Genomic DNA, 247,500 nt, shown 5'->3' on the forward strand with positions numbered 1-247,500 from the left:
TAGATGCCATTCCTAAAATTAATGACCGTATCTGTTCTGCAGAGGGGAACGCGTCGCTAAAGAACAGCTTCCACCTATCTGTTTTGTTTGAAAAACGCATATCTTTCGCGGCCAGGTTCTCAGCGTTTCGCTAGCTAACGGTTTGCTGTCCGTCCAAGGTTGAAATTTTCCTCCAGTTACTTAGTTTCAGCTTCATTGAACCAACTGGTCACTCTTCCCCCGCCCAGGATAAGGAGAGGTCAGGAGAAATTCGAGGGAAGTCTCACAGGGGGAGGCTCCCAGCCTCCCAACCGACGTCTAAACTTTGATTCCCTGTCTGTTGTTTTGACTGACAAGATAACTCTTTCATATACCATCCATAAAAAAGTGTTTCCCTTTAGCATACCTGAAGTCGGCACAAGGCATCTCTTTTTCAGAAACTTGCTACACCTTTTCGGGTCAAGCCTCCTCGTGTATTAGGGGGAGTTCTTCCGATCCCTGTGGGCTGGGGGGAAGTTGATTTTTTTTCCTTCGCATTACAACGTCGGTACCATAAACTGAATTTTCACACAGATTTCATTTGACTTGCTATTGGTCTATTGGTCTACCCTAAGTCAGCCAATCGACTTTGTGGCGCCTACATTTTGTGTAGCGGTCATGCGCACATGCGCCCATATCATCACCTACATCAAGGGAACCGATAAATCTTTGCTCGGAGCGGATAAATAGTTTTCTTTCATGCTCCATTATCCGAGCGATCTTAAATCATGGAGTTCAACCAACGCAGTGAAAATTTGTGTCATGAACGTTTTGCATCGCCAATCTACTTCTTTGACTCAGTCCAGGATATCATGAACAGATCTTGACTTCCTGGTGACTTATACAAACCGTTTTTAAGCTGCCTGTTCGAGACACACTGTAAAAATGAACTCGCCCGTCAAAACGTGCAGTGACAGTACGAAAAACACCCAGTACATTTCTGCCCTACCCCCAGACGTCCCCCCCCCCCACCAAACCCATTCCCTCCTTCCAAACTACACTACCACCCCGCCACTTTACGTTACTGCCACGTGCAACTTTCGCCCTGTGTTTTACCCAAATTGCCGCGGTTCCCTGTCAGGAAAAACTCACTGAGGTAAGGAATGATTCCTAAGCATTAAGTACATTATTTGATTGTTGCTTCCTTTTTAGTACTGCCGTTTTCTAAATGCGAATTTTCATGTGTAATTCGGCGATCAACTTCAGCTAATCGTAACCGTCTAAATGCGAAGTGAGTCAAATTTCAAAAATACTCCAGCTGTTCTTATTATGTTGCGGGTAGATGCCTCCAAATTGAAAAGCCTAACGTCTTCTACTTGTGGATATGCTAGCAAAGCAAACAAAAGCAAAGAAACGTGTATTCCGACGAATGAAAGTCAACGTAAGAGCTGCCGTGTGTTGATTTCCAAAGGACATGAAAGGTCAAAGGGTCGCCCAAATAGCTCAAGTGACTTGAAAATATTCTCAGAATTCGCCGTTTTAGTTAACCCATTTTTTCTTCGCCTGACGTGTAATTGAAATGACTGATCTTCCCTGGAGTGTAGTGTCGTTGGTTGAAGCCATGTACCAGAGTGCTTTTTAGATCATTTTAATAGACCGAGCCGTCGTTCTCGGAGACTGATGTGAATATGTCCAAATTTTCGGCTGAATTTATTGCGGCGGCAGCGCGAAAACCGCAACTCTCCTTTTTGTTGGATTCCTCAAAATCAAAAACTCTCTGGCAAGTTTTAGTCTTATTTTCGAAAATAGTTCACCAAAGGGTTTCTCCTGGCAAAATATGAAGAAATCCGTGATTTCAGTTTTGAAAATCAATTCTCGATATTTACAGTCCCCTGTATAGTGGCCCGACAGGGCGACGATCATGTCTGGTTTCCATGGTATGAAGGGACTAAGAGTATTTCTATCCCTTGTGGATGGGATGGTATTCCTCCATCGCAGCGTTACCCCTGTCATTTATACTCTTAAGTGGAAGAAGGCATATTTAAGTGGAAAATACACCACTCGTAAAATTCATAGCAAACCACATCCGGGGCTCGGGTGGCGTATTTTCCATTTATTTCATAGGTACTGAGATTTACCCACGAAAATCATAGCGAATAAAATTCGTACCGATTCTAAATGTAGCCAATCAGGAACACGAACGACAAAATTTCACCGTGAAAAAATATCGTTCGTCCAATCAACAACGCAAATGACGAAATTTCACTAATGATGAATTAACGCACTGAAAAGAACGTCATCCGAGAGCCGTTGCACAAACCCGCAGGCTTTGAAAAATGGCCGAGGGAAGGTTTGCTGCTGTTTGCTCAGTTGAAGAATTTATTTTAGAACAAGAAAACAAATATACCGCTCAAAAAACTGAACGAGATGTAAGATTGCTTGAAAGATATTTGAAAACGAAGGACGAAGACACTGAGGAAACTTGAAGATATTTCAGCCGTTGAGCTGAATGAATACGTTAGCCAATTTATCATCTCCGTCCGCATTAAAGATGGCACGGAGTACGAACCAACTTCGCTTCGAAGTTTAATTGCCAGCTTCGAACGACACTTGAAGAAAAAGGGCTATTCTGCCAGCAAACTCAACGACTTCGTCTTTGAGAAACCAGAAAAGTTCTTCAATCCAAGCAAAAACACCAGAAGAGGCAAGGAAAAGGGAATAAACCCAACGCATCGGTAGCTTTGACAATGCAAGCGAAGAGTTCAAAGTAATGTACCACAAGGGTTTGCTCGGTATGTGTAGTCCCGAGGCACTTTTAATCTGGCCTGGCGAAACAATACTCTTCACTTTGGACTCCGTTAGTGCAAAGGACATCGTGATATGTGCTGGCCGGGGAGATGTAAAGCTACACAAAACGGCAAGCGGAGCGGAGGAATTAGAGTTTAATGAAAGACAGACAAAAGCTAGAACTGGATCAGACTACAGCGATGTCAGAGTTGTACCACCGAAAATGTCCCCGACCGACGGAACTGAAAGAGATCCTGTCGCGGCTTACAGTTTTTTGCTAGGAAGAGACCTGACGAAATGAATCAAGACGACGCTCCCTTTTGCCTGTCCGTAAACAATACTTTAAAGGCAGACTCACCCGCAAGAAAGGTTGGTTCATTTCAAGTCCAGCGCTGCTGCCGTTAACAATTTAAACTCAAAGGTTCAATGAAGACAATGGTTCAGAAGGCAGGAATTCAAAACGACAGGTTTCTAGACATATATGATGAAAACAGTAAGTTTTGTAAATGTTATAAGCTTTCATTAACTTGTTTGTTGTTGAGCGATTTTAAACTGTTTTTTACGCTTTTCATCGCCCCATTTGTGCAATTTGTCTACCAAATGCTACACAAAAATATCTCAGCACCTATGAAATAACCATATTACAGCATGGAAAATGCTTTGTACGATTTTTATTCACTCGTTGATATGGATCAAAAAACTCACTCGTTCGCTGCACTCACTTGTTTGTTTTCTAATACAGTCAAACCTGTATTGAGCGGACCCCATATTACGCGGACACCCTCTTTTAAGCTGACAGCAGTGCAAGTCCCATTTTTCTTTTCCCAGTTCACTGTAAAAAAAATACCTGTATTTAACGGACACCTCTATTAAGCGGACGCGGACACCTTAAACTTGACTTTTCAGTGGCGGATCCAGACCTTGAGCTAAGAGAGGAGGCGGGGTGATTTCTTCGTTTTTTACCCAAAATAAGGGGGGTGCCCTCCCCTAGATCCGCCACTGCTTTTATGGTCATTTCTATTGTTAGAAACCTGTATCAAACGGACACTGCAAAAATAATGCATGATTTTTTTGTCCATGTTTTAGTAGATCGGTCATTTAAGTTTGCCCACACACTGAGCTGTCACAGAAATGCGATATTTTATTATTCGGTTTTTGTTTTTTACTTTTTTACAGAACTTTTGTTTTTGTTTGATTTTGTCAATCTTCGCATGCTTCGATCAATATAGATACTGTTACTGTATACGTTTTACCTCATATACTAGTCAGTTTTAAGAAAATACGGTATTTCAGAGTTATTGACCGTTTACGAGAATGCTGTTTGACCCTTTCAAAGTCTTTTGATACTGACGGATATTAATGACCTTTTTGAGACGAATTCTGAGGGAACCTGTTTTCAGCGGACACCCTGTATTCAGCGGACACTTGCATGGGTCCCGAAGGTGTCCGTCTAATGCAGGTTTGACTGTACTGCTCAACTCGTGAATAAGAATCGTACGCTCGCATTTTCCATGAAGTAATCTCATATCCTCACTAGTGAAGATGTCGATTTCACTGATATCAAGTTTGTCTCTTAAATTGTACTTAAATTCGTTGGTGCATAATCGAAACATCTCCGGGTTTTCCTCGAAAGTCTTCGGTAATCTTCGACAATCTTCGGAAAATGTCGGAAAATGTTCGACAATGTTCGTATGACCTTCGGACAAGTTTAGGGAACTCTTCGGAAATCTTGGAAATCTTCTCGTGACAAGAACAATATCTCTCTCATAAATACTCTTTTTCTTTGGCCATCGTAGCTTGATAAGAAATAACACGCAAACTGCGGTGATAAACATGGCAATAAAACAAATGTTAAAAAACAAAGTTCATTTACTTGACGTTATCTTATGGCTACATTTACACGTATGATTTCTCAAAACAGAAACACATTCTTAGCAAAGAGGAATGGGAAGCACTGACTGATTTACGAAAAGATGAAAGCATTATAATCACAAAACCTGATAAAGGGAACGGAGTTGTAATCATCAACAAACTTGATTACTTGAATAAAGTAAAATTGTTGATCTCAGATGAAACAAAATTTAAGAAGCTTACGCAGAACCCTACGAAGTCTAGAGAAGACAGCTTAATATCGTATCTTCGCAAACTGAAGAATGATAAAATCATTGATGATGCCATCCTCCATAAGATACTACCATGTGGTTCTACCACTGGTGTCCTCTATGGCCTTCCTAAGGTTCATAAACTTGGTTGCCGTTTTCGCCCGATTGTTTCCTCAATTAACACTTACAGCTACAATTTGGCATCATATCTTGTGCACATACTTCAACCCATCTCCACGAATGAATCCACGATCAAGGACTCTTTTATTTTTGCGGACTGGGCCAAGACGTATAACCATAACAATGAAATGATGTGACGTTAGTTCATTGTTTACAATGAACCACCAACACTGCCCCGTTCAGTCTTGAAAGTTCTGCTGGAGTTTGCCACAAAGAGGAGTCATTTCATATTTGATGGCCAATACTATGACCAAATTGATGGTATGACTATGGGCTCTCCTTTAGGTCCTGTTTTGGCCAATATCTTTATGTGCCATTTTGAAGAAAAATGGGTTCGTAATAACAATGCTCGCCCTTCCATTTGGTTACGATACGTTGACGATACTTTCACCTTGTTCGACAGTAAAAACACAGCAACTCAGTTTCTACACTACCTCAATAACTGCCACGCAAATATTAAATTCACCGTTGAATTTGAAGATAACAGTGCAATCCCTTTCCTGGACATTCTCATCAAACGCCACAGTCATACTTTCTCAACATCCATTTACCGAAAGAAGACCTTTACTGGCCTGTACACAAAATGGGACTCCTTCACACCTAGGAAATACAAAGTAAACCTCATCCGAACTCTCACTTTTCGTTGTTTCCGCATCTGTTCGTCACCTTCTCTTTTGCGCTCTTGTTTGAATGAACTGACGAAGTTGTTGTTACAAAATGGATACCCTGCGGGTGTTATCAATTAGAACATTAATGATGTTCTGAACAGGCAGCAACGCAAACCGAAGAATCCAACCACCACAGTCCCTAAGAAGGAAATAATCTTAGTTCTACCTTATTTAGGGGTACAAAGCAAAATTGCTACCAAACAACTGAAGACCTGCATTAATAAGGTTTATGGCCGCATTAATCTTAGGGTTATTTTCCAAAGCGCTAATCGCATTAAGTCTTTATTTCCCTACGAGGATAGGATCAAACGTTCCAAACTGTCAAAAGTTGTGTATAATGCTAGTTGTTGGGACTGCCAGGATTTCTACATTAGAAAAACAAACGTAGATTGCATGACGGAAAAACTGAACATTTTAAATCGATCAAGAGTAGGTGTCATGCTTCTGCTATTGCAGACCACGTCACGTCAACTGGTCACAACTTCAAATGGGACCACTTTGATATATTAACGAAAGGTCGGACAGATACACATTGCAAGATAAAAGAGACTCTGCTAATAAGGGAATTAAAACCCGCCCTAAATGATAATGTAAGCAGCGAAAAGCTTTATTTTTATTAGTTTACATTGTTTATATCAGGACGTAACATGTCGATTATTTCGATAGTCGATAAAAATCGATCATTGTCTATCGTTGTCGATACTAATTAATCGACAAATATCAGAAATCGATAAAAGTCGATCACACAATTTATTGTGATTATCGACTTTGTTCGATTATAATTGATTTTGATCGATTTTGATCGATTTCAATCGACAAGTATCGGAAATACAAAAAACGATGTATGACGTAGGCATACGTAAGTTGCGGACTGGTGCAACAGTCACAGGTGCAAGGAGAAGCAAGGGGCATACAAACCCGACGAATATAGCACACCTAGCGGAGGGAGGAGAGTCGTAGCAGCTTGTATTTGTCAAATGTTGAACTGAATAAAAACACTGATGAAATAAAATGTCAATTTACTTTACGTTACCTCTTAATTACTTTGCTGGCCTCGATTTTTTCCCGCATCTAGTCTAAACTTTGGCCCGTTCTGTCTCCCCGAAGAAACACGACTTCGAGTTCCCAGGATCTCTAATCTCCCCCACCTAGAGAGACTCTGGGAACTAGGTTGGTTCGAGTTATGTTATAGATCGCGATTTAGTTCAGCTGAAACTGTTAATCGATCATTTCTCTAGGTAATATAAACATTCTACTCTGTAATGAAAAACAGACCACTTGGTTGTTCAGGTTTTCATTTAAGTTTATTGTCATACAGATTTACTTTAGAGTTGTTTACACTCGGCATAAAAAGTCATTGGAGCTACTATTGGTTTGGTTACTTGAATTTTGTTGCTGATTGAAACATTTGTCTGCATTTTTGTCGATAAAATCGATAATCAGTTGAAACTTTGTGATTATCGACTTTTATCGACAAACTCAATTTGTCGATTGACAATTATCGACAAGTATCGAGTACTATCAACTTATCGACTACGTTTTCGATGATCGACTTTGATCGACATGTTACGTTCTGTTTATATGCAAATTTTTCTCAGCTTTTGTCATTGTTACTGTTAATTAGTTACTTATTTTAAATGGAAATTTAGTTGTTATTTCTATTCCTAACGGTCACTTCTGAAGATGTATGTTGAAGCATACGAAACGTCAAGTAAATGAACTTTGTTTTTTAACATGCGTTTTATTGCCATGTTTATCAACGCAGTTTCTTGTCACTCGAACATAAAATTCATATCTTCTCGCTACCGCGTAATATCCTCTATGTAAATAATAACTCCTGGAATAACTTTATTAACACCTCGCTCGTCAAAACGCTGCCGTACGGAGTAGGTGACGCTTTCTCACTATATGTATCTTTTAAACTAAAAGCGCTAGTTATAGTAACGAAAATGTCTACGAAGTGCCAGTAATTCTCGTTTCCTTGAGTGTGGGCAAAATATATTTTTGCCTAATTTGAGTAAGCAAAGAAGCGGGCGCTAATTTGTCGGTCGTGTTCATTTTGCTACAACGTACGTAAAGTTAAGTGAACACAGGATTGAAACATCAAAATATTCTGCCACTGAAGGCAGAGTTTCACCCATTCTTGGTGTTACTTTAGCATTGAATTCAGGCCACGCTAATTATGATATTAACAGCCTTTCAACTTGTGAGTTATTTCTGCACGAGTCAAATCACGCTTCAAGTTGTGTCACGTATTTTTCAGAAAGGCGTGAGTATCAAATCGCTTGTGTGTGTTTTAATCAATTACCTACAAATAAATATCATCACGTGAATAACGTGTACTTGATATCAGATCATATAAAATCTCTTTACAGTAACAAGCCAACCATGCTTAGAATTAGCCGCGTATTTTACAGTGAATCTTGAAAGAAATTTACAGCGCATAGTCAAAGACAAACACCGCCTTAAAGCTTACACCGCATTACAATAACATAACTTGTGAGTGTCAAAGCGGCCGTGCGAAAGGTACAACTTTGTTAAGCCGCTGTGAAGTTCCATTTCAAAAGTCAAAAGATTTTTTTCCCGGGAAAAGGGAAGTGGTGAATGAAGACGATGGCCGTGAAAACCTCTTCTGCACAGCCGTAAATATGTCTGCGTTTGCCACAGCGTATTCCCACCGGAGATATCGTCTTTTAAACCTCAAAAAAAAAAGAGGGAGCCTTGATATTTGTATACTGTCTGCGATCAAAGCAGTTTCGGAAAAACTTGTTGAATAACACTTGAGCCTTGAATAAAAATACTGCGTAGCGATAATCGGATGTTATAAAAGCAAAGATGACTAAGGAGCAGAAAAAAAAAAAAAAAAAAAAAAAAAGCCCGTCACCATTCAGGAGATATTAAATGTAAACAGCTCATGTTTACAAAGTTCGTGACGTTTGGCAAGTTGTTCGTTAGAACGCTGAACCAATTTTGTTAACGGATGACATTTTATGCTTCTAAACAGATAGCTCAAGCCGTTCGAACGGATGGCACAGTTTTCTAAATGAATAGCCCGGCCGTTCGAACGGATGACAATGTTTTTCAAACGGATAGCTCGAGCCGTTCGAACGGATGTCAATGCTTTTGAACGGATAGCTCGGGCCGTTCGAACGGTATCTCAGCCCATTCGAACGGCTAATGAACGATTCCGAACGGCTATCGGTTTAAGAACGGTTAACCGTTAGGAACGTGTTCGCGTGAGAGGTCACATTATTTACTGTCTTTACTGTGAATATGGGCTTCAGACAACTATCTGAAAACATGTATTCCTTTATATTATTCTATGCTTATATTAAGCTTATTTGTGATCAGACTTCTAGTTTAACGAATGTAAAGGCCCGGCCAAACGAACGCAACATGTCAACACAACATATCGCAACACTGTTGGGCGCAACATGCTGCATGCGTTTGGCCACCGTGTTGCGATGTGTTGCGACATGTTGGGTGTTGTTGGCTCAAATTTGACCATTTTCAAACTTGAGCCAACAACACCCAACATGTCGCAACACATCGCAACACGGTGGCCAAACGCACGCAACATGTTGCGCCCAACAATGTTGCGATATGTTGCGTTGACATGTTGCGATCGTTTGGCCGGGGCTTAATTTGTCCATGTTTGTCACCAACACCATTCTATTTTCAGTTCATGCAGCAAATGAAACAGATGCCGAATAGATACTGAATCACTGAAACGTACCTGCATGCGGAAGTATCGGAAACAGGACAAAATACAAGACGCAGCTTGACGAAAGAACGTTTACCGCGATCATCAGCCCACAGAAAACTTTCAAGTCTCTAAACGGTGGTGTCGCAATCACTCATGGAACGAAAAAAAACTCTCGTTTGTCGCCGCTGGATAACAAGTCTCAGTAGTCAAACGTCGCCATGTTTAATCTGCGTGATCACATCACATATAACGCTATTCCAAAAATAGGTCCGCAATGCGTACTTGGGGTCTTATGCTTAGTTTTATTCCTTTCGGCTGGAATGCTGTTTTCAAGTGTCAGTATCTGGGAGTTGAATTGCTACAAGTGAGAAGGTAGACATAACAAGTCGTTACAATTTTTAAGTTCGAAATGTATGGCAGAATACTGTTTACTTACTTTACCCTCTAATAATAGCTATCTATTCAGCTCTTAGTCCTAATGGGACGTAACACAACAATAATCTCTCAATTTAGCCCTATTTTGTGCCTATTTTGTCCCACGTGAGTTTTAACTCTCTAAACTTGGCACTGTTTACACATGTCAACTTGAACTTGTACATGTAGTGTCAAGAGGTTTTCCTGCTGTAATGACTAAGCCTGTTTAAATACATAACAACATCAACAACTGAGCACCGTAGGGTTGTCAGTTGTTGTTTTTTTGTTTGTTTGTTTGTTTGTTTGTTTGTTTGTTTGTTTTTGTTTTTGTTTGTTTTTTTTTTGAGTAGCGGGCTCCATCCCAAAAGTAGGCGGTTAAGGTTTGCGTGAAAAACATGCCGCGAAGCGGCTGGACAAATTAAGACGCGCACTCAGGGGGTCGCCCCCTCCCACTGGGAAAATGATTGAAAAGTAATTCCCCGAGATGCAATGTGGTGCTTCTTTCAGCTAACATTGTGTACATTTGTTGATGATTTTCCCACTCTTAATTATTGTTATTCTCCAATCCAGTGTTCGTGTAAACGTCACGGCAAAAAGGTTAGGGAGGATTGACTCACTCAAGCAAATCGCTCTAAAAACAAACAAGTAGAAGATTTCAATAATAAGTAGAAAGTTTTCATTTGAATTTCACCTGCCTTACTAGCGTTTTGTTTTTTTTCTTGATACAATGTAAATTACACTTACACCGTTACTTCGCACATGGTATCCCTAAATTGGCTGCCTGCCAATGACAGACTTTACTTGAACAATGCCGTAATGATCTTTAAATGTGTTCATAAACTCTTCCCTGAGTACTTAATTGAGAAATTTACTCTGTGGTCACAAGTTCACACCAGAAATACTAAACAACGCGGTCAACCGAACATTTCAAGGCGCCGTCGAACCACCGGACAGCGGTCTTTCACCTACCGTGGTACTAGGTTCTGAAATAATATAAGAGACGATGTTAAATCTTCAGACTCTGTCGACGTTTTTAGGAAAAGAATTGTTTACCTACTTTTTTCTGATTAATCTATGAATTTGTAAAGCGTAAATCCAATCCATTGTATGTCACTAATTTTTTAATGCATATTTATTACCTTAGTTATTTGGTTATTGTTTTAGTTATTTTAGTATGATAGTTATGTAGTCTTGTAACCGAAAAACCCTTGTAGGGAGTTGTGATAAAGTATGTGTCATATTTGTATTTATTATATGGCTGTGTCTCACAAGGACTGGGAACTACCGAATTCACGAATTTGATTGGCTGAAATCGATGTTGACCGCGGTCTAGATTTTCCCATCCAGACCGGCATCTAGATCGGTTTCATTTTGCGTTGAAAAAATAGCAAACTAAAATACAAAAATATTCACCTTTTTTTTTTTCATTTATGGAAGTGCCAAAAAGCCTGATGACAAAAAAAAAAAGTAAAGAGGACGAGCAATTTCGGCAGGTTTAAGTTAAGCTCATCGCCGTTCGCAAGCAAAATGTCAGCAAACCAGTTACATTAAACGAATTTAATTTTTCTTCTTTGCCCTATAATAAACATCACTGCGTTCGGTCTATACTCACGACCTCGGTCAAGATTCTCCCATACAGACCTCCAGCTCGGTTAATAAGAGCTAAGTATTGTATCTCTACTGTATTGTATTTGTATTTTGTGCACAAGGAGGCAATAAAAAATACCTCTTCATCTTTTTCTTCTTGAACTTATTTCACAAGGTGTACTATTATACCATTGTCTTTTTTACAAACTAAAAAACCCAGTGAGAATAAAATCTCATCAAGAGCCTAAAAAAGAAATTACCCTTTTACTACAGCAGGAGCTCCCTGGCCGATAAATTTGGCAATTATGCTCACAGAAATCCACGGCTTTGAAATGTTCGATATTTTGGCGCTTTCTTGGCTTTATCTCGTATGAAATTTAATTTGAAAATAAGGTTATTTAAAGTTTCTTTCATATTTTAACCTCATGTTCCGAATTTTAGGCTTTTTTTTGTAGTAGCGAACGTATTTGACACGCACGCGTTGTCTGATAACCATCTCGTCGGGACTCTGCTTCTAATGCTGTGTTTAGACTTAAACGGTTTACCGAGGTACCAGAGTTTACTTACCTAGGTAAACATTTTCCGTGTGTAAATGCCAACTGATACTTTGGATAAATGCCGCAAAAGACAAAAAAAAAAAAAAAAAAAAAAAAAAAAAATTAACCGAGGTAAAAGTTGTGATTACCCTGTGGTCACGCATGGTTACAATTGGTAACCAAGGTCAAGATGACAGATATATCCGCTTGTGGCGGCGTAATATTTCACTTCCCGCCGTGAGCAGATTGTGCGATGGTCGACAAAGCAAAGCGTTTCTTTTCCAGTTTTGATTAGGCTATTAAGGCAGATAACGTGGAAAGATTGGATCGATCTTCTTACGGCGAGCAATCCGTCACGTAAAAGAAAGCATTATATTTTTCATTCTCAATATTATTTACAACTTTCTCAAGACAAACTTCGATCCTTTGTTGTGTAATTATTGTCGATATATTTTGCCACCAGGGATGATGCTGCATATACAACGTATCCACGTTTCTCCGCATATAACCATGTAAACTCTGGGTATGATCAAGCAGCTGAATTTTCGCCGCAGCATTATGGAATGAGGTCTTCGCCTATGAAAATGATGGCACCTCAGTTTGCTCCTGTTCCACTGCAGTGGGATCCTCGTCCAAGTTCGATTTCATGACGTTGATAATGCAGCGCGCGCGAATGTTGAAAGGTCAACTTGAGTTATTTGAGCCGGTATAAACACTGGACGAATGTACCAAGGGTTGCGTTTTCCCTGGGCCGGTTAACTAGCTGAACATTCTTTCTAGGTGTTTGTTTACTGCCCAACATTTGCTAGTTAAACGTGACATTTGTTTTCACTGGAAATTTAACCAAGAATTTAACCCGCTGACTCAGAAGATTCAAATTACAAAGGTGCGCAACTTTCAAATACTTGTGAGATTGGAAGCGCTTTTAACGACTTCTCTTGTATTGATTCTAGCTATATTTATGCGCAGGAGATCGAGAAGGCTTTTTTTTTCTTTTCCAGAGGATGCGGTTAATGTTCCCAGATACGAGGAAGATGTAGCCTGCGTAGCAAGCGTTTCCGTGTTGGAAGCAAAGAAAGACCGAGGAACGGGATTTTCGGTGTTTTGTCTGCGCGGAAAATGGGGCGAGAACCATTTCTCGCGCTGTAATTCTTTGCTCCCGAACCCCACAGAAACGCTTGCTACGCAGGCTGAGGAAGATGTGACGAACTGTTGTAATGCAGGAACTTGTTCTGCACGTCGAGCGACGCAGTGGCCTGGCCGAGAAACTGGAGAATCTAGCGGGACCGTAGGAATGGTAAACCGAAATAATTGAGAAGGACTGTTGAACTCGTCTGCCGCTTAAGTTCTGTTTCGCAAAACGAACCGCGACACGAGCGTCTGGTAAATACTATTGCCAAATTCTTTGCAGGCGTCTGTCACTACGCACAATGTGATTGGCTGCGGCATTTACCAGGACAAGTTATACCATCTCGCGAGGTAGTATAACTTGGCGTGAATTTCCGGTCATATTGGCGAGATATTGTTTTGTCTGGTGAAAACAGCGTGCATTTTTAACTCGCTAAATTCAAGACGAACTGTTTTCACTGCATTTCCGGACCTTTCCGACTTTATCTAGCCAAAATTTTCCTAGTGAAAACACAACCAAGGTTAAGTTACTAAGGTTGACCTTAGTAACTGTTTACCTTGGTAAAAGCTCAAATGTAAACACAGCATAAATTAAATATTCTATGTTTACCCGATGATTGAAATGGTTGAATTGTATCATTTTTGTGTGTTTATAAAATTAGATATAGAAAATTAGTATATCGCTTCAAAAAATACAAAGGAGTATATTTATTCCCATTAAAGTGAGGGATAGTGTAGACTGAAGTAATTCTGCAGTTTTATGACGGATAAGCAGTTTCCCGCCGACAGCCTTAAATGTTAATACTTGTGTAAATAAATCTACTTCTCTCATACAGTAGCACTTAACTGGGGGAAAAAAACACTACAGTCCTATTTATTACAGTGTCATTTGAACAGAACGAGAAGTCAACTATTACCAGACTATTCTAAGATACTTTATCCAGAATTTTCGCTTCAGAAAATGATGCGCTGAGGTGTAGAACATTTTACGGCTAATTATAAACATATAAATCAGTTTCGATTCGTGTCACGCACTTTTGCAGCAAATACTTAATTCCCTCCGACCCAATTTGGGTTCAAACAAATTTATAACTGAACAATTTTATTTTCATTTTATTGCGCCGATCGCCTGCTCATTTTGACAACCCTGTTAACTGGCTTGTGGTGTAAACCCGCACCGGATTTCAAGCCAATGAATGTGGGCTTGCGAAAGCGGATTAGTTTCAGTGCAATCCGCACTAAACACAAGCCGAGTCTACATATGTTGGCTTGCGTGAGCAAACAACTCCCGTATCGCCGAGGAAACTCACTCCAACACCTAAATGAAATAACAAAGAACAACCAAGGCAGACATAAGGCGGTGCAGTTAATTGTCGAAATGAAATCGTAAACAGCACGACAGAGCGATTTTGAGATAGAAATAAATTACCTTGAACAATTACAGCTAACTTCCGAGGGAAAGCTCCTCTAAATTTTCACAAAACAGGTAAAACGGCTGCAATTACACAACAACAACGCTGCACCAGAAGCCATCGTCGACGTAACTCGCAATTACTAGTACCCAGTCTCCCTGGCAGACTATTTATACTCCCGAGGTCTGTTACGTATTATCTCGTCCTCAGAGTGACAGGCTGACTGACTGACAATCAAGATCTGCCTCTGACTTAGGAGTCTGTATGCATGAAATGCATAAGAACCCAAACATTGAGTCACACAACACGCATGAGAGAGAGTACATGTAGAATTAAGCCTGTTTTCCCTCTGAGCATCATGTCATTATTTAGGGCCATTTTATGCATTTATGCCAAAAATGGTGAATACAAAGTCGTAGAGAGTAGTTCGATTTCCTTTGCAAACAAAATATTATATCGACTCGAAAACAAATTTTGACACAATGGTTTGAAACAGTTGGAGATAGATGGTTTGCTGGTATTATTTACAAACTAGAACTAGTGAGCCAATCTCAGATCGTGCAGAGAGCAAAGTACAGCTCTGTGACAGTCCTCACCCCTGCTGTTTTCTTCCGGTTTGTATTCAAGTTTGTTGACTTTGGTAGTCAGCTTAGGCTTTTCCCTGGCCCTTGTAGAATAATAGCGGAGCTCCAGCGGCCCGAAGGGTCGCCAAGTGGAGCCCCATAACTATAGAATGAGAACCACATGTATGCATAGAAATAGAAAACCAAGCAACTCTTTTTCCATGGTCAACCTGGCTAGCAGCGTGGATTGCGGGCACACGCGCCTAACGACGACGACGTTGCAAAATATGGCGGCCATACTCAAGCTAATACGTCGATTGAGGCATGCAACCTTGGCTTACAGTGTACATATTTTATACTGGACATCCATGTTTAGGTCAATTGACATCTGTCAAAACAAGGTATCTGCTGACCAGTATCACGTGGTGACCATATCGCAAGCTCAGGCTTAGAGTCTACCGAGGTAAGCTTTTTTAAGTTGACCGCTGTCCAAGTGCGGGGTTTTCGATTGGATCGCGGGCACATGTCACGTTAACTTGTTGTAATCTGGGGAAATCTGGGGCCTGTTTCTCGAAAGACCTGATAACTTTTCGGGCCCGATAGCTTATCGGGTTCGTTATACTGAACATGGATAAATCGATTTTAGTTGGAAAGCACTCTCTTAGCCTCTCATGCAGACGCTTTTAGGACTCATCCCGTGTTCCTTCGACGAACCCTAAGAGTTTCTGCGTGGGAGGCTAGCACTCTCTTTGTCTCTTCGAATGTTCGTTATACAAATCCGCGGGAAATCACGTGGCCAAGCGCCTGCACCCACATCGCTCAGCGGATTCTCCCCACTCGACAGGAGCCGAGAAGCACTGAGAACAAAACATTGATGCGCCATTTCCTGGAAAACACATCGGAGTTAAGGTGATTCCTCACATTTGCATTGCGCATCCTTACTGCGCATAATTTATGGTGGACAAGGTTTGAACAAAAATCTATTAACAGTTTTATTTCAGGGGAATTACCTTAACCACTTTGAACAGGGTTTTCAGGCCTCAAGTGATTTTTCTTCTCTATTAGGAATCGGAACATTTCGTGCTCAGTTAGAAGTATGTCAGATGTTTTTGTTCATTAGGCTTCTACCTTCCAGGGTTGACTACAGTTTTACAGTGTAAATAAGCTTATTTTACACTAGGTTTTTGATTCGGTCAGTGTAAAACGCAAACTGCGGACCGAAGACTACAGCCTGGGGGGGACGGCTAGCCAGGGGGGGGGTGGGGTGGGAAAGCAGAAAAATCCAGGCGGCAGACCAGGGTTAGATTTAGATTTGGATTTATTACATTTACTCCATGCAAAAATAATGATTAAAATTATAGAAACGGGAGATGGGGCCGTGAGCAAAAACACTGAGGCGCCATACTAGGGAAACAACCATGAATAAAATGCTAAACTCAATATATATACATATGTACAATATGCTAAAAAAAAACCTGGGTAAACCAAAAAAACAAAAATTTTCAAATTACTCCAAGAAAAATTCTAACCTTTTTTTTTTTTTTTTTTTTTTAAAAAAAAAAAAGAGATATTTCATCAGCATTTCTAACTTGACTTGACAGTCTATTCCATTTATAGATGATTCGATGAAAGTGCAAAGAGCAGACTATAGACTTCTTCACTTCAAATCGTGTTACTATTTCCACCAATAAGAGCTGACCGTAAACAGACTAACCGGGGCCGAGCATTTTTTAGGCTCATTAAAGAGGGAATGATATTCAGTCTACCCAGAACGCTATTTTGGCTAACTGGAGTGCAGACTTTTACTACATTAGCGTGAATAATCATGTTTACGGTCAGCACCCAATAATGGAAATAATAATAAAATATATACCTATGAAGTCAGTAGTCTGCAGTCTGCATTTTTACCTTCAGTTCACATTTTACCCCGGTCTGCAGTGTGCAGTGTGCAGTCTGCGTTTTACACTGACCATTTACAATTTGATTTTCAGCAAAGTGGAAGCGAAATCTGAACGTTTTTGTACATCGCTAAAATACACGAGCCATCAAGTAATACTCCATCTTACGGTTATTTCCGTGGCCCGGCCGTTCATAAAATAACCACAGAATCGTTAAAATATACAGAACAGCAAAACTGTTTTATAAGCGGTACATCAGTACAGAGTAGTACATCAGTACAGAGTAAGTAATACAATGCATGAATTAGTATCTTCAGAACATAAAGGAAAAAAAGTCTACACCCATATACAATTTACTTAAGTGTTGGGTTTTAAAGTTCGTAATATGATGCCTAATCAAATTTCTCTAGGTTGCAGGTTGGAATCATAGGTGTAGTTTATAACAAATTATGCGGCTGTTATGTTAGTTACAGTAATGTGGCACAGTCAAAGCTCTCCTTGCAACCACTTTTGTAAACGACCAGCTCTAGTTATGATCTGTGAAACCCTGTTTGAAATGTGACTTAAACTTTGCAATGAAAAGATCTGGTGAGCGACCACTACCGTTAGCGACTATGACCACTTTTGGGATTACCCAACTGGATTTTTCCTCTGTTTCTGAACTCCTGTAAGCGATCACTCAGAGTCTCGGCTTTTACTTATAAATCGATGCTTTAATGAAACTGCACGCTGCGTTAATGGTTCGTTTATAAAGATCTTGTAGATCTTGCAGTATTGTATTTGTATTTAGATTTAGATTTAAAGTGTCTTTATCAGATATAAAGACACTCATTAAACATTAATTTCTTTTGTATTTCTTTATGAATTATTAATGAGTTTCTGAAGTTCTAGTAAGCGACCACCCTCTATTGTTTTTACCATGCGGTCACTTACTAACTAACGAACTAACTTCGCATTTCATTAGTCTCTATTAATCTTTACTGATATTTTGATGGTTTATATCTATTTATTTTGTTTTGTTTTGTATATTTACTCTTGTACTAAGTTTATGATACTTACGTGTACCAATGTATTTGTTGTGCCTCTTTCCTGACTCTCACATTTTTAATTATTATAATTACGGTCACCCAACTAGTTTAGCTTTTTAGTTATTTTGGGTGTCCCACTACTGTATGTACTGTACTGTTTATTTATTTATTTATAATTATAATCTTGTAAATTCTTTTAGCTGTCTACAGTAGTAGAAATAAACTGTTGTTGTTGTTGTTGTTGTTGTTGTTGTTGTTACAAAAGCTCATTCTTTAAGCGACCAGTTCTACTTACAACCAATTTTTTGAATTTCTAAGGTGGTCGCTTATGAGAGCTTCGACTGCTAAGTATTCCTTAACTGATAATAAATTAATTTATCTATTTCTACTTCCATTCTGTTTACAGAACGCTAAAATGGTTACAATTTATTGTTTCTGTTTTACACAAATCTTACAAGAGGCATGCAGGTTTAATTAGGTTCTAATTTTTTAATCTTAATTAACTTTTCTTAGTAATCTTTTTAAATTATGTACATATTTTATTATATATTTTAAAGGTTTTTTACCCCCCACCCCCCACCCTGCTTTTTATTATTATTTTCTTTTATTTAATGTCTTACAGTGATGGGAGCATGCCTCTCTTTGCAAGACCTCCATAATGTAGATGTAGATATAGGTTCCACTAGATAGTACAAAGGTAAGCAGAGTTGTGGAAATATCATTTCACATTTGTACTATCCTTGTCAGCTAAAGCTTATACTAAGTATGTGGTGATTGAATAAAACAAACAAAACCCTCAATCAGTCTGTAATCATTGCAGGCTTTGTTAAATTTACTTTCTAGACTCTACTTCATTTTTCGACTGTAAGTATTTATGATAAAGTTTCCATATAACGCGCGCTGTGATTGGCTGAAAGAGCGTGCTTTATCAGAGAACAGAGCACGGGTTGATGACGTTAAGTTGGCTTTCAAATTTTTGCGTCGGAATTTTGACAAATTTGCCCCAAATTAAACATCCCCTGTGATTCAGACAAACGCAATGGAAACGAGCTATTTGTCTGTAGTAAATATGGCTCACAGAGACCATTGTTAGCAACAGTAGTGTTAAAACTGTACTACTAGATTCCCGCCGACAAAACACGTAACGAAATAAACAAATTCAACCTAAACAGTGCTTCGACAAAAGACATTATATTTGTTACGAAGGCAAAAATTATACTTAAGAAGTAAAACAACGACAGAAAACAGCAATTGAACTGTCTCTGTTTATAATGAGAAGCTTTATTTTTGTAAAAATGCTCAGTTGCTCAAACAACACTTACATGCAGTGTAGTAACGCTCGTTCTCCGGTCATCTCAGCGAAGTGAACCAACGAGTGGTCAGTGCAAAGCTTTCTCTGATATTTTCTTCTGTGCTCGGAGTAGAACCAGTGGGAGCCGTTTAGTCCTAAATTTCTAAATTTTACGCTAGTTCGGGCAATCTTGTTGCATGTGGCTACAAGCCGTAAATAACTGTAGCTCCTTTCAAATTCAACTCGGCATTTCACATTTTCATCCGCAAGCTTTGAACTCCGCGTTTCGTGATTTCCACTAGAAAAGTGCACGTTTTCATGGGGCCACAATACGGCCGGATTCCTCTGGACTATAAACCTTCACCTGCCTTTAGATCCGTATTTAAAAATTAACTTAAAAGCGAACTTCCAAGGCATTGTTCTTCTCTCGAAAGCCGCTCGAAACTACTCGAAACTGGAAGCTTAGCCGAAGTCCAGTTTGTGATTGACAGCTGTCGCTTCGTTAGCCAATCAAATTATTTGAACAATTCTAACAAGGATTGTGATTGGCTTATTTTAGCGTGCTTTATCAGAGAACAGTGCACTGCTGACGCCACTTTTGTTCGTTTGGAAAATAAAGTTTGGTTTGAAAATTCAGCCAAATGCGTGGGGAAATTATCGGATTCCTTTTCATAAAACAAATAAAAAAGCCTCGACTGTGCTCTGTTCTGTTGTAAAGCACTTAGGAAGCGGTAGAGGACTCAAGAAGTAGGGAAAAAACACTACTACTACGTCTCGAGTTTTCCCCTACACTTCTTTTGTGCTCTACCGCTTCCTGCGTGCTTTACAACAGAACAGAGCACAGTTGAGCCTTCTTTATTTGTTAATTGAAAAATATGTACAATATTGTTTAATCCCTGAAAAGGCCAGTCATGTCACTGCTATGTGATTGTGCAATTGAAGTGCATCGCCAGATTTCATATCGTGTGGGACTGGGGCGAGTTTAGTGCCTGCCGGACATTTGCACAACAGCTGAGAGATAATACAGCGAGCATAGAGAAATCATTAATTTTTGAAACTCATGCAGATCGATTTTAATAGAGAAATATGGACGAAGATAAAAAATTTACAGAGTGGTTGACAAAAGATATCACAAAGTGGAGCGTTGACGAGCTAAAATCGCTTCTTAGCAAGATCAAGTTGAAGGCTTCGGGAACAAAGCACGAGCTTGTTCATCGACTACTGCCATTTCAGAAGGACAACGATTTGCTTGAAAAACACATCAAGGAAATTAATAAGAGTTTTAAGTTCTAGACGAATAAGATAAAACAATAATACTACTACCTTCTGGCGAGTGGACCGCAGACACCTCTTTTTACCCTAAGGTAACGGCAGAGACTATTTCTCATTATGTATCTTTTAAACAACAGGGACGCAAAGGTCAATACCGAAACGCCAAGAGAATGTTTTTTTCAAAGAATCTTCAAAGTTGACGACAACAGTACGTCCGTTTTTGTCAAGGCGTTGGTTGTGAAAAGTTTTGAACAAGAAGTCACTCTACCAGCTACCATTTTATTTGAAAACAATGTACCTATAAAAGGTCACTGCACATGTGCAATTGAAAAATGTGGAATCTGTTGCCACATAATCGCTCTCTTGATGTACCTAAATCACTTTAACGAACATAAGGTAAAACTTCTAAGCTTAACAGGGACACAAAAAATGCAAACATGGCATAAGAAAGGAATCCTGTCTCCTCGAAAAGCAACAAGCATGTCTCCTATACCTCTGAAAAACTTTCGCAATATGTGATCTTCACGAAGGTCCCTCGGCGGTAAAAGAAAAACAAAAAAGAAGGATGTTAATGTAACTACCAATGGTGATGATTTAAAAAGCGACTGGTTAAAACGAGATGTGAATGAAGTTGAACATGTCATTAAAAATGGCGTTGATAGCCAGAATTTACACAACCATTTCTTCAAGACACTGACTAAGTTCAGTATTGTTTCTGGTCTTTCCATGCAGCTGTGGTACAACAATGCTTTCAAACTAAGGGCTGTTCTGGCGCATCACAGTTATTATATGAAGAGTGAAACATATGACCAGGCATTAAAATCTTGTGATTGATGATGGGAAATTGACTGAGCAAAAGGATGCCTTCCAATTACAGGAAAGCTACACACATGCAAAGTCTGATTTGATGTTTTTAAATGAAAAGAAGGCTATGAAGGAGCTTCTGAAGATTGTCCACAGTGCATAGGGAGAACCGAAAATACTGTCGATGCCAAAGTAAACGAATAAACCTGAATGAACCTGAACCGTTTGGGTGCAATTATGTCAAGGTGGATCAGGGATCAAGTGAATGGCAATCTTTTAGGGTTGGAGTAATTAGTGCAAGCAAGCTTCCATACTTGTTAGGCTTCCATTGTCAGAAATAATTTATTCGCTCCTGGTTCTTCATCCACAACAATATTGATGAATCTCTTGCTGCACCAAAAAAATTTAAGAACAGGTCATCAATTTGAGGGAAAAGCAATCGAGTTATTTGAAGAGCTTTCAGGTTTCTTCAGTAACTTATGGGGCTCAATTGAGAGCCGTGGCATATTTCAAATTGTAAATTCATGGATAAACTCAAATTAATTTTTTGAAACGTCTGTTTCCCTACAAAGATAGAATACGAAATTGGTTGTCAAGCACCATTTACACCAGGGTTAGCTTTATGTTATGCTTGAATATCAAAAACCAAATTTCGCTACCAACTGACCAAAGATCAAATTATTATGGCTCAATGTTTTAGCTGTCTATTTCCGCTAGACTTTAATTTTTTTTATTTGTGTTTTTTTTCTGACCACTTAGGATTGTGTGTGAGTGTGTTGGAGTGGGCGACGGGGAGTATTAGAGGGTGAGCTTAGTGGAACTTTAACAGCAATTCAATTTTCCTTCATAATTCTAGTAAGCTGTGTGTCATAACATTCAAATTAATAATATTATTGAACCATTTCAATGTGATAGCATAAATTGAGGCTACAACAGTAGTCTATGTGTTCGGTATTTTTAGTGCTTGGTAATGATAACATTAAATAAATGTGCTACTTGTTTCAGGAGTTCTAATTTCTCCAAGTGGGTTTTTCTATCACCCGTCAGATGTACGATATGGTGCAAGACCAGATGGAATTGGAAAATCATTTCTATTAGGAGTCAAAACAAGGGCTGAAGGAAGTCATGCTCCCCTTGACAATATGTGACTGGATACCATGTCCTGCAAGCAAATTTCCAGATGGCTTGCATTGGGGCAGATGTAACATTTCTTGAGTCCTACTTGCCTGAAAAACATGTCCTAAACCCAAACATTTTCACAATAGAAAGAAACAACCTCCTGATTGATGTTTGTAAAATGATTACTGAACATATTTTAGAACAAAAGACAGTTACTTATTAACCTCATGAGGAAAACAAGCTACTTAAGAAACTTGGTGACCACGTAATGGGACAAATCCCATCTTTTGATAGCTTAAGGCCACTGCGATCTTGGATGAATAATATGACCAAAAGTGTGGAATAAGTGTTACTTTGTCCAGGGTTATCATTTAATTCAAGAGGTTCTGAGGAATTCACTTTAACCTTCAACTAATCCAAATAATTTGCATATTTTATTGTACTTCAAATGACAGACATTTTTTTAGTGAATTCCCCCACATAAGTGATTGTTTCTCAATTACCACAACTGTAAAGCTCATTGTTCATGTTTCTACTTTGAGGATAAATTACAAAAATTTATTATGATCACCTTGGGGACTTACAGTTTAAAATTAATGAAACTAGTAAATAGAGTGAGTTGCACTTTTATAGTTGTTTTTGTTTATGTTTTTTTTCTATGGACAAAGTGCTCCTTGACATAAAGGATATAAAAAATGACCTTCCTCAAGCCTCCTGGGGCAAGCAGACTTGGTTAAAACATCTTTATTGCTTTATTGTTTGCAGTGTGCAACAAGGAGTGGTAGGTGACCCAGGGGTGAGACAAAACACCGCTATAATATCATTTATATCACAGTGCAGTCACTTTGGATATCAATTGGTATAGACAATTATAGCATATTGCTTACTGTTTACTGTTTGTCTTTATCAATTTTATGAGGTTGGGAGATAACATGTCACAGTTGATGAAGTGATTCATTGGTGGATCTAGATCAAATGTTATTGGTTTAAGTGAGAAACTGCTTCCATCAAAGGAACTTTCCCCACCCTTCTATACAGATCTCTTTTTTGTCGTGTTTCTTGTCCTGGGGCGAGGTGGGGACTTGACCCATGTTTGGGTTTAGGGTGCCACTGAGGGTTTGAAACACTGACCCTGTTTAGGACAAGAAAAAATAAAAAACCTCCCCTGCAATACACCCTCTGTAATTATTATGACACTGTTTAAGAGATAAAGGACAAAATACACACATTCTTTGGTTTAACAATCATGGAACCATATGCAGTTTAGGAAAGGTTCAGATTCTGTTAGGGACAGAATTTCATAAACTGTTATACCCTGTTTAGGGCATAGAGAAGAAAAACTATTTCCTGACCAGTGGCATGTTTTCGCATAGGCCACATACTGGACTCCACCTCGGGTTTATGAATAGTAAACATTTATTTGCTGCTTCTTATTAGTTTTAATTATTCATTCTCTGAGCCCTTCAACATGTTCACAATATGAACAAAAATTTTGAAACAGTATCCAAAGAGATCAACACGGCTGAAATTTCAGCAAGCATTCAAAATGGTCTTATCCCTCATCTGTCCGATATAGTTTCCATTACAAATCCTCAGTGGTGCAATATCAAAATTGATGCTAATTTCTGTTTGTTCGTACTGTTCTGAAAATTTCAGTGGAGGCCGGTTATGTAGAATTCCATTGGAATGGCACAAGTCTGAAATATTAAAACCCTTATCAGTTAAGACAACTTTCCCTTATGTATTTTGCTTAAGAACCCTCATTGATCAGTTATATCATTGTCAGATGTAGTTCCAAGGTACGTATGTTTCGCTGCACTGAAGTAATTCCCCATGGGGAAAAAAACCAGGCGGACGTTTTCCCTGTTGTGTGGTTCTTTTACGAACTGAATGTTATATAATTAATGTCAAAGTTCTCTGACTGACCGATCCATGTCTCAGTGGCATCTCCAAGTGTCTCGGTGTCTTCATACCCAGCCTCTATGAATTCCCTTGGTAGGAACTCCTCCACAAATCCTGGGAGAGGTTTCAATTCCAGGAATTCGAACAATGAAGACAGAAATACTGCCCAAGTACAAAAGTTTCTAGATACAGTTGAAGTACTTGCTGCAGTCATCCATGCAACTACTCCTAGGTGAAGACTGTGTCTGCAGATTGCAAAAAGCAGAGCATCTCAGTTTTTAAATCCAATTTCCTACTCTTTGTTTCCATTCCACTTTCTTTACAGTCAGGATAAACCATAATGTGTACAAATGGCGTGATAGCCTCAAATAAGCAATCGAACTCTAATGAATAAGGTTGGCATATGTGAACTGAATTTGACTAATTTGAGACCTTACTTGTCTCAGTTGGACTTCCAGCTTTTGTTCTTTTTTCACAACATCCTTTAGTTGTCTTTTCAGGTTGGCCATCTCCAGTTCTTTTCCTTCCAACTACCTCGCAAGTGCATCACATTGTTTCCTCAGCTCTTCATTCTCAGATTTCAAATTCTCAAGATTTTTGTCTATGCTTTCGCGGTCATTTTTGATACCTCTTGGTCTGAACAGGCAATGCCCGCTTCACAATGATAGTTTTCTATCAAAAGCCTTCGCTTTGCCTTCGGTGTGTTTTTAGAACTACGGTTTATCACTGCCAGTTTTCTTGCCTTTCTCTAGCTTCTTGTCATTCGCACATTGAGGTTTTGAGTTTTCAAGCTTCTTTATATATTCCTCTGTACAGATAATATCTGGCGGATTTTCAATGTTTTCTCGTCGTCCTTTGGACCAGTGTGCCGAACAAATTACTTGCTTCTTCCAACATATGTTTTCACTCATAAGAACTTTCATATAAGATGCCTTTAGTTCATCGTTTGTTTTACCTATTGGAGTATAAAATTCTAGTCCTTCATTGCGCCAGTTGTTAGTACACAATGTCCCAGCACAGTTCCAATGCCACTTCTTAGAGGAAGAGGATCCATCCATGGACGCCTAGTTGGTCGCCTATCGTTTCGTGATTGCAAATGTCCGGCAGGCACCAAACTCGCCCCAGTCCCTCGCGATATGAAATCTGGCAATGGTACCTACATGTATGTAGCTATTGAAAAGCGTTAATTGAGTATTTCTTCGCAAAATATTGTTTCCTGTGTTTTAAGAATAAAATAGTTGGAAACTTTGCTTGAACCCCTAACAATTAAGCTGTTTGTGGCATTTCTGTTTTATGTAGGTTTGACTTGCATGAGTCGCAACCAGAAATTATAACGTAAAAGATTTTGCAAACTCCTGTATCATATCATTCTTCTCCTCTTAACAAGCAAGCTTAAAAGCATAGGGTTGTTCCTACTTCAAGCGACAGCATTTACTTTTTTCGATTTAAATCTGTTTCTTTTTTCAATTTTCAGGGTAGTTAATATTTCAGACATCCTAAAGCATCACCCATTATATTTAGGACATTCATATGAAATGGGAGAAGTTGTGTTCTTGCTAAAAAAAAAAAAAATCGGCTCCCTCTTTCTGAATTTTCTGTATCCACCTCTAGATTTGATCATTGACAAAAGAAGAAGCATTTTCAATGTAATGGAAGTTTTGATCATGTAACAGAGCTGTCTTCTATGCATTTTGCTGATATTCCTTACTTGAAGATGCAGTAAATGAAGTTTTCTTCTGCTGGAATGGATTGCACCATCTCCCAAGGTAGGGATAAGCAGGGTGCAAAGAAATGAAAAAAAGTTTTGGGTCTACCCTCTTGGTATGATGTTCTTGCCCAAAAGTCATTCTCGCTAGTCCCCCAAAATTTCACCTCTCACAGTATTAGTACTTCTGTAATTCTGCAGCAGCTTAATTCTGTAGCAACTCTTTCATGTAGAAGGATGAGCTGCTTTCCCTTGGGTAATAAGCCTTACAGGCAATACACACTGAAGTAATTAAACTATATAGTGAACTTCTAGGTTTCAATTGCTTTGAAATAATATTGATATCGGGACTTTCATGGTAAAAAAGCATTCAATGTAGGACTCAAATCTTACCCAATCTGGCATCAAGTACAGCAGTATAGCACAGTATCGCAGCTCTAGATCTCTGTGTCTCCTTTATTTCATCAGCAATGTGTATGCTTTCATGAAAGGTCAGCACATGCATCATGGTAATCAGTACCATACACGTAATTGCATCTTGTATAATTAATTGTTGAGTACTATTTGAGAAGGACCAAGAACCATTCATGTGGTGTATTTCATGCGATCTGAAGAGTTCATGCAAGTCTCCTGAGTTGTCTCGCACGCAGAGTTGTCAAAGTTTAAATTGCAGGTCTGGAGTATGTTAATTTAGTATCTTTCAGATTACTTTGTATAATCATTCTGTTGTTAAATGCAGTGTCTTTAAGTGAATTTATTGTTATTTGAGGTGTCTTGCGTCCAGGTGATGGAACTAATTTGACATACTTAAACAACAAAAACATGTCCGGAAAATTTTATTGTGCAATATTTTTCCCCGAGAGAGATTTTTGCACAATTACTCTATATTTTTTTGATCCTATAATTTTCGACAATGTTCTGTAACTTTTCACTGAAATTGAGTATGACAAAATGCTGACATACTGTTTAAGGCGAAAAGCACATAATTTAACAAATTAAATCAGCAAAAAACAAAATTTACTTTGACCTTTGGCTTTCAAAAGGTGATTTGGATGCTCCCATTTGGGCGCCTGGATAATTGGACAAATTTAAGAAAAAAAATTGGTATAGATTGATAACCAGCTCTATAAGCTTGAATTTGATATAGGGGTTTAGGTATTACTTCACTTGGACATGACACATCTCTTAAGGTATACAGTGACCTTAAGCCATGCACTTATTGTCCTCCCTTCCATTTTTTTTCTGAAACAATTTATGATACAGCCACCTTTATACAATGCTTGCAATTGACTTAGTGGTGGCTAGAATTTTTACATGTATTCTATAACATAGTCTTGAATTGTTATTTGTCTTTATGCTGTACATCAGTCCAGCAATAGTTCGGTTCCTTTTCATAGTATATGCTATTGTTACTACCTTTTAAAAAATTGCTGGAGCTCCACATAGCCCTAGGAAACTTCCCAAAAGTGACTGTAAAGACATACAGTTGAATGTATGACAGCTGTACGATATTAAAAACAGCACACAGGAATACAATGAGATACATTCCCTACTGCAAAATTGCAACATTTATGATGACAAAATCACTAGGCTTTTGCATATTGTGCTTATATTTCCCCACTAAAGTGCTCCACCTCAGTGCTCCATTTTTCCCACTAAAATGCGCGGTCTCCCTCCAAAAGTCACTAAAATGCTGGGTTAATGCTCGTAGATGAGTTTTTTTTAATTTAAAAAATTATAGCATTTTAACACAATTAACAGGTCAAGTTGCTTAAGAAAACGTATACGTAGTATAACCCAACGTATATAATAGTTTTAATAATGATCTTTTAATTTGATTTGACTACCGCTGACCTCTCCTCAGTCTCCACTCGGCTGTACCAGGGTGGCATTTGAAATTTCTCAATTTCGGTTTAAGTCTTCATTTTCTCGTAAAAAATAATTATAAATTCTATTTTCTGTACGTGGAAAAAAAAATTTTCCGGCAAATGCCGCTAAAATGCTGGAATAATGCTTAATGCTTTTGCCTCACTGAAACGCTCAATAAAATGCTAGCATAATGTACAAAAGCGTAAAAACACTCTAGTTCTATTCTATTTCGCTTCGCTCAGCCGAATAGAAAACATTTCTATTATAAGTAGAGGAGACAAAAAATACAACAAATAGTGGAGGGAGCCGCCAGCAATAATCGAGTTCATTTAGAAGAATCTGAGGCACGCTGAGTACAGGTTACACGCCAGAGAATATAGGAAAATGTCACACGCTATTTTAAACAACGATATCAACAATAAGGAAAAAACAGCCTCGAGTAAACTGGTCGGCGTTAATTGGTGTGATATTCACAAGGAGTGGTATATAAAGGCCTGATTATCCCAATGGGAACTAATACAAAGCACTCTAATTAAACACCTAAAAGAAATACATCACATATGGTGAAAATAATACTTTGCCATTGGAAAAGTGATGGCGGGTGAAGGGGCTGGGTTGGGAGAAAAAAATCATGCAAGGGAGGGTGACTGGAAAAAAAATAGTGTGCGAAGAAAAAGTGAAGGAAAAAAATCCTGCAGAGTGAATCTTACAAGCTGTACCTGCCTGAATGGCACCTTGGCAGCCAGTTTATACTGCAGTTTTAATTAGAAAACAGACATTCTTCACTTTCAAGGCTGATACATTTTGTGCATAGCAACTTCATCATGACGTTACGGACACTGATAGCCAAACACCCTGGCAGAAAAACTCTTATGGATACCATGGCTTAAAAGTGATAAAAGAAAACATGCACTATAAACAGCCATCCTGCTTGATTCGTTTGCATTTTAGCAAGCAAATACCGTGTTATGAAAGCCGCCTCGAAATATAGGAGTGATGTCACAGCTGACGTGACAAATGACGATTGTGGACACAGATGTGCACGCCCATGGCGAACTGCAACTCTTCCCCTAAGATGGCCACCAAGATCAATGTAATCAAGGACAATCATGGAGGTGTTAACTGATGGGCTATTTTCAGTTTATTTTAGGTTTTTGGCAAAGTAAACAACGCATTATCATTCAAGTCCAATCGATACATTACATTTATCCGGTCACTCACAGAGCTCTATCTTAAAACTTGATTCACAGCATGCCAAGAATAATTTATTGTACAAAAATGAATCAATAAAACTGTTATTTCCCTTAACATCAAACCAAAAGAGCAATGCAGCCCCATGTTTGGCAATGGAACTTGGATGTGCCTGATACTTGGTTATGTTTCCCCCGAGTATAATTTTGACAGGAAAGTAAAACGACTGTGTGGAAGTTTAAAAAATATTTGTTTGAACTTGAAGCCTGTTCCAGGCATTCAGATTGTGACGAGTGTCGACTGATTAAGATTTTCTCCCCCCACCCCCTCCCCCGAAATAAAAAATAAAATAAAAAAATTGAAAATAAATGGGTGCAGGTGACTTACGCCTAAAAGAAAACCCCGCTGACGCAGTGGACTTATCCTAATAGCTGAAAAAGGGCCACCTCGCACCCTCCCTCCCCCTATCACTTTTCTAATGATCTGTCCCTTATATGAAGACTTCTATTGATTATTGAAGCATAAGCAGTGTAAAGCGTGAGTGACATAAGCATAAGCATAAGAAAAAGGAATCTTTTCCATTTTCTTACGCCTATGCTTATGCTAATGTCGCAAAAATAAGTGTGTAAACCGGGTGTAACGTAAGCATAAGCAAAATCCCAAGGAAGTAGCTGTGTTTGATGCCAGCGAATTTTTAAGTTTATGGTGTTCAATGCTACTTCACGGACCAAAATGGCGTCTGAGAGTACTGTTTTCTACGAGAAACTTGCTGGGGTAGTTCGCAATTATCCCTGCCTCTACGACAAATCCTCAGATGATTTCAACGATACAAATATAAAAAGCTTTTCTGGAAAGATATTGCAGAAGCGGTTGGTGTTAGCACTGGTAAGTGAACATTATTCAGCTGTGTTCTTGAACAAGGTCATTTGAAATTTAAGACTCACGTAAACTGCATAATGCAAGTTGTCATAACGTGGCTCGTCCCATACTCCCGCGGCTTCATTCTGAAGTTCACTGCGCTTGCGTATGTCACTTTCCCTGTGCTTATAAGTGTGAACATTCGCTATGCTTATGTTTATGCTTGTGCTCATGCTTATGTCGCAGTGTAAACCAGTAAGTTATATTATGTACATCATTTTGCCTTCACTACTGCAGAAAATCGAACACACATGGAAGTTTTGATGCATGTGTGCATTTGGTCAGCCAAGTCAAGATATGTGTTATTTGACACGTCGATAAAATGCAGCAAAGATGAACATATAAACCCTTCAAAAAATTGGGAAGTAGGGACCATGTATCCCCGACCAAACGCAGTGGCACTAATGGAATCAAATAACAAATCAAAATCAATGTAGAACTTTCTTTGCATGCATGGTTACTGGGTGTTGCAAAAAAAGAAAAAAATTATGTGGCAAAAAGGGGCTTTGAGGACCTTGGAGGGCTGGAGGTGCTATGACACTAATTTACCAGGTTTCAGAAGAGTACATAGATTTAGTAATTTGTAAATTATATTGCATACTTCCTGCAGCAAGAAGTCTAGTGCAATGCTAATCATCTGCTCGACATTTCGATCGAATGAATTCAACAACAACAGCAAACCGAGGAAATCTACGCATAAACGCAAATGCATATCCCTGCATTTGAGTGTCAAAGAGCAAATCCAGTCTCAACGAAGGATGACCGAATGAAAGAAGTGTTACAGAAAAATCGTTTAAGATTGATTACTATTCTTGGTAAAGCCAAGAAATGCATTTAGAAGCCGGAAAACGTCTAAAATCTCAAAGATCTTGCGGTTTCCAAGTCTAAATGTAATAATTATGCGCACTTAAGCGTAATTTGAATATTATTTTTGCCGACGGCTTTGTAGTCACTTGATCGGCCGTGGCTTAAAAGAAATTCAGCCAAGCATTTCGCCAAACCCAATAACTGAACTAACAAAACGATTAAGTCTCTACACTGTGTAAGATATATAGATAATCTTTATTTAAACGCGGTTGAAAATTCGTCAGCTAAAACCACTAATAACTAATAGTAAAAAAACTAATAAAATAATAAAAAAAAAGCTGCTCTCCACGAATGCCGTACCTGATACAACTCCTTTGAGTAGGCGTTTAAACTGCCTCAGGGACTCTGTTTCCCTTATGTCACAAGGAAGTCTGTTCCAAAGAATGGCGCCACTATAGCTAAAGCTATTTTTATAATAGTTTGTACGCAGCAATGAAACATTCCTGTCCGCTTTTAAAGCATAAAATGGTTTTCTTTCTTCCAACCGTGAAGAGAAGAAATTATAGCAGCCTTACACGAGGCAACTGTCCCCATTAACACAAAGAAAACTTCAAACTCACCTGGCAGTATTTACAAACACAGTTTTATTACTTTTAAACGAGAGGTTATCTATAGACGGTGGAAAGCGACACATAACTATTTGATTACGATATGCAACTTTATACAACAACTTCTACAAAACGACTCAAGTGTTGTTCTTTGAAATTTATCAAATTTGATTTTCAAACTCGCCGAAGCAACTTGATAATTTTTGTGGAAAACGCGATGAAAGTTGATATTTAACACAGTCGCTTACCGCAATTTGGCAATTCACTTCTTTGTGAATCGTCTAGGCAGAAACTTCCAGCAAAAGTTGTGAAGACTGAACTGAACAAATCTTTTTGATAGATCAACGAATCAACCACTTTTCCCTCCATAATTACCGTTTTGTAATTTCTCTGAACGCACGAAACTTGTTGATCACATGATGAATCATGTGATTTGCACGGCTGCTTATCTCGGCGCGGGAATTAACTTGAGAAGTTCTGTAGTCTTCTGAGCTAATTTTTCGGGTATTTCGCCTCCTTTCTATAGCCCTCGTTTGCCTCTACTTCACGGCATAGTTCGGCATTATTTCATTTCCTTTCTCTAGCCCTGACTCCGCATTTTTCAGTGTTTCTGTGTGCATGTACTATCTCGCCTTCTTTCTAGCACTGCGGCCCGTTTCTCGAAGGTCCCGAAAGGTTTTCGCACCCGGAAAGCCATGGCAAAATCTCAAACTTACGATTACTGAGTTGTTTTATTTACATATTCTTAATATGAACAGAGGTTCCGTTCATAAAAGAAGTTCCAAGCGTATACACCGCTCTGTTTTTAGATACAGATGGACTGAAAATGGCTTTGCGGGCCCGAAAAATTTTCGGGGCTTTCGAAAAACGGCCCGCTCTGTCGCGATGTTCTTCGTCACTTCTAATTGCCCGTTAACTCTTGCTCTCTACCGTTCTCTTTCACGTTCTGCTTCACTTAGACTCTATCTTGAAAACGTTACACCAACGTCCCCTATCGTTTGTTGACCTAACAAATAGAAATAAGTTTTCCCGCCAAGAAAAGATGGCATTCTTGAGCTCCCCCGTTGGGGTTACTTAAAGAATCCCCTCCTTCTTCCCCGTAGTCTGCACGACAGACAGACGTTCCCTTACTCGTACGGTGACGTCATAAAAAATTTTCTCGGCTTGATGGGTTTACCAAATTTTCTAAGGAATGGGGCTCTGCTCAAGCGCCTTCGGCGCGCGTGAGCTCCACCATAACACTTCTGAAGAAAATCAATCAAAATATTCCGTAGGAGATAATCAAAAGAAACTTGACCTGTGTGGAGAATAATAACCCTTTTCTCTGTTAACGTTCGCAATTCCGGGCAATTTTAAACTTTCTGTCGGCCGGAAATTGTCTTGCATCCACGCTGGATTACTTGTTATTCAAACGAGAAAAGCTTTAACCTTTAAAAGGGCTATTAACTTATTATAAGGTTTAATTTAGAACGAAGATGTGAAAGACTCGTTTTGACCGCTAAGGTAATGATACAGGCTGTATTATAACCAGGTGATCAACCTTTGTTATTAATTAAGGTCTTCCTGCCTTTTATCTCAAGTATTTAAATTATATGTTTTAAAAAATGGGTTACCATGGAAAGAGAAAAACTCGTCACAATGCAGTTCACTTTTACTCTTTACCCATTAGCCGTTTGTTGTCACAGCTGCGTTTGTTCCAGGTTTGTTAACGCTTTCAAAAACGTGGAAACAATGAATACGCATCTCTCTCAGGGAGATAAGTAACTGGAGTATTGAAAAAAAAAAATTGCACTTCAACGAAAGAAATTTTAGATATTCGAAGGAAATTCTAGATATTGCGGTGAGCCTTCAACAAGGGATAATTAAAGATATCTCTGTTAAAGTTTTATTAAAATAACTTGCACGCAAATTATAAGGAAAATCTAACGGACTAGAATTTATGCAAACAGACAAATTAAAACCGACTTTAAAGGCCTGTTTATATTTATTTATGCCAACGGCACATACGTCAGCTTAACTATCATAAAGCCGAAGTTTGTGTTGTTAACTTGCTTGCTATCATTTTTGGCGACCAAAGAATCAAGGGTTTTAAAGGAAAAGGTGAAAAACACCGGTATCATAAACTGTGTTCAGCCACCTTAAAGGGACATAAAAAAGTTATCAAAAATGATATCTTTCCATGTAAGGATATCTTATATTGTACTCAAACAGAAGCCATAATCGGGGACGGAGACCGTAAACGCGCGCTATTTCTAGTATTGGGGCTGTCCCTATAATATGGCACAATTTTTCTATTTTTAGAACAAATTGCCCCATCATGTGCGGCACACGCGCGTACACGCTGCGAGGATTTTTGCGGATGTAGCGCGGGGAAATGGCGTCCGAAATTTCCAAACTGTTTGATGCCTTTGGCCCACAGCTCAATACATTCATGTCTGTCGGAATTTTACTTCAGTATTTTCGTCGAAAACTGCCCCAGTTTGAGTGAAGTAAGACAGTGGTTAGTTATGTCCCGCTTTATATCACTGACAAAGTTATGTTCCGCTGCTTCTTTTACAAGAGCTCCACATTACCCCACTCTAAGTTTCATATATGTTGAAGATTAACAGCTGTTCCATAACGCAGCAAAAAACTAGTTGGATATATCTGGATACAGCAGCGTCTCAGGACTTCAAAGCTTCCTTCCTCTTGCCACACGCTTGCGAGGATTTCGCCAGAGTCTATTGCGACCGAAAAGTAAAAAAAAAAAAAAAAAAAAAAATTGATTGCAAGTTTGAGTCTCGCTCAAATTATAAGTAACGCTTGATGTTTCATCAAGACCCAGTGAGTGACAATAAGTTTGTCTGTAGATGCTGCTCAGTTTTTATTGTGTAAAACTCCAACAAATTTTCTGTTGTCGATGAATAAGAGCGCCCACCGATGTGCATGTGTTTTGTACAGTCAGTAAAACATTACAAATTGGACTCCCGCACTTTCGTGTGAAAACGTACATCGAACTCAGATAATATCTCTAGTTTTTAACTATGTTTAAATAAATGTTTGAGATCATATTAAAAGCTTAGCTGAAAATATGTGAATACAGCAGAAATAATCGGCGAAGTTACGATGAAGCAATTCCTTAATCAACTTGAACAACAATTTCGATTTTGCTGGTTGAGTTATCAAAACCCCTCGTCTATTTTATTTTCGTTGTAAAATTTCACTGTATTAAAGAAACACACAGATGTAAGTAGCCTTTTGGCGTTGGTGAAAATTGTTGCAGCATCTCAGCACAAAAGACAACGAAAGAAATCTTTGTCAAGATTTGTTGACAATTGAAAACACCGACTCGGACTTGAAAGTGCACTATGCCAGCAGATTAGTGAATAATCCGTAGGTTGTGCGCGCAATCCATGATTTCCAAGAGCAATGTCAAGTTCACGTAAAAACATGGCTTGTCGAAAATTAACTGTGTTCGGTGCGATAATGCGTTTGTCGTTATTTCCTTTAAAACAATGTACAATAAAGCAATTATGAGATTCGCTTTTTGTGATATCAGAAATAATCAAGGTCTGGGTTAGTGACAACACTTACCTCGACCTTGATTATTCCGGATATCACAAAAACCTCATCCAATAATTGTTTATTATCGACATAGAAAGTCATTTAAAGCTATGGGCCGGGTTGTTGAAAGCCCGATTAAACTAACCCAGGATTAGCAAGAATTTTGATTTATATTTTGTAACTTTTCGGGTGAGGTTTTCCGCTTATAATGTTTGTCCTTCATTTTTGAGTTTGTCTAAGCTCAAACTACATAAAAAGTGAGCAGTAAAAGATATTTTTATACAAGAAAAATTAATGGTTCGGTTGACATTTAATCCTAGGTTCGTGTTAACAGGCTTTCGACTAACCCGGCCATTGTGTAAAGGAGATTCATACCGTAATGCGCTTGCGAAATCTGGTGAGGAACTTCCGCTCGTGTTTACAAATTTAAATTGCAAATTATTCCAAGGGCGCATGCTGACGCTTACTAATTATTCATCACGAGTTCAGTTTGCCATCAACTTCGCTACTTCTTGCTTCGTTTATGTAGCTGCAATGGAAAGGAAGTTTGCTGTAAAAATGTAATGAAACCAGAGATTGTTGTGCTAGAACAAGAGGGCAGATGTGCCGCATGGTCAAGTATCGATGTTTGGAGCGAAACTAAAGTTAAAGAGGTGATTTTGACTCAAAATGGCCTTGGTGTCGAATACGCGTGCAGAATTTTGGAGAGCTGATTGAACTTGGAGCTCGTTCTCGGAAGGAGTTTTTCAGGTTGGTAGAATCCTAGAAACAACTGTTGAATAGATTAATGTTTGTACTCATTGTTTTCCTTAGTGGTCGTTACATCGCCGTCACTTATGCTGAATATATTTATTCGGAAGATAATTTTTTTAGGGCTTTGGTACTTCAAGACAACAACTTGCAGGTAAAAAAAGGAAAGAACTCGCTAAACAGTGATTTAGATGCTGAATTAGCCCTTTTTCTCGTCTTTGTTGTATTAATATTAAAGATACACAGCGCTTTCATTTTTTCAAGTACAATATGCGTGACTGCCTTAAACCTTAAAATTCAAATCTGATTACCAATAGGCATGTCCTGATTGATGTAAAATCGTGATCTTGGCAGTCTTAAGAGCGATAAAGAAACTATCAATCAATATTTCAGGGTTAAATTTATAGACCTAAGACTTGCTTCATTAGTGTAATGTACTCCTCAGTATGAAGCCTTATGCGCCACTCTAGTACACGTAGTTTAGTGAGGCTGACTCCTCAATATAGTCAGTGCAGATTTTACCCTCGCTGCGTAACCTTTGTCCACTTCGATTTTAAACTCTAAATCCTATATCGTGTCAAAAAGAGGGTACTTATTTTGTTGTAGAGGCAAGCGGTTCCACGTTGGAGAAGAAGTGCTGTACATATCATAAGAAACCTTACCTATAGTCCTAAGTGAAATGCAATGAGAAAAGTCTGTAAGCTCGTGCGACAAGAAAAAAATGTTCTTGAATACATGCAAATTTTCCCAGCAAGCAGACAAACATCAACGTCAAGGTATCGGTGGGAGGAGTACTCAATATTTTTGGTAGGAGTGTCCTCTGTGACCCAAGAACCCTTTACCAGTCCATGTTCAGCTGCAATGTTACCACCCTAGCTATTGTGGACTATGTCTTTGTACTATGTGTGCAACAAAAGCCAACGAAAAAAGCCTACGCTTTGTGAGATAAGTGGGACCTTGCGTGGTACGAACCCGGCTTGTTTTAACAGCCTTTAATAATACACCAATAATTGCAAGTTCAGTAACATGTTTCATCTCTAGATTACTTAATCCACGAGTTTGGCCATAGGTCACCTTTCATTATGAAAGGCAACGAGGCTCTCGTTATTTTTCTCTGTTTTTGTTTGGCTTCTGTTTTATTGATATATTTTGATTGTGTTACGTACTTTTAATTAAATAATAATAAAAGGGCCGCACTCACCGAAAAAAAAAAAAGGAATCAGGTGTCATGTCACGCTCCTACCTTCCAATAACGGCAACCTTTCTACAACGGCTACTTTCCTCTGTCCCAAGGTGGCCGTTGTCGAGAGGTTCACATGTCGGGTGACAGCAAAATAGTTTTATCAGACAAATTCCCAATCACTGTGGAATTAAATATGATTATTTTTCTGATATCGCTATCGTAAGTAAGGCGGCATAACCCGTCAAAAACAGCCTGAAATGTTTTTATATTACTGATTATAAGTCTTGAAGAAACTGACCTTCAGTCGAACAAAGCGAAACGTTCGTGCATGATCTTGTAAAAATGTGGACTAGTTTTTCGAAAAAAAAAAACCTTATGTCTAAGTTAATTACAAATAAATACATAGCTCGGGGAGCTTTTCAGTTACTAAACTTTCCGACGTGCCATGCTCACTTCTTCGTATTTTCCTTCAGGGACCGCGGAGAGGGAGGGGCTGGTAGGGCTAGAGCCCTACCACTTTTATTGATGCTGGAATTTATTTTCTAGGGCTCCAGATGGCGCGCATATGCAAGATAAATGGCAAAACACTGACGTTTATTTGTATTGGCCAGAATTTTTAGCCCTTTCACTTTAAAATGGTGTCCGCGGCCCCTGTCCTTATGATCGAGGAGAGAAAAACCACATTTCAGTGGCTAAAGCCTGGTTCACAATTGTGAGATAGGCAGTGAATAAGCATAAGCGCCAGCACAAGAAAATGGAACATGCTTCTTTGCCTTGTGCTTATGCTTGGTCTTATTTCACTAGTGTTATGCTTATCTCACAAGTGTGTACCAGGCTTTAGGCTATCAATATATCTCGAACCGACTATCAATTAAATGTAGCGCCACAAATCCTTTATCAATATTCAATATGGTCTAGATATGTCTATATTCAAGAATTTAAAGAGGCCAAATTAACACAACCGAACGTGCTGTAAATCTTTTTCGACAGTATCCACACTTCTTCGAGATCAGACACAAATAATGACAACTACTTTTAACACACAAATAACAACAAATAATAACAAATACTTTTAACATTATTTTGTGAGTGGTCGAGTTCTGGTGCCTGTGGTTTCCTTTTATTTCCCTTCTTCTTTACGTCGTTTGTTCTCAGCACACGAAGCAGGAGTCAATTGATATATCTTCGTTCTCATCGTAATAACTCTCATGAGTTTGACGATGTTGGCTTCACATACCCTTCGTAAGTAGCCTGAAAATTTACATTTAATGGGTGGTAATGGACTCCATGATCAATTTCCTGGTAAGTGTCCTCCTGTTGTGGACCAACGTTATCATAATGAGTGACCTGGCCAGAACTTACGTCATCAACAGCTTCATAAGTGGACTGCCTCTCAGTTTCTAGCTCGTTAAGAGTAGTGTTGCAGTAAGTTGGTTCTGTGGATGGTTCACTATAGGGAGACAGCTCTAAGATTTCTTGCGTGGAACCTTGTTGAGGATTCCTTGAAACTGACTTTTTCTCTGCTAGAATATGAAAGAACCAGAAAAAGAAAAGAGCAGCGTGTTTTTCTATGCTGCATTTTATTTCGTTTTGAATTATCATGGGTAGTAATTGTTTTTATACGTCCTTCCTTCCTTCCTTCCTTCCTGCCTGCCTGCCTGCCTGCCTGTCTTGTCTCCTCCCTTCCTTCCCTCTGGCGCTCTTGCTCAACTGCTATCCTTCCCTCCTTCCCTCTCTCCCTGCATGCCTACCTGCCTTCCCTCTTTCCCTCTCTGCCTGTTTGCCTGCCTTCCTTCCCTTACGATATTGCTAGGTGAAACAAGAAAGCTAATCTACCAAATACCATATCACAACTATCTGTAGTCGAAACCCTATCAAGCGGCCAGCTATTAAACGTCAATCCCTATATAATACGCGGCCAGTAATCAAAGTACCGATGAGAGTTTCCCGAAGGTGGCCGTTTTAATAGGGGTTGAACCGTATACAGATACAAAAGTTAAAACTCACCATTAGGATGCAACCGACGCCACATTACAATCCCACCGGCCAAGATCACAAGAACAAGTAAACCAACTACTATTGACAATATCAAAGTTGTTGTCGGGATCCCATCATCTTTGGTGGTAAACGTAATGAATCCCTCATTTTCATAATCACCATCTTCGTCAAAAGACCGTTGAAAGACCGCGTATCGTGTGCCTTTTTCAAGCTTTCCGTTTTGATACTTTATGAAAGCTGAAAGAAAAGGCGGAGAGGCACCTCGGGATTAAATCAGTTCTGTGCGTGCTCGTATGAGTACTGACAAAATGAAGTATTAGGAGAGAAATGAAGCCCTCCCAAGTCTAGGAAAAAAATGTATCTTGACTATTATATATTAAAGGGACCCTTCAGGTGCTGGTGGAAGAAACAGAAATGATGGCATTGAAGTCGCAACAACACAAGACAAACAACAACAACAACAACAACAACAACAACAAAAACAACAAAACAAGCAAGCCAGCAAACAAACGGTTTCAGTCTTTACTGTTTAAGTCCAAATTGTTAAACTTATCTATTATAAATTATTTTATATATTAAGCGGGGATTGTCCAAACTTAGGCCACAGTGGCGTCATACATTCTCAAAGTTCACTATGGTTTTCAAAATGTTTCAAAAATGTTATTCCAAAGGATGCATAAACTTTGAAGATTTGGGAAGAAATTTTTATATATTTGGAGTCTATTAACAAAATCTCTATTTATGTTCTCTAAGGGGACACGTGCTCGTTGCTCGTCTGAAAGATTATTTTGATAAGGGTGTGGTACTTTGCTACTTTGCAATAAACGTATATTATGCCAATTACGATCTCTGATAACTCTGATCAATTTAAACCCAAAGCAGATCATTTATGAAAACCTGTGGTTCTAGGCTTTCTTTTCATTTTTTCCCAATAAAAACTTGTTTCAATTGTTTTTTTGTTTTTTTTTGGTTTTTGACCTACCCGTTGGTGGTCAAAATTTCAAATTTTAACCATCATGCTCTCAAGTCAATACATAGGTCTATAAAAACTTGTTTCAATTTTCAGTTTTTTTGGTTTTTGACTTAAACTTTGGGGGTCAATATTTCAAATTTTAGCTAGCATGCTTCCAAGTCAATATATACGTTCTTATAAATGGATGTAGACCGTCCTTATTTCTAGAACGCCATTAGGTGTGAACTGACTCACATGTTGTTTCTCTGCGCTTTCTCTTAGCTTCAGTAACACCATCTCGGGAATAATACTTCCGGTCACCAACAGCAAATGATGTCCTTGACTGATCGTTGGCGAACTCAGCCGTAATATAAGGTTCTCCTTTCACTTGGTTATCGTAATTTCGCATGACTTTAACGTATTGTGTGTCCGATGGTTTTCCTAGGTTCTGTCCGTCAGTTAAGGGTGTGACGATCATTTGATAAAAGCTGTAAAAGAGTGTAGTAACTTGTTTTCACATAAGGTGGCTGGCAATAGTATACCGCATTTTGTAGCAGTCATACTTTGACGGATTGTCACTAGCGCTGTTTTTGTTTGTTTGTTTGTTTTGTTAATAAATAACAACATTTACTTACATCGAAGTACAATACATTACATTACTAAAAGGCTACTACAGAACTACTTAGCATAAATGTATCCAGTAAGCTATGAAGATAAAAAGGTCATTACTACGAATCTCAGCTAAATTATTAATATATTCCCTGACATATATGGCTTCCTTTTAAAACGTATATATTGAAATTGTTTTAATTTTATTTTTATGCATTTATTTATTTATTTATTTATTTTTTTGAGGTTTAAGACTCAAAAGGTACTAAAGAAGATAGAAAGCTATGAATTCTGTCTATTTTTGGGAGTACTTCCTTTGTTTTGTAGGACCATATGTAATATCGTGCAAATTACCACCACTATTATCAGGTTTCTACAAAATTGATGCTGAAAACGATTTGGTCATTTACTTGACTTAGCAGGTTACTATAGCTACAGTACAATCAGCCACACCGTTGATTTTGGATTTAGGTGCTAGAAACTCAATAACGAGTTCCGTGACCGCCACTGACCTGACAGGTTTGCCATTACTCAACTCTTTCTTAGTTTTAAAGGGGACAGACACTTCTGTTGTTCCAATGTTGCTATCGGGAAGCGTCGGAGCGGTCGGTGGGTCTGAAAAACAACATATTGATATAGGTATAGGTATTTTAAATGATTAAAACGTTAACATACTATCTGGCAAGGTATAATTTCGGCCGGAACTTACGTTTGGAAGTCGATCGTTTTTCTAAGCCAACATCCAACGTACATTGACGAAGGGTGAGAGATTTAATCCTCCATATGGGCCATACTCCTCTAAAGTAATTTTTAGACATAGTACCCAACTCTACCGTGGATAATACTCCCACGGGTGTTTCTTCTATCATTTCGTTTGAACAGTCCACCTTCAGTTAATTACTGCCATTTAGATGTTTCGCTCAATTTCAAAATAATATTGTTCATTTGCTTTTACTGCTTTACTATACAGCTGAATTTCTGGTAATTGCTATTTGCCGTGTTTATGAAAAGCATATATATCTTTACCTTCAGTAGTCGCACTTTTGGGATCACTTTTTGGACCTGCACCCTTCACAGTTTCAGCCCTAACTCGAAATAAATATGTTGTAGACTGACTAAGCCCATTTACGACCGCTTTCAGAAGCGATGCAGGTACTTCCTTTTCGCCCGTCCCTCTCTCGGCTGTGTAGAATATGACGTACTTTGTAATGATACCATGTGTAAACTCTTCAGGAACTGGCTGCCATTCCACCTCGACACTAGTACTGTTCAGTACCTTTACAGAGATAAGTACAGGAGCACTCGAAGGTACTGCAACATACAACAATTTGAGCTTTTGTAAACTGAGTGCAGGTAGGTTTAATACCAGTTGCTATATTGAGATAAACTACTACTATGTTAAATCATTAGGCAAGAACGCCTCCCGGTACCGATGGTATTTAAGGCAAAGGGACTGTCTATGTACGTATTTTATGGTATACCATTCCATTTAAGATGTTGTTTTTCTTTAAAAATCTTGATCATGATAAAAAAAAACGAATTTTCCTGTAAGATAGTTTTCTTCTGTTCAAGACTGTGTGTCCGTCCTGAAGGCCACTAAGCTTTCACGCAGGTTATTACCTTTATCTGTTATCGACTTGTATATTGTTTGTTTTCAATGGCGACAGTGATTTGTACAGGAGTATAACCGTATGGCCAACTTTTCTGCATGATCTTCACCTTAGTTAAGGGCATGAGTTGATAACTTTATCGATGATTTTAACTTAAGATATGAATATAATCTACACCAGGCAACAGCATAGAAAGTCTATTGACTTTCATTTTCGAATCGAATTATTTCCTGTTTATTTCGCGTGACCGTATTAGCTGGAATAACAAGAAGCAGAATGAAAAATCCTTTCTCCTTTTTATCACGGCGCTTGGTTACTTGCTAGCCGATTTCTTTTCCCGAAACAAAAGCCAACTTTGTAAGTAGTGAAAATACGTAAAATGCATCGGTTGATTGCAGAAAGGTATCTTGATGTTGCATTTGTATTGTGCTCTGATAACAGATCTGATTGGCTGAGCCATTGTACAGTATCAGCCATTAGTATAAATCTACCAGCGTTCTATCACGGATGCCGTCCTCTGATTGGCTACGCTACTCGCGTTCTATTCTGTGATAGATAGTGAGTAACGTAGCAGCGTGCACTGGGGGCCGCTTCTTTGTGTTTTCAAAGCGTCTGTGAAGAGGATTTAGATGAAAGTTTTGAACGACTAGCAGATTTATACTAAAACATTTAGATTATTCGCTCTCGATTTCTAAGCGTGATAGTTGACTCGGGCTGCCCCCACGTCAACTATCACGCGATAGAAATCTCGAGCTCATAATCTAATTAGTGTTCAGTGGTTTGGTGTGGTCGTTAAAATTTCAACGTTTACTCGTTTCTCCGAAGTTTTGAAAGAACATTTAAAAACAAAAGGATAATTAAATTCCTGAGAAGACCGAAAAAAAAAAAAAAAAAAAAATCGAATATTTTGAAAGAAACTGATAAGCGCAGGCACATAACTGAAAATGTCAAATTGACTGCTCAGTCGGCGCGAATTCTGTGAAGCGAGAAGTTTAATATTAAGACCAGAAATACTTGGAATCGTTATTTGAAGCAAATTTCAGTTAGAATTCTACTGAAACAATTAGATTATTCGCTCTCGATTTCTATGAGGTGACAGCTGATTCGGATTTCGGCCTCATCAACTATCTCCTCATAGAAATCTCGAGCTCATAATTTAATTGTTAAATAGAAACGCAATTTTCAACCAATTAGCGCGCGTATTTTCTTAGGACTGTTTTCTAACAATCTTTATTTGTACTCTCTCACACTATAATACTAATTGTACAAAAATATCGATAATGAAAATTAGAGTACTGGCTGCCTGGAGTAATCATAGGGGCTAGCGGAGCCAGGCAGCCAGTGGACATCAGTGTTAAATGAAAATGAATTGCAGATCAGCAAGAGAGCACAAATGCTCACATAAAAAGAAAGGAAAAGAAGAGAAAAAAAAGAGAGAAACAACAAGAACGCTATTACGACGCTATTAGGGAAGTCTGAAATAATTACGCAATAGTGTGGTGCAAATGGCTAAAGAATGAATCAAGGAAACAAGCAAGCAAAGAAAGAACTGAACAAAGGACCTTTTTGGCGATACCGCAGCCATTTTAAATTCTACGGTTTCAAATAGCTATTGTAGGATTCTAAGGGGGCAAATTAATATGTATTCGCCCCCAAAGCATCCCAATAGGGTATTGGGATGAACAGAATTCAAAATGACCGCCGGATCGCTGAAAAGATCCATTAAAAGAAAGTGAAGAATGATCATCGCAGTTAATTTTCCAATTTAAGCAATTGGAAAGAAGAAGCCTGAAAAAATCAGGGCTTCAACGGGATTCGAACCCGTGACCTCCGCGATACCGGTGCGATGCTCTACCAACTGAGCTATATAGCTCACACATCGGGAAACCACACATCGGGAGCGAGGTCAGTTAATTGAGTTCATATCTTCCCGTGAGGAGTGAAAGATCCATTAAAATTACTTTAATTACCCAGGAAAGTTCTGGAAGCAGCAATTCCCCAAAACCAGTGAAAACACCTAATAAATAATCATATTAGGCTCCGCTGTCTGATGTTTTCAATCAGCTTTGTCCTTTTAGTTTCAGAACTGTCAGCATCTCCTTAAAACTAAGAATAAACCTCTTCTTTCTATATTATGCTTAAAGCTTAAACACTGAGAAAAAGTCCTGAAACTACGGGAAGATCTAAAGTCTGCAATGACACAAAATAATCAATTTTATGTAGCGGTTCTCTGTATCTTCAGTTTACAGTTGACACAATTTCTAGTTAAAATAAAGATTAATGATTCAAAAGAGTATGTATAAATCTTTATCATGGTAAGGTCAACGTAACGACCCTAGAAAGTTGTACCCATTCCAAAAGTGTGCTGAATCCGAAAGCTTGACTACTTTAAGAACTTTTACCCATTGAAACGCGGAACTTTTTGCCAAAAATGCATTTTTGGGGCATTTCGGACATTTTTAGTCTGGACATGAGCCAAATTAGCTGCAATCTACTCAAAAAGACATTTGCAACATGACAGTATGCCTTTCTTTCCAATAGCATCAGACTCTATGACATTTTTCTTCGGGCATGTGCAGAAACCTGCGACTTTAGGATTTTCGGGCTTTTTTATTTCTTTTCGCCTTTCCTTTTTTCTCCTTTTCTTATCTTTTTGTTGCAGTGGTTAGCCTTCTACTGGGCTTGCTTCCAGTTCAAGAATTCCCGAGAAATTACTATCGAGACGGAAAATTCTTACCATGGGGTAGCCAAGTGTAGTTGAGGGAAATTATGTTCCGAGTTTTTTGCTCAAACTTCTGAGTATTTTCGTGCATATTTCTGGATCAATGGTCTCGAAACCTCTGATCTGTTATCATTGGAAAGATCTTTTCCTCCTGCAGAATTTGAGTACTGTATAAGTGATGCCAATTTTGGTCAAACGCGGTGACGTCAGTAGCGGAACAAAGGCCGAACGTTCGTCACGGCCGGTTAAGGCAATGAGTTAAGGCATATCGCAAAAACTTTATATGGGGTTTATATCCTGGTCCTGGAAGTTTTGTGTTCTTGCTTATAAAGCAAAAAAGCTGAAACGTTTTAATTATGCAAACCAATCAAATTGATTCACCTAGTCTTTGAAATATATACCAATCAACGCTTGAGATTTAAACCTTGATTGTAATTTAAGGTTGAAAACAAGAACTGGAGCACAGTACATGAGTTGCTGTTGCCGCTATCCATGATATAACTACGAGATTCTGATTGACTGAGTCAGCATGCCAATCAATTACGAACAGCGCATGGAATTGAGGGAAAATTGGCTTGCCTTAGCAAATTTCACTTTCAATATTACTGTATGTGTGATATAACAAAATATCAAAATCAGATAAACTTACTATCTTCGTCTGTCCTTTTCTCCAAGACTGAGCTCTTTTGACTGACCCCTTTGCTGTTGAAAGCTTGCATAGCAAACTCATACGAGGTGAACTCCTTTAAGGATGATATCACGTACGAAGTGGTTTCTTTTCCATCAACCTTTCTATTTGCCAATGTTGGATTACATTTTATGTTGTACAAAACGTAATAACCCAAGATTTCTCCTCTGGCTTGCTCTTTCGTCAGCACCTAAATAATGACCATTGATAACAATATACCACTCAAAGTTACCAACAACCAAGACTAGTAACATGAGTTGTTAAAACATGGCATTGAAACGGAAAATGCTGAATGGTTTCCTGAATGGTCCGAATTTTGCAATACGGACCACTAAGATGGACTGACCGCTCACGAATTAATTTCGCCTTTAAAAGTGTTTCTTTTTAATATTACAACAAAGAAATCAGTTTGGTGTTAGGTATATATTTTTTTTTAATATTTGGTGGACAATTTAAGTTAAACTTTCACGAAGGCAACCTGAAAAACGAAACTACACTGTAAATCCTTAACTTTGGTCCACACGTTTTCCGTGAATAGATAGTGGAACACATTAGTTTATCATAAACGATCCATTAAAATAATTACTTTAGAAAACTACTGCACATTGTGTCGCTGCATTAGCGAATATTGGTTTCGTTTAAGTTTATGGAGCTCGCCTGCCTATGTCTTTCAGGATGACTAATCTAGGACCGTTGTTTATCCCGGTAATTTCAGATCGCATGAACTTGTGCAGATGCCTTCAACGCGCCAGCGCAACAAAATGTGTTTTGAACAGTAGGCATTAGCAAACCAGGTTAATCCCACACTTCAAGAATTCATCAGTTTTGAACAGGCAGGTACTATAATTCTAAACCTTTCCGATTTCATGTAAAATACCTTCCCGTTAGTGTGCAGTCTGTCATGGTTGTAACATAAAGGTGATTCCTCAGAAATAAAAACTGGCGAACGTTTGTTTTTGTTTCAAAAAACTTTCTCTGAACGTTCCCTACCAAGCACTGTTTCAAAAAAATACAATAAAAAAGATAGGTCACCATGCTCGCAAAAGCGATATGATGGGCCAATCTTACCCCATTTATGCCTAATCATGAGCGTTATTTCATCGGTTTACGTTCCATTTTCGGTAGCGGAAAATATTTCATGAAAAACTTAATAAGTAGAAAGTCTCGACCATTTGGAACAATGTAATATACAATTTCTGGAACATTCACACTGTTTTAAACGAAATCGACTCTAAACGTTCTGAAGACGTTGTTTTCAAGGTCATAATTTGCATCCTCATGTAACGGTTTTGTGCACGCTTTTAGCTGTATATATTTTCCTTCCGAACGATTTTTTTGAAAAACGTTTCTCTTGGAGATGATAAATTACACGTCGCAATTACGTAATAAAGAATATAAGAAGAAACGAGGATTTATTTCGCTGTCGGGCTTAGCTTAAGGAAATCTCTCGAGGTTGTGTACTGTATGTGCACGCGCTAATGTACACGTGCTCGTGACGCGAAAATCGTGCGAAGTAGGGATGCCCAATTCAATTCTGAGGAATCACCTTGATGAATGTAATCAACAATAAAAAAGCTTTCAACGATATGAGCGGTTTCGTCTTTTCAACTTTGACGTTAGTTCGGGCAATCTTGCTGAAGCCGTAAATAACTGTGGCTCCTTTCAAATACAGCTCAGCATTTCGCATTTTCATTAGACAATGAAATTATTTGAGAAATTCTAATAAGGATTGTGATTGGCTTATTTGAGCGTGCTTCCTCAGAGAACAGATGCAGGCCACTTTTCTTCGTTTGGAAAATAAAGTTTGGTTGAAAAGATTAGCTGAATGTATGGGAAAATTAATGGATTCTTTATCATAAAACAAATAAAGAAGCCTTGACTTTGCCCTGTTCTGTTGTAAAGCACGGAAGAAGCGGTGAAACACGATAGAGGAAGGGGAAGCACTCGATTATTTCTCGTGTTTTCCCTGCACTTCTTTCGCGCTCTACTGCTTCCTGATGGCTTTACAAGCTAGAACAGAGCACAGTGGAGGTTTCTTTATTTGTTAAATACGGTAATAATAAAAAGAAATGAAAAGCATTGAGAAAAAACATGGCAACACGAACAGTGATTTTTTTGTAATAAACACATACACCAATAGCAGACTTAAATATTGCATGATGGATCTCATGCTGAGGTTTCTTTGGGTTCTGTGCAGGGTTCATATCAATTCAGGTCAATTGTTTCAAGCAATCATTGTCAATCACATCAGGAGTTCGGAAAGTACTTTCAATGTCTGGGATTTTTGTTTGAACTGTTCAGTAATAAGACTGAGATTGCAAGATGCCATGTGAAACACTGATGTACATGTAATGTGATTCGCTGTCCACGAGGGAACATTTAGTGTATTGGCCTGGGCTGTAGAGCGCTAATTCATTACTCACGTAACAAAATATTGCCGACATTCTCTATGCTCCTCAACTTGAAAGAAGCCTTTATTCTTTCAAACAACTAAATATTTGGGTCAACCTGATTTATTTTTGTCCTAATTGAGGATCTACTGTCTTCAGTGAGATTCCACACAAACAGTTTTCTCCATAGCTACCCATCAAATGGCATTGATCAAGTCGGAATTAAACACTGCAAAGTTAACTTAATTATGGGAAGCTACACAGGCACACAAGATAAATCATATCCTACAAAGAGGAATCCCGATTTCTCGGACCCTTAGTTTTTCGAACCTCCCGATGACTCGAACCGAAAGTCGTTTCCCCTCTTCAGTCAAAAGCTGTAATTTTACCCCCGATTTCTTGAACTCTCCGATTTTTCGAACCAATTTTCGTTTCCCTTAAAGGTTCCAAAACTCGGGATTCCACTGCATATCCTATATTAATGGTGTTCTTCTGTAATGCCATCATTAATTGACCATTTTAGTCTTTTTTTTTTGTTCAAGATGGCTGGATGTTGACTTCATCCTTTTTTGTGTGACTATGAACCTCAACTGTATTTCAGTAGGGTAACATGCAAAAAGGCTAACTTGAGACCCAGTCACCTTACTTAGACCTCATGCTTAGTCCAATACGTGTATCATTACAATACCTGCCAAGAGACATTAACGGCAGTGGAATTGACAACAGTCACATCAAAGATTGGAGCAGTACTTGGAACTGTAAAAAGGAATTACACCATGCCTTTAGTAATCAGTAACAAAAGTTTGAACTGATTCACCTCATCATTAAAATATCAGCACCTGAGTAATTTAAGGATGATACAAATGTTACGTAAACATTGAAACAACTACATTGTTTGCATACAGCACCTTCTTCATCTGTGGTAGCATTCACCACAGAGCTCTCATCACTAATGCCAATCTTGTTTCTTGCAAACACTTTAAAGTAATATAATGTCCAAGGTGAGAGGTTTCCAAGAGAAGCACTTGTACTGACCACCACACAGGAACTATCTGATAGGGACCCTTGACAGAGAGCATCTACAAACTGTTCATTATCTCTACTTATCTTCACTGTGTAGTTCTGAATTACACTGTTCCCATCAAAATCAGCAATCCAGGAAATATTCACCACTCGTGAGCTCTTTGAGTCAACTGACACATTCAATGGTGGGTTTGGTCCCACTGTAGAGTTAATAAGATATACACTTCTCAACAACCATTCAAATGTACAATTCAAGCTCATTAGCAATTACCCAAAAGGTAGAAATAGGTACAAGTGGTACAAGGTACAAGTGAAAAGAAAAATGTTCTGAAATTTCTACTGGCAATTAGTCTCGGCAAACAAATAAAACCAGTTTTTTTTTTTTTTCACTTTTACTGATGATATCACGGTCTCGTTATTAATGACGTTTGTACTTCATCAGATACAAAATCAGTTGTTATTCAGGGCGTGTTTTGCTTTGAGAAACCATGAACTAAGAGTCCTAGAAGAAACAAAAACCCTCACAATTTTATTTGAATTGGTAATCTTTGTATTGAGGAATGGTCTCTCGTGATTCACTATTTTCCGCACTATAATTTCTTGCAATCACAGTTCCATCTTTTTCCCACTGCATTTCGAACACCGGTGGCAAAGCAGTGTACTGGCATGTCAGCAGGCACTGTCTTCGTTCAACGACTGTTATTACACACTAATTATTGTCTCTTCTGGCACAACTGCAATTATTGCAGTTAATCAAACATCCAGTAAAATGAAGTTGAATTGCAAATGAATAAGAATGAGCAACCATGGAATATTTAGAGAGCAAATTGGAATTTAGAAGTGTTGGTTTTTGTGAAAGGGCGCGAAAAACGAAAAGCTCTAACAAACCCTTCTGAACATAGTCAGTGACAGAGCATATAAATTTAATTGGAATTCAACCTACTTCCGACTCTCGTGGCCTGAAATAAATTAAAATGACTAAGCAGAATAGTTATAAAGTTCCTCTACGAAATGGAGTGTTCCAGGTACAAGTAGTTGTTGGTATTGCCATGAGTAGCAGATTGTAGATGACATCATTTCACGAAAAACCACGAGTGATATCTGTTTCAGAACATCTAGTAGAGGCGATTTCAAATGTCAGACATATTAAACATAGCGTTTGGTCCCAGAGCCGCCCGTTTGCCTGTTCCATTTGGAAGAGATTTTCTCCAACTAAGGCTTTCAATTATCGAAGAGGCTTTCTTGAATGTACCATCGGAATGTTTGAATGAAGCTACATGCGACATTGGAATATAAAAGTAAAAACTAATAAATAAATAAACAATGTATTAGATGATGGAACGATTAGAGTTGAAGATGGAGCCGTAATCCTAATCAGCGGAAGGCCGCAGCTTGAGGCAGGACTTAGCATTTGCAGCGTGGCTGATTCGTGCTAGACACCCAGTGGCTCTCCACATAACGTTATTGAATGACACTCTCTCGAGGATTTTTGTCCGATTTACTTTGAGTTTAGATATCGTTCGTGAATCAACATTCATTAGCATGAATTTCATTTCACTTTGCGCTTAGGCCAGTTTGTCACTTTGTACATGTATATCGTAGTCGACGCATGTCTAGCATAGAAATACCCAGGAGATAACCAATTAAATATAGAAACAGGCTACAGAATCCAGGCTCATTGCAAAGAAGCTAAAGAGTTTCATTGGTTTTGTGAAGCTTTTATGAAGCTCAAGCTATTGACGTCGCCGTCCTATATGAAAATGTTGAAAATACACTTCCCAAGCATTTTGTCTTTGGCAATACGACGAGACAGGTTCCCGCGTCCAGTGCCACTCCCGTCGTGGCCTTCCCGTCCTCGTATATCAAGGTCCCTAATGTTGCGTATACTGATGTAGAAAACATATATTTCGACCAGTCAAATTTTAAAACAATACTTTGCAATAAAACCAAAACTCCGTAACTGCTTTTGCACCACTGTAGTTAGTTATACTGTCCAGTAACCACATGTCCTCTTCGGGGACTTCTGTTCCTTTTTATACACTATACTGGCGGACCCGGAAGCTCACCGACACCAATAAAGCTTTCATCAAAAGTTACGAGGCAATATATAATCCGTCAGAAATACCGTCGTTCACACAAGTACATAATCGATGTAAATTTGACAATATCAAAACGCCTTACAATGATGTAGCGCATTCGTCGTGAAACTGCATAAAACAACTAACCTGCCTGAGCGAGAGGTACAAGGAAGAAGAATGGAAAAAATGCTTTGAAATCCATCCTAGGAACTGGATGGGCAGCCTTCTTCCCTTTAGCGTGCATTTAGTTCTTAATTCTGTCGATCACATGATTCTAACAATTATCTTCCGCTCATTAATAACCGTCTGACAGATTTGTATGCAAATGTTTTTCACATTTCCACAATAATAATGTTAGCTCACGTATTAAGTCAAGGACGTGTTTAGTAAGGGTAAATGTTAGACATGCCTCAATACCTGGAACGTCTTAAAATTGCTCAACACCACAGTTTGAAAGTGTTATTTAATTTCGACGAATGTGATTATTTCTGACGGGTAAAAAAATTAGAAGACGTCGTACTTCTTTTTTTTCTGTGACGACTTTACCACACAGGCACTCTCCAGTCAGCGGGTAACAGTTAAATACAATAATAAACGAATAAACTCTTCTGCCGTTTACAAGAATTAAGAAATCCATCGACCAAACGTGAGCTGTTTTCAATAAAAATATCAAGTGTCAGCGTTGTTATGGTTTGTAAATTGTTCCGCTTCCACGTGGCATTGTATTTCAATTTCGTTTGAAAATTTAGGTCAAAACAAACAAACGTCAAAGAATGCAACTGCAGAAAAAAAGACCAATGCCCGCTGGACGGAAAATGCCTCACAAAAATGTAGTTTGCCAAGCCACAACCACAACACAAGCATCATCAGAATCATACGTGGGCCTCGCCACAAATTTTAAAGAGCGCTACAGGAATCACACAGCATCCTTTCGACACCAAAACAAGAGAAACGAAACTGAGCTATCTAAACACATTTGGACACTCAAAGACAACAAAAAACCTTTCATCATCAAGTGGAGAATCATCAAGCAGTGCAGACCTTATAGCAACATTAGTAACAAATGTAATTTATGTCTTTTTGAGAAATTTGTGATCATCTGTAAGAAGATACTGTAGTTGTAGTCAGGCATAGTAATAAAATCTTAAAAGTTGTTGTCACTGACTTAAAAATCTTAAAATAGACGTTTCGGCTAAAATACTATAACCTTTAGTGATGAAATGAATGTTAATGGCGTCTAAATGTAAATGAGATGTTTATAAGAATGTGAGGAGCTCGCTAGGGATTATTTTAGCATTTTGTAAATGTCTGGAATATGCGCGTGGTCATAAATTGAGTTCGGTTCGCGAATGGAATGCCACGCTTCCAAGAACAATCTACACGACCACAAGGGACAGCGGTCTATGACCTTGACATTATTAAAATCAAATGCGTGGTTGTTTTTCATACAGTGTTGCGCCAAAAGAGATAATAAAAATAATCAGAAATAATCAAAATAATCAGAAATAACCAAAATAATCAGCTTCAAAGCCACAGAGGCTTTGTTACTTTGCCATATTTTCAAGGAATCTCTGAAAAAATTGCAAGAACTTTGGGACAATTCGACGTAAATGTTGCTCATAAACCCGTCAAAACGGTTGGTTCGATCCTGAAGAAACCGAAGGACAAATTTGATCAAGACCTGTCAACTGGTGTCATATATAAAATCAATTGTAAAAGCTGTGAAAAACTTTACATCGGTCAAACATCCAGAGCACTGAGATCCAGAATAAAAGAACATAAAAGAGCCGTCCTCACATGTGACAAGAACTCTCTTTTGGCGCAACACTGTATGAAAAACAACCACGCATTTGATTTTAATAATGTCAAGGTCATAGACCGCTGTCCCTTGTGGTCGCGTAGATTGTTCTTGGAAGCGTGGCATTCCATTCGCGAACCGAACTCAATTAATGACCACGCGCATATTCCAGACATTTACAAAATGCTAAAATAATCCCTAGCGAGCTCCTCACATTCTTATAAACATCTCATTTACATTTAGACGCCATTAACATTCATTTCATCACTGAAGAAGGTTATAGTATTTTAGTCGAAACGTCTATTTTAAGATTTTTAAGTCAGTGACAACAACTTTTAAGATTTTATCTGTAAGAAGAGTTTGTGTACTTTAAACAAGCGAAACGAACTAGCAAGTGCGTGCCCCCACAGAAACAGATACCTACTCAAGAAATTTGTGACCAAGTAACGCAATCTTTAAGTAACACGTAATTTCAGATTTTAAATCCCATAGCAACTGCTTTTTATTGCCAGTTTTTCAATGCCATATAGCATCTGTTTTTCCATATCATAGCAACTGTTTTTATATCTCATAGCAGCCTAAAGTTAGCTTTTAATTGCCAGTTCGTGAAATTCAACGGTCATTCGTTGATATTGCCTGATGAGTGTGGTCATTCTTTGACCATACGAAACAGCGTTGTCGCAATAAAACGAGGAATTGAAGTCTTGCTACCACTGTTCATCATATAGGAGGATTTTTAACGTTTTGTTTTTTAACTTGTAAATATTGTTCCAATCTGAAGAAGGCCGAAGGCCGAAACGTCACATTAAAAGTCGGAACAGTTAGAAGTTTGCTTCATGACGCCTCATCTTACACTTAACTATATATATATATATATATATATATATATATATATATATATATATATATATATATGTATATTAATATTTGAATTTATTTCGATAATTGCTTAAAATCATGCATTAGTTTAGTCAGGCAGTCACAGATGAAGGTGGTAACAGCTGTACTGCGCTACCGCCGTTTAGACTGTCTTGACTTTGGCTGGAACTTGGTCAAGCTTTTAAACAATTCGAGCTATAACCACCAAATTTTATGACTTCGTTATCGTGTGTGTTGTCAGTTTAAATTTTCCCATGACAGCATGTTTGTTATATTAAGACCCATGAAAGATGGCAAATGTTTACAATTAATTATTTATTGCGTCATTGTTGTTGACAATAATAAACGAGTTAGTAGGCATAAGATTTTTATCAAAGACGCAACTAAAGTTGTCTGACTGAACGTTAAAATGTGATGGAAATAAAATTGACCAAATGACAGTGCGGAATCATCTTGTGTCATTTCATTCCAGGAATTTATTAAAACTGTAATATCGGTTCTCGTCATCTACCAAGCCCGTGTGTAATCTGTCATAAGCCAAATTGGAATCCCGTCGAGTCATCCGCTTTTGGCCGTCCCCCACTCACGAGTAGTCCCTCTTTCGCTTAGTCCGTCGTGCGTGACGCGAAAAAAAACCGCGAGAAAAAAATGGCCGCGCGAAATCCTGGAGGCGAGAAGAACGGCTGCGCGAGATCCTGGGGGCGAGAAGAACGCCAAAGGAGGGACTACCGCCTAAGCCCAAGAGTTTGAATTATGCGTTGCTCTCACAACGCAAAAATATGATTGGCTAATGCCGGAGCGTTGACAACCAGATGTCAACGGGTCGTCAACACTCGAAATGCTTCAATAATTACGATGGGTGACGTTTTACAGGACTGTTTATCTCGATTTCCGAACATAGATTCCTTGAAACCGGAGCAAATCGGGGCTTTGGAATCGCTTCTCGCAGGCGATGATGTCCTCGCGATTCTGCCAACAGGCTTCGGATAGAGCTTGATATATCAAGTGTTTTGTTTGGCAAAGCAATCCTCAAACTCGAATGCGAGCGTTCTTGTGATTTCGCCGCTCAACAGCATAGTCGAGGAACAAGTCGGGGAGCTGACAAAGCTTGGCCTTCCTGCCGTTAATTTGAAGGAGAACGATCCAAAATGCATGGCAGATATTTCCCAACGAAAGTGCCGCTTCATTTTTGTTCTGCCAAGCGATGCCTGTCAAAAGAATTCCAAGATTTGTTGAAATCTGAGCACGAAGGACCCGAAATCGAAATGGTATTTGTCGATGAATCTCACACGGTCGAATCATGGTAAGATTTAAAAAATAGATATACTTACATTTATAAAGATTGAGCTTATATATTCTCGGTGATGTATTGAGAGCGTGTGTTGGTCGATGTATTTGTGCAATTTGTAGTAAAGTTCATGTACTCGCTTCTTGTTTACCTCTTTTATGATTTTTTCTTTGTCTGTCAGGGGGACCGATCAAACGAAGAGAAACAAACGGATGCCTGCCTTCCGAAAAGATTATGGTAATTTGGCAACACTTAGATCACTTTGCAAACAAGGTAAGGCTCATGATCCTGTTTAACTGTTTTAGTTCCTTTACGTGAACGACTTCCCAACTATGCAGGATATGACATTTATGCATTGCCTGTGGAGCCATTGAAATACATTGAGGTCACACTTCTCACACACAGTAGAAAGGTTTTAATTTCCTGCACTTATCAAAACTTTTTTTTTATTTTAACAGGAACACCAATACTGGCCTTGACAGGAACAGCTGGCAAAAAGTTGGCAGGCGAAATAAAGAAGCTGCTATGCATGAGTGTAAACACGAAAGAAATACTGGTGAGTCCTGACAGGAAAAACATAATGTACCATGTGGAGCTGGTGAAAAAAGCAGAAGAACTGGACAAGTTGATGTGGCTGGTAGACCTTGCAAAGAAACAGGGACCTTCTACCCCAAAAACTATCATATTCTGCAACACATACAATAAAATTGCAGCTGTGTTTGTTTACCTACTTCGCATGCTCCAGGATCATGTGTTTGTGCCAGGCCAGCCCAAGACACCAGCCAACAGAATAATTGGAATATTTCACTCAATGACGTTAAAGAAGTACAAAGAAAGAGTAATGGATTCATTTAAAGTTAATTCTGGAAATGTCCGGATTGTGCTTGCTTCTTCAGCATTAGGCACGGGGGTGAACTTTCCTGATGTTCGCTACGTGATCCACCTGGGCCCAGCTCGGAGCATAATTGATCGTGTTCAACAATCTGGTCGTGCTGGCCGTGATGGGAAGCAGGCTTATAATGTTGTTATAACATCTGGCCAAAAACTAGCACAATGCGGGACTGCCGTTAAGAATTTTGCAAGAACAAAGGACTGCTTAAGGAAAGCTTTTATGCAGCACTTGATGTACCGGTTGAGAGTGTATCCCCATTGCACAATTGCTGCTCAAACTGCAAAACCTTATGCAGATGCAATGATGAAGATTGCAGTTGTGAGGACACTCCATTTGCAAAATGTGCAAAGGAAAGTCAGCCAAGGGAAACACGGGTAATTTCCAAAGAAGATGAATCAGTATTGGAGGAGGCATTGAAGGAGTTTCAATCATTTTTGAACAATGGTACAACAACACTGTTAGGATCAACCCATGCCTTTACGGATGAACTTATCAAGGAGATAGTTAGCAATGCTGCCAGTATTTTTAATTTGGATGATATTATTTCAACACTCCCAGTTTTCTCTACTGCACATGCTCATTTTGTTCTAGACATTTTCCAAGATATATTTGGAGACATTGTTTACACTGAAGCTGATGACAATGTTATTAATTTCCACAGTGGATAGTTTATTGTTTGACTCAGAATCCAATGTAGATGACAACAGCCATTATTTAGAGAAATATTTTGACAGTTCAGACAGTGGCAGTGAAAATCCAGAATTTTGTCATTTTTAATGGAGTGAAGAAAGTGTGTATTTCCAACTATCTGTAATTCATACATAATCAGTTATTACATACTTTTGTACCATATATTTGTTATTTTCTATCATGCTTTCTCACGGTATCCAAAACCATTCGAGGTATAAAATCAATGATTCTAAGTACACTGTGAACGGCAATCCTGGACGGCCAGAATGTTTTTAAGCTAAATATAACATATTTTTCGGTATTACGCACGAGTTGTACATTATTTGAAGCAGAAGTTGATTCATTTTTGTTACAGACTTTAAACACAGACTGTTCACAACTATCCTCTTGGGGGACGTTGTATTTCTAAGCTAAATATAACAATTTGTTGTTACTATATTACATCTATAGTTACACATAACTAGTTGTAAATTATTTGATGCAAAATTGATTCACTTATGCTAACAAACTGTGAACCGAGATTGTGCACCGCCATCCTGTTGGGCCCCATGTATTTAAGCTAACTAAAACAATTTTTTGTTAATTGTACCTGTGTACTGTAAAACCCACTTAACCCCCCCCCCCCCCAGGATATAGGCCCACCTAACTGTAAACCAGAAAATACATCGGTTTTAAGCCCCCCTGGATACAAGCCCCAACTCCATTAGCTTTACTTGTTTTGAATTTTTTTATTATGATTTAAAGCTTATCTACCAGTATGAAAAACTAAGGGCCCCCCCCCCCCCCACACCACCTTTATAAGCCCATCTAAAAGCCCTTACAAAGCTGTATAAGCCCAGGGCTTTTAAGCGGCAGTTTACGCTACCTAGAAACAACCACTTATAAATAATTGGATCCAAAAATTAATCACTTTTGTTAACAGACAGTTTTGTTACCATGTTGTCGGTGCACCATGTATTTATGGCAAATATAACAATTTTTCGTAATAACAAACAACAAGCTGTAAATTATTGGTACCTGTTCATCTCTCATGTAGGAGACCATAAGAGAATAAAAAATTAATGCTCATAAATTTTAGCCCATTTATCTCGCCTGGTTCGTATCCATTGATACAAGTCCCTATAGTCCATACCACGCACAAGGTTAGCACTAATTTTTGGAAAGGAGGGATAGCCCTCTCTCCCTGGAGTGTAAATAAAAACATCTTGAGTTAACAGGTCAGCCTCGACTTGCTGAACAGCTTCTGTTGGATCAGTTTGTGATCGATTGGCGACTTCTTTGGACTCCTTGCAGTCCACATCAACACTAAACAAAATCTGATTCCGGTTGCCCTGGCTACTCTTTGGGCTGACTCCTCTTTGAAGTTGGACCCTAAGAGATCAGTGTAGGACTTAACAGATTTGTTTTCGTGTTCAAGGAACAAATCCATAGAAATGTTTTTGCCAGGTTTGCCATGGTTATTGCAAAATCTGTTTGCAATTAAGCTTTCTGCTCTTTCTGCTGGTAAGACTGACTTTACCTTGGTCAAGAACAGGAGGGTAGTATAAGCATACTTTGTATGGCCATGGTATTTGTACAGCAGAACCGCAATTTTGTACAAATTGACGAGACGCTTTCCATCCCCCTCGCGGATGGAATCATTGAGGTCAGCTAGAAGGAGGCCAAAGCGCATCTTTGCTTTGTGGTAATTGAATTTATAATCCTCCTTGCTTTCCTTCTCTTTTGGATTTGTGGCATCATTTGCATTACTACTAGTGGTAACTAACTCACTTCCATGCTGCTTTTGGTGATGCCTGAATTAAAAAGATAGAAAATAAACAAGGAAATTATAATTAATTGGTACCTTTACTATTGCGAAAACAACATTTTATCTCGTTCCATTTTACTCCTCGGAAGGGTTTGGGGACTGCTCTCGTCGCGCTCGTTTGCTGAAGCACGTTTAATAAGTTAAGCAAACACTGCGAGCAAACAACTTTCTGGCGTAAATAAGGCCACTAGCGTGACGTTTATTTTTCTCAAATAACCTATCTTAAAATAACAAGCATTTGATGATATCTTCAGCAAAGGTGGGTGTTACGAGTATTGCTGTAGAGCAAGGTTGTTTCCAGACAGAACTCAGGATCGCCGGTAAGAGCAACAAACTAATTTATTTCCGTAAGGTAACTTCGCGAATTTACAGCACTAAGCTTCTTCAAATTTGAATCAATCTCTCTTACAGCAGAACCTCTCGCTCTAATATACATGAGGCTTAAAGTTCTAGAAACTTCTATTTGGAACTAAATTAAGTAGTTTGACACAATTTCTAATCTGAGTAATTACATAAGGATCAGAATGTTCTGGAATGTTCTTATACAAATCGGTCACGGCTGAATGACATCCGGTTCTAGATTGTTCTAGAAATTGACTTAGACAATTTTTCGTAACATAACCCCCTCTTTGAGAAGAAATTTACAAAATTTCTGCATAACAACCAAAAATTGTCTATGTGGATAGGCAGTATACACTTATTCCAGCAATGAGCTTACTCCAGCACTCGACTTAGTTAATCAGCTCCCACGTTGTCTGATCCCTTATTAGCTTCCACTTTCATATTGTAACTCTGTAAGAACATAGCCCACCACATCAACCGGTTGTTAGTGAACTTTGCACTGTTCATATACTTGAGAGGCTCGTGATCGGTCTGTAGTACAAAGCGCACACCATACAGATGCATATGGAATCTCTTGATACCCCACACGACTACTAGGCACTCTTTCTCTATCGTAGAATAATTAAGCTCTGCATCACTCAACTTCTTACTTACGTAACAGATAGAAAACAATTTGCCTCCATGCTCTTGTATCAGAACTGCACCGATCCCGTAGTTTGAAGCATCCGTTCTTAGAACAAAGGTCTTTTCAGGATCTGGTAGTCGCAAGATTGGATCACTAGTGGGAAGGATCTTGATGGTTCGATAGGCTTTCTCCTGGGCGTCACCCCACTCCACTTTACTTGGTTGACCCTTTCGTGTAAGGTCAGAAAGGGGAGCTGCAACAGCAGCGAAGTTTGGGATGAAATCTCGGTAATATCCTGCCAGTCCCATAAAGGAACCAACCTGCTTCTTGGTTGTTGGTCTCGAAGCTTTTCTGATTTTGGCGACATTATCCTCATGGAGACCAATCAAACCCTGCTGCAATTGATAGCTGAGCAAATCAATGCTGTCAACACCAAAGATACACTTGCTCGGTCTAATCGTCATGCCAGCTTGAGCTAAGGGCCTAAACAGCTTTCGGAGGATCTTAAGGTGATCCTCCCATGTACGGGTGTGGACCAGGATATCATCCCAGTCAAACTCGACATTCTTCATGCCTTTGAGCAATTTCTTCATTCCACGCTTCAGTGTAGCCGCAGAATTCACCATGCCGAAAGGCATCTTCAGAAACTCATAGGAACCATCTGGGGTAACAAAGGCCGTCTTAGGAATATCTACTTCTGGTATTGTAACTCGCCAGTATCCTTTGCTAAGATCGATCTTCGAAAAGAACTTGTCTCCATTCAACTTCTGAAACAAGTCAATAGCTGCTGGCATGGGTTCGGGATCGAAGACGGTTAGCTTGTTGAGCTTTTGTGATAAATAATGATAACCAGATAACGTAATGTTTACTATAGGATCTTGATTAAGTTTAATATTGGTTTCAGTGAGACCTATCAAGGAAAATGTAAAGGCTAATTCAGATAACAGATTTACAAGATTGTCAAAATTGGCAGAAAGGCTCCTAATATTACAATTTAGTGCTGAGAAGGAATTTTTCCCATTAAAGCATTCAATAATGTCATTGTCATTGTCATTATTAAAAGTTTCAGAAGTATAATAGTTAAAGTTTAGCTCACATGGCATATGTAGATCTATATCAGATCTGGTTAAATAAGGTATATTTGATTTTGATGAGCTTATATCCAGGCGAGGTAATAGACTATATTCTTGGGTCCTACTTTGTAAATTACTATTCATAAAGTAAACTTAATATATAAGCTATACTTAGCTGGGAGATGACTTGAGTTACGATGAAGAATGCGATGAAAAGTAAGCTCATCCCTTGATCTTTACAAGGTCATTCATGCCCATTATTGGGAGGACAGGGCTGGTATCATTTCTACGAAAGAATATTTTCCCTGAAGAAGTCCAAATATACTTGAACTGTTTGTCCTTCCTCACTTGGTAAGCTTCCTTGAAGAGCTCCTTATTTTTCTGGGTGAGACTCTCTGCGATGAAGATTCTCTGGGCAATTGGGTAACCAAGATCCGTAGTTGAAAGATCGTTTAACTTCCTTCGGGCTTTATAAAACTTATCCTTGGTTATCCTTCGCACAAACTTGACAATAATTGGTGGGCATTTGTTACCCTTCCCTTTGTAAGACTCGCTGTTCCTGAGTCTGTGACTTATGGAGATATCTCGATCTTCGATATCAACATCCATCAGGTTAGCGACTTTAAGAAGTATTTTATTTGTATCCTCCTTTGACTGGCTACTTGGAAGTGGTATACCACGAATTTCCACACATTCCCTTCGAACATACTGCTCTAGATCATTATGGGCCGCAGATAAATCTTGCAGTTTCTTAGTGGTCGCTTGAAGTTCCATTTTAAGGGCCTGGTTCACATTAGTAAGTTCCTTCCTCTCTTCATCAAAGGTAGAGAATTTCTTAAGCATATGCTCGTATTTCTCGTTGATGAGGGACATGGACAGATTAACATCTTCAATTTTCTGATTCAGTGGTGCTAATTTTTTGTCAAGGATGGCTTCCAAAGCCTCCGCTGTAATTACTGACATGATTAAGGCGACTAGAACAACATATAACATAAAAAAATACTGAAGATACAACAGTTTTGGCAGAGCTCACAAAATTGCCGCCATCTTGTACACCAACCGCTGACCAATCAACCGCTGACCACTTAAAAGTTTTTGGCATAATTTCTCCATAGAAATATAGGAATCCTGAAAATACCCTCTTTCTTTTTAAAATTTGATGTAAACTTTCATACTAGTCATCCATTTGTTTTATTTAAAAATCCAGACAAGAAAATTAACTCTCTCCAATTATCTCAGGCATAAGATGATGATGATGATGATGATGACAATACATCTGATAATAACATGAAGGGGGAATGACAGATTTTTTACCTTGTATAAATTGACCTTGGCATGCCAGTCTGCATGAGTGGGATCCAACCCCCCTAGTCTATCAAACTGATCATCATCATCTTGAAACACCCACTGAACATTCCTAGCCCTTTCCTCAGTTAACTGGTCACCATCCAAAAAGATTGGTTGAAGAATCATCTTGCTATCACCTTGGGTCAGTTGTGGCACATACTTTTCTTGGACAGACATCAAGTACTGTGCCATCTCACCAGAAATATTTGTATTGTAGAATTCCAAACCAAGGAAACACTTCAAATATATTGAGAATAAACAACTAAATTAACATAATTATGTATTCCACAACCAATAACTACTTCTTTAATCTACTGAATACCTGTGAACTGAGACACCAGTTGCAACTGCTGTAGGCTACCTACTACATCAATTATTTTTCAATTGTTTAAGTCATGGGTTGCTTCATTTTTACCTTTAAACTTTGCTGAATGAATTTTTACAATGTATAAAATTTATAAAGTTATCAATCATTTTTGTTGTGAAGTGTAAGGTTGATAAACTGGACAAGGTAATGGATTAAGTTGGTAAAATACTGGGTAAATAAAATGGTAAGGTTCTGAAAAAAAAAACCATTCTTGTCCTATTTTACAAATAATTCTTACCACATCAGACTTTCTGGCCATTTCGTGGCTATATTGGTGAGGAGTATGGTGAATGACTACATCCCTGAACATTGTAAAAGCTGGCACAAACTTTACAACCATTCGTGTAACCAAGACAAGAAAATCACTCTCCACAGCAAGGTTACTTTCTACATTTGGTAGTAATTCCGAAAGCTCTAGATCTGCAATCTTGCACTGGCCTTTTGTAGGGAAGACAGATGGGCCTGAGCTGGGGTCTAGTATAACCCTATCGCGAATAGCCAGGTGATGTGTCCAATGAATTGACTGATTCCGGAACTTACTGGTCTGGATTCTAGCTGAGAGACTGAAGTCAAGATTGTCAGCAACAATTCTGTAAATGAAATAAAACAAAATAAATAAATCACTTAATTTAAGAGTCGAAGTGGTTTAGCACTGCTGTAGACACTGACAAAAGCAAACAAATATTGTAAATTAAACGGAAACTTGACAAAAATCCCAACTGGCAGGAGGCAGACCAGTTGGCTATTTACTTCAGCAAGTGGAGAGGCCTAAGCCGTGTATTGCACTGTGATAAAAAACGACGAGCATTTGAGAGCACGAGGGAAATGTAGAAAACACGAACCGCAGGCAAGTGTTTTCTGCATTTCTCAAGTGTTCTCGAATGTCCAGAGTGTTTTATCACAGTGTAATACACGGCTTAGGCGTCTTCACTTGCTTTATGATATAGGCAAAAAAAATAGAATAAAACGCGCTTTGTCTATGCTTTATACTCTGATAAAACATGAGTTTTTTGACCAATCAGAGTGTGCGCAGATGAGATAAGATAGGATAAGATAAAACAATTTTATTTCATGTCAAATTACACAGAGGGTGGTCTCCCAGTCCCCGGAGCCAGAGGCTCATGATAAAGGGTCCTATCTATATCATAAAAGAAATTATAATAGAGTATAGAGTAAGAATTGCTCTCTGAAAAGAACAAGGAAGGGGGTGACTAGGTTTTTCGGATCGACGGATTTGGCCTTAATAAGCGCACGGATTGTGGATTTTTGCGGGGAATAGACATTCAAAGAAAAGCCGCAGAAAACTCAAGTCATCAGTTTTACCTGTAAGACACTGGCTCTTCCTTGAGCAGCTTACACTTAGCCTCTTTAAGATCTACTTTGCTGATGTTTCTTGCGTCACAACCAGCCAGCAGATCCATAAGTTTCTCGAATGCCTGAGAAGAATAATAAATCTTGCTCTCCAGAGATGACTTAGAGACATCTATAATATCATCCAGTAATTGCTGGCCAAGAATTTCCTCAATCAGCGACAACGTGCCATTCCTCTCTTCAATCGCCTTTTTCCATAGCAATACTTTAGAATCATGATTTCTTCCCACCTCGGCTTGATCACGAGCAACCTGCCCGTGTGAGATGCAAATTCCAAGCCGATTTAGACGCGTGAAATCGGCCGCTTTTTCCCCACTGAGGACAAGAACGGTGGAAACTCGCTTTGCATGAGCAGACATTCGTGGATTTCGCAGGCGTGTAATTGCAGAAGTCGCTAATGCCAGGGAATTTATGCTCTCGTCGAATTTCTCATCAGACGGATCGACGCATGCGGCCCCTGTAATGCACGTGTACCACAAAGGGCAAAAGACCTTTATTTCGTGCACCAATTTGCGATTAGAGAAGCATGCAAGTTCTGACGGAGTACTGAATTTTAGCATGCTCTCGCTACGAGTGTACTCGGTCATTTCACGAGCCAAGTGTTTGGCGAGCGACGACAAGAGTTCCTTCTTAAGTTCTTCGTGCACAAACGTCGCGTTCACAACTGGCTTCCAATTTCGGTTGCAGATGTTTTTTACGATGTCAGCCGTTGCGGCATCTGGTGTTGAACGAAAGGAGTACGTGTTATCACCAGTTGGAATAACAACTTTCACTGCCGGTTTCTCGACTGCCTGCGCGGACATGAGTTCAGAAATTTCTTGCCGGGTCGCATTTGCAAACCTATGAGAAATGGAATCGTCTGGCCGTTGATGCTTTCCTTGACTCTACTTCAAGTTTTGAAATTCCATCCTCCTTCGGTGAGTCGGTCCTGCCAATTTTTCCAGAATTCGCTGAATGAGGCCGCGAACCGGACCTTCGCTAAAACATTCCGCTGCAATAGGCGAACAAGTCATGGCAATGGCATGGGATGCTCTTGCGAGACAAGAAATCCACTCTTAAGATACCTCATAAGTTCTGAAGCGTTCCGAATTTTAGTGGCACATTTGGCGCACACTCTGTTAGATTCAGCCACATTTTTCTCACAAGAAAAACCAAGTTCTGTGACCAGATCAGCCAGACGACATTTTTCTACTCCCGCTCGTTTGGACAGCTCAAATAAATTCTCCGTCGAAACTCTACGTTTAAAATCGCCGTAAAAACTTTTAAAGTTGCATCTACAAACGCGGCAAAAATCGTTACACGATTGTTCTTTTGTTGGTCTTCCTTTCGCAGCTTTTTTGGGGGTTTTGCGATCGCTTGAGAAAGACATCCTTCACGACATGTTTTGGCACCGCTACTTGACATTTGAGCGATTATTTTCCTAGGCATCTCTCGGGGTTGTCGACGACAGCCGATAATGACAGGACGTCAAGATAAGGAATTCGATTGGATACGCTTAATTAGATTGGAAATTTCACACCAAAAAATCAGTTAACCGTGAAAGGGCAAACTCTTGGGCTTAGGCGGTAGTCCCTCCTTTCGCGTTCTTCTCGCCCCCAGGATCTCGCGCAGCCGTTCTTCTCGCCCCCAGGATTTCGCGCGGCCATTTTTTTCTCGCGTTTTTTTTTTTCGCGTCACGCACGACGGACTAAGCGAAAGAGGGACTACTCGTAGTCTACCCACTCATTAAATTACAGCATCTTGAAAGCAAAAATTTACTTTAATAAATGTACTGATTTATGAAGAGTATTTGACAATGTCACTACAAGGTACTTGATTTAACTCAACAACGTTTAAGCAATAGAAAACATTTTCTGCCCATACACCAAGTTATAGAAACACGAGTGGAAGTTGGGGAGGGAGAAATGCTGCGGGAACACGAGCCGTGGCCAGAAGTTCTCACAGCTTCATAGAGATTGTTTTCCATATCTTTTAAAACGCACCTCCATAATTCCGTCTACAGCTAGATTTGTGTTTCCATCAGGCCAATGCAGTACGGCTTTTAGGGTGCGGTTTCCTACGGGGAGTTTTCTTCATTAAATTATACTGATAGTAACAACCCTGTACTTTGTAAGCACATGTACCTGTTAAACTCACACTAGATGATCTGTTCCAGCCTTCAGTGCTGTTTGCCTCGCACCAGTACTTCCCTTGGTCGTTCAGGCGAATAGAGTCAAAAGCTAGTATGGAGTGACCTTTAAATTCCTTCACAGAAAAGCTTGGCACGCGATGACCATCCTTGAACCACGTGATGACTGGGCGGGGGATACCTGACGCGTGACAGCTCAGATTCGCTGTACTTCCCGCGGAAAAGTTTCTCTGACTTGGAAGATCGACATTGAAATATGGTGGTAATGGGTCTGCATTTAAAATACTTTCCACTGTTAATGACACTTAATTAAGATCTAATCTCGTATAAATCATCAGGACAAAACATTCAAAATGCAATTACCCAAATTTAATGACTCCAAATTAAGCAAGACGTTTTAACCTGGGGCTTTTAATTAGGGAACTTAAGCATCGACGATGAGAGGAAGACGACGACGATGACGACTAGAAGTCAGTTCATAACACTTGCAAGGAACTGAGCATGTTCGTCTCTGTCAGTTCGTCGTCGCGCAGTCATCGACGACGTACTTTATAGTGATTTGCTGTTTAGCTGAAAACGGAAGTAGTTTTACCCGTTTAATCAGCACACTAATGGCTAATACTTTGCTAATCGTTGAATTATAAGAACGCCATTATAACAACAACAGATCACGGGGTAGTGTCACGACTTACCTTTAAATTTCAATGTGAGTTTATCCTTCGTGCATCTCATGCTATTCTCTGACACGCATTCATATTTACCCGAATCGCTCTTACTGGCATTTTGAATGAAAAGCTTGCATACCAGTGATTCTCCGCTGCCATCGCAATCCTTTATATAGTCATCGTAGTTCTCGTTGTAATAGTATTGGATCGTATAAGGTTGAGCAGCCTGATGACTTCCCCCCTTTGAAGAGTTACTGGTGCAAATGATTGTTATGTCGTAGCCAATTGGGAGGACGTCCTCACCCGGAAATTCCAAAATGTTCAGCGACATGGAAGGAGCTTTAGGATCTGGTAGAGATTTTATTCTCTATTAATCAAATTTTCGCTTTACAGCCTTGAAATAAATAGCACTTTCTTAAACTCGATACAAACTGCATAAGGGTCAGTTTCTAAAGTAAGGAGTCGTTAAATCCTGTATTTCGCAACGTTTGCTTATTGAAGCCTTTTTGTGCCTTTTTACTAACCTAAGGTAAAGTCTGCATACGAGCCAAGTGACCCATTAGGTCGGAGCTTATCCCGGTGTCTGTAGCATAAAGCGACTACGAATATTCTAATCTCCCCTCGATGAGATGCTAGTCCATCCCAGGGTTATCCCCAGCCGTTAGCCAATAGTACACCTGGGTGGAGAGAGGCACTGTGAGAGAAAAGTGTCTTGCCCAAGAACAGAGCACGATGTCCCCGGCTAGGGCTCGAACTCGGACCGCTCGATCCGGAGTCTGGAGTCGAGCGTACTAACTATGAGGCCACCACCATGAGACCTAACTGGCTTAGAAATACACTGGCAAAGAAACCAAACTACATTGTTACTCTGTTTTTAGTTTTTTTCCTTAGAATAAATCATTTTCTTAATTAGCCCTTCTTCCATGAAGTCAGTTTGGAATTTTACTCCCCAACACTAGCACTGGATTGATGCTGGTATCTCTTTCCCACAGTTCGTTACACAGAATTAAGCAAACAAAGTCAGACTACTTTTCAGTCGACACGACTTGCGGGAAGGAATTTCAGGGGATGTGCCGTAATTTTAAAACGGATAAAAACACTTTGTTATGATGGCATGACCAGGACTGTTTTCACACTTTAAAAACGCCTTCCCTTCATTGCAAGAGCTTCCTTCCCAAATGAATGGCATTTAATTTTGTAAAAGGAATAACAATAAAAACAAAACGCGTAACAAAACATCAAAAAAGGTAATTATATATGGAAGAATACCATACCCTTGTTTTGCTTAAGGGGTGGGGAGGATTGGAGAGAAACACAATTTCATAAGTGAATTTAAACGATTTTACTATTTTTGTGCTCAATGTTTTAACAAAGAGTAGAAGAGCAAGAAAAGGTAGTCCCTAATTCAAGATGAGTATTTTCTAGTTCTGTATCACTCACATTTATGTAGATATTCAACAGCGACACAGCCAATTTCTGCATCAACGACGATTACATATAAAGCCATAACCAACAGCATGACGATTCTTCGTTTCTTCTCTTTTTCCTCTGAAAAAACAAAAAACAAAAAAAACAATCAACATTATGTTACTGACTAACTAAACACGGTCAACTGATTGGGTACTGAATCTCTAAACTTTCTACCACAATTTGCTTGAAAGGTATTTTGTTTTAATAAATTAGCATATGGTAACTGAAGAGACTTACCCCAAGTTTTGAATGTTTTCATGCGATAAGTCAATTTTAAGATAAACTCTGGTACTTCCCATTGAGAAACTTCCGTCTCTAGTACTACCCAGAAATCCAAAAACATCACAACACCATATTATCAAAATTTCCGCTCTATTACCTGTCAAGAGATCGCTTACGGGAGGATAAGAACAAAAGAAAATTCGAAACTTTTAGCTCTAAAAGTGGTTGCGGTCGCTTACGAGCAAACGTTACAGCAGGAATTGTTTTTTTATTATTATTATTATTATTATTTGAAAACCATACCTGTAAAAATTGTTGATCTGTGAAATGTCATGCCGGGAAGAAGATGCTCTTGTCTTTGTGAAAATGCACGATTCACAGTTAATGCTTTATGCCGATTATTCCCAAGTTTCAACTTCCTGTATTAAGTTATCTTAATAATTTAAACAGCTGCTGAGCATACACATTGGAAACATTTCTAAGACAAAAATATAAAAAAAAAATATATAGATTAGCTCCTTTGAAGCGCTCATCATTATAAAATCTCTCTATAAAAAAAGAGAAAAAATGCTTTGCGCGAAGATTATCGGCGACTGGGAGTTATGACGTCTTTCTATCAATGCTGACAATTTAACGAGAACAATTTAATTAAATATTATGATTAGAAAGTTGATCTGGAAATACGGCTCTTATTTTAAAAGCTTTTATTTTTCATTAAATTTTATGTTAAAATGCTTCGACATTTTATTTGACACTCTAGGACGTTGGAAAGATGTACTTAGATGCTTCCCTCCCAACAGTTTCTTGCACGGGTACACAACGGGACTATATGACGTTTGATTAAATAGCGTGGTACTCATTACGCCAGACTCGGACAAAATAAATTTGTACTTTAAAATAATAAGTCTCATGCTTTACACGATGAAACGACAGTCAACAGTTACGGAAGCTTGCTTTGCAATAATCATCTATTCCAAAATTTTCAAACATGATGATAATAAGTTTATAGAACAACCGTCAGCAATAATGTTTCTCAACATGAAGCAAAGATTGTCGGTCGCCGTCCAAACTTAAGATTTTTCTAAAAAAAAATTGAAATTTAAGAGAAGAAAATAGTACTTGCTTACCTTTTTTAATCGCGTCAAATCTTAAAGCTCTCAGTCAAAGACATTAACAGTATTCCTTTCCACCTGCCAGAAAATGAAACCACTGGCATCTGTCTTAGCCTGATATTTAACTGCGTTCTTGTCTTTGCCTTTGCCTTTGTTCTTTAATTGCTGATTTTAGAGCAAAATTCCTATTTCGGTGGTGATTTCAACACGTTTGGGTCTTCTAAGGATAAAACTTTCAACTTTCAACTGATGCTAAAAAGGGTTATTTCGACGGAAAAGAGGCACCGTACTTTGTCACACTGCTCAATAAACCACCTGTCTGATGGTGCCATAGCAACGGTGTATTTTATCATATAGCTGGTAATTAAACCTCAGAGATGGCATTTTAATTTTTTCTATGGTTTTCAATTTTTAAAAGAAAATAATAATAAAAAAAAATTACTGATAGATAAATATAAAAGACACAATCCTCTACGGCTGATATTATAAGTTACCTGTATGACGTGCTTGATCCTCGGGGCTTGCCTTCATTTATACATCTTAAGCCATTTCGTTGTCAGCCCTGATACCAAGTTCACTTACCTTACATATCTTTATTTCTATTGTTGTCATTTATTTGTTTATCTATTCACGTTGTGAGCAATGCAGGATTAAAGTGTTAAAGCCCAGACACTGCCTGCCTAAAGGTAGAATGAAAGAAAAACTTAATATTCCAAACGTTTCCCGGAAAGACATTAAACTGCCAACTGGGAATTGAAGGTACCAATATCTGCATGCAACCTGATATGAAGTAATATGTCTGTTCGAGACACCTGCAGAGGTTTCTGAAGGCTGACTTCAAGCCTAGATACCTGCAAAACTGACATTTAGAAATTATCAGGAGACCACTGGGGTAATCAACATTTCGGAAAATTTAACTGTTTCTCTGTCCATAACTTTCTCTCTTTCTTAATTTAAAATGTCCTTTATAATGAAAAACATGTAGATTATATTAATTACTAAAAGAGAAGAAAAAGAAAATTAACGATAAGCACGTTACATGACGTCTCGACGACGTCATGTCATGATTGTGGAATTGAAAAGAAATTAAAATAAGTGACCTATAATGCTATATATTCAGAAATGGAATTCTGACAAAATTCATTCATTCAAAGAGGGTAAAAGCAAGTCCTTAACTGATACGAAACGTTTCGCGCGAATAGAGTCTTATGAGTGTCCAGTTCCGGACATTTCTGTCTAATTTTGAGCATCGCAAAATTTCAACACTTAAGCTTGCCCCGGCATCCCTTAGGGATATTGAAAATCTCACAAAGGTTCACCAGCGGTTTTACATTATGTCCGTCCTTGAATGTCTTTTTTTTTCCTTCTGATCCTGTACACGTTGATGGAGGTAGCGCCACGTGTAGCCGATATATTTTGCATCTCACAGTTCACACTTAAATTCCTCATTTTTTTCCCTAATCTTTCTGCTTCTAAATTTAAGGCTGCAAATCATGATTGTTTTGTTTTCTTCTAAGGTCGTGAAGTTGTCTGTGAACCATGTCGGCAGATTTCTGATCCTTGTAAGGCATATATACTGATCTGTAAAGGACTGCCCTATGGCATACGAGTCAAGTGTGGAGGTTACTGGAGACCGTTGATGTTCGAGGCGATGAGTTTCTCGGGATATTTTAGTTTCAAAAACATCCCTTAGAATTTGGTCTACAGATAAAACGCGTCGCACGATCTAATATAGTTCTTAAACACGGTGACCGTTCGCACTTGCCATCAAAAGGCCTTTTGTAGTAGATGGCGGTTGAGGAGCCGATTGTTCGTATTTTTTTCTGTAAACACAGTTTTCAAGATAGTGATCTGTTTTGATTAAGAAAGATTGAAAGATTTTAGGGAAAAAAAGAAACACTAAAAAGCAAAGAAATATCTTCATGATGCGTAAGCCAGATTTGACCAGATAACTTGGACTGTCAACTACAAAGCTAGTCAGAAATGTATAACTTAGTGGTATTGTTGTGATAGCAAAGCGGTCAACTGTAGCCACTTTCTGCCGTTATGTCTGACGTCATGTCACCAAATAGTAACCCGAAGAACCGTTAACGCTGACGATGTAATTGACTGCTGTTAACTCTGACGTCACACAAAGACAAGTCCGGCACAACTAGCCTTTATAAAAGTAGTTAACTGTGTTGATGTGACCGCGTAGTCGACTGCAGCCATGTTCCACTGTAAATTCTAAAGTCATGTTACAAAAGGCTGCGACCGTTTGTAGAAGCACTCTTTTGGACAACTCCAGGCACACATACATGTATGAACAGTAAACGTGATCCGGGCAGCCAGGGAAGGATTGATAAATGCCACGGCCATTTTATGTTTACAACAGGTGTTTTTAGTTCCCAATCTTCCCGTGAGTATAACAGGAATGTGATCCTCACCGGAACATTGGGAACTAAAACACCTGTTGTAAAGACAAAATGGCCGTGGCATTTGTCAGTCCTTCCTTGGCTCCCCGGATCACCGTTTACTGTTCATACATGTATGTGTGCCGAGAGTTGTCCAAAAGAGTGCAAACCTTTCAAGAGGACTCTACATGATTAAACCGGCTTCGAGGAAAACAATGGTCAGTAATACAAAGAACATCGAAGTATGTGATCGTCACGCTCGACACAGATGAGGAACGTATAAATGTACTTTATATACAAACCTACAGCTGGAAGGAAAAGGTGGCAGTTTTAATGCTACTTAGGTTTCAAGGATCGCTGCAAAGGACCAAAACTTTAACCTTGAAGCCAGGTTAGAGATTTACGTGAATTTATCGGAGCACTTTAAGAAGGCGAGTGTGTTGGTTACTCGCTGGAATATTTTCCAAATTTCCTGAACTTTAAGCGGTCCTTAGTTTTGAAAACCTAGTGGGCAGACAAATTTTATTATTGTTTTAAATTAAGGGACATTTATACTTTCTATTCATGTACTTCAGCGGTTTCAAGCAGGTGCCACATTTTTAAAACATGCCTTCAAAGTAGAGCTATTTTCGCGTTTGCTTCAAAACTCGATTTAACGGGTAGAAAATCTTCTTTTAACCGTTGAAGGAACAACGTTGAATTATAACTGCAGCATGGCTAAACAAACTGCTATGATATTTCTATGGTTGAAAAAAGAATTGGGACTTTTGAGCGAATACTATTTTTTTTTTTGCAGCGCCGGCAATACGTGCTATTTTTTCACTTTGGGCAAACACGTAACTTGTGTCGAGCGGACCGAACTTCAATTAATCCTAGAAAACTTCAATTAGAATTTTTAATCAGATTAAACTCATTTTAGTAATTGACTAGGTAAGGGCTTCAAAATCCCAGCTTATGAGAAAAATCGAATTTTCGAAGTAAAATCAGTGGTCGGTTTTTACAGAGACAGCTTCTTAACTTCTTAGCATAATTACGTAACCTGCATACCAACGAATTTACATACCAGCACAAAACTATCTTACAATAACAACGTGAAAAATTATATTACCTATTTTTGAGAGGAAATGCTGCTGTCCGACGCGAGGTGCTCCTCAGGCAGACTGGATGGTTGGATGGCAGGTTGTTCAAGCTATGCAAAATGATCTACTAAGGGGAGTGGGGTTGGGTAATTGTGACGAGAAAAAAAATCAACCAAGCTGCTTTTAGACAAAAAAATACATACTAACATAACGAGAAAGGAAAATCATAAAGGGTTGAGAAAGAGAGATTTTTAGCGTTCAGTGTCCATAAATAAATTTAATTCATGCCTAACTCGAATCACTGACTGGAAAATTTGACCATTTACAGACTTTATGAAATGTCTGTAGATCCTGAATTTACAGACTTGGTCACTTATCCCGCTTAAAAACAAAATGCGTGTAAATTTATTTTGCAAAGATTTTGTTTAGTTTTTAGTTTTGTTAATTTAAAAATATTTGTAAAATGTTTGTAAATGGTACCGGCTAGAATAAGAGGAAAGAACTCATAATTTACCGACTTAACAAAATCTTCTAAGAATGTTTGTGAATTTACCGTTTACAAAGATTTTACGCGTTTAGCCCTATCATGTAAAATCTCTGTAACTTGACATACACGGGGCACCATAAAATCTCTGTAAATTGACATACTCGGGGCACCATAAACTCTGTGTAAATTGACATACTCGGGGCACCATAAAATCACTGTAAATTGACATACTCGGGGCACCATTAAATCGCTGTAAATTGACATACTCGAGGCACCATAAAATCTCTGTAAATTGACATATACTCGGCTATCAAAAAGAAAGCATACGTTATCCCAGGGACTATGTGAATACTCCTCGTTAAAATTCCGAAGCCAGGTATCATCAATTAAGCACAAATCTGGGCGTACCAAACTCTACCTGGTCAGGTATTCAGTTAATTGGGGCGCATCGCATGTAGATCGCCGACTGGAGATACTCCTTCCGCGAAGCGTGCTAAAACCTACTCAGGAGGTCGACAGCTATCGACCTGCAAATCAAGGTGTTCTTTCTCGAAGTAAAGCTACGGTAGTCTCCGAAGGAAAATCGGGCGAAGATAAATGATAAATATGACATCCGTGAATAGAAGCAACATACTTTTCTTGCGAACAGTTCTAATCAAACAGCCGGGCCCTAATAACACGACATAAAGTACCCTTCATAAACACGTTTGAAACAAAGAAAGGTCGAGAGACCGAGAAGAGAACGGTAAATGTACAAATGTCACGAACCGTATTAGTCGTGTAAGCCCGTTAACCCCATTTTACACTGGCCGCCGTATCGGAACCGAACCGAACCGAACTATTTCGCCCCAACTCAAAGTCGTGTCGTCCCCGAAAAAGTCGATTCGCCCCGATCGACCAAAAGTTAGTTCGCCGAAAGGTTTTTTGTACAATTTACAAAGGAATAAATGGTCGCAGTCATAAAGAATCAATTATATTGTTGCTATGAGAGTGCAACAACACTTCTACGAGCGTAATCCAGCAAATATATTTATTTTAGACGCAATGGCTCCTTAACTACGAAAACCTTTAATAAAATGGTTTAAAAGGCGTTTCATATACTCTACAGGGAAAAGCCGTGGAAGGTTTATTAAGTTGATCAAAGGTTTATTAAATCGATCAATCAACGGACTTTGTTTCTACGCCGTAATGAAACAAATATATTTTTTTCTGGTTAGCATGATTTGCACGAAGTGAAAGCCTATCTCAATTTGCTCAGTAATTTCCTAAAATTTTCATTCTCGGAACAGGGTTCATTTTCGGAACAGCGGCTAATGTAGTAGCTTTGGCCGAGGAGGTCTGGGTACTCAAGCTCGTTTTGTGGCGCTCGTGTTAACGATCTGAATATGTATTTTCCTTCGGAAGTTCAGCGTGAGCACGCATGTGATTTATGCTAACACATCTTGTGTTAGCACGTGGAGTCTCTCGAGACTCCAGTTGGAATATATATAAGGAGTGAATAGGTCGATATATTCATCAAGTGCGACACTACTCGACGGTGCTTGTAGTTTTCTTGTTTGTTTCATCGTGTTTGAGATGCCCTCGAGTCCCGAAATTTCGAAGAACCCTAAAGAGTCTGCTACAGAGGACGTTTTCGAACGTTTTAACACGTACCTTGACCACAAGATTGAAAATCTCTCGTCGGGATTAAGCTCGCAATCGTCAAGTGAAACTGGAAAATTGCAAAGAGCGTCTGAGGCCGGCAAGCTTAAGTTCCAAGGCAACAAAGACCAGTTCCTGTTTAACTCCGAACTTCAGGCGACGGTAGACGAAGCCGCTAATTTTCTTGGCTTGCGCGACGTCGACAAAGCTGCTGAAAAGGTTGAGGACTTAAGAAAAAGTTTGCGACATCGTCAGAAGATCATAAAACTGGCAGACAAGAGCGAAGCAGGTTGGCTTGCGGTGAAGGAATACGAGGCGGAGGAGTTAGCTAGTGATTCGGACGACGAGAAGAGGATCAGGAAGGCGCAGGAGAGGGCTTTGAAGAAGAAGAAGCAAAATGCTTTTAAGAAATCCGAGAAGAATAAGACTCCCCTCAGCGCTCATACTTCTCGTGCTGCTGACGACCGGTCTCTTTTTCGAGGTATGCTCCTTGCCCTTTCTTTGTTTTTTCAACGTGGCAGGCAGGTGCTCTCACTCTGCCTGCCTTACAGTCTTGTGTATTTGTGTTATGCTTCAGCGTTCTGAAGAAGGAAAATGTATTTTCCTTCGGAAGTTCAGCGTGAGCACGCATGTGATTTATGCTAACAAATCTTGTGTTAGCACGTGGAGTCTCTCGAGACTCCAGTTGGAATATATATAAGGAGTGAATAGGTTGATATATTCATCAAGTGCGACACTACTCGACGCTCCTTGTAGTTTTCTTGTTTGTTTTGTTTATTTTTTCCACGTTTTTATTTTTTCTTTAGTGAAGGCTTTCTGCTGTGCGTTCTTTGTTTTTTCGTTTTTCAGGCCGTAGAATGCCTTCTCCAGCAGACATCTGCTTCAGATGCGGAAAGAGAGGTCATTGGAGTTCAAGTTGCGGGAGGCTCAGCGACGGTCCTGGATTCGGGAATTACAGAAACACAACCAGACTTGGCTCAGGCAGTACATCCGGAGAGCAATCCCACAGACCAGACGAGCGACAGTCAACTATTTGAACATGATGATGCGGTCGGATGTTTCGAAGATATCATTAAGGATTTGACTGAAGCCACTTCTTGGGGACGGACCTGTGTTGCCAAAAGGCGTTTAATGCTGAAGCAAGTTTTATCGTCTAAGGCTAATTCTTCTGTTAAAAAGTATGTCGCTCAATGCAGGCTTTTCTGTCTTTATATGAAGTCCAGAGGCCTAAGATTGGTTTTGCCTTATGATAGTTTACTTATATCTGAATACCCGTCTAATCATCACGAAACCAAAAAATCATATGCTGTTGTTTTGTCGGCGTTTTGTGCGTTAAAATGGGTCCATGATCTCATTCCATACGGGATACAAGGTAATCCAGTTGATTCTGCACTATCTCGCAACATTCTGGAGGCTAGTAAACGTATATTTAGCAGACCAGTCAGAAAAAAGGAGCCTATTACTCCTGATATGATACGTCGAATTTGTATTAAGTTTGCTTATGAAGGCTGTAATCTTAGTGGTTTACGTACAGCATTAATTTTTGTTTTAGGCTTTTATGGCCTCTTCAGGGTTAATGAGCTTTTGGATATACAGGCTTCGGATATTGTAGTTTTTGATGATCATCTAGAGATTAATGTTAAGCATAGCAAAACTGATCAATATAAGCAAGGCAATATTGTGTTTATTTCTAAAAGTGGTGGTCTTGCATGTCCTCATTCATTATTAGCCCGTTATTTTTCAGCAGCAAGTATTGATCTAAGTTCATCTGCTCACATTTTTAGAACCCTTAAATTTGTCAAGAAGGGCAATTTGTATACTCTAGGCCCTAGGAGACTAAGTTATACTAGGTGTAGAGAGCTAATTAAAGAATCGCTTTCAGCTATAGGGATTAACTCCATCCCCTATAGTACTCATGCCTTAGATCAGGCGGTGCTACCTTTATAGCAGACAATCTTATGAAATCAGGTGCTTCTGGTAGGTTATTAATGCTTCACGGGCGATGGAAATCAGAGAAAGCTAAGAATATGTATGTTAAAGATTCTCTGGAAAGTAGGTTACAACTAACTAAATATTTTCCTACTTAGGCTTTTTCAGTCGTAAAGATGTAGCCAGTTTTCCCCTCCTCACATTGTTTGTACTTATTTGCCTAGCTTAGTGTGAAATGAATTCAAGCATCGTCGGGCAGGTGCTCTCACTCTGCCTGCCTTACAGTCTTGTGTATTTGTGTTATGCTTCAGCGTTCTGGAGAAGGAAAATGATTTTCCTTCGTACGAACGGAGTGAGAGAGAAGGAAATATAAGTTTCACGCACAGAATTTACACTTCTATAGAACCAAGTCAGAACTCGCTTCTTTTGTGGGTAAGACTAGCCTTAAACGGAATCTTCTTACTGCGATCTCAGATCTGTACGGCTTTTTCTGCCCAGATCTCGAGTTTCGTAGAGTGAACAGAGTGAAATCATCCGCCATTTTTGAATCTTGCCAGAATGCAGAAAAAACTTCACCTTCTCCATCTATAATTTAATGTATAAAGTATTTGACAAATTTGGTAGATCTTAACACATGCAAACTCTATCAGATCAGTTTCTATAAAAGACTTTTTTCCGTACAAGTGTGATTAATAACCTAAAAATACACGTGGCTCAACGATGCGACCCAGCCTAAATAGCACATTTTACAGTTTCATACTTTGTTATCATATAAATCTTTAGTACATGAATAGTGTTTTTTCTCTTATTATTATTGTTATCATATTATGATAATAATGAAATTCTGTTGTTTAAACGCCAACCGGGCATGTGTCCACCAATTTTAGAAAGTCGATGATAGCATGAGTTTGTTAATTAGTATTTTAGGATCTCATGATATTTTATTTTCATCAAAATTTTAGTCTATGATAGTGGAATTTGTGAAGATTTGTAAATAGGTGTTCTGAGGAGATTTTAATAAAGTTCTTGTTAGTTTTGAAATAATAATAATAATAATAATAATAAATATTAAATATTAAATGTTAAATAATAATAATAATAATAATATTTGTTACAGGAAGCTCACTCACCTACCTGTGATATACAGAGAGGTCATGTTCTAAATATATCAGTAATCACATAAATAAAGGAATAAAATATGTTCTAGAACTAAAATAATGCAGAAAGAAAAAGAAATTACATAACTGAGAATGATTCCAGAAATTTACATTTAAAATCAGATATGGTACACGAGTTTCTTAAATCACTATCTAAATTTTCCCAATCTTTGAAGACATGGTAACAAGTTCTTTCCTATCCCCAATTTCGTTTTACAGATGGAAGTTTAAGATCGTCTTTGTTGCGTGTACTGTAATTATGTACACTGTTGTTTCTTAGCAGTTCTCAGGATACTGTGGGAAGTTATTCCATTACCGCACTTGTAAACATAGAGGCAGCGATAAAAGAGCCTCCTTAGTCTATTAAATGGTAAAAACTATGCATGCACTACCCCGCAAGGGATGTTTCATTGTTTTCATGATATTGGGGCAAGTTTTCGTAATGGAGTGAAAATCTCAACTAGGCACAGTGACCAGGATGAAATCGCACTTGTCTTGTTTGCACTTAAAAGAGGGCAACCTCCTGAGGTATACCCAAATTTTCGAAAAAAGGTTTCCTGGAAATTTCAGTTCCATCTGCACTCTGGAAATTTCGGAATTTTCGGTTGAATGATTCGCTTTACGGAAATTCATCAATTTCCGGGTTTTCTGGAACTTTTCCCGGAAAATTTCCATACCATTTGTCCCTTTTGTTTTGTTTAGTTCAACAAAGAAATGGTACTGTTTTTCGTTTCAGAGTGATTTATTGACATAGTGAGTATGAATGTTATCAGGGTGAACGCTTGCAATTCACAAGGTAAACATGTTCAGCAAAAATAACTTCTCGAAACTAAATTTTATGTCGTGTCACGGAAAGAAAACGAAATTAAAATGTCATGCAGGTAGCAATAATTGGCGACTTAAATGTTGCTAAGTCTTACTGAAACGATGTGTTCTAGAGAAACGAAGATATCTGTTTACGTGCTTGATTTAAATGTGATTAAGATGACAACTACGGCGACATAATTTTGGTCAAACAGAACACTTGTCAGGAATAACAATCCCGCCCCTTTTCTGTGGCTGTTTACGAGAAAAGAACACGCACTTGGTGCGTTTGGACGATACAACAGATACGATATATTGTGGAACGTAACTAATTCATCATATTGTAGTTTAATTAACGTTGGTATAATATGGCTTTTTTATGAGGTTTTCTTGATATCGTAGGTGTCTACATTTTCCAGATTTAGTTGAATTTCTCGAATTTCCGCCACAATTCCAGTAGCTTTACTTCAAAGAGCGCGCTTTTAAAAATAAGAAAATTTGTATTTCGACATACCGCGGCATTTCAAGAGCTGGTCTCCATGAAAAAACCGATAGCATTTGTATTTTAGCTTCATAACTCAGTATTCAAGCCAAAGTGGAGGAATAATTGCACAACTGTCGTCACACATGAGGCGTCCTTTTTGAAAAGAAATTATAACATAACTAAAGCAAAGCGCGCGCTCTGATTGGTTAATTTAGCGTCTACTATTTTCCCATGGGTGTACGCTGCTGACGTGTATGCTAATGTTTACAAAGCAAATCTTTTGACAGACATTGTTTCCAAAGTAATGGCCGACGTTCTTTTGCCAGAAATGCGAAACTGTCTTCACAGTTGTGTGAAGATGAAACTTTATCGAGTTACTGGTATGCAGTCGGTTGTCATGAATGAATTTTCGCGCGCTTGTTTTCTCTTGTCATGTAAGACTACACGAACATTTTTTTGTGATGTAGCTCAATAAAAGGACTTCTGTTGTTCCAATGTCTCAATGTTATGTTATAAAACAAATGGTAAACGCCATAGCGTGCACTATTGAGTTATGGATGCACTTGGGTGGTTTGCTAAGCACTCAAGAAGCTAGAGTCGCACTCGACTATCGCCTCGTGCGACTCTCACGCTTCTTTCGTGCTTAGCAACCTCCCGCGTGCATCCATAACTCAATAGTACACGCTATGGCGTTTACCATTTGTTAAATATACTGCGTCACTAACAACGAAACGTAAGGTGCCGCATCCATTCGAACCAAGACTGCCTGGCACAGAAATGGAAATATTATGCGTCAAATGCTTTTGCCTCTTAGCTTTATTTAGCCTCACACACAATACTTTGAATTTCTGAAAATTTGGTGGGGCTGTGCGGCCCGCTTCCCAAAGCACTTACCCTATTTAAGACCAAAGTCTGTGATTTTTCTAACCTATTTATGGCCTGAGCCTTAAATTAATACCCTGTTTCAGACCTGCCGTAGTTCTCTAGTTCAGAATGATGTTAAAGGTATTGTGAATGGCTTTAGTTGCTGGTCTTACCGATAATGATGAAAAAAGTAGCTTCTCCTAAAAAACATACCTAATTCAAGACTAGCTTGCTTGCAAAAACCATACCAAGTTTGAGACCAAAATGACCAAGATCGATACTCTACTGACTAAAATGTCTTAAAAAAACATGTCCCTCTGACGCTGGCCATACCTATATAGTAGATATAAGGGAGCATCCCTCCTCCCTTAGGGTAGAGTCAGAGTGAAGTATCACAAGTAAATACATTTCGAAGCGCGTTGACTGTAATAACTGATACATGTGTAGTCAACTTAAATTAATTAGCCCTTTCTGTTTTACAATAGGTTCTGTACTAAACCTCACCTGGACGAAAAAGCTCAGGCTCTAGCAAATGGGCAGATCAGTGCGGTGCAAGGCGGCGCATTAAAAGCACATATACCCCTCACCCCGGGAATTCTCATGCACAAGATATCAAAACCCCAGCCTTTCTCAGACTTTGAATGAATATCTTTCCGGAAACGAAACACTATTCTTTCTGAGAAATAGCTCCTTGTTGAGTTTACCATTTGAGATTTTGGTTGAATGCAAAGCATCGTTTGACCCAGACCTCTCACGGCTGGAAATGTTTGAGGCACTGCCCAAGCTCCGGACTCCACGCGGCTTCTGTATTCTGTACTTTCGTTGTACCTGTACGAAGCATAATTTCCTCTGAAATGTTGTATTTCTGTTAAAATGCAAGTATGATATTGTCAAAGAAAGTGGCAGAAAGAATTGAATTTTATTGCCCTTCTCAAATCTCAAATCTGGAGTGGAGTAAGGCATCGATCAGCTTGCCTTGAACACGAAGAAATTGATTAGGAATTATTTAGCAGTAAAGACGGACTCCAGAAATGCTTAAAGAGGTAAGGAAATCTTATTTTTAACCATTAAGTTACAAACAGAACACTTCACATTTAAAAAAGAGAAAAAGTGTGGGGTGGAAGAAGGGAGGGGTTAGCACCAATAAACTACTCTTTATGCAAAAGAAATCAGAGTTCATCGCCGACACCGATGAAGTATATTTAATTGGACTTGATCAGAGTTAACCATTTGTGCTCGTTAATTCTTTTGTCTCAAGACTGAAAGCATCCGATTATTGAAACAGCCAGAAGCCAGAAATGCAACAACCATGCCTTGTAAAGGCTGATTTATAATAACATTATTTAAGCGATCCTACTGTCAGCCACTTAACAATGTCAAGGTATGTATGTAAGGTAGATTACATACCGCTCCATCGAATGACGAACACTGAATACTTTAATCGCATCGCATCTACACTTATAGCACGTTCTTTACTTCTGTTTTAGGCCGTTATCTAACGTAGGTTACCAGTTTGTCTTTCCTCTTTTCCGATCACAAACATTGGACGCCCTCAATTTAATTTTTTTTCGCGGAATAGGCTATTTTACAGTTCTGTAAAATGTAAAAACCTTGGCATGAGGGCCAGATTTTGGTTCACCTTAGTTAGTATGTTATGAGATCAAAAACTAGTTAGCACGATACTGAGTATCGAGGTTTGTATAATAACAAAGTCAAATCTAGCCTCACTTCTGTTCAACGGCCTGAACACTACGCAAGGAATTGTATAATAAGCTCTTTCCGAAAATTTCGGTTCAACGGTCACATTACTAAAATTTTATTAGTTTTTGGCTTCTCTGTAAACTTTCCGAGGTGAAGACAATTTGAAAGTGTATTCGGTTCAGTTTCAAATTTGCAACACTGTCACGAAGGAATTTCCGCAGCTGGCAGGCGCTTGAGAAGAGCAAGTTCTCAAGTTGGATCTGCACGAATCAAAGAAACCTACAAACGTTGCTCTTACTTAAACCCACACCTGAAACACGCTTAAACAACAACAACAACAACAACAACAACAACAACAACAACAACACAACCTCGAACTGCCGAATGTGTAAAATTTCAGAGTAGAAACTCTGACGAATATCTTCTGGTACAATAGGCCTATTTTCATACTTTAACATTTTGGTTAACTTGGCTCCGAGCCTTAGAGGAATAATTATGAAAAAAGCTAGTACCTCGCTGGAAACCTGGACTGTTTCTTTCGTATCTAAACGCGGCATTATCATCTTATTAGCTGCATTGTGTCCCGTTGTCCAATGTTTAATAATTCAATGTTGGTCTCGGTGGCAACATCTACCACACTAGTAAGTGGCTGAGACCCCGCCTGGTCAACTCCTAAAAGCTAACAAAAAGATCTCAGAATATTTAGAGAAAGCGCAGATTAACTACGCAAAACACGTTAGTTCACATCTGCAACAACATGCAAAATAACGCTGACAAAATAACTACAAATATTTGAAACCAGCACTGAACACGTCCAGGGTTCCCTCCTGCAGTCTCTGGCATTGCAAGCGCAGTGCTAACATCCTGCACTAGAATCGCATCTGACTGTGCCCCTACCCTGATTAGGGCGTACCCTCCTACTGGCTCGCTCTCTGTTGTCAAGGAAACGGAAACTTTATCTTCCTCGTTGTCTTGCGCAGTAATGTCACAACTGAAAGACCTCTGCCTGCCGTCGGACGAACTCTCTACGATCACGAATTTGAAGACACCGGTTTCGCTCTGAATGGATCCCTGCTTGACATCCCCATTGGTTAAAGAGAACTGGACGTCGCCGCTGCTATGAAGCACCAGTGTGACAAGAGGATTTGAATCTATTGCCGTGCCTGTTGCGTCTTTCACATGCAATGTGATGCTGACACTTCTTTCGCCGTCTTCTCCACCAGTCTTGATGAAGGAAACTTGGCCAACAATTTGTGAAAATTCACGAGCTGACACCTTGTACAGGACTTTTTCAGATACAACTTGACCACCATCTCCCGAAAACATCACACTGTTATGACCAGTTAGCACATCTTTGCAATCCTTGTTAGCGGTGGCTTTCCAGGGGAAACTTTCACTATCACCTTTGCTTCTGTCAGAACTTGCTGCCAGCGCGTCTTTAAACGCTTTCTCCTGATCCGGTGGAAGGTCATAGTAGATTCTCCTCTTGTCAGAAACATTATACCGTAGTGCAACCAGGTCTCGGACATCTGGATTATCCGTAGTGGAAGACCAGATGGTTATGGTGAATGTCTCTGATAGGTCGAGCAACCAGTGAAACTGTTCCCAAGACCTTTGAACAAGATTAGCACGGACAGGAAAGGTGATAGGCTGAGCGATCTGAGAGACAAGTTGCCCCATAGGAAGCACTTGAGACCAGTTGTAGAAGTTTTCTGGGGCTGTCATATTTTTCCCAGTTGTCCAACTAATTGAAAGAGTTCCATTAGGGAAGTACCTTTTGCAGAGAGACAAGAATCTAGCGTGGTCGACCGGAACGCACACCTTATCGTAGCAGGGACCGGGCAAGATGTCTGCATTGAGCCAAATCGGGGTTTTGACCTCTTGCCCGAACGTGATGTTCTGAACCATCTTCAGGGAAGGTTCCACCACCTCGATGGTCTTGAAGTCCAACTTGATTCCTTTTGTCGAATTCGTTGTTTGTGTCAAGAAGCCGTGTAATGTTAAGTTGCTGTCCACGTCTGGGGGATGTGCCATTACAGGAGTTCCATTCACAATGTTGTTCCGCATCAAGACATCTGCCTCTAGCATCATAATGTCTCCTAACAAGCCCTGTTCCAATTTCTCCGGTGAATTAACTGCGTGCAACCAAGTGATGTCAAGAGCGTCTCGCACTCCAAAGAAGGCCAGAATGTCATCTCGTGCGTCTTGGTGATGAATGGGTTTGCAAAGTTTACTTTCTTGACCTATAGCTGATGGATTTAGCAATCCTGAAGAAGACGACATGGGAAATACGTGAGTGAAAAGTGGGTCAACTAAAGGACTTTCTTATTTACGCTAAGGCGGCGTAGTTCACGCTGGCGACGTAACGACATGAACATAACAACATAATAGCAACATAACAGCATGATAAGGAGAAAACCTGATCTTTTCCTTATGCTTGTATGTCGATGTTCACAATGCGACACAAGCTACTATTTATATAGCGTTATGTCGTTTTTGTCGTTACGTTATGTCGCAAGTGTGAACTAGGCCTCACTTAATCATAACAATATTTCTATGAATATTATATGACGCACGGATTCCACAAAGATGAATATTTAATCAATACTGCTCAAAAGCATCATAATATGAATTACATGGCGTGTTTAGCGAATTCAGTTAAGAGCAAATACTCATGCTGTATTTAGAAAACTTACACATCGACAATAACTGAACTGCCATTCAATTAACAGCGAAAAGAGGTTGAAAACCTCACAACTTGCAATTACTGAGCTTACGTGCGCGTGCGAATAGACCGAGCAAAGTCATCTAGCTTAAATCGACTTCGCAAATAACGAACCACGTAGATACCCAAGATGATAGCTGTCCCAGAATCTCGATAGCTTTGGATAAAAGAGAAGTTTCTAAACTTACCAAGAGCTATTCCAATCAGCACGTATCTCATTTTGCGAGAAATATACGATGCTGTTTCGAGATGTCGTGACCACCTTGTGGCTCTCCACCACGTTATTCAATCATTTACCATATCTGACGTTTCCTAGGAAACTGTCTTTTTCTAATGGACCAGAGAAGAGGCCTGGAGAAAAATATCTCGGTGAAGACAACCTTTCTTTGGGGAAATCAGCCCTCTAAATATCCCTTTCTTAAATGACGATACCATTCGTTTCTTCAGACGCGGCAGAGTCTTAGCAGATGAAGATAGACGCACCACAGTAAACTCAATCGCAAGAAGAGATAAAACGAAGGAGGTAGAGGTGATAGTCCAGTTTTCGATCACAATGATAGAGGGAAACATATTTTTCTACTTCTTTTGAGGAAGGGTTTGTATAATTTGTGTAATTCAAATTGGGTTTCTGATAAGCCAGCTTTTTTAGACATCGAAATGTCGGAGGGGGACTACTAAAAAAGTTATCTATAGGGAAGCCCCGCCCCGAGGTCAAAACCCATACCCATTTATATTTCGACAGAAATGGTAGCCCTGTCACATACTTTCAATAGAAAATGGCATTCCTTTCACATAACTACAGTGCGCTTTTACCGATCCATAAAATTCCAATATTTAATTAACCGTCCGAACAAGAGATTCATCCGATGTTCATCTTTTATACACACAGACGATTGATCCATTTAAGGTAGCTCAAAACAGGTTCTAACACTTAGATTTTGATAGGTCGTTATAACCACTCTTTATCACTAGATGCTACAATCATGGTATCAAAAAACTGCCCAATCATTGGTGAACACGTTGTTATCATTTTCGTGCCTCAATAGGCTACCATAGCAACGGTATGACCTTCTAAAAACACCCTTAATTACTCATCATGCTTATTAAATGTTGATAGTATAAAAAAGTTTCACCGTGCCGTTTTTGAATTATAAGCCCCTAGAGCTGTATATGTATGTAATCAAGGGTGTTTTTAGAAGATCATACTGTTGCTATGGTAACATATTGCGTCACGAAAATAATAACAACGTGTTCACCAATGATTGGGCAGTTTTTTGATACCATGATTGTAGCATCAAGTGATAAAGAGTGGTTATAACGACCCATCAAAATCTAAGTGCTGGAAACTGTTTTGAGCCAACTTAAGCGAATACAGAATTAGTCTCTTCCTAGTTTAAGACGCATGTAAGCAGGTAGCTCGTCTCGACGCACAATTTGTCTTGTGCCTGTCTTTGCACTAAGACGCATAATCGGTCGCACTTAAAGCAACTTACCCGCAAGGTCATCCAGACGAATTATGCACCTCTCTACCACGGCCACGGCAACCGTTAAAGCGCGTCTTACCTGACAAATAACCTCTCAACAACGGCAATTTAATTAACGACTGACGAACGGTTCCTAACAAACTCTGTTTTTTTTATTATATAAGGCAACTAGGCTTGATTCCTACTTCGCGTGTGAGGTGTCATATCACGCTCCTATCTTCCCATAACGGCAACCTTTCTACAACGGTTACTTTCCTCTGTACCCAAGGTGGCCGTTGTCGAGAGGTTCGCGTGTACAATCCCTTATCGGCTGATAGCAAAATAGTGTTCTCAGACAAACTCCCAATCACTGTGGAATTAAATATGATTATTTTTCTGATATCGCTTTCGTAAGAAAGGCGTAAACTGCCTCAAATGTTATTTACTTTCCTAATTGTAAGGCTTGAAGAAACTGACCTTCAGTCGAACAAAGTGAAACTTTGTGGTTGACCTTGCGAAAATGTGTACTAGTTTTCAGAAAAAAAAACCCCGTATGTTTAGCTAAGTTAATTGCAAATAAATACATAGTTCGGGGAGCTTTTCAGTTACCATATAAACTTTCACATTCCATGATTACTTCTTTGTATTACCTTATAACTGAGGAGAGGAAAACCAGCATTCTGTGGCTAAAGTCTAGTTCACACTTGTGAGATAAGCTTAACACTAGTGAAATAATCGTGAGCGCCAGGACAAGAAAATGAAACATGTTTCTTTTCCTTATGCTTATGCTTGGTCTTATTTCACTAATGCTATGCTTATTTCACAAGTGTGTACCAGGCTTTAGGCTATCAATATATCTCGAACCGACTATCAATTAAATCTACCATCGCAAATCCTTTATCAATATTCTAAATGGTGGTAACTTTTTCTGCAGCCGTAACCCGAGCAGGGACTTGTTTTAGTGCGCAATTAGATTCCATTTAGGTCTGTGTTGTAACGCGCGCGCTTGATAACGCGCGTGCATTTTCATATTGCTGCATATAATCAACTAGCACATATCCACAGGTCGTCCAAGCGTAATATAAGATTTTGTAGTGGTGAACTGTCGCTGAAATATAAGAGTTTGTATGGAGATTAGAAGATGGCATTAAATTCGTTCAATGTACGGGTAATTTACCGAACAAAGACTCTTGAACATTCAATGGTGTCATTTTGTCTCATTCTGGAGAGTTTAAAGAAAATTTTGAGCGAATTTTGATTTATTTGTCCTACGCTGTTATTAATAACACCGTAGGGTAAATAAATAAATCAAAATTTCCTCAAATCTCCTATAAACTCTCCAGAATGACACCATTAAATGTTCAAGAGTCTTTATTCGGTAAAATACCCATACATTGATTGATTTCGATGACATCTTCTATTCTCTATACAAACTCTTATATTTCAGCCATCGTTTACCACTGCAAACTCTTATATTACGCTTGGTATTTTTTGCAACGGTACTGATCGCTTGTTCAGTTGCCCTGACGAAGTCTTTGTTAAATAGAGACGAAATATCGGCAAGTCATATTTCCAGTGTTTGTTGTAATATTCTATATGGTGTATAGATGTCTATGTGTTTTTATTTTTGTTTATAATATAAATAGGGCCCTGGCGCTCTGATTGGTCGAAAACCCATGTTTTATTTAACGAGTAAAGAAGCCTCGACTGTGCTCTGTTCTGTTGTAAAGCACGCAGGAAGCGGTAGAGCACGAAAGAAGTGTAGGGGAAAACACGAGACGAAATCGTGTTTTTCTTGAGTGCTCTACCGCTTCCTCAGTGCTTTACAACAGAACAGAGCACAGTCGAGGCTTCTTTATTTGTTTTATGGTAAAGAATCCAATAATAGGCCCTTTGCAGCTGGGGTCACGTGACCAAATTTTTCCTATAAAATTTTTATATTATGAGCTTTAAATTAAAGAATGCCAGAAATGGAAAGAGCGCATCGAAAATACCAAAATGGCCAAGTTTGAGGCCCGTGGAATTAAAGAGTAAGTTTATACGACAGTTTGAATTTTCGGAAAATTTAGAGGATTTGTATGGAAAATGTTGCTGGAGAGCAAGGCCTTGCTCTCCAACAACGCTTTCCATACAAATCTTCTTATTCTTTTAAAAATTTGGAGCGTCATAAAATCTCCTTCTTTAATGATGGGGGCCTCAAACTTGGCCATTTTGATATTTTCGATGCGCTCTTTCCATTTCTGGCATTCTTTAAGTTGTAGCCCATAATTTTGCTGAGTTGAATTTGAAAGGAGCTACAGTTATTTACGGCTTGCAGCCGCTTGCAGCAAGATTGCCCGAACTAGCGTAAAAATTAGACAGGCTAAACTACTCCCACCGGTTTTACTTCGACCACAGAGGAGAATATCTAGAGCAAGCTTTGAGCTGACCACTCGTTGGTTCACTTCGCTGAGATGACCAGAGAACGAGTGTTACTACACTGAATGTGAGTGTTGTTTTGAGCAATTGAGCATTTTTACAAAAATAAAGCTTCTCATCATAAACAGAAACAGCTCAATTGTTGTTTTCTGTCGCTGTTTTACTTCTTTAGTATAAGTTCTGCCTTCGTAAAAAATTTGTCTTTATCGAAGCACTGGTTAGGTTGAGAATTTGTTTATTTCGCTACCTGTTTTGTCGACCGGAATCTAGCAAAACTGGTTATTTTAGTACTGTTTTCACTCTACTATCGCTAACAGTGGTTTCCGTGAGCCATATTTACTGTAGACATAGAACTCGTTTCCACTGAGTTTGTCTGAATCACAGGGGATGTTTAAATTAGGTCAAATTTGGCAAAATTCCGGAGCAAAAATTTAAAAGCCAGCTTACTGTTATCAATCCCTGCTCTGTTCTCTGATAAAGCACGCTGTTTCAGCCAGTCAGAGAGCGCGTTATATGAAAATTTTATTATAACAGAGTATAAAACATAGAAAAAGCGCGTTTTATTGTTCTTCGCCACATTACCTCTATATCATAAAGCAAATAAATAAGCCTAAGCCGTGCATTACACTATGATAAAACACTTCGCACATTCGAGAACACTCGAGAAATGTAGAACACACTAGCACATTTTCCTCGTGTTCTCAAATGCCCGTCGTGTTTTATCACAGTGTAATACACGACTTAGGCTTCTTTATTTGTTAAATATATCCTATTATTGTGTAATCTATGTTAGGTAATAGCTTCGGGGCTCCTACTGATAGCAGAGATGCTTTGTAAGCTCCCTTAAGGGACTACCCTAAAATTTTACGTTTTGACTTTTTGCTGTTAAATACAGGTGTCTATCTATCTATCTATATTCAAGGATTTAGAGGTCAAATAACACACCGAAAGTACGTTTTAACTTTTTTCGACAGTGCCGTCAGTTCTACTTTTAACATTATTTGTAAGTGGCCGAGTTCTGGTGCATATGGCTCCCTTTTTTCTTTTCTTTTTTTACGTCGTTTGTGCACAGCACACGAAGCAGAAGGCAAGTGATATGTCTTCGTACTCATCGTAATAACTCTCACGAGTTTGACAGTGGGGCTCGGCCTAAGATTGGCTTCGGCTTCACATACCCTTCGTATATAACCTGACGGTTTACATTTAATGGCTGGTAATGGCCTCCTGGATCGATCTCCGCGTAAGTGTCCTCCTGTTGTGGAACAATGTCATCATAATGAGTAATCTGGCCAGAACGTGCGTCATCAACAACTTCATAAGTGAATTGCCCTTCAGTTTCTAACTCGTTAAGAGTAGTGTTGTAGTAACTCGGTTCTGTGGATGGTTGACTATATGGAGACAACTCTAAGATTTCTTGCGTGGAACCTTGTTGAGAATTCCTTGAAACTGACTTTGTCTCTGCTAGAATATGAAAGAACCAGAAAAAAAAAAAGAGCAGCGTGTTTTTCAAAGCTGCATTTTATTTCGTTTTGAAATGTCATAGATAGTAACTGTTTTGCTGATCGTCCTTCCTTCTTTCCTTCCTGCCTGCCTGCCTGCCTGCCTGCCTGTCTGCCTGCCTGCCTGCCTGTCCTCCCGCCCGCCCGCCCGCTCGCCCGCCCGCCCGCCCGCCTGCCCGCCAATAAGCGGCTAATACCAATTTCCCCGAGGGTGGCCGTTTAATAGGGGTTGAACTGTATACAGATAAAAAAGTTAAAACTCACCATTAGGATGCATTCGACGCCACATTACAATCCCACCAGCCACGATCACAAGAACAAGTAACCCAACAACTATTGATATTACCAAAGTTGTTGTCGGGATCCCATCTTTGGTGATAAACGTAATAAATCCCTCATTTTCATAATCACCATCTTCGGCAAAAGATCGTTTAAAGACCGCGTATCTTGTGCCTTCTTCAAGCTTTCCGTTTTTATACCTCAAAGCTGAAAAGAAAGACAGAAGGGCACCCCGGGATTAAATCAATTTCGTGCGTGCTCCGATAAGAACTGACAAAATGAATTATTAGGAGAGAAATGAAGCCCTCCCGAGTCTAGAAAAATGTATCTTGACTTTTATATATTAAAGGGATAAAGGGACCCTCCAGGTGCTGGTGGAAGAAACTGAAATGATGGCAATGAAGTCGCAATAACACAAAACAAACAAAAGACAACAACAACAACAACAAAAACAAACAAGCCAACAAGCAAACGGTTTCAACCGTCCAACTAATTACACTTATATATTATAAATTATTCTTTATTTTAAGTGGGGATTGTCCAAATTCTGACACCATCTTACGTCACAGTGGCGTCATACATTCTCAAAGTTCACCATAGTTTTCGAAATGTTTCAAAAATGTTATTCTAAAGGATGCATAAACTTTGAAGACGGGAAGAATTTTATATATTTGAAGTCTACTAATAAATCTCTATAAGTTCTCTTGGGGAAACGTGCTCGTTGCTAGTGTGAAAGACTATTTGATACGGGTATAGTACTTTGCTACTTTGCAATAAACGTATATTATGCCAATTACGATCTCTGATAAATCTGAGCAATTTTAATCCCAAAGCAAATCATTTATGACAACCTGTTGTTCTAGGCTTTCATTTCATTTTTTCCCTATAAAAACTTGTTTTAACTTTAATTTTTATTGGTTTTTGACTTACGTTGGGGGTTAAAATTTCAAACTTTAGCCAACGTGCTCTCAAGTAAATATATACATTCTCATAAATGGATGTATACGGTCCTTATGTTTAGTAGTCACGCCATTTGTTGTGAACTGACTCACATGATGTTTCTCTGCGCTTTCTCTTATCTTCAGTAACACCATCTCTAGAATAATGCTTCCTGTCACCAACAGGAAATGATGTCCGTGACTGATCGTTGGCGAACTCAGCCGTAATATAAGGTTCTCCTTTCACTTGGCTATCGTAATTTCGCATGACTTTAACGTATTGCTCGTCTGATGATTTTCCTGGGTTTTGCCCATCTGTTAAGGGTGTAACGATCATTTGATAAAAGCTGTAAAAGAGTGTATTAAGGTGTTTTCACATAAGGTAGCCTACAATAGTACCCAGCATTTTATAATAATCATACTTTAAGAGATTATATTACCAATGTTTCCTACAATAATGGTATCAAACAAACGCCCAATCATTGCAGAACACGTTTTGGTCATTGTTTTGACCTAGTAGGTTTACTATAGAAACATTACAACCTGCACCATTAATTTTAGTTTTAGGTGCTAGTAACTAGTAACCGAGCTTGGTAACCGCAACCATTTGTTTTACAAAATAATAATGGATCACCAGGAACCCATGGGTCATGGATTCCTGTGATCACATGTTAAGATGCAACTGTTTGCAAGCTTTTCTTGAAGGGAATTCAGCGCTACCGTAAGTTATTCAAAATTTAAGGTGGCTCTTAAAGTGCACCCAACCCCAAAAATGTTTTTTCGCTGAAACGAATCCACATGTTATTCGAAGCATTTGGGCGAAAAAATTTTTGAATTTGGTTGAATCCTCGATTTTCTGTGTCCTTTCAAAGTCGCACCTGAAGTGTTACGCGACCGCGTTTTAGGGAGTCTGGGGCGGCTTTGCTGATGACGTCTACCCAGGAACCAAACACAATGGCGCCTCAGTCAGCTCTCTGTATTTGCTTGAGAAAATGAAAAACAAAAGAAATCATTCCAATATATTTTGGGACTAAAACGTCCAAGTTTTGTTCCAGAATCATTTCTTTTTCGTCACCGGAGTCAGAGTTAGGTTTCGATTCGGAAGACACCGAAATAAACTTCGATCGAGCACGTTCGACAAATGTGAACTCACTGCTTAGAGCTTTGAGAACAATTTGCAATATTTCAAGCGACGACAGGGAAGACTTCTTTGCGGACGAGCTGCTTGTATATTAGGAATGGAAAGCTAGATACGAAGTGGAGGAGCAGGCAAACGAAAAGCAGGAATGAAAACTCAAGGACTGCTTTGGATGGTAATTTCGTCACCTAAACACAAGACTCCCACGCGTGTTTATAGCCCGTTTACATTTGTCCTTTGCGAGAATGTATTTTGTCAAGGTATGGTTGTTCTATTAAATCCAGTTTGTGTTTTACTTTCTGGGATGCTTCATGTTTGTAAGAGCGACGTAAGTGTTGCAGTTTTTGAGACTTGATGACCTCCAAAACACTGGCTTCGATTGATTGAAAATCGTAGAATTGTTTGGGCCTGTATTTTTGAAGCTGCGGGAAGCAAGGCGGAATTGGGAAGAAAACATTTCATACAATTACCGATTTCACACGTTTTAAGTCGTAACTCCAAATAACCAGTTTAAATTTTTTTCAAAGTTTGCAGTGAAATTCGTCGGATAAGCGAAAAGGATGTGTTCCCTAAGCGGTCCGCAGACATGAATGTTACGCGGTCATATTTTCGACACTATTGCATAGAATGTTTGTCGCACTGCTGATTTCCAAACCTTCGAAAAACTCTGTGAGTGTAACAATTTTGTTATCATGTAATTCTAAAGGATTAATCTTCGACTTTTATCTAAATCGAAAGAGAAATAAGTGTTGGTTGGCGGCGTACAGTTGCGACCTATTTACATATCAGTATATTTGGTCGTAACGCTTCTTGATCGATCACACAACTTTGCCGGCTATGTTATAAATACTGCGGGATTGGAAGACATAGGTTGTCGGTAGTATTTCGACAAATTGCTGGTTGGCTTTAAGCAGAAAATTTTGAAAATAGGGTTTGAAAGTCTACGGAACAAATTCAAGTGAGAGTTCTTCAATGGTTCTCACAGACTCAGTTCGCTCGTTTCGGTTCACCAAAATCAACCATCGTGTATGTCTTTATTGGACCGATCATCGCCAGTAAATTGTACAGTATATCTTTCTTTAGATCTGGGATATTGCTGCAACAGCCGATAGCACTTCTGGAAGGCATTTCTGTGCACTTTTCGAATGTGTATTGCACCATCGTGAAGGAAATGAGAGGACGTGAGATATTCGACCTTCCTGGGTAGACGTCACAACAGCCGCTGGACCCATTCTCCTCAAACTCGGTCGTGAAACAAAATGGCGGTGTTTTGGCGCTATTTTCGAGATTTCGTCGGGGCACAGAAAATCGAGGATTTAACCGAATCCAAAAATTTTTTCGTAGAGGTATTTTAAATAACAAGTAGATTCGTTTTAGCGAAAAAAAAAATTTGGGGGTTAGGTGCACTTTAACTGTTTCTTGAAATTTTGTTTTTAACTTTGAAATTAAAAATTAACAAGCTACTAGGTAGTCTTAGAAACTTTATGTACTTTCTTCTTCAAAATAGAAAATCGTAACGTAAGCTGAAGTACAAAAACCCACAAGATCGATCCCCTACACACTCAGTGAGGCCCAGCACAATCTGCGTTACAGAGCAACCGAAGGCAAAATTTCAAAACACTTACCTGACAGGTTTGCCATTACTTAACTCTTTCTTAGTTTTAAAGGGGACAGACACTTCTGTTGTTCCAATGTTGCCATCGGGAGGCGTCGGAGCGGTCGGTGGGTCTGAAAAACAACATATAGGTATAGGTACATTAGTTTGATTGAAACGTCAACATACTATCTGGCAAGGTGAAACTGATTTTGGCAGGAACTTACGTTTGGAAGTTGATAGTTTTTCCTAGCCAATATTCAACGCACAATGAAGAAAGGTGAGAGAGTTGATCCCACATATGGGCCATACTCCTCTAAAGTAATTTTAAGACATAGTACCCAGTTCTATCGTGGATAATACTACCACGGGTGTTGCTTGTATCACTTCGTTTGAACAGTCCAACTTCAGCATTAATTACTGCCATTTAGATGTTTCGCTCAATTTCAAAATAATATTGTTCATTTGCTTCAAGTCTTACTGCTTTACTATACAGCTGAATTTTTGGTAACTGCTATTTGCCGTGTTCATGAAAAGCATACATATCCTTACCTTCAGTTGTCTCATTTTTAGGATCGCTTTTTGGACCTGCACCCTTCACAGTTTCAGCCCTAACTCGAAATAAATATGTTGTAGACTGACTAAGCCCATTTACGACCGCTTTCAGAAGCGACGCAGGTACTTCCTTTTCGTCCGTCCCTCTCTCAGCTGTGTAGAATATGACGTACTTTGTAATGACACCGTGTGTAAACTCTTCAGGAACTGGCTGCCATTCCACCTCGACACTAGTACTGCTCAGTACCTTTACAGAAGTAAGTACAGGAGCCTTCGAAGGTACTGCAACATACAAAAATTTGAGCTTTTGTAAACTGGGTGCAAGTAGGGTTAATACCAGTTGTTATATTGAGATTAACTACTATTAGTGCCGATGGGAAGGGAAAGGGATTGTCCATGTACTTATTTTATGGTATACCATTCCACTTAAGATTTTGTTTTTCTTTAAAAATTTTGATAATGATCAAAAAACGACTTTTCCTGTAAAATAGTTTTCTCCTGTTCAAGACTGTGTGTCCGTCCTGATGGCCACTAAGTTTTCACACAGGCTATTACCCTTACCTGTTATCGACTTGTATATTGTTTGTTTTTAGTGGCGACAATGATTTGCACATGAATATAGCCTTATAGCCAACTTTTCTGCATGCTCTTCACCTTAGTTGAGGGCATGAGTTGAAAACCAACCGAGTCTCCCTACCTCTGCACCAAAAATTTAATGTTGTTTTCCTCGTACTTACCATCTTGGTCCGTCCATACAGTGATGGGATTGCTGCGTGGTCCATCACCTTTCAAAGTTGCAGCTAACACCTGGATGTTGTATGCCGTATACTTTATAAGTTCTGTTAACTCAATTTGACGGGAGGGTGAATCAACCCATACCATCGTCTCTGCATCTCCCTCGGACTCCTCGTAAATGACAGTGTATTTAAGGATTTTACCGTGCTGTTTATCTGCTGGCACTTCACACCAGGTGACTAAGATACTAGTTGAGCTGGTGTTGTGTCCTCTCACATTCTCAGGAGCAGCACCAGGTACTGAACAAAGAATAATGGTATTGATAGTAATGGTATCGCAGCTATTAAACGGATATATACAGATAACGTTTAAGAGAGCCCGGATCTCTACCGCGAGGGAATGGACAATGACGATCACAAACAAATTAACAGATAGAAATCAAATTACAAACGGTTTGTTAGCCTCTTCATTCTTGTCCAGGGTTTTTTCCTGTAACTATCTGAACTCCTTAAAAGTTTTCCAGCGTTTCGTGTTTTCAACCCATAATAGATCTTACTATATAGCGTCTCTAGCCTTTATTTGTTACATCTCTTCTGAACACCTTTACTTGTATGATTATTCCCAAATAATGCGAGGAAATCTGAACGCTAACTCACCATCTTGGTTTGTAACGAAAAATTCGGGATCGCTGTAGTGTCCATCTCCCTTGTCGGTAGACGCCAAAACTCTGACGCTGTAGTTCATATTCTTTATCAGCCCAGTTAGATTCACCTCACGTGTTGGAACATAGACTGTTGTGTTTTCAACGAGTAAAGAACTGATCGCCTGGTAGCTCACGGTATAACTACGAATGATACCGTTCTTGTCCGCAGCTGGAACTTCATTCCACCTCACTAAAAGTGAAGTGGAAGTTGTGTCGTTTAATCTTAAATCCTGGGGGGGAGCGCTAGGTCCTGAAAGGAATATAAAAAGTGTTAGATTTTTATCTGCTAACATGACGTAACACTGTTTCAGCCCGGCAACAACTTCACCATGTACACCATGTACATCAAGCAAACTAAACAATTTTTCTAATTCTGAATAACAAATGCTACTGACTGTAACACTGTGATGACTTTGATTAGCCTCCAAGTAGCTGATTCAAGACTCAAGACGATGCTATTATTACAAAGAGGGTGCTTCTTAATCCTAAACAACATTGCATTTAGGAAGGGGTTGACAAGCTTTACCTGATTCCTCTTGCTAATGTATGAAATTGCCCATTTTGCGGAAATCTTGTTGATTTTTCAATGAGAATCACATTTGTATTATTTTAAATAGTATAAATCTACTAGCGTTCCATCACGAATGCCGTTCTCTTATTTGACTGCACTACACGCTGTCTATTCTGTTACAGATTAGTGAGTAGCCTAGAAGTGTGCGGTTGATAACAAATAGCGGTAGCTACTTTGCATTTACAAAGTGTCTGCGAAGAGGATTTAGATAATATTTTTAACAACAAGTAGACTTGTACTAAAACAATCAAATTATTCGCTCTCGATTTTTATCGCGTGATAGTCGACGAGGGCCTAGCCCGAGTCAACTATCAACCGAAAATAAACTTGAAGCAGCTTGGATGCTGACCAACGTTTGAATATAAAAAGTAACCATCATAACGGATGGCGTAGTGGTCAAAGAGCTCGCTTCCCACCAATGTGGCCTAAGTTCAGACACGGCGTCATATGTGGGTTGAGTTTGTTGTTCGTTCTGGTCTGGTTTTTCTCCGGCTTTTGCGGTTTTTCTTTCTCTAAAAAACCAACATTTCTAAATTCCAAAGGGCAAATGGTTTGTCAGTCTTTCGACTGTTATGTTCTTTCCTGGCTAAAAACGTTCTGACTTACTTATTTCGTAAAGTATGGTTAGTTCTTGGTTATTCAAAGTGTACTTATCACTCAGTTAGTCAGTCAGGAAAAAATACTTACTATCCTCGTCCGTTCTAACAACAATGGGGTCATTGGCTGGTCCATTTCCTTTTACAGTAGATGCAAACACTATGATATTGTAGTTGACGTACTCCTTTAGTTCTGTCAAATTCTTTCGACGATCATTGGCACCAACCAAAACACTTCCATTGTCATTCTCTGTTTGTGACTGGTATGTAATGGTGTAACCCGTGATGATACCATTCTGTTTATCAGCTGGGACTTCATACCACGTGACTAAGATGCTTGTTGAGCTGGTGTTCTGGCCTGTTACATTTTGTGGAGCACCATCAGGTTCTGATAGAAAAGTTCAAAACAAGTTAACTTTGCAGTGATCGTTACTAGGCTTTCATATATGATTCCTACGAAGACTTCTATAACAACTGTTTTTTGAGGTTGTCAAGGAAATGTCTAATGTTAGTTGCCTGATGTAGCGTGAATACTGTACACGCGTGATATGTACATGCACGAAACATGGTATAACAGGAAGGTTGTTGCAGCTAGACGTCTAAGCAACCCACGGAAAATGAGCATGGGTCAATTACAAAAGTGAAACCACTTGATAGGTGCTTACCAGAAATTAACACTGGATGTGATGGAAACTTCCATTTCTTAACGCACACAGACAAAAAAAGTTTAGGCGCCAAAAGAAGAACTACAAAAAACCTTGAACAAAAACAAATGGCCTAGCAAGTGGTTGTTTAATCATACTACAGGACACAATCCCCTTATTGTGCTTTAAACAAAGGCATCTATCATGCTGATGTGCCTATGTACACTCTTTATTCAAGTTAAGTTTCTCATTCTTTCCTTTCATTAAATGCAGCAGGATAAAGAAATGCCAAGCAATATTCTCGTTGGCCCTTAAATAGAGTGTTAAAACAATACAAAATCTCTGGTTGGGACGGCAAAGCAGTGACTTCTGCGGCTTAACAGAGATGGTCACTTAACGCAAATCTGGTTTCCAGTATTAAACTGATTATGTACGAAGACATGATTAATCATTGTAGTTATGCACACAACTTAAGCAGTTGTGAAATTAAAGCCTGAAAGGAAAAAAAAAAAAAAAAAAAAATTCAAGCCTGAACGGGATTCGAACCTATGACCTCTGCGATAACGGTGCAGTGCTCTACCAACTGAGCTATCAAGCCGTCTGAGAGCTGGTTATCCTAAGAGTTCGTAATATACCCGTAGATGGTGAAGAACATAAGTGAATATATGAAAATCATATATTTGAACTGCGGAGAAAGAAGTATGAAGACATGATTGATCATCGTAGTTATGCACACAACTTAAGCAGTTGTAAAATTACAGCCTGAAAAAAAAAAAAAAAAAAAAAAAAAATTCTAGGCCTGAACGGGATACAAACCCAGGCTTTAATTTCACAACCGCTTAAGTTGTGTGCATAACTGCGATGATCAATCATGCCTTCATACTTCTTTCTCTGCAGTTCAAATATATGATTTTTCACATATTCACTTGTAAACTGATTATATTAGTACATTTTTGCGACCGGGTAAAGAGAGGGTGACGACTTAGCTGTACTTCCAATACTGCCTAAAATCGATCGTTTTTGTTTAAAAAACAATCCTTGATGTTCCCGTAATGATTTGATTTAACACACTGAAGGAATGAAAATTATCTGTACATGTATATGGTCTATTAACAGGCATAGTTAGTGCGCTCGCCACGGAATCGAGAGGTCCTGGTTCGAGTTCTGGTCGAAGACATCAAATGTCATTGTGTCGTGTTCTTGGGCGGGACACTTAACTCTCACAGTGCCTCTCTCCACCCAGGTGTAGAAATGGGTACTGGCGAACTTAATGCTGGGGCTTATCATGCAATAGACTAGTGTTTCAACTAGAGAGAAGTAGAAACACTCCTAGTCGCTTGATGCCACTGAAAGCGGAGTTACGCGCCTGCCTTATGGGCAACTTGGCTCGTACTATGCAGACTTTCCCTATATGATCTCTTACCATGTAAACCGTTTATGAAATTCTAATACTAAACATTCCTACCCAGTCATATATGCAAAGCTCACGGGTTATTTTCTTTGAGATCGTTACTTACACAAATTTGATATCAATGATACGTTTTTTTAACCTCTGACCGGCTAAAAAAGCCCATTCTACGCAGGAGAGGTCAGCTCAAACGTGATTAAGAAACAAGAACCAAGCAGCCACAAAATCCACCATAACACCCACAAGAAAAGGATTCAAATTAAAATTACTCACTGTCATGGTCTGTTCTAACTACAATGACAGGGTCATTGGGTGGTCCATTTCCTTTCACAGTAGATGCAAACACTGTGACATTGTAGTTGACGTACTCCTTTAGTTCTGTCAAATTCTTTCGACGATCATTGGCACCAACCAAAACACTTCCATTGTCATTCTCTGTTTGTGACTGGTAAGTAATGGTGTAACCCGTGATGATACCATTCTGTTTATCAGCTGGGACTTCATCCCACATGACTAAGATGCTTGTTGAGCTGCTGTTCTGGCCTATTACGTTTTGTGGAGCACCGTCAGGTTCTGATAGAAAAGTTCAAAACAAGTTAGCTTTGCAATGACTGTCACTAGGCTTTCATATATGATTCCTACGAAGATGTCTAAAAGAAGTGTTTCTTAAGGTTGTCAAGGACCTGTCTAATGTTAGTTGCCTGATGTAGCGTGAATACTGTACACGCGTGATATGTACATACAAGAAACATGTTGTAACAGAAAGTTTGTTGCAGCTAAACGTCTAAGCAACCCACGGAAAATAGGTGCTTACCAGAAATTAACACTGGATGTGATGGAAACTTCCATTTCTTAACGCAAAGAGACAAAAAAGTTTAGGCGCCAAAAAAAGAACTACAAAAAACCTTGAACGAAAACAAATGGCCTAGCAAGTGGTTGTTTAATCATACTTTGGAGTACAGGACACAATTCCCTTATTGTGCTTTCAACAAAGGCATCTATCATGCTGATGTGCCTATGAACACTCTTTATTCAAGTTAAGTTTCTCATTCTTTCCTTTCATCAAATGCAGCAGGATAAAGTAATGCCAAGCAATATTCTCGTTGGCCCTTAAATAGAGTGTTAAAACAATACAAAATCTCTGGTTGGGACGGCAAAGCAGTGACCTCTGCCGCTTAACAGAGGTGGTCACTTGACGCAAATCTGGTTTGCAATATTAAACTGATTATGTATGAAGACATGATTGATCATCGCAGTCATGCACACAACTTAAGAGCAGCTTCGTCTAAATATCAACTAGACTTGGAAATAGCGAAAAAATCGAATTTCTTCAAACTCGCCCACAATGAAGCCCTACGGGCACTAGTTACAAAAATATTGTTTTAAGCTCGATAAATCAAAAATTATTTTTTTTACGCAATTTTTTCGTTTCGATGTCCCAAATCGGCCATAATCGATCGAAAATGAGCGGCATATTCAGAGGCTTGTAAACTCAAAAGTAAAAATCTTCATTACAAACTGATGGTACGTCGTATTTGTACTTTCTTTCTTGTCTATTTAGAGCTAAATAGATCGCGATTTGATTAGAACTAAAATATTTGATGAATTTTCTAAATTAACGGCTCAAGACAGCTTAACAAGAGGTCTACATTTAGCCTATTTTCAAATGCTAAAAAGGCGTTCTGGTACACGGCTTTTCCCAAAACGACTAGTTTGGTCTGAAAGAGCATTGTTTTTTCTTCAAATTAGTGAAATAAAATTTTTGGGTAAATAAAATCGTGAGCGCTGAGATAGCGAACTAAATGCAGCACTTCTTTCTGAAAACGTGACCTTTGACCCAAGCGTTACGAAACCGATTACTGCAAGAAAACCCGGAAGAAAAGCAAACGCTTCGTTATTTTGAAACAATTTCTAGTGATATCTCTCTGAAACCATGATTGCAAGATTCTCTTTCCAGATATGAAATCTTACAGGGTCAAAGAAGGAGCTAAAGGGCGCATTTTGTTACAATAACCTTGTTTGCTGAGAATTGACTTGAAGTCAATTCCAGTGAAATTTGCAAACTTGAAGTATGTTAGCCGATACTTACCTGAATATTTATACTTACAGAGGAGTCGTCTTCTTGGATTAACCTTCAAAAGAAGCTGGACTCAGATTTGGAAACCTCTAAAGGAAGAAATGTTTAATGTTCCGTGACCTGCCCGCAGCTATAAATTCCATGCACATGCCAACCGCATGTTTGTCGTAAAACTAACTGACCTCCACTGACAGTTTCCACGGGCAACCCCAAAATAAACAATCCCCAAAAATGTAAAGTGAAATTTGCTGTCTTCATGAACAGTTAGAAGCTAGAGTCAAGTTCCATCACCGTTTCAAAGTGCTTGATTTTATTTGTTTGCGTCGACTTTGTTCACTCAATTCTTCTTACTGTCACTCTCGAATTCCGCGAATCGGTCACGCCAAAACAGTGCAGACCGTGCAGACTGCAGACACTTGTTTGGACCTTTCATTTTGACTCATTTTTTTTTGGCTCTAGTTACAAAATAGTGTTCAATATATCTGAACGTTTGTCATTTATCCACAGGCCACACAAGCGCAGTATTTGACGTTAGATTCAATAGACAAACGCATACAAGACTTTGTGTGGGAAACTTACTCAGTCTGCATATGGTCTACAGTGTTTTGGCGTGACCGATACTACGCAGTATTCGAACGTGACAGTAATTATTGAGTGAACAAAGTAAAATCGAGCACTTTCAAAAGGTAATGGAACTTGACTCTAGCTTCTAACTGTTCATGAAGACAGCAAATTTCACTTTACATTTTTGGCGATTCTTTATTTTGGGGTTGCCCTAGGAAACTGTCAGTGGAGGTCAGTTAGTTTTACGACATGCGGTCGGCATGTGCATGGAATTTATAGCTGCGGGCAGGTCACGGAACATTAAACATTTCTTCTTTTAGAGGTTTCCAGATCTGGGTCTAGCTTCTTTTGAAGGGTTAATCCAAGAAGACGACTCTTCTGTAAATATAAATATTCAGGTAAGTATCGGCTAACATACTTCAAGTTTGCAAATTTCACTGGAATTGACTTCAAGTCAATTCTCAGCAAACAAAGTTATTGTAACAAAATGCGCCCTTTAGCTCCTTCTTCGACCCTGTAAGATTTCACATCTGGAAAGAGTTTCTTGCAGGCATGGTTTCGGAGAGATATCACCAGAAATTGTTTCAAAACAACGAAGTGTTTGCTTTTCTTCCGGGTTTTCTTGCAGTAATCGGTTTCGTAACGCTTGGGTCAAAGGTCACGTTTTCAGAAAGAAGTGCTGCATTTAGTTCGCTATCTCAGCGCTCACGATTTTATTTACCCAAAAATTTTATTTCACTAATTTGAAGAAAAAACAATGCTCTTTCAGACCAAACTAGTCGTTTTGGGAAAAGCCGTGTACCAGAACGCCTTTTTAGCATTTGAAAATAGGCTAAATGTAGACCTCTTGTTAAGCTGTCTTGAGCCGTTAATTTAGAAAATTCATCAAATATTTTAGTTCTAATCAAATCGCGATCTATTTAGCTCTAAATAGACAAGAAAGAAAGTACAAATACGACGTACCATCAGTTTGTAATGAAGATTTTTACTTTTGAGTTTACAAGCCTCTGAATATGCCGCTCATTTTCGATCGATTATGGCCGATTTGGGACATCGAAACGAAAAAATTGCGTAAAAAAATAATTTTTGATTTATCGAGCTTAAAACAATATTTTTGTAACTAGTGCCCGTAGGGCTTCATTGTGGGCGAATTTGAAGAAATTCGATTTTTTCGCTATTTCCAAGTCTAGTTGATATTTAGGCGAAGCTGCTCTTAAGCAGTTGTGAAATTAAAGCCTGAAAGAAAAAAAAAAATTCAGGCCTAAACGGGATTCGAACCTATGACCTCTGCGATAACGGTGTAGTGCTCTACCAACTGAGCTATCAAGCCCAAGAGTTCGTAATATACCGGTAAATATACCCGTAGATGGTGAAGAACACAAGTGAATATATGAAAAATCATACATTTGAACTGCGGAGAAAGAATTATGAAGACATGATTGATCATCGTAGTTATGTACACAACTTAAGCAGTTGTGAAATTAAAGCCTGAAAAAAATTTCTAGGCCTGAACGGGATAAAAACCCAGGCTTTAATTTCACAACCGCTTAAGTTGCGTGCATAACTACGATGATCAATCATGCCTTCATACTTCTTTCTTCGCAGTTCAAATATATGATTTTTCATATATTCACTTGTAAACTGATTATATTAGTACATTTTTGCGACCGGGTACAGAGAGGGTGACGACTTAGCTGTACTTCCAATATTGCTTAAAATCGATCGTTTTTGTTTAAAAAACAATCCTTGGTGTTCCTGTAATGATTTGATTTAACACACTAAAGGAATGAAAATTATCTGTACATGTATATGATCTATTGTGAAGGCACGGCGGCCCCATGGTTAGTGCGCTCGCCACGGAATCGAGAGGTCCTGGTTCGAGTCCTGATCGAAGACATCAAATGTCATTGTGTCGTGTTCTTGGGCAGGACACTTAACTCTCACAGTGCCTCTCTCCACCCAGGTGTAGAAATGGGTACTGCCGAACTTAATGCTGGGGCTAATCATGCAATGGACTAGCATCTCAACCAGGGAGAAGTAGAAAAACTCTTAGTCGCTTGATGTCACTGAAACCGGAGATACGCGCCTGCCCTATGGGCAACTTGGCTCGTACTATGCAGACTTTCCCTATATGATCTCTTATCATGTAAACCGTTTATGAAATTCTAATATCGAACATTTCTACCCAGTTATACTTGCAAAACTCACGGGTTATTTTCTTTGAGATCGTTACTTACACAAATTTGATATCAATGATACGTTTTTTTACCCTCTGACCGGCTAAAAAAGCTCATTCTACGCAGAAGAGGTCAGCTCAAAAGTGATTAACAAACAAGAACCAAGCAGCCACAAAATCCACCATAACACCCACAAGAAAAGGATTCAAATTAAAATTACTTACTGTCCTGGTCTGTTGTAACTACAATAACAGGGTCATTGGCTGGTCCATCTCCTTTCAAAGTAGATGCAAACACTGTGATATTGTAGTTGACGTACTCCTTTAGTTCTGTCAAATTCTTTTGACGATCATTGGCACCAACCAAAACATTTCCATTGTCATTCTCTGTTTGTGAGTGGTATGTAATGGTGTAACCGGTGATGATACCATTCTGTTTATCAGCTGGGACTTCATCCCACATGACTAAGATGCTTGTTGAGCTGCTGTTCTGGCCTCTTACGTTTTGTGGAGCACCGTCAGGTTCTGATAGAAAAGTTCAAAACGAGTTAATTTTGCAATGATTGTCACTAGGCTTTCATATATGATTCCTACGAAGATTTCTAAAAGAAGTGTTTCTTAAGGTTGTCCAAGACATGTTTAATGTTAGTTGCCTGATGCAGCGTGAATACTGTACACCCATGATATGTACGTACAAGGAACACGGCATAACAGAAAGGTTGTTGGAGTCAAACGCCTATTAAGAAGCCGGCCCTGAGAAATGAGTATGGGTCACTTACAAAAGTGTGACCATTTGACATGCGTTTAATCAGCATAAATTTGCCTTGTATGTGGTGGAAACGTCCAATGTTTCAACGCCTAACACAGAAAAAACGCGTAGCCGCTCAAAAGAACTAGAAAAAAGCTTAAACGAAATCAAATGGCCAAGCAAGCGGCTGTGCAATGATACCCTGGAGTACAGGACACAATCCCCTGATTTTGCTTTCAACAAAGGTACCTAGCATATTGACGGATGTGCTTATGTACATTCTTTATTTAAGTAAAGTTTCTCACTCTTTCCTTTCATCAGCTGCAGCAGGGTAAAGAAATGACAAACCATATTTTCGTTGGCCGTTTAATAGAGTATGGAAACAATTCGAAAATAATTTTCTGGTTGGAACGGCAAAACGGTGACCCCAGCCGCTTAACAGTGATGGTCGCTTAACGCAAATCTGGTTTGCAGTATAAAACTGATATTTTAATACATATTTTTAGAACTCTGACAACTGTCCGCTAAAGATAGGGCACTGGCCTAACTGTACTTTCAATACTGCGTATATATTTAACAAATTGACGTCATCTTTTTATGCGTCTGTCTATTGATGATAAGTTGCGTCATGACATTGTCAAAGTGGCCGTGGAGACACGAGCCGAAGGCGAATGGTTCCGCAGTAAACTTTGAAAATGTTATGACGAAATTTATCATCAATAAGAGGACAGGCCTATAAAAAAACTGACGTAAACTTGTTTTTTACAATAACAAGACCCCAAAATGGTCAAATGCTGGTAATAAATGAGGGGAAAAGAGGCGTTAACTTGCCGTAAATAAAGATAAGTAAATTTTATTCAAAAGGTCGCGAACATTGTCAATAGCTTTTGTCGCTTTTTGATTGGCTACTCAAAGAAGTCCATAGAATCTCATTGACTAAAAAGTTGACAGTTTGACCGCTGAAAGTGGAACGTGAAAGTTTGCATAAATTAAAAGTTTATTCGTCTGTACTCTTATTGATGATAAAAATGAGACAATCAGCGCGCGAGAAATTAGACAGTTATTGTAAAAATTGGGTCATTGACCAAGTGTGAGCTCAAGATGGCTGGATATTGGCCAAATTATTTTTTTGCGTGTTTGTGGACCGAGACGAAATATCCATCCATCTTGATCAAACAAGCTTGTAGGTCAATAAAGGATTTATCATTTGGCTAAATTTAACATAGTGCCAAGAAAGCTGAATCTTGCCCGCTTGGATAGCCAATCGCAGTACAGGAGTTGATTCATTTTACCCGGTCACAGAGCTAGCCATATAATAACAATAGTTCATGTTTAAAAAACAATCTTTGGTCTTCCCGTAATGATTTGATTTTAAAACAAAGAAGAGGCAAGAAAATCATTTCTACTGATATGATCCCTTACCATGTAAACAGCTTATGGAATTCTAATACCGCACATTTCTACCGTCCTTCAAAGTGCACGGGTTATTTTCTTTGACGAAATTCCTTTCATTGATAATTTCAGTTTTCTGTCTCTAACTAGTTAAAGAAACCAATTTTACACGGAGAGATCAGCTCCAAAGTGATTAACAAACAAGAACCAAGCAGCCACAAAATCCACTTTAATAGCCCCACAAGAAAATGATTCAAATATAAAGCACTTACTGTCCTGGTCTGTTCTAACTACAATGACAGGGTCATTGGCTGGTCCATTTCCTTTCACAGTAGATGCAAACACTATGATATTGTAGTTGACGTACTCCTTTAGTTCTGTCAAATTCTTTCGACGATTATTAGCACCAACCAAAACACTTCCATTGTCATTCTCTGTTTGTGACTGGTATGTAATGATGTAACCCGTGATGATACCATTCCGTTGATCAGCTGGAACTTCATCCCACGTGACTAAGATGCTTGTTGAGCTGGTGTTCTGGCCTGTTACATTTTGTGGAGCACCATCAGGTTCTGATAGAAAAGTTCAAAACAAGTTAATTTTGAAATGATTGTCACTAGTCTTTCATATATTATTCCTACGAAGACTTCCAAAAGAACTGTTTCTTAAGGTGATTCCTCACATTTGCATGGCGCATCCTTATTGCGCATAATTTATGGCGTCTTTAGCGCGCGTTCGTGCACGCGCACATTGAAAACATGGTGGATTTGCCTTAATATTGAGTTCTGTCAGTTGAAAAATGGCTATAGCTCACTAACGAGCTTGAGCACCCCAAATTTTTTCCAGTCATGTTAATCAACTAATCATTAGCTTTGCGTGACAAAAGACTGATCTGATTTCTACAGTAGAAAATTGAATAAATAAGGAAAATAGCAGCTGCACTGTAGTATTTTCTATTTTGCAGTTTGATAGCCGTGGCAAGCAATTTGGTTCCAATATTTTAACAAGGATTCAGCTGTCTGTTAAAATCAAACTTAATAAGTTTATTTGTGTCCGACACAAGTGTTGACTGTAGTTTGAGGCGTGTTTTCATGAGTCTGGGCTCACAAAGAGTTTACAATAACTTGGAATGCGTTCTTGTAATAAGCATCAAATAGTGCTAAAATGGGACAGTTTTAATGCCTCACTGCTCCTTAACGAGCATGGGCACCCCCTTTTTTATTTTATAATTAAAGTTCTCATATGATAAATATTCAGTGGACAAAGTTTGAACCAAAATCTATGTGCAGTTTTATTTCAGGCGAATTACCTTAAGGTTGTCAAGGATATGTCTAATGTTAGTTGTCTGATGTGGAGGGAATACTGTACACGCGTGATGTGTACATACAAGAAACATGGTACAATATAAAGGTTGTTGCAGTCAAACGTCTATTAAGAAGCCGCCCCTGAGAAATGAGCATGGGTCACTTACAAAAGTGTGCCACCGGATAGGCGTTCACTCAGCAGAAATTTGCCTTATACGTATATGGCGGAAACCTCTATTTTTTTTAACACCAAGCAGTATTCTCGTTGGCAGTTAAATAGAATTAAAAACAATACAAAATCTCTGGTTGGAACGGCAAAGCAGTGACCTCAGCCGCTTAACAGAAGTGGTCACTTAAAGCAAATCTGGTTTGCTGTATTAAACTGATTATGTACGAACACATGATTGATCATCGCAGTTATGCATACAACTTTTAAAGCAGTTGTGAAATTAAAGTATGAAAAAAAAAACAAAAAAGTTCAGGCCTGAACGGGATTCGAGCCTATGACCTCTGCGATAACGGTGTACTGCTCTACCAACCGAGCTATCAAGCCATCTGGAAGCTGGTCACTTCGTGAGTTTGTAATACACCCGGGCCGTAGATGGTGAAGAATACAAGCGAATATATGAAAAAACATATTTGAACTATGGAGAAAGACATATGAACACGTGATTGATCATTGTAGTTATGCACACAACTTAAACAGTTGTGAAATTAAAGCCTGAAAAAAAAATTCTGGGGCTGAACGGGATTCGAACGCAGGTTTTGATTTCACAACTGCTTAAGTTGTGTGCATAACTGCGATGATCAATCATGTTTCTCCGCAGTACCAACATATGATTTTTCATATATTCACTTGTAAACTGATTATATTAGTACATTTTTGCGACCGGGTAAAGAGAGGGTGACGACTTAGCTGTACTTCCAATACTGCCTGAAATCGATCGTTTTTGTTTTAAAAGCAGTACTTTGGTGTTTCCGTAATGATTTGACTTAAAACACACAAAAGGAATGAAAATCATCTGTACATGAATATGATCTATTGTGAAAGCACGGTGGCCTCATGGTTAGTGCGCGCGCCACTGGATCGAGAGGTCCTGGTTCGAGCCCTGATCGAAGGCATCAAATGTCATTGTGTCGTGTTCTTGGGCAGGACACTTAACTCTCACAGTGACTCTCTCCACCCAGGTGTAGAAATGGGTACTGGCGAACTTAATGCTGGGGCTAATCATGCAATGGACTAGCATCTTAACCAGGGAGAAGTAGAAAACCTCCTAGTCGCTTGATGCCACTGAAAGCGGAGATACGCACCTGCCTGATGGGCAACTTGGCTAGTACTATGCAGACTTTCCTTACATGATCTCTTACCGTGTAAACCGCTTATGAAATTCTAATACCAAGCAGCCACAAAATTTACCATAACACCCACAAGAAAAGGATACAAATATAAAGTACTTACTGTCCTGGTCTGTTCTAACTACAATAACAGGATCATTGGCTGGTCCATTTCCTTTTACAGTAGATGCAAACACTATGATACTGTAGTTGACGTACTCCTTTAGTTCTGTCAAATTCTTTTGACGAATATTGGCACCAACCGAGACACTTCCATCGTCATTCTCTGTTTGTGAGTGGTAAGTAATGGTGTAACCGGTGATGATACCATTCTGTTTATCAGCTGGAACTTCATCCCAAGTGATCAAGATGCTTGTTGAGCTGCTGTTCTGGCCTGTTACATTTTGTGGAGGGCCATCAGGTTCTGACAGAAAAGTTCAAAACAAGTTGAATGGTGGTTGATTGGGCTTTGCTGTGTTACTATGATGAGTTACTAATTAATGACGTGCTTCTTTTAGCGTTTGCCATAGACCTTCCTATTGGTATTTACTAGTGTTAGATCTGGGTGTCCTGCTCTGTGATGTCTATGAAAACAAAAGCCTGCCAGAGATCACTATGCCACTTTAAGCTAGTAGTTTATGAGAGGAAGATCATTGGAGCTTACTTTAATGTATTGATTGGACTTTAAAAGCATGGCAAGAAAAGAAAATGAACTGCATCACCTCTTACCTTGCAAAGCCTCTAAAATCCCTAACGGTGTACAGTATTTTGAGAACTTATATTAAACAAATTTTTGAATTGACAACATGCGATTATAGTTCTTTAAACTGAACAAAACAGAAAGAAACTGCCACAACATGCACAGCAATTTCTAAGGAAAGGTACGGTATGTTGTCTGGTTTCTGACCAGTACCAGTATCTGACCAGTTTTATATAAAACCCATTTTTACGTTGTGCGTGTCATTTAAAAGGAAATTTTCCGAAAGGAATTTAAACGTTTCAGCTTTCGAATAAAGGTTTCAGCGCGCTGTTAGCTTGAGAAACAAGCCTTCGCGGTGAGTAAAATGGTCGTGGTTAAAATTTGCGATATTCAGAGGACGGTAATACTACCAATGCTAAACAAAGAGTCTGATACATGTGATAACGTTTTCAAAGGAAGTTCTTTTATTTTTGACGTGAAGAAACTCGAAGAGTTCTAGTGATCAGAACATCGTTTAATTTGAAATGAACTTGAACTTTTCTGAAATAACAGAAGTCAGAAACCTTAACTAAGTTTTGGTTTAGTGCGCCCAGTTTCCGACCATTTTCTTCTAAATTTGCAAAGTGTAACAATTTGTTTGGATAACTTTGTCCATGATTTTAAGATATGAATATAAGCTACACCAGGCAACACCATAGAAAGTCTATTGACTTTCATTTTCGACTCGAATTATTTCCTGTGTTGATTTCGCGTGACTGTATTAGCTGGAATAACACGAAGTAGAATGAAAAATCCTTTCTCCTTTGACCACGATGCTTGGTTACTAGCTAGCCGATTTCTTTTCCCGAAACAAAGGCCAACTTTGCAAGTAGTGAAAATAAGCTAAATACATCGTTTGACTGCAGAAAGTTAACTTGATGTTGCAAGTGTATTGTGCTCTGATAACTGACTCGCTGTTCGGATAGTGGGCAACTAATTAGCTTTGCAGATATTGAAATGTACGACGGCTACAAGTGTAAAGATGTAACCTTCTGATATCACATTAAGAGTAAATGTGTTATATCGGGCCAAATTTCAGATTTCCAGTGAGTACAGGAAGATACAGCAGTTCAATACTGAAGTCGGGTACGTTACTGGGAACATACTGAACTTACCATCCTGGTCTGTTCTTACAATAACAGGGTCACTGGCTGGTCCATTTCCTTTCACAGTAGATGCAAACACTGTGATATTGTAGTTGACGTACTCCTGTAGATTTGTCAAATTCTTTTGACGATCATCAGGACCAGCCAAAACACTTCCATTGTCATTTTCTGTTTGTGAGTGGTAAGCAATGGTGTAATTAGTGATGAAACCATTCTGTTGATCAGCTGGAACTTCATCCCACGTGACTAAGATGCTGGTTGAACTGCTGTTCTGTCCTTGTACATTTTGTGGTGCAGCACTAGGTCCTGATATAGAAAGTTCATTTGAGTTTCAAATGGCATAAACATTAATTATACTCTACAACAATAATAATCTTTCTTTGTACTCTCTCACACTATGATACTAACTGTACAAAAATAAAAATTAGAGCACTGGGTGCCTGGAATAATCATATGGGGCTAGCGGAGCCAGGCAGCCAGTTGACATCAGTGTCAAATGAAAATAAATTGCAGATCAGTAAGATAGCACAAATGCTCACATAAAAAGAAAGGAAAAGAAGAGAAAAACAAAGAGAGAAAAAACAAAAACGTTATTACGACGCTAATAGGGAAGTCTGAAATAATTACGCAATAGTGTGGTGCAAAAAGGCTAAAGAATGAACCAAGGAAAGCAAAGAAATAGGCTAAAGAATGAATCAAGCAAGCAAAGAAAGAACTGAACAAAGGACCATTTCGGCGATACCGCAGCCGTTTTAAATTCTACTGTTTCAAATAGCTATTATGGGATGCTAAGGGGGCAAATTAGTATGTATTCGCCCCCTAAGCATCCCAATGGGCTATTAGGATGAACAGAATTCAGAATGACCGCCGGATCGCTGAAAAGATCCATTAAAATTACTTTAATTACCCAGAAAAGTTCTGGAAGCGACAATTTCTCAAGACCAGTGAAAACACCAAATAAATAATCATGTTAGGTTCCGCTTTCTGATGTTTTCAATCAGCTTTGTCCTTTTCGTTTCAAAACTGTTAGAATCTTCTAAAAACTAAGCATAAACCTCTTCTTTCTTTATTATGCTTAAAGCTTAAACACTGAGAAAAATTCCTGAAACTACGGAAAGTTCTGAAGTCTGCAATGACACAAAATAATTAATTTTATGTAGTGGTTCTCTATATCTTCAGTTTATGGTTGACACAATTTCTAGTTAAAATAAAGATTAATGATTCAAAAGAGTATGTATAGATCTTAAGCATGCTAAGGTCAAGGTAACGACCCTAGAAAGTAGTACTTTTGAACTTTTAGGATATTGGCGCTATATATATATTTTATTATTATTATTATTATAAGGAAAGGGTGCTGAATCCGAAAGCTTGATTACTTTAAGAACTTTTACCCATTGACATCCGGAACTTTTTGCCAAAAATGTCTTTTTGATGCATTTCGGACATTTTTAGCCTGGACATGATCAAATTAGCTGCAATCTACTGAAAAAGACATTTGCAACATGACAGCATGCCTTTCTTTTCAATAGCATCAGGTTTTATGACATTTTTGCTCGGGCATGTGCAGAAACCTACGACTTTACGGTTTTCGGTTTTTTTAAATTTCTTTTCGCCTTTCCTTTTTCTCCTTTTCTCATTTTTTCGTTGCAGTGATTGACCTTCTACTGGGCTTGCCTCCAGTTCAAGAATTCCCGAGAAAGCATCATCGAGACGGAAAATTCCTAGTATGGAGAAGCCAAGTGTAGTTGAGGGAAATCTTGTTCCGAGTTTTTCACTCAAATTTCTGAGCATTTTCGGCTCAGTTGTACCGAAACCTCTGATCTCTCATCAATGGAAAGATGTTTTCCTCCTGTAGAATTTGAGTATAAGTGATGCCAATTTTGGTCAAACGCGATGACGTCAGAAGTGGAACAAAGGCCAACGCTCGTCACGGCCGCCTAAGGTAATGGGTTAAGGGATATCGCAAAAACTTTATTTAGGGTTTATATGCTGGTCCTGGAAGTTTTGTCTTCTTGCTTATAAAGCGAAAAAGCTGAAACATTTTAATTATGCAAACCAATCAAATTGATTCACCTAGTCTTTGAAATATATACCAATCAGCGCTTGAGATTTAAACCTTGATTGTAATTTAAAGCTAAAAACAAGAACTGTAGCACAGTTCATGAGTTGCTGTTGCCGCTATCCATGATATAACTACGAGATTCTGATTGACTGAGTCAGCATGCCAATCAAAATTGGCTTGCCTTAGCAGATTTCACTTTCAAGATTACTGTATGTGTGATATAACAAAATATCAAAATCAGATAAACTTACTATCTTCATCTGTCCTTTTCTCCAAGACTGAGCTCTTTTGACTGACCCCCTTGCTGTTGAAAGCTTGCATAGCAAACTCATACGAGGTGAACTCCTTTAAGGATGATATCTCGTACGAAGTGGTTTCTTTTCCATCAACGGTTCTATTTGCCAATGTTGGATTACTTTTTATGTTGTACAAAACGTAATAACCCAAGATTTCTCCTTTGGCTTGATCTCTCGTCAGCACCTAAATAATGACCATTGATAACAATATATCACTCAAAGTTACCAAATTTTGCAATACGGACCACTAAGATGGACTGACCGCTCACGAATTAATTTCGCCTTTAAAAGTGTATCCTTTTAATATTACAACAAAGAAATCAGTTTGGGTTTAAGTAGAACTTTTTTCCCTTAATATTTGGCGGACAATTTAAGTTAAACTTTCACGAACGCAACCTGAAAAACGAAAATACACTGTAAATCCTTAACTTTGGTGCACACGTTTTCCGTGAATAGATAGTGGAACACATTAGTTTATAGTAAATGGTCTGAACTAAGGAGTATCAGTAGTTCGTATAGCGTGTTGAGGCGGTTCTGTCTCATCAGCGAGACTTATTAGAATCTGCCAAGGATAACATCAGAAGCAGAATTCCTTCCACGGTACAATCGGCCTCTATACCTGACAATAACTTGACAAAAGACGAACAACAAGCACTGAAACGACTGAAAAACGACAACAACATTGTCATACTACCAGCCGACAAAGGACGTGTCACTGTTGTTATGGACAAGACTGACTACTTCGACAAAATGGACGCACTTGTTAACGACAAACAAACTTACGAAGAACTTAAACGCGACCCGACGCCAGCACTTCAACGTAAACTTAACAGCAAAATACTTACGCTTAAAAAGACTGACGCTATTGACACTCAACGCTGCTATCGACTGAGGTGCTCAGTACCTCAACCACCGAAACTTTACGGACTACCGAAACTGCACAAACTTGGTATACCGATGCGACCTATAGTGTCATTCTGTGGGTCCCTTTCGTATCAACTGTCTAAATACTTGACGACCATACTGCAACCCCTTACTGACAAATCAAGACGCAAACTACAATCTACGGAGAACTTTATTGACGCTATTAAGACAGTACAGATACCTGACGACTACGAGCTTGTGTCTTTTGATGTGAAATCGCTGTTCACCAGTATTCCACTTCAATTGGCATTACAGTGTACCGAGACCGCTATACAACAATCTACCGTTAAGCTACCGTTACCGACAGAAGACATCATGGACTTAATGAACCTTTGCCTTACATCGACTTACTTTCAGGACAACGGTAAACACTACAAACAGTTGCATGGAAGAGCCATGGGGTCGCCTGTTTCTGTTGTGTCGCAGAAATTGTGATGCAACACGTGGAGGAACGCGCCCTTGCAACTTGCCGAAAAACGATCCCGCTTTGGTTACGCTACGTTGACGACACCTTTACCGCCGTTCACAAAGACGAAATTGACGATTTTCACGACCACCTAAACGAACAGAACGCCGACATCCACTTTACTAAAGAGATCGAAGGAAATGGAAAACTTCCTTTTCTAGACTGTTTGGTAAGCTGCGACAACAACGAACTACGAACGACAGTGTACAGAAAACCGACGCATACCGACAGATTACTTGACGAATCATCCTACAACCCGACTTCACACAAAGCCACGACTATAAAGACTTCGACGAGACGAGCGCAACTAGTTTGTGACACACCGGACAGCTTACGTGACGAAAACAGATACCTTGAACGTGTTTTTCACAAAAACAACTACAACGCTGACTTTATTAGACGAAACATTTACCGACCTACTGAAGCTGACGCTACGAACAGGAACCCTACACCTGTTACTACAGTGACTATACCTTACATTAAAGGCACTTCTGAGACCATCTCACGGATCCTACAGCCCTACAACATTCTTGTAGCCCACAAACCTACAACTACGTTACGACACTTACTGACCAACGTGAAAGACAGAGACGAACCTAACAACAGACAGGGAGCAGTTTACAAGATCAAATGCTCCGACTGCCAGGCTTCCTACATTGGTGAGACTGGCAGAAACCTTAACACGAGACTGACTGAACACAAACGAGCCACGAGGAATGGTGATGCCAACAATCACATTGCTGTACATCATCAACTGACAAACCACAACATTGGCTGGGACTCTGCTCAGTGCTTAACCTACGGTACAAACTATTTTCAACAATTGACTCTGGAAAGCTGGTACACTAACCTAGAACAAACGCCTCTTAACAGATGTCAACAACTACCGGCGCCTTGCAAACGACTTATCCATGACGGAAACGAAACCGACAAACGGACTTCTAATAGACCGACTTAACAATACACGGACCAAAAACCGACCTATGGACGGATCGAAACCCACCAATGACTGATGACAAACTTTACACGAGTCTTTCAGCCAATACCGTCATGGCTATACTGACCAATCACGTTCAACGAACCACACTTATAACATCATCGACTGACAAAAACTATTCACTTGACGCTGAAGATGACTTCCGCTCAGGTTGTCGAAACGTCAGTCACCAACAACAGTTCTTCTCAGAACTACACTCACCCGGACGATCACACTATACGAACATTAGTTTATCATAAACGATCCATTAAAATAATTACTTTAGAGAACTACTGTACACTGTTTTGTCGCATTGGAGAATATTGGTTTCGTTTAAGTTTATGGAGCTCGCCTACATATGTCTTTCAGGATGATTTGTCTAGGAACGTTGTTTATTCCGGTAATTCCAGAACGCATGAACGTGTGCAGATGCCTTCAATGCGCCAGCGCAAAAAAATGTGCTTTGAACAGCGGGCATTAGCAAACAAGGTTAAACCCACAGCCAGGTACTATGATTCTAATCCTTTCCGATTACATGTAAAATACCTTCCTATCAGTATGCAATCTGTCATGGTTGTAACATAAAGGTGATTCCTCAGAAATAGAAATTGGCGAAAGTTTGTTTTTTTAAGCTTTCTCTCAACGTTCCCGACCAAGCACTGTTTCGGAAAATACAATAAAAAGGATAGGTCACCATGCTCGCAAAAGAGATATGACGGGCCAATCTCACCCAATTTATGCCTAATCATGCGCGTTATTTCATCGGTTTACGTTCCATTTTCGGTAGCGGAAAATATTTCATAAAAAGACTCGATAACTGGAAAGTCTCGATCATATGGAACAATGTAATATACAATTTCTGGAACGTTCACACAGTTTTAAACAACTCAAAACGTTTCTGGAGACATTGCTTTCAAGGTCATAATTTGCATCCTCAAGTAACGGTTTTGTGCACGCTTTTGGCTGTATGTTTTTTTCCTTCCGAACAATTTAAAAAAAAAAAAAAAGTTTCTCTTGAAGATGATAAATTGCAGGTCGCAATTACGTAATAAAGAATATAGGTCACCCAGCTCGTTTAAGAGAAAATGAGGATTTATTTCGCTGTTGGGCTTAGCTTAAGGAGATCTCTTGATGTTGTGTACTGTATTGAGAGAAAAGAACGAGAAAAAACATGGCAACACAAACAGTGGTTTCTGTAATAAACACATACACCAATAGCAGTCTTTAATATTGCATGATGGATCTCATGCTGAGGTTTGTTTGGGTTCTGTGCTGGCTTCATATCAGTACAGGTCAGTGGATTCAAGCAATCCTTGTCAATCACATTAGGAGTAGGAAAGTGCATTCAATGTCTGGGTTTTTTGTTTGACTTGTGAAGTGATAAGTCTGAGATTGCAAGATGCCATTTGAAACACTGGTGTACATGTAATGTGAATTTGCTGTCCATGAGGGAACATAATGGCTTGGATTGTGGAGCAGTAATTCATTACTCACACAGCAAAATAGTGCCTACATTTTCTATGCTCCTTAACTTGAAAGAAGCCTTTATTCTTTCAAACAGCTAAATATTTGGGTCAACCTAATTTATTTTTGTTCTTATTGAGGGTCTACTGTCTTAAGTGAGACTCCACAGAAATAGTTTTCTCCATAACTACTCTTTAAATGGTAAGGGTCGGTGAAAACATTGATAAAGTCGGACCTAAACACTGTAAAGTAAACTTAATTATGGGAAACTACATGTACACAGGCACACAAGATAAATCAAATCAGTGGAATCCCTATTTCTTGAACCCTTAGTCTTTTAAACCTCCCGATAACTCGAACCAAAAGTCGATTCCCCTCCTCAGTCAAAAGCTGTAATTTTACCCCTGATTCCTCAAACTCTCTGTTTTTTCGAACCAATTTTCTTTTCCCTTAGAGGTTCAAAAAATCCGGATTCCACTGTATATCCTATATTAATGATGTTCTTTAGTAATGCCATCATTAATTGACCACTGAGTTCGCGGTTTGCTCAAGATGGCTGGATGTTGGCCTCAACCTTTTTTGTGTGAATATGGACCTCAACTGTATTTCAGTAGGGAAACAAGCAAAAAAGGCTAACTTGAGACCCAGTCATCCTACTTGACCTTATGCTTAGTGCTATAAATGTATCATTATAATACCTGCCAAGAGACATTAACGGCAGTGGAATTGACAACAGTCACATCAAAGATTGGAGCAGTACTTGGAACTGTAAAAAGGAATTACACCACACCTTTAGTAATCAGTGACAAATGTTTGAATTGATTCACCTCATCATTAAAATATCTAGGAATCATGCAGTGCCTGCGCATTTTAAGGGTGAACTTGTATAAAATTATTACAAACGTTAAATGAACGTTGAAACTGCATTGTGTATATCGAGCACCTTCTTCATCTGTGGTAGTATTCACTACAGGGCTCCCATCACTAATGCCAACTATGTTTCTTGCAAACACTTGAAAGTAGTATGGTGTCCAAGGTGAGAGGTTTCCAAGAGAAGCGCTTGTGCTGGACACCACACAGGAACTATCTGACAGGGATCCTTGACAGACAACATCTACAAACTCTTCATTATCTAGACTTCTCTTCATTGTGTAGTTCTGAATTGCACTGTTCCCATCAAAACCAGCAATCCAGGAAATATTCACTACTCGTGAGCTCTTTGAGACAACTACCACATTCACTGGTGGATTTGGTTCCACTGTAAAGTTAATTAATATAAACACGTTTCAACAACAGTCCATGTACAATCAGAGTTCAACAGGTAACTATAGATTGACAAAGACTACATGTACATGTAAGCGGACCAAGTGAAAAAAAAAATAGTGTTTGATTAATTGAAGCAGTATGAATCAGAATAAGCCTAATCAAGGAGGCTATATTCCTCCTGGCTATTAAACTGAACAAACAAATGAAACCAGTTTTAAGGGAGCAGGGATGGCGCAGTGGCAAGAGCATTTACCTGCCAAAAATGTGGCCCAAGTTAAATTCCGGCTCCGTGCCATAACTGAGTTGAGTTTGTTGTTGGTTCTCGCCTTGCTCCGATGGATTTTCTCCGGGTTCTCCGGTTTTCCTCTCTCCACAAAAACCAACACTCCAAATTCCAATTAGACCAGGATAGAGGACTGGCATGAAAACCAGCTAAGGCTGATGTGACTTCCTATCTAAATATTTGTTTATTTATTTATTTTTATTTGTTTTGTTTTTCAGTTTTACCAATGATATAAATTGAGAAATGCTAAATACAGTTTCATTAGATCCTGGCTGATTCTTCTCTTTCCTGTGAATTTCCTTCTGAGGGGTCAGATCTCTAAGGCCACTGAAAATTAATGGTGTAAAACAAAAAAAAAAGGAAATGCAGATGGCCAATTTAAAAAAAGTTAAGAGGGTTCTCGAATTTAGGAAGAACCATAAAAGCAAGGAGTGTTAAAAGCAACACAGAAACTGGAAATACCATCTAATTTTAAGCACAAGTTGCTTCTGCATAGTTATACTGACAGAAGTTATAAACCCACATCAATATAATACAGTTATAGCAAAACACACCTTGAATAACAACTGATGTTGTATCTGATGAGTTACCAACATCATTAATAACAAGACAGGCGTAATTCCCAGCATCTTGTGGTGTAGTTGCATTTATTAGCAGCTGTACTTGGCTTTCATTAAAAAATGGAATATCCACTTGTGAGTCTTTAATCTCCACACTAGCATTTCTTGCTATCGCAGTTCCATTTTTTTCCCACTGCACTTCAGACAATGGTGGCAAAGCATTATACTGACATGTCAGCAGTAACTGTCTTCCTTTAATCACAAACTGTACTTGAACACCAATAATCGTCACTTCTGGTACAACTGCAATTGTGAAATTGTTTCAGTTATTTGCAAAATTGTTTCAGATGATCAAAAATAATAGAAAGTGAAATGAAGTCAAAATATTAAATGAAGGGAATGAGGTGATCTACTGCATCTTAAAGCCTATCTGGCCGGGCCAACTGGGCAACTGGGACAGATAAATACATTTGCTGAAATTATTAATAACTTATCAGTCATGAGCCAAGATTAAAACATGTACAAGGAACAATATGTACTTTGAAATGTTTTCTTTAAACAGTTTTCTTTGTTTGTACGAGAGATTTTAAGACCCATTCCAATGGTGACACTGAAAAGAGCACATCACCTTCAACCCTTGTAAAATTGCGATCACAGCCTATTTTCCTTCAAGTTGGGGTGACATTTCCACAAAATTGTTGAACTGAAGGTTCCACCATTCCAACAAAGTAAAATGTCAGTCCACATAATCTGTTTGTACATCGTAATAAAAAAAATAAAAACACCAGGAAGTGATTTGCACTATATATGTATTCATGCACTAATTGGTTGGTTCTAGAAATCTCACTCATTCCTGACCATTTCTGACACATCAAACCCTCATATAAGATTACAGAACATAAACATTCCTCAAACTACTCTTTACTCATTCTCAGTGGCAGCAACACTGAGAATTATCAATGATGTTGTTGGTTTTGTTCTTGTGTTGTAGTTAGCCTTAAAATATGCATAGAAGTGACATTAACCAGGCTGTGATCTTGGTTGATAGAAACATGATGTGTATAGCACCAGTAGATGAAGTAATCAATTGAGTATCAGGTGAAAACAACACAATTAAGCACTCACAATGTACTGTCAGTGTTCCTGGATAAGAAGTAACATTATTTATACTGTTATTTGCCACACATCTGTACAGCCCTTGATCTGCTTGGTCAACACTGACTATTGTCAAAGTTGAATTATTTCCTGTAAAAGAGACATTTATCCTCTGATCTGCTACATTTACTGCTTCTCCATCTTTTGTCCATCTCACGTCTGGTAAAGGATTTCCATAAACTTGGCATTGCAATTTAACATTCTGACCCTCTATCACCGTTGAATTCTCTGGATTGCTGATGAATTCAGGTTGAACTAGAAAAAAGCATCCAAATGACTTAGATGTGTAAATGTTCTTTGTTATAATTATATGCTACATGATCAAAATATACATGTGTGAAGCTCTTCTATATCACACTATAAAATAAGTGATGTCATATACAACGTAATAACACTTGTTCTAAAAGAATTTCTTATTGGCAAAAGCAATTCTAATATTGCTAATCACATGGAAATTTCGGATACCATTTTGAGCTAATTACAAAGAAACATAATATTTTTCACACTTTTTTAACAGAGGGTGTCTGGCAATAGTTTCCAGCACTTTTCCAACAGCTACAGTATACCGACCTACCACTCTTTATCAAGTAATGCAACAATATTGGTATCACACAAATGCCCAGCCATTGGTGAACCAATAGTGGTGATCTTTCCAGCATAATAACATAACCATAGCCACAGTGCAACATGTTACATCTGTTTAATTAAAATGGGGTTCATTATACCGAGGTTCTGTTCAATAAATTTTACTCTGAATAACTATGGCCTGATTGTTTGTTAATATACGACCCACACAGCACTGTGTGCTATTTCCTGAAAAAACTATAAGAAATCAAAGGCCTCACACAACCACAACTTCAAACAATCACAAGTACATCCAAATTTTATTTTGTCATCCTGTTTTCTTTATTGTTTGATTTATCAATCACAAGTACATCGGATTTCTATTTTGTCATCTTGTTTTCTATATTGTGTGATTCATTGCTTCCTTCGAATAAATCTTTGGTTGATCTTACTTGGTTTCTCTGGAATTTACTCAATTGCTGTGCATTCCAGAGTATTTCAAGCTCCTGGGTTTGCTCTTACTCTAAACTACACAAGGCTTCGATCCTGGAAAGTCAAATCAGATTCCTAGATTTTTCTTATGTTATGGTAGTATTTAGTTTTTCGGGACTTCAGTATTTTCAACCCTTTATCAAAAGGGTTTCCTAAAAGAGATTGAAACGCAGTTCTGAATTACATATCTTCCATTCAGGAACGTTTACACGGCTGATTTAAGACAATTTTGGCTTAAATCTGTTGTTTATTGCTTTATTTCTACTGATATATCAGAGGAATCAAAAACCAGTCAGCGAGAATAAATTCTGGGTAATTCGCGTATTGCTTCAAAGTTTAGACTATGCCCTCATGCTGGCCTGTGTGTAGGCTACTCTGATGATAAAAGTAAAATGTAAAGTAAACAAAATGCAAGCGTTACACTTCCAGTAGTATTACGAATGCAGTTTGATCTGACCTGAAGTCCTGATCTGACCCATGGTGGTATATATATCTAAGCAAATTCGCAAACACTGCCCGCTAGGTTTTTGCCTGGATTCGCCCGAATCCAGGCTAAGCTAGCGACCTTAAACCCAGGGGGAACTCCGTCAAGGCTAGGCTGGGCACATGGCCCAATGACTGGCCTATCTGCTGGTGGCTTGCTGGGGGCCAGCTGTCAAAAGCAGGGGGGAAGGGAGGATGTCTTTCACTGACACCTCCAACTAGCTAGAACTTGAGTTTTCAGTGTTAAATAAGCTTGATGTTGACTGTGTTTCTGGGTATTTTACCCAGTTGTTTGACCTTGTTTGAGGCTTCTGTGTTGACATGGCACCCTGCTGGAGTGGTCCATGCCACATGCATGCGTGATTGGCCAATCTCCTAGCCAGGGGGGTGGTCAGAGGACTTCTAGCCGCTGGGACTGTCTTTGAGTCGATGCGGGCATGTTTTTGCGAATTCGGTTAGATATACAGTGAGATATTGATCCCGTACCTAACAATTAATTTTTGTGAGTTATACCCCTTTTTGCTTATTCGCAGAAAATGGGCTTTAGAGGTTACTTGTTAATCCACTCATCGTCATCTTTAGATTTTTCTGCGTAACTGAACGTTTTAAGCCTGTTATTTGTTGTCAAGCAAGCGAGTTGCATGAACAGAGGGCTTGGGCACTAACAAAATAAAATGCTATAACAGCCTGTCACAAATAGCTACAAATGCCGAATCAGGATCATAAATGTAAAATAAACGGAATACAAGTGTTACACTTCCATATCATTCCGTATCTGGCATGATGCCCTGATCTGACCCATGTTGATATATACATAAAGTTAGATATTGATCATAATATTAACAATTAATTTTTGTGATTTATACCCGTTCGTTTATTTGCAGAAAATATGCATTAGTTGTTAGTTTTTAATCCGCTCATTGTGATCTTTAGATTTGTCTGCGGGACAAAAACCCATCACTTGAACGTTTCAGCCTGTCATTTGTTGCCAAAATTGATTAAATTGCGGGTGAGTTGTGTGCATCGTGGGCTCGGACACAAAACAAAACAATAAAAACAGTACGTCACAAATGCCAATCACACATGCTAGTCCCCATTGGAAAAACGAATACTGGTAGATAGTGTCTTGAATCTGTACAGCGTGGTTGCCTCTCGTACAGTAAATTCAATGGTTTATGCCTGTCTTTCAAAAAACAAAATTGATTGTAGCCCAAGAGTTTCCACAACTGCCCTTCACAGGAATCTTACATGTACATAAGGAATGCAAAGAACGGTTTACACAGGAATTTCTTACACAGGAATTTAACGATGGCCAACATATACCTTATATCCATGTGACGTGGACACGAGGCAAAAAAGGTCTGGTATAAGGGCCATATCGCAAAAATGGTACAGCCCTAGCTACAAGTTAATGACAAAAACAATCAAGTTTCTTTTCTTCAAATGAGCAATGAAAGTGAACATTCTGGTAGTGAGTTTTACTTCTCATCATTTGTTACAGTATTAATACTGTGCAACTAAAGGGACAGAGTAATTTCAGTCGCTCGATATGAAATGAGACAGGAGTCTTGCACTGTTAAATGAGGCCCCTTCTGTCACACAGAGCCTGATCTAATTTAGCTGTTCTGCATGACACCTCGTTAGCAGTCAAATGATACAGCCTTATTATAAATGTTTTGTTAAATGGGAATCAAGCCAAATGTGGTCGCCAAAAAGTATCAATAAGATTTTTCCTTCACAGCAAAACACAAAAATGCGTAGTTTTTGAAGATATTTCTTTGCATGAAAATATTCCTACTCCTGAACGATCGTAAGAGTCAGACTCCAAGTGTGAAGGCATAGAAGAACACGTAGCTTACAATTTAGTTGAAATTGAGTTTTCGTCAAATAGATTTCGGACCCTGCAAGCAGTAACGAACTGACTCAGTTGGACATCTGTTAGCTGACTGTTGGTTTCTACATCTACATCAACATTTATTAAGTCAGAAGAAACTACAGCTGTATTTGCAGTTATCACGCTAACTTTTACATAAAAATTGTAAAGTAGTGCCAGTTAACATCTATTGTAATAGAAAACTAAAAAAATATGTAAATTAAACAACAACAATAATAATAATGATAAAAATAAATAAGTAATTGCTCAATTTGGACTTAAAAATTTGTAAATATTCTGAGGTTACAACATCAGAGAGGCGACTATTCCATTCCCTGACTGTTCTGTTGGCGAACTGACTTGGTTGACAGACAGCTGACAGTGTAGAGCAATGTTTCTTTAATACATGTATTAGCTACAAACACTTTGAAACTGCGGGCACCATAATGGGAAACTATCCATGAGATAATAATGCGCTAACTACAAATAAAATAACCCAAACTTATGCTTACAAGGAAGTATTACGAATTCCATCAGTTGCAATGTTTAATTTTGATTAGTTACATGTAGAAACATATAAACAACAGCAAAATATCGACTGGATCTATCGGTTTTAAAAAAGAAATGACATAATGACAGCTGTGTAATTGAAGCTACGACAATCACAGACAAATCGAGAAGTGTCGGGCTTCGGAGAGAAGTATTTTACGGAGAATGCGACCACAGAGGGCGATGAAAGTTCCGATTAATGCTCGTTTATTTCTGCACAAGGTATGTTGACTCTCGTAAACTGAAAATAATGATTGTATAACTAAATAAACTAATGTGAACGTACAAAGGCAAAAACTACACTAACTATAACCGAAAATAAGGTATAAATAAAGAAACTAAAACGATTTTAAAGATTAAACTTGCATGCTGAATTCATATTTGGGGGCGGAACCCGCTAGTTACATACCAACAATACTACAAGAAAATACATGTTCCGCACGAAAAACGACAGAAAAATCTAACAAAATATGCAAGGTATAAATGCTGAACAATAATTTCTAACAGCTAGGGACCAATACACTTGAAATAAATGCACAAAATCCTAGCATTTGCCACGCTGGAATGCTCCTAACCTAAACACGTGGTCCCTCGATAAACTTACTAAAAGCTTAAGAGTCACTGACTGGAAATATCGAGAATGGCTGGCCAGGTTGGAAAAATCGAAAATCCTGAAACTTTGCCTAAAGAACACTTTTAGGGAGCCACTTTCGAAAATATTATTCCGATTTTCTTAGAATTTAAAGTCTTCGAGAAATTCGCAAAAAACGAAAATATAGCTTTTTGCCTCATTAAATATGCAAGAAATATCTGGAAAATTGACAAAGTTCTCGGTATTCGCATTGAAACAATTTACAAAACTAGAACTCGGGGTAAACTTAGCATAAGAGCTTTACTTTTCTTCTTTCTAACAATAGGAAGTTTTAAATTTTTCAAGCATTTTGAAGGATTCCGTCGGCCGTTGAAGAATTGCCTTCTAAAGCCCCTATGAAAACGGCAAAAATTGCGTAGTTTTACGGGCTTAAAACGCATCTTGGTATGTCCGATATGGAACTAAAACAAGTACTGTGCAAAAGAGTGTTGTTTCTACTATAATAATATGGAAAAAAATTTCTGGGCAATCGAGGTTCACACAGGTAAAATGCAAAAGTTCGCGACAGTCTCTTCTCAAATTTGCATAATGCGGTATGTTCAAAGAACTGTATTGTTGAGCACTCTAGTCTGTTTTTGTTCCATTTGTGGGCCTTGCTTTGTGGGAAATATACAAAAAGAGAGTTGATCCATGTCGTTATTACAACATTGTTTCATTATTTCACGCAAGGTACATAAAACTACAGACAAAGCCCAAAATATAAGTTCAAAGACGCTACATGTATTACGTGACTGGCGTCACGTAATATTTATTTTCAGTTAGCTCCAATTGGAATTACTAGATTATTGAGGTTTAGACACTTGCTTATTTAATATAAAGTTTTCAATATGCTTAGTTTATCCCATGTTCTAGTCTTGTAAATTGTTTCAATGCGAATATCGAGAACTTCGACTCAAGCGCGGCAGTAGCACGACGTTTGACTGACGATGCATTCACTCAGTTCGGCAGGCTGAATTAAAGTCGGCGCGAATACTTATAGCACGGCAGGCCTAATGCTGTTCCGCACGGCAATAGCGCGACTTGGCTTCGAACGGCGTTCTCTTGCCATGCACGTGCCAAACTGAACCAGGGATGGCGGAGCCGGGATGCCCCCCCCCCCCCCCACCCAACACTCCCCTCCACTTTTTACCACGATGACAGTTTATTTTGTTTTAGTATGAGGTACAGATGAAGAAATAAAGAAGAAGGAAAAGAAGACGAAAAAAGTCTGGTTGACTACAGAATTACCAAGAATTCACAAAGCTACAACCTCGTACCAAATCTGTAGGAAGCTTTTCATGTTTACATAGTTTTAACCTTTCCGCTGCGTGCACTTCCTTCCCACACACCGGGAGGCTTGTGTAGAAGCGCAGGTCAGTCAGTACTAAGGCCGTGATATATCATAGAGGGCTCAGAAAGATGTATCAAGCTCACAATACCTTCAAAATATATTGCTGTAAATGCACTAAAAGTACCTGTCATTTTATAGTTCATCCACTAGGTTGATTTTCTTAAGAACTACACCATGGAGAATGTCAAAAATACCATTTCCGAGCCCCTAGACTTAAAAAGGTTTTTTGGGGGGAGGTTGCCCCTAGACCCCTCTACAAACTTGCGCCGGCACCGCTCGTTTTCAAGCCCCGCACCTCCCCCCCCCCCCCCTCTTTCTTTCACTTGAAAAAAGACTCCGCCGTCCCTGTGAATTAATATCCTGCTGCATCAGCTGCAGTTGCTTTCTAGCATTTAAAAAGGTCTTCAACAAAGCAAACTTCTTCTGATCTTCTGCGCGAATGAATTAAATTCGACGTTTGAACTAGGCCGAATTCCAATCGAGATCAGATCGCAGGAGAGACATCAAGCAGTCTTACTCTATTTTTCAAGAAAACCTGCTTCCTTGGTCTAGCTGGATCACGTTAATAAAACCTCTTCGTTTCATTTAGTACTTCTAATTAATCCGTTTCCCATGAAGATCAAAATAGACACACAATGGTTAAAAAATACTTTAAAAGACCAGTCTCCTTTCGAATATTTGCAGACTAATTGAGTGTATATAAACGGGAAAGACAAACCCTGCTATGTCTCTATTATAAGCAAGTGTCTCAGGCCCACTTCAGACGTCGTGCTTTTGCCGTGCCGAACTAAATTCAAGAATTACGTTTGACAAAAGCACGGCAGAAGCACGGCGTCTGAATCAAACTTTTGAATTAAGTTCGGCAAGCAATTAAGTTCGACAAGCTCTGCCGTGCTACACGACTCTGGCACGGCAGTGACTCAAACGTCGTGCTTCTGCCGCGCTAAACAAAATTCATAAATTATATTTATGTATTTTGGGGAGATTGCGTTCCCACGGGGAGTTAGGAGCAGAATTGTTACGAGGCATCAGTATATCCCGAATTTGGTTCGACTGTGGCACGACGTCTGAATGAGAGTTGTTTTCCTGCCGTGCTACAGTCAAACCTACTTGTATTTAGTTCGGCACGACAGAAGCACGACGTCTAAACTGGGCCTAAACTTCGATAATCTAGTAATTCCAATTGGAGCTAACTGAAAATAAATATTACGTGACGCCAGTCACGTAATACATGTAGCATCTTTGAACTTATATTTTGGGCTTTGTCTGTAGTTTTATGTACCTTGCGTGAAATAATGAAACAATGTTGTAATAACGACATGGATCAACTCTCTTTTTGTATATTTCCCACAAAGCAAGGCCCACAAATGGAACAAAAACAGACTAGAGTGCTCAACAATACAGTTCTTTGAACATACCGCATTATGCAAATTTGAGAAGAGACTGTCGCGAACTTTTGCATTTTACCTGTGTGAACCTCGATTGCCCAGAAATTTTTTTCCATATTATTATAGTAGAAACAACACTCTTTTGCACAGTACTTGTTTTAGTTCCATATCGGACATACCAAGATGCGTTTTAAGCCCGTAAAACTACGCAATTTTTGCCGTTTTCATAGGGGCTTTAGAAGGCAATTCTTCAACGGCCGACGGAATCCTTCAAAATGCTTGAAAAATTTAAAACTTCCTATTGTTAGAAAGAAGAAAAGTAAAGCTCTTATGCTAAGTTTACCCCGAGTTCTAGTTTTGTAAATTGTTTCAATGCGAATACCGAGAACTTTGTCAATTTTCCAGATATTTCTTGCATATTTAATGAGGCAAAAAGCTATATTTTCGTTTTTTGCGAATTTCTCGAAGACTTTAAATTCTAAGAAAATCGGAATAATATTTTCGAAAGTGGCTCCCTAAAAGTATTCTTTAGGCAAAGTTTCAGGATTTTCGATTTTTCCAACCTGGCCAGCCATTCTCGATATTTCCAGTCAGTGACTCTTAATAATCGATGAAAAGCGAACCTAATGGAATATAACTAAAATAAACAAAACAATAAAACACTTACATATCTTTTCCGCGCAGTAATGCCTCTAGCTGGCTTATAAAGGTCCTTAAAATTCGACGATGATTCCTACAACAACATAACACCGACGATCCTCTAACAGAAGTGCGACAACTAAGCAAGAACGTGACATGTCCCAAGAGTCATAGCGTGGCGAAATAGATAAATGAAAGAAAAACAAAAGAAACACCGGAAATGAAAGGAAAACTAAATACAAAACCGTTGTCACAGTGATATGTGTATCCCCGTGATATGTGTATCCCCGCACACATAACACTAGTGATATGTGTATCCCCTCCAAAATGGCGACCAGTGATATGTGTATCCCCCACCCCCCTCCCTTCCACTTTAAAAAGCAATATCCTCCTTGAAAGCGCTCTCGTCGTCCGGTCGCTTACTGGACGAACGACTAACCCAAACAGGCTTAAAACACAAATCTCAATTTTTGTAGTTGAAAAAGTTTACGTATCTGCTGCTGGAATTGCGTTCTTGATCCTAACTGGTTTTCTGCGAGCAGGATATAATGAATTTAAAGTTGAACACCAAATGGATCTAGGTATATTTCAATTTGAGTTTCACGGCACCGGATTTCTAGGACGATGTTAATTGCGCGGTGCATTCTCACCCTTCGAGTAACGCATATTCTCCACTGTTCATCGCCTTGTTTGCATCTGAATTATTCGTGGAGTGAAACACATATCACTGCTTCGACCCGCTCGCCATAAAATGATTAGTGGCACTCGTGTATCCCCTGCACCCGCTTTTCAGTTCGACTTCTTGTAAGATATGTTGTCTCAAGCTGTATACATTGCTATACTGCGAATATTGCTAGCACGTTTCATAATATTCGACGTTTATTCTTCGGCAGTTAACCTAGATAACGGCTGTCTTCAGGGGATACACATATCACTGCGCCATGTAATAATTAGTGATATGTGTATCCCCTGCATGCGGTCGGCGACGGTGTACAACCGACGTCAGTGAAACTCCAGAAATCCCAAGCTATGAATAAATGCCGGGTGTGAATATTTCTAGCAAGCCAGTTTTGACAATGCAAATGTTATGGGCATTTTTCTTCTTGGGTAGAAAGCCAATATAACAGCTGTGTCCATGGGGATACACATATCACTAGTTCATGAAATAATCAGTGATATGTGTATCCCTTATTATCCCGTGCACGCGTGCACGCGTTTTTAGTGGAATTATCGAGTTTCAAACTTCAGTGAACCCAAGCCGTGTAAAAACGTCGGGTGCTAATATTGCCTGCAGTTTTGGCAAGGTTGATGCGCTATATTATAACAGTTGTGTTTCTGGGGATACACATATCACTGCGCCATGAAATAATTAGTGATATGTGTATCCCCTGCACGCGATTTCAGTTTAGATATTTAGACATTCGAGTTGCAAACTCCGCAAAACTCAACCTGGGTATAAACGTCGTAGCGAGTAAGCAGCCAGCACGTTTCGGGCCATTTTCTTCGATCAGGTAGATAGCCAATCTAACGGCTGTGTTTAGGGGATACACACTGAGATCACTGCGCCATGAAATAATTAGTGATATGTGTATCCGCTGTTCGAAGTTTTAGTCTGATATACAACCGCGTCGGTTGGAACTCAACCAAACTCAAGAAATCCTAATCTGCTCCGTTGGGCGCGAATTCATTTCTGGTTTCTTCTACTCTTTACAGCGCTCGTTGGAACCTCGCAACCGAGTCGCTATTTTGTTCGTTGAATGCCCAGGCGCGTATCAGTGTTTTGTGTATCCCCACGGGGGATACACATATCACTAGTGATATGTGTGCGGGGATACACATATCACGGGGATACACATATCACTGTGATAGGGGCAACTAATAAGCAACACCTTTATCAGTTTCTATTTTGGCGGTTCTGGTTCGAAGCCATTTTTTTAGTACGTGAAAACAGAAGTATGTAATATCGAAAAATCGATCTTGAGCAACCGGCTGAAGCAATCTACATGTATCGTTCTACATGTACGTATAGCAAGGTAACTTTCTTTCAGAAAATGTGGAGCGCTTGTTTTCAAATACGAAATATTTGTTACCTTCTTGAGCGGACGAATAGGATACCAACAACAAGAAGAATGGAACCCAGCGGAGAAGAAGTTGTCTGGAGGTACTAGTTTTGACAAGAAGTTCGTCCATATCTTGGAAGCATAGTATGGTTAAACGAGAGAAGTTAAGGCCGATTTCAGTGCAGCGTATAGATCCGGGTTTTTGAAACATGATTCGGCCGTACATGATTCGCCCGTCATGATTCGACCATAATCACGTGATTCTGACAAGAAGCACCTGTACGTGGTATGGAAAATGGAGGATAGTTGCGAGATCGTGGAAACGGACAGCAAAACTCTTCCATAATAAGCGGGAGGCAGAGCCTGCGTTATATACAAATAAAGGATGACAAAGCAGAAGGTGTCCCTACGAACTGCTTTCTACCAGATGAAGAACCTTGAGCGTTTGGTAAAAGGCAATTCGAGGTTCGGCGGTAGAACTGATATTCCTCGCGGTTGTCGATGTCATAGCCGACAAAATATAATTTGTGAACAAAAGCTCGCTGAGGCTCGCATTCTGTCACTAACAGGCCCGATAGGAGACGATGGTGTGTTAGCAGCGTCGCTGGAATTTTGGAACACCGATTACGCCAGAAGAATGGCAAAAAGTACGGCCACCACAAAGTTACCCTGCGACTGGCACAAAAAGGGTATTTAAAATAGCAACATTTGACTAAAGAAACACATTCTGCTAGTATTTTTCGATGGCTAATTATATTTTCCTTTGATGTATATTCTTGTTGAATGTTTTTTTTTCTATTTACATTATATCGCTCTAATTATTTACACTATTTCAATTACAATATCTAAACGACTTACATTACTAACAAATACAGTTAAACGACTTACACAACTAAGAAATTCAGTGACGACAAGGGGCAAAGAAAAAAAGAAGAAAAATAGCTAGGTATTATTACAGCTTGAGGTTGTAGTATAGAAACATGAAAAAAAAAAAAAAAAAAAAAAAAAAAAAAAAAACAGACCAAAGGCATGTGGTACATTAAAGGTAAAATGAGTTATGCATCTGACAGGAGATTAGGAATAGACTAATGGGTAGGAGAGAGATACCGATAGGTATAGAAGATATAATCTAAAATATTAATTAAATCCTCATATATCCTGTAAGAGGTTTCCATTTCTTTGTGTCTGCACTTTTTGTTTCTATTTCATATCTTGATTTTAGTGTGCATATGAAATGCGTGAGATTTGGATGATCATCCTTTGTTTTAGCGAGCCATATGTGATATCGTGTTAGGAGAAAGCGGTAATTGATAAGAAGCGCAAATTGAAAGATATCTGGCCTCAGACCCAAATCAGTAATATTTGTCAAAGCATAATCTCTAGGGAGGAAATTTAAGTTTTTCAGCCATTCAGTAAGTTTATTCCAAAAGTGAGATGTTTGGCGACATGACCAAAAAAGGATGAATTATTGATTGTTGAATTTTTAGCATCATGAATATTAGTTTATATTGCCAAGCGTAGATTAAATTTGCATCGCTTCGGCGGAGCAAATATTCAATATGTGTTCAATATTCTTTTCTTTCAAGTTTCAACACAACGAGTCGAGAATGTGTCACGCCTTCCTGTCAGGAAATGTTTGCACTCATTATTGCAAGCGACAATTTCTGTCATCGCATGCACGTGTACTAGTGTTCATTTTCGTCTCCTGTGATGAATTCAGTGAAAATACCGCTGAATCTAATTGCTGTTAAGAGGCTGTCTCTGTAAGAACCGACCACTGATTTTACATCAAAAATTCGATTTTTTTCATAAGCTGGGATTTCGAAGCCCTTACCTAATCAATCACTTGATTAAAAATTCTATTTGAATTTTTCTGGGATTGATTGAAGTACAAGTTGCGTGCCTGCCGAAACCGGAAAAATAGGACATATTGCCGGCGCTCTAAAAAAATTAATAGTCGCTCAAAAGTCCCAGTTCTTTTTTTCAACTATAGATATATCATAACATTTTGTTTAGCCATGTTGCAATTATAATTCAATGTTGTTCCTTCAACGGTTAAAAGAAGATTTTCTACCAGTTAAATCGATTTTTGAACCTAACACGAAAATCGCTCTACTTTGAAGGCCCGTTTTAAAAATGTGGCACCTGTTTGAAACTGCTAAACTACATGAATAGAAAGTATAAATGTCCCTTAATTTAAGACAGCAATAAAATTTGTCTGCCCAGTAGGTTTTCAAAACTAACGACCGCTTAAAGTTCAGGATATTTTGAAAATATTCCAGTGAGTAACTAACATACTCGCCTTACGTAAATCTCTTACCTGGCTTCAAGATTGAAGTTTTGGTCCTTTGTAGCGATCCTTGAAACCTAACTGTTCCCAACAGGTGTTTTAGGTCCCAATCTGATGTGATACTCAAGGGAAGATTGGGAATTACAACACCTGTTGTAAACACAAAATGGCCGTAATATATATCAATCCTTCCTTGGATTCCCGGATCACCGTTTACTGTTCATACATGTATGTGTGCCGAGAGTTGTCCGAAAGAGTGCTTCTACAAACCTTTCAAGAGGACTCTAAATGATTAAACCGGCTTCGAGGTTAACAATGGTTAGTAATCAGGCAAAGAACATCGAATTATGTGACCGTCACGCTCGACACAGATGAGGAACGTATAAATGTACCTTGTATACAAACCTACAGCTGGAAGGGAAAGCTGGCAGTCTTAATGCTACCTAGGTTTCAAGGATCGCTACAAAGGACCAAAACTTTAATTTTGAAGCCAGGTAAGCCTCCCGTGTTGTGTGAGTACCGTTATTGTGGCCAAAGTCAAGAGAAAGCAACAGCAATGAAATGTCTTGCGTTCGGAAAAGTCTGTAATAACTGCAAGAAAGAAAACCATTTTGCCGCGAAATGTGCAGCAGAAAAGAATCATCGCAAGAAGAAAACAAATATTGGCCGCAAGTCACGAGGAAAATTTGTCAATCAGCTGAAAGAAAGTAAAGATAAAATCCTGTTAGTCTCTCACACTCAAGAAAAAGTTAACATCTTTACACTGGTACTTCAATCCAAAGTCCTGACTACAATGAACGTCGCAGATAAGCTAATTAAAATGCTCATCGACTCCGGGGCACCTTTAAAGGTGTTGCCCATCAAGTTTCTTTCCGAGGGATCGAACCTCAGGAGTCAAAATCGTAAATGGTGACTTCACCCCGCTGCATTGATTGGAAACAGCCCAAGAAATAAAGCTTTTGACTGGACAAAGTGAGAACATTCTAAGCTTCGAGGATGACACCTCCCGACTGGCACGAGAGACAAACTTCTGAAGAGCACGGAGGGACCCACAGCTACAAGAATCGAGAATCTTACAAGAATCTCATGCAAATAACCATGATTCGCTAGAGATTCAAAGTCTGTTAAGACATCTAGGAAGAACTTTCTGTATTCCTGATTTACGACTGCAGATTCACGACTGGCCATGAAGTCAACACTTCTTATATAGCTTCAGGGCCCTTAAACAGCGACTTATAACAAAACCAAAGCATTTTCTTTAGGTGTCCATCAATGGAAATATGTGTTTTAGGTATTGGCAGTTAAAAGGGGGTTTTTCGAAGAGAAAATTATCAAAATCGTTTGTGATGACTTTTAATTAATCCATACTGGATTGATTCAGCATGGATTCAAAGTTTAACGAGGAACTTGTCGAATTTAGCCTGTATTGCTCTTCTGCTGTTTGGTTTATTGAAGAGACTTGGTCACCCCTTGCAGGAAATTTTAAAATTACGCGTGCCACGCTTGCAAAGTAGGGTCACTCTCTTTCCACAAACACTCAATCTCGTTTTCTTCCACAATAGCCTACAATGTGAATGACAGTCTCAAAACGTTCTCCGTGTAAAACATGTCCAATTTGTTTAAAACCCTTGATTGCCACTCATCCGCAAACACTCAACGAAAAATTAGGATTTTGTCTCGTGAAGGATTGAATGTCCCTAATGTCATCTGTATTATGAAGCCCATTGGTCACCTGTCACATGGCATTTCCAGTTTTTTATGTCTAACCAGCGTGTTTCTAGCACGGATCAGTTTCTCGCATATTTTACTGATGCACACGGATATCTGTACAGTTTCCATCTAATAATAGCCATGGGGTGTCTTGAGTCATGAGGTGACTAAATTTCAGTAGTTTGCACAAACAGCGTTTACATAGAAAAGTCGGGCAAGCATTTAAGTGGCACGCATGGTGGAACTAGTGAGAGCCGCGGTGGCCTCATGGGGAAGACTTTAAAATGAATAAATCTCATGCCAATGTGGTAAGCTTTGATGAGAACGTGATTTATTCGTCGATCTTAATAAACTTATACGAGCGAAACGAACAATTTTTAATGAACGAAACAGCTATTGACACGGCACGAAAAATCGCCTTTACCGCGCGTCAAATGTGTTGTTAAAGGTTTTGTAAAGGTCGCCTTTGTACGCTTTTGACGATCTGTGACGCGAATCAAAGATCATCTGTGAATAAACCTTTACCACCAAATCAAAGGCGTGAAAGGCCGTTTTTACTCACCTTTGAACGCCTGTGTTTTTAGGGTTAAAGGTGATCCTTTGATACGCCTTTGCGCACTGTCAAAGGCGGGTCAAAAGTGTAATCAAATTTGTCTGCGATTCGAGTCCAAGGTTTGCTAAAGACGTGGTCGAAGATGCCTGTGACGCAGGCCAAAGGTTTGTCAAAGGTACTCTGCGCGTTCCGCGCTCGCGCGTCTCGCCCGAACTTCTCGCTCGCGCGTCTCGCCCGAACTTCTCGCTCGCGCTCCTCTTTCGCGCTGCGCGACCGTTGATCACGTTTCGCGCGATCCACATCTTATACGCTTTTTTCTGCTTACTACACTAGCTTTGTAGCTCCGCATACGATAGATGCAATTAGATCCGTACTCTTGATTTATGTCTGACACGTTTTGAAGAATATATCAGCTTTAATAAGGTTATTTTGTACCAAACTATTGACAAATGTTAACGGAAAAGCGGCCCGGAAAGATCATTGCGCCTAATTTTAAGAAAATAAATATGTTCAACTTCATCTCAGTTTCAATTTTTTCCCCGTTTTTACCAAGAGTAAATACCTTCAAGTACCTTACATAAATGTTTTGGGCTTCAGGTTTCAAAAAGCCACATTACAGGCTTGGTTTCAAACTACACGTAATGAGACTGATCATAAGGAAAACATTGTTCTGTCTATCGTGAAAACAACAGTCAACAAATCTTCCATGGTACAAAGTGCATTTATCTAACATTGAAGTACTACGGCTAAATTCTCAGTTCCTTAAATTTACTAGACCAGACTAGACAATAGGGAAGACAACCGCAAAATTTCGGGAAAGATATAGCAAACTTCGCATAAAAGTCAACTAGTGTATAAGCGTCCTTTCCAGATGGCACGTACAGTCCGTTGCATGGAACTCCTTATGTTTTGGCAGTTCTCCTTTTCTGCTTCTTGCACTTGCTCATTCTTGCATTATAAGTGGAATGGAATACAGTGTTTTCCACTTCTTTCTCATCAAAGTGGTTAAACTGCCTTGTTGGGGGTCAATGCCAACTAAATCCCCATTATTTCTAGGGAAGACACATTTTGACAAAGTCTAAGGCGTTGACGAAATTAATCAATGCATCTTCACTGGATAAGTCCATCCTGTCGACCACTGCTTGTCGGCATTGTCTAAACAGAAGCAAACAGACAAAAACGTTGGAAATGAATATTAAGGGTGAATCTTGGCATTCTATTCCTTAAAGTTTGCCTATAGTTTTTGCTAAAATCACATTAATAAAACGTGACCAATCAGATCATTACTCCTCCTTCGAATAGTTTGTGCTTCTGTCAATAATAGCCTTTTTTCTGTATTTCTCTCCACTCTACTCAGAGATTTGGTCACACAGGTGTGTCATTAAGAGCCAGTTTAACAAGCTAATTTCACCAGCTGAACAAGGGTTATCCCCAGCTAGAATTTCATAAGAGAACAAAGACTTGGGGTCATTTTAAAAGTGTACAGCTTGGCACAAATAAACAAAAAGCCTAGAGCCAGTTTATAAGTCCATCTGTCTGCCTGTCTCTTAAAGACATCTTACAGACCTCTTACAACAAAGATCTTTTATGGTTGCAGAATAGCAATCTAAAAATCAACAAATCTGACATAAACTGTGACAAGAAATGAGGAATACACACACCTTTGGGAATATTGCTATTCCTGTGTAATTTCCACAGATCTGTTCATGTTCAGTGGTGTAATCTTTTTCCTTATTTTCCTTGTAGATCATATGTGAAAAGGAGCATATAAACATATCAAAATAATTGCACATTTGATTAGTAAACAGTTAGCAACTACTTGTACACTTTTTTCCACTGAAAAAAATTCCTGAAATTAAATGATTTAACATGAGACATGCCAGCATGGAATCACATGGCTCATTCATTGAAACAAAAATCCAGTCCAAGATGATGAATACAACCACTATGATTCCCAGTGCAGCCACATCTCATAGAGGGAAATGGCTATTATCCAGTCAAATTTGCCAACAAAATTTTAAATTGAGTAAAAGCAAATAAATGTCTTTGTCAATTTTCTTTTACTAAGTTATTATCAAATCCTCTACGCCTTAAATTTTCTACTGATCCCATCAATAGTTATGAATTAATCATATTATTAATTTTGCTTGGAAAAATTTGGTTTGGAAACCTGATGGCCAAACCAAAACAGTCGATATTGCAGACAACCACTCAAAATTTAGATTCAAAACTCAACTTTTACCAGTCAAAAACCAACATTTCCTGAGACTGGTTTGCAACATTCTGCAACTTTGATTCATTTACCAAAAAGATTCCCACCCCTTGCATGTTTTCAATAACATTTTAATTACTTAATTTTCATCCAGGTGAGCCAGTTGATGTATTTGTCCCTTAAGAAAGACAACATTTCCTTACTTGCCCTTAAATGAACCAAAAAGAAACAACTTTTTTTTTCACAGAGTGAGACTGTAATAAAAATGATCAATTAAAATAACATTAATAAGCTATAGCCAGGTTTTCAAAATCTATTTATATCCTTTCTTTACTGGAAAAAGATATTAAAAGTTGTGGCTGAAGAAATTATAAGATGGTCTATGCTACAACATATAGAAATAACAAATGAATATTCCAGCCTTTTACTTACCAAAATGTTCTGATGTTTGCACACTTTGGAGCATTGCATGATTTAACTGCATCTGAGTTGACTATGAGCTGCAGAGTTGTATATTGTATCCTCTCCCAGAATTTATTCTGTTAATTTCTTCAGTTCTTCTAGAGTGGCTAGCTGAAGGATAAAAACAACATTCATAAGCAAATTTCCACTAGTCACATATTTATTGGCATTTAATTGTCTACTGCTCAAAAGACCAAGACATGAAACTCTAAAACTACTGGTATTGTCCAGAGAGGTCGCATAATAATATTATTATGGGGTCAGCTTTTTAATTTGCAACTAATGGCAAGTTTGATTTTTTATCAAACATTGTAACAATTTCACCTACTAACAGATAAGCTGGATTATGTGTACTAAAGGCATCCGTGGTCGAGTGTCAATTGATACCCTTGATCGATCCTCTAAATCGACTCTCTATCAACACCCGATCGATACTCAATCAACACTCCATTGACACCTCGGTTGACACTCAATCTACATTTCTATTACTCAGTTTTGCAAATGTCACAGGGTAGGTGCATTTGATCACCTGGTATGACACCATTCTTAGCCCAGGAGACAGTTCAAAATGTCAAATGCCTGGCAGGTTCGGGGTGGGACGGGGGGGATGGTTGGGTAGGAGATAGTGGAGTTCCAAATGACTGATCCATAAGCCTGATACAACAAATACAAAACATATTTTTACTACAATTGCTACTGATCTCGCTATCTCAGTGGTCAAAATTTGTTGTGGACTCACTCAGCTGCGCTTCGTGAGTCCACAACATTTTGACCACTGTGATGGTGCGTATCATTGTCGATAAGAGTACAGACCACACTAAACCACATGCAATTTGTTAAATTCAACCCAGTGAAGTCATTTATCAACATTAATGAACAAACATCATCATAATTTCAACTGTGGCAACAAACAGAGCTTTTTTTTCAATAGAATGGTAACTAGAGACAAAAGCAGAAACTTATCCATAGATTAAATTTTCAGAGTCAACAACTCTTTTAATGGTATAATGAATATGATAATTAAGTCAGGTCGTGATGGATTGTCATGCATGGCTGACTGAGTGTTTCCTTCAATGCGAATTTCCTTTATATTTACATGAGCTTTCTTTCAAGGGAATTGTTTAAGCTCAGAAATTACCAGAGGCATTGTGCACAACCATTTATACGTAAATAGAGTTAAGTTTAAGCTTAATTATTAAGTTACGTTTATTTCAAGCACTGATCATGCTAAAATCTATGCTATGACAGACACTTCAATTTAATGCACAAGACTTGACTGAGTGAGAAAAAAAATTATCTTTGTCAACGTTTGTAAATAAGTATATGTGAATTGAAAATAAAGTTGGTCTTTCTTAACGAAGAGCTTTGCCGATCAACTGTGATTCAGTCAAGTGCAATTAACCTTCGACCAAATTGTTTTCACTGCCGAGGATCTGCCTTGCCATAAATATACGCAATTCACAGCTCATTATGTAGTCATTGCTGCGTTTAATTTATAATGGTAATTGAACTGAGTGGAGTGCAATTTGGTCTGAAATCATACGCGTGATTTCAAAATCGAACGAGCGCGCAGCGCGAGTTCGATTTGAAATCACGCGTATGATTTCAGACCAAAATTGCACTCCACTCAGTTCAATTACCACTTTATTAAATCCATTTTGAAATCGCACAGTTTAATAGCCTAGTACCAGTATTTATTGAACCAATAGCCGGTTTGTCAAAAAGCGGAACCGGAAACGCGTTTACATCTCATTTTGAAAACATGAAGACTTACATGTCAACGTCATGTGTCAAAAACTCATTCGAGCGTAACGAAGGAAAAACACATTCCATCTCAAGCGGTTAAAATTTGCTCAAGTCATTAGCAAAACAAAACAGTCCACTTGAGAGTTCAATCTTCGTCATCCGACTCAATGATGTAAGCCCTCCGTTTCTTCCGTGGTTCTGACTTCTCATTGACGTCTTTGGAGTAGAAATTGAACGTGCAACCCGTGTAACTCGCCGATGGAACGGGGCTGCCAGAAGAAGTGAAAGCTGCCATGCGGTACTGGAACCGGCGTCGACAAAACCTGGATCGGACCGGATCGAATCACGGATCGGATCATAGAAAAAAAAAAAACAAAGTTTTAAAGAAAAAAAAAATCAAAAACAAAAATCAAACCGTTTATAAGATAATAATAAATAAAAAATAAAAGTGGAAAACTAAAATATGTTAAATGAAAATAAGAATCCCGAATTTGACGCAATGACATGTTAATTACAGAGAATGACAAGAGGTCATTTAAAAAGCCCCATAAGCGCCTAATTTACGACGAATTTAAATTGTAATGAACAGGCAGATGTAGTTGTATTTGAACGTTAGTTGGCTCGAAGCTTGCGTGAACCTCCCATTCTCGTTTTTGAAATTGTTTTCAGTGGCTAATTCTCGGCTACATTTTCGTGTCAGATGTGAGCGTTACAGTTGGCGTTACACACAATACAGTTAATGAGAAAACTTACGAACGAAAGCTTAAGGACATGACTTGCTTTGAAGGAGCTACGTCACGATTTGCACATGTTGAAAAAACTAGCCTAGTTTTTCAAGTTCGTCATTTGCAATCCCCGTTAATCTTTGCCATCCTTAACGATCCTCATTCCGTTTTGATTTGTTCTTGCCTCTTAAGTGTTTTCTATCCTAGAACACGATCATTTCAAGGTTTTATTCCATTTAAAGGCAGCTCTTTACAACCCTAAAAATAACTCTAAAAATCGTGACGTAACTCCTAAAATGTTGTTTATTCTCGGGTTGCGTTATCGTTCACACTATCGATGTTATTCCTAGAATTTTTTGAAAAACAGCTATATTTCCTTGAAATACAAATGGTTTGTTTCGTTTTATTCCAGTGCGAAATATCGTATTCCAAACTCACATCTTGTAAAAGTATAGACTTGTCTCAAAAACGGAAATTGTTTGAAATCATCAGGTGTTTAATTTTTTAGTGTTTTTAGTTTTTGTGTTTCTATTCATACGTTCGTCCTATTATTACCATACTGACTCGTTTTATGACAGTTTACCTTTGATGCAAGTGATTACAAGAAATATCATTTATCTGAACTGCGGAGAAAGATATGAAGACATGATTGATCATCGCAATCAAAACCCAACAGCCTGAAAAAAATTGATCTGTGACCAGCTCCCAGTTGGCTTGATATTATAAAAGAATAAAGGAATATCACACCTGAATTAAATAAAACGTTCTGCTCACAGTAGTCACTCGAGTGCAATTTGCTCAACAAAATTTTGGATTTTTTTCCTTGATCCGATCCGTGATCCGATCCGTGATCCGATCCGTGATCCGATCCGTGATCCGATCCGTGATCCGATCCGTGATCCGATCCGTGATCCGATCCGTGATCCGGTCCGTGATCCGATCCGTGATCCGATCCGTGATCCGGTCCGGTCCGATCCAGGTTTTGTCGACGCCGTACTGGAACTGCGAAGGAAAGCTTGGTGGAAATCCGGACCATCCAGTTGGGTGAAAATCAGGATTGAAGCCCATCATTGCCTGATGTATTTGGCCTTGTTGTTGGTGAATAGGAGCCAGTGGTGCTCGTTGGCGCTGGACTGCAAGTGCTTGATTGGAGGTTTCATTTGCACTAGTTTGGTTGGAGACCTCGTTTGGACTTTTTTCGTTATGCCCTTCTTTATATCGGAATCCACTGATTATGTGAGACAGTTCTTTCCTTTGGTTCTCATTTATTTCATCGTAGTTGTCTAAGGAAGATTCACGAGCATGGCCTGTTATTTCGCAGATGACATTGCGTGGTTGACCAGAATTCTTCAGTTTTGACACCAATGTTTTCCTCATGCTGTGGTTCGTCAACTTCTTATTTGTCTTGAGACAGGAGGCCATGGATTTCATGATATTGCCGATGGTGTTTTGTCCCATTCGAATTTTGGTGTACCAGACATCTGGTGACTGAGGACGATTTATGATGCTCAGATAGAGAGGCCCTGTGTCCTTCATTCCCTCGGGTCGCTTAGACAACCAAAGCTTCAAGAGCCGCACTGGATCGGTTTTTCCGCCGTCGGTGCTGTACATAACCTGTGGTGTAGTTCTTCGCCTGATTGACAGACCACCGCTTCGTGTTTTGGTTGGACCTTCGCAGAACTCTACGACTTCAGTGCCATCTTCTTGCTGTCTTATCACAAGGTCCTCCACGTACGCGTCGTCGTGTTCCTGGCGACCGCGTAAGCCAAGTTGTTCAGTCAAGTTTTTAAAGTTCACATTGGTCAGTACCGTTCCATTGAAATCCCCCAGCTGACCTTTCTCCCACAGGGCAGATTCCTCGTCTGGTGTTAGTGGCTGGGCTTTGTTTGGTCTCTTACCCTTTCCTTGCTGGCGCAGAGAAAGCGCCTTCGCGTTGAGGACTTCTTGTGAGTTATGGAACTCTCTCGATCGCACGATACTCAGTGGATAGTTTTTGTCCTTTAGATGACGTTCAATCGCACTTTGCATGATTTTCAGTGATTCTGGCTCGTAATCATCTCCGTCCCTTCCGGCGACATTGTTTCGATGCTGACATTTTCAAGATGGCGGGACTTTGCCCAGCTTTGGAACACGTTCATCCACTGTTTTGTAGAGCGGGACGTATTTTTATTCACTGCAACAGACTTCAGCTCTTGTATTTCATCGCTTGACACTACAGGAAACCTCGAGACGTCTACTTCATTGGTTGTCTCTGGATTTGTTGCTGTGTTTTCTTCGTTTGTTTCTGTTTTCCTGGACTCGGGATCACACGGAGCTTCTTCAGCAGATGGTGAAGAAATATCGCCAAAATAATCGTCACAAACTATACTGAAAGTTGGAAACGACTCCCGGAAAAGTTGATTTTCAGCCTGGAGGAGCTGTTCATCATCATTTAGATACTGTAAGTAATTAAATTCATCCATTTTTCAAACTTTACGAAATTTTGGCAAACAAAAGTTGCCAAATTTGCCAAACAATGGCTTTTTTTGTCTTTCATTTTCCTGCAATGTGATTGGTTAATTTAAAAAAGCCTTGAAAAGTGATTGGTTGTTTTGTTTTAGTGTCCCATTCTCATTGGCTGAGAAAAAGATGCGATTTGGAGCAAAAAATAGTGCGATTCGTGAATAAATCGCACCATTGAGAGCCAATCAGATTGCAAGGATAGCCAGTGATTTCAAAATGGATTTAATAAACTTTTTAAACTCCGTTATTCTCTGAACATTGAAAACAAATGAACGAAATTCAGGGACTTACCTTTTCCTGGTCCAAAACACAACGAAAATTTCACCAAAGCCGCCATAATGAAGCCAAATGAAGAAAAATGTCTGCTTTCCTCACAGCCGACTTCGTTGACCTTTATTCCGATTGGCCAGAAAAATGCGGGAAGCCGCTGGCAGCCGCGTTTTCCCGCTGTTTTCGAGTTGTTTCCTTGTGCCACCTCCAGGTCAAGTGAAAACTTTTTTATTAAAAAAATACACATTGACAAAAAAGCAAGCTTTCATTTTATCGTTAAAACAGCAAAAAATACGAAAACGCAGGTTATTAGGGCGTTATGAAAAGCGGAGTCGCAAGATATGGCCATATTTGACCTCGCCTTTGACATGACATGACGTAGGATCAAAGTTGTACAAAGCCATGCCGCCTTTGAACGCCTTTGACATAAGAGATCAAAGGTATGCAAAGCCGTGGTGTCTTTGAACGCCTTTAACGCGCGTCAAAACTGTAGTCAAAGTTATTGACATGTTTGACCTCGCCTTTGGCACGGATCAAATGTATGGCAAATCCATAAGATATTTGATTCCCCCTTTTTCGTGGGTCAAAGGTGGAGTCAAAGTTAAGATCAAATTTGCCCTCCTCTTTGTCATAGATCAAATGTATCGGCAAAGCCATGACATTTTTGACACACATTTGACGCGCGTTAAAGTTTGGATCAAAGCTATGATCATATTTGACTTCGACTTTGATCAGGATCAAATTTAGAGTAAATCCAATTTTTCGTGCCGTGTGAAAACAGGACAAACATCGGCACCATTATATAATATTGTAATTTCATTTTAAAATTTAGCAACATCTAAATCTGAAGTTGGCGGGTCTGGCCAGCCGAAATATTGTTTTAAATATGCTACGTTGTGTCAGCCTTGCAGTAGTCTTTGACTTATTATCGTTTTACCTTTCAAGTTTGGCTGATTAGATCTCCTGTGAGATCTAACGTTCAATAAAGCAGGATTTTCGTTCACGGCTTTGCAGTTTATAGCACGTCAGTTTTTTTTCTGTGTTGAGTTGTCTACGTTCAACCGTCATCGAGTTAAGTTTAGATTAAAGTGGTGTTCTCTATACTTGTCTTGCGACGGTTTATTTTAGTACATTGATCTGATCTGTGAGTGGGATGTCAAATGCACATAAACTTGGAAAGAGATTCCCAAATACTTGATTTTAATGAGCTTAAATGATTTTTACCCTGTCTTTTGTTTACATTTTTGCTTCCTGATTGAAAAGATAACAAGAGGAAACAAACCCCCTGTGAGCTTGTTGGAACACCTATTTATGGGTTGACAGATTTTTTGGATCAACACTGAAATGCTTGCAAAAGAGGGTACTTATTTTGATGTATTTTACGTGCAATATATAAAGAGACAAGCGGTTCCAAATTGGAAAAGAAGTGCTGTCTCATAAGAAACCTTACCTATAGCCTTGAATGAGCTGCAATGAGAAAGGTCTGTAAGCTCGTGCGAAAAGAAAAAAAAGTTCTTGAATACATGCTAATTTTCCAAGCAGGAAGACAAACATCAACATCAAGATCTGGGTGGGGGGAGTACTTTATAATTTTTTGGGCAGGAGGGTCCTCTGTGACCCAACAACCCTTTACCAGTCCATGTTCAGCTGCTATGTTACTACCCTAGCTATTGTGGACGTATGTGTTTGTAATACCGGTATGTGTACATGTGCAACAAAAGCCAACAAAAACGCCTACACTTTGTAAGGTAAGTGCGACCTTGCGTGGTACGAACACGGCTTGTTTTAACAGCCTTTAATAATGCACGAAGTGTGTACCAGGCTTCAGATAATTGGCGAAACACTGACCTTAACGTTTATTTGTATTGGCCAGATTTTTTAGCCCTACCACTTTAAAATGGTCTCCGCGGCCCCTGTCCTTATGACCGAGGAGAAGAAAACCGTCTCTAATTTCAGTGGCTAAAGCCTGGTTCACAATTGTGAGATAAGCAGTGAATAAGCATAAGCGGCAGCACAAGAAAATGGAAAATGCTTCTTTGCCTTGTGCTTAATTATGCTTGATCTTATTTCAATAGTGTTGTGCTTATCTCACAAGTGTGTGCCAGGCTTTAGGGTCTCGATATATCTGGAACCGACTGTCAATTACATGTACCGCCGCAAATCCTTTATCAATATTCAATATGGTCTAGATATGTCTATATTCAAGAACTTAAAGAGGCCAAATTAACACAACCGAAAGTACTGTAAATCTTTTTCGACAGTGTCTAAACTACTTCGAGATCAGACACAAATAACCTCAAGTACTTTTAACACACAAATAACAACAAATAATAACAATTATAATCCATCAAATATTTTCGCTCGCGCGCAATTGGTCTAAACACGTCACGTGACCGAATATTCCTCAGCTGAAAATGGGGAATATCCGAGAATATTCCACAATTTTCACTAAAACTGCGCGTGTTGCGGAAAAGATTTGAAGCATAATAAACGCAATAGCCTCCATTTTAAGCGAAAATATCCTCGGATATTTGCCCTTGGACATTATCTGTTCCTCGAAGCTCACAGTTTTCCTTGAGCTAAGCTCTCGGAAAACTGTTCGCCTCTCGGAACAGATAATGTCCGCGGACAAATATCCTAGGATATTTTCGCGCCAAACGGAAGCCATTGTTTAAATACTTTTAACATTATTTTGTGAGTGGTCGAGTTCTCGTGCCTATGGTTTCCTTTTACTTCCCTTCTTCTTTACGTCGTTTGTTCTCAGCACACGAAGCAGGGGGCAATTGATATATCTTCGTACTCATCGTAACAACTCTCATGAGTTTGGCAATGAAACTCGGCCCGAGGTTGGCTTCACATACCCTTCGTAAGTAGCCTGAAAATTTACATTTAATGGCTGGTAATGGACTCCATGATCGATCTCCTGGTAAGTGTCCTCCTGTTGTGGACCAACGTTATCATAATGAGTTACCAGGCCAGAACGTACGACATCAACAGCTTCACAAGTAGACTGCCCTTCAGTTTCTAACTCGTTAATAGTAGTGTTGTAGTAACTTGGTTCTGTGGATGGTTTACTATAAGGAGACAGCTCTAAGATTTCTTGCGTGGAACCTTGTTGAGGATTCCTTGAAACTGACTTTGTCTCTGCTAGAATATGAAAGAACCAGAAAAAAAAAGAACAGCGTGTTTTTCTATGCTGCATTTTATTTCGTTTTGAATTATCATTGGTAGTAATTGTTTTACTCGTACGTCCTTCCTTCCTTCCTTCCTTCCTTCCTGCCTGCCCTCCCGCCTGCCTGCCTGCCTGCCTATCTACCTGCCTGCCTGCCTACCTGCCTGTCTGTCTTCCCTCCCTCCTTCCTTCCCTATGGCACTCTTGCTCTACTATTATCCTTCCCTCCTTCCCTCTCTCCCCCTGCATGCATACTTCCCTTCCCTTCTTCCCTTCCCTCTTTGCCTGTCTGTCTGCCTTCCTTCCCTTACGATATTCAGTAGGTGAAACAAGGAAGCTAATCTACCAAATACCATATCAGAACTATCTGTAGTCGAACCCCTATCAAGTGGCCACCTGTTAAACGTCAACCCCTATGTGATACGCGGCCAGTAATCAAAGTACCGACGAGAGTTTCCCGAAGGTTGCCGTTTAATAGGGGTTGAACTGTATACAGATATAAAAGTTAAAACTCACCATTAGGATGCAACCGACGCCACATTACAATCCCACCGGCCAAGATCACAAGAACAAGTAAACCAACTACTATTGACAATATCAAAGTTGTTGTCGGGATCCCATCATCTTTGGTGGTAAACGTAATGAATCCCTCATTTTCATAATCACAATCTTCGTCAAAAGACCGTTGAAAAACCGTGTATCTTGTGCCTTCTTCAAGCTTTCTGTTTTGATACTTTATGAAAGCTGAAAGAAAAGGCGGAGAGGCACCTCGGGATTAAATCAATTCTGTGCGTGCTCGTATGAGTACTGGCAAAATAAAGTATTCGGAGAGAAATGAAGCCCTCCCAAGTCTAGCAAAACTGTATCTTGACTTTTATATATTAAAGGGACCCTCCAGGTGCTGGTGGAAGAAACAGAAATGATGGCATTGAAGTCGCAACAACACAAGACAAACAACAACAACAACAACAACAACAACAACAAAAAGAACAAAACAAACAAGCCAGCAAACAAACGGTTTTAGTCTTTACTGTTTAAGTCCAAATTATTAAACTTATCTATTATATATTATTTTATATTTTAAGCAGCGATTGTCCAAACTTAGGCCACAGTGGCGTCATACATTCTCAAAGTTCACTATGGTTTTCAAAATGTTTCAAAAATGTTATTCCAAAGGATGCATAAACTTTGAAGATTTGGGAAGAAATTTTTATATATTTGGAGTCTATTAACAAAATCTCTATTTATGTTCTCTAAGGGGACACGTGCTTGTTGCTCGTGTGAAAGATTATTTTGATAAGGGTGTGGTACTTTGCTACTTTGCAATAAACGTATATTATGCCAATTACGATCTCTGATAACTCTGTTCAATTTAAACCCAAAGCAGATCATTTATGAAAACCTGTGGTTCTAGGCTTTCATTTCATTTTTTCCCAATAAAACTTGTTTCAATTGTGTTTTTTTTTTTTGGTTTTTGACTTACCGTTGGTGGTCAAAATTTCAAATTTTAACCATCATGCTCTCAAGTCAATACATAGGTCTATAAAAACTTGTTTCAATTTTCAGTTTTTTTGGTTTTTGACTTAAACTTTGGGGGTCAATATTTCAAATATTAGCCTGCATGCTTCCAAGTCAATATATACGTTCTTATAAATGGATGTAGACCGTCCTTATTTCTAGAACGCCATTAGGTGTAAACTGACTCACATGTTGTTTCTCTGCGCTTTCTCTTAGCTTCAGTAACACCATCTCGGGAATAATACTTCCGGTCACCAACAGGAAATGATGTCCTTGACTGATCGTTGGCGAACTCAGCCGTAATATAAGGTTCTCCTTTCACTTGGTTATCGTAATTTCGCATGACTTTAACGTATTGTGTGTCCGATGGTTTTCCTAGGTTCTGTCCGTCAGTTAAGGGTGTGACGATCATTTGATAAAAGCTGTAAAAGAGTCTAGTAAGTTGTTTTCACATAAGGTGGCTGGCAATAGTATACCGCATTTTGTAGCAGTCATACTTTGACGGATTATCACTACCGCTGTTTTTGTTTGTTTGTTTGTTTTGTTAATAAATAACAACATTTACTTACATCGAAGTACAATACATTACATTACTAAAAGGCTACTACAGAACTACTTAGCATAAATGTATCCAGTAAGCTATGAAGATAAAAAGGTCATTACTACGAATCTCAGCTAAATTATTAATATATTCCCTGGCATACATGGCTTCCTTTTAAAACGTATATATTGAAATTGTTTTAATTTTATTTTTATTTATTTATTTACTTTTTTGAGGTTTAAGACTCAGAAGTTACTAAAGAAGATAGAAAGCTATGAATTCTGTCTATTTTTGGGAGTACTTCCTTTGATTTGTAGGACCATATGTAATATCGTGCAAATTACCACCACTGTTATCAGGTTTCTACAAAATTGATGCTGAACACGATTTGGTCATTTACTTCACCTAGCAGGTTACTATAGCTACAGTACAATCAGCCACACCGTTGATTTTGGATTTAGGCGCTAGAAACTCAATAACGAGTTCCGTGACCGCCACCTTTTTTTATTGTAAAACAATGATCACATGTTAAAATTCAATATTTTGCAAACTTTTAAAAGGGAATTCAAAGTTATCTTAAGTTATTAAAAATTAAAGGTGGCTCTCGACTGCCTCCTGAACATTTGTTTTTAACTTTGAACTCAAAAATTAACCAGCTACTGGTATTTGCCAAGGTTAGAAACTTTATGTCCTTTCTTCTTCAAAATGGAAAATCGTAACGTAAGCTGAAGTACAGAAACCCACAAGATCGATTCCCTACACACTCCGTGAAGTCCAGCACAATCTGCGTTACAGGGCAACTGAAGGCAAAATTTCAAAACACTTACCTGACTGGTTTGCCATTACTCAACTCTTTCTTAGTTTTAAAGGGGACAGACACTTCTGTTGTTCCAATGTTGTTATCGGGAGGCGTCGGAGCAGTCGGTGGGTCTGAAAAACAACATATTGGTACAGGTATAGGTATATTAGTTTGATTAAAACGTTAACATACTATCTGGCAAGGTATAATTTCGGCAGGAACTTACGTTTGGAAGTCGATCGTTTTTCTAAGCCAACATACAACGTACATTGACGAAGGGTGAGGGGTTTAATCCCCCATATGGGCCATACTCCTCTAAAGTAATTTTTAGACATAGTACCCAACTCTACCGTGGATAATACTCCCACGGGTGTTTCTTCTATCATTTCGTTTGAACAGTCCACCTTCAGTTAATTACTGCCATTTAGATGTTTCGCTCAGTTTCAAAATAATATTGTTCATTTGCTTTTACTGCTTTACTATACAGCTGAATTTCTGGTAATTGCTATTTGCCGTGTTTATGAAAAGCATATATATCTTTACCTTCAGTAGTCGCACTTTGAGGATCACTTTTTGAACCTGCACCCTTCACGGTCTCAGCCCTAACTCGAAATGAATATGTTGTAGACTGACTAAGACCATTTACGACCGCTTTCAGAAGCGATGCAGGTACTTCCTTTTCGCCCGTCCCTCTCTCAGCTGTGTAGAATATGACGTACTTTGTAATGATACCGTGTGTAAACTCTTTAGGAACCGGCTGCCATTCCACCTCGACACTAGTACTGTTCAATACCTTTACAGAAGTAAGTACAGGAGCCCTCGAAGGTACTGCAACATACAGCAATTTGAGCTTTTGTAACCTGAGTGCAAGTAGGTTTAATACCAGTTGCTATATTGAGATAAACTACTACTAGTGCCGACGGTATTTCAGGGAAAGGAACTGTCTATGTACATATTTTATGGTATACCATTCCACTTAAGATTTTGTTTTTCTTTAAAAGTTTTGATAATGATCAAAAAGCGACTATTCCTGTAAGATAGTTTTCTTCTGTTCAAGACTGTGTGCGTCCTGATGGCCACTAAGTTTTCACACAGGCTACTACCCTTACCTGTTATCGACTTGTATATTGTTTGTTTTCAGTGGCGACAATGATTTGCACATGAATATAACCTTATAGCCAACTTTTCTGCATGCTCTTCACCTTAGTTGAGGGCATGAGTTGAAAACCAACCGAGTCTCCCTACCTCTGCACCAAAAATTTAATGTTGTTTTCCTCGTACTTACCGTCTTGGTCCGTCCATACAGTGATGGGATTGCTGCGTGGTCCATCACCTTTCAAAGTTGCAGCTAACACCTGGATGCTGTATACCGTATACTTTATAAGTTTTGTTAACTCAATTCGACGGGAGGGTGAATCAACCCGTTCCATCGTCTCTGCATCTCCCTCGGACTCCTTGTAAATGACAAGGTATCTAAGGATTTTACCGTGCTGTTTATCTGCTGGCACTTCACCCCAAGTGACTGAGATACTAGTTGAGCAGGTGTTGTGTCCTCTCACATTCTCAGGAGCAGCACGAGGTACTGAACAAAGAATAATGGTATTGATAGTAATGGTATCGCAGCTATTAAACGGATATATACAGATAACGTTTAAGAGAGCCCGGATCTCTACCGCGAGGGAATGGACAATGACGATCAGAAACAAATTAACAGATAGAAATCAAATTACAAGCGGTTTGTTATCCTCTTCATTCTTGTCCATGGTTTTTTTCTGTAACTATCTCAACTCCTTAAAAGTTTTCCAGCGTTTCGTGTTTTCAACCCATAATAGATCTTACTATATAGCGTCTCTAGCCTTTATTTGTTACACCTTTTCTGAACACCTTTACTTGTATGATTATTCCCAAATAATGCGAGGAAATCTGAACGCTAACTCACCATCTTGGTTTGTAACGAAAAATTCGGGATCGCTGTAGTGTCCATCTCCCTTGTCGGTAGACGCCAAAACCCTGACACTGTAGTTCATATTCTTTATCAGCCCAGTTAGATTCACCTCACGTATAGGAACATAGACTGTTGTGTTTTCAACGAGTAAAGAACTGATCGCCTGGTAGCTCACGGTATAACTACGAATGATACCGTTCTTGTCCGCAGCTGGAACTTCATTCCACCTCACTAAAAGTGAAGTGGAAGTTGTGTCGTTTACTCTTAAATCCTGGGGGGGGGGGGGGGGGGGAGCGCCAGGTACTGCAAGGAATATAAATTGTGTTAAATTTTCATCCGCTAACATGGCGTCAACTCTTTCAGCTAACTTCACCATGTACATCGTGTACATCAAGCAAACTAAACAATTTTTCTAATTCTGAATAACAAATGCTACTGACTGTAACACTGTAATGACTTTGGTTAGCCTCCAAGTAGTTGATTTTATCCTAAGACTCATGGCAATGCTATTATTACAAATAGAGTGCTTCTTAATCCTAAACAACGTTGCATTTAGGAAGGGGTTGACAAGCTTTACCTGACTCCTCTTGCTAATGCATGAAATTGCCTATTTTGCGACAATCTTGTTAATTTTTCAATGAGCATAATTTCCGTATTATTTTAAATAGCAGTATAAATCTACTAGCGTTCCATCACGAATGCCGTTCTCTTATTTGACTGCACTACACGTTGTCTATTCTGTTACAGATTAGTGAGTAACCTAGAAGTGTGCGGTTGATAACAAATAGCGGCCGCTTCTTTGCATTTCCAAAATGTCTGCGAAGAGGATTTAGATGATATTTTGAAAAACAAGTAGACTTCTAGTAAAACAATAAAACTAATCGCTTTCGATTTTTATTGCGTGATAGTCGACGAGGCCGGGCCTAGCCCGAGTCAACTATCAACCGAAAATAAACTTGAAGCAACTTGGATGCTGACCAACGTTCGAATATAAAATGTACCCATCATCAGGGATGGCGTAGTGGTCAAAGAACTCTCTTCCCACCAATGTGGCCTAAGTTCAGACACGGCGACATATGCGGGTTGGGTTTGCTGTTCGTTCTGGTCCTGGTTCCAAAGGATTTTCTCCGGCTTTTGCGGTTTTTCTTTCCCTACAAAAACCAACATTTCTAAATTCCAAAGGGCAACAGGTTTGTTAGTCTTTCGACTGTTATGTTCTTTCCTCGCTAGAAACAATCTGACTAACTTATTTCGTAAAGCATGGTTAGTTCTTGGTTATTTAAACTGTACTTATCGCTCAGCTAGTCAGTCAGGAAAAATACTTACCATCCTGATCTGTTCTAACAACAATAGCAGGGTCATTGGCCGGCCCATTTCCTTTTACAGTAGATGCAAACACTGTGATATTGTAGTTGACGTACTCCTTTAGTTCTGTCAAATTCTTTTGACGATCATTGGCACCAAGCAAAACACTTCCATTGTCATTCTCTGTTTGTGAGTGGTAAGTAATAGTGTAACCCGTGATGATACCATTCTGTTTATCAGCTGCAACTTCATCCCACGTGACTAAGATGCTTGTTGAGCTGCTGTTCTGTCCTCTCACATTTTGTGGGGCGCCATCGGGTTCCGATATAGAAATTCGGAATCCATTTATTTTGCAATGAGTGTAAGTTTAATTGACAACAATGCAGTGTAATTGTTTACTAAGTGCGCCCTCAGAATACCATGTGTAATGCATTGCGTGACTTCAGTTGTATATGTTGTGGTCAGCCTTTAAGTTCTACTTCAGTTCAGTAATCACGTTTTTACACCAATCTAAGGGACCGTTTTATCATCCATGAACTGAATTCGTTCATGATAAAAACGTGAACTGATGTTTGTGAGCAATGCTCTCCATCGTACATTTTACCCTAGTACATACTTCGCAGACAATAATGACTTTGGAACCACTGCTCAATAACATGCGGAATTAACCAATCAGGATGGAGCTTTAACTTACACAGCCGTACACAAATTCGAAATTAGCCAATCAGAAGCCGTGTGTACTGTCCTGATATCGTGTGATATCAAGTCACTGACCTGATATGACTACCCCGACATGGTCACTTGGACCTGATTTCGTATGTTATTGTAATTCGGCTATTAAGGCATGGCCCGCCTAGCTTAGCCTTTGCTAGTTGCGGGCATGTCCTTTTTTTGTAACATATAATTTGAAAGTAATTAAGTGTATAGAGTGTAATTTGGGTACGGTAAAATACCTAATAGATTTCAGTTGCATATCAGGCTCGTTTTGTCTCACCATGGTTACTTTAGCTCGACCAAACCCGCCTGAAGGTTCGCCAAAGCGTCACAGAAAGGTACGATTAGGTGAATATCGCGTCGCTGACCTTCCAATCTACTATATCATAAACTGCGCGAAGAAACACTGCACATCCATAACTGGATTTTCCAACACTAAATATTTCAAAGTATATAACAAATTGAAGTAGCGTAATTTGTTTCATGTTTAAATTTATAAAATTACTGAGATACTACGCGCGCTCCAATTGGTCGATGAATGTGTCTAGATGAGAGTCTGTAAACACGGTTGTAACGATATAGATTCGCGCGTATTTTTGAAAAGTATTTTATACCAGCGCGAGAGAACTTAAATCCGCGTTTCCAGAGGCTCATCTAAACACTTAGGGGATTAGGAGAATTCTCGAAAGCTATGCAAACCCGAGACTGCGTCCCGGGTTTGCATAACTGCCTCGAATTTTCCAAATCCCCCTCGTGTTTAGATGAGGTTGGGCGAAAACGTAACCTAATTTTCACACTAGGAAGGATCTTCTTGCACTCGCGATTGTCTCTTCAAATCCGATCAAACCAGTCCCGTTCCTAGAATCTTTGTTTCCTACTGTGCAAACTTTAGAAACGAGTGACTCCCGGGATTCCGTTGCAGGTTCGATTTTGATTGGTTTCAAATTAATGAAAATGACCTGAAGTACAAAACTAGAGACTCGACTGAGTCACGTTTGCCATCTAGCCAAGCCCAGTTCAGCCACAAGTCCGATATATCAATAAAAAAATAACGGGACAAGTATTCTTGGGTAGTGGTCGTTCACTATGTGTAATGTGAGAGGAAGTGGACAGCAGAAAATGTGCGTTCATTTCTTTTATGCTACTAAATCACTAGGAACTTCGATCAAACAGAGGTTTGTCAAGTCCCTCAACTATCTCTTCTACTCGTGCTCAAAACATTTATTGAGGGAGAGTTAAAACAGGGGTAAGCCAATTAACCCCACCCATAGCCTGCGTAGCAAGCGTTCCGTGGGGTTTGGAAGCAAAGAAAGACCGAGGAACGGGATTTTCGGTGTTTTGTCTGCGCGAAAAATGGGGCGAGAGCCAAAAAAAAAAAAAAAAAAAGAGGGGGGTGGGAGAGGGGAAGGAAGGAAACGCTTGGATTTTGAAAACCTCCGTTAGCCAGCTAACGGGGCTCGTGATTGGCTGGGCTAATCCAATATTATGGACATGTGTCGATCAAAGGTATTTTAATGCCTTTGAGTGCCAGACAAAATGGGAAGACGCGTTCGAAGCTTGTTTACAAAACGCTTTAACTTTTCTCGCTGAACGAGGATTTAGTCGTCAGCTTCGACAGTACGGTAGAAATCGTGTAGTGCAATGCCGACGCTTTGGTTTTTCGAAGCCTGCACATTATTGTAGAAAAAAGCGCGACACAATTTGCAGCTGTTCTCTTAATTTTAACATCACTTTCGTGAATGCCGCATGCGCCAAGGACAAGATAATAAACCACGGAACAGGAAATTCGCACTACTGCGTGGGAAAACCTTCTAATTTCGTCTGGCTTTTTACATGGCAACATGTTGTCGTAGTCTGATATTTCATTTGAAGCATTTTCGTTGACAGTATTTAGAACCTCTGGGTACAATTCTGAATGATTTGTTATAGTGTTAGCTGCGACATGCCAGTTTTTGTTACATATTTACCTTACCAAAAATTTAGTCGTCTCGTCGCGGGGAATTCTTACGAGGATATTTTATAAACCACTTTGACTTGGAGGCCGCCTTGGGGAAGATTATCTTTCTTCAGACACTGGTCAAGATTATCGTTATTTTCCCTCTCAGATGTTTGAAGCCTCTCCTGCCCAAATTCCAAAGTTGGCCGAGAAGACTTTCCGTTGTTTGTTTTTGCTGCAGGCGATAACACTCGAACCGATTTTCGGATCTGGCGTTTCCAGCAAACCCTTCTTTACTGGAATTGCCTTTGTGGGAGTTGACTTGATAATTTTACCTTGTATCGATTCCTGGACGAATGAATACAGTGATCCAAGATTTCGAATCATGCGAGCACAAGGATTACTAACGCGACTTGAATACTTCTCACATTTTAACTTTCTGGCAGATTTGTGCTAAAACTTCACCCTTGCAGTCCTTCCTTTTAGACAGATTGAGTAGAAATATAGCTTGATTATAAATTACCAAATTTAATTCATCAAGATTTCTCCGTTCCCACCGTGCGCTCGTTGCTTCAGATATATTTTGACAAGTAAAGTTTATTTTGGTTCAAAGTTCATTTCCGCTACGGAAGGCCGAAGATTTTATTGCTTAATTTATGACAGCCGATGACAGCACGAAATCTCAGTGTGCGCACTCAGGCATGAAAGGCCAAGTGGGCGGTTTTCAAAATCCAGGGGTTTGTCTGCAAGCGTTTCCTTCCTTCCTTCCCCTCCCCTCCCCCCTCTTTTACTCGCTCCATTTTTCGCGCTGCTCCCGAACCCCACAGAAACGCTTGCTGCGCAGGGTACCCCACCCATAGCACCTTTTCGCGTTGTCGAGTACACTTTTACGCTTTTGTAAGACAACCTAGCTTACTCGAAACAGCTGTATACGCCAGATAAACTGGGCAGATAGACTTACCTACAGATTTGAAGTAGGTCCAGTTTAAAAAGAGAGCAAATGGACAAAAGAATAGCAATCTGACTGCTTCTTGTTTCGTCATTTCAGTTGGTTCTCTTTCTTCCTTTAAAAAAAACTAATAATCATAACTATAGATAATAAAGGAAAAACTGAACAAAAAACCGCCAGTTTATCAACTCAGTGATGTTTTTTGGAATATGTTGAAGTATTAAGCCATAAAATATGGTTCGAGATAACCTTAGATAACCTTGATGAAAGCCTCAATAACAAAATGACACCCTTCGCGCTGTTGCCATGACAACAGTTTTGCCGCTGGTGCTGTCTTAATAAGAAATGATATTCCTAGTCTTTGTCGTAAACCAAGAACCATCTACCCAACCCAATCTAATGATGGGAGTTAAAGACAGTATGGGAACTACGTCTGTGCAAGGAGGACTCTTTGCTTCACTTTAGAGGTTGCAAATGGGGATATTTGTTTTTTTTTTAACCAAAAGAGACTGGGGCCGAAACAGTTGCTATGGCAACAGCACTAAGGGTGTCATTTTGTTTCTTTTGTGATGCTCATTTGTGGTGCCAACTTTCAAGAACACTGCTTCAATATTTCTAGAGATATTGTTTATTTAGTATTTTACCATTTTTTACTTGCAAACGATATGACGCCATCACTACTCTAATTTGCATAATAGAAAAACGTCAATATCTCTAAAACAAAAAAAGATATTTCAAAAAGAAAAACGCCATTCTTCTGTAATTGGAAAGGTCTTTCTAGACTTTCTAGTAAGCAGAAATTTTTTGTTATGCCATTTACACTTTAAGGTCTTCCTTAAGTCTTTAAATTATATGTTGTAACTGAAATGGGTTACCATGGAGAGAGAAAAACTCGTCACAATACAGTTCACTTCTACTCTTTACCTATTAGCCGTTTGTTTGTCACAGCTGTGTTCGCTCCAGTTTAGTTGATGCTTTCAAATACGTGGAAACAATGAATATGCGTCTCTCTCAGGGAGAAAGCGGGCCTCTGTATAAACATAAACTTCTTTCATCGCTTTTTCTAAAGGCAGAAAGTCAATAGCTCATGACGTTTAAAAATGCCCGAGTTATAACTTCCTCACATTTGAAGTTTGTTTAGGAGCAAGAGCTTTTCCGTCCGTGTTTTTGAATGATGCTGTTAGAATACGCGTCCCTATTAGTATCATAAAATTGGGGGCAGGTCTGTAGCTGTCCAAACACTGTTTGTTTTTGGCTCACGAAACAATACATAAATGATCTAAACAATGCCCCTATCTCTTGAAACAACAGAAGCTACAGGTTACCAGAAACAACAAAAATACAGGTCGGGAAGAAGTGCTGGACTACTCCAAAATTGGTCAAGAAATTTAACCGTAGATTCAAAAGTAGATTTAAACGGGAAACTTACTAAGATGACCTCCAATTTAACTCCAAGTGAGGATAAACAGTAAAACGTCCTTGGTTTTAATAATTAGTTAATTAAACTGAAAATTTGGATCAATAACTAACATGTTGACAATCATAAAATAACTTTAAAAAAGGAATACAGTTCCAGATGAGATCAATTTTCACTGCGAGCTGTCAAAGGCAGCTGGAACAGTAGACTTATCGTCAAAGACTGGCAAAGAGTAAGCTTTTGGGGATTCCTGTCATTAATTACAGCCACTGCCTTATACTATGAAAGGAACTGCATGGAACCTTAAACGAGCTACGTCACGGTTTGTTCATATTGATTCTCTCCGCCTCAATTTTTCAAATTCGTCGTTTGTAATCCATGTTAATCTTCTCCATCCTTAGCCATCCTTGCGCCCCTATGGTTTATCATTATCTCTTTGGTGTTTTTCTCTCTTATTAAACTGTTATTTTTAGGTTTCCTACCATTTAAAGGTAATTTTGTATGTGGCCAAAATAACTCAAAATACCGTGACTGAGCCCCTTTAATCACAACATGACACTTTGTTCGGCATCAAGCAACAAATGCCTCTAAAAATGTAACTTGACTCTATTCTGTGCGAAAACGTTCCAAACAGCTGATTGAAGATCATATAAAAATAGATGTTGTAAAACAGTACGAGAAATTTTGCTACTTAGTTTTGTTAAATTGAGGTTCTCGTTTTACTTACAAACGCACAGCCTAGCTTCTCACTGGAGGGCGTCTAGCTGAAGTGAGTACCAGCTTTGACTAAGTTGTCAACCTATGCGGCAGATCAGAATGATTACAAAACGAAAGAACAACAGTTAACATCACAATGAAAAGAGAGATTTCTTTTGTCTACTAAGCTGTTTGTTTAGCTGTCTGAGAGCTACACAAAGATATCTGAAAGAGAGCCTCATGTTATTTTCCGTTAATTCTGCTAGCGGGCAGTTGTCATCTGTATTGTTCGCGGAATTTTCAAATGATGCACCTGTCAGAGCAAACTCTTATTTGTACCTGAAATTAAACAAACATCACTCACTTTTCTGAGACAATCATCTAAACTAAATCTCTTTTATCTTGATTATTTTTTTAAATAATGCAAATGTCATTATCGTATGGAACCCAACGGTGAATTAAACGTCTCTTGCACGGATACTTAGGTGCGAAGCAGAGTAAACACCCACATGTAGGAACAAGTGGATTAAGAACATCAGGCTGAAAGTTAGCCAATAGAGCATCATATATATAAGAACGAGTTCAGCCTAACAAATACTACATGTTCTTATATGTCGTATATCTAAGAAGAGGGTGCCAGAATACAAAGGCATTCTTATTAAAGTACTATGGTATGATTACAATCATACAGTTTCATACGGGTTCAATTTGTAATTAATTTGCAGGAATGAGTTTTTCAAAAAGCTGAAATTGCACGAGCCGCTTCGACGACAATGGATACTGAAGGAAATAGAACGTTAACGTTAATGAAGACGCCAAAAAGGAAACGTACTAGGGAAACAAAAAAGGAACACAGATGAGTCACCTAACGTCAAAACATAATACGGACTGCAAAATAATAAAAAGGTGATTAAGTCGAAGGGGCAAATGGAACAGGAAACAGGGAACGCATACTGGATCGCAGGTACCTTTTTTCGAGCACCCCTTATTTGTTTGCTCACCATTCACTTGTGTGTGTCTGTGTGCCTTTCGAATTAGTTCCTGACTCCTTAAGGACAATTTTTTCAACTTACCAACTTTGTTCCCAGGGCTTTTTCCCCTGCTCGGCGCCGCGGCCCCAAGGAATGAAAAGGCCTTGGGAAGGAGGTTGTCAGCTTCCTTGTTTGCGACACCATCGTTCCAAACCAGACGTTTGATGAGCAGAAATGTCAATGAAAGAAATTGCTCGATTTTTCGTCAAAATGAAGAGTAATATACAGACTTTACTTGGAAGTTTGATATGACCTCTGCATAGAAATATTATAAGTTAAAGAATCGAAACATATGGAGGATATTACATGGTCGCGCGGAGATACGAAATTTATCTTCGAGTGTTAACACGAGAAGATAAAGTTCGAATCTCCAAACGACCATGTAATTTTCTTTTTATTTCATAAAATATTCACAATACATAACGACGTTCGTGGTGATTTTCCGAAGGTTTCTGACCACTTTCCGAAGATTTTCGAAGATATTCCAAAATTTGTCCAAAGTCCAGGCGAACATTTCCACACATTTTCCAATGATTTCCGAACATTTTTCGAAGATTACCCAATATAACCGTAAATTGCCGAAGACGACCGAAGAAGATCCGAAGATGTTTCGATCATACACCAACAAATCTACGTGTAGTTAAGATTACCGAACACAGTTTTCACGCGCGCTCTTGCTAATGTAATTCAGCGCGCGCACAAGGATTGCAAAAAATAAATAAATAAATAAATAAATAAAAAAATAAAATAACAAAAATGGCGTCAATATAGCGATCAATTTTTTCGCTAAATGCCCACGCTATCTATACTATTTTTCTTCATAATTGAACACAGAGTACTGATGGTTTTGGTCTTTTGTTACAAAGGTATGTTAGAAAAGGTAACGATGCAAAGAGCCCAGCAATTCTCATCATTTTCTTGTTACCAAAAGAACCCACTTAAATGCAGCGAATGCGTAGTAAGTCGAAAAAGTGCGATTGAATGCGGAATAGCTTTCTCGGAAATACGCCTATTTCCCGAAAACCACTCATTAAAATTTCACGAAATTTTGCACGAAAGTACTTTAAGAAATAAGTAACCGGAGTGTTGAAAAATAAATTGCACTTCAACAAAGTTAGTTCTAGATATTCGAAGGAAATTCTAGATATTCCAGTGAACCTTCAACAAGAGATAATTAAAGATCTCTGTTAAATTTTTATTATAATAACTTGGGAGCATCATTACAAACTTGTTGCAAGCAAATTATAAAGAAAATATAACGGATTAGAATTTCTGCAAATAAATAGAACCGATTCTAAAGGCCTGTTTATATTTATTTATGCAACGGCACATAAGTCAGCTTAACTATCATAAAACCGAAGTTTGTGTTGTTAACTTGCTTGTTGCCATTTTTGGCGACCAAAGAATCAAGGGTTTTAGAGGAAAACGTGAATAAAACACCGGTATCAAAAACTGTATTCAGCCACCTTAAAGGGACAAAAAAAAAAAGTTATCAAAAATGATATCTTTACATGTAAGGATATCTTATCTTCAAATGTGATGATATCATATCGTTTTTATCAATTTGTTGCCACTCGGCATACTATGGAGGCCCGTTCTGGTCAAAATTGTAGTAATAAAATTGCCCCACAAGTCAGTTTTTTCAGTCACTGTTTTACTTTTTATGAGCTTGCTGTGTATTTTCATCGGCGGTACAAATTTCTTTTTTGAGGTGCTTGCTTATTTTTTTTAGCAGCCCGAATTATTTTAATTTAGTCAGGTTAAATTTTTTGTTGGTACTACGAATGAATTTTTTCACTCGTACTGCAAATTATTTTTTACTTGTGGTACTGAGAATTATTTTTTCATTGGCGCTGACAATTATTTTTCAGGGTATGGTGAATTTATTATTTGGCCTACAATACATTGCGGGCTTGCGATTTGAGGGGGACTGGCTCGAGTACTTTCCCGCTCGATTTCTTCGCGCCATCTTCGAGGTTTCATCTTTTAATTGTATTGAAAATATTTGGAGATGGATAAATCTGTTCAACGGCAAATACGTGAGATAGCCAATAATGCTATAACAGAAATCAGTCGAATTTCTCAGCTAGTGAACTCCACTCATACTGCGGCAGCAAGTAATCAGCGAAGTTCTTCCTCTTCGAGTCCATTATCATCTGGTTCTGCTTCTAGTGCCCTTCCGTCAGGATCAGAATCGGGATCTTCTTCTAGAAGTTCAGGAAGTTTGGTAAGTGAACTGCACCGAAGATTCCCGAGTATGCAAGGAACAACTCATCGTAGTCCTGCTCCTACTTCGAGCGGTAGAGGCCGCTCTAATTCGACACAAAGGGTTGGCCGTCCATCGAATGAGTTTGCCATCAAAGACATTATTATTGTGGGTTTACAGTGTGAAAAAACACCAACAACTCGCCAGGAAAAGGTCAGTCTCCAGCGTAGAAATCGTGTTATAAGTGGATTTACAATTGACAAAGGGTGGAATGAAAAAACCCTTTACAATAAAGTGAAAGCACAGTTTCCAGAGGAATGCAAATACATTGAGTTCGAATTCGGGAAGAATATCTCTGGAGTGCTAGTGAAACCGACATTGGCTTCAGGGGTGAGGATCGATGGAAACATTTTGCTGAAGAGCATTGCCTCTACAGGTGCTGTGTATGTGCGTTTACTGGTCGAAGATGACCCTGATGAGGTGGACAGTGGTATTCAAAGGAGTATGGATGATTTCATGTCAGAAGTAAATCAAGAGAGTATCATCGTACAAGATGAGGTGCAATCTATGAACTGTGAAGGGCCAACTACAAATAGACATAAGGAAGAGGAACATGCAGAGGAACAGGCACATGCAGTCGAATCTGCAGATGATGAAGAGCGAGATAGTGGAGAACAACATGCAGCCATAACTGTAGATGATCAAGAGGGAGGCAATGGAGAACAACATGTAGTACAACCTGCGGCTAATAAGGAACAGCCTGTAGATAATGGAGAGCCTCTCAGTGAGGCTGACTATTTGAGAATCATTGATAACATTACTGTCAATATTATTGATGAATGTAAGGGATTTCAAAATCCAGTTGCCATCCTGAACAAAGCCCAAGAACACATTTTAGATGGAAGGCAGTTGGACATAGTTGACCCTTCAACAGAACTAAAAGGAAAGACCAACTTTATAATAATAGATAGGGACCATGTTTTTCAAGATGCATTAGCTGAGGTAGCATTAATTGACAACTTAAGGCTGCCACTTGAGGTAAATTTTATGGGAGAGGGAGCTCAGGACTTGGGGGGACCTAGAAAAGAGTACTTCAGGTTAGTTCTCAAAGAAATCAAAGAAAAATTGTTTGACAGTGGACTCATCGAGGACTTTGCAGAACGTTACTATACATCTGGTATAATAATGGGATTAAGTGTTCTACAGAATGGGAAAATTCCCAGCTTTCTGTCTGAGGAACACCTTCAAGAACTTATTGATGATTCATCTGAGCATTCTCCCTGCATTGTCAACCTACGAAATGGTTTACGTAAAGTTGGAGTCCTGCAATTGATGGCAAAGCTTCCTTTGAAAGGTCATTTTGAAAGGGATCTGGCAGTTGCATCCTTTGCTCTTCTGTGAGCACAAAGGTTGGTGGATCAATCTGTACCTGGTAGTCTTCATCGCTCACTGTAACTGATTCATCAGCGTCAACACCATACTGTTCCATTTCATCTACAGTAAGTGCAGTGTGTTGAGAATTCATGTTTTGCAGCATGCCACTCGTCCACAGCTGGAGAGGGGACATATTATGCTCTGTTGACACTGGCCTTTGATTCATTTGATCAACAAATTCTTCAAGAGATTTATTGATTCTTGGTAAGTATATGTAATGAAGACAAAACAGATGCAGTTCATTTAAAGGGTCAAGAATACCAGTTTTTTCCATTTCGTCAAATAACTTTGCATAAAAACACAGGACGCCAGCATAAACATCCCTGTGCGCTCTTTCTACCCGGCAATTGTGAACAGATGATCCTGTGATAATACTTCCCCTGTCTAAGCCTCTTCTTTCCAACATGAACTGGGCAACAAGAACATTCTCCATCCCGTAATCACATCTTGCTCTTGATGGCAACCCATAGGTTTTGGTGCTCTCCTCAAAAAGTCTTAATACAGTCTCAGCTTTGTTATTGTCACAGCACCTGCAATGGGTAATCAAACGTGAAAATCCATCTATACAAACATAGACTATAAGTTTCCATCGGATAAGCTTGTGGGCCGAGTCAAAGTGCCACAGCGAGTTGGGTGTTGGAACATTATACTTTCGACGATAAATTACCAACCGCCACCTTAAAGCAGTGCCTACAGGGTCTAACCGTCGTAAACAGTTGCTCACCCTCCAGCGTTGAACTCGGAACCCTCTACTCCCAAGGATCTAATAAATCGTCTCCTACCAATATTTGGTGTGAGAAATCCACCATTGCTGACATTTGTATCAGCTGCAGTTATTTCTTTGTAGATTTGATCTAGCTCATCATCAGATATGTCTGAATATTGTTCAAAATTATCACTTATACCTAACACCCTTCGTCTTCTTTGAAGCGTTGATACACTTATGTGAAGCAACTGGGCTATTTTTTCCCATGAAAAATGTATAGAACGCAAATATTCTATTTGTTCTTTCGTTATGTTCAAGGCCGGTCTACCAGGTCCTTGACACTCCATCCTTGGACGTGGTTGAGGATAAAATGAAACAGAATTCTCTGCACTTGATGCAGTAGTTTCACAAGACACGAGAAGTCTTTGAAGAGATTGCACATTGCTCTTCAAACGACGCACATGTTCAAGAGGGGGATCGCTCATTTGGGAAGTCATGTCATGCTCAATAAGGGTTAGAGTTGTGTACGAGTCTTGCAGCCGCTGCGTAGTCTCTTCTATTAAATCTTCGGTCCAGAAAACCTCATCACTTGCGCACACACTAACGACTCCTTTCAAATTTTGTAAGAAAAGGTGGAAACCTCTTTCGTTTCTTTCTCTGACAATGTTTCGCGTTGGCATTCTTTTGGATAGCACTCGCACAATTTTCAAAATGGCCGCCTAGTAAGTCAAAACACTCGAGCCAGTCCCCCTTAATCGCAAGCCCGCAATGTATTGTAGGCCAAATAATAAATTCACGATACCTTGGAAAATAATTGTCAGCGCCAATGAAAAAATAATTCTCAGTACCACAAGTAAAAAATAATTCGCAGTACCAGTCAAAAATAATTTGCAGTACGAGTGAAAAAATTCATTCGTAGTACCCACAAAAAATTTAACCTGACTAAATTAAAATAATTCAGGCTGCTAAAAAAATAAGCAACCACCTCAAAAAAGAAGTTTGTACCGCCGATGAAAATACACAGCAAGCTCATAAAAAGTAAAACAGTGACTGAAAAAACTGACTTGTGGGGCAATTTTATTACTACAATTTTGACCAGAACGGGCCTCCATAGTATACCACTAACTTTTATATATAAAAGTACATTATTCACACTAACAGGCTTAATGATTTTATGGTGCCACGGCTGTGAGTGAAAACAATCTCTTTCAGTGCGTGGCTTTCTACATGGGTGTGGTAATTCCAATTATGTTATACTCAAACTTCTCCTCTGAGTGTTTGACTTCTGATTCTACCGTTTATTTACTCGCAAACCCTCCACTCAGTGTTGGCAATGTTATACCAGACGTCCCTGTTAAAAGGCAACGCATTCAGAGTGTAACTAACGTTAAGCCGAAAAGACGCTTGGGTAAATTCCCAAGGTTCTTAGCACGCGCTCGGCAAAAACACGTGTGCTTGCTAACGCCAGATGTAAGGCAATCGAAGTTATCTTGCTCGTTCGTGACAAAATAGATCATTTTTTCCTTGGATCCTTTAAGATTTAAGACCAGTTCATTGCCCTTCGTCGCTGGACAAAGGTATTTGTAACTCGTTTTCGCTCTGATTTATTGTATTGTCGTAAGATTTTCCTGTATTTTGGCTTGCACATGTACTCGCGAACGGTTCAGTTTCTCATGGAATTTCGTCATGATTTGCTTTCTAGTTTTACGGTTCTATCCTACTGAGGAGATTAAAGAATCTGTAATTCTGCCAGCTATGTAATTGTTGATTGTCCTTTGGATCATTTTGGATGAATTTGGAGTCTATTTATCGAGCGAAAGGTCGCCGGTAACAGTAAAACTTTAGTTGCGACCCCGTGGACTGGACACGCGGATATTGGATCGTGGATCTTCTCAAGATGAGTGGTTCGCCGTCGGCGCAAATAAACAAACCGAATGAAGATGAAACAAAGGATACAGGGGATATGCAGGATATCCAACCGCTGACTGGTGAACAGGAAGGTAGCAAACGTACTCTTACACAAAAGGGTTTTGAGTATCAGTTGCCATTTAAGAAGAAGAGTTATGAAGATACCCTAGTCAAATTAAGGAACTGTGTTGACAAAGTCGACATGTTATGGATAGATGCAAGTGATGTTGATGAACTTCGCCAGCTTAGGACTGAATTAGAAGAAAGTCGACAGGCATTCGAAATAGCACGATCTGGGTACGCACCCTTTTTATCAGAAGAAGAACTACAGCAACTCTGTGGTGAATCGTCTGATCTTCTAAAGTGGGCAGTGCAACTAAGAACAAATGCTGGTGAACGGATTTTCATATTAGAAAGAGATGAGATAAATTCTCGCGCAAGTAGATCGTCAACTAGATCATCATTGTCAAGAAAAACGAGGAGCTGAAATCCCTCTGAGATAAGAGCAAAGGCCGTGGCTGAAGCAGCAAAGAGGACAGTAGAATGGCAGTATGCTAAGCTGGAAATGCAGAAGAAGGTGGAATTAAAAATGAAGGAGTGTGAAATAGAAGAAATGCAGAAGAAGAAAGATTATGAAAGAGCTGAAGCTGAAGCTGCTGCCCTGGCCAAGATCGAAGAAGAAAAAAATGATGAGAAACCCATGTCCGATTGCTTGGATGACATCCCTTGCGAAATTGATAAGGAAGATCATGTACGTCGATATGTAACGGCACTTCCCACTACTACAGCTCACACAAATGCTACATCAATTAATTCGATGGATCACCAGCAGAACACTTCCGTTGCTAATGTAAGCACCATTCCTCTTACAGCCTCAACTCCTGTTGCACACGGAATTCCCGGAGTAATACCCTCTGTACTCAGGCCATCAGCCACACCCTTTTCTCCACTGCATGCCCAATCAACGATGCCGACATTCTCCACCCCACTTAATTCAGCAGTTAATTCACGCAGCATTGCGGAGGCAGTCACGGAAAGTTTTCAAGCCGCTCGAATGCCGCCACCAAATCTTTCAGTTTTCACCGGTAACCCATTGGATTGGCCAACTTGGAAAAGTGCATTTGAAACTGTAATAGAGAAGAGAGCTATCAATCCCAATGAAAAGATTCTCTATTTGCTTCAATAACTGTCTGGAGCTCCAAGGAAAGTTGTGGAAGGTTATCAGTTCTTGTCATCACCTGATGCATATCAAACAGCAAAGAGCATATTAGAGAAACGATTTGGCCATCCATCTGTCGTTGCTGATGCCTTTCGAAGGAGTTTAGAAAATTGGCAGAGGATCAACCCAAGGGATGGAACTGCCTTGAGGGAATTTGCTGACTTCTTACGAACTTGCCAACTGGCAATGCATTCAATCGAGGATCTTGAAACATTGAATAAGGAAAGTGACAACAAGAAACTAGTTAAGATCCTTCCTGGTTGGGCCCATCCCAAATGGGAAGTAAGGTTCGTGACTATCAACAAAAACATGGAGACAACAAGTTTCCTCCTTTCTCAGCATTTGTCACCTTTGTCACCGAGATGGCCGATATACAGTGTCTACCAGTACTTTCCAGTGCAGAAGTCACTAAACAAGAAAGAGAGGGCAAAAACAAGAACCGTAAGAGAGATCGTGGTCATGGAAGATATTCCCAATTCAATTCACTGTTAACGGATGTTAGAGAACCTTCAGTTACTCCAAAGAAAAATAACAGCAAACCATGTGCATGGTGCAAGAGGCCCCACAACTTGAACGCTTGCCAAGAACTTTTGAAGATTCCTCTACAGGAAAGATTGTCATTTCTTATCAAGAAGGGATTCTGCCTGAGGTGCCTAGAGCATGGCCATATGGCTAAGGAAAATAAGTGTACAGCAAAATTGAAGTATGCATCATGCAAACGACAGCATCCCACATGCCTACATAGAGAACAGCAACCAGACAAGCCAGTCCAAACAGAACAAACTTTGACACCAGTAGCCGAGCCATTACTTGTACCAACATCTGAACCAGCATCTGCCAAGTGTACGAGAGTGTGTGGAGTTGAAGGTCAGGAATCTGGACAAGACCAAAGTTTGATTATTCCAGTATGGGTATCTAGCTGTGAAAACCCCGAAAACAAACAAATGGCGTATGCTCTCGTTGACTGCGAGTCCAATGCCACGTTCATTATTGAGAAGTTGAGACAGGAGCTTGGACTTGAAGGTGTTAAGAGTCACCTGCTATTATCCACTCTGCATGAAGAAAATGAAGTGATCGAAAGTCACAAGGTCAAAGGCGTTACCGTGATGGATATGAAGCACCAAAATAGCATTCCTTTACCACAGGCGTTCACGAGACAGACGATCCCTTTCAAGAGCTCACAGATTCCCAAGCCTGAGGTGGCTATGTGTTGGGAACACTTGAAACCTATCGCAAGTGAACTGATGCCATACAGGAGCGATTTAGAAGTTGGTTTGCTGATCGGAACAAATTGTCCAAGAGTCATAAAACCGCGAGAGATAATACCTGGTTCTGACAATGATCCATATGGAGTAAGGACTGCTCTCGGTTGGGGCATCATTGGCAGGGTATGCCTTTCCCCTCCATCTGATTCACATGAAAATTATGACGTTTGGACTAACAAGATCATTACAAGAGAACTGACCAGCACTGATGAATGCGCCGGCCCCGTTATGGTGCAACATTTGCCCTGAAATCTTGTGTTAAGGAAGCCTTCAATCCTGCCCAAGTAAACGAGATGTTTGAGTTAGATTTTCAAGAGAGATGTGGAGTCAAGAATGAGCGATCGTTGTCTATTGAAGATCAGAAGTTCCTTAACGTCCTTGGTGAAGGAATCCACAAGCGAGAAGATAGACACTATGAGATGCCACTACCCCTACGCTCAGAAGAAGTGGAGCTCCCAAACAACCGTTCCCTAGCCCTTAAACGCCTCTTCCTTCTGAAGGAACGCTTTAAAAGAGACCCAGGCTATTACAAAGATTATGTGAAGTTCATGGAAGAAGTTTTAAAGGATTGTGCTGAAAGATGTGAAGGTGACGTTGCTAGCAAAATAGGCAGAGTCAACTATGTACCACACCACGGTATATATCACCCCAAAAAACCGGGTAAGATTCGCCTCGTATCTGATTGCAGTGCACGGTATGCCGGAACTTCCCTGAACCAAAACCTACTACAGGGACCGGATCTCACGAACAGTTTGGTTGGCGTTCTGTGCAGGTTCCGCCAAGAAGCCATAGCATTCTCCTGCGATGTTGAGTCTATGTTTCATCAATTCTTCGTGAATGAGGAGGACAGAGATTTCCCGAGATTTTTCTGGTGGGAGAACAGTGATCTAAATGCAGCACCCATTGAGTACAGGATGAAAGTCCATTTATTTGGAGCCGCTTCTTCACCTGGATGTGCCAATTTTGGATTCAAGCAAGCAGCAAATGATGGGGAAAAAGAATTTGGAGCTGAAGCTGCCGACTTCGTACGGCGAAACTTCTATGTCGATGATGGCTTGAAGTCGCTCAGTACAATCTCCGCCACTACAAGCCTAATCCAGAACAGTCAAGCAATGTGCGCCAAGGCTGGTATCCGCCTACGCAAGTTTGTCAGCAACACCAAGGAAGTACTCGAGGCAATCCGTCCTGAAGATAGAGCCACTAGACTTCAAGATCTAGACCTGAAGTTTGACCAGCTACCCATTGAACGCACGTTGGGCATCATGTGGTGTATAGAGACTGATTGTTTCAGATTCCGCATCGTCCTTCAAGATCGACCATTAACCAGAAGAGGAGTACTCTCCACTGTATGTTCAGTGTATGATCCTCTTGGATTCGCAGCCCCTCTTATCCTGGTTGGAAAACAAATCCTTCAGGAACTCTGTCGTGGAAATGTGGACTGGGACGATCCAATCCCCGACAATCTACGACCTAGATGGGAAAGGTGGAGAAACGAACTGCATATCTTAGAGGAACTGGAAATCTCAAGATGTTTCAAGCCTAAAGGCTTTAGAGAAGTAAAGATTGTTGAGTTGCATAACTTTTCCGATGCGAGCCAAAACGGATATGGTCAGTGTAGCTACCTTCGCTTGGTGAACCAACAGGACCAGTCACATGTTTCATTTGTCATGGGCAAGGCTCGAGTAGCACCCTTGAAGTCAATTACCATCCCTCGACTTGAGCTAACTGCCGTAGTAGTTTCCACCAAGGTCAGCCAGTACCTCAAACAAGAGTTAGACTACAAAGATGTCATCGAACTGTTTTGGACCGATAGCCAGGTAGTGATAGGATACATAAACAACGAAGCAAGGCGTTTTCACACCTTTGTAGCCAACCGCGTACAAGAAATACACAACCGTACAAAACCTGACCAATGGCATTACGTGGGCACTGACTCTAACCCAGCTGATGCTGCCTCACGTGGCCTCACAGCTCAGCAACTTGTACACGATTCACGTTGGCTGAAGGGCCCGAAATTCCTTTGGAATTCAAACATTCACTCAGTACAAGCATGTTACAAGCCTGGTCCCCTTGACTCACAGGACCCAGAAGTGAAAAGCGTCTCCGTCCTTGTTACCCAGACCTTGAAGAGATTTCCTGACCACTTTGAAATGAGCAGATTGGATAGCTTCTCTGACTGGTTCAGAGTCAAGAATGCAGTAGCATTATGTTTACTACTAAAGAAGCATCTAAAGGAAAGAAAGATCAAGGAGGACCCACAAGTTCGTGAAGACAAATTGAGAGAAGTCCCCAACCTCCAACATCGGAAACCAAGGGTAGATGACTTAGCCCAGGCAGAGACGGAAATCATGCGCAGCCTGCAGCATGAACACTTTATGGAAGAAATCAGAATATTGCGTTCCCTGAATGCTGGAGAATTCCTAGGTAGAGAAGCTGTAAAACAGCGCAACATAAGTTTGAAGAAGACCAGCTGTATGTATCGCCTTGACCCCTTTCTAGATGCCGATGGAATCCTGCGAGTTGGCGGTCGCCTCAGAAGAGCTAACATGCCAGAAGGTGTCAAACACCCAGTCATAATGCCAAGAAGATCTCACATCACCGAGTTGATAATACAATATTGCCACCATGCCATTAAACATCAGGGAAGTGGGATGATCCTTAACGAGCTCCGCCAGCGTGGATACTGGGTAATTGGTGGTACATCGGCAGTAGGATGTTTCGTCTCAAAGTGCACAATTTGCAGAAGATTTAGAGCACCCACTCAAGATCAGAAGATGGCAGACCTGCCTAAGGATAGAACAGAGCCCGTTCCTCCCTTTACTTACAGTGCGGTTGATTATTTTGGTCCTTTCTACATTAAGGACGGTCGTAAGGACGTTAAGCGATATGGAGTGATATTTACCTGTATGTCTTCACGGGCAGTCCACATCGAAACCTCGAACACGCTAGAGACCGATTCCTACATAAATGCACTTCGTCGTTTCCTAGCTGAGCGTGGTCCCGTTCGCCAGATCAGATCTGACCGCGGCACAAACTTTATTGGAGCCAAGTGAGAACTAGCAGATGCCCTACGTGAGATGGATCTTGAGAAAGTAAGCAGTCACTTACTAAAGGAGAATTGCGACTGGATCGAGATGCAGATGAATGTTCCTTCGGCAAGCCATATGGGCGGAAGTTGGGAACGACAAATAAGGACTGTGCGAAATGTTCTCACAGTGCTGCTTCAAGAGTCTGGAACTCAGTTGGATGATGAAAGCTTTCGCACACTTATGAAAGAAGTGCAGAACATAGTGAATTCGAGACCACTCACTGTGAACAACGTGATGTCCCCAGGTGCTCCAGAACCTTTAATACCGAATCACCTCCTCACAATGAAGGTTAAAGTGCTAATGCCTCCTCCAGGTGTGTTTTTAAGAGACGACCTCTACTCAAGGAAGAGATGGAGAAGGGTACAACAACTCGCAAATGAATTTTGGAATAGATGGAGAAGAGAATTTCTACACACACTACAAACACGCCAGAAGTGGACCAAACCGCGAAAAAACCTAGCGATTGGTGACATAGTTGTGGTGAAGGATGATCATCTCCCAAGAAACGAGTAGAAGTTAGCACGAGTTGAGCAGACCCTACCGAGTGAGGATGGTTTTGTTCGAAAGGTCGTCTTAGCCATCGGAATTCGACTTCTCGACAATCATGGAAGAATACACCAAATTCAGCGCCTGGAAAGACCAGTTCACAAGTTGGTGCTGATTTTACCTCAAGACCGGGAATTCCCCGTCGAGGAGCCTGCCAAATCAGAGGCTTAGTGCCAAGAAAGATATTAAGGACTATTAAGGACTTTGTCATGTGACCCTTTCTGACCGGATTTGACAAGAATATTTTCTTTAGTAAGATTTTCTGTAGGTATTCAACAGTGGATTCCCACTGTTGGGGAGCCATGTAACTAACGTTAAGCAGAAAAGACGCTTGGAGACGTATTCTTAGCACGCGCTCGGCAAAAACACGTGTGCTTGCTAACGCCAGATGTAAGGCAATCGAAGTTATCTTGCTCGTTCGTGACAAAATAGATCATTTTTTCCTTGGATCCTTTAAGATTTAAGACCAGTTCATTGCCCTTCGTCGCTGGACAAAGGTATTTGTAACTCGTTTTCGCTCTGATTTATTGTATTGTCGTAAGATTTTCTTGTATTTTGGCTTGCACATGTACTCGCGAAGGGTTCAGTTTCTCATGGAATTTCGTCATGTATTTGCTTTCTAGTTTTACGGTTCTATCCTACTGAGGAGATTAAAGAATCTGTAATTCTGCCAGCTATGTAATTGTTGATTGTCCTTTGGATCATTTTGGATGAATTTGGAGTCTATTTATCGAGCGAAAGGTCGCCGGTAACACAGTGTTTCTAAAGGTTGAATTGTTTCCCTTTCCATGAAGGCTTGACCCTTCATACCCTCTTCCTGCCTTCCCTATATCCACCCCCTTGTCGTAGACTTATTGTTAGGTCATTAAAAAGCCTCCCATATTCGAGTCCCACATTTGAAGATATGCCACGTCTATGTACATTCTTTATGCATCTCCTTTACTGTTGTTATCATACATTGTAGTCACCATCTGTCTTCTCATTGGCTAAAAGCCTACAGTTAATTCTAGGAAACAGCGCAACCTACAGATTATTCACTAATCTGCTTGCAGATTAGTGAATAATCCGTAGGTTGCACGCGCAATGGATGATTTCCAAGAGCAATGTCAAGTTCACGTAGCAACATGGCTTGCCGAAAATTAACCGTGTTCGGTGCGATAATGCGTTTGTCGTTATTTTCTTTAAAACAATGTATAATAAAGCAATTATGAGATTCGGTTTTTGTGATATCAGAAATAATCAAGCTAAGGTCTCAGTTAATGTTATCAGCCGAAGCCGAAGGTTGAGGCTGATAACACTTACCTCGACCTTGATTATTCCGGATATCACAAAAACCTCATCCAATAATTGTTTATTATCGACATAGAAAGTCATTTAAAGCTATGGTTAAAGGAGATTTACCGTAATGCGCTTACGAAGTCTGGCGCGGAACTTTCGCTCGTGTTTACAGATTTCAATTGCAAATTATTTCAAGGGCGCATGCTGACGCTTACTACTTATTCTTCACAAGTTCAGTTTGCCATCACCCTCGCTACTTCTTGCTTCGTTTATGTAGCTGCATTGGAAAGGACGTTTGCTGTAAAAATGTGATGAAATCAAAGATTGTTGTGTTGGAACAAAGGGGCAGATGCGCCGCATGGTCAAGTATCGATGTTTGGAGCGAAACCTAAGTTAAAGAGGTGATTTTGACCCAAAATGGCCTTGGTTTCGAATACACGTGCAGAAATTCGGAGAGCTGATTGGGCTTGGAGCTCGCTCTGGTTATGGTTGTTGACTCGGAAGGAGTTTTTCAGGTTGGCAGAATCCTAGAAACAACTGTTGAATAGATTTATGTTTGTATTCCTTGGTCTCCTTAGAGTTCGTTATAGCGCCGTCATTTACGCTGAATATATTTATTCGGAAGATAATATTTTTAGGGTTTTCGGAAATTACTTCAAGACAACAACTTCCAGGTAAAAAAATAAGAACTCGCTAAAAAGCGATTTGGATGCTGAATTAGCCCTTTTCTCGTTTTTGTTTTATTCTATTAATGATACACATTGCTTACATTTTTTAAAGTACAATATGCGTGACTGCCTTAAATCTTAAAATTCATATCTGATTACCAATAGGCATGGCCTGATTAATGTAAAATCGTGATCTTGGAGGTCTTAAAGGTGATAAATTATGGGCGATAAACAAACTACCGTATTTTTTCGATTAAGCACCCAGGGCGCTTATTTAATTTTTGAACTTTCAGGGTGGGCGCTTATTCGAGGTGGGCGCTTATTTGAGGCTGAGCGCTTATTAAATTTTTCACCATTTTCAGTAAGTGCAAAGTTTATTTTGTAACAAAACAATAAATAAGAACAAAACATGACAAAATATTAAAGCATATTAATTGTAACCGATTATTGTTCGGTTTATGCCCAGGACTAACAACTCATTGTTCGGTTTTCGCAGGAGTCTCTTCAGCTATCATAATTCTCAATCAACATCATAAAATTTTCAGACAATGAAACTAGAGATTGCAAGCCATTAAAGAAATACTGTAATAATCAATACCCGTATTCCTCTTGTGCACTTTAATATTATTATTATTTATTTCATTTTTTTTTTTTAGAGGGAGGGGGGATGGGTGGGCGTTAGGCGCTTATTCGAGGTTGGGCGCTTAAAAAGTACTTTTTGGGGGTGGGGTGGTGGCGGTAGGCGCTTATTAACTTTTTCTACCTTCAAGGTGGGCGCTTATTCAAGGTGGGCTCTTATTCGAGGTTGGGGGCTTAATGGAATAAATACGGTATCATCAACATGTTAGGGTTAAATTTATAGACCTAAGGTTTGCTTCATTAGTGTAATGTACTCGTCACTATGAAGCCTTTTGCGCCACTCTGGTACAGGTAGTTTGGTGAAGCTGACTCCTCAATATAGTCAGTGCAGATTTTACCCTCGCTACGTAACCTTTCGTGTCCACCTCAATTTTAAACTCTAAATCCTACATCGTGTCAAACAGAGGGTACTTATTTTGATGTAGAGACGAGCAGTTCCACGTTGAAAAAGAAGTGCTGTACATATCATAATAAATCTTACCTGTAGCATTAAGTGAAATGCAATGATAAAGGTCTATAAGCTCGTACAAAAAGGAAAGGAATTCTTGAATACATGCAAATTTTCCCAGCAGGCAGACAAACATCAACATCAAGATCTGGGTGGGGGTGGGGGGAGAGAGTACGCTATAATTTTTTGGGCAGGAGTGTCCTCTGTGACCCAAGAACCCTTTACCAGTCCATGCTCAGCTGCAATGTTACCACCCTGGCTATTTGGACGTATGTGTTCGTAATACCGGTATGTGTGCAACAACAGCAAACGAAAAAAGCCTACGCTTTGTGAGAAGTGGAATCCAAGTTGACCAACATGTTTCATCTCTACATTACCTAATCCACGAGTTTGGCCATACGTCTCTTCCTTTCTACTCGAGTCATTTGTCTCTGTTTTTGTTTGATTTATGTGTTATTGCTATATTTTGACTGTGTTACGTATTTTTTTAAAAATAATAATAAAAGGCTGCACTCCCCGAAAAAAGTCAGGTGTCATATCACACCCGAACCTTCCCATAATTATAACGGCAACCTTTCTACTCAACAGCCACTTTCCTCTGTCCCCAAGGTGGCCGTTGTCGAGAAGCTCGAGTGTCGGCTGACAGCAAAATAGTGTTATCAGACAAATTTCCAATCACTGTGGAATTAAATATGATTATTTTTCTGATATCACTATCGTAAGAAAGGCATAAACTGTCAAAAACAGACTCAAATGTTATTTCATTACTGATTACTAAACTTTCGGACATGCCACGCTTACGTCTTCACATTTTTCTTCAGGGACCGCGGAGGGGGAGGGGCTCACCTGGTAGGGCTATGGCCCTACCACTTTTATTGCTGGGATTTATTTTCTAGGGCTCCAGATGGCGCGCATATGCAAGATAAATGGCGAAACACTGACCTTAACGTTTTTTTTGTATTGGCCAGATTTTTTAGCCCTACGAATTTGAAATGGTCTCCGCGGTCCCTGTCTTTATGACCGAGGAGAGGAAAACCATCTTTAATTTCAGTGGCTAAAGCCTGGTTCACAATTGTGAGATAAGTAGTGAATAAGCATAAGCGCCAGCATAAGAAAATGAAACATGCTTCTTTGCCTTATGCTTGATCTTATTTCGCTAGTGTTATGCTTATCTCACAAGTGTTTACCAGGTTTTAGGCTCTCAATATACCTCGAACCGACTATCAATTACGAAATGTACCATCGCAAATCCTTTATCAATATTCTATATGGTGTATAGATGGCTATATTCAAGGATTTAAAGAGGCCAAATAACACACCGAACGTACGTTTTCGTAACGTTTTTCGACAGTGCCGTCACTTCTACTATTAACATTATTTGTAAGCGGCCGAGTTCTGGTGCATATGGCTCCCTTTTTTCCTTTCTTTCTTTGGTTCGTCTGTGCTCAGCACACGAAGCAGGAGGCAATTGATATATCTTCGTGCTCATCGTAATAGTTGTCATGAGTTTGACAATGAAACTCAACCCGAAGTTGGCTTCACATACCCTTCGTACGTAGCCTGATGATTTACATTTAATTGCTGGTAATGGACTGCATGATCGATCTCCTGGTAAGTGTCTTCCTGTTGTGGACCAACGTTATCATAATGAGTGACCTGGCCAGAACGTTCGTCATTAACGGCTTCATAAGTGGACTGCCCTTCACTTTCTAGTTCGTTAAGAGTAGTGTTGTAGTAACTGGGTTCTGTGGATGGTTTACTATAAGGAGACAACTCAAAGATTTCTTGTGTCCAACCTTGTTGACGATTCCTTGAAACTGACTTTGTCTCTGCTAGAATATGAAAGAACCAAAGAGAGAAAGGAGGAGCGTGTTTTTCAATGCCGCATTCTATTTCGTTTGAATTATCATGCATAGCAATTGTTTTATTCATATGTCCTTCATTCCTGCCTGTCTGGCTACCTGCGCTCCTGCCTGCCTGTCGTCCCTCCTTCCCTCTGGCACTCCTGCTCTACTGCCATCCATCCCTTCTTCCCCCTCTACCTGCATGCCTACTTGCCTTCCCTCCTTCCTTCTCTGCCTGTCTGTCTGCCTGCCTTTCTTCGCTCGTTGCTTCCTTGCTTCCTTGCTTCCTGATAAGGGAAGGATGCATTATGCTAGGTCCATTCCCCAACCAGGAGGACCAGAGGATGTTACTTGTCAAGTTTCTCTCCTTTCATCAGTCCAACATGGCCAATCTGCCAGGGTCAGAGGTTCTAGGCGGTATATACTATAAAGTCACAGCACTTTTCAAAGCCGGTAATCGTACTAGTCCGTCTAATTATCGCCCTATTTCTATTTTACCAACTCTCAGTAAAGTCCTAGAGAGGGCTGTGCATCATCAATTTTATCAATATCTTAACCAACATAACTTAGTCAACGAAAAGCAATTCGGTTTTCGGCCTAAACATTCAACAGTTAACGCTGTTTCTAGTTTTGCCGATGAAATTTTATTAAACATGGAAAGGGGTAAACTGTGTGGAGCCGTATTCTTGGACCTGTCCAAGGCCTTTGATACGGTCGACCACACAATTTTGCTACGAAAGTTGTCGTCTTTTGGGGTAACTTCTGACACGGCTAAATGGTTTGAGTCATCTTAATGGACGAATGCAATGTACATCTTGCGGTCCGGAACTGTCCGATTTGTTACCTGTTACGCATGGCGTACCTCAAGGCAGCATACTTGGCCCTTTGTTATTTCTTATATATATAAACGATTTGCCCACTGTCATCAGGCACTCGGAGGTAGCCCTATATGCTGATGACGTAGTGCTTTATTGCTACGACTCAAACCCAGCTGGTCTAGAGTGCGCCCTAAATGCCGACTTGTATTCTATTGCTATCTGGTTAAATGATAACAAACTCACTCTTAATGTTGATAAGACCAAAACAATGCTTATTGGTAGCGATTGCAAGTTGCGCAAGTTAAACAGTCTCTCGGTTTCTGTTCTTGATAATCAACTCGATAGTGTTAGAAGTTTTAAATACCTAGGGGTTGTATTATCCTCTAACTTTACCTGGACCGAACATGTGGAACATGTGACATCTAAAGTGAACCAGAGACTAGGTCTTTTGGGTAGGATTAAGCACTTGTTGCCGTATAATGCACGCCTTTTTTATTACAATAGCCTTGTTCTTCCAATCTTTGATTATGCTGATCTGGTATGGGGCGATAAGGATAACGCTGTTTTAATGAACAACCTGCAGGTGTTGCAAAACAAGGCGGCAAAACTTGTTCTAAATAAACCATTGTATTCTTCTGCAACCGATGCTCTCAGTCAGCTTGGCTGGTTAAATTTAAATCAACGCAGGCACTTCCATCGCTGCTTGTATGTTTATAAATGTGTGAATGGAATTACATCTCACAAATTGGAATTATCTAGAAATAGCGATGTCCATAGATATAACACTCGCTCCAAAGATCATCTTAGACTTCCAACAGTAAAACGGAACTGGGGTAAACAGAGAACTTGTTATCATGCCTTTAAAGACTGGAATGCCTTGGACAGTGACTTGAAGAACTCTGACACCATATGTCAGTTTAAAAGTAATTTTCTTAAATCTATTAGTCTATAATTTACTTTTGTATTTTTAATATATTTTTTTAATTTGTGTATTTATTTTTTAATAATTTAATGTTATTTTGGATCGGGACCTTTCTGTAGATCACCTACGGGTGAGAAAGCTTCCCCTTAAAAAAAGTATCATTATTAGCTGTTCGGTTCATTGAGTCCCGCAAGCATGACAAAGCGTCATGCTCAGGGTGAAAGCTCATAACTTAAAGGCTGTTCTGTTTGTATTTGGTTTTTTAGCTCCAAGCTAGGTAATGATTTTTATTATTACTCTCACCTGGCTTCTTAGTTACGATAGTGTTAGGTGAAACAAGTAAGCTGCATCATCAAATGCAATATCAAAATATCTGGAGTCGAACCCCTATTAAGCGGCCACCCATTAAAGTTAACCCCTATATATTACGCGGCCAGTAATCAAAGTCCGGATGAGAGCTTTTCTATTTTTACCTCTATTAAGTGACCAGCCCCCTTCAAGCGACCATTATCCATTTTCCCGGCCATTTTCCCGAGGGCGGCTGTTTAATAGGGGTTGAACTGTATACAGATATAAAAGTTAAAACTCACCATTAGGATGTAACCGACGCCACGTCACAATCCCACCGGCCACGATCACAAGAATAAGTAACCCAATCACTATTGATAATATCAAAGTTGTTGTCGGGATCCCATCATCTTTGGTGGTAAACGTAATAAATCCCTCATTTTCATAATCACCATCTTCGGCAAAAGATCGTTGAAAGACCGCGTATCTTGTGCCTTCTTCAAGCTTTCCGTTCTTATACCTGATGAAAGCTGAAAGAAAAGACGGAGAGGCACCCTGGGATTAAATCAATTCTATGCGTGCTCTTATAAGAACTGACAAAATGAATTAGGAGAGAAATGAAGCCCTCCCAAGTCTAGAAAAATGTATCTTGACTTTTATATATTAAAGGGACCCTCCTGGTGCTGGTGGAAGAAACTGAAATGATGGCACTGAAGTCGCAATAACGCAAAACAAACAAACAACAACACCACCACCAACAACAACGAACAAGCAAGCCAACAAACAAACGGTTCACTATTTACTGTTTAAGTCCAGCTTATTAAACTTAAATATTATAAATTATTTTATATTATTATTTTATATTTTAAGCGGGGATTGTTCGAATACCGACACCGTCTTAGGATACAGTGGAGTCTATTAATAAATCTCTATTTATGTTCTTTATGGGGACACGTGCTCGTTGCTCGTGTGAAAGTCTATTTTGATAAGGGGGTGGTACTTTGCTACTTTGCAATAAACGTATATTATGCCAATTACGATCTCTGATAACTCTGATCAATTTTAATCTCAAAGCAGATCATTTATGAAAACCTGTTGTTCCAGGCTTTCATTTCATTTTTTTCCCTATAAACTCTTGTTTCAATTTTTATTTTTTTGGTTTTTGACTTACAGGTTGGGGGTGAAAATCTCAAATGTTAGCCAGCGTACTCTCAAGTCAATATATACGTTCTTATAAATAGTAAATTGAACGCCATTAGATGTGAACTGACTCACATGATGTTTCTCTGCGCTTTCTCTTAGCTTCAGTGACACCATCTCTAGAATAATACTTCCCGTCACCAACAGGAAATGATGTCCTCAACTGATCGTTGGCGAACTCAGCCGTAATATAAGGTTCTCCCTTCACTTGGTTATCGTAATTTCGCATGACTTTAACGTATTGCGTGTCCGATGATTTTCCTGGGTTCTGCCCGTCAGTTAAGGGTGTGACGATCATCTGATAAAAGCTGTAAAAGAGTGTAATAAGGTGTTTTCACATAAGGTGGCTGGCAATAGTATCCCGCATTTTGTAGCAGTCATACTCTGACGGATTATTACTACCACTGTTATCAGTTTCCTAGAAAATTGGTATAAAACGAATGCCCAATCGATGCTGAACGCCATTTGGTCATTTTCTTGACCTAGCAGGTTACTATAGCTACAGTACAACCTGCCACACCTTTCATTTTAGATTTAGGTGCTAGAAACTCAAAAACGAGCTCCGTGACCGCCACCATTTTTTATTTTGAAGCAATGATCACATGTTAAAATGAAATATTTTTCAAACTTTTAAAAGGGAATTCAAAGTTACCTTAAGTTATTGAAAATTAAAGGTGGTTGCCAACTGCGTCCAGAAAATTTGTTTTAAACTTTGAAATAAAATATTAACCAGCTAGTAGTCTTTGACAAGGTTGGTAACTTTATGTCCTTTATTCTTCAAAATAGAAAATCGCCCGGCTTTGCTGAAGTATATAACCAATGAAGCTTAGCACAGCCTGCGTTACAGGGCAACTGAAGACAAAATTTCAAAACACTGACCTGACAGGTTTGCCATTACTCAACTCTTTCTTAGCTTTAAAGGGAACGGATACTTCTGTTGTTCCAATGTTGCCATCAGGAGGCGTCGGAGCGGTCGGTGGGTCTGAAAAAACAATATAGAAAAAAAGAAAAGAAAACAAACAAACAAAAACAACGACAAAAACAACAACAACAACAACGACAACAACAAAAAACGAAGGTAGGTATATTAGTTTGATGGAAAACATATAAGCGTTCTCTGACTAGAGCGGTGAAATACTATCTGGCAAGGTGAACTTTCGAGAGGAACTGACGCTTGGAAGTTTATCGTTTTTTTGCGAGCCAATATTCAACACGCACAAGAGAAGATGAAGGGTGGAAGAGTTAATCCCCTACATGGGTCATATTCACGAAGTAATCCTTCTAAAATTATTGTTAGACAAGTATGGTAACCAGTTCTTCCCTGGATAATGCTACCACGGGTGCTGCTTGCATCACTTCGTTTGAACAGTCCACCTTCTGCTAACTGTTATTTAGATGTTTCGCTAAATTTCAAAACAATATTGTACATGTACATCATTATGTGCATCTGAATTTCTATTAATTTCTATTTGCTGTGTTTGTGAAAAGGAGCTATATCCTCACCTTCAGTTGTTGCATTTTTAAGACTGCTTGCAGGACCTGCACCCTTCACCGTTGCAGCCTGAACTCGAAATGAATATGTTGTAGACTGTCTGAGCCCATTTACAACTGCTTTCAGAAGGGGTGCAGCTACTTCCTTTTCGCCCGTCTCTTTCTCAACCGTGTAAAATATGACGTACTTTGTAATGATACCATGCCTAAACTCCTCAGGTACCGGCTGCCATTCTACCTCGACACTAGTACTGTTCAGTACCGTAACAATGGTTAATACAGGAGCCTTAGAAGGTACTGCAATATGCAAAAATTTCAGTAAGCGTTTGTTAATAAAGTACAAGTAGGTTTAAGTTCATTTGGCCGACCAATGTCGTCTTAAAGATTATTACAGTACGTTCTTCAGATACTTGTTTCATGTGCCCCTCCTTGGTTTGAATTCTAGTCGTAATATAAGAGACGGGGGCTTTTCCTGTATGTATCTTATCGAGTATAGGTGCTAAGGTAGAAACGCTCTCCTTTTATGATACTCGTTAAAAATAGCACGACGTGGTTGGTGTGTACATACAGAATCGACGTATGCACAAGTGAGTCATTGATAACCTCATGACGTCGAAATCATGTGATTATTGTCTACAAATTGCTTTAGTTGTAAACAATTATGTGGTCCATTTTTGTTAACTGAAAAATAAGCACATTATCCAGAGCAGTCGAGAGCAACCGCCGGTTGATACACTTTGTATTGTCTATGGTGGCATCATTTCTGTCAAAAGAATGCTTCACCTAATTGGACTTCGCAGACCCAGACCTCTACCCTCACTTATTACTTATTGCAAATGTTATTCTTTTACTATCTTGCCATCTTCATTTACTTGCAGGACGGATATGGATGGTTACACAACTAAGTGTTTCTACATTAGTGACACCTTAAACTGGGGAATTAATTAAAACCAACCAATCATCCCAACTCTGCGTCTGTGATAAACACAGGCTTTCCTTACTAGGTGATTTATTCTAACTACCTCACAAATGTAATATGCTTTCGTGTACTTAGTTTACTCACTGCCTTGCTTTGTGCTGACAGTGAGAGGAACACTGGCTGGACCATCGCCTTTCACAGTTGCAGCTGACACCTGGATGCTGTATTTCGCGTACCTTTTAAGACCTGTTAACTCAACACTAAGAGTGGATGAATCAACCCGTTTCGACATCTCTGCACCTCCCTGTGTCTCCATGTAAATTACTGTATAATAGCGGATATTACCGCGCTGTTCATTGACTGGTACCTCATCCCATGCGACTAAAATGCTGGTCGAGCTCGTGTTCTGTCCTCTCACATTTTGAGGAGCAGCACTGGGCACTGAACATAGAAGAATCGATAATAAGAGAGTAACAATGATGAAATCGCAACTTCAATAAACACAGAGTAAGAGTTATAGATAACGTCCAAGAAGAACTGAAGCCTTATTCTGAACGACATGGGGAAAAAAAAAAGGAGTTTCTTGCAAAGTTTCGGATGATCACACTACCTTCCAAGAGTGTCTTGAAACTGACAAATTTTCAAAATGAACACGTGCCAACTATAAGCAGCAGATTAATTCTCTCTAAAATTCGTTTAGAGTAAACACGAGCATAAAGCGATCTTTAGAGAGTTCGCAGATCGCACTATTTGCTCTTCGTGGAGTGAAAAAATGGTGCTTGCTCACCGTGTGGAGGACGTAAATTAGATAAAAAAAAAATAATCTCTGCTTTCCTCAAAACGTTCAAGTTGTGGCCTCTTTTTGCCATCGTAGGGTTCATGTTGGGCGGGTTATTTGATGGAAATCTGAATACTAACTTACCATCTTGGTTTGTAACAAAAAAATCAGGATCGCTGTAGTTTCCATCGCCCTTGTCGGTAGACGCCAAAACCCTGACACTGTAGTTCATATCCCTTATCAGCCCAGTTAGATTCACCTCACGTGTCGGAAAGTTGACTGTTAAGTTTTCAACCAGTAAAGAACCGATCGACTGATAGCTCACCATATAGCTAATAATGATACCATTCTTGTCTGCAGCTGGAACTTCATTCCACCCGACTAAAAGTGAAGAGGAAGTTGTGTCTTTTAACTGTAAATCCTGGGGAGGAGCGCTGGGTCCTGAAAAGATAATTAGAAAGATTACTTTTTCATTCGCGAACAAGAACTTATACTTTTTCTGCCAGGAGCCACTTCACCATGTACATCAATCAAACATGTCTTTGGACTAACATTTGGTACGACCGGTTTTATTTAGCCTCCAGGTGTCAATTTAATTTTGAAGCTCAGTGCAGTACTTGTATTAATTTGCAGACAGGGCGTATCCAAAAGAACATTTCATCGGAGGGTAAAGGGGAGGTTGGTGACAAGCTTTATCTGAATCCTTTAGTTAAAGCCTGAAAATGACCATTTTACGGAAATCTTGTCGAGTTTTTAAAGTACACAATTTCCATATTATAACGTGGAATGCTTAGCAATGTTAGAATTTTTAAAAATGACAACCAGGGATGGAGTGGTGGTCAAAGCACTCGCTTCCCAACAATGGTGCCCAAGTTTAAATCTCGGATTGGACGACAGATAATGGTTGAGTTTGTTGTTGGTTTTAGCTTTGGCTCAAAGTTTCCTCTCCGGGTTCTCTCCCGTCGTAAAAACCAACATTTCTCAAGTCGTTTTCGATAAGGAATCCAAAAGCCACAGGCTTCCAGATGGTTCTGCTGTTATGTTTTTTCCTCAGTAAAAAGATATTTATTTACTTATTTCATAAAACCTGATCCGTTCCTGGTTATTTAAACCGTACTTATATGCACTCAGTCAGCGAAAAAAATGCTTACTATCCTGGTCTGTTCTAACAACAATAACAGGATCACTGGCTGGTCCATTTCCTTTTACAGTAGATGCAAACACAGTGATATCGTAGTTGACGTACTCCTTTAGATTTGCCAATTCGGTTTGATGAACAGAGCCATTTACTTGAACATTCCCATTGTCATTCTCTGTTTGTGAGTGGTAAGTAATTGTGTAACCCGTGATGATACCATTCCGTTTTTCAGCTGGAACTTCATCCCACATGACTAAGATGCTGGTTGAGCTGCTGTTGTGGCCTGTTATATTTTGTGGAGCACCATCAGGTTCTGATAGAAAAGTTGAAAACAAGTTAACTTTGCAATGATTGTCACTAGGCTTTTATAACCTTTCTTAAGGTTGTCAAGGGCATGCCTAACGTTAGTTGCCTGATTTAGCGCGAATACTGTACACGCGTGATATGTACATACAGAAAACATAAAGCTTGTTGGGGTCAAGCGTCTATTACCAAGCCGTTTAGAAAATTTTCTTCACGTACAACCAGAAGAAACAAACAAAAAAAAAAAAGCGGCGCGGCTAGGAAGAACTACAAAAAGGCCTGAACGAAAGCAAATGGCCTAGCAAGTGGTTGTTCACTGATACCCTGGAGTACAGGGTACAATCCCCTTATTGTGCTTTCAACAAAGGCACCGATCATGCTGATGTGCCTATGTACACTCTTTATTTAGTTGAAGTTTCTCACTCTTTCCTTTCATCAGCTACAGCTGAGCAGGATAAAGAAATGCCAAGCCATACACATATATAATTACATACATATCCTTTATTAAAGTGTCTGGTCGTTCTAGCGAAAAGGCACTAATTGGGAACACCAGACATATTTTCGTTGACCGTTTAATAGAATATGAAAACTATACGAAAAAATATCTGGTTGGGACAACAAAACGGTGACCCCAGCCGCTTAACAGAGGTCGTCACTTGACCGAAATCTGGTTTGCGGTATTACACTGACTATATTAATACATGTTTCTAGGACTAACAACCGGTCGCTGAAGAGACGGCAACGACTTGACTGTACTCCCAATACTAGGTAATATCAATAGCTCATGTTTAAAAAACGATCCTTGACCAGTGTTCCCGTGATGATTTGATTTCAAAAGAAAACAAGAGGGAAAAACATCTATACTGATATGATCTCTTACCATGTAAACAGTTTATGAAATTCTAACACCTTACATTTCTGCCGTCCTTCAAAGTGCACGGGTTATTTTCTTTGAAAAAGTTCCTTTCATTGATATTATTACTTCTTTTGCCTCAAACCGGTGAAAGAAGTTAATTCTACACAGGAGAGGTCAGCTCAAAAGTGATTAACAAACAAGAACCACGCAGCCACAAAATCCACAATAACACCCACAAGAAAAGGATTCAAATTAAAATTACTTACTGTCCTGGTCCGTTCTAACTACAATAACAGGGTCATTGGGTGGTCCATTTCCTTTTACAGTAGATGCAAACACTACGATGTTGTAGTTGACGTACTCCTTTAGTTCTGTCAAATTCTTTCGACGATCATTGGCACCAACCAAAACACTTCCATTGTCATTCTCTGTTTGTGACTGGTAAGTAATGGTGTAACCCGTGATGATACCATTCTGTTTATCAGCTGGGACTTCATCCCACATGACTAAGATGCTTGTTGAGCTGCTGTTCTGGCCTATTACGTTTTGTGGAGCACCATCAGGTTCTGATAGAAAAGTTCAAAACAAGTTAGCTTTGCAATGATTGTCACTAGGTTTTCATATATGATTCCTACGAAGATTTCTAAAAGAAGTGTTTCTTAAGGTTGTCCAAGACATGTTTAATGTTAGTTGCCTGATGTAGCGTGAATACTGTACACCCATGATATGTACGTACAAGGAACATGGCATAACAGAAAGGTAGTTGCAGTCAAACGCCTATTAAGAAGCCGGCCCTGAGAAATGAGTATGGGTCACTTACAAAAGTGTGACCATTTGACATGCGTTTAATCAGCATAAATTTGCCCTGTATGTGGTGGAAACGTCCAATGTTTCAACGCCTAACACAGAAAAAACGCGTAGCCGCTCAAAAGAACTAGAAAAAAGCTTAAACGAAATCAAATGGCCAAGCAAGCGGCTGTGCAATGATACCCTGGAGTACAGGACACAATCCCCTGATTTTGCTTTCAACAAAGGTACCTAGCATATTGACGGATGTGCTTATGTACATTCTTTATTTAAGTAAAGTTTCTCACTCTTTCCTTTCATCAGCTGCAGCAGGGTAAAGAAATGACAAACCATATTTTCGTTGGCCGTTTAATAGAGTATGGAAACAATTCGAAAATAATTTTCTGGTTGGAACGGCAAAACTGTGACCCCAGCCGCTTAACAGTGATGGTCGCTTAACGCAAATCTGGTTTGCAGTATAAAACTGATATTTTAATACATATTTTTAGAACTCTGACAACTGTCCGCTAAAGATAGGGCACTGGCCTAACTGTACTTTCAATACTGCGTATATATTTAACAAATTGACGTCATTTTTTTATGCGTCTGTCTATTGATGATAAGTTGCGTCATGACATTGTCAAAGTGGCCGTGGAGCCACGAGCCGAAGGCGAATGGTTCCGCAGTAAACTTTGAAAATGTTATGACGAAATTTATCATCAATAAGAGGACAGGCCTATAAAAAAACTGACGTAAACTTGTTTTTTACAATAACAAGACCCCAAAATGGTCAAATGCTGGTAATAAATGAGGGGAAAAGAGGCGTTAACTTGCCGTAAATAAAGATAAGTAAATTTTATTCAAAAGGTCGCGAACATTGTCAATAGCTTTTGTCGCTTTTTGATTGGCTACTCAAAGAAGTCCATAGAATCTCATTGACTAAATAGTTGACAGTTTGACAGCTGAAAGTGGAACGTGAAAGTTTGCATAAATTAAAATTTTATTCATCTGTACTCTTATTGATGATAAAAATGAGACAATCAGCGCGCGAGAAATTAGACAGTTATGATAAAATTTGGGTCATTGACCAAGTGTGAGCTCAAGATGGCTGGATATTGGCCAAATTATTTTTTTTGCGTGTTTGTGGACCGAGACGAAATATCCATCCATCTTGATCGAACAAGCTTGTAGGTCAATAAAGGATTTATCATTTGGCTAAATTTAACATAGTGCCAAGAAAGCTCAATCTTGCCCGCTTGGATAGCCAATCGCAGTACAGGAGTTGATTCATTTTGCCCGGTCACAGAGCTAGCCATATAATAACAATAGTTCATGTTTAAAAAACAATCTTTGGTCTTCCCGTAATGATTTGATTTTAAAACAAAGAAGAGGCAAGAAAATAATTTCTACTGATATGATCCCTTACCATGTAAACAGCTTATGGAATTCTAATACCGCACATTTCTACCGTCCTTCAAAGTGCACGGGTTATTTTCTTTGACGAAATTCCTTTCATTGATAATTTCAGTTTTCTGTCTCTAACTAGTTAAAGAAACCAATTTTACACGGAGAGATCAGCTCCAAAGTGATTAACAAACAAGAACCGAGCAGCCACAAAATCCACTTTAATAGCCCCACAAGAAAATGATTCAAATATAAAGTACTTACTGTCCTGGTCTGTTCTAACTACAATGACAGGGTCATTGGCTGGTCCATTTCCTTTCACAGTAGATGCAAACACTATGATATTGTAGTTGACGTACTCCTTTAGTTCTGTCAAATTCTTTCGACGATTATTGGCACCAACCAAAACACTTCCATTGTCATTCTCTGTTTGTGACTGGTATGTAATGATGTAACCCGTGATGATACCATTCCGTTGATCAGCTGGAACTTCATCCCACGTGACTAAGATGCTTGTTGAGCTGGTGTTCTGGCCTGTTACATTTTGTGGAGCACCATCAGGTTCTGATAGAAAAGTTCAAAACAAGTTAATTTTGAAATGATTGTCACTAGTCTTTCATATATTATTCCTACGAAGACTTCCAAAAGAACTGTTTCTTAAGGTGATTCCTCACATTTGCATGGCGCATCCTTATTGCGCATAATTTATGGCGTCTTTAGCGCGCGTTCGTGCACGCGCACATTGAAAACATGGTGGATTTGCCTTAATATTGAGTTCTGTCAGTTGAAAAATGGCTATAGCTCACTAACGAGCTTGGACACCCCAAATTTTTTCCAGTCATGTTAATCAACTAATCATTAGCTTTGCGTAACAAAAGACTGATCTGATTTCTACAGTTGAAAACTGAATAAATAAGGAAAATAGCAGCTGCACTGTAGTCTTTTCTATTTTGCAGTTTGATAGCCGTGGCAAGCAATTTGGTTCCAATATTTTAACAAGGGTTCAGGTGTCTGTTAAAATCAAACTTAAAAAGTTTATTTGTGTCCGACACAAGTGTTGACTGTAGTTTGAGGCGTGTTTTCATGAGTCTGGGCTCACAAAGAGTTTACAATAACTTGGAATGCGTTCTTGTAATAAGCATTAAATAATGCTAAAATGGGACAGTTTTAATGCCTCACTGCTCCTTAACGAGCATGGGCACCCCCTTTTTTATTTTATAATTAAAGTTCTCATACGATAAATATTCAGTGGACAAAGTTTGAACCAAAATCTATGTGCAGTTTTATTTCAGGGGAATTACCTTAAGGTTGTCAAGGATATGTCTAATGTTAGTTGTCTGATGTGGAGGGAATACTGTACACGCGTGATATGTACATACAAGAAACATGGTATAACATACAGGTTGTTACAGTCAAACGTCTATTAAGAAGCCGCCCCTGAGAAATGAGCATGGGTCACTTACAAAAGTGTGGCCACCGGATAGGCGTTCACTCAGCAGAAATTTGCCTTATACGTACATGGCGGAAACTTCTATTTTTCTTAACACCAAGCAGTATTCTCGTTGGCAGTTAAATAGAGTTAAAAACAATACAAAATCTCTGGTTGGAACGGCAAAGCAGTGACCTCAGCCGCTTAACAGAGGTGGTCACTTAAAGCAAATCTGGTTTGCTGTATTAAACTGATTATGTACGAACACATGATTGATCATCGCAGTTATGCATACAACTTTTAAAGCAGTCGTGAAATTAAAGTATGAAAAAAACAAAAAAATTCAGGCCTGAACGGGATTCGAGCCTATGACCTCTGCGATAACGGTACACTGCTCTACCAACCGAGCTATCAAGCCATCTGGGAGCTGGTCACTTTGTGAGTTTGTAATACACCCGGGCCGTAGATGGTGAAGAATACAAGTGAATATATGAAAAACATATATTTGAACTATGGAGAAAGACATATGAACACATGATTGATCATTGTAGTTATGCACACAACTTAAACAGTTGTGAAATTAAAGCCTGAAAAAAAATTCTAGGGCTGAACGGGATTCGAACGCAGGTTTTAATTTCACAACTGCTTAAGTTGTGTGCATAACTGCGATGATCAATCATGTTTCTCCGTAGTACAAACATATGATTTTTCATATATTCACTTGTAAACCGATTATATTAGTACATTTTTGCGACCGGGTAAAGAGAGGGTGACGACTTAGCTGTACTTCCAATACTGCCTGAAATCGATCGTTTTTGTTTAAAAAGCAGTACTTTGGTGTTTCCGTAATGATTTGATTTAAAACACACAAAAGCAATGAAAATCATCTGTACATGAATATGATCTATTGTGAAAGCACGGTGGCCTCATGGTTAGTGCGCGCGCCACTGGATCGAGAGGTCCTGGTTCGAGTCCTGATCGAAGACATCAAATGTCATTGTGTCGTGTTCTTGGGCAGGACACTTAACTCTCACAGTGACTCTCTCCACCCAGGTGTAGAAATGGGTACTGGCGAACTTAATGCTGGGGCTAATCATGCAATGGACTAGCATTTCAACCAGGGAGAAGTAGAAAAACTCCTAGTCGCTTGATGCCACTGAAAGCGGAGATACGCACCTGCCTGATGGGCAACTTGGCTCGTACTATGCAGACTTTCCTTATATGATCTCTTACCACGTAAACCGCTTATGAAATTCTAATACCAAGCAGCCACAAGCGGCTATCTTTAGTGCGGTGGTTATTTCCCTACCAATGACGTAATCCTTGCATGTTCTGACAAGTTCTTTGCTTGGCTTGCAAATATTTAATTTCCTTCCAATCTATGAACTCGCTGCGATGAAACAGCCAAAGAATTTATTTCATTTGCCTAAAACCACAAGAAATACTCGCAAAGTTGCAAATAAATTAATGACAGTCGCTTCTGGCAAAATAAACTTGCAAAGTAAACACAATCTTATTTTTCAAGTAGCGAAAGTGAAAGCTGCAACGTCAACGCATTCCATGGCTGACGTAATACCTTTCTTTTAGCGTATTGATTATTCCCTTTGAATCCAACGCTTGGATAAAACCAAAAGAAACTATATTTTACTCACAACAAAGAAAACAATATCCGTAAAATTGTCCGTGTTTTAATGTTTTAACAGCTTCTGACGGAAAAACATCACACGTTGCGTGACTCAGAATTTGGTCGAGAGGGAGCCTTGGTCTGGTCACCGACGGAAAAAAAAAAATAATAAACTACGGGTAAAACATGAACCGCGCTCGGCCCATGGCCGCGCGGTTAAAAATAAACAAACTGACGTGAGCGTGTAACCCATGTCAGTACCGTAGTACCTGTCTTTATTTCCTCTCAAAACAAACGTCGAAAACTCATAGTTCACGATGGGCTCAAGCTCAAAAGGCACACATCGACCGCACGGCCTCGGTCGATAAACAAAGTCACAACAACTTGAATAAAACTCTTCGTTTCCATCAAAGGCATACGTGTGTGAATGTATACGTAAGAGTGAGGTTTTCTGAAAATTACAAAAAGGTATTAAGTTCCAAATGCTTCTTTGAATAGCAAAGGCGAAATGTTAACTTACCGAACTGTTTGCTCCGAGCTAAACGAACGGCAGAATGACAACTTTTGACAAACTCCTGCGACTCAAAACACTGGCTTACTTGAACACATGGCAACTAAAGTCCAATGGTCACATCACGTGACCGACAAAAAATCTCCCAAAGGGAGTCGGGAGTGACAACCCACAAGGCTATGGAGCGAGGGTATAAGCTAATCAGCTCGCGCGCTTCCCTAAATAGCTATATTATGAAAATTAAGATTAAGATTATGTTTTTCTTTAAAAATTTTGATAATGATCAAAAAACGACTTTTCCTGTAAGATAGTTTTTTTCTGTTCATGACTGTGTGTCAGTCCTGATGGCCACTAAGTTTTCACACAGGCTATTACCCTTACCTGTTATTGACTTGTATATTGTTTGTTTTCAGTGGCGACAATGATTTGCACATGAATATAACCTTATAGCCAACGTTTCTGCATGCTCTTCACCTTAGTTGAGGGAATGAGTTGAAAACCAACCGAGTCTCCCTACCTTTGCACCAAAACTTTAATGTCGTTTTCCTCGTACTTACCGTCTTGGTCCGTCCATACAGTGATGGGATTGCTGCGTGGTCCATCACCTTTCAAAGTTGCAGCTAACACCTGGATGTTGTATACCGTATACTTTATAAGTTTTGTTAACTCAATTCGACGGGAGGGTGAATCAACCCGTTCCATCGTCTCTGCATCTTCCTCGGGCTCCTTGTAAATGACAAGGTATCTAAGGATTTTACCGTGCTGTTTATCTGCTGGCACTTCACCCCACGTGACTGAGATACTAGTTGAGCTGGTGTTATGTCCTCTCACATTCTCAGGAGCAGCACCAGGCACTGAACAAAGAATAATGGTATTGAAAGTAATGGTATCGCAGCTATTAAACAGAAACCATACCCCAGACCTACATGTAACGTTTAAGAGAGCCCGGATCTCTACCGCGAGGGAATGGACAATGACGATCACAAACAAATTAACAGATAGAAATCAAATTACAAGCGGTTTGTTATCCTCTTCATTCTTGTCCGGGTTTTTTTCCTGTAACTATCTGAACTCCTTAAAAGTTTTCCAGCGTTTCGTGTTTTCAACCCATAATGGATCTTACTATATAGCGTCTCTAGCCTTCATTTGTTACACCTTTTCTGAACAACTTTACTTGACAGTGTATGATTATTCCCAAATAATGAGAGGAAATCTGAACGCTAACTCACCATCTTGGTTTGTAACGAAAAATTCGGGATCGCTGTAGTGTCCATCTCCCTTGTCGGTAGACGCCAAAACCCTGACGCTGTAGTTCATATTCTTTATCAGCCCAGTTAGATTCACCTCACGTGTAGGAACATAGACTGTTGTGTTTTCAACGAGTAAAGAACTCATCGCCTGGTAGCTCACGGTATAACTACGAATGATACCGTTCTTGTCCGCAGCTGGAACTTCATTCCACCTCACTAAAAGTGAAGTGGAAGTTGTGTCGTTTAATATTAAATCTTGGGGAGGAGCGCTAGGTCCTGAAAGGAATATAAAAAAGTGTTAAATTTTTATCTGCTTACATGACGTAACACTGTTTCAGCCCGGCAACAACTTCACCATGTACACCATGTACATCAAGCAAACTAAACAATTTTTGTAATTCTGAATAACAATTGCTACTGACTGTAACACTGTAATGACTTTGATTAGCCTCCAAGTAGTTGGTTTTATTCTAAGACTCAAGACAATGCTATTATTACAAATAGGGTGCTTTTTAATCCGTTCGTCCATATCCGTTATCGGTTTCCGTCGATCGATCTATAGAAATAAATGCTTACAACTGATTTCGGTCGATTTTAACGATACTTTTTGAGGGGTTCTCCATAAGTTCTGGCGACGTTGAAAATTGCAATACATTCCGAGTCACTTATTTCCATTCCGGAATAAGGTCAATCAAACGCACCATAAAACGAGCGACGACGTGAAAAATAATATTAAGACCCATTAGAAACGCTTGGTGAATATTGTACTTACTATCCTGGTCTGTTCTAACAACAATAACAGGGTCACTGGCTGGTCCATCTCCTTTCACAGTAGATGCAAACACTGCGATATTGTAGTTAACGTACTCCTTCAGATTTGTCAATTCCGTTTGACGAACAGGGCCATTTACTTGAACATTTCCATTGTCATTCTCTGTTTGTGACTGGTAAGTAATGTTGTAACCCGTGATGATACCATTCTGTTGATCAGCTGGAACTTCATCCCACGTGACTGAGATGCTGGTTGAACTGCTGTTCTGTCCACGCACATTTTGTGGAAAACCGTCAGGTTCTGGTATAGAAATTAATATTCGGAACACATTTATTTGGCAATGAGTGTGACTTGGATTAAATACGTAAAGAAATGAAGTGAAGAAGACCCATGCATAAGTCAATTATTAACAATAAACTCTGTTTGTCCACACAGCTCTGCGCCCTCACAATACCATGTCCAGAGGTACAGCGTGAACTTTAGTTGTATATGTTGTGGTCAGCCTTTAAGTAGTTGTACTTCAAGTTCAGTAATCACTTTTCTTCATTAATTTATCTTTAGTACCTTATGTATTCCTTATGCATTACCTTTAGTATCTTATGTATTCATTGTACATATGATTACCGTTTTTTTAACGTGCAATTATCTTAGATTGTATCTCATGATCCTGACTTAAACTTTTTTAAAAACATTTTGCCCATACAGTGGAATCCCACCTCACGGTCACCCCATTAATACGATCACCTCGTTATTACGGCCACTTTTTTTGTCCCGGCGAAATGCCGATACATTTTCTTTTGAGAAAACTCTGTTAATGCGGCCACCCCGTTAATTAGGCCAACAGCCACATTCTCAAATCCCAACCTGTATAATCCTTTATAATTTTACTCTGTTTTATACGGCCACTCGAACCAGTTATGTTCATCTTTCCATTGTCAATATTTCATACACTGATTCAGGTTTCAATTTTTTTAAAATTATATCTACATTCCGAGCTGTTTAGAAGTACATTTGTGATATATCTGTTAAGAAGTTACTCAATTTAAACTTCAATCCTGGTCACAAGCGTTGGGACAGTTCACGGCAGATGACTTCACAGGCAGCCTCTCTTAAGACCAAGACCGCGTAAGCCCGCCTACCCCCTCCCCCTGTCAGTGTTGATAAAAAAATCTTAAAGAAAAAAAAACCTTGACAATAGCTTTCTATTGTCCCTTTTTCCCTTTTTACAACATCCGATCTAGTCCTTCAGAGTAGCTTCATTTTCTTTCAACATTGCTCGGGGAAAGGGGGGTCAATTATACTTGCTTCTATTCATCTTTTTTTCTAAGACGTCAAGGACGTAGTTGAAATCGTGGGTTTAGCGCGCAAAAGGGAAAGTGTCCCAACAACTTATGGCCAGGATTGTAGTCGTGAGGTTTGACTCTACCGCGTTAATATGGCCAGCCCGTTAATTTGGTCAGATTTTCCAGGCCCGTTGGTGACCGTATCAGCGGGGTTCCATTGTATATTATAACACTTACTTTTAATTGTAATTTATGTGCAAAACCTGTTAATTAGCTCGTGTTTCATTTCGTCATGTGATGTCACACTTGAACAGCTGAGCGTATGACAGAATAAACTTGTATTGTTGTTGTTCGAATACCAAACAATAAAACATCTCTAACGATCTTTAACGTCCACAGTATCTAATATCACTTTTATATTTTGAGCTATTCACTTCCACCTATTAAGAACTTTCACAGATCTCCTTAGCAGATCTGAGTTCTTGAGTCTTTCAACTGTGAAAAGGAAGCAATCACGAAGAAATGACAAAAACAGCGAGGAAAAGAACTTGGTAAGAAAATACAGTATACTTACTATCCTGGTCTGTTCTAACAACAATAACAGGATCACTGGCTGGTCCATCTCCTTTTTCAGTAGATGCAAACACTGTGATATTGTAGTTGACGTACTCCTGTAGATTTGTCAAATTCTTTTGACGATCATGAGGACCAGCTGAAACACTTCCATTGTCATTCTCTGTTTGTGAGTAGTAAGTAATGGTGTAACCCGTGATGATACCATTCTGTTGATCAGCTGGAACTTCATCCCACATGACTAAGATGCTGGTTGAGCTGCTGTTCTGTCCACGCACATTTTGGGGAGCACCATCAGGTTCTGATGTAAAAGTTCAAGACCAGTTAACTTTGCAAAGATTCTGTTATGTTACGATAATGCTGTATACTTAAATAAAGGTTGTTTAAGCCATTAAATTAATTGGTTGGCAGGGCTATATTAACCGTGTGCTGATGTAAGAAGTGTAGTTTTTTATGTTCGTCTTAACATTGGGAGTTGAAGCAATAATAATAACAACAATAATAATAATAATAATAATAATAATAATAATAACAATAACGAGAACGAGAACGAGAACGAGAAGGATGATGATGGTGACAGAGATAAAACAATTGAAATATAATGAATCTTTAAACAGGATGAACCTCTCAGTGCTAAGTACTAGGGGTGGTCTACAAAAGAGCAATTTTCCACCTCCCTAATTTATTTAGTTTACTCCCTTACTTTTTATTTATCTATACATAGTTTTTCCATCATAACCAATTGCGCAATGATCAAGTCATAAATTCAGCATAAGTTTATTTACCCTTCTTTACAGCTGGAATTGAGAAATTCTTCATACTATAGGCCGTGTAAACTCTGTAAATTTCAACCACTGCTGAATATCATACACATAAGCTTACATTTTGTGCAGGCTTGTAAGGATGGCCAGGGAGAGATCGCTTGGAACAATTTAATGCAAAAAAGTGCAAAACTACTGTACAAAGAAAGGAGTTTTACCAAATCTACAGTATTTTAAAAAGTGGCAAAAAATATGGACAAGGCGGTAAAAAATGTATTATGACCGTTAGTGACAGAAAAGTATAGACCATATTTATTTTATTTGATCGAAAGTTCAAAGCTACTGTGCCAAGGACAAGGAACTCTACAAAGGCTGCTGTGACAATGGAGAAACCAAGAAAATATAGAGGCGGTAAAAAATCTATTTCGACTGCTAGCGATAGAATATAACAGACTTAAATTACATTTCGAAAATCGCAAAATGGCCCTGAAGCAACTTCCATCGATGCAAACTAAGAGTAAAGAACTTCTCTAGACTCCAAGTTTTAAATTTAAGATTACACATTGGTAAAACTGAGAAAAATATCGAAATAGCGGTAAAAGGATTCAAAATGCTTGTAAAGAAGAGAGACTAGTAAATTAGCCGTGTTACCTTCTTTCTTGATTTAAGGCTTCAAGAGAACACAGACATGGTACATACATAACTTAATAGAACTCTTTTTAATTAAGACCATGTGCACGGTACACATACGAAAGCGGACCCCTCATCGATAACAGGAGGGAAGTCATGGGTTCGATTCCTGTCGGGGACTCAGATTTTTTCTTTGTCTCACGCTCGTGTCATGTTGACCAATTCACCTTTCACATGGTTAAAATCTTTACATGCCCTTTAAACGTAGTCCTGGAACCATTTCTTCGGCCAAACATTTCCCCATTTCTGGTGCTCGTCACTACTATCAAAGGGCATGGTCAGAGAGGGTTCAGCTTCTTCAACAGGTTGGGAATTAATAAGATAATCGATCTTCCTCTGAGGTTGTTCACTATATCTCTTCGGCGGCTTGACATATGTCTGATTAATGGTCAGTAGTGATGACTCTTAAGTCTTCACCAGGTGCCTTATGTTTCTTCTGATTACTGTAGCTTCACAATTTCTCCTTGTCGGTTGATAACTCTCTTATATATCTCCTACCACAGAACTTGTAATCAGTTTAGTCACCTCTACTCGCCGTTTTCTTTCCTTCAGGTTTCGCCGTGAGAGTCCTTCGTCCCTGTTTCTAAACGCTTGACTTCTTAAAGACTTTGCATTTGCTTCAGCGGCTCCAGCAATTTCTTATGTTCTCTCAAATGTCGATTATCAGGAACTACGAACACAATGCGATTACAGATCAACGAATCTCGCTAATCTCTAAATTCACAAATTTTAGCCCATTTTTCTTAGAAGAGTAACTTATTCGTCGATCGACAAGCCCTTCTCCTGGCTTGAAGAAAGGAATAAGTACCTTCCATAGATTGTATTCTTTGGGGGTTCACAAAGTTTCTCCAAATACTCCGGAACTTCGTCAATTTTGACTTTCTCCTCGTCGCTTTCCCACGAGAAGGCGTTGTAAACATCGAAAGCTTCATCTCCAATCACAGTCAACCTGATCATCCTTACTAGTATCCGGTAGCCAGTTCATAAGTTGTTCCACTTTTGTTTAAATCTTTTTCATATCACAACCATATGCCATATGGTTGTGATATGAAATACCTTTTTAAATGCAGTGTATGAGTACCTAATTATAATGCCCCTTTATAGCTTCATTGCATTACTATAAATTTATGCCAAAACAGGACCTTCATGTTAACCTTTCCGCTTTTCGGGTGTAAAACATTTGAAGCATGCATGCTGTTACACAGAGGTGTCGATTTAATGCAAGTCTCGTCTGTAGTACTACACTGAATTATTTCCGGGACTATTGCAATACTGCCTGCGTAAACGATCTCATCCTATTCATCGTGATAATTTGGTTTGCAAATACAAACAAGAGAAAGGGAAATCACTTGTCAATGATCTTTTATCCTGTAAACATTTTGTGAAATTCTAGTACCACACTTCCCTAACGGCCTTGAAATTTCACAAGTGTTTTAAAAAGTTTCCACACATGAGAGCTAACGAGTGTCTTATCAAGAAGAATCAAAAAGTAAAAAACTACCAAAACACCACAAGAAAAGGCTGCAAATAAAAATTACTTACTAACCTGATCTGCATTTTAATCAAATGGAATACATCGATTTCTAAACTTCATTTTTATGTCAAACAGTCTTTAGCCAATAGGTCTAATAGATTTGAGTGAAACCAGAGCAAAGGTCGCCGATATTGAAGCGTTTCTGGCTCTGATTACTCACGTTCTTTAAAATAGGTTTGTTTACCAACAGATCACGCAGGATGTCGACGGGAGGGGAAAGCAGGTAATTCACTTTTTTTTACAGCTTTTCAAAGATGAATATCAATCTTCGTTCGAAATATGTGCTTTTGTAAACAAAGTCCTTCCATTCCACTGCAAACTGTTCCTAGTAGGCACTTGAAACGTGCCGGAATCTGCAATGTGTTCACATCCAAATAGAATGGATCATAATCCCACTATGGCAATGTGGATTAATAAGCAGGTAGTGATCGTAAAGAAACAAAACCTCTTCATCATCTAGAAAACCATCGGCATGAGCTATTGAGAGCGTGCTTCTGACATCTTCAAAAGACATTTATGATTTTCTTTCTCAATGACACCCGTAGTCTGAGTCTTCATAGTCAGAATCTTAACGCCAAACATCAGTCCAATTTTCATTATTACTGTAAGCCTTCCCAACATTAGTTGCTTCATATACTGGGAAATTGTACATGCAGTGGAACCCCGCCTTACGGTCACCTCGTTATCACGGCCACTTTTTTTGTCCCGGCGAACTGACCATACATTTTGTTATAAGAAAACCCCATTAATGCGGCCACCCCGTTAATAAGGCCAATGGCCACATTCTGAAATCCCAACCTGTATAATCCTTTATAATTATACCCCGTTTACACGGCCACTCAAACCAGTAATGTTCATCTTTCCACTGTTAATATTGCATGTAGCGGTTGAAGTTTCAATTTTTAAAAATTTATATCTGCAATCCGGGAGCTTATTAAAGAACAGTTGTTTAGAAGTGCAATTGTGATATATCTATTAGCTCTGTTAAGAGGTTAATCAATTTAGACTAGTCATGAAATTTGACCCTACCCCCTTAATACGGCCACCCCGTTAATACGGTCAAATATTATTGGCCCGTGCGTCACCGTATTAACGGGGTTCTACTGTACATAATAACCGTTAAAAGAAGAAACCTGCCAGAAAGATACTACGAAGGGTGTTACAATACCGGATGAAATTTTCGGAGTTGCCTACATCTTTTCTTTGAAATAAAGCATGGGTACTGAGACAACACAGAGTTCACAGTCTTAAACAGTATAGGTTAACTCTAAAATACAGGTGAGGAAAAAAGATACTTTTCTGAAATGTGACAACGAGACAGCTTCTCTTAAGATAATTACATTCATGTCATGAATTATTTTATTAGGATAATGAAAAAAAATTCACAGGTTATCTCCACTGAAGAGTTATCAAGTGTTATAATGACTGCATGAACCTGTAAGAAGAAACCGCCATACCAACCAGAAGAAACGTGTACTACAATACAAATTACTTACTATCCTGGTCTGTTCTAACAACAATTGGATCACTGGCTGGTCCATCTCCTTTCACAGTAGATGCAAGCACTGTAATATTGTAGTTCACATACTCCTTTAGATTTGTCAATTCTATCTGACGAACAGAGCCATTTACTTCAACACTTCCATTGTCGTTCTCTGTTTGTGACTTGTAAGTAATGTTGTAACCCGTGATGATACCATTCTGTTGTTCAGCTGGAACTTCCTCCCATATAACTAAGATGCTGGTTGAGCTGCTGTTCTGTCCTTGTACATTTTGTGGAGGACCAGCAGGTTCTGATATAGAAGTTAAAAGTTGAATTATATTGTAACGAATGTGGCTGGGACTTAGTACCTAGTTACACAATGCTGACTACCTGTTTGTTTAGTTTACACTTGTCATACATGTAATTCTTTTCAACATTAGTTTCTTTGTGTATCGTGAACATTTACCATGACTAACAAATAATGCATTGTGTATATATATGCTATTTGCAGGCCGGGAGGTCCGTATTGGAAAAACAAAAAACTGTGCACGAGGTCTTGAGTATGCGGCATCGGGCCTTACTCAATGTTTCCCAATAGGGAATGACCAAGGCCGGCAAATAACATCATCGTGTTTATTTCTTATCTACGATATTACTTTGAAAGAAACTTTCGTGTTGAGTTTTAATTAAAGCAGTTCAGTTCAAATCTGGCGTACGCAAGTGTTAGACATTCCGGGCACAAAAAAGGATGAAAAAGCTTGGAAAGTTGCCTAAGTGTTGAATGCTTCCAGTTTACGTTGTTCTGCAGTGTAACAAAAAGCTTGAAAAGTTGCCAAAGTTGGAAATTTAGGAGTGATCCGTACTCAGGTCCAGATAGGAAAATCTGGACCGTACTGGACGTAAAAGAAAACGTACTGTACCAGAACGATAACCTGAAGGTTATCACTTACAACATCAGATATAATCTGCGTTTTTTCCAGTTAAGGTATCAGTATTTTCTTTGCGTCCATATGACTTAGAATTCCTTTGGCATGCTCATTAAATCTCAAAACAAATGAAGTACAAACAACAACTACTCAGCTGTGTGTTCTCAAGACTTGCACAACTTTCCATTAAAACTGAATACCAAACATCTCTAGCGTTCTACAATGTAATCAGTTACTTAAACCTATAAAAAACTTTAACATGTCACTTCGTCCGACCAGAGTCCCTAAGTCTCTTAGTGAAATGGCATGAATCGAAAATTACCATAACAACCAAAAGGAGAGCTTGATAGGAAACTCTATTAACTACGGAATTACCAAAACATACACCAAAAAATCGTGATAAGAAATGTTACTTACTATCTTGGTCTGTTCTAACAACAATTGGATCACTGGCTGGTCCATCTCCTTTCACAGTAGATGCAAACACTGAGATATTGTAGTTGACATATTCCTTTAGATTTGTCAATTCCGTCTGACGAAGAGAGTCATTTACTTGAACACTTCCATTGTCATTTTCTGTTTGTGAGTGATAAGTAATGTTGTAACCCGTGATGATACCATTCTGTTGTTCAGCTGGAACTTCCTCCCATATAACTAAGATGCTGGTTGAGCTGCTGTTCTGTCCTCTCACATTTTGTGGAGCACCATCAGGTTCTGACGAAAAAAATTGTAAAACCAAGTTTACTAAAGGTTTAATGACCCTTCATAACTACCATTATTTACTTTACAGAGGTACTTAAGGGGCCCATTAACCGATTTATGCACGCGCTTGCGTGCGTTGCTAAGGAGGTGAAATTTTACTTCCGGTTACTTACGTCAGCCTGAGCGCCGAAAATAAAAACAACTCAATAACTTCCAAATTCGCTTACATTTTAGAGGCTTTTCTTTGTGTTTCACAAAATGCAAAGTAAAAAAAGTACAAGCAGAGACAAAATAAGAAAAAGAGAGAAAAACAGGAGCAATAGAAAGAGAAAAACTAACTCCGTGTCGCTTTGTTTGATCCTACCGAAGTGCGCTGGTAGTGTAAATTGCGCACGCGCTGATGGGGTAACTTCCAATATATATCGGGCGCACTTCCAGTTTCTTTAAATGCTAAAGGAAACTCGGTTTTTCATTAAATCCAGCCTTTTTGGACGGATTTCGATCAAAGCCAACGTTAGAAAGATAGCTATGCATTCCTTTCTCGAAATCATGCTTTTTTCAGAAAATTACGAATTTTTTAATATTTTGAAATTCTCTCAAAATCTGACCTTTTAGAAATGAAACAAAATCTATGCATAGCGTAATGAGGATTTAAATTAAAATATTAAATCAATGGAAAAAAATCCCGATAAAGTAATTTGCCTGGGAGCCTTTGCGTTTTTTCAGTATTAGTCACATGACCATGGGCGTGACCCGATGACGTCATCACTAGTATTACTAATCATGAAAAAGTTAAAACACATGAAATAACTCTGAAGTAACTAAAAATGATGAGGTCATATGAGAATAAATCTTCCTTAGCAACGGCTCAAAAAGATCGGTTAATGGGTCCTTAAGCCTAGTCACTTTCTCTGCAAATTAAGTTCATTTGCAAAGAAAGTGACTAGGCTTAAGGACGGTGCCTACTGAATACAAAGGTTTTTGCCCCAGGTTAGGACCTTGCGGAAAAAGTAGATCTTTGCAAGGGGAATCGAAATACACAAAGAAAAAAGAGGCTAGCCACGCATTCTTTCGAGATAATTAGCCTTGAATCTCAACAAAAATGCTGACATCAGCATTTTTCTGAAAATAGAAGGAGAGGATATTTCTTCACAGCTTTCTTTAGAATTCGCCTTTACATACAGAAAAGCAAACACATTTAAAAAGATCTGAAAACTACATGGTAAATGGTAACATAAAAACCATTTTTGGTATGTTTTTAATAACAAAACCATTGCAACAGCACTTTTAGCGTCTCTGACAACCTTCCTCTGTTTCAGCTAAAATACAGTCTAAATATCTTTTGCTCACAACCAGAAACTAATCACGTGCTGTTCCTGGTTTAAGTACAGGTTCATTAAACTTGTACAGGTTCATTAAACTTGTACAGGTTCATTAAACCTGATTTGGTCACAGTAGGAAAATTTTGCTTTCAATTTAGTCGAGTACTTGGTAGCATAGCTGAGGTGTCACTCTGCTGACAATTAGGCCATCACATCTCTCAGCAGCACTAAACATGCACTCACTCTAGTCTCTTAGCTAGTAACTTTGAGATGAAAAGCTTCTTTTCACAGATGGGAGTTCCTGACTGAGTATATTGATTGAATGGAATGAATGTTAATTGGAAAGAAAAAAGTAGTTACTTACTATCCTGGTCTGTTCTAACAACAGTTGGATCACTGGCTGGTCCATCTCCTTTCACAGTAGATGCAAGCACTGTGATATTGTAGTTCACAAACTCCTTTAGACCAGTCAATCCCTTTTCACGATCTTTAGCATCAGCTGTAACACTGTTATTGTCATTCTCTGTTTGTGAGTGGTAAGTAATGGTGTAACCCGTGATGATACCATTCTGTTGATCAGCTGGAACTTCCTCCCACATGACTAAGATGCTGGTTGAGCTGTAAACCTGTCCTTTCACATTTTGTGGAGCACCATCAGGTTCTGATGTAAAAGTTCAAAACAAGTTAGCTGCTTATAGCATGATTGGTTGGTTGAGCTTTCGTACATACATGTATAGGTGTAAATGTTGTGAGGGCAGTCATTAACAATCTCCTTCTTTAGTGGTTATCATAATCATTTTGTATGTTCCTTTCTAGTCTCTTTTCATTACTTAATCTGTATACCAACAAGGTACAAGGTAACATGTCACAATGTGCGAAATTTATACTTTATGAAATTAATAATAATGATGATGATGATGATGATGATGATTAACACTAATAATAATTATAGCTTCATTTTTATAGGGTGCATTTCTCAACTCAACCAATACGCCTAATAGCAAATAACTAACTACATTGTAAATGAAATAGAACAAAATAAATAACTAACCAACCTTCTAACTAACTGAAATAACTGACCAATTTATCACTTAAGAAAAATAACAGACTAATTAATTAATTAATTAATTAATAGATGATATTAGCAATGTTAGACCAGGGGTTTGTACATGTAAGGAGGACATCACTAGAAAATGAAATCGCATTACATGTATCTCTAACACGTATGTCACAAAATGCCTTCTAAAACCTCTAATGGCCACTTCAGTGTTCAGTACTTTAAGATCAATTACTTCAACATCATGAGTTCTTTCCCTTCAACTACAAAAATAGTTGCTTTCAAAGGACACACTTCTACGGATTAAAGTTTTTCAATCAGTCTATACAAAGCACTAAGAAATTACCAAAACATCCAGAAAAAAATTTGATAAGAAAGATAACTTACTATCCTGGTCTGTTCTTACAACAATTGGATCACTGGCTGGTCCATCTCCTTTCACAGTAGATGCAAACACTGTGATATTGTAGTTGACGTATTCCTTTAGATTTGTCAATTCTGTCTGATGAACAGAGAAATTTACTTGAACACTTCCATTATCATTCTCTGTGTGTGACTTGTAAGTAATGTTGTAACCCGTGATGATACCATTCTGTTGATCAGCTGGAACTTCATCCCACATGACTAAGATGCTGGTTGAGCTGCTGTTCTGTCCTGTCACATTTTCCGGTGCAGCACCAGGCTCTGGCATAGAAAGTTAATTTGAGTTTCAAAGGCGAACAGTACATGTACCTTAGCATAAACATTACATACAAAAATGTGGCGACAAAAGAGTAGAGAATGAAGCAAGGAAGCAAAGCCAAGTAAACAAGGAAAACAAGCAAAGAAAGAACTGAAAAGTTTGAAAAGCAATAAAGCAATAAAGTTGACCTTTTGTTCGTACTTTCCTAAGCCAGTGACCCTTTTTACAAACAGCTGTACATGGAAACAATAGTGGTGAATGGATAAAGAAAATAAATAAACAGCCAACACATTTATTAGCTTTTCTTGTGTACATCATTTTCCATCAGCTGCAAAAAAGCTGTCACATTTTAAACAGGCAAACAATCAAATTGATTCACCTTTATTAAAATATCTAGTAATCTGTGCCTGAGTAATGTAGGGTGAAAGCAACAACAAATGTTACAGATTAGATGTGTGTAAATGTTGAAAAAACTACATTGTTTATATACGTGTAGAGCACCTTCTTCATTTGTGGTAGCATTCACTACAGGGCTCCCATCACTAGTGCCAACCATATTTCTTGCAAACACTTTAAAGTAATATAGTGTCCAAGGTGAGAGGTCTCCAACAGAAGCACTTGCACTGGACACCACACAGGAACTATCTGAGAGGGATCCTTGACAGACAGCATCAACAAAGTCTGCATTATCTAGACTTCTCTTCACTGTGTAGTTCTGAATTGCACTGTTCCCATCAAAACCAGCAATCCAGGAAATATTCACTACTCGTGAGCTCTTGGAGTCAACTGACACATTCAATGGTCGGTTTGGTTCCACTGTAGAGTTAATTTACATAATAATACATTCTTCAACAACAATTCATGTACAATCATAGTTCTCCTCCACTACTCAAAAAGTAACTATAGACTGACAAAGAATACAGGGTACCAGTGAAAAAAAAAAGTGTTTGGTTGAATTATTGAAGCACTATGAATCAGAAAGAGCCTAATCCCCTAGAACAGATTATCCTTTTTTTTTTCAGTTTTATTAAGAGTACTCTTAAGTGCTCTTTTACAGGCTCATTGCCATTTAAGAGACTAAATAAATAAAGTTAGATCACAATTCTTCTCTTTCCTGTGAATTCCTTTTCAGGGATTAACACCTGTAAGGGCACTGAATGTAAATTAATGCTGTAAAACAAAAAAACAAGGAAAGGCAGATGGCAAATTGAAAAAAGTTATGAGGGTTCTTAAGAGCCATAAAAGCAAGGGCTGCAAAAGTAAAACTGAATACAAAAATCTCATTTCAGTAATTTCACTTCCATCTCATTTTAAGCATGACTTGCTTTTTCTTTGTTGATAGTTACTGAAAGTTACATTGTATAAACCCAAGTCAATACAATACACCAGGAAAACAGACCTTGAATAACAACTGATGTTGTATTTGATGAGTTACCAACATCATTATTAACGAGACAGGTATAGTTTCCAGCATCTTGTGGTGTAGTTGCATTAATTGCCAGCTGTACTTGGCTTTGATTGAAAAATGGAATATCCACTCGTGAGTCATTAATCTCCACACTAGAATTTATAGCTATCACTGTTCCACCTTTTTCCCACTGCACTTCAGACACTGGTGGTAAGGCATTATACCGACATGTCAGCAGTATCTGTCTTCCTTTAATCACCAACTGTTCTTTATCACCAGTAATCCTCACTTCTGGCGCAACTACAATTTTAATTGTGTAATTGTTTCAGTTAATTGCAAATTTGTTTCAGTTGATCAAAAATAACACAAAGTGAAATGAAGTAAAAATATTAAATGAAGGGAATCAGGTGATCTACTGTATCTCAAAGCCTATCTGGCTGGGCCAAATGGGCAACTGGGACAGATAAATACATTTGCTGAAATTATTAATAACTCATCAGTCATGAGCCATGATTAGGCAACACATACAAGGAACAGTATGTACTTTGAAAAGTTTTCTTCAACCAGTTTTCTTTGTTTGTACAAGAGATTAAGACCCATTCCAATGGTGATACTGAAAAAAGCGCATCACCTTCAACCCTTCTAAAATTGTGACCACAACCTATTTTCCTTCAAGTTATGGTGACATTTCTATAAAATTGCTGAAATGAAAGTTCCACCATTCCAACAAAGTGAAATCTCAGTCCATGTAATCTGTTCGTACATTGTAATAAAAGAAAAATACAAATAACAGAAAGTACTTTGCAATGTATAAGTATTCATGCACTAACTGGTTGGTTCTAGAAATCTCACTCATTCCTGACTATTTCTGACACATCAAACCCTCATATAAGATTACAGAACATAAACTTTCTTCAAACCACTCTTTACTCATTCTCAGTGGCAGCAACAACGATTATCAATGATGTTGTTGGTTTTGTTCTTGTGTTGTAGTTAGCCTTAAAATATGCATAGAAGTGACATTAACCAGGCTGTGATCTTGGTTGATAGAAACACAATGTGTATAGTACCAGTAGATGAAGTAATCAATTGAGTATCAGGTGAAAACAACACAACTAAATAAGCACTCACAATGTACTGTTAGTGTTCCTGGATAAGAAGTAACACTATTTATACTGTTATTTGCCACACATCTGTACAGTCCTTGATCTGCTTGGTCAACACTGACTATTGTCAAACTTGAAGTATTTCCTGTAAAAGAGACATTTATCCTCTGATCTGCTCTATTTACTGCTTCTCCATCTTTTGTCCATCTCACGTCTGGTAAAGGATTTCCATAAACTTTACATTGCAAATTAACAATCTGACCCTCTGTTACTGTTGAATTCTCTGGATTGCTGATGAATTCAGGTTGAACTAGAAAAAAAGCATCCAAATGACTTAGATGTGTAAATGTTCTTTGTTATAATTACGGTATATGCTACATGATCAAAATATACATTTGTGAAGGTCATCTATATCACACTATCAAATAAATGATGTCATATACAACGTACTAACACTGGTTCTAAAAGAATTTCTCATTGGCAAAAGCAATTCTAATATTGCTAATCACATGAACATTTTGGATACCATTTTGAGTTAATTACAAAGAAACAGGATATTTTTCACACTTTTTTAACTAAAGGTGTCTGGTAACAGTTTCCAGCACTTTTCCAACAGCTACAGTTAATACCGACCTACCACTCTTTATCAAGTAATGCAACAATATTGGTATCACACAAATGCCCAGCCATTGGTGAACCAATAGTGGTGATCTTTCCAGCATAATAACATAACCATAGCCACAGTACAACATGTTACATCTGTTTAATTAAAATGGGGTTCATTATACCGAGGTTCTGTTCAATAAATTTTACTCTGAATAACTATGGCCTGATTGTTTGTTAATATACGACCCACACAGCACTGTGTGCTATTTCCTGAAAACACTATAAGAAATCAAAGGCCTCACACAACCACAACTTCAAACAATCACAAGTACATCCAAATTTTATTTTGTCATCCTGTTTTCTTTATTGTTTGATTTATCAATCACAAGTACATCGGATTTCTATTTTGTCATCTTGTTTTCTATATTGTGTGATTCATTGCTTCCTTCAAATAAATCTTTGGTTGATCTTACTTGGTTTCTCTGGAATTTACTCAATTGCTGTGCGTTCCAGAGTATTTCAAGCTCCTGGGTTTGCTCTTACTCTAAACTACACAAGGCTTCGATCCTGGAAAGTCAAATCAGATTCCTAGATTTTACTTATGTTATGGTAGTATTTAGTTTTTCGGGACTTCAGTATTTTCAACCCTTTATCAAAAGGGTTTCCTAAAAGAGATTGAAACGCAGTTCTGAATTACATATCTTCCATTTCAGGAACGTTTACACGGCTGATTTAAGACAATTTTGGCTTAAATCTGTTGTTTATTGCTTTATTTCTACTGATATATCAGAGGAATCAAAAACCAGTCAGCGAGAATAAATTCTGGGTAATTCGCATATTGCTTCAAAGTTTAGACTATGCCCTCATGCTGGCCTGTGTGTAGGCTACTCTGATGATAAAAGTAAAATGTAAAGTAAACAGAATGCAAGCGTTACACTTCCAGTAGTATTACGAATGCAGTTTGATCTGGCCTGAAGTCCTGATCTGACCCATGGTGGTATATATATCTAAGCAAATTCGCAAACACTGCCCGCTAGGTTTTTGCCTGGATTCGCCTGAATCCAGGCTAAGCCAGCGACCTTAAACCCAGGGGGAACTCCGTCAAGGCTAGGCTGGGCACATGGCCCAATGACTGGCCTATCTGCTGGTGGCTTGCTGGGGGCCAGCTGTCAAAAGCAGGGGGGAAGGGAGGATGTCTTTCACTGACACCTCCAACTAGCTAGAACTTGAGTTTTCAGTGTTAAATAAGCTTGATGTTGACTGTGTTTCTGGGTATTTTACCCAGTTGTTTGACCTTGTTTGAGGCTTCTGTGTTGACATGGCACCCTGCTGGAGTGGTCCATGCCACATGCATGCGTGATTGGCCAATCTCCTAGCCAGGGGGGTGGTCAGAGGACTTCTAGCCACTGGGACTGTCTTTGAGTCGATGCGGACATGTTTTTGCGAATTCGGTTAGATATACAGTGAGATATTGATCACGAACCTAACAATTAATTTTTGTGAGTTATACCCCTTTTTGCTTATTCGCAGAAAATGGGCTTTAGAGGTTACTTGTTAATCCACTCATCATTACTCTACTCATCTTTAGATTTTTCTGCGTAACTGAACGTTTTAAGCCTGTTATTTGTTGTCAAGCAAGCGAGTTGCATGAACAGAGGGCTTGGGCACTAACAAAATAAAATGCTATAACAGCCTGTCACAAATAGCTACAAATGCCGAATCAGGATCATAAATGTAAAATAAACGGAATACAAGTGTTACACTTCCATATCATTCCGTATCTGGCGTGATGCCCTGATCTGACCCATGTTGATATATACATAAAGTTAGATATTAATCATAATATTTACAATTAATTTTTGTGATTTATACCCGTTCGTTTATTTGCAGAAAATATGCATTAGTTGTTAGTTTTTAATCCGCTCATTGTGATCTTTAGATTTGTCTGCGGGACAAAAACCCATCACTTGAACGTTTCAGCCTGTCATTTGTTGCCAAAATTGATTAAATTGCGGGTGAGTTGTGTGCATCGTGGGCTCGGACACAAAACAAAACAATAAAAACAGTACGTCACAAATGCCAATCACACATGCTAGTCCCCATTGGAAAAACGAATACTGGTAGATAGTGTCTTGAATCTATACAGCCTGGTTGCCTCTCGTACAGTAAATTCAATGTTTTATGCCTGTCTTTCAAAAAACAAAATTGATTGTAGCCCAAGAGTTTCCACAACTGCCCTTCACAGGAATCTTACATGTACATAAGGAATGCAAAGAACGGTTTACACAGGAATTTCTTACACAGGAATTTAACGATGGCCAACATATACCTTATATCCATGTGACGTGGACACGAGGCAAAAAAGGTCTGGTATAAGGGCCATATCGCAAAAATGGTACAGCCCTAGCTACAAGTTAATGACAAAAACAATCAAGTTTCTTTTCTTCAAATGAGCAATGAAAGTGAACATTCTGGTAGTGAGTTTTACTTCTCATTATTTGTTACAGTATTAATACTGTGCAACTAAAGGGACAGAGTAATTTCAGTCGCTCGATATGAAATGAGACAGGAGTCTTGCACTGTTAAATGAGGCCCCTTCTGTCACACAGAGCCTGATCTAATTTAGCTGTTCTGCATGACACCTCGTTAGCAGTCAAATGATACAGCCTTATTATAAATGTTTTGTTAAATGGAAATCAAGCCAAATGTGGTCGCCAAAAAGTATCAATAAGATTTTTCCTTCACAGCAAAACACAAAAATGCGTAGTTTTTGAAGATATTTCTTTGCATGAAAATATTCCTACTCCTGAACGATCGTAAGAGTCAGACTCCAAGTGTGAAGGCATAGAAGAACACGTAGCTTACAATTTAGTTGAAATTGAGTTTTCGTCAAATAGATTTCGGACCCTGCAAGCAGTAACGAACTGACTCAGTTGGACATCTGTTAGCTGACTGTTGGTTTCTACATCTACATCAACATTTATTAAGTCAGAAGAAACTACAGCTGTATTTGCAGTTATCACGCTAACTTTTACATAAAAATTGTAAAGTAGTGCCAGTTAACATCTATTGTAATAGAAAACTAAAAAAATATGTAAATTAAACAACAACAATAATAATAATGATAAAAATAAATAAGTAATTGCTCAATTTGGACTTAAAAATTTGTAAATATTCTGAGGTTACAACATCAGAGAGGCAACTATTCCATTCCCTGACTGTTCTGTTGGCGAACTGACTTGGTTGACAGACAGCTGACAGTGTAGAGCAATGTTTCTTTAATACATGTATTAGCTACAAACACTTTGAAACTGCGGGCACCATAATGGGAAACTATCCATGAGATAATAATGCGCTAACTACAAATAAAATAACCCAAACTTATGCTTACAAGGAAGTATTACGAATTCCATCAGTTGCAATGTTTAATTTTGATTAGTTACATGTAGAAACATATAAACAACAGCAAAATATCGACTGGATCTATCGGTTTTAAAAAAGAAATGACATAATGACAGCTGTGTAATTGAAGCTACGACAATCACAGATGAATCGAGAAGTGTCGGGCTTCGGAGAGAAGTATTTTACGGAGAATGTGACCACAGAAGGCGATGAAAGTTCCGATTAATGCTCGTTTATTTCTGCACAACGTATGTTGACTCTCGTAAACTGAAAATAATGATTGTATAACTAAATAAACTAATGTGAACGTACAAAGGCAAAAACTACACTAACTATAACCGAAAATAAGGTATAAATAAAGAAACTAAAACGATTTTAAAGGTTAAACTTGCATGCTGAATTCATATTTGGGGGCGGAACCCGCTAGTTACATAACAACAATACTACAAGAAAATACATGTTCCGCACAAAAAACGACAGAAAAATCTAACAAAATATGCAAGGTATAAATGCTGAACAATAATTTCTAACAGCTAAGGACCAATACACTTGAAATAAATGCTTGAAATCCTAGCATTTGCCACGCTGGAATGCTCCTAACCTAAACACGTGGTCCCTCGATAAACTTACTAAAAGCTTAAGAGTCACTGACTGGAAATATCGAGAATGGCTGGCCAGGTTGGAAAAATCGAAAATCCTGAAACTTTGCCTAAAGAATACTTTTAGGGAGCCACTTTCGAAAATATTATTCCGATTTTCTTAGAATTTAAAGTCTTCGAGAAATTCGCAAAAAACGAAAATATAGCTTTTTGCCTCATTAAATATGCAAGAAATATCTGGAAAATTGACAAAGTTCTCGGTATTCGCATTGAAACAATTTACAAAACTAGAACTCGGGGTACACTTAGCATAAGAGCTTTACTTTTCTTCTTTCTAACAATAGGAAGTTTTAAATTTTTCAAGCATTTTGAAGGATTCCGTCGGCCGTTGAAGAATTGCCTTCTAAAGCCCCTATGAAAACGGCAAAAATTGCGTAGTTTTACGGGCTTAAAACGCATCTTGGTATGTCCGATATGGAACTAAAACAAGTACTGTGCAAAAGAGTGTTGTTTCTACTATAATAATATGGAAAAAAATTTCTGGGCAATCGAGGTTCACACAGGTAAAATGCAAAAGTTCGCGACAGTCTCTTCTCAAATTTGCATAATGCGGTATGTTCAAAGAACTGTATTGTTGAGCACTCTAGTCTGTTTTTGTTCCATTTGTGGGCCTTGCTTTGTGGGAAATATACAAAAAGAGAGTTGATCCATGTCGTTATTACAACATTGTTTCATTATTTCACGCAAGGTACATAAAACTACAGACAAAGCCCAAAATATAAGTTCAAAGACGCTACATGTATTACGTGACTGGCGTCACGTAATATTTATTTTCAGTTAGCTCCAATTGGAATTACTAGATTATTGAGGTTTAGACACTTGTTTATTTAATATAAAGTTTTCAATATGCTTAGTTTATCCCATGTTCTAGTCTTGTAAATTGTTTCAATGCGAATATCGAGAACTTCGACTCAAGCGCGGCAGTAGCACGACGTTTGACTGACGATGCATTCACACAGTTCAGCAGGCTGAATTAAAGTCGGCGCGAATACTTATAGCACGGCAGGCCTAATGCCGTTCCGCACGGCAGTAGCGCGACTTGGCTTCGAACGGCGTTCTCTTGCCATGCACGTGCCAAACTGAACCAGGGATGGCAGAGCCGGGATGCCCCCCCCCCCCCACCCAACACTCCCCTCCACTTTTTACCATGATGACAGTTTATTTTGTTTTAGTATGAGGTACAGATGAAGAAATAAAGAAGAAGGAAAAGAAGACGAAAAAAGTCTGGTTGACTACAGAATTACCAAGAATTCACAAAGCTACAACCTCGTACCAAATCTGTAGGAAGCTTTTCATGTTTACATAGTTTTAACCTTTCCGCTGCGTGCACTTCCTTCCCACACACCGGGAGGCTTGTGTAGAAGCGCAGGTCAGTCAGTACTAAGGCCGTGATATATCATAGAGGGCTCAGAAAGATGTATCAAGCTCACAATACCTTCAAAATATATTGCTGTAAATGCACTAAAAGTACTTGTCATTTTATAGTTCATCCACTAGGTTGATTTTCTTAAGAACTACACCATGGAGAATGTCAAAAATACCATTTCCGTGATATATCATAGAGGGCTCAGAAAGATGTATCAAGCTCACAATACCTTCAAAATATATTGCTGTAAATGCACTAAAAGTACTTGTCATTTTATAGTTCATCCACTAGGTTGATTTTCTTAAGAACTACACCATGGAGAATGTCAAAAATACCATTTCCGAGCCCCTAGACTTAAAAAGGTTTTTTGGGGGGAGGTTGCCCCTAGACCCCTCTACAAACTTGCGCCGGCACCGCTCGTTTTCAAGCCCCGCACCTTCCCCCCCCCCCCCCTCTTTCTTTCACTTGAAAAAAGACTCCGCCGTCCCTGTGAATTAATATCCTGCTGCATCAGCTGCAGTTGCTTTCTAGCATTTAAAAAGGTCTTCAACAAAGCAAACTTCTTCCGATCTTCTGCGCAAATGAATTAAATTCGACATTTGGACTAGGCCGAATTCCAACCGAGGTCAGATCGCAGAACAGACATCAAGCAGTCTTACTCTATTTTTCAAGAAAACCTGCCTCCTTGGTCTAGCTGGATCACGTTAATAAAACCTCTTCGTTTCATTTAGTGCTTCTAATTAATCCGTTTCCCATGAAGATCAAAATAGACACACAATGGTTAAAAAATACTTTAAAAGACCAGTCTCCTTTCGAATATTTGCAGACTAATTGAGTGTATATAAACAGGAAAGACAAACCCTGCTATGTCTCTATTATAAGCAAGTGTCTAAGGCCCACTTCAGACGTCGTGCTTTTGCCGTGCCGAACTAAATTCAAGGATTACGTTTGACAAAAGCACGGCAGAAGCACGGCGTCTGAATCAAACTTTTGAATTAAGTTCGGCAAGCAATTAAGTTCGACAAGCTCTGCCGTGCTACACGACTCTGGCACGGCAGTGACTCAAACATCGTGCTTCTGCCGCGCTAAACAAAATTCATAAATTATATTTATGTATTTTGGGGAGATTGCGTTCCCACGGGGAGTTAGGAGCAGAATTGTTACGAGGCATCAGTATATCCCGAATTTGGTTCGACTGTGGCACGACGTCTGAATGAGAGTTGTTTTCCTGCCGTGCTACAGTCAAACCTACTTGTATTTAGTTCGGCACGACAGAAGCACGACGTCTAAACTGGGCCTAAACTTCAATAATCTAGTAATTCCAATTGGAGCTAACTGAAAATAAATATTACGTGACGCCAGTCACGTAATACATGTAGCATCTTTGAACTTATATTTTGGGCTTTGTCTGTAGTTTTATGTACCTTGCGTGAAATAATGAAACAATGTTGTAATAACGACATGGATCAACTCTCTTTTTGTATATTTCCCACAAAGCAAGGCCCACAAATGGAACAAAAACAGACTAGAGTGCTCAACAATACAGTTCTTTGAACATACCGCATTATGCAAATTTGAGAAGAGACTGTCGCGAACTTTTGCATTTTACCTGTGTGAACCTCGATTGCCCAGAAATTTTTTTCCATATTATTATAGTAGAAACAACACTCTTTTGCACAGTACTTGTTTTAGTTCCATATCGGACATACCAAGATGCGTTTTAAGCCCGTAAAACTACGCAATTTTTGCCGTTTTCATAGGGGCTTTAGAAGGCAATTCTTCAACGGCCGACGGAATCCTTCAAAATGCTTGAAAAATTTAAAACTTCCTATTGTTAGAAAGAAGAAAAGTAAAGCTCTTATGCTAAGTGTACCCCGAGTTCTAGTTTTGTAAATTGTTTCAATGCGAATACCGAGAACTTTGTCAATTTTCCAGATATTTCTTGCATATTTAATGAGGCAAAAAGCTATATTTTCGTTTTTTGCGAATTTCTCGAAGACTTTAAATTCTAAGAAAATCGGAATAATATTTTCGAAAGTGGCTCCCTAAAAGTATTCTTTAGGCAAAGTTTCAGGATTTTCGATTTTTCCAACCTGGCCAGCCATTCTCGATATTTCCAGTCAGTGACTCTTAATAATCGATGAAAAGCGAACCTAATGGAATATAACTAAAATAAACAAAACAATAAAACACTTACATATCTTTTCCGCGCAGTAATGCCTCTAGCTGGCTTATAAAGGTCCTTAAAATTCGACGATGATTCCTACAACAACATAACACCGACGATCCTCTAACAGAAGTGCGACAACTAAGCAAGAACGTGACATGTCCCAAGAGTCATAGCGTGGCGAAATAGATAAATGAAAGAAAAACAAAAGAAACACCGGAAATGAAAGGAAAACTAAATACAAAACCGTTGTCACAGTGATATGTGTATCCCCGTGATATGTGTATCCCCGCACACATAACACTAGTGATATGTGTATCCCCTCCAAAATGGCGACCAGTGATATGTGTATCCCCCACCCCCCTCCCCTCCACTTTAAAAAGCAATATCCTCCTTGAAAGCGCTCTCGTCGTCCGGTCGCTTACTGGACGAACGACTAACCCAAACAGGCTTAAAACACAAATCTCAATTTTTGTAGTTGAGAAAGTTTACGTATCTGCTGCTGGAATTGCGTTCTTGATCCTAACTGGTTTTCTGCGAGCAGGATATAATGAATTTAAAGTTGAACACCAAATGGATCTAGGTATATTTCAATTTGAGTTTCACGGCACCGGATTCCTAGGAAGATGTTAATTGCGCGGTGCATTCTCACCCTTCGAGTAACGCATATTCTCCACTGTTCATCGCCTTGTTTGCATCTGAATTATTCGTGGAGTGAAACACATATCACTGCTTCGACCCGCTCGCCATAAAATGATTAGTGGCACTCGTGTATCCCCCGCACCCGCTTTTCAGTTCGACTTTTTGTAAGATATGTTGTCTCAAGCTGTATACATTGCTATACTGCGAATATTGCTAGCACGTTTCATAATATTCGACGTTTATTCTTCGGCAGTTAACCTAGATAACGGCTGTCTTCAGGGGATACACATATCACTGCGCCATGTAATAATTAGTGATATGTGTATCCCCTGCATGCGGTCGGCGACGGTGTACAACCGACGTCAGTGAAACTCCAGAAATTCCAAGCTATGAATAAATGCCGGGTGTGAATATTTCTAGCAAGCCAGTTTTGACAATGCAAATGTTATGGGCATTTTTCTTCTTGGGTAGAAAGCCAATATAACAGCTGTGTCCATGGGGATACACATATCACTAGTTCATGAAATAATCAGTGATATGTGTATCCCTTATTATCCCGTGCACGCGTGCACGCGTTTTTAGTGGAATTATCGAGTTTCAAACTTCAGTGAACCCAAGCCGTGTAAAAACGTCGGGTGCTAATATTGCCTGCAGTTTTGGCAAGGTTGATGCGCTATATTATAACAGTTGTGTTTCTGGGGATACACATATCACTGCGCCATGAAATAATTAGTGATATGTGTATCCCCTGCACGCGATTTCAGTTTAGATATTTAGACATTCGAGTTGCAAACTCCGCAAAACTCAACCTGGGTATAAACGTCGTAGCGAGTAAGCAGCCAGCACGTTTCGGGCCATTTTCTTCGATCAGGTAGATAGCCAATCTAACGGCTGTGTTTAGGGGATACACACTGAGATCACTGCGCCATGAAATAATTAGTGATATGTGTATCCGCTGTTCGAAGTAACAAGGTAACTTTCTTTCAGAAAATGTGGAGCGCTTGTTTTCAAATACGAAATATTTGTTACCTTCTTGAGCGGACGAATAGGATACCAACAACAAGAAGAATGGAACCCAGCGGAGAAGAAGTTGTCTGGAGGTACTAGTTTTGACAAGAAGTTCGTCCATATCTTGGAAGCATAGTATGGTTAAACGAGAGAAGTTAAGGCCGATTTCAGTGCAGCGTATAGATCCGGGTTTTTGAAACATGATTCGGCCGTACATGATTCGCCCGTCATCATTCGACCATAATCACGTGATTCTGACAAGAAGCACCTGTACGTGGTATGGAAAATGGAGGATAGTTGCGAGATCGTGGAAACGGACAGCAAAACTCTTCCATAATAAGCGGGAGGCAGAGCCTGCGTTATGTACAAATAAAGGATGACAAAGCAGAAGGTGTCCCTACGAACTGCTTTCTACCAGATGAAGAACCTTGAGCGTTTGGTAAAAGGCAATTCGAGGTTCGGCGGTAGAACTGATATTTCTCGCGGTTGTCGATGTCGTAGCCGACAAAATATAATTTGTGAACAAAAGCTCGCTGAGGCTCGCATTCTGTCACTAACAGGCCCGATAGGAGACGATGGTGTGTTAGCAGCGTCGCTGGAATTTTGGAACACCGATTACGCCAGAAGAATGGCAAAAAGTACGGCCATCACAAAGTTACCCTGCGACTGGCACAAAAAGGGTATTTAAAATAGCAACATTTGACTAAAGAAACACATTCTGCTAGTATTTTTCGATGGCTAATTATATTTTCTTTTGATGTATATTCTTGTTGAATGTTTTTTTTTCTATTTACATTATATCGCTCTAATTATTTACACTATTTCAATTACAATATCTAAACGACTTACATTACTAACAAATACAGTTAAACGACTTACACAACTAAGAAATACAGTGACGACAAGGGGCAAAGAAAAAAAGAAGAAAAATAGCTAGTTATTATTACAGCTTGAGGTTGTAGTATAGAAACATAAAAAAAAAAAAAAAAAAAAAAAAAAAAAACAGACCAAAGGCATGTGGTACATTAAAGGTAAAATGAGTTATGCATCTGACAGGAGATTAGGAATAGACTAATGGGTAGGAGAGAGATACCGATAGGTATAGAAGATATAATCTAAAATATTAATTAAATCCTCATATATCCTGTAAGAGGTTTCCATTTCTTTGTGTCTCCACTTTTTGTTTCTATTTCGTATCTTGATTTTAGTGTGCATATGAAATGCGTGAGATTTGGATGATCATCCTTTGTTTTAGCGAGCCATATGTGATATCGTGTTAGGAGAAAGCAGTAATTGATAAGAAGCGCAAATTGAAAGATATCTGGCCTCAGACCCAAATCAGTAATATTTGTCAAAGCATAATCTCTAGGGAGGAAATTTAAGTTTTTCAGCCATTCAGTAAGTTTATTCCAAAAGTGAGATGTTTGGCGACATGACCAAAAAAGGATGAATTATTGATTGTTGAATTTTTAGCATCATGAATATTAGTTTATATTGCCAAGCGTAGATTAAATTTGCATCGCTTCGGCGGAGCAAATATTCAATATGTGTTCAATATTCTTTTCTTTCAAGTTTCAACACAACGAGTCGAGAATGTGTCACGCCTTCCTGTCAAGAAATGTTTGCACTCATTATTGCAAGCGACAATTTCTGTCATCGCATGCACGTGTGCTAGTGTTCATTTTCGTCTCCTGTGATGAATTCAGTGAAAATACCGCTGAATCTAATCGCTGTTAAGAGGCTGTCTCTGTAAGAACCGACCACTGATTTTACATCAAAAATTCGATTTTTTTCATAAGCTGGGATTTCGAAGCCCTTACCTAGTCAATCACTTGATTAAAAATTCTATTTGAATTTTTCTGGGATTCATTGAAGTTTGGTCCGCTCGACACAAGTTGCGTGCCTGCCGAAACCGGAAAAATAGGACATATTGCCGGCGCTCTAAAAAAATTAATAGTCGCTCAAAAGTCCCAGTTCTTTTTTTCAACTATAGATATATCATAGCATTTTGTTTAGCCATGTTGCAATTATAATTCAATGTTGTTCCTTCAACGGTTAAAAGAAGATTTTCTACCAGTTAAATCGATTTTTGAACCTAACACGAAAATCGCTCTACTTTGAAGGCCCGTTTTAAAAATGTGGCACCTGTTTGAAACTGCTAAACTACATGAATAGAAAGTATAAATGTCCCTTAATTTAAGACAGCAATAAAATTTGTTTGCCCAGTAGGTTTCCAAAACTAACGACCGCTTAAAGTTCAGGATATTTTGAAAATATTCCAGTGAGTAACTAACATACTCGCCTTACGTAAATCTCTTACCTGGCTTCAAGATTGAAGTTTTGGTCCTTTGTAGCGATCCTTGAAACCTAACTGTTCCCAACAGGTGTTTTAGGTCCCAATCTGATGTGATACTCAAGGGAAGATTGGGAATTACAACACCTGTTGTAAACACAAAATGGCCGTAATATATATCATTCCTTCCTTGGATTCCCGGATCACCGTTTACTGTTCATACATGTATGTGTGCCGAGAGTTGTCCGAAAGAGTGCTTCTACAAACCTTTCAAGAGGACTCTAAATGATTAAACCGGCTTCGAGGTTAACAATGGTTAGTAATCAGACAAAGAACATCGAATTATGTGACCGTCACGCTCGACACAGATGAGGAACGTATAAATGTACCTTGTATACAAACCTACAGCTGGAAGGAAAAGCTGGCAGTCTTAATGCTACCTAGGTTTCAAGGATCGCTACAAAGGACCAAAACTTTAATTTTGAAGCCAGGTAAGCCTCCCGTGTTGTGTGAGTACCGTTATTGTGGCCAAAGTCAAGAGAAAGCAACAGCAATGAAATGTCTTGCGTTCGGAAAAGTCTGTAATAACTGCAAGAAAGAAAACCATTTTGCCGCGAAATGTGCAGCAGAAAAGAATCATCGCAAGAAGGAAACAAATATTGGCCGCAAGTCACGAGGAAAATTTGTCAATCAGCTGAAAGAAAGTAAAGATAAAATCCTGGTAGTCTCTCACACTCAAGAAAAAGTTAACATCTTTACACTGGTACTTCAATCCAAAGTCCTGACTACAATGAACGTCGCAGATAAGCTAATTAAAATGCTCATCGACTCCGGGGCACCTTTAAAGGTGTTGCCCATCAAGTTTCTTTCCGAGGGATCGAACCTCAGGAGTCAAAATCGTAAATGGTGACTTCACCCCGCTGCATTGATTGGAAACAGCCCAAGAAATAAAGCTTTTGACTGGACAAAGTGAGAACATTCTAAGCTTCGAGGATGACACCTCCCGACTGGCACGAGAGACAAACTTCTGAAGAGCAAGGAGGGACCCACAGCTACAAGAATCGAGAATCTTACAAGAATCTCATGCAAATAATCATGATTCGCTAGAGATTCAAAGTCTGTTAAGACATCTAGGAAGAACTTTCTGTATTCCTGATTTACGACTGCAGATTCACGACTGGCCATGAAGTCAACACTTCTTATATAGCTTCAGGGCCCTTAAACAGCGACTTATAACAAAACCAAAGCATTTTCTTTAGGTGTCCATCAATGGAAATATGTGTTTTAGGTATTGGCAGTTAAAAGGGGGTTTTTCGAAGAGAAAATTATCAAAATCGTTTGTGATGACTTTTAATTAATCCATACTGGATTGATTCAGCATGGATTCAAAGTTTAACGAGGAACTTGTCGAATTTAGCCTGTATTGCTCTTCTGCTGTTTGGTTTATTGAAGAGACGTGGTCACCCCTTGCAGGAAATTTTAAAATTACGCGTGCCACGCTTGCAAAGTAGGGTCACTCTCTTTCCACAAACACTCAATCTCGTTTTCTTCCACAATACCCTACAATGTAAATGACAGTCTCAAAACGTTCTCCGTGTAAAACATGTCCAATTTGTTTAAAACCCTTGATTGCCACTCATCCGCAAACACTCAACGAAAAATTAGGATTTTGTCTCGTGAAGGATTGAATGTCCCTAATGTCATCTGTATTATGAAGCCCATTGGTCACCTGTCACATGGCATTTCCAGTTTTTTATGTCTAACCAGCGTGTTTCTAGCACGGATCAGTTTCTCGCATATTTTACTGATGCACACGGATATCTGTACAGTTTCCATCTAATAATAGCCATGGGGTGTCTTGAGTCATGAGGTGACTAAATTTCAGTAGTTTGCACAAACAACGTTTACATAGAAAGGTCGGGCAAGCATTTAAGTGGCACGCATGGTGGAACTAGTGAGAGCCGCGGTGGCCTCATGGGGAAGACTTTAAAATGAATAAATCTCATGCCAATGTGGTAAGCTTTGATGAGAACGTGATTTATTCGTCGATCTTAATAAACTTATACGAGCGAAACGAACAATTTTTGATGAACGAAACAGCTATTGACACGGCACGAAAAATCGCCTTTACCGCGCGTCAAATGTGTTGTTAAAGGTTTTGTAAAGGTCGCCTTTGCACGCTTTTGACGATCTGTGACGCGAATCAAAGATCATCTGTGAATAAACCTTTACCACCAAATCAAAGGCGTGAAAGGCCGTTTTTACTCACCTTTGAACGCCTGTGTTTTTAGGGTTAAAGGTGATCCTTTGATACGCCTTTGCGCACTGTCAAAGGCGGGTCAAAAGTGTAATCAAATTTGTCTGCGATTCGAGTCCAAGGTTTGCTAAAGACGTGGTCGAAGATGCCTGTGACGCAGGCCAAAGGTTTGTCAAAGGTACTCTGCGCGTTCCGCGCTCGCGCGTCTCGCCCGAACTTCTCGCTCGCGCTCCTCTTTCGCGCTGCGCGACCGTTGATCACGTTTCGCGCGATCCACATCTTATACGCTTTTTTCTGCTTACTACACTAGCTTTGTAGCTCCGCATACGATAGATGCAATTAGATCCGTACTCTTGATTTATGTCTGACACGTTTTGAAGAATATATCAGCTTTAATAAGGTTATTTTGTACCAAACTATTGACAAATGTTAACGGAAAAGCGGCCCGGAAAGATCATTGCGCCTAATTTTAAGAAAATAAATATGTTCAACTTCATCTCAGTTTCAATTTTTTCCCCGTTTTTACCAAGAGTAAATACCTTCAAGTACCTTACATAAATGTTTTGGGCTTCAGGTTTCAAAAAGCCACGTTACAGGCTTGGTTTCAAACTACACGTAATGAGACTGATCATAAGGAAAACATTGTTCTGTCTATCGTGAAAACAACAGTCAACAAATCTTCCATGGTACAAAGTGCATTTATCTAACATTGAAGTACTACGGCTAAATTCTCAGTTCCTTAAATTTACTAGACCAGACTAGACAATAGGGAAGACAACCGCAAAATTTCGGGAAAGATATAGCAAACTTCGCACAAAAGTCAACTAGTGTATAAGCGTCCTTTCCAGATGGCACGTACAGTCCGTTGCATGGAACTCCTTATGTTTTGGCAGTTCTCCTTTTCTGCTTCTTGCACTTGCTCATTCTTGCATTATAAGTGGAATGGAATACAGTGTTTTGCACTTCTTTCTCATCAAAGTGGTTAAACTGCCTTGTTGGGGGTCAATGCCAACTAAATCCCCATTATTTCTAGGGAAGACACATTTTGACAAAGTCTAAGGCGTTGACGAAATTAATCAATGCATCTTCACTGGATAAGTCCATCCTGTCGACCACTGCTTGTCCGCATTGTCTAAACAGAAGCAAACAGACAAAAACGTTGGAAATGAATATTAAGGGTGAATCTTGGCATTCTATTCCTTAAAGTTTGCCTATAGTTTTTGCTAATATCACATTAATAAAACGTGACCAATCAGATCATTTCTCCTCCTTCGAATAGTTTGTGCTTCTGTCAATAATAGCCTTTTTTCTGTATTTCTCTCCACTCTACTCAGAGATTTGGTCACACAGGTGTGTCATTAAGAGCCAGTTTAACAAGCTAAATTCACCAGCTGAACAAGGGTTATCCCCAGCTAGAATTTCATAAGAGAACAAAGACTTGGGGTCATTTTAAAAGTGTACAGCTTGGCACAAATAAACAAAAAGCCTAGAGCCAGTTTATAAGTCCATCTGTCTGCCTGTCTCTTAAAGACATCTTACAGACCTCTTACAACAAAGATCTTTTATGGTTGCAGAATAGCAATCTAAAAATCAACAAATCTGACATAAACTGTGACAAGAAATGAGGAATACACACACCTTTGGGAATATTGCTATTCCTGTGTAATTTCCACAGATCTGTTCATGTTCAGTGGTGTAATCTTTTTCCTTATTTTCCTTGTAGATCATATGTGAAAAGGAGCATATAAACATATCAAAATAATTGCACATTTGATTAGTAAACAGTTAGCAACTACTTGTACACTTTTTTCCACTGAAAAAAATTCCTGAAATTAAATGATTTAACATGAGACATGCCTGCATGGAATCGCATGGCTCATTCATTGAAACAAAAATCCAGTCCAAGATGATGAATACAACCACTATGATTCCCAGTGCAGCCACATCTCATAGAGGGAAATGGCTATTATCCAGTCAAATTTGCTAACAAAATTTTAAATTGAGTAAAAGCAAATAAATGTCTTTGTCAATTTTCTTTTACTAAGTTATTATCAAATCCTCTACGCCTTAAATTTTCTACTGATCCCATCAATAGTTATGAATTAATCATATTATTAATTTTGCTTGGAAAAATTTGGTTTGAAAACCTGATGCCCAAACCAAAACAGTCGATATTGCAGACAACCACTCAAAATTTAGATTCAAAACTCAGCTTTTACCAGTCAAAAACCAACATTTCCTGAGACTGGTTTGCAACATTCTGCAACTTTGATTCATTTACCAAAACGATTCCCACCCCTTGCATGTTTTCAATAACATTTTAATTACTTAATTTTCATCCAGGTGAGCCAGTTGATGTATTTGTCCCTTAAGAAAGACAACATTTCCTTACTTGCCCTTAAATGAACCAAAAAGAAACAACTTTTTTTTTTCACAGAGTGAGACTGTAATAAAAATGATCAATTAAAATAACATTAATAAGCTATAGCCAGGTTTTCAAAATCTATTTATATCCTTTCTTTACTGGAAAAAGATATTAAAAGTTGTGGCTGAAGAAATTATAAGATGGTCTATGCTACAACATATAGAAATAACAAATGAATATTCCAGCCTTTTACTTACCAAAATGTTCTGATGTTTGCACACTTTGGAGCATTGCATGATTTAACTGCATCTGAGTTGACTATGAGCTGCAGAGTTGTATATTGTATCCTCTCCCAGAATTTATTCTGTTAATTTCTTCAGTTCTTCTAGAGTGGCTAGCTGAAGGATAAAAACAACATTCATAAGCAAATTTCCGCTAGTCACATATTTATTGGCATTTAATTGTCTACTGCTCAAAAGACCAAGACATGAAACTCTAAAACTACTGGTATTGTCCAGAGAGGTCGCATAATAATATTATTATGGGGTCAGCTTTTTAATTTGCAACTAATGGCAAGTTTGATTTTTATCAAACATTGTAACAATTTCACCTACTAACAGATAAGCTGGATTATGTGTACTAAAGGCATCCGTGGTCGAGTGTCAATTGATACCCTTGATCGATCCTCTAAATCGACTCTCTATCAACACCCGATCGATACTCAATCAACACTCCATTGACACCTCGGTTGACACTCAATCTACATTTCTATTACTCAGTTTTGCAAATGTCACAGGGTAGGTGCATTTGATCATCTGGTATGACACCATTCTTAGCCCAGGAGACAGTTCAAAATGTCAAATGCCTGGCAGGTTCGGGGTGGGACGGGGGGAATGGTTGGGCAGGAGATAGTGGAGTTCCAAATGACTGATCCATAAGCCTGATACAACAAATACAAAACATATTTTTACTACAATTGCTACTGATCTCGCTATCTCAGTGGTCAAAATTTGTTGTGGACTCACTCAGCTGCGCTTCATGAGTCCACAACATTTTGACCACTGTGATGGTGCGTATCATTGTCGATAAGAGTACAGACCACACTAAACCACATGCAATTTGTTAAATTCAACCCAGTGAAGTCATTTATCAACATTAATGAACAAACATCATCATAATTTCAACTGTGGCAACAAACAGAGCTTTTTTTCAATAGAATGGTAACTAGAGACAAAAGCAGAAACTTATCCATAGATTAAATTTTCAGAGTCAACAACTCTTTTAATGGTATAATGAATATGATAATTAAGTCAGGTCGTGATGGATTGCCATGCATGGCTGACTGAGTTTTTCCTTCAATGCAAATTTCCTTTATATTTACATGAGCTTTCTTTCAAGGGAATTGTTTAAGCTCAGAAATTACCAGAGGCATTGTGCACAACCATTTATACGTAAATAGAGTTAAGTTTAAGCTTAATTATTAAGTTACGTTTATTTCAAGCACTGATCATGCTAAAATCTATGCTATGACAGACACTTCAATTTAATACACAAGACTTGACTGAGTGAGAAAAAAAATTATCTTTGTCAACGTTTGTAAATAAGTATATGTGAATTGAAAATAAAGTTTGGTCTTTCTTAACGAAGAGCTTTGCCGATCAACTGTGATTCAGTCAAGTGCAATTAACCTTCGACCAAATTGTTTTCACTGCCGAGGATCTGCCTTGCCATAAATATACGCAATTCACAGCTCTTTATGTAGCCATTGCTGCGTTTAATTTATAATGGTAATTGAACTGAGTGGAGTGCAATTTGGTCTGAAATCATACGCGTGATTTCAAAATCGAACGAGCGCGCAGCGCGAGTTCGATTTGAAATCACGCGTATGATTTCAGACCAAAATTGCACTCCACTCAGTTCAATTACCACTTTATTAAATCCATTTTGAAATCGCACAGTTTAATAGCCCAGTACCAGTATTTATTGAACCAATAGCCGGTTTGTCAAAAAGCGGAACCGGAAACGCGTTTACATCTCATGTCAACGTCATGTGTCAAAAACTCATTCGAGCGTAACGAAGGAAAAACACATTCCATCTCAAGCGGTTAAAATTTGCTCAAGTCATTAGCAAAACAAAACAGTCCACTTGAAAGTTCAATCTTCGTCATCCGACTCAATGATGTAAGCCCTCCGTTTCTTCCGTGGTTCTGACTTCTCATTGACGTCTTTGGAGTAGAAATTGAACGTGCAACCCGTGTAACTCGCCGATGGAACGGGGCTGCCAGAAGAAGTGAAAGCTGCCATGCGGTACTGGAACTGCGAAGGAAAGCTTGGTGGAAATCCGGACCATCCAGTTGGCTGAAAATCAGGATTGAAACCCATCATTGCCTGATGTATTTGGCCTTGTTGTTGGTGAATAGGAGCCAGTGGTGCTCGTTGGCGCTGGACTGCAAGTGCTTGATTGGAGGTTTCATTTGCACTGGTTTGGTTGGAGACCTCGTTTGGACTTTTTTCGTTATGCCCTTCTTTATATCGGAATCCACTGATTATGTGAGACAGTTCTTTCCTTTGGTTCTCATTTATTTCATCGTAGTCGTCTAAGGAAGATTCACGAGCATGGCCTGTTATTTCGCAGATGACATTGCGTGGTTGACCAGAATTCTTCAGTTTTGACACCAATGTTTTCCTCATGCTGTGGTTCGTCAACTTCTTATTTGTCTTGAGACAGGAGGCCATGGATTTCATGATATTGCCGATGGTGTTTTGTCCCATTCGAATTTTGGTGTACCAGACATCTGGTGACTGAGGACGATTTATGATGCTCAGATAGAGAGGCCCTGTGTCCTTCATTCCCTCGGGTCGCTTAGACAACCAAAGCTTCAAGAGCCGCACTGGATCGGTTTTCCCGCCGTCGGTGCTGTACATAACCCGTGGTGTAGTTCTTCGCCTGATTGACAGACCACCGCTTCGTGTTTTGGTTGGACCTTCGCAGAACTCTACGATTTCAGTGCCATCTTCTTGCTGTCTTATCACAAGGTCCTCCACGTACGCGTCGTAGTCTTCCTGGCGACCGCGTAAGCCAAGTTGTTCAGTCAAGTTTTTAAAGTTCACATTGGTCAGTACCTTTCCATTGAAATCCCCCAGCTGACCTTTCTCCCACAGGGCAGATTCCTCGTCTGGTGTTAGTGGCTGGGCTTTGTTTGGTCTCTTACCCTTTCCTTGCTGGCGCAGAGAAAGTGCCTTCGCGTTGAGGACTTCTTGTGAGTTATGGAACTCTCTCGATCGCACGATACTCAGTGGATAGTTTTTGTCCTTTAGATGACGTTCAATCGCACTTTGCATGATTTTCAGTGATTCTGGCTCGTAATCATCTCCGTCCCTTTTTTTCGCTTCGGCGTAGAACTTCGTCAGGACCTTGTCTAATTCTTCCGGCGACATTGTTTCGATGCTGACATTTTCAAGATGGCGGGACTTTGCCCAGCTTTGGAACACGTTCATCCACTGTTTTGTAGAGCGGGACGTATTTTTATTCACTGCAACAGACTTCAGCTCTTGTATTTCATCGCTTGACACTACAGGAAACCTCGAGACGTCTACTTCATTGGTTGTCTCTGGATTTGTTGCTGTGTTTTCTTCGTTTGTTTCTGTTTTCCTGGACTCGGGATCACACGGAGCTTCTTCAGCAGATGGTGAAGAAATATCGCCAAAATAATCGTCACAAACTATACTGAAAGTTGGAAACGACTCCCGGAAAAGTTGATTTTCAGCCTGGAGGAGCTGTTCATCATCATTTAGATACTGTAAGTAATTAAATTCATCCATTTTTCAAACTTTACGAAATTTTGGCAGCAAAAGTTGCCAAATTTGCCAAACAATGGCTTTTTTTTGTCTTTCATTTTCCTGCAATGTGATTGGTTAATTTAAAAAAGCCTTGAAAAGTGATTGGTTGTTTTGTTTTAGTGTCCCATTCTCATTGGCTGAGAAAAAGATGCGATTTGGAGTAAAAAATAGTGCGATTCGTGAATAAATCGCACCATTGAGAGCCAATCAGATTGCAAGGATAGCCAGTGATTTCAAAATGGATTTAATAAACTTTTTAAACTCCGTTATTCTCTGAACATTGAAAACAAATGAACGAAATTCAGGGACTTACCTTTTCCTGGTCCAAAACACAACGAAAATTTCACCAAAGCCGCCATAATGAAGCCAAATGAAGAAAAATGTCTGCTTTCCTCACAGCCGACTTCGTTGACCTTTATTCCGATTGGCCAGAAAAATGCGGGAAGCCGCTGGCAGCCGCGTTTTCCCGCTGTTTTCGAGTTGTTTCCTTGTGCCACCTCCAGGTCAAGTGAAAACTTTTTTATTAAAAAAATACACATTGACAAAAAAGCAAACTTTCATTTTATCGTTAAAACAGCAAAAAATACGAAAACGCAGGTTATTAGGGCGTTATGAAAAGCGGAGTCGCAAGATATGGCCATATTTGACCTCGCCTTTGACATGACATGACGTAGGATCAAAGTTGTACAAAGCCATGCCGCCTTTGAACGCCTTTGACATAAGAGATCAAAGGTATGCAAAGCCGTGGTGTCTTTGAACGCCTTTAACGCGCGTCAAAACTGTAGTCAAAGTTATTGACATGTTTGACCTCGCCTTTGGCAGGGATCAAATGTATGGCAAATCCATAAGATATTTGATTCCCCCTTTTAAGTGGGTCAAAGGTGGAGTCAAAGTTAAGATCAAATTTGCCCTCCTCTTTGTCATAGATCAAATGTATCGGCAAAGCCATGACATTTTTGACACACATTTGACGCGCGTCAAAGTTTGGATCAAAGCTATGATCATATTTGACTTCGACTTTGATCAGGATCAAATTTAGAGTAAATCCAATTTTTCGTGCCGTGTGAAAACAGGACAAACATCGGCACCATTATATAATATTGTAATTTCATTTTAAAATTTAGCAACATCTAAATCTGAAGTTGGCGGGTCTGGCCAGCCGAAATATTGTTTTAAATATGCTACGTTGTGTCAGCCTTGCAGTAGTCTTTGACTTATTATCGTTTTACCTTTCAAGTTTGGCTGATTAGATCTCCTGTGAGATCTAACGTTCAATAAAGCAGGATTTTCGTTCACGGCTTTGCAGTTTATAGCACGTCAGTTTTTTTTCTGTGTTGAGTTGTCTACGTTCAACCGTCATCGAGTTAAGTTTAGATTAAAGTGGTGTTCTCTATACTTGTCTTGCGACGGTTTATTTTAGTACATTGATCTGATCTGTGAGTGGGATGTCAAATGCACATAAACTTGGAAAGAGATTCCCAAATACTTGATTTTAATGAGCTTAAATGATTTTTACCCTGTCTTTTGTTTACATTTTTGCTTCCTGATTGAAAAGATAACAAGGGGAAACAAACCCCCTGTGAGCTTGTTGGAACACCTATTTATGGGTTGACAGATTTTTTGGATCAACACTGAAATGCTTGCAAAAGAGGGTACTTATTTTGATGTATTTTACGTGCAATATATAAAGAGACAAGCGGTTCCAAATTGGAAAAGAAGTGCTGTCTCATAAGAAACCTTACCTATAGCCTTGAATGAGCTGCAATGAGAAAGGTCTGTAAGCTCGTGCGAAAAGAAAAAAAAGTTCTTGAATACATGCTAATTTTCCAAGCAGGCAGACAAACATCAACATCAAGATCTGGGTGGGGGGAGTACTCTATAGTTTTTTGGGCAGGAGGGTCCTCTGTGACCCAACAACCCTTTACCAGTCCATGTTCAGTTGCTATGTTACTACCCTAGCTATTGTGGACGTATGTGTTTGTAATACCGGTATGTGTACATGTGCAACAAAAGCCAACAAAAACGCCTACACTTTGTAAGGTAAGTGCGACCTTGCGTGGTACGAACACGGCTTGTTTTAACAGCCTTTAATAATGCACGAAGTGTGTACCAGGCTTCAGATAATTGGCGAAACACTGACCTTAACGTTTATTTGTATTGGCCAGATTTTTTAGCCCTACCACTTTAAAATGGTCTCCGCGGCCCCTGTCCTTATGACCGAGGAGAGGAAAACCATCTCTAATTTCAGTGGATAAAGCCTGGTTCACAATTGTGAGATAAGCAGTGAATAAGCATAAGCGGCAGCACAAGAAAATGGAAAATGCTTCTTTGCCTTGTGCTTATGCTTGATCTTATTGCAATAGTGTTGTGCTTATCTCACAAGTGTGTGCCAGGCTTTAGGGTCCCGATATATCTGGAACCGACTATCAATTACATGTACCGCCGCAAATCCTTTATCAATATTCAATATGGTCTAGATATGTCTATATTCAAGAACTTAAAGAGGCCAAATTAACACAACCGAACGTACTGTAAATCTTTTTCGACAGTGTCTACACTACTTCGAGATCAGACACAAATAACCTCAAGTACTTTTAACACACAAATAACAACAAATAATAACAATTATAATCCATCAAATATTTTCGCTCGCGCGCAATTGGTCTAAACACGTCACGTGACCGAATATTCCTCAGCTGAAAATGGGGAATATCCGAGAATATTCCACAATTTTCACTAAAACTGCGCGTGTTGCGGAAAAGATTTGAAGGATAATAAACGCAATAGCCTCCATTTTAAGCGAAAATATCCTCGGATAGTTGCCCTTGGACATTATCTGTTCCTCGAAGCTCACAGTTTTCCTTGAGCTAAGCTCTCGGAAAACTGTTCGCCTCTCGGAACAGATAATGTCCGCGGACAAATATCCTAGGATATTTTCGCGCCAAACGGAAGCCATTGTTTAAATACTTTTAACATTATTTTGTGAGTGGTCGAGTTCTCGTGCCTATGGTTTCCTTTTACTTCCCTTCTTCTTTACGTCGTTTGTTCTCAGCACACGAAGCAGGGGGCAACTGATATATCTTCGTACTCATCGTAACAACTCTCATGAGTTTGGCAATGAAACTCGGCCCGAGGTTGGCTTCACATACCCTTCGTAAGTAGCCTGAAAATTTACATTTAATGGCTGGTAATGGACTCCATGATCGATCTCCTGGTAAGTGTCCTCCTGTTGTGGACCAACGTTATCATAATGAGTTACCAGGCCAGAACGTACGACATCAACAGCTTCATAAGTAGACTGCCCTTCAGTTTCTAACTCGTTAAGAGTAGTGTTGTAGTAACTTGGTTCTGTGGATGGTTTACTATAAGGAGACAGCTCTAAGATTTCTTGCGTGGAACCTTGTTGAGGATTCCTTGAAACTGACTTTGTCTCTGCTAGAATATGAAAGAACCAGAAAAAAAAAAAGAGCAGCGTGTTTTTCTATGCTGCATTTTATTTCGTTTTGAATTATCATTGGTAGTAATTGTTTTACTCGTACGTCCTTCCTTCCTTCCTTCCTTCCTTCCTTCCTTCCTTCCTTCCTTCCTTCCTTCCTGCCTGCCTGCCCTCCCGCCTGCCTGCCTGCCTGCCTGCCTATCTACCTGCCTGCCTGCCTACCTGCCTGTCTGTCTTCCCTCCCTCCTTCCTTCCCTATGGCACTCTTGCTCTACTATTATCCTTCCCTCCTTCCCTCTCTCCCCCTACATGCATACTTCCCTTCCCTTCTTCCCTTCCCTCTTTGCCTGTCTGTCTGCCTTCCTTCCCTTATGATATTCAGTAGGTGAAACAAGGAAGCTAATCTACCAAATACCATATCAGAACTATCTGTAGTCGAAACCCTATCAAGTGGCCACCTGTTAAACGTCAACCCCTATATGATACGCGGCCAGTAATCAAAGTACCGACGAGAGTTTCCCGAAGGTTGCCGTTTAATAGGGGTTGAACTGTATACAGATATAAAAGTTAAAACTCACCATTAGGATGCAACCGACGCCACATTACAATCCCACCGGCCAAGATCACAAGAACAAGTAAACCAACTACTATTGACAATATCAAAGTTGTTGTCGGGATCCCATCATCTTTGGTGGTAAACGTAATGAATCCCTCATTTTCATAATCACCATCTTCGTCAAAAGACCGTTGAAAAACCGCGTATCTTGTGCCTTCTTCAAGCTTTCCGTTTTGATACTTTATGAAAGCTGAAAGAAAAGGCGGAGAGGCACCTCGGGATTAAATCAATTCTGTGCGTGCTCGTATGAGTACTGGCAAAATGAAGTATTCGGAGAGAAATGAAGCCCTCCCAAGTCTGGCAAAACTGTATCTTGACTTTTATATATTAAAGGGACCCTCCAGGTGCTGGTGGAAGAAACAGAAATGATGGCATTGAAGTCGCAACAACACAAGACAAACAACAACAACAACAACAACAACAACAACAAAAACAACAAAACAAGCAAGCCAGCAAACAAACGGTTTTAGTCTTTACTGTTTAAGTCCAAATTATTAAACTAATCTATTATACATTATTTTATATTTTAAGCAGGGATTGTCCAAACTTAGGCCACAGTGGCGTCATACATTCTCAAAGTTCACTATGGTTTTCAAAATGTTTCAAAAATGTTATTCCAAAGGATGCATAAACTTTGAAGATTTAGGAAGAAATTTTTATATATTTGGAGTCTATTAACAAAATCTCTATTTATGTTCTCTAAGGGGACACGTGCTTGTTGCTCGTGTGAAAGATTATTTTGATAAGGGTGTGGTACTTTGTTACTTTGCAATAAACGTATATTATGCCAATTACGATCTCTGATAACTCTGTTCAATTTAAACCCAAAGCAGATCATTTATGAAAACCTGTGGTTCTAGGCTTTCATTTTATTTTTTCCCAATAAAACTTGTTTCAATTGTGTTTTTTTTTTTTGGTTTTTGACTTACCGTTGGTGGTCAAAATTTCAAATTTTAACCATCATGCTCTCAAGTCAATACATAGGTCTATAAAAACTTGTTTCAATTTTCAGTTTTTTTGGTTTTTGACTTAAACTTTGGGGGTCAATATTTCAAATATTAGCCAGCATGCTTCCAAGTCAATATATACGTTCTTATAAATGGATGTAGACCGTCCTTATTTCTAGAACGCCATTAGGTGTAAACTGACTCACATGTTGTTTCTCTGCGCTTTCTCTTAGCTTCAGTAACACCATCTCGGGAATAATACTTCCGGTCACCAACAGGAAATGATGTCCTTGACTGATCGTTGGCGAACTCAGCCGTAATATAAGGTTCTCCTTTCACTTGGTTATCGTAGTTTCGCATGACTTTAATGTATTGTGTGTCCGATGATTTTCCTAGGTTCTGTCCGTCAGTTAAGGGTGTGACGATCATTTGATAAAAGCTGTAAAAGAGTGTAGTAAGTTGTTTTCACATAAGGTGGCTGGCAATAGTATACCGCATTTTGTAGCAGTCATACTTTGATGGATTGTCACTACCGCTGTTTTTGTTTCTTTGCTTGTTTTGTTAATAAATAACAACATTTACTTACATCGAAGTACAATACATTACATTACTAAAAGGCTTCTACAGGACTACTTAGCATAAATGTATCCAGTAAGCTATGAAGATAAAAAGGTCATTACTACGAATCTCAGCTAAATTATTAATATATTCCCTGGCATATATGGCTTCCTTTTAAAACGTATATATTGAAATTGTTTTAATTTTATTTTTATGTATTTATTTATTTATTTATTTATTTTTTGAGGTTTAAGACTCAAAAGGTACTAAAGAAGATAGAAAGCTATGAATTCTGTCTATTTTTGGGAGTACTTCCTTTGTTTTGTAGGACCATATGTAATATCGTGCAAATTACCAGCACTGTTATCAGGTTTCTACAAAATTGATGCTGAAAACGATTTGGTCATTTACTTGACTTAGCAGGTTACTATAGCTACAGTACAATCAGCCACACCGTTGATTTTGGATTTAGGTGCTAGAAACTCAATAACGAGTTCCGTGACCGCCACTGACCTGACAGGTTTGCCATTACTCAACTCTTTCTTAGTTTTAAAGGGGAGAGGCACTTTTGTTGTTCCAATGTTGCTATCGGGAAGCGTCGGAGCGGTCGATGGGTCTGAAAAACAACATATTGATATAGGTATAGGTATATTAAATGATTAAAACGTTAACATACTATCTGGCAAGGTATAATTTCGGCAGGAACTTACGTTTGGAAGTCGATCGTTTTTCTAAGCCAACATACAACGTACATTGACGAAGGGTGAGAGATTTAATCCCCCATACGGGCCATACTCCTCTAAAGTAATTTTTAGACATAGTACCCAACTCTACCGTGGATAATACTCCCACGGGTGTTTCTTCTATCATTTCGTTTGAACAGTCCACCTTCAGTTAATTACTGCCATTTAGATGTTTCGCTCAGTTTCAAAATAATATTGTTCATTTGCTTTTACTGCTTTACTATACAGCTGAATTTCTCGTAATTGCTATTTGCCGTGTTTATGAAAAGCATATATATCTTTACCTTCAGTAGTCGCACTTTTAGGATCACTTTTTGGACCTGCACCCTTCACAGTCTCAGCCCTAACTCGAAATGAATATGTTGTAGACTGACTAAGACCATTTGCGACCGCTTTCAGAAGCGATGCAGGTACTTCCTTTTCGCCCGTCCCTCTCTCAGCTGTGTAGAATATGACGTACTTTGTAATGATACCGTGTGTAAACTCTTTAGGAACCGGCTGCCATTCCACCTCGACACTAGTACTGTTCAGTACCTTTACAGAAGTAAGTACAGGAGCCCTCGAAGGTACTGCAACATACAGCAATTTGAGCTTTTGTAAACTGAGTGCAAGTAGGTTTAATACCAGTTGCTATATTGAGATAAACTACTACTAGTGCCGACGGTATTTCAGGGAAAGGAACTGTCTATGTACATATTTTATGGTATACCATTCCACTTAAGATTTTGTTTTTCTTTAAAAGTTTTGATAATGATCAAAAAGCGACTTTTCCTGTAAGATAGTTTTCTTCTGTTCAAGACTGTGTGTCCGTCCTGATGGCCGCTAAGTTTTCACACAGGCTACTACCCTTACCTGTTATCGACTTGTATATTGTTTGTTTTCAGTGGCGACAATGATTTGCACATGAATATAACCTTATAGCCAACTTTTCTGCATGCTCTTCACCTTAGTTGAGGGCATGAGTTGAAAACCAACCGAGTCTCCCTACCTCTGCACCAAAAATTTAATGTTGTTTTCCTCGTACTTACCGTCTTGGTCCGTCCATACAGTGATGGGATTGCTGCGTGGTCCATCACCTTTCAAAGTTGCAGCTAACAACTGGATGCTGTATACCGTATACTTTATAAGTTTTGTTAACTCAATTCGACGGGAGGGTGAATCAACCCGTTCCATCGTCTCTGCATCTCCCTCGGACTCCTTGTAAATGACAAGGTATCTAAGGATTTTACCGTGCTGTTTATCTGCTGGCACTTCACCCCACGTGACTGAGATACTATTTGAGCTGGTGTTGTGTCCTCTCACATTCTCAGGAGCAGCACCAGGTACTGAACAAAGAATAATGGTATTGATAGTAATGGTATCGCAGCTATTAAACGGATATATACAGATAACGTTTAAGAGAGCCCGGATCTCTACCGCGAGGGAATGGACAATGACGATCAGAAACAAATTAACAGATAGAAATCAAATTACAAGCGGTTTGTTACCCTCTTCATTCTTGTCCAGGGTTTTTTCCTGTAACTATCTCAACTCCTTAAAAGTTTTCCAGCGTTTCGTGTTTTCAACCCATAATAGATCTTACTATATAGCGTCTCTAGCCTTTATTTGTTACACCTTTTCTGAACACCTTTACTTGTATGATTATTCCCAAATAATGCGAGGAAATCTGAACGCTAACTCACCATCCTGGTTTGTAACGAAAAATTCGGGATCGCTGTAGTGTCCATCTCCCTTGTCGGTAGACGCCAAAACTCTGACGCTGTAGTTCATATTCTTTATCAGCCCAGTTAGATTCACCTCACGTGTAGGAACATAGACTGTTGTGTTTTCAACGAGTAAAGAACTGATCGCCTGGTAGCTCACGGTATAACTACGAATGATACCGTTCTTGTCCGCAGCTGGAACTTCATTCCACCTCACTAAAAGTGAAGTGGAAGTTGTGTCGTTTAATCTTAAATCCTGGGGGGGGGGGGGGGGGGGGAGCGCCAGGTACTGCAAGGAATATAAATTGTGTTAAATTTTCATCCGCTAACATGGCGTCAACTCTTTCAGCCAACTTCACCATGTACATCGTGTACATCAAGCAAACTAAACAATTTTTCTAATTCTGAATAACAAATGCTACTGTAATGACTTTGGTTAGCCTCCAAGTAGTTGATTTTATCCTAAGACTCATGGCAATGCTATTATTACTAATAGGGTGCTTCTTAATCCTAAACAACGTTGCATTTAGGAAGGGGTTGACAAGCTTTACCTGACTCCTCTCGCTAATGCATGAAATTGCCTATTTTGCGACAATCTTGTTAATTTTTCAATGAGCATAATTTCCGTATTATTTTAAATAGCAGTATAAATCTACTAGCGTTCCATCACGAATGCCGTTCTCTTATTTGACTGCACTACACGTTGTCTATTCTGTTACAGATTAGTGAGTAACCTAGAAGTGTGCGGTTGATAACAAATAGCGGCCGCTTCTTTGCATTTCCAAAGTGTCTGCGAAGAGGATTTAGATGATATTTTGAAAAACAAGTAGACTTCTAGTAAAACAAAACTAATCGCTTTCGATTTTTATTGCGTGATAGTCGACGAGGCCGGGCCTAGCCCGAGTCAACCATCAACCGAAAATAAACTTGAAGCAGCTTGGATGCTGACCAACGTTCGAATATAAAATGTACCCATCATCAGGGATGGCGTAGTGGTCAAAGAACTCGCTTCCCACCAATGTGGCCTAAGTTCAGACACGGCGACATATGCGGGTTGGGTTTGCTGTTCGTTCTGGTCCTGGTTCCAAAGGATTTTCTCCGGCTTTTGCGGTTTTTCTTTCCCTACAAAAACCAACATTTCTAAATTCCAAAGGGCAACAGGTTTGTTAGTCTTTCGACTGTTATGTTCTTTCCTCGCTAGAAACAATCTGACTAACTTATTTCGTAAAGCATGGTTAGTTCTTGGTTATTTAAACTGTACTTATCGCTCAGCTAGTCAGTCGGGAAAAAATACTTACTATCCTGGTCTGTTCTAACAACAATGGCGTCACTGGCTGGTCCATTTCCTTTTACAGTAGATGCAAACACTGTGATATTGTAGTTGACGTACTCCTTTAACTCTGTCAAATTCTTTTGACGATGACTGGCACCAACCAAAACATTTCCATTGTCATTCTCTGTTTGTGACTGGTAAGTAATGGTGTAACCCATGATGATACCATTCTGTTTATCAGCTGGAACTTCGTCCCACGTGACTAAGATGCTTGTTGAACTGTTTTTCCGGCCTGTTACATTTTGTGGAGCACCATCAGGTTCTGATAAAAAAACAAAAAAAAAAAAACAGAGCATGTTTAGTTTGCAATAAGAGTGATTTGGATGAAACAAATAAATCGTGAAGAAAAAGAAGACCGATGTCTAAGTTAACTTCTAACAGTGCGCTCCTTTTGTCCTCTAAGTGCTCCCTCGGAATGTGAGGTTGGCTAAAAAATTGGCTAAAAAGCCGCTGGCTTGGCTTTCCATCATGCACTTAATTTGAATTTAGCAAGATAAATTCCTTCACCTATCTGTTCAAACGGCAGCCCGGAACCATGTCACCGAAAATCAGGTAGAAATGAAATTAGAAGACTACCATCTAAGAAGGCTGCGGGAAAGGACAATCTTAGAAGACAGTCTTCCTACTACACTATCAACAGTTACCCACATTGTGAGCAATTCCTTTGTCACGAATACGATCGCACGTGCAACAGGTTTGTTAGTCTTACGACTGTTATGTTCTTCCCTAGTTGAACATATTAATTTATTTATTTACCATCCTGTTCTGTTCTAACAACAATAGCAGGGTCATTGGCTGGTCCATTTCCTTTTACAGTAGATGCAAACACTGTGATATTGTAGTTGACCGACTCCTTTAGTTCTGTCAAATTCTTTTGACGATCATTGGCACCAACCAAAACACTTCCATTGTGATTCTCTGTTTGTGAGTGGTAAGTAATAGTGTAACCCGTGATGATACCATTCTGTTTATCAGCTGCAACTTCATCCCACGTGACTAAGATGCTTGTTGAGCTGCTGTTCTGTCCTCTCACATTTTGTGGGGCGCCATCGGGTTCTGATATAGAAATTCGGAATCCATTTATTTTGCAATGAGTGTAAGTTTAATTGACAACAATGCAGTGTAATTGTTTACTAAGTGCGCCCTCAGAATACCATGTGTAATGCATTGCGTGACTTCAGTTGTATATGTTGTGGTCAGCCTTTAAGTTCTACTTCAGTTCAGTAATCACGTTTTTACACCAATCTAAGGGACCGTTTTATCATCCATGAAGTGAATCCGTTCATGATAAAAACGTGAACTGATGTTTGTGAGCAATGCTCTCCATCGTACATTTTACCCTAGTACATACTTCGCAGACAATAATGACTTTGGAACCACTGCTCAATAATATGCGGAATTAACCAATCAGGATGGAGCTTTAACTTACACAGCCGTACACAAATTCGAAATTAGCCAATCAGAAGCCGTGTCTACTGTCCTGATATCGTGTGATATCAAATCACTGACCTGATTTGACTACCCCGACATGGTCACTTGGACCTGATTTCGTATGTTTTTGTAATTCGGCTATTAAGGCATGGCCCGCCTAGCTTAGCCTTTGCTAGTTGCGGGCATGTCCTTTTTTTGTAACATATAATTTGAAAATAATTAAGTGTATAGAGTGTAATTTGGGTACGGTAAAATACCTAATAGATTTCAGTTGCATATCAGGCTCGTTTTGTCTCACCATGGTTACTTTAGCTCAACCAAACCCGCCTGAAGGTTCGCCAAAGCGTCACAAAAAGGTACGATTAGGTGAATATCGCGTCGCTGACCTTCCAATCTACTATATCATAAACTGCGCGAAGAAACACTGCACATCCATAACTGGATTTTCCAACACTAAATATTTCAAAGTATATAACAAATTGAAGTAGCGTAATTTGTTTCATGTTTAAATTTATAAAATTACTGAGATACTACGCGCGCTCCAATTGGTCGATGGATGTGTCTAGATGAGAGTCTGTAAACACGGTTGTAACGATTTAGATTCGCGCGTATTTTTGAAAAGTATTTTATACCAGCGCGAGAGAACTTAAATCCGCGTTTCCAGAGGCTCATCTAAACACTTAGGGGATTAGGAGAATTCTCGAAAGCTATGCAAACCCGCGACTGCGTCCCGGGTTTGCATAACTGCCTCGAATTTTCCAAATCCCCCTCGCGTTTAGATGAGGTTGGGCGAAAACGTAACCTAATTTTCACACTAGGAAGGATCTTCTTGCACTCGCGATTGTCTCTTCAAATCCGATCAAACCAGTCCCGTTCCTAGAATCTTTGTTTCCTACTGTGCAAACTTTAGAAACGAGCGACTCCCGGGATTCCGTTGCAGGTTCGATTTTGATTGGTTTCAAATCAATGAAAATGACCTGAAGTACACGTTTGCCATCTAGCCAAGCCCAGTTCAGCCACAAGTCCGATATATCAATAAAAAAATAACGGGACAAGTATTCTTGAATATTTCATTTTACAAAGTGAAGGAATCAATCCCAAATAACACTCACAGACAAAATAACTTACCATCCTGGTCTGTTCTAACTACAATAACAGGATCATTGGCTGGTCCATTTCCCCTTTTACAGTAGATGCAAACACTGTGATATTGTAGTTGACGTACTCCTTTAGTTCTGTCAAATTCTTTTGACGATCATTGGCACCAACCAAAACACTTCCATTGTGATTCTCTGTTTGTGAGTGGTAAGTAATAGTGTAACCCGTGATGATACCATTCTGTTTATCAGCTGGAACTTCGTCCCACGTGACTAAGATGCTTGTTGAACTGCTGTTCAGGCCTGTTACATTTTGTGGAGCACCATCAGGTTCTGATAAAAAAAAAAGAAAAAAAAAAAAAAAGAAAATAAAAAAAAAAAAACAGAGCATGTTTAGTTTGCAATAAGAGTGATTTGGATGAAACAAATAAATCGTGAAGAAAAGAAGACCGATGTTTAAGTTAACTTCTAACAGTGCGCTCCTTTTGTCCTCTAAGTGCTCCCTCGGAATGTGAGGTTGGCTAAAAAATTGGCCAAAAAGCCGCTGGCTTGGCTTTCCATCATGCACTTAATTTGAATTTAGCAAGATAAATTCCTTCACCTATCTGTTCAAACGGCAGCCCGGAACCATGTCACCGAAAATCAGGTAGAAATGAAATTAGAAGACTACCATCTAAGGGACCGTTCATTTTTTATGAGGGAGTGGGGGCTGGTGGGATTTGGGAAGCACCATTTAAAAATCGCATGACCCCCCCTCAGCTTACCAATTTTTTCACATGGCCCCCCCTTATAGCGGTCATTTTTTTGGGATGACCCCCCCCAAAAAAAAATTGAACAAACAATATTTAGATTTCAACTTTTTTAATATTTCTCTATTATCCCCCTACTTCACGTTATCGTGCTCACTATGAAGACAATATTTACAATCCCTATACTACAGAGAGCTGTTGTTTAAAAAACAAATCAAAAGAAAGAGAAGTCAATTTCGGATCTCCTAGTTAGGGCTTGCCCTGAGCGTGTGGCATTTGGCCTCTCATTGGTATCTTTCTCATCTGAATTGATGGATGCAAGAATGACGTCACCTGAGTCATCTTCTCCCCCAGAGTCAATGGTATCACTGTCATACTCATCATTGTCACTTTCATCCGTTTCACTGCTGTCAGCACTTGCCCTGTTGTCATTTTGTATCAATGTCCTGGCATTTCTCAGTGTTGGTTGGCTAGCTCTGAGAGGACTCTTCTGCAGCAAGCATGAATGTCTTACAATTGCCTTTCTCACTCTTGCTGCTTTTCAAATGTTGCTTCAGCCCGAGGTGGTTGAAGTACTTGTTTAGTTCTGGAACACGTAGCTTTTTAAGCTTGGTTACATCTTCGCACAACTCAGTCTAAGGATAATCCTCCTATGATTTATCTTTTGCGTCCCTACTTAACTTTGCCTTTTCTTCTGCTCTCTTTTTCCTTTTAAATTCCAGCACTTCAAGATACTGAAAATAATCCACCAGAAACTTTGATTTGACAATAAACTTGCCTGCAAATAGAGCAACGCTCTCTGGGTCAGATAAAACCAGCCTGCCACTTCCATGCTCTTTCTTCGCTTGGACCCTTGGCTGCCAGCCATCTGGATCACGCCCTTCTTTTGGGGTCTTCTGGTAGGAGAGGTAGTGGTATTCCGGTAGGCAGGAATGGTCAGGAACTGGTTTAGGGTATATTTCTATGGGTGGTCCAGTCCATTTACAACAAAAAGAACAAATTTCTCTTACCTTTTCTCGGCAGGACAACTTTAGAAACTCCCTGTAGTTCTCCCCCTCCTCATAGTGCTCATTCATAAACTTCTCAATCTTACGGGAGTAACAGTGGCCTAGGACAGAGTCTTTCCTTGCTCCTGCATTGTGATACTGAACCAAGTACGACGTGTTGTGAAAAAACTGGAAATCTGTGGATGTGGTGTGTGAAACACATTGTTACATTTAACTTACAGATGTCTTTATTTGGAAGGTTTTTACCTCTACTCTAGTGATAGGCATTTGTGACCCCTGTTGGAACAAATGGCATTCTAAAGGAATTTTGCAAAGCCACGAGAAACGATCGTTAAAACAGAAAGCTGTTGAAGTACAAGAAGATGAGCCGGTAAGTGTTAATTTTTGGTCAGTGTTCCTATTTTTATCTGGACATTAAAAACGCATGTATGCTTCACTTTTATAATGAGAAACTTCTGTATTTTCCTATTGTGAAGATAGCACCTAAAACTGTTTGAACATTTTTACAATAGTATGTGTCTTTTAATATATCGTTTGACTCAGGTCTACATTTCACTACACGAATACAACATCAAACGGTTACACGAACCATGATCATTCAATAATATCAGTTCAATATAATAAATAAAAAAAATCGTCTTTCCTTTTCTGGTAGGTCACTAGTTCCTCCTCTGCTGATGATACAACCATACCTCAGGGTCTCCGGAAAACAAGCCTTGGCTGTATTGTTAATCCAATCGGGAAAAGAGCGCATTACTACATGAGCATCATGAAAGAGGCTCATTCCAAAATACGCAATAATGGCGAAAGCGACGAGTCGTTTAAGAAAAGGTTTACAGCTGAACGATCCAGGCAGTTTGACATCTTACAAGCAAAAGAAGCAATCTTTCTAAGTGCGGATGGCTGTTCAGAAAGGGCGAGTGAGTTTTCCATGCCAGGGTACCAGTTGAAGCCCAGTGATGGAAGAAAACTGAACTTCTCCATCAAAGAGCACAGAGCAATGGTGGAAAAGTTGAATGTCATATTGAAAGATGTAAAGGAACACGATTCCACACTCTTTCAGTCCAATGGGCTTGCGAAGAATTTGCCCACAGTTTTAATGTAAAACAGATCAAATGTATAGAAGCTAAGTTTACGACGGTCACGCAGGACATGGAAGCACTAGAAAATAAGAAGAGCAATTATAACAGCATATTCAAGAGCATACTCAAACAGCACATCAACAAAAGGAGAAGGAAAAAAGAAAACCGCAGAAAGTCAAATGAAAGAAAGAGGAAGCGGACTGAAAACAACGTCCAACGAGTTTATGGAATCTGTGTTGGAAACCCGCTAGGAAATGATCTTCCACAATGCCTTGTGTACCCTCCTAGAACGGTCGTCCCGGAAGAGTGTATTAAAGTTGAGGATGTTGCCACGTCGTTATTTAGAAGAGATGGGCCATGCATCGCACAGCTCTTGGAAGGGAATTATTTTACCAATGTTGCAAGAAGCAGAATCACCACAAACCTTGAGCAGGAAGTCAGAGATTATGTTTACACCCTCATGTACCCTGAAGAGTACACTCTGACGGAAAGCATTGCTACTTCTTGCAGCATTGGTGAAAGAGACTCCCATAGCAGCACAAGCGGCGACGAAGAACTCGAAGACAGCGAAGATGAAGATGAGTGCCAGTGAAAGTTGCATTCGAAAATAACAGTGTTAAATACTTCTTTTCAGTAGCTACAAATGCTTTTTGTCGCCAAACGTTTTTTATAAAGGAGAAGGAAAGTTTGTAATAAATTTGTATCCTGCCTTCTGTTTATTCTATAGCAATTTTTTTGATATCCAAACATGATGCCATTTTAAAGTTTTACTAAAATATTTCACTTGACCCCCCCTTTTTCCCTTATTTTTTTGGGATGGCCCCCCCTCGAAAGCTATTTTTTTTCGCATGCCCCCCCCCCAAATCCCACCAGCCCCCCCCCCCCTACCTTATAAAAAATGAACGGTCCCTAAGAAGGCTGCGGGAAAGGACAATCTTAGAAGACAGTCTTCCTACTACACTATCAACAGTTACCCACATTGTGAGCAATTCCTTTGTCACGAATACGATCGCACGTGCTAGTTAAACATATTAATTTATTTATTTCGTAAAAAAATTCAGTTCCTGGTTATTAGCTGTACGTACCGTGCAGGCAAGAAGAATTACTTACCATCCTGGTCTGTTCTAACAACAATAACAGGGTCATTGGCTGGTCCATTTCCTTTTACAGTAGATGCAAACACTGTGATATTGTAGTTGACGTACTCCTTTAGTTCTGTCAAATTCTTTTGACGATCATTGGCACCAACCAAAACACTTCCATTGTGATTCTCTGTTTGTGAGTGGTAAGTAATAGTGTAACCCGTGATGATACCATTCTGTTTATCAGCTGCAACTTCATCCCACGTGACTAAGATGCTTGTTGAGCTGCTGTTCTGTCCTCTCACATTTTGTGGGGCGCCATCGGGTTCTGACATAGAAATTCGGAATCCATTTATTTTGCAATGAGTGTAAGTTTAATTGACAACAATGCAGTGTAATTGTTTACTAAGTGCGCCCTCAGAATACCATGTGTAATGCATTGCGTGACTTCAGTTGTATATGTTGTGGTCAGCCTTTAAGTTCTACTTCAGTTCAGTAATCACGTTTTTACACCAATCTAAGGGACCGTTTTATCATCCATGAAGTGAATCCGTTCATGATAAAAACGTGAACTGATGTTTGTGAGCAATGCTCTCCATCGTACATTTTACCCTAGTACATACTTCGCAGACAATAATGACTTTGGAACCACTGCTCAATAATATGCGGAATTAACCAATCAGGATGGAGCTTTAACTTACACAGCCGTACACAAATTCGAAATTAGCCAATCAGAAGCCGTGTCTACTGTCCTGATATCGTGTGATATCAAATCACTGACCTGATTTGACTACCCCGACATGGTCACTTGGACCTGATTTCGTATGTTTTTGTAATTCGGCTATTAAGGCATGGCCCGCCTAGCTTAGCCTTTGCTAGTTGCGGGCATGTCCTTTTTTTGTAACATATAATTTGAAAATAATTAAGTGTATAGAGTGTAATTTGGGTACGGTAAAATACCTAATAGATTTCAGTTGCATATCAGGCTCGTTTTGTCTCACCATGGTTACTTTAGCTCAACCAAACCCGCCTGAAGGTTCGCCAAAGCGTCACAAAAAGGTACGATTAGGTGAATATCGCGTCGCTGACCTTCCAATCTACTATATCATAAACTGCGCGAAGAAACACTGCACATCCATAACTGGATTTTCCAACACTAAATATTTCAAAGTATATAACAAATTGAAGTAGCGTAATTTGTTTCATGTTTAAATTTATAAAATTACTGAGATACTACGCGCGCTCCAATTGGTCGATGGATGTGTCTAGATGAGAGTCTGTAAACACGGTTGTAACGATTTAGATTCGCGCGTATTTTTGAAAAGTATTTTATACCAGCGCGAGAGAACTTAAATCCGCGTTTCCAGAGGCTCATCTAAACACTTAGGGGATTAGGAGAATTCTCGAAAGCTATGCAAACCCGCGACTGCGTCCCGGGTTTGCATAACTGCCTCGAATTTTCCAAATCCCCCTCGCGTTTAGATGAGGTTGGGCGAAAACGTAACCTAATTTTCACACTAGGAAGGATCTTCTTGCACTCGCGATTGTCTCTTCAAATCCGATCAAACCAGTCCCGTTCCTAGAATCTTTGTTTCCTACTGTGCAAACTTTAGAAACGAGCGACTCCCGGGATTCCGTTGCAGGTTCGATTTTGATTGGTTTCAAATCAATGAAAATGACCTGAAGTACAAAACTAGAGACTCGACTGAGTCACGTTTGCCATCTAGCCAAGCCCAGTTCAGCCACAAGTCCGATATATCAATAAAAAAATAACGGGACAAGTATTCTTGGGTAGTGGTCGTTCACTATGTGTAATGTGAGAGGAAGTGGACAGCAGAAAATGTGCGTTCATTTCTTTTACGCTACTAAATCACTAGGAACTTCGATCAAACAGAGGTTTGTCAAGTCCCTCAACTATCTCTTCTACTCGTGCTCAAAACATTTATTGAGGGAGAGTTAAAACAGGGGTAAGCCAATTAACCCCACCCATAGCCTGCGTAACAAGCGTTCCGTGGGGTTTGGAAGCAAAGAAAGACCGAGGAACGGGATTTTCGGTGTTTTGTCTGCGCGGAAAATGGGGCGAGAGCCAAAAAAAAAAAAAAAAAGAAAGAGGGGGGTGGGAGAGGGGAAGGAAGGAAACGCATGGATTTTGAAAACCTCCGTTAGCCAGCTAACGGGGCTCGTGATTGGCTGGGCTAATCCAATATTATGGACATGTGTCGATCAAAGGTATTTTAATGCCTTTGAGTGCCAGACAAAATGGGAAGACGCGTTCGAAGCTTGTTTACAAAACGCTTTAACTTTTCTCGCTGAACGAGGATTTAGTCGTCAGCTTCGACAGTACGGTAGAAATCGTGTAGTGCAATGCCGACGCTTTGGTTTTTCGAAGCCTGCACATTATTGCAGAAGAAAGCGCGACACAATTTGCAGCTGTTCTCTTAATTTTAACATCACTTTCGTGAATGCCGCATGCGCCAAGGACAAGATAATAAACCACGGAACAGGAAATTCGCACTACTGCGTGGGAAAACCTTCTAATTTCGTCTGGCTTTTTACATGGCAACATGTTGTCGTAGTCTGACATTTCATTTGAAGCATTTTCGTTGACAGTATTTAGAACCTCTGGGTACAATTCTGAATGATTTGTTATAGTGTTAGCTGCGACATGCCAGTTTTTGTTACATATTTACCTTACCAAAAATTTAGTCGTCTCGTCGCGGGGAATTCTTACGAGGATATTTTATAAACCACTTTGACTTGGAGGCCGCCTAGGGGAAGATTATCTTTATTCAGACACTGGTCAAGATTATCTTTATTTTCCCTCTCAGATGTTTGAAGCCTCTCCTGCCCAAATTCCAAAGTTTGCCGAGAAGACTTTCCGTTGTTTGTTTTTGCTGCAGGCGATAACACTCGAACCGATTTGCGGATCTGGCGTTTCCAGCAAACGCTTCTTTACTGGAATTGCCTTTGTGGGAGTTGACTTGATAATTTTACCTTGTATCGATTCCTGGACGAATGAATACAGTGATCCAAGATTTCGAATCATGCGAGCACAAGGATTACTAACGCGACTTGAATACTTCTCACATTTTAACTTTCTGGCAGATTTGTGCTAAAACTTCACCCTTGCAGTCCTTCCTTTTAGACAGATAGTAGAAATATAGCTTGATTATAAATTACCAAATTTAATTCATCAAGATTTCTCCGTTCCCACCGTGCGCTCGTTGCTTCAGACATATTTTGACAAGTAAAGTTTATTTTGGTTCAAAGTTCATTTCCGCTACGGAAGGCCGAAGATTTTATTGCTTAATTTATGACAGCCGATGACAGCACGAAATCTCAGTGTGCGCACTCAGGCATGAAAGGCCAAGTGGGCGGTTTTCAAAATCCAGGGGTTTGTCTGCAAGCGTTTCCTTCCTTCCTTCCCCTCCCCTCCCCCCTCTTTTACTCGCTCCATTTTTCGCGCTGCTCCCGAAACCCACAGAAACGCTTGCTGCGCAGGCTACCCCACCCATAGCACCTTTTGGCGTTGTCGAGTACACTTTTACGCTTTTGTAAGACAACCTAGCTTACTCGAAACAGCTGTATACGCCAGATAAACTGGGCAGATAGACTTATCTACAGATTTGAAGTAGGTCCAGTTTAAAAAGAGAGCAAATGGACAAAAGAATAGCAATCTGACTGCTTCTTGTTTCGTCATTTCAGTTGGTTCTCTTTCTTCCTTTAAAAAAAAACTAATAATCATAACTATAGATAATAAAGGAAAAACTGAACAAAAAACCGCCAGTTTATCAACTCAGTGATGTTTTTTGGAATATGTTGAAGTATTAAGCCATAAAATATGGTTCGAGATAACCTTAGAAAACCTTGATGAAAGCCTCAATAACAAAATGACACCCTTCGCGCTGTTGCCATGACAACAGTTTTGCCGCTGGTGCTGTCTTAATAAGAAATGATATTCCCAGTCTTTTTCGTAAACCAAGAACCATCTACCCAACCCAGTCTAATGATGGGAGTTAAAGCCAATATGGGAACTATGTCTTTGCTTCACTTTAGAGGTTGCAAATGGGGATATTTTTTTTTTTTAACCAAAAGAGACTGGAGCCGAAACAGTTGCTATGGCAACAGCACTAAGGGTGTCATTTTGTTTCTTTTGTGATGCTCATTTGTGGTGCCAACTTTCAAGAACACTGCTTCAATATTTCTAGAGATATTGTTTATTTAGTATTTTACCATTTTTTACTTGCAAACGATATGACGCCATCACTACTCTAATTTGCATAATAGAAAAACGTCAATATCTCTAAAACAAAAAAAGATATTTCAAAAAGAAAAACGCCATTCTTCTGTAATTGGAAAGGTCTTTCTAGACTTTCTAGTAAGCAGAAATTTTTTGTTATGCCATTTACACTTTAAGGTCTTCCTCAAGTCTTTAAATTACATGTTGTAACTGAAATGGGTTACCATGGAGAGAGAAAAACTCGTCACAATACAGTTCACTTCTACTCTTTACCTATTAGCCGTTTTTTGTCACAGCTGTGTTCGCTCCAGTTTAGTTGATGCTTTCAAATACGTGGAAACAATGAATATGCGTCTCTCTCAGGGAGAAAGCGGGCCTCTGTATAAACATAAACTTCTTTCATCGCTTTTTCTAAAGGCAGAAGGTCAATAGCTCATGACGTTTAAAAATGCCCGAGTTATAACTTCCTCACATTTGAAGTTTTTTTTAGGAGCAAGAGCTTTTCCGTCCGTGTTTTTGAATAATGCTGTTAGAATACGCGTCCCTATTAGTATCGTAAAATTGGGGGCAGGTCTGTAGCTGTCCAAACACTGTTTGTTTTTGGCTCACGAAACAATACATAAATGATCTAAACAATGCCCCTATCTCTTGAAACAACAGAAGCTACAGGTTACCAGAAACAACAAAAATACAGGTCGGGAAGAAGTGCTGGACTACTCCAAAATTGGTCAAGAAATTTAACCGTAGATTCAAAAGTAGATTTAAACGGGAAACTTACTAAGATGACCCCCAATTTAACTCCAAGTTAGGATAAACAGTAAAACGTCCTTGGTTTTAATAATTAGTTAATAAAACTGAAAATTTGGATCAATAACTAACATGTTGACAATCATAAAATAACTTTAAAAAAGGAATACAGTTCCAGATGAGATCAATTTTCACTGCGAGCTGTCAAAGGCAGCTGGAACAGTAGACTTATCGTCAAAGACTGGCAAAGAGTAAGCTTTTGGGGATTCCTGTCATTAATTACAGCCACTGCCTTATACTATGAAAGGAACTGCATGGAACCTTAAACGAGCTACGTCACGGTTTGTTCATATTGATTCTCACCGCCTCAATTTTTCAAATTCGTCGTTTGTAATCCATGTTAATCTTCTCCATCCTTAGCCATCCTTGCTCCTCTATGGTTTATCATTATCTATTTGGTGTTTTTCTATCTTATCAAACTGTTATTTCAGGTTTCCTATCATTTAAAGGTAATTTTGTATGTGGCCAAAATAACTCAAAATACCGTGACTGAGCCCCTTTA

General features: G+C 39.2%; 14 protein-coding genes and 1 pseudogene across 18 annotated transcripts in view; 3 read left to right on the forward strand and 12 right to left on the reverse strand.

Moving 5' to 3' along the window:
• Positions 1–9,869, reverse strand: part of LOC145467313 (uncharacterized) — a 152,889-nt gene extending 143,020 nt beyond the window's left edge. Inside the window, exon 1 of the mRNA XM_081450853.1 lies at positions 9,432–9,869. Within this exon, the coding sequence (XP_081306979.1) occupies positions 9,432–9,504 (73 nt within the window). The 5' untranslated portion in view covers positions 9,505–9,869. The remainder of the gene's footprint in view (positions 1–9,431) is intronic.
• Positions 9,870–36,540: 26,671 nt separating this feature from the next.
• Positions 36,541–40,322, reverse strand: LOC145467442 (uncharacterized). Its single transcript, XM_081450996.1, has 3 exons — positions 40,135–40,322; positions 38,937–39,164; positions 36,541–38,452 (listed from the first exon to the last, which is right to left on the reverse strand). Exons 1-3 carry the CDS (start codon positions 40,286–40,288, stop codon positions 38,136–38,138), a joined length of 699 nt encoding a protein of 232 aa, XP_081307122.1. The 5' UTR covers positions 40,289–40,322; the 3' UTR covers positions 36,541–38,135.
• Positions 40,323–40,796: 474 nt separating this feature from the next.
• LOC145468667 (neogenin-like) lies at positions 40,797–155,246 on the reverse strand. Its single transcript, XM_081452379.1, has 7 exons — positions 155,165–155,246; positions 151,575–151,646; positions 151,250–151,399; positions 150,243–150,479; positions 149,589–149,885; positions 149,097–149,131; positions 40,797–41,764 (listed from the first exon to the last, which is right to left on the reverse strand). Exons 1-7 carry the CDS (start codon positions 155,244–155,246, stop codon positions 41,477–41,479), a joined length of 1,161 nt encoding a protein of 386 aa, XP_081308505.1. The 3' UTR covers positions 40,797–41,476.
• On the reverse strand, positions 47,653–69,629 carry LOC145467381 (tyrosine-protein kinase Mer-like). 3 transcript variants are annotated; one of them, XM_081450941.1, is made up of 7 exons: positions 69,091–69,354; positions 68,267–68,441; positions 67,712–67,819; positions 66,299–66,619; positions 65,602–65,877; positions 48,807–49,121; positions 47,653–48,654 (listed from the first exon to the last, which is right to left on the reverse strand). In XM_081450941.1, the coding sequence occupies exons 2-7, from the start codon at positions 68,295–68,297 to the stop codon at positions 48,578–48,580; spliced, it is 1,128 nt and encodes a 375-aa protein (XP_081307067.1). In that variant the 5' UTR covers positions 68,298–68,441; positions 69,091–69,354; the 3' UTR covers positions 47,653–48,577. The 3 variants fall into 3 exon arrangements, with proteins under 3 accessions (XP_081307067.1, XP_081307066.1, XP_081307065.1); XM_081450940.1 differs by adding an exon at positions 69,570–69,629 and having other exon boundaries at positions 48,576–49,121; positions 69,091–69,240; XM_081450939.1 differs by having other exon boundaries at positions 48,576–49,121.
• Positions 54,074–56,483, forward strand: LOC145467411 (uncharacterized). The gene is made up of 2 exons (XM_081450969.1): positions 54,074–55,237; positions 55,423–56,483. The coding sequence occupies exons 1-2, from the start codon at positions 55,123–55,125 to the stop codon at positions 56,232–56,234; spliced, it is 927 nt and encodes a 308-aa protein (XP_081307095.1). The 5' UTR covers positions 54,074–55,122; the 3' UTR covers positions 56,235–56,483.
• Positions 74,159–76,977, forward strand: LOC145467443 (uncharacterized). The gene is made up of 2 exons (XM_081450997.1): positions 74,159–75,200; positions 76,864–76,977. Exons 1-2 carry the CDS (start codon positions 74,610–74,612, stop codon positions 76,975–76,977), a joined length of 705 nt encoding a protein of 234 aa, XP_081307123.1. The 5' UTR covers positions 74,159–74,609.
• Positions 81,213–86,292, reverse strand: LOC145467357 (protein FAM151A-like). The gene is made up of 2 exons (XM_081450907.1): positions 84,528–86,292; positions 81,213–83,881 (listed from the first exon to the last, which is right to left on the reverse strand). Exons 1-2 carry the CDS (start codon positions 84,556–84,558, stop codon positions 82,356–82,358), a joined length of 1,557 nt encoding a protein of 518 aa, XP_081307033.1. The 5' UTR covers positions 84,559–86,292; the 3' UTR covers positions 81,213–82,355.
• LOC145467475 (uncharacterized) lies at positions 89,222–90,075 on the reverse strand. The gene is made up of 2 exons (XM_081451035.1): positions 89,984–90,075; positions 89,222–89,681 (listed from the first exon to the last, which is right to left on the reverse strand). The coding sequence occupies exons 1-2, from the start codon at positions 90,006–90,008 to the stop codon at positions 89,344–89,346; spliced, it is 363 nt and encodes a 120-aa protein (XP_081307161.1). The 5' UTR covers positions 90,009–90,075; the 3' UTR covers positions 89,222–89,343.
• On the reverse strand, positions 91,772–118,071 carry LOC145468668 (protein sidekick-1-like). Its single transcript, XM_081452380.1, has 14 exons — positions 118,029–118,071; positions 117,453–117,767; positions 117,208–117,275; positions 112,635–112,863; positions 110,331–110,627; positions 108,601–108,900; positions 106,110–106,409; positions 103,923–104,222; positions 99,154–99,453; positions 96,920–97,216; positions 95,615–95,911; positions 94,961–95,257; positions 94,221–94,505; positions 91,772–93,802 (listed from the first exon to the last, which is right to left on the reverse strand). Exons 1-14 carry the CDS (start codon positions 118,069–118,071, stop codon positions 93,696–93,698), a joined length of 3,435 nt encoding a protein of 1,144 aa, XP_081308506.1. The 3' UTR covers positions 91,772–93,695.
• Positions 113,188–115,853, forward strand: LOC145467402 (uncharacterized). The gene is made up of 2 exons (XM_081450960.1): positions 113,188–115,662; positions 115,703–115,853. The coding sequence occupies exon 1, from the start codon at positions 114,038–114,040 to the stop codon at positions 115,025–115,027; it is 990 nt and encodes a 329-aa protein (XP_081307086.1). The 5' UTR covers positions 113,188–114,037; the 3' UTR covers positions 115,028–115,662; positions 115,703–115,853.
• On the reverse strand, positions 117,979–130,533 carry LOC145467418 (muscle, skeletal receptor tyrosine protein kinase-like). 2 transcript variants are annotated; one of them, XM_081450974.1, is made up of 4 exons: positions 129,834–130,531; positions 119,744–120,028; positions 118,613–118,921; positions 117,979–118,385 (listed from the first exon to the last, which is right to left on the reverse strand). In XM_081450974.1, the coding sequence occupies exons 1-4, from the start codon at positions 130,027–130,029 to the stop codon at positions 118,369–118,371; spliced, it is 807 nt and encodes a 268-aa protein (XP_081307100.1). In that variant the 5' UTR covers positions 130,030–130,531; the 3' UTR covers positions 117,979–118,368. The 2 variants fall into 2 exon arrangements, with proteins under 2 accessions (XP_081307100.1, XP_081307099.1); XM_081450973.1 differs by lacking the exon at positions 117,979–118,385 and having other exon boundaries at positions 118,404–118,921; positions 129,834–130,533.
• Positions 138,922–142,043, reverse strand: LOC145467353 (uncharacterized protein KIAA1958-like; annotated as a pseudogene).
• Positions 155,247–173,590: 18,344 nt separating the features above from the next.
• Positions 173,591–215,892, reverse strand: LOC145467317 (protein sidekick-1-like). Of its 2 annotated transcripts, XM_081450860.1 has the most exons (22): positions 215,434–215,892; positions 205,588–205,872; positions 204,448–204,756; positions 203,550–203,864; positions 202,754–203,050; positions 201,674–201,970; positions 199,703–199,999; positions 198,373–198,669; positions 193,893–194,192; positions 192,036–192,335; positions 191,243–191,539; positions 190,571–190,867; positions 186,714–187,013; positions 184,526–184,825; positions 183,114–183,413; positions 182,107–182,403; positions 181,329–181,625; positions 180,278–180,562; positions 179,654–179,756; positions 178,850–179,082; positions 177,877–178,104; positions 173,591–175,534 (listed from the first exon to the last, which is right to left on the reverse strand). In XM_081450860.1, exons 1-22 carry the CDS (start codon positions 215,627–215,629, stop codon positions 175,224–175,226), a joined length of 6,141 nt encoding a protein of 2,046 aa, XP_081306986.1. In that variant the 5' UTR covers positions 215,630–215,892; the 3' UTR covers positions 173,591–175,223. The 2 variants fall into 2 exon arrangements, with proteins under 2 accessions (XP_081306986.1, XP_081306987.1); XM_081450861.1 differs by lacking the exons at positions 193,893–194,192; positions 198,373–198,669.
• Positions 215,893–224,404: 8,512 nt separating this feature from the next.
• LOC145467368 (zinc finger MYM-type protein 3-like) lies at positions 224,405–226,145 on the reverse strand. The gene has a single exon (XM_081450921.1). The coding sequence runs from the start codon at positions 225,823–225,825 to the stop codon at positions 224,482–224,484; it is 1,344 nt and encodes a 447-aa protein (XP_081307047.1). The 5' UTR covers positions 225,826–226,145; the 3' UTR covers positions 224,405–224,481.
• A 3,125-nt stretch (positions 226,146–229,270) lies between these two features.
• The window catches only part of LOC145468669 (protein sidekick-1-like), a 72,169-nt gene continuing 53,939 nt past the window's right edge, over positions 229,271–247,500 (reverse strand). The window contains exons 21-27 of the mRNA XM_081452381.1: positions 234,150–234,386; positions 233,496–233,792; positions 232,752–233,036; positions 232,238–232,340; positions 231,373–231,605; positions 230,182–230,409; positions 229,271–229,602 (exon numbers count right to left, since the gene is read on the reverse strand). Of these exons, the coding sequence (XP_081308507.1) occupies positions 229,271–229,602; positions 230,182–230,409; positions 231,373–231,605; positions 232,238–232,340; positions 232,752–233,036; positions 233,496–233,792; positions 234,150–234,386 (1,715 nt within the window). The remainder of the gene's footprint in view (positions 229,603–230,181; positions 230,410–231,372; positions 231,606–232,237; positions 232,341–232,751; positions 233,037–233,495; positions 233,793–234,149; positions 234,387–247,500) is intronic.

Source organism: Orbicella franksi, chromosome 14 (genome assembly GCF_964199315.1).
Source record: "Orbicella franksi chromosome 14, jaOrbFran1.1, whole genome shotgun sequence".
Classification (NCBI taxonomy): domain Eukaryota; kingdom Metazoa; phylum Cnidaria; class Anthozoa; order Scleractinia; family Merulinidae; genus Orbicella; species Orbicella franksi.

What these genes read in the sequence shown, in the direction of transcription:
- LOC145467442 (XM_081450996.1), bottom strand. Translation starts at nt 40,288, where the DNA reads ATGCGAAATTACGATAACCAAGTGAAAGGAGAACCTTATATTACGGCT. An exon ending in AAAGCGCAGAGAAACAACAT is followed by an intron (nt 39,165 to 40,134) that starts GTGAGTCAGTTC and finishes CTTTTCTTTCAG; the next exon opens with CTTTCATAAAGTATCAAAAC. An exon ending in GCGTCGGTTGCATCCTAATG is followed by an intron (nt 38,453 to 38,936) that starts GTGAGTTTTAAC and finishes TTCATATTCTAG; the next exon opens with CAGAGAAAAAGTCAGTTTCA.
- LOC145467411 (XM_081450969.1), top strand. Translation starts at nt 55,123, where the DNA reads ATGATTTTTTCTTTGTCTGTCAGGGGGACCGATCAAACGAAGAGAAAC. An exon ending in TAGATCACTTTGCAAACAAG is followed by an intron (nt 55,238 to 55,422) that starts GTAAGGCTCATG and finishes TTATTTTAACAG; the next exon opens with GAACACCAATACTGGCCTTG.
- LOC145467381 (XM_081450940.1), bottom strand. Translation starts at nt 68,297, where the DNA reads ATGACATTTCACAGATCAACAATTTTTACAG. An exon ending in TGTTGAATATCTACATAAAT is followed by an intron (nt 66,620 to 67,711) that starts GTGAGTGATACA and finishes AATCTCTACCAG; the next exon opens with ATCCTAAAGCTCCTTCCATG. An exon ending in ACTCACATTGAAATTTAAAG is followed by an intron (nt 65,878 to 66,298) that starts GTAAGTCGTGAC and finishes TTTTAAATGCAG; the next exon opens with ACCCATTACCACCATATTTC.
- LOC145467443 (XM_081450997.1), top strand. Translation starts at nt 74,610, where the DNA reads ATGCCCTCGAGTCCCGAAATTTCGAAGAACCCTAAAGAGTCTGCTACA. An exon ending in TTTTTCAACGTGGCAGGCAG is followed by an intron (nt 75,201 to 76,863) that starts GTGCTCTCACTC and finishes ATCGTCGGGCAG; the next exon opens with GTGCTCTCACTCTGCCTGCC.
- LOC145467357 (XM_081450907.1), bottom strand. Translation starts at nt 84,558, where the DNA reads ATGAGATACGTGCTGATTGGAATAGCTCTTG. An exon ending in GCTGATTGGAATAGCTCTTG is followed by an intron (nt 83,882 to 84,527) that starts GTAAGTTTAGAA and finishes CGTCTTCTTCAG; the next exon opens with GATTGCTAAATCCATCAGCT.
- LOC145467475 (XM_081451035.1), bottom strand. Translation starts at nt 90,008, where the DNA reads ATGTGGCGTCGAATGCATCCTAATG. An exon ending in GCGTCGAATGCATCCTAATG is followed by an intron (nt 89,682 to 89,983) that starts GTGAGTTTTAAC and finishes TTCATATTCTAG; the next exon opens with CAGAGACAAAGTCAGTTTCA.
- LOC145467402 (XM_081450960.1), top strand. Translation starts at nt 114,038, where the DNA reads ATGCAACACGTGGAGGAACGCGCCCTTGCAACTTGCCGAAAAACGATC.
- LOC145468668 (XM_081452380.1), bottom strand. Translation starts at nt 118,071, where the DNA reads ATGGCACGGAGCCGGAATTTAACTTGGGCCACATTTTTGGCAG. An exon ending in TACTACCACAGATGAAGAAG is followed by an intron (nt 117,276 to 117,452) that starts GTGCTCGATATA and finishes TCCTTTTTACAG; the next exon opens with TTCCAAGTACTGCTCCAATC. An exon ending in GAAAAGGACAGATGAAGATA is followed by an intron (nt 110,628 to 112,634) that starts GTAAGTTTATCT and finishes TTTCTATATCAG; the next exon opens with GACCTAGTGCTGCACCACAA.
- LOC145467418 (XM_081450973.1), bottom strand. Translation starts at nt 130,029, where the DNA reads ATGTACGGCCGAATCATGTTTCAAAAACCCGGATCTATACGCTGCACT. An exon ending in CTATTCGTCCGCTCAAGAAG is followed by an intron (nt 120,029 to 129,833) that starts GTAACAAATATT and finishes GCTTTTTTCTAG; the next exon opens with TTCAACCTGAATTCATCAGC. An exon ending in AGGAACACTGACAGTACATT is followed by an intron (nt 118,922 to 119,743) that starts GTGAGTGCTTAA and finishes TCACAATTGCAG; the next exon opens with TTGTACCAGAAGTGACGATT.
- LOC145468667 (XM_081452379.1), bottom strand. Translation starts at nt 155,246, where the DNA reads ATGACGAAACAAGAAGCAGTCAGATTGCTATTCTTTTGTCCATTTGCT. An exon ending in TGTTAGAACAGATCAGGATG is followed by an intron (nt 151,400 to 151,574) that starts GTAAGTATTTTT and finishes TGGTTTTTGTAG; the next exon opens with GGAAAGAAAAACCGCAAAAG. An exon ending in TTTCGTTACAAACCAAGATG is followed by an intron (nt 149,886 to 150,242) that starts GTGAGTTAGCGT and finishes TTCTTTGTTCAG; the next exon opens with TACCTCGTGCTGCTCCTGAG.
- LOC145467317 (XM_081450860.1), bottom strand. Translation starts at nt 215,629, where the DNA reads ATGTACGGCCGAATCATGTTTCAAAAACCCGGATCTATACGCTGCACT. An exon ending in AGTTAGAACAGACCAGGACA is followed by an intron (nt 184,826 to 186,713) that starts GTAAGTACTTTA and finishes CTTTTCTATCAG; the next exon opens with AACCTGATGGTGCTCCACAA. An exon ending in AGTTAGAACGGACCAGGACA is followed by an intron (nt 183,414 to 184,525) that starts GTAAGTAATTTT and finishes CTTTTCTATCAG; the next exon opens with AACCTGATGGTGCTCCACAA.
- LOC145467368 (XM_081450921.1), bottom strand. Translation starts at nt 225,825, where the DNA reads ATGAACGTGTTCCAAAGCTGGGCAAAGTCCCGCCATCTTGAAAATGTC.